This window comes from Pezoporus occidentalis, unplaced genomic scaffold (genome assembly GCF_034315485.1).
Source record: "Pezoporus occidentalis ecotype Australia unplaced genomic scaffold, CSIRO_AGI_Poc_V1 ctg135, whole genome shotgun sequence".
Lineage (NCBI taxonomy): Eukaryota > Metazoa > Chordata > Aves > Psittaciformes > Psittacidae > Pezoporus > Pezoporus occidentalis.
Genome location: NW_026913157.1, coordinates 3,700,951 through 3,986,085, shown reverse-complemented (window position 1 = coordinate 3,986,085; position 285,135 = coordinate 3,700,951). Strand labels below are relative to the sequence as shown.

At 45.7% G+C, this 285,135-nt stretch overlaps 8 protein-coding genes and 1 long non-coding RNA gene across 15 annotated transcripts in view; 4 read left to right on the top strand and 5 right to left on the bottom strand.

Annotated features, from left to right (window-relative positions):
* Positions 1 to 23,480, bottom strand: part of NUP93 (nucleoporin 93) — an 82,080-nt gene extending 58,600 nt beyond the window's left edge. The window contains exons 1-2 of one of the 2 annotated variants that reach the window (XM_062609238.1): positions 23,240 to 23,480; positions 22,585 to 22,702 (exon numbers count right to left, since the gene is read on the bottom strand). In XM_062609238.1, the coding sequence (XP_062465222.1) occupies positions 22,585 to 22,702; positions 23,240 to 23,418 (297 nt within the window). In that variant the 5' untranslated portion in view covers positions 23,419 to 23,480. The remainder of the gene's footprint in view (positions 1 to 22,584; positions 22,703 to 23,239) is intronic. The other variant, XM_062609239.1, reaches the window with a different exon arrangement.
* Positions 23,481 to 33,888: 10,408 nt separating this feature from the next.
* LOC134158862 (metallothionein-2) lies at positions 33,889 to 34,968 on the bottom strand. The gene is made up of 3 exons (XM_062609228.1): positions 34,745 to 34,968; positions 34,578 to 34,643; positions 33,889 to 34,144 (listed from the first exon to the last, which is right to left on the bottom strand). The coding sequence occupies exons 1-3, from the start codon at positions 34,773 to 34,775 to the stop codon at positions 34,050 to 34,052; spliced, it is 192 nt and encodes a 63-aa protein (XP_062465212.1). The 5' UTR covers positions 34,776 to 34,968; the 3' UTR covers positions 33,889 to 34,049.
* A 2,873-nt stretch (positions 34,969 to 37,841) lies between these two features.
* On the bottom strand, positions 37,842 to 39,238 carry LOC134158810 (chorion class high-cysteine HCB protein 13-like). The gene is made up of 3 exons (XM_062609107.1): positions 38,995 to 39,238; positions 38,628 to 38,693; positions 37,842 to 38,108 (listed from the first exon to the last, which is right to left on the bottom strand). Exons 1-3 carry the CDS (start codon positions 39,221 to 39,223, stop codon positions 38,014 to 38,016), a joined length of 390 nt encoding a protein of 129 aa, XP_062465091.1. The 5' UTR covers positions 39,224 to 39,238; the 3' UTR covers positions 37,842 to 38,013.
* A 7,150-nt stretch (positions 39,239 to 46,388) lies between these two features.
* Positions 46,389 to 65,652, top strand: BBS2 (Bardet-Biedl syndrome 2). The gene is made up of 17 exons (XM_062609277.1): positions 46,389 to 46,571; positions 47,686 to 47,913; positions 48,495 to 48,620; positions 48,894 to 48,956; positions 51,958 to 52,035; positions 54,543 to 54,647; positions 55,115 to 55,201; positions 56,503 to 56,638; positions 58,533 to 58,672; positions 59,467 to 59,605; positions 60,174 to 60,345; positions 61,412 to 61,541; positions 62,397 to 62,528; positions 63,067 to 63,204; positions 63,651 to 63,763; positions 64,446 to 64,594; positions 65,232 to 65,652. The coding sequence occupies exons 1-17, from the start codon at positions 46,455 to 46,457 to the stop codon at positions 65,336 to 65,338; spliced, it is 2,160 nt and encodes a 719-aa protein (XP_062465261.1). The 5' UTR covers positions 46,389 to 46,454; the 3' UTR covers positions 65,339 to 65,652.
* A 4,485-nt stretch (positions 65,653 to 70,137) lies between these two features.
* OGFOD1 (2-oxoglutarate and iron dependent oxygenase domain containing 1) lies at positions 70,138 to 79,296 on the bottom strand. Of its 2 annotated transcripts, XM_062609279.1 has the most exons (13): positions 79,003 to 79,296; positions 78,783 to 78,928; positions 78,649 to 78,695; positions 77,427 to 77,527; positions 76,450 to 76,566; positions 75,718 to 75,809; positions 74,154 to 74,282; positions 73,911 to 74,024; positions 73,093 to 73,172; positions 72,650 to 72,945; positions 71,997 to 72,119; positions 71,146 to 71,204; positions 70,138 to 70,678 (listed from the first exon to the last, which is right to left on the bottom strand). In XM_062609279.1, exons 1-13 carry the CDS (start codon positions 79,157 to 79,159, stop codon positions 70,517 to 70,519), a joined length of 1,623 nt encoding a protein of 540 aa, XP_062465263.1. In that variant the 5' UTR covers positions 79,160 to 79,296; the 3' UTR covers positions 70,138 to 70,516. The 2 variants fall into 2 exon arrangements, with proteins under 2 accessions (XP_062465263.1, XP_062465264.1); XM_062609280.1 differs by lacking the exon at positions 71,146 to 71,204 and having other exon boundaries at positions 79,003 to 79,182.
* NUDT21 (nudix hydrolase 21) lies at positions 79,257 to 86,837 on the top strand. Its single transcript, XM_062609281.1, has 7 exons — positions 79,257 to 79,479; positions 81,388 to 81,588; positions 82,841 to 82,904; positions 84,158 to 84,247; positions 84,879 to 84,954; positions 85,316 to 85,430; positions 86,548 to 86,837. Exons 1-7 carry the CDS (start codon positions 79,364 to 79,366, stop codon positions 86,567 to 86,569), a joined length of 684 nt encoding a protein of 227 aa, XP_062465265.1. The 5' UTR covers positions 79,257 to 79,363; the 3' UTR covers positions 86,570 to 86,837.
* A 1,580-nt stretch (positions 86,838 to 88,417) lies between these two features.
* On the top strand, positions 88,418 to 122,254 carry AMFR (autocrine motility factor receptor). Of its 4 annotated transcripts, XM_062609268.1 has the most exons (14): positions 88,419 to 88,712; positions 90,128 to 90,220; positions 93,422 to 93,586; positions 95,200 to 95,352; positions 100,140 to 100,180; positions 100,966 to 101,098; positions 101,732 to 101,865; positions 103,441 to 103,551; positions 107,049 to 107,239; positions 108,987 to 109,090; positions 110,943 to 111,077; positions 116,130 to 116,213; positions 119,838 to 120,022; positions 122,053 to 122,254. In XM_062609268.1, the coding sequence occupies exons 1-14, from the start codon at positions 88,491 to 88,493 to the stop codon at positions 122,195 to 122,197; spliced, it is 1,896 nt and encodes a 631-aa protein (XP_062465252.1). In that variant the 5' UTR covers positions 88,419 to 88,490; the 3' UTR covers positions 122,198 to 122,254. The 4 variants fall into 4 exon arrangements, with proteins under 4 accessions (XP_062465251.1, XP_062465252.1, XP_062465254.1 ...); XM_062609270.1 differs by lacking the exon at positions 119,838 to 120,022; XM_062609271.1 differs by lacking the exon at positions 122,053 to 122,254 and having other exon boundaries at positions 116,130 to 116,265; positions 119,838 to 119,971.
* Positions 122,255 to 126,902: 4,648 nt separating this feature from the next.
* Positions 126,903 to 269,814, bottom strand: GNAO1 (G protein subunit alpha o1). 2 transcript variants are annotated; one of them, XM_062609227.1, is made up of 8 exons: positions 269,179 to 269,806; positions 269,045 to 269,087; positions 219,870 to 220,011; positions 173,457 to 173,617; positions 150,582 to 150,710; positions 149,638 to 149,767; positions 129,181 to 129,334; positions 126,903 to 127,478 (listed from the first exon to the last, which is right to left on the bottom strand). In XM_062609227.1, the coding sequence occupies exons 1-8, from the start codon at positions 269,294 to 269,296 to the stop codon at positions 127,291 to 127,293; spliced, it is 1,065 nt and encodes a 354-aa protein (XP_062465211.1). In that variant the 5' UTR covers positions 269,297 to 269,806; the 3' UTR covers positions 126,903 to 127,290. The 2 variants fall into 2 exon arrangements, with proteins under 2 accessions (XP_062465211.1, XP_062465210.1); XM_062609226.1 differs by lacking the exons at positions 126,903 to 127,478; positions 129,181 to 129,334 and adding exons at positions 136,400 to 138,828; positions 142,407 to 142,560 and having other exon boundaries at positions 269,179 to 269,814.
* On the top strand, positions 131,372 to 131,709 carry LOC134158861 (uncharacterized). The gene is made up of 2 exons (XR_009962939.1): positions 131,372 to 131,476; positions 131,582 to 131,709. It is a non-coding gene; the product is annotated as an uncharacterized LOC134158861 (long non-coding RNA).
* Positions 269,815 to 285,135: the final 15,321 nt, after the last annotated feature.

The following is a 285,135-nucleotide window of genomic DNA, read 5'->3' as shown; positions in this document are numbered from 1 at the left end:
CTGTCACCCAAACTCAAAATACTTAAAAGTCACGATAAAATTCCACACACTGACCACAACAACTGAATGTATATGAACTGCAGACGGGACCAAAAAAAAAATCTGAATGTTTTTCTCCAGCATCTTTTATGTTTTGGAAAGAAGCTGAACAATGATAACATCTGCCTTCACACACAGCCATCAGGTTTTGCAGACCACTGAAACAGGGGAATGGAGAATCTCAGATGAGTGGGAAGAGAAACACAAAGCCCAAAATATTCCATGGCAGAAGAAAAACAGTTTTAACACAAATACCAGCATCAGCTTCATTTGGGTAACTGTACTATTTACACTGATATTTGCTTCAGAGACAGAGCAACTGCTACTACTTCCCAGTGAGAGTAAACTTTTTTTTTTGCAAAAGTATCACACTAATTTATTTTAAAAAGGTAGACTCCAACAGGCAATAACCCTACCTTATAAAAAAACTTATTATTTAATGGAAAGCTTAAATTACAGGAAAGGGACAGCAAGTCTTGGCTAGAAGTCAGAGTGAAAAAGATTAAATGACACTAGGGACAGTAGCCAGAGGGCAAACTCTTGGCTCCTCACCTTTTGTCAAGTGTCTCCCCTCACATTTGGTAGAGCAGAATGCTGTTTCAGCCTCCCTTTATTTACAGTACTTGTTTCAAGCTATAATTAAGTATTTTGGCTTTTTGTAATTGCTGTTTATCATGGGCAGTTGTAACAAACAGCAACACTACCTGTTAGAACCAGGTAGCCCAAAATGTCATTTTCCATCCCAAAAGTGTGTTCATGTCACCACCTGAAACAAAGAAATGCATAAAGCAAAGCAAGCTGAATCTTTATTGTTTTGTGAAGATTTGTGTTTCTGTAAAAGGGAGACAGAAGAGGACGGAGAGATGGCAGACACAAAATTTTAGATGCCCCTGAAGGAGCACTGGGTACCTGTGCCAAAGCTATTAGAGAGGAAGGGCTTGGGGTAACTGCTGGGTCACTGCAGTGGCAAACAACTCTTAGCAATTGTTTCCAGGCCTGTCTACCTTACCAATACAGGAAAGCACCACTGTAATCAGGACAGCTGCTTTGTACCAATACCGTCTCTGTACAAGAGCATAAAGCCTTCCACCTTCCATTCCTGTCTCTTCAAAACCTGATGCAGTCTTTTCTACAAGCCAAAAAGCTGCACAGTTAGTAGCACAACCCTGAGACTTGAGCAGAAGAAACCAAGTGGAACACATACCACTAAACATAGGAAGCTCTCCTGGGAACCGAGCACAGGTTATTGATGGTGCTGCAGGGGTAAGAAAGCAAGCCCCACCTCTGAGAAGATTTACAAGACGACAATAGACATGTTTCTATGGGTGGTGCTACTAACATGCAATACACTCCTGAAGCTATCCCTCTAGAAAAAACAGTGACTAGTTTTAAACTCATAAATTGAAGAGTCAGGAATACTGTTGTGCATCCCTGAAGGCCTGTCAGCAGCTCAGCAGACACTAGGGATCTCAAAGAAAAAAGGTGGAAAATTTTAAGAGGCACAAACCTCAAAACACGAGGATTTCTGCCTGCCTCCCTCTGTCATCTTTCAGCATCTTCTGCTTCAGAGGTTCACTTCAGTATTTAAAGGTTAACAAATACAAAAGAAGGAAACTCAAGACTTGCCTATTTTTTATTTCTTTAAATCCAAACCACATTAATACTTTTGGATAGTCAAATTAAGTTATAAAATGCAGGATTTCAACATTCTGGCACCCAGCCAACATTTTAATGGACATTCAAACACTAACTAGGGAAATGGTTGTGCATTAAGCCTACCAATACGTCAACAATCAATACTTCAGCATTACAGTAAAAATACAATGCACCCTTTATAACTGCCTCTGGCCTCATCCTTCTCTGTCAAGATCAGCTACAAATAAAAAACCAAATAGTGTATTGAAACAAGAAACAAAGTATGTATTATTTTACAATCACAAAACAATTATCTTAAATTCTAAACCTTACTGGTCCTCTGAACTGTACAGAAATTTTTTTTCAACTGTGTACTGACAGGATAGAAAAGTCAGGAATTAAAAGGACAGAAGTTCAGACACAGAATTAATCAAGCAGGTCAACAGATAAGAGCAGCAAAACAAAAAAAACTTCAAATAGCTAAGCCCCAAGCAACTGCATATTAGGAGCTTGGTTCCAACTTTATCTCCATAAAGCATCTCAGTTTAAGGAAAATAAAAAAGAATCCCATCAAAGCACACTAACATTTGGGGTTTAATCCAATTCGTAGATTTTTAACTGCCCACACAGCATCAGTTCTGAATGTACCCTCCCACTACATTCTATCAGTTTGACCAAATGAAGCCAACAGCAAACTCTTCAGAGTACCCAACTTGGACACCCTCAGGAAAGCATGAGCATCAGGCAGTATCACACTGCAATAGAGCAAATGTTTTGGATTTAGTTAACTCTGGCTTCCCATTCTGAGCCATGGACATAACGCTGAGCCAGTGCTATGCTTCTGAACAGCCAAACAGTTTATGGACACTTGGAGCAGCTGCCTACATCTGCAGCAAGGGTCAGGGTAAGCCTGCATTTCAGGAAGAAATAGTGGCAGCCATTGATCCATCCTGTGAAACCCAAATGCAAAAAAAGGAGAACAAAAGCAATCTAATTGATCATTTTTATCTCCACAGCCTAGTCAGCTCAGTACTGAAATGGAACTTCATCATGGAATAGATAAGCCAGCATAACAGCTTGTGTAAACAAGCCAACCAAATTCTCCATTTCCTTCTCCAAGTCTGCAAATACGCAGAGGAAACAGAATGATTGTTTCAAAAATCCCTCCACAGATCCCTTATGTTTATTTGCTAAACCTATCTTGCATCCCTGGGGTTTCAGCTATAAACAAGCACAGAGCAGAGCTGGGAATCTGGAGACACATTTTGCTGATCTCTTGAAGTGGGAACATCTGCACCCTGAGATGCAGACTGAGCTCTACAAAAGGACCCAATTCAGCAAGTCTAAGTGACCAAGGATCAGAAACATTCAAATCCTTTCCTTGCTGGTACATGATCCAAGCTCAGCAGCAGTAGGCTAGGCCAGACCCCTCACCATTAGGTTTTGCTACTTCATCTCACTTTCTCTACATCAGGCACATCCTAAATAATCTATCTCAAGCAAGAGTCGTCACACTACAAAACACTGCTGCATCAAATGATTATATTGGGTATCAGGCAGTAGTTGCATTGAAGTTTTAGCTTATGGCTCTATAATCAACTGCCATCTTAAAGGGTTTCTGCATGGCCACAACTCCAGCACAGGGCGATAACTAACAGCAGTCTTAGCACAACTTTGGTGCAGAGAAGTTGAAGATCTCCAGCTCAGACTAGTAAGAGCCACTGTATATGCCTTCATGTGAACAGGGTGGTTTCAGCAGAGCTGCTATTTCTTCTGTCAGGTAGAGACAGTCAGTGTATCACAGGGGCATTCAAGGGCTCTGCTTCTCAATACGGCCAAAGCACAAAGTTACTGATGGGGAGAAACAACTTTGTTTCTTACAGGGTCTGGTATCTGAAGGAGGTAAGGTGGAGGGCAGTTAAATGCTGTTGTATACTGATCAGGGCTGTGAACAACAGAGGTCTGAGGAAACACTAAAAACAAACATGAGAACTGGTTACCCTGGACTTGGAGAAGACTGAGGTTCTTGATGACTTCTTTGCCTCAGTCTTCACTGGCAAATGCTCTGACCACACCATCGAAGTCTCAGAAGGCAGATGCATGGACTGCAAGAATGAAGACCTTAGGCCCACTGTAGGAGAGGATCTGATTCGAGAACATCTTAAGAACCTGATGAAATCCACCCACGGGTCCTGAAGCAGCTGGCAAATGAAGCTGCTAAGCCACTGTCCATCATGTTTGAAAAATCAGGGCAGTCAGGTGAAGACCCCGACAAATGGAAAAAGGGAAATATAAGCCCCATTTTCAAGAAGGGAAAAATGGACGACCTAGGGAATTACAGACCAGTCAGTCTCACCTCTATGCCTGGCAAAATCTTGGAGTAGATTCTCCTGGAAGGCATGCTAAGGCACATGGAAAACAACAAGGTGCTTGGTGACAGCCAGCATGGCTTCACTGAGGGGAAATCCTGCCTGACCAATTTGGTGGCCTTCTATGATGGGGCTACAGAACTGATGGACAGGGGAAGAACAGTTGATGTCATCTACCTGGACTTGTGCAAAGTGTTTGACACTGTCCGCTATGACACCCTTGTCTCTAAATTAAAGAGACATCAATTTGATGGATGGACCACTGGGTGGATAAAGAACTGGCTGGATGGCCCTACGCAAAGAGTTGTGGTCAATGGCTCAATGTCCAGCTGGAGACCAGTAATGAGTGGTGTCCCTCAGGGATTGGTGTTGGGACCGGTCTTGTTCAACATCTTTATCGCTGACATGGACAGTGGGATTGAGTGTGCCCTCAGCAAGTTTGCTGATGACACCAAGCTGTGTGGTTCGGTTGATATGCTGGAGGGAAGGAATGCCATCCAGAGGGACCTTGGCATGCTTTAAACCTTACGAAGTTTAACCATGCCAAGTGCAAGGTCCTACACTTGGACTGGAGCAATCCCAGGAACAGCTACAGGTTGGGCAGAGAAGAGATTCAGAGCAGCCTTGAGGAGAAGGACCTGGGGGTGTTGGCTGATGAGAAACTGAACATCAGCTGGCTTCAGTGTGCACTCACAGCTCAGAAAGCCAACCGCATCCTGGGCTGCATCAAAAGGAGCGTGATCCTGCCCGTCTGCTCTCGTGAGACCTCACTTGGAGCATTGTGCACAGTTCTGATGCCCTCAACATAAAAGGGACATGAACTGTTGGAACAAGTCCAGAGGAGGTCACGAGGATGATCAGGGGCTGGAGCACCTCCCATACAAAGACAGGCTGAGAAAGTTAGGGCTGTTCAGCCTGGAAAAGGCTGCATGGAGACCTCATAGCAGCCTCCAGTATCTGAAGGGGGATTATAAGGGTGCTGGGGAGGGACTCTTCATTAGGGACTGCAGTGACAGGACAGGGGTAACAGGTTAAAATTTAAACAGAGGAAGTTTAAATTAAATATAAGGAAGAAGTTTTTTACTGTTAGGGTGGTGAGGCACTGGAATGGGTTGCCCAGGGAAGTTGCAAATTCTCCATCCCTGGCAGTGTTCAAGGCTGGGTTGGACAGAGCCTTGGGTGACATGGTTTAGTGTGAAGTGTCCCTGACTATGGCAAGGGGATTGGAACTTGATGATCTTAAGGTCCTTTCCAACCCTAACTATTCTGATTCTATGATTCCATCTGTATAAGCTTCCACTACAGAATCTCACAATCTTGCAGCTTTTGTCAGGTGAAGAAATTAGTGCAAGGGAAGGCACTTTGTGAATTTAAAGTCAAGCATGAAAATAATGACAAAAACTGGATAAAAATCCAGCTTTCCAAACTTCCTGTGTTGAATACCAGCTGCCACAGAAGGCTGTTTCCTAAGTAAATACACCCATCGTGGGGTGCCAGTCAGGCAAGGATCCAAAACTTTAAGGGTCAGGTGCTATTCAATATTTGAATCAGTTCAATAAAACACTGCATAAATATTTGAACTGGCATTCCTGCTCGAAAATACCCTTGGAAAATATTTCAGCTGCTTGCTTTAGAAGTGTGTTAGAGACATTCCCTTCTTCCTTCTGCCCTGTGGAACCTCTGATAAACAAAATCCCATTCCCTGTTCACATTACAGTGTGTTGGCTTGTTTTCAATGTGTTGTTTTCAGTCAGCAAGTACAAATGGGTAAATCTAAAGTGCTGAAACTCTACATCCTTGGCCCTTTATGAGGCCTTCCTCTAAATCTTCCCCAAAAATCTAAAACCATACCACTGAAAAAAAGGCAAAACTCCAGAAGAGTCTCCATTTTTAGATCTCATTCATAACCTCTGGTTTCAAAAACTCAGTACTTGGGCTACATTTTAGCTATTCTTACAATGTGTGCTATAAAATAATGTATGATGCAGTTTGTCTTTAGGCATGTCCAAACTACAGAGAACACAATATTTGCTTAGTTCTGAATATGATATCTCAAGTCAAAGCACAGTAACAAATAACATGATATTCCACATGCAACTGCATCTCTTAATTTTTTAGCTTGACATAGAAAAAGTATCATGCCAGTCATTAATGTACGTTATGATTATGAAATTATAGGGCAACATTTTCATACTATTATAGCCATTGCCTTTGCTGCCTTGCCCAGCCCCTACTTTCAAACCATGCAACATTCAATGGGACAGACGTTGGTGCAAATGAAGGTAGAAGCTGTTCAGATGCACACTGCCAATACCCCCACAAGCTGCACACTCTATCAACTCAATTCATTGAACTGCAGCTCTGATATATTTCAGCCCCAAGATCTCCACAGCTACACTCAATACTGATTAGCAGAACCTGCTCTGATTTCAGACTTCATCTTCCTGTGCTTCTGTATCTTAGGCCTGTCCGTGTAACTGTGCTCCAAAACAGCTGACATTTCTCTTGAAAATAAAACCTGATATTTCAGTAACATAGTCTAAGAATCACTGATTTTTGTAATGTGTTTTTGTAATGTGTAGATGTGTAAATATATCTAAATACTGAGCACAGAAAGTTGATGTCGCAGTTGACATCTCCAGAGTTTTGCTTCTCCAACTGGTAGCAATAGCTTGTTCAGCAGATGCTACTAGTTGCACCTATGCAAATCCTTCAAGAGATTAATAGTAAAACAAAAAAAAAAACCCCAAACCAAACCAACCATGAGAAACAAGTAACAAAATACAGCTCTTCTTTAGCTCAGCAAAACTAAAACTGCTATAAAAAATAAAAAGCAACTAAATCTTTGGCAAAAGGAAGCTCTGATGATCCCACAGATGGGATTATTCCAACAGAATGTACCCTGGTGCATCAAAAGGCACTGTTTTCATAATGATACTTTGAGGGGTAGCACTGCACTTGAATCATTTACACTCATTATGACCCTGGAAAAGAAATCCAAAGGAATAAGCTGTGAGACTATCAGTGTGAGTAAACAAGATTTAGGCTATGAAGCTGTACCCATCAATGAAAGCTAAATTAACTCACTGCACTGCTTTCACAAATAGTACTAGACAGGACACCACCCCAGCCTTTGAAATCTGGCCCTTTTCAGACCCATCAGTCTTTCTCTCATTACTGCTCCATCAGAGAAAGAGTTTGCCACTCCTGGCACTGTTACAGTGTCACTCCTGATTTGTTCTGGAAGCTCTAAGTTTGTTTTTAAGATAATTAGTTGATACTACCCAGGAAAGCCAAAGATCTTGCACTCTAACTGTCGCAAAGAGTTGTTTCAAGATGGAAAAAGAACCCACATGCAGTAAAATAGATCAATAAACTCAGGAGTTATGTTTAGCTCTGCTGTCCTACCTACCCTGCCGAAGAACAAAAGACTCCATGAATTCATACATTTAACAGAATTCCTCACCTTCTCTAGGAAGTGCTCTAACTACACATTCAGCTTAAAAAAATACAACGCAACACTTGCTGAAAAATAAATTGTGAAAAAAAAAAAAAGGCTTGAGTCACATGTGACAGCAATTCAATTTCACTGTCTACTGCATACATTTTACATAAGGCAGAGAAGTATAGGACACTGGTCATGATAGTTTTTCATTTATCACTCTGGAACTTCAGTGAGAAACAGGATGAGATCAAGCAAGCAACTGCCTTTGACAGTAGAAAAACAGCCTCACTAATGTAAATGCTCAGCGTGCTTGACTAGCCATGCTCTGCAGTGGCATGTACAACCAGATCATAACTCTTGCACCAGATGCAGTGCAAAAATGAGCCTTTACCTGTTTAGCTTGCTTTAAGTCAATTAATCAGCATGAGAGAGTGCCAGTGAAAAATATTTCCATCATAAATGGTGGCCATCCTTCTGCTTCGGCATCTGACTCTCATTTCCACGGAAAGGTTCATATGAAATATCAGAGAAAAATTGCTCAAGAAAGCAGTTAAACACTTGTAGCTACAAACTGAGAACCTGTGGCCAAGGACCAGGCAAAAAACATCCCGTGCACAGTGTATTCGTGTAAAAGGCTTTGAAGAAACAGAGGAAAAGCTTACAGCACCTTCCTTGGTGTGAGATGGTCATAACTACCCTGCATGCTTGCAAAGCAACACGCTCTGGATTTGTGTATTGCAGTACCACAGGGCATTCAATGAGTCAGAGCAATCCCAGGCACAGCTTTAGGTTGGGCAAAGAAGAGATTCAGAGCAGACCTGTGGAGAAAGACTTGGGGGTGTTGGTTGATGAGAAAATGAACATGAGCAGGCAGCGTGCGCTTGCAGCCCAGAAAGCCAACTGTATCCTGGGCTGCATCAAAAGGAGCGTGACAGCAGGTCGAAGGAGGTGATCCTGCCCCTTTACTCTTGTGAGACCTCACCTGGAGTATTGTGTGCAGTTCTGGTGTCCTCAACATAAAAAAAGACATGGAACTGTTGGAACAAGTCCAGAGAAGGGCCACGAGGACAATCAGGGGACTGGAGCACCTCCTGTATGAAGACAGGCTGAGGAAGTTGGGGCTGTTCAGCCTGGAGAAGAGAAGGCTGTGTGAAGACCTCCTAGCAGCCTTCAAGTATCTGAAGGGGGCCTATAGGGCTGATGGGGAGGGACTCTTCATTAGAGACTGTAGTGATAGGACAAGGGGTAACAGGTTAAAACTTAAACAGGGGAAGTTTAGATTGGATACAAGGAGGAAATTCTTTCCTGTTAGGGTGGCGAGGCACTGGAATAGGTTGCCGAGGGGGGCTGTGAATGCTCCATCCCTGGAAGTGTTCAAGACCAGGTTGGATGAGGCCTTGGGTGATATGGTTTAGTGTGAGGTATCCCTGCCCACGGCAGGCAGGTTGGAACTCGATGATCTTAAGGTCCTTTCCAACCCTAACTATTCTATGATTCTATGATTCTCTCCTCCCGATGACAGCAACCAGGGGCACTAAAGGTAAAAGGATCTACCTCAGAGGTCTGCATAAAATTAATGGATTTAGAAATTCCTCTGAGGTGGTAAAATGAATAGTCTTTGGATCCACAGGGGCGCTTCCAACATGCAACATGTTCTCATAAGCCGTCTCTGCAACGGCACACGTCTTTGAATTGTGCTTCCCACCTTCCTCTCAGAATACGAGGCTTCCAGCAATGCGTGTTGCCAGGATGCATTGCTAATATATAATACATTGGCTGGAAATCAGTATTTCATCTCGGAGAGAGAAAATATTACAGACATTTCCTAAGAGGCAACACATTCAGAAGACTTTGAGGAAGAAATCAGGCGAGACAAACAGAGTAAACCTATAACCAACAGAAGACAGATCTATGGATAACAGCTACATCCTGCCCCTTAAGTCAGACTGCAGAGTCAATCCCCTGATGCTCATTTTGCTGGTGGAAGGAGATCTGTTCTGCTATTCTGCTGCAAAAGGACATTATTTCTCCACAAAGCTTTGCTTTGGGTATTTATTACAGGGATAGCTCCTGAATTCAAAGCAAGACTTTCTTCTCTTTTTCTGGTGATGCGTTGCAAAAGTGATGCCATCACTGGTGTCCCTGGAGATTGACTCACATGTAAGGTTTCCTGCCCAGACCCAGCACCCCTAAATGTCAGCAAGAACATCCAGCCTTTGACAGAAGGCCCAAATTCTTTCTGCACAGAGGAGTGTCCTGCTGACTTGGTGGACCTACCAAAACCAAAGGGGCAGGAGGCCTGGGAGTTGCTAGTTGCCTTATGAAAGCTTTTAAATGACAGCATCACACACCTTACATGCTGGAGAGACTCCTCTAACAAGAAAATGCAATAGGCTCATTCAAAGCAAGAAAAAAAGTACGCAAACACAGTAACCCAGAGGAAATAAGGAAAGGAGTTAATAACTCTGCTACAGTGACTAACAGGAGTATAACTGAGTGACAACTTGCAGTTCAACTCTTGGCATTTTACATGACTAGTTGATGATAATCCCTTCCCAGGTCAGCTCCCCTTAATTCCAGCAATATGCCAGAGGATGTGTCTACCTTGAGTGCCTATTTCCACAATTCACTAAACCATGAGCTTATTAGAACCCCAGAAACTGTTAAGACCACACAAAGTCTTTTTCTCAGAAAAGGAGGACAAAAACCAATCAAGAGGACATTAGAGAAAGTAATGAATAAGACATCTAAGGGTACAAAACCACAAACAACAAAACATTTAGCACAGCACATAAACCAATTACATGCAGCCCTATCATGCACTTTGTCCTACCAGCAAATAAGAAGCCAAAACATTAACCTCAAGTCAAATAGCAAAACAAAATAAGAGAAGGAATATTGATTCATTGTATCTGTTGAGTAATCAAGCTTCTTACTTGAAAGGAGCTGCAAATTTCCTGGATAAGCCATCTTTAACCTTGGAAAAATTAAATCAAGCTAGGCAGGGACTAAGAAGTTAAATATAGGAGGGTTAGCTCTGAGAAAACAAAACAAACACACAACAAAAAAATCCCAAACAAACCCCAAGTACAGGGTCCAAACATGCAATTCCACAATGAATTATATGGGTCTCTGTATCCAGTTTCCACCATTCAGTTTTCACTAGCACCTCAAAATGGGCATGGTCTCTTTTAGTCAAGAGAATGGCACTACTGAATTAGTGATTATTTCAAATTCATTAAAGCCTTTAGATCTTTGTACCTACTTAACAGACAGTAAAAGGATTTAAACATGCCATTTTCTGTTACAAGCCTTGGGGCAGGAGAGGAAAGAAACAATGAATGTTTCAGAGTTACTATATGGTAACCATAGCAGGCAAAATCAATTACTGCTGAGAGGATGTAGAGATAACATGAAGGCTCCCGCTCATCTATTTGAAATGTCGGATTTTTCCACTCCATTTCCTCCCCACTTCTCTTCAGAAATGCCTTTTCTCATACATTAGAATCTGGCCCAAGGAATCCTATTGGCTTGCAAACTCATTTACAGATAAGGATTTGTCATGATACTGCATGGCATCCCCACCTGCACACTCCCACTTATTTGAGATTACAGTCAAATCCTTCTCAGATTGCTACTTCTGCCTTTATGCTGAGTTTGGCTACACTAAACTTGGTTATCAGAGAAACCAATGGTGTAGTTTTATCAAGAATACAGTGCAAGCTGAACAGTCACCCTCAAAAGAACTGTAGGATGAATTTGGGGAATTAGCAGAAGCATGTATACCCACTCACATGATGTAAGGTGAGAACATTTTGGGATGGGTAACATTAAAAAAGGGAAACAAATAAACAATAAACATTTGTGAAATAAGTCGTCTAGAAAGGGCAGATCCAGAAACCCAAGTCATGCAGATCTGAACAACAGGAAAAGGATGTCTGTTTAAATGATGCCAAGCTAAAAACCAATAAAAGGAAATAAATTTTACACAAACTGTAATTGAGTTGTGGAACTTACTACCACAGGAAGATGGCAAGGCCAAAAACATAATGGGATTAAAACCTGAGTATGGATACTGACAATATCTAGAGCTGTGTTTAACACTAAAATTGTAGAATTATTACCCCTGATGCTTCAGGGTTTTAACTAATCTCTAACCACTAGAGAAAGGGTGAAGCCTAATAACAGGCAGATTTCCCCATGAACATCTCCGGCAATGTTTCTCCTTGCAATTATCCAGTGCTGGTCATGAGCACATAAAGGCAACTGAATAGATGTGTCCCAAGTCTGATCTAATAAATCAACCATGACAAATTTAGTTTCAGCTAATGACATCTGATTCAAGTCTAGGACAGCCAACTGAACCATTCAGAAAGGTTTAATAAAGCTGCTGAAATTGAAATTAAGTACTGATGTGTTTACCACAGACTTTCCTCCTTCACCTGCCTTTGAGCAGCACTCATAGTGACACTAGACAGCCTTTGCTCCCTTAAAACTACTGTAGGTTAGAAAACCTCTCTCCCCTTTCCAACCTCCAGCCCACAATGAAGACTGAAGAAATCACATCATCCAGGAATCAGTGCTTGGAAAGGACAGTCCACAGAGACTTGCACTGCAGTTGCAAAAGCTTTCAATATGCTATGTTATTCTCTATTAAGTTATTTTAAAGCTAAGTCTCTCCCTCCAACTTTCTCAAGCCATTTTTACCAAGCAACAATTAAGCATGCTGTTCCAATTATGCTAAAAAATAATCTGTTAGCGGTGGCTCAAAATGATGTTTAAGCAGATTCTTTCTGGTGGAAGCACCATGAATCCTGCATGGTTGCTGAGATACAAATAATGGAATGGTATAGAAAATTTCCAACCCACCTCCCTAAGCTTCTTTCGGTCATTTCCATGTGCACAGAAAAACAGCAAGAGACATTTCACACAAGTGCTTTTTGTTTGAACACGACTTTAATGATTTAGATCAAAGTAAGTAAAATAACCCTCGAGCACCCAAAATAATGTCAAAGAACAGACCTGAGTAAAGAGTGGGCAGGAGGTTATAAATGAATCCGAAGTAGGAAAGGAAAGGGAATAAATACAACTGAAGTAAGGAAAAAAAGAGAGTGCAAGAAAGACAAGAAATAAAGGACATGGAAAAAAAAACACCAAAACAAAAACCCAAACAAAACAGAAAGGAGGCAGCAAGAACAGAAGTTATGCAAAAATCTAAATGAGTAAGTCAAATGCATGCGTCCTTAGTTCCACCTGAAAAGGCTGCAACTTTCTTTCAGGAGCGTATCTTGGCAAGGATAAGAATTCATTTTGACTTCAAAAAGTTAAAAAAACATCCATACACACAACCCAAACATTCCTTCTGCAAAATGCCAAATTTTCAGGCTGCTGTTTTGCATGCAGAAACTTCAGTTTGATGCCCAAGCACTGGTAAACAGTTTACACACTTATCAGCTAGTTACTGTTTTAAACCAAAGCTCAATAATGCCTAGGATTAGGATTTTGGATGTGGAGTCAAACTGACTAATTACTACAGCAGAGAGGAGGGCATGCACAACAATCTACCTGGGGCCTTTCCCAGACCGCTACATTAATGCAAATCATTTCATAAGAAACCCCAGTGGAATTCATCAGTCCAGTAACACTTTTGAGATGCCAGAGTAAATTAGAGGCGCTTGAAAGGAGGGGAGGGAGTCGAGAGCTGCAGCAGGTATTGTTTTTTCTAATAGACTTGATGAGCAGCCTGGCCAGAAACAGAGTATCCAGGACTTACGCCATTTGTGATCACAGGAGTGCAGTGAGATGGTCTGGCCTGCCCCAGTCACAAGCTTCCCCTGTGAAAACAGTGATTTGTTTCGTGCAGCCCCCAGCACCATGAGAGATCAGGTGAGAAAGATGCTCAAGACAATGCTTAAGTAACAAAGACAATAGCAAAAACCCCTGTAAAAACAATAGTTCAGCATAAAGGTAACAAACCCACCTCTCTGCATGTAGGTCAGCTCCAAGATGCCCACTTCAGAGAAGTTTGCTGAAGATCAGAATTTTTTTTTTCCCCCTCTTACAGTTAAGACTTTTTCCTGTATTTCTCCATTTCAGAAGCATGAACAGAAAAGCCACACTGCCTTTAATAGGGGAATGTTCATTTTTCAGTCCCAAACCTGTATCTTAGGTCCAGTAACACACTGCAACATTGTGACTCAAACCTGCTGCCATCTGTGAGAAGTCCCTGCAACAAGACCTCTCTGCACAGCTACGAGCAAAGCTTCTCAAAACCCAGGCTCTCCATTTCAAATTTCCACCGAGGCACCAGAAGGACGTACCATGGTCCATACTTAGGAAACAACTGGATTACTTCAAATCTAAGTATACATTAATATGAAAAACAAACCCAAAAGCCCCAACACTGTGGTCTTGCTCTGTTACTAGCCAAAATCTTCCACCCTAAAGTCTGCTTTCTTCGTAATGGTTTCAAAGTTGATGGAAATACCAATATTTTACAAAACCAAATGAAGTGCTGCTTTGCAAAAGCTACACTTGAACCTCAAATAAATAAATAAAACCATCTCTTTATCTCAAGTAATTGCTCTATTGCATGATACAGGGAGGTGGCAAATTGCCAGATTGGTAGAATTTATATCCCACCAATCCATATAACCACAGAGATGAACCCATTCTACTAAATTTTTCCAGCACCATGAAAACACTAATTCCAATAGTTCATTTGCACATGCTGAGCACACACTGTCTAGGTCAGTAGTCAATACAAGACCTCAGCAAGCACTATATTAATGGGAGACCGTGACATTAAAATGTACTGCATTGCTAGAAGTGCAGTCCTCCTGCTAAGATGCAACTTGGACCCTGAAAGTCACTGAACATCCTAGAGCACTTCTAGCAACAGTAACATTCCTCCAAGCCGAGTCTTGGTGGAATTCTGACTCAGATAATCACATCCTACCAGCCGAGGCTCACTGTACAGTTTTAACTACACATGGTGTTTTAAAGTCCTGCAATGCTACCGAGAGAAGCAAAAATGTCTACAGCTAAGAACAGAAGAGGCTGCATTTTGGGTATGTGATCTCCGAGCTCCCTTTTATACCCTATTTGCCCCTTCAGAGGGGTATGAGTTAACATTCAATTAGGAATTGAAACAATTTTCATTAAAGAGCAGAGCCACACGGCACAAGTATTAAAATAAGAGGGGGGAAGGGAATGAAGTCAAGTGTTGTAACTCAAAATCTGGTCTAAGATGCTTATGATAGATACTTCAAAGACATTTATTAAAAGTCTCCAGTCGCACCTATTTAAGATGCAAAGGACATATCTGGATTAAGCAGACAGGAAATGTAAAATGTGACAGGACACAGTAGAATTTAAACTGATCAATAAACATAGCTCCTAGAACAAGAGCTCTCAATTTTTCCATCTCATGACCTTGCATTAGCATAAAAGTTTTCGAATGTCCCTTTCATACTTTCTTGTTCACCCACGATGAAAGAGAAATGCAGATCATGTCTCTTCTCTCCCTGTTCCTAACCCTTTAGGGTTAGGAATCCATGATCAGAGCTATGATGAACTGGAAGATCACCAACTAATTACTTCAGTTAGTATGCAACCAAGCAAACAAAAGAAATCTGAAATAATTCAGTCTCACAGCATTTACTGAGTGGCTGTAATGTGGTCAACTAATAAAACACCATGGAATATTTTACATCAAATGTGCCATGGTTTGGGTTTTTGGGGAGTGCATGGGTTTGTTTTTCAGGATGGTCATGCCAGGGTAATTTAAAACTGCACTACTAAATCATGCTATTAAACCAGTAGCAAAAACCAGAGAAAACTGCACTTAAATGTAATCACATGAGGGGAAAAGTGACAAGCAAAAAAACCCAACAAAACAAACCTCAAAGCCCAAATACATTTCCAGTGTTTTGGGCTCCTTCCCACCCTGCTTTATACAGTGTTATTCCCACACCTGCTCGACACCAAAAGCAGTATTTGAGGCTTTTAGCCTGATGTTTTGTTTTGGGTATTCTTTTTTTGGGGGGGGAGGGGGGAAGGTTTGTTGGTTTGTGGTTGGGGGGGGGGAGGGGTGTTTGGTTGGTTGATTTTGTGTTTGGTTTGGGCTTTTTTCTTTTATTGGGGAAAAAAACCAACAAATAACACACACACCCCAAAAAAAACACAACACACACACCACACAACAAATAACACACACACGCCCCAAAAAAGGCAACCCAAATAAACAACTGAAAAAGAAAACAAAAAAAGCACCACAAACCAAACAACTCCACAGTGGCTATGAGATAGAGAAGCCTGCTTTCTTAAACCCCACTCACAGCCCAGTCTACACACAGAGTGGCATTTCCCAGGGCATTCTTTGGTCTGCACAAGCCTGATCTGCGCATTCAGAGGGGCTCTAGGAGACAGCTGGCATCAGGAAGGTGGCAGAGAGGCCACCAAACCCCTGTCTGCCTCACCAAGGCTGCATGCTGCAGAAGCACTTGCAAGCCTGATCACTCATCAGAACCACAGACAGGCTGCAGATTTCCTTCAGAGGCTTATGTAAAGCTGTTACATCTTAACCTAAAAGGAGGAAGGCATGTAAACACATCAGATGTGATAAGGAAGTCTCCATAATTTGTATTTCTAAGGTCCACATCTCTTAACAGCATTTGCTGCATGTCAAAATACTCAGTCTACATTGCTGCTTTCTCCAATTGTGTTAAAATTGCCTCTGGCCACATTTAATTACCATGATATTTATATTCTTGATTTACATATCCAAGTGTGTACATTAAGGGTCAAATCCTGAATGAAATCAGTGAGACAAACTGGGCAAAGAAGGTTGCAAGGTTTGATACTAGCATGTGCTAGTAACAGAAGGAAGAATTACTTCTGAGGACCTTTTCAGAGCAGCATTTTTGGAGCACAAGGTTTTTTCAGCTTTTGAAAAATTCACAACTATGATCACAAATATTTTTCATTCAGACTGCAGCAATGCAAAGAAGCCAACAGCTAATGACAGGCGCTAAAAAACCCCACTAAAAGATTATCCTCTTGCATTCACTGTCCTGGCTCCGCAGTGGTTAAAAGGCCCCCACAGCTGTGCTGTCATCATTGATTAGGGTGAACAAGGAAGTGCCAGGAAAAATAAAGCCACCTTAATTTCAAGCCCCATTAGAACTGAAGGACTTGGGAGGGGGGGGGAAGAGAGGAGAAATCAATGTTTGGCAAATGGGAAAGGACAAAATCTGCAAAAGGAAAAATGCATTTTCAGGCTAAGTTAATGCAAACAACGGATGGTGAAAAGCACTTGAGGCTGCCCCTTTTAGGTTGTGTCAGCATTTCCATTTATAAACTCTGATTTTAGTTACACCCGAATAAGATTACCACAGGCTTTGGCTTAATTCTAGCAGATACGACAAAGTACATCACAAATGGTAATGTAAAATAGCAGTAAGAGCTCACTGTTTGAATACTGCACCCTTTTGGTATCTGATGTCAGAGTGTGTTTAAATTATGAATCACACACTTATGTACACATGAACAGAACACACAGAGCTGGGGCAAGCATCCCGGGCCCCAGATTCTACCAACACTGAAGGCTGCTTTTGCTACAAACCCTGTTTACGGTACTCTGGAAAACTTGACAACATCCCAGCTACTTAATTTCAGTCTGCCTTAGTTGCTACATGGACACATTTCAGCCTAACCTTCTGTCCTCATTTAGATAAAAGCTCGCTCTTCTGTATCTCGACCTCCACCAGAAAGCTACTCAGTCAATACTCTGAACATCTACACCCAGAAATCAAACCCAAGCCCTGGTATGCAACCCTTAATTTCAGCTCTGCCTAGACCACAAGGGAAGGTGAAACTGTTGTACAGATGAGGTAATTCACAAAATTTTCCTTCAGTGTAACGGAGCCAGGGCTTCCCCTCAAACTCTCCAAGCAGATCAACAATGTACACAAGGAGAGCTCATTTCCAGCATTTATTTCACAGATCTGCACAGAGCTGGACCAAGCCTTAAAACTGATAGCAGCACCATTTCTTGAAACTACATCATGCCTTTGGGCTTAGCCATTTCAGAACAAGTATGCAGGGGGCCTAAATCTAGTATTAAACCACTGTGACATGTTCAAAACACAAAAGCACAACATTACTGTAAAGCATAACATATACTGTAGCCAGTCCAACTACCTTTGTAGGTATAAATTAGGCCTTGATCCTGCAAACAACACAAATAACCAGGTACCCAAAAGTACTTCACTAGAGCAACACCAAACCTCTCGCCAACATCCATGCACATAAACTAAACAGTACACATGGAAGAGCCAGGTCCTAGCTCACGTTACAATACTGCAGCCTTGCCATATAGTGGACATAATTCCTTCTTTGGCTGCCATTACTGTGACTTGAGAGAGGTCTGCTATGACAGTGCTCACTAAAAGAGGATGTTGTAGTTTGCACATTTGAAAGAGAAGACAACACCTTTCAGAATGTCAATATTCTGTTTATATACACAGATGCCATTTGCAGGATACCAGCTTGCACAATCAACTCTTACCTGGGATTTTTAAAGCCACAAACAAACAGAAAACCCAACACACATTTCTGTGCTAAACATGGCATCAAGAACATCAAGGACCCCTTGACTACCATATTCAACTCTGACAGATTTTGCCAAAATAGGGCTTTTTGACAACTTGGTCTTTATAAAGTCTTCACATAGGAATTGTTATGAATTGGATTTCCTGCAAGAAGTGTCTGGTGTGTTGCATGCACTTTAAGAAGACCATCTTTGAAATGAGAGAGGAAAAATAAGAAGTCCTATCATTTAATGGCAAGCCTAGACTTTTCCATAATCTTCCCTGCCTACTGCTCTAGTGGGAAACATTTCCTAGACTCTCAACCCTTTCACAAGCAAGCAATCTACATTTTACATCTGATAAATAATTCAGGTAATTAATTGAGCTGCAATTTGGTGCACTTCTTTTTAGTCAGCACTATGGATGGAGTACCATTTAAAAGAGGCTCTGTACGGAAAGTCCCAAGCTGACGCTTCTATTAAGGTAAATTCCTAGATTCTCTTAACACTTTCTGAAACTCACATCAGTATATTGGGACTTCAGGCCCTAGGATGCTCCTCTCTGCTTTTTCTTGCTGTGTTTTCATCTATAAGAAAGAAGATATTTCCTGGAGTTCTCCTTCTGCAGTGCTGACAGCCATCATTTGAGATATCAGACTCTAACATATAGGCTGCCCGAATAGACTGCAGCATAAGAAAGAACACAGACAGTAAGTAAATATTTCACATACGAAAGCTGAAGAAGCTCAAGCAAACTGTCCAAAGAAATCACTGGATGCAAAGGAGTTGTGTGAGCACACAACAGGAAGTCTAGGGATTATTTTCATGCTGTAAAAGCTTTGAATATTTAAAAGCAGAAACCTAAAATTCATACAATAAAGATTTAGTCATATTTGTAACCTTCACATAACTGCTACAGTCAAAGGCTAAGCATCAGATCTGTGCCTCTGCTTGTAAAGTATTTATGAACTGATAGCACTGCCTGCCCAAACTGAAGCAGAGGGACACCACATACACAAGAATAACTGAAGTGTTAAAGAATCTACAACCAACTATGTTTCAGACAGGATTTAAGTATGTGCACTGAGCATCAGGAGAAAATGGGATGAGAAAGGACAGCTGAGCCTACAACAGTGATGGTAAACTGTGAATCCAGTTCATTAAGTATTTGAGAAGTTTTTGCTGGTTAAAAAAAATGAGTAATGGTAACATTGGAAAGGACAGAAATAAACACAAGCCTAAAGAAACCAAATGAAACTAAATTAGCTAGGAAGAAAACAAATCCCAACTATCATCAGAAGGTGTAAGAAAAAGGAACATAGGAAGAAGCTTTTGTAGCATATCTTCATCTAAAGCATCAAATCATTTAAGGCTAATTAGAGGACAATCAGCAGTGGATAGCACAAAGGTCCTCTTACATAATTAAGAACAAAAACTTAACAAAAACTGCTCAGAAAGGACAAGATCCTGCAGTTGATGACTTCATACAAGTTACTTGCAGATAAGAGACCATTACTGACATCAGCTAGGCAGCTTGAGATGTGACTGCAGATATCCTCAGACAGAGCAGAGGATGAAGTTCTGCAAAACAGCACCAAAAGCCTTTCATCTATTAACTGCAGAACAAACAGGGATAAAACATTTTAAATGACTCTTCATCTAAACTGGAGCACCCTGCCACGCTTCCCACTGCAAACAGTTTTAGCTAATTTACTGTGAAGATTTTCCACATGTGGCCTGCAAAGAAGTTTTATGCAAAGCACTCATTTATTAGGCTTCAGACATGAGCAGTTAAAGTGATCACTGATTAAATCACCAGTGTTAATCACGATTCAAAAGAGCAAGCAGGGAACTTTGATTTAAATGATTGATTTTAATCCTGTTTTTCATTTGCACTTTTTAGCTGTTTTCCTAAAGGAAAGGTTGAATCTCATTGGCCAATTTGGCCATTTAAACATATTGATTTGCAATTAACCACTGTTTTATGTTAGATCTGAAGCTTTCCTAAACAGAATAAAATTGTATCTGTATTTACAATATTAAGTTACTTTTAAAAGAACAGGATTTATTCAGGATCTTAAACATTTTTGTTAAGCTTGAAAATAGTAAGTTAGAAATGTCTTATTTATCTTACACATGTGCTTCATGTCAAGCTCCTAGGATGGACTAGAATCCTAGGAGAAAGAGACCATATTAAAATGTTCAGTCAATTAAAATGCCTTATATAAAGCAAAAACTACCCAGCTTGTATTTCAAAATGCTTGCATTTCAAATTGTCTCTGTGAGACAAAAAAAAAAGTCATTAACTTTGTTAGTAAAAAGACTAAAAATGATGGGTAGACACAGAGGCATTTCAACACTTAAAACATGCAAACAGACCAATATTTAAGAAATTTTCCCGCATGCCTATGCAAGGTAAGTACCCACAGAAATCACCTCGAGTTGAAATCAGTGGGTCTCAGATACCAAATTTGCTTAATTATAGCTGGAAATCTTTTTATTTCAGGTGTAAGATAGTGAAAAAAAAAATCTCCTCCCACATCCTCCAAGCTTTTCCAACTAAGAAATCTTACCTGTCACTTACTTGTTTAAAAAATACTCTTATTTAAATAATTTTAATAGTTTATAGCAAGCTTAGTCCATAACGTCAACTTAAACACTTCCTTTTCCTGAAGAAATAAATGCATTCTAATGAAAAATAAATATTGACATGGGTCATGGGAATAAGAAAATATATTGAGAAGATCACCAAATATACCAAAATCACCACATTGAATGACAAGACCCTGGGATAAGTATAATTCAGACAGAAGCAGAATGTGAACGCTTTCTCAGGTAACCGGCAAAATAAAATAAAATGTGAGTATTAGACAGCCCTATTCATTTTCTTACAGGCCACAAGTCTTAGATTCAGAAAGTCAAGAGCTCCATTGCTTCTGGGTTTCAAAATCTACAATATGATTGCCCTTAAAGCAGAAAGGAAAAACACCACGGAAATTAAAGAATTAGCAGCAGTAAGAAAAAAAAAAAAAAGGAAGTTTAACATCACCAATTAGAAGTACAACATTGGAAACTGGAACAAAGGAAAATGAGAGAAGAGAAAGTGAACAATGCCAGTGGTTTAGAGCTCTCATTATGCAATACATAAAGTCTCCAGAGTGCACCAATTTTTGGTGAAAGAGAGAAGAAAACCACCTGGGGAGGGTGCGAAGATAGCCAGGCATGCCAGGAATTGCCAGAAGGTGAAGAGGAGCAAAGGTACAAGAAGAAATCTCATCTTCAGAAAGCCCTTTAGCTGCTCTAAGTAATCAGTCCTCACACAGAGTCACTCCTCTGCATTCCCAGCCTGAGAGTGCTGAAGGCAGCCCTAAAACAGAGGAGTACTGCTTGCACTGCAAGGAAGTGTGTCCTTGACATGTGTCCCAGGGCACATACGTAGCATACTGGAAAGGCTATGGGGCTTAAAGAAGAGCAGATTAAGTAGATCTACCTGAAGACAGGAGACCACAAGGCTCCTAACACTAGGAAGAGTCTAGATCAAGCACCTGTCCACCCAAAACGGATGGCACCAAAAGCTTAAACAAAACATACCGTTAAGTAAAATGGGGTATCTCCACACTCTTCCCTCCCCATTGTCTTCTGAAGTTGAGTAGTTTAGGGCATACTACTTCTGCTAAAAAAAGAAGAGCTTACAGCTCTTTTGACTCTTCTAACTTAGCCATCTGCCAGTAAGGAGAGACAATATAAGGTTCAAAATTGTTAGAAAGTAATTCAGACCAGTATCGTCAACGCAACCCACAACATCAATTTCATAACCAGCTCTTAACTGAGTAATGAATACCACAGATCTTTTCATCATTAAGGTATCCTACAAGGGCAGGCAACTATCATAATACAAAAATAAATGGCTCATATTAATTTCTAAGACATCTGGGGAGATGAGCTACATGAAAATTTGTAAGATTAAATCATATTGGCAAAGCATATGCAAAGTCACAAAGCAAAAGAAACATGGCAAAGTCAGTCTACTACCAAGACAAGGCTGTGACATCTGATATAGACTGAAAGAAAAAGCTACACTCACCTCCTTTGTATTTTGACTTAAATGCCCCCATTCCAACACCTCCAAACTGATAAGTGGTTCTACTTGTGTTCTTATAATCAGACATAAAAAATCTCAAAATTATAAGGGAGAGGTATCCATGTTGTAGTTCAGGCTTGCAAAGCAAACAGACAGGTCCACAAAGGCAGACAGCACATACCTAGTTCCTCTTGACTGCAGCAAGAGTTTAGAACTTAAAGTATGTCCACCAGTATGGTACTTAAATGCTGCTTCTGATGGCTAACAAACATCTTCCCCCATTGAAAGCAGCACATCTCTCCTGTACACCCTCTAGCCAGTGAATTAAACACAGAGCAAGGCTATTTTCACAAATGCCTTCAAAGAGCTTTGAACCACAACACAGAAACAGCAGTTACAAAGGCAGTAACTCAAATGCCCCTACCTGGATGTCAGTGTCCTTAACAGGTTCAAGAGGCTCAAATGTAGTGACTGCACTTAGACTCTCTAGACGCTGAGAAATGTGAGATATATCGAGCCCTCTAGACCCAAGAAGCACAGACCTATAAGGAAGAAATTACACAAGTATGAAATTAGTATTGAACAGACAGAACTCTAAACCCAAATTCATTGTCAATATTTAGGTCAGCAGTTAGCCATGTACAGACAGTGTTCCCAGCTGTGTTATATAAAAAGCAAAAAAAACCCAAACTCTGAATAGCCCTATGTGTATCTCTAGCCTCCTCAGCCCTGCTGAACTCCTTCTGCTGTTCCACTGCAGTACTGCACAGCTGCCAAGTCCTTCCAGAGAGAAAAAAAAAAAAATAAATCTATAGCATACTCGTAAATGTCTTCAGCGGCAGCCAGAACAAGGGACTGCACTTTTTGGCTTTAGTGCCCAAATTCAAGAACAATAGGTCCTCAGATACATCCTCCAATCACTGTATTGGGTTTTGGAAGCAGGAGAAAGGGGGCGGGGGGAACCAGCTCTGCAGTCATTCTGTTTCTCCCGGGCATGTCCTCCCACCCACACTAGAAGTCAACCCTATAAACAGCTTCTGCTCTCTGCAGAGTTTCCAATGCTGGAACTCTGTACTTACGCCTTAACATCAGCAGTCTCCTGGGAAGTGCGGGTCAGAGTGCGGGAGCGCAGGCGCTCCCCAGCCTGCTGAATCTCCTGCAGGTTGCGTTCTACATGAGGCAGCTCAGAGATACCTTCTGTCTCAGCTGCAAGCTGTTCCGCCTGCTGGAGAAGCTCACCAAAGCCTTCAGTATCCATCTCTGTGGCAGGTCTCACTCAAGATGCACAAAAACCTTCAGAGAAAAAGATGCTTGATCAACTATAAACAGTTTCTATACCTATGGCACCACAGACAGACCGGCATGAGTAGGTCTTCTAGAATAGGATACTCCTCTGCCCATACTCCCCAAGCACTAAACATTAAGGAAAGACTTTCAAGTGGTCTCAGAGAGCTTTGCCTTGCAGGACTACATTCTCAAGGCCTATCTATGGGCCTGTCAGAAATGGGATGCAGATGCCATATACTGCCTTGTTATAAATGAGAGTGAAAGCAGAGACATCCCTGTGAAGACTTTTGTGTTAATTTAGCTAAAACCTACTTGTACACACACACATATATATATATGTGCATACTACATACATATATATATATAAAAAGTAATTTGAAGAGTCAGATCACTCAATGATCCTCATGGATCCCTTCCACTCAAGCTATCATATGGTTTTATATTTTTATATATTAAAAATTGAGATACATACATGTGCATGCATAGATATATATACACATGCATCTAGATATATATGCATGAGGGCTAAAAACACACAACTTACATATGAGGTTAAATTACCAGCAAAACAGACAAGCAGACGCATGTACATAGACAGCCATAACTAACCATCTACTAAAATGTGCTAATCTACACAATATTAATCCCTTAGTCAAAAGGGATAAGTACACGTTGTTCCAACATAGAAGATGTGCCTCTAACTCTGAGGCATGCAGAAAGTTTTACCAGCGTTTGTGAGAATTGCTTGCACAGACCAAATGAGAGCATAGTTAAAGAAACTAAGGCAAGGGCTGGAATGGATGAGGTCAACAGTGCATTGCGCAGTTCCAAATTCAGAATGGATCCTCTTATTGTTACAGAAAAGACAAAAATGTAGTGTTTGAAATTAGCATGAAAAAAAACCAAACATGTAGCTGCAACAGTGTCCATGTAAATTAAATATGAAATCTAAACCCTTCACACACCAAATCCATGACTTGCAGCTAAACCAGCTATATGCTACAAGCACCTGGCACCTCTGTAAAGCCCCAAGAAAAAAATCATGTAAATCTAGTCTTGTTGAACAGTGCTCCAGACATGGGAATCTCCAGTACACTCTCTGACTGCACTTGCACCCTAACCCAAAGGGTCTGGGATCAAGTAAGATAAACCAGATCTCAAATATTAACCTCAAGCAACTTTATAATTTACTCAAAATTAAAATTAATGGAGACTATCTGGGTCAAGGGAGCCCACCAAGAGGAAAACTGGGCATTTTTACAAACCAAAACCAGACCACAATTCCAAGTACTTCTTGGTACCCCTCAACCACTCCAAAGCAATTTAATAGTACAGTTTCAATACTCCTCACTTTCTCACTCGCACCATTCCAAAGTACAACTACCAGTGGCAACAGCGCTGCTTCTGTCTGGACAAGTGATTTAAAAGCACTGCATGATGATTCACTCAGATACATGCAATTAGAAAATGATCCCTGCTGCCTGGGTGCCAGGACAAACCTTAACAGCTGGCACCCAGGAATAGAGAATTTCACAAGCACTCCCACCCACTTCTGGAAAGCTGGGAGCTGTTGGGGGCGGCAGTGATCGTGTCTGCACTGACTTATTAATCAGGTGAGACAGCAGAGACTGGATTTGGTTGAACAGATTAGCATGTCACAGAGATGGAGAGGATCAGGGAAGGGTGGTGCTTGAAATAAGCCACTCTGTGTGCTGCAATGCAGCACAGAACGTCCTTCCAGTATTTACTTGCAATAACTCAGGTGCACCCTGGCCAGAAGCAACCTCTGCTGGCAGACACCGACCAGAACAGCCACACTCCAGTACAGAACTGACCAGATCCTATGGGAGCAGCGACGGCAAGAACAGACATCAGCTTGATTAGATCTGATCCAGTCTGTTTCCTCTTTTCATTACCAACAAGATAAAAAGCCAGGAGCATAGGAAGGCACTAACTTCTAAAAGCACTGCAACCAAAAGCATGGAGAATCAGTGCACTATAAAGCTGCTCCCAAACCTGTACCTTTTAGCCATAGATTCCACATCAACACTATATAAGGTCTGCCCCATAAATTTGCTGATATAGCACAACTGCAACAATGATGAGATTGAACTGAATTCAGCAAATATAGAATAAACTAGTTATTCTGGAGCAAGTTAAACTACCTGTGATTATAATCAAGCACTGGAAATGACAGGTCAGAACTGAGAGAGCCAACACTAAACACTTTTTCTAAATAGTGACGGAATTCAAATATTTAGCCTGAGTAACAGCATGAACAACTCCGTCTCCACCGTGACAGAATTTACTGCATATGAGAGACTGCCCTCTGACTCCTAATGCTGCTGTGCAGGATGGAAACCGCTGCCACAGTAACGAGTAGGGCAATGGCAAATTTTCACATCTGGCTTGCGAAGGAGCAACAACTGACACCTAAGGGAAAGAAAACACATCAGAAGTTTAATTTCTGTGAAACCAATCGACCTTGGGCTAAAAGCCAGGACTGAAAAGACTCTTCTGTAAAAGATCTTTGATGACTTATTAATCGAAGCTGCGGCATTAGACTAATATTCCATTAAACCCCAGTGTAATGTTTCCCCAACATTTAAAACCACAATTACTGTATCTCGTACAGGTTGACTAGATTTAAGCCAGAAAGAAACTAAGAAAGATGATGACAGGTTTCTTCAGTCAGTTCAGACTGATTAAAAATGATGACTTATTACCTAAAAGCCCCTAAAAACTCCTCAAGAGCACTACAGTGTTACGCAGTGAAGAATGCTGTAGCTATTTTACTTCAAATATGGCCATGATGAACAATGTGCTGTACTAGCTTCAGAAAGAAGTTCAAATAGAATCACAGAATGATTTGGGTTGGAAGGGACCTTCAAAGCTCATCTAGTCCAACTCTGCAATGAGGAGGGACATCTTCAATTAGATCAGGTTGCCCAGAACCACATCCAGCCTGGCCTTGAGTGTTTCCAGGGATGGCGCATCCACCACCTCTCTGGGCAACCTGGAGCAGTGTCTTGCCACCTTCACTGTAAACAGTTTCCTCCTCATGTCCAGCCTGAATCTCCCTCTTTTAGTTTAAAACTATCACCCCTTGTTGTGCTGTAACAGGCCCTGATAAAAAGTCTTGCCCCATCTTTCTTCTAGGCACCTTTTAAGTACTGAAAGGCTGCAATCGGGTCTTTGCAGTCTTGTCTTCTCCTGGCTGAACAACCCCAACTCTCTCAGCCTTTCCTCATAGGACAGGTGCTCCATCCCCTGATCATTTTTGTGCCTCTCCTCTGGACCCTCTCCAACAGGTCCATCTCTTTCTTGTACTGAGGACTTCAGAGCTTGACGCAGTTCTCCGGGTTGGGTCTCACTAGAGCAGAGAGGGAGAATCACATCCATTGACCTCCTGGCCACATTTCTTTGAAAGCAAAGATACAACTGGCTTTCTGAGCTGCAAGCATGCACTGCTGGCAAGCGTCTGTTGTACTTCACATATTGACAGGCTTTGTAATGATTAATTAACTTTGAGAAAGACTAAATCCAGAACTGCTGATGGATCAATACAGTTTCATAAGTCACAAAGTCAAAATAGTAAACAAAGAGGAAGAAGTCTAGTATTGGCCTCTTGCAGAGGCTCCAGAGTACTCCAAGGCCTAGTCTGATGAGTTGGGATTGGCTTCTTTAAGGAAGACACACTAGCACTCTAGTAAGAGAAGGGGCAATTCTCTAGTTTGTACAGCTGACATTTGAGGCAAAAGTGCCTTTTCCACTGACACCTCACCATGAGCAGGGACGCAACTGGGGTCAACTTCTGAGGTCTCTTACTCCCTTATTTTTCATGTTCCACAAGTGGAAGTGGCCAAGTACAACCCAAATACCTGCTACACATTTTCAGCAGATCACCCTTGAGTATATAAAGCACAACGTTTAATCAGACCTTGCAAAGGGAAAACTTCCATACCCTAGCAACACTAAAAACATATGAAATCAGGATAGGCCATCTGAAAGACAAATACCTAAAAGCTCCACACTATACTTGGTCCTCCGTCTGGTACAATAGCAACAAAGGGCTGATGATAGAAAATCCTGAACAAGCCACACAATCTTCTACACCTAATGTTTCTTCTGCCACCCACCAATTAATCCTCCCCTGCCCCCCATAAAGACTTTCAGTCCTGTATGTTTTGTTCTTTATCTCATCTATTGGCAGGCATGCAGAAGTCCAAGCTTTTTATGATCTCAAAGAGCCATTACAGTACATAAGTTGGAGCATTTAAAGACAGCTACCCTGTCCTGAATCCAACTTACGGGTCTGAAAAACAAGAGTCACAAGTATCATAAACTGATTTACCTTCTTCACTCAGAAGTCTGCTGTATCCTGCAAGACACATATGAAAGTAGTCCTTGGCAACTACAAGGTCACATAAGCTTAACAAAACCTTCAGTGAAACCGAAGTTGCATCACAGGCAGTGCAAAGAACACTGAGCCTCTATAACCAGACCCATGACAGCAGATCCTCCCCCAGTCAGGAATCAACCTGTAACCCTGATGTGGAGAGGAACGATGCCTCCACTTCCCCCCCCCCCAGCATGAACAGAGACATCAAATCACAGGCATACAGAGATCCGCTCTCCTGATGCCTCCCCATTCGAACAACGAGTTTCTGCTTCCCAAAGTACCAACACGGCACCCTGGCTAAATGCTAAGCTCCCCTGCTATAGCCGGGCTTCGCACTGCCGACCATCACAAACCAGCTCGAATGAAGACGCTGCTCTTCACCAGCCCCGCTGCCTTTTAACGCGGGTTATTTTGGGGTCAGAGACATACAAAACAAACACTCCCACCCCTACCCCGAAAGAGCCCTAGAGAAGCCTCCGGGGAGGCCTGCGACTTCTCCCCACACTCCTCCCGCCGCAGCGGCCTGCACTGCGGCTGAGATGCTCGGCCCGGGGCCGGCCACCGCCTGCCTCAGGCAGCCGCCTCCCTGAGGAAATTCTCCTCAGAGGAGGCCCCGTCAGAGTCCCGCGCCGAGGGACAAGCCCAGCGGCCAAGGAGAGGGAACCCCGGGCGGGAGGAGGCCGCAGAGGACTCAGGGCCCGGCGGGAGCAGGCGGAAGACCCGCACCGGCCACCGCAGGAGGGAGAGGCGCCAACGGGAGAGGCCAGCACACATCCGCGAAGAGCCCTCACCTGCCCGCCTCCGCGCCGCCGTCCACGCGCAGCACGTACCTATTGGCTACCCTCACGTCAGTCCCCGTGCTCCCATTGGCGGAGGAGCCTCTTATTCCCGCGCGCCGGATCCCGCCCTCTCGCGACAACAACTTTATTGGGGCGCTCGCAGGCAGACACGGACAGCGCCGTACGGAGGTGGGCGGGAGGAGGGTGGTTTGCCCCGGAAAACACAGGTTCGAGGCTGCCTCCGCCGCCTCCTCCTCCCCCTCGCCGCACAGTGGTGAAGTGACCAGAAAAAGAGAGCTACAGAAAGAAGGAAAGCGCGTGGGGTTTCTCCTTTCTGCTTCCTTCTCCCTTCATAGTCACTGCCAACTCATGCTGGCAACCCCCACTCCAAGAGTTGATACCTTAGGAGGTAAAATGAGGGTGATGAATTCACCTCACGTCTCCCTTCTATGGCCAAGTACACGTGCAAATAAGACACAGCCAGCAAGTATTCTCTCCATCACCACTGGAACTGTGTCCTGAAGGGGTACACTGCATTTGATCCCCACATGGGAGCATGTCCATAATCGCACGGGGCGGGACATTAGCACAAGCTTTGGAGCAAGCGCTGCTGAGGACCTTGGACTTGTAGGGCAGGATCTGGGAACTGCGAATTTTGGAGACCCCAGAAGGGCACATATAACAGCCTGCTTGTGTAAGAAGTAGTGACTGGACCTCATCAGTGCTCCAGAACATCATCCACCGAACCTCCAAAGTCCCTCCTCATAATTGTAGTCGTGTCTTTTGCTTGAGACTTGTTTTAAAAAGCAGCAGCAAGAAACATCCCTTACCAGGATGCACTTGGTCAAGGTACATCCCAGCCTGTACTGACACAGAAATATGGATTTTCCTAAAGGTGTCTCCTTGCATGCAGGACAACAAGCATCAAAACATGGCTTTCTTCAAATGTTCCTGGGGCTTTCTTTTCTTTTCCTCACTAACTATGAGGGTTTTTTCAAGCTGTCATAAAACATCTGCAACTTAATTTTCTCCAAGTCACAAGCTTCACTCAGGGTACATAAAAACACTCAAGCTGTCTCTAAAACACTGAGGAGATGCCTGCCTCAATGCCCCGGTCTACCCCTGCCCTGGCCCCTGGGGCAGGACCATTTCTAATGTGTGCCAGAGATTCAGGACCCCAGCAGAGTGCAGGGCAGACCTTAAGCACTTCTGCCATGAATTACAGTCCTGTGAGGACTGCCCCCAGGTCATAGAATCCCAGACTGGTTTGGGTTCGAAGGGACCTTAAGTCTCATCCATTTCCCAGTATCACCATCCCAGTACCTTGCCACAGGCAGGGACACCTTCCACTGGAGCAGGTTGCTCTAAGTCCCATAGACCCTGGCCTTGAACACTGCTGGGATGGGACAGCCACAGGTTCTCTGGGCAACCTGTGCCAGGGCCTCAGCACCCTCACAGGGAAGAACTTCTGCCTAAGAGCTCATCTCAATCTCCCCTCTACCAGTTTAAAGTCATTTCCCCTTGTCCTGTCCCTGCATGCCCTTGTCTAAAGCCCCTCTCCAGGTTTCTTGTAGCCACTTTAGGCACTGGAGCTGCTCTAAGGTCTTCCCAGAGCCTTCTCTTCTCAAGACTGAATAAGCCCAGCCTTATCCACCAACCCTGCTTCAGGTCCCCAAGGAGGCAAAGGTGATTCACAGCCTTTCCAGCTCAGCCACCTCCCTCAGCAAAAAATCTCTGCAAATCCCCAGTGTACCCTCCCCATGGTGGTTAGATTGTTCTCCCTGTGCTGTGACACTTGCTGGTTGTCCAGCAGCTGGCTAATATCACCAACACCACCACCCCCACCCCACCCCCTCCAGTTTTTCCCAGTGCTGGGTGCCTGCCTGGTTCCTGGAGCCTGTGCTCTTTCTAAATGGGTAGCTTAAACTATTTCTGATGTATTTAGGACTATATGCTGAGACCTGGCATCTAGAAAGCATGCTTTCCCCGTGCCACGGTCTGATCTGTGCCTTGGGGTGTGCTGCATTTGGGCTTGGCCCCAGCTTGCCCACTTACACCCTCCATGGAGCTTCATCCCCAAAATTAGCAGGCGGACAGCACTTGTGGCACTGCAGAGCTTGGGGCAGGGACCCCCACGGGTGCACTGGTCCCCAGCAGGATGCCCTAGTGGGATGAGTGTCCTGGCAGGATGGGTGTCTTAGTGGGATGGATGTCTAGGTGGGACAGATGTTCTGGTGGGATGGGAATCGTGGTGGAATGGGTAATCTGGTAGGATGGGTGTCCTGGTGGGACGGATAATCTGGTAGGGTGGGTGTCCTGGTAGGATGGATAACTTGGTGGGATGGACAACCTGGTGGGATGGATGCCCTGGTGGGATGAGTGCCCTGGTAGGACGGGTGTCCTGGTGGAATAGATATCCTAGTGGGATGGGTGTCCTGGCAAGAGGTTCTCCTGGTGGGGTGTCCATGCCACCCCAGCTCTCTCTGAGCCTGTCTGTGCCCCAGGGGCAGTTTTCCAGCAGGAGGAGGGTCTTGAGCTGCCCTGAGATAGGTGCTGGTGCCCCGAGGGACGAGAAACAAGGGGTCATCCAGGCAGACTGAGACAGCGGGTACATTGAGTCAGCGGAGTACACTGGGACAGCCGGATACACCGGAACAGGGGACACACTGGGACAGGCAGGTGGCAGCAGATCCTTCGGGAAGCGCTGGGATGCACCGAGCTGGCGGCTGCGCGCCCGGAGAGCCCGATCCTGAAGGCGGAGAGTAGGTGCCCTCTGCACTGGATATATCCCCTCTGCCCTGGGTGCTGTCCCCTCTGCACACGGTATATTTACCCTGTGCACCCTGTGCCTGTCTCCTCTGCACTGGGTGCACCGGGTGCCTGTCCCCTGAGGACATGGTGTTATCTCCCTGCTGCACACGGTGCATATCCCCACCGCACGGGTGTTATTTACTCTTTGCACAGGGTGCATATCCCCTCTGCACGCAGTGCATTTCCCCTGTGCAAGGGCCGCATGTCCTTTCACATGTCAGCACCACCCAGCGCCATGGAGACAGGTCAGCTTGTCTCATACAGAGGCAGAGCGGTGCTGAGCACAGCCCCTGGGCTGCTGCACTCCCTCGGGCATGCACCCGGGACACCTCTGCCCTGGCTTCCCTGTGTGCCCAGGGGAGACACATAGTCCTTGAAACCACCTCTGCAGACTGAGCTGTGCTTTTTCTTTGAGGGGCTCTATGCACATCAGCTTCTTCTTGCACTGTGTTTATTCCTATCACCCTTCTGCTATTCTGTGCTAGTGTGCAGGCTGAGACCAGCTCCTGCTTCATTAAAAAGTGTGGCTTTTTCCATAGCAAATATTCCAGAAAGCCCGTATTCACCTTGTGGGAGCATCTACAGCAGAGCTACTTCCCAGGTCCAGCACCTTCTGTGGGTGCCTGCACACATCCCACTGGTCCTGGGATGGATGTCCCTTGTCTTTCCCCCCCCAGATTCCACATGGGAAAGGGTGCTGAGGCTGGGGTCCATGCTCTCAGGCACTGCTGCAGCCAGACAGGTTGCAAGCAGAGCCAGGAGCTGGCAGCACAGGCTGTGGGGTGTGTGCCCACCTTCCACCCTGGCACACTGCTGTGAATGGGGAGCGGTTGATGCCTGGGGCGCTTCCTGAGAGGGGAAGCCCCATCCAAGCCCCGACTTGGCTGCTGGTGCAGGATGCCAGCACAGCCCCTGCGCGCTGCAGTGGCCGGGGTCCTGCTGCGCAGTGGCCATGTCAGCCACCCGTCAGCTTTGTCTTCCAGCAAAGCATCTTCCCATGGGGTTTATTGGGGTTTAAATGCATTTAGGGCAAGGCAGGCCCTTAAACCCTGTCTCCAGCCCTAAGCCTCTGTTGCAACAGCCTCTTGGAGCCTGCTTAGGCAAAAGACACTCATGCAGTAAGGCAATGCATTTAAAAAGCAAATGGGTGCTGAGCTGGGTGTTGCTTTTCTCACCAGCAATGCTGGTGCTGAGCAGGCTGGGCATCCACCACAGAGCCATATGCTGAAGCTGGGCAAACCTTTGGGGAAGGGGTGAGGAGCTCTTCAGGGGGGGCCTGGATTACCCTTCGGTGCTGGTATTGCCATGCTCCCGCTTTGACAACCCACCTTGTGCCACCCAGCCTGGCAGAAAGAACTATCCAAACCCTCTCATTTCAGGGCTTCCGCAGCATCTTGCATTTTAAACTTGCTCTGTCCCTACTGCCTGGCCACCAAGGGCTGGTGGGGACACCCATGCCAAGCTGAGCTGTCCCCTTGTGTGGAGGGGCAGGGGAGGAGTGACAGCAGTGGGGTGCAAGCCCTTGAGCCAGGGCTGAGAACCTGCCTTGGTGGCAGGGCACACCCAGAGGACAAGTACAGGCAGGCAGACGCTCCTGTGCATAAAAAGCCATAAAAAGCAACTCTCACTTGGCAGAGTTTCGGAAGCAAAACGCGTCCCACGCACCTTCCCAGCACCCCACCACACCCCCAGCACCCCTCATCCTGCAGCCACCCACCATCAGGGCATCTGAGCACTGCATTTAACACCCACAGGGCTTATTCCCAACTATGATTGTCTGCCCTCCTGGGCCTGGAGCTTGCAGCTCCAAGCAAAGTGCTCCCCAAAACTGGGCTTGAAAAAAGTGCTTGGAGATCACACCTGGGGCAGCAGTGAGGCACTGTAGCTGGCAGTACCTGGCACAGGGAGGCTGCAGGGAAAGCATCCCTTTGGTCATAGAGCTGCTCTGAGAGAGAATTTGGGCTTGCTAAGCATGAGATCTCAGGGTGGGTTTGTCCCCCCTGGGGCTCAGCCCAGTGCCTTGCTGTAGCAGTTCGGGATGGACATGCTGCCAGCCCACACCACCCTCTCAGCCACCATGCTTGTTCCCACAAGCTCTTTCACCCACAGGAAACCCCAGGGTGGTGCGGAAACACCTACCACAAAGTCAGAGGAAGGCAGGAGGAGGCTGAAGCCTGCCTAAGCATGCCTCCCCTGTCCTCAGCAAGGGACCAGCACTTTCAAGATGCCCAAAGCCACCCCACATGCAGGATGAGATCCATCCCAAAGACTGAGAAGCTGCTTTTGTCTTCCAGAGAGATGCAGAGTTCTTCCCCGAGTTCTTCTGCATTCAGGAAGGCCATTGGGGTGTTTGCAAGCAGCCCATCACCACCCCAAGGTGACAATTCCCACACAGGAGTCATGAGCAGCAACAGTGCTCAGTCTCCAGTCCAGCAGCAGCACTCACACCTCCATCCAAACACCTTTATTCCTTTATTTCCATCCAGTTACACACCACTGGTACAGAAAATACAAAACATCGAAAATAGGCTCTTTTGTGCTGTGTGTCCCCGTCCCCCCATATCGCTATCCCCAAAGTGTGCTGGCTATTTACAGGCACAGGTGAATAGCTCAGTGGCAGCAGCTGCACTTGCTGCTGGCCGGCTCCTTACACACGCAGCCCTTGGCACAGTTGCTGCAGCTTGCGGGACAGCAGGCACAGCAGCCTGGGGGGAAGACAAGAGAGTTAAGGGGGGGGGGGGCTGGAAAGGAACTGGGGGCCCATGGGGCAGAGGCACCTGATGGAGAAGGAAAAAAAAGCACACCCCATACATAGTATCCCAATGGCACAGCAGTTTGGGTCCTAACAGAGAAGGGGCACCCCCCAACGGGCAACAGGCGGCAGGTCTCAGAAAGAGGGAAGGATCCTCGCAAAGGTCCAATAGGACACGGGCACCCCCATGTCAGAGCGGTGGGGTCTCCATAGGGAGCCCTACAGTGCAAAGGAGAGATTCTCTACAGGACAAGAACCCCTTGGATTCACGGGCACGCTGGGAGGTGGTGGGGGACCCGTGGGGTCCCAGCAAGGCACGGGCAGACCTCTAGGGAGAAGCTCTGTATGTCCCCCCCCCCTTTCCCCCTGCTGAGCCCCACACTCACTCTTGCGGCAGCTGCGGCAGCGGCAGTTCTTGCACTTGCAGGACCCGGCGCAGGAGCATGAGTCACCTGGGACGGGAGAACGGCCGTCAAGCTGAGATGGGGCCGGGGCCGGGGCCGGGGCCGGGGCCGCGACGACGACCCGCCAGGCACAAGCCCGGGACACTTACCGGCGGCACACGTGCAGTCCTGGGGATCCATGGCTCGGTTTAGCTTGGTTGCCTTTGCTCGGTTCGGCTCGGCGGGACTCGCAGCAATACACAGCCCTGCCGGCGTTCAGTATTTATGGGGTGAAAGCATGGGGCGGTGCGCGGCGCTGCGCACGGCGGGGCGGGACCCTCATCGGGGCCTTGCAGTGCCGAGCCGGGCCGTGCTCACTATGGGGCCGTGTTCACCGTAGGGCCGTGCTCACTATGCGGCCGTGCTCACCGTGGGGCCGTGCTCACAGGGGGCGGTGTCGTGGAGCCGTGCTCACCCGGGACGGGGCCGTGCTCAGTCTGTGCCGTGTTCACCTGGGTCACGGCCCTGGCCTCCTCCTCCATACTTCCCTCCAGAGGGTCCTACCTATACCCCATTGTGCCCACTTCCCCGCAGGGTGCTGCATCCCTGAGGGCCAAGATGCCGGAAGATGCCGAGGGGGGTGGCAGCGATGGCATAGCACTGCCCCCAACTCCTCTTGCACGTCTGGGGCACCTCCATGTGGCAGTGGTGGGGTGCACTGGGCCACCCACCTGTGAAGAGGCCCGCGGGTTGGGATAGTCTCAGCATCCAGCTGGAGGGTGGGATGGCCCCGGGGTAGAACTTGGGGTACTTGGCAGGTCCTCAGGAGAGGTATGCATGGGGGTCAGCACCTGGATGTGGTGCTGGGTCATGGCATGGGCTGCTGGGAATCCCGGCTTCCCTGCACCAGCAGTGCCCATGGGTTTTCCCTCTTCTCCCAGTGTTTATGTGCCAACTGGCTTTCACCACCAGCCAGCTCGGCACTGGGCATGGAAATGAGTGGCTGGGCCAGGGACATGCTGTCCCTGTGCCTGGTGGTGGTGTGGCAAACAGGGCAAGCCTGGGCTCAGACCTGGCACTGTGGATGGGCTCCATCCTGGTGGAGTTCAGGCCAGCAGGCCCCTGGATCAGGTGGGAACCTGTGGCCTTGGGAAGTTCTGCCAGGGAACGGCTCGTGCTCGTCATCAGAAACACAGGGCTGTTTTTTCCTGGCAGTGCTCTGTGGGCAGTGTAAATATGGGGCTAAGCCAGCAGGCACCGCGCTTGCCACTGGCTCAGCGGGAAAGGAGGAGAGGTGAGATCATGGCACGTGCAGGCTTACTGCACATAAACAGGGCTTGTGAAATCACTTCCCGGACTCCTTCCCAGCAAGGTCTGCCCCCCCCCTCCAGCGAGGACAGTCTCTGCTGCACCCTTGCTTGAGGAAATGAGAGCCCCACAGCACCCAAAATGGGGATGTGCATCCTGACATGGGGATGCACAGAAAATGGGGGTGATTGTGCAGGGGCAAGGCTGCAGAAATGCAAGAGAGTTCCCAGATTTCTGGGAATCCCACACATTACCCATTGAGGGGCTGTGCTCCCATCATTGCAAGTGGGAAGGTCCCCACAAGACCGTGTGTGTGGAGCTGGGACAGGAAAAAAACCTGGAAAATGCCCAGTCTTCCCAATCAGGGCATTTCCACCGAATAATGAAGTCACCCTGCAGCAGGTCAGAGAGGGATAAGGCATGGGCTTGCTGGGATGCAGGGCACATGCCAGATGTCAGTGGGGAGAGGAGACCTCAAGGTCCCCCCACATCGTTGCTGGTGCTCCCATTTCCCAGGGCTGGCAGGGAGGGAGTAGTAGTTAATCCTGAGGCTGTGCCCATGAAAGAGGGATGCAAGGTCCAACCCTGATTTTATAGCAGTTGTAAAGCGAACAGAGGAACCCAAGCTTCCCCTCACAGGTCTCAGGGCTTGGACAGCATCTGATAGGTGTTCTCTATCACACTGCTGTGGGGCAAGACTGAAGCAAACTCATCCAGGACTGTGAGGCTAGAAAGATGCTGTAAACCCCACTGGTTAAACCACGTCTGGGGATAAATCCCATTAGCAACCTCTCCTTCAGGCTTGTTGTGGGCTCACCAACTATGTTTTTGCATGGTTGGCCCTTAAATCTCTCTGGGTAGAAAAGAATAAAGAGAACCCTGTGATTTGCAGAATGGAGTTTAGTTTGGAGCTCCAGAGCTGGTGTTGCACCCTTCCTGTGACATGCCTGCCCTGTCCTACATAGCAACATGCTTCACAGCCATTGGAAGCATGGGGTGATGGTGATATCTCGAGGGACACCCTGGGGGAAGAGCCCTTCTGGAGCAAAGGAGTATCCCCAAGGACTGGCACTGCAAGCACCCAGTGTGCAGGCATGCCCTTAGCTGTGACAAAACCCCGCTGAGTCCTGGCAGCAGTGGCTAGATGGGTCAAAAAAGATTTTACAGCTGTAAAGAGGCTATGAAAGGCTGTGTTTGGGGAGCATGAGTACAGGCAGGGCCCCTCATGTGTCCTAGGGAGCAGCATGGTGCCACATAGCTCCTGGGGTGCAGTGTCCTGTTGTGAGCAGAGCAAACATCACACCCCAACATGAGCATCTGAACTCACTGTGGACTCACTCTGGCATGGGCATTGCACCTTGGTGTGGGCATCCAATTCCAGCATGGACATCATAACCCCTGACAGGTATTGTCCCCCATCATGGGCACAGCATCCTATTGCAGGCATTGCACCACATTGTGGGTATCCAGGTCACACACAGCTCCCTGCAGAAGCACCCTGCCAAGCTGGCAGAGGGATGAGCAGTGTAATTCTTCCCAGCCAGTTCAACAAAAGTGCTGCGAGGAAAAGCTAAACCTGTTTCTCCACCACCCCACCCATTATGGAAACATTACCCCTGGAAACAGGCAGTGCTACACCAGTTATTACATTGTCAATGAAGGCTCGTGCTGACGAGCTGCTCACTGGCCCTGAGGATTTCTGGTGAAGGAGAAAGCATGGGATTTGCCTTTGGGCAACAACAGGGGGGGGGGGGGGGGGGGAAACACCCAACTATGAATTACCTTGTTGTGCAAGGAAAATGTCAGAGCTGCTGGTAGGGAGGGCAGAGCCGAGATTAGAAGAAAGCAGAAAGAACACACAAGCTGTGTGCCATGACTACCCAAAACCAGTGCTCTCCTGCTCTCCTGCTCTCCATCGACACCCCCCCCCCCCCCCATCCAAGAGAAGTGCCAGCTTCCTTATAGACCTTTATATACATATCACTTTATTTAGGTAGCTTATTACACATCACAGTGACAAACACTAAAGGTATCTGAACACACGTATAAAAAAAACCCAACATACACAATAAGGTTATTGTTCTTCATCCCCTCTGATGCACAGCACCCCCAGATGTGCAGCTGGGGGTCCTCATTTGCAGCAGCTGCACTTGGCGGAGGGTGGCCCCTTGCAGACGCAGCCCTGCGCACACTTGGCACATCCTGCCGGGCAGCAGGAGCAGCAGCCTGGAGAGGGAGAAGAATGAGTCAGGGGGGCCTCAGGGCGAGATCTAGGGAGGTCCCGTGGGGGGTAGCTGGTCTGGAGACCTCGCACCAAACCTTGTGCACTCCCCTTTTAGCAGCATCCCCATCCTGGCAATGTCTCCCGGGGTAGTTTTGCACCAGGGCCCATCAGCCCCTCACCGAGCAGCACCTCCCCACCCCCGCCCCGGCTGTGCCCGGGGGTGCCAGCGTCAGGAGCAGCCAGAAGAAATCCCAATGCTGGTTTCCTCCCGGGTCATCCACTTGTGCTGAGCCTGAGCTGCCAGCAAGGGGTATACCAACTTGTGGGTTACACTGGGTAGCTGGTATTGCCTGGTGGCAGGTGGGTTGCACCCTGTGCTCCTCTAGGGGCAAGAACGTACACGAGGAATAAACTCCACCCTAGCAATCTGAGTCTGATTGGATTCAGTGTGTCCCAGAATGTTTAGTGAAACCCTCCATGAATGTTTCTCCCCGGCTTGTGGCTCAGGGACCCCGTCCTACCTTTTTTGCAGGATGTGCATTTGCAGTTTTTACATTTGCAGTTGTCCCCACAGGTGCAGGTGCCACCTAGAACACGGAGAAAAAGAGGAAAAAGGTTGAGAAGCTGTGGTGGGAAGGGAGCCCCACAACCCCATGGCTCAGCATGGATGCTCTGGCCGAGGGATGCAGAGGAAACATTGGTGTCTCTCTGGAGAGGTCACAGCGTTCCCAGTGAGATGCTCCAGGTGTGACACTGCAGTGCTGGGAAAGGATTTCAGCAGGCAGCCCAGCCAGGATGAGAGCGATGAGGATGTAGGAGGAGGCTGGAGCATCAGGGGTCCCCCAGGGATGCTCTGGCAGCTCGATGCTGAGGGAAGCGCTGGCTTACCAGTGGCACAAGGGCAGTCTTGGGAGTCCATGTCCGCCTGGGCTGGGTATCGGGAGACGCTGGGCAACGTGGAGAGCCGCTTTAGCGGAGCTCTCCGCCGCCTCTTATTTATCCGTGGCCGGTGAGAGCGAGTGCAAAACCTCCGCCCCTCGCAGCCTGCACACGGCTCAGCCCGCGCCTGCCCCGGGCGCTGCTGATTCACTCCCCGGGCAGCACCTGCGGCTCCCATGTGTCCCCTCCCCGGCGTGGTGGGGACAGCAGGGAGGGATGTCTGGGACCACCAAGATGTTGGGGTGTGTACGTGTGTGTGTGTGCGTGTGTGTGTGTGTGTGTGCATGCAGAGAACAGTCAGCTCTCATCACACCGATGGCACCCACCTTGGGAGTGCTGCTTCTCTCCCATGGGCTGGTGGATTCACTCAAGGTTGACCCCCCCAGCCCCGCCTTTTGCCTAAACCAGTCTGCCAAACCCCCAGATGTCTCAGGAGGTGCTTTGATCATGGGGCAGTCACCACTGCTCTTTGTCCCTTCCTCACAGTGAGGAGATGTGGAGCTGGTACAGTGGAGTGACAGGGATGCGGTCCCTACCCCAGACCCCATCTGATGGCTCTGACATCCTTCCCAGGAGCGGGACCAGCAACAAGCTGGACTGGCTCAGCCGGAGCCTCCATGCCCTCCCAGCGCCTCGGGATGGCAGCACCCACGTCCCCTCTGCGCCGTGCTTGCCACCTTGGGGCCCTGTCTCCTTCCCAGCTACAGTGCTCCATCCCACTTGTCTGGGTTAATTTCTGTGCTCCATTAGCCGGGTGTGCAGGGAAGACAGTGGTAGGCAAGCTGCCATCATCCTGGTCAACTCCTCCAGCGGGTTTTACCCACCCACTCTAAAGAGCAGTGAGGCTTTGGGGTGGAAAGTGCAAAAAAAAATGATGCTTCCCAAGATTTTTGGTGCAACGAAGACCTGTCCCATGGCCAGGAGCATTGCCAGCCCTGGAGCATCCTTCCTCCTCACCCCTGGGGTTTTTGTGTCTCGGTGGTACCCCATCCTGGCTGCCCCAGGCTCTGAAACTGCTTTGCTTTTGGGGTTTTATCTCTGCTGGGTTGCTGCCCGCAGTGCTTGGCTAAAGTGGTTTGTTGGAGGTGATGCTAATCCAGCAGAAACAGAGGGTCAGGGAGTATTTTTACCACCCAGCTGTCTGGGCATGTCTGGAGCTTGTTGGGTGACCTGGTGGGGAGCAGTGCCAGCGCTCCGACTCAGTGTCTCTTCCAGCCCTGCCAGGCCAGGGTGAGAAATTGGTGTGTAAAAGCCCGAGGAAGGCAGAGCTGATAGGCCCCTTCCTTTGCCACCTCCACCTCGGCAGCAGCTCCTCAGTGCCCTGGCATGCCAGCCCTGCAGTCATGCTGCTGATGATGCATTGGGGCGTGATGGCAGGGGACGGTGCCAGGGATCAGGTGAGTGCCAAGGGTGTCAGTTGCTCCCGTGGGAGCAAGGAAACACAAAAGTGCCAGGAAACATGTGCAAGTGACCACATACTCTCCTCGGCTATGGGTGGGTTGTGAATTGGACACATGTCAGCTGGGCCATTTCTGGGAGCAGCTGGTAATTGGGGTGATGTGCTGCAGAGCTGGGACCCCGAGGAGACCTTCCCACTGCTTAAAAATCCCCAGTTACAAGGCCCTGCAAGCCCCACTTCACCTTCTGGCCCCTGTTGTCCATTTGCTGGGGGAGCATGTGAGTTCCTCATCATTTACTATTCACATACGTTCATTATTCATGTATAAGGGTGGTGAGGCCCTGTCACAGGTTGCCCAGAGAAGCTGTGGCTGCTCCATCCCTGGCAGTGTTCAAGGCCAGGTTGGATGGGGCTTGGAGCAACCTGGTCCAATGGAAGGTGTCCCTGCCCATGGCAGGGGTTTGGAACTGGACGAGCTTTAAGGTCCCTTCAACCCAAACCATTATGTGATTCTATGATTTAAATAAGCTTGATGCTGCTCCCCACAAACAGGTGCCCTGTGCAGCAGTTACCTGCCAGCTTTTGCCATGCTGGAGCCATACGCCTTGGCTGCTATGTTCCCCTGTGTGGGATTCCTGGCTCTGTCCCCCAGCACATCCATGGCATCACCCCAAGACTGCCAGGCAAAGTAAGTGGGGTGAGTCAGCAGGATGCTCCAGTGCTTGAGGCAGAGCCGGATATGATGCTTGCTGGTGGGATGATGATGGCTGAGCTAGGGTGATGGCTCTGCAGGGCATGGCAAGGACAGGGCTCCCCAGAAAGGAGTGAAGGAGGCTGGTAGCCTTCAGGAAGATGCATTGGAAGTACCTATCCCTGTGACAGGCACTTGCAACACCTGGGGAGCCTAGATCCAACTGGTGAAAGGATGGTGCTGGGGCTGGTGCCAGTGACTGGCAATGACTGAAGGCTGGTGCCACACAGGTGAGGAGAAAGGCTCTTGAGGAAGTGACCTGGCACAGGTCTGCCCTGACTCCTTGCTGAAGGATGTGCAGCTCCAGTCACCCATAATCATGCAGGGGCACGTGATGAACCTGTTTCTGCCTCTGCCCATGATTTTCTGCAGCCACTGCATCACATTGCCTTCAAGGGAACCTGCTGACAACTACAGGTCCTGCTTTCCCCTCTCTGAGGGGTGATGGGCACGTGTCTTCCCAAAACACCTGCTCCAGGCTCATCATTCCTTCCTGAGCAGTGCTGGGTTTGGTGACCTGTCTTTTGCTTGGATACAACATCCCCTGCAGTTGTGTGGGAACACATCATGGCTCCGGTGGATATGGACCATGGGCAGGTCCGCTTCATAGCCAGGCAGCTATGAAATGAGGGTGGGCACAGCATGGAGACCCCAGGGTGCAGTCCCTGGGGGTACACCGCCCCTCATGTTGCCTGCTGTTTGCTGGGAAGTGTGCTGATGCCTCTAGCACCCAGCAAACATCCAGCACCCCAGATGCTAAAAGCCAGCAGTAAGCCACAGAAGCGATCAGTGCTTAGAAAGCAGCTTGGCTGATGGGTATCTTGGGTTGTTATTTGTTGATGATAAACAAGTGTTTAAAACACAGGAAATAGGTGCTGATGTCATTTTGTCAGTGCTTGCCAGACCTTTGGCAGAGGAGGAAGGGTGTGAATCACTCATCACCTCCCCTGGAAAGCCATTCCCAAATGCTCCGCGTGTACATAGGCAAAGCCTTGGAACTCATTTGAGAGTGAAACCGGATTGGTGAGGTGACATCACGCTGTGGAGGCTTCTTTCCTTTTTTTTTTTCCCAGAAAACAGTGAGCAGAGACTTGTTCTGGTCTCAGTGGCAGACATGAGCTAAGCCCATCGTCTGCTTTCCCTCCTCTCTCCTTCCCTGCTGCCTGCTTTCCTGCCAAACCCCTGAACCTCCATTGCAGTGTTGGGAAAATACATGCCAGCTGGTGCTTCTCCAGATTCTCAGCCATCAGCAAATACATGGTGTGTCTCCATTAATCTGGGTGAATGCCCTCCATGGTAGGCTTTGGTGTCCCACCATCATATCTGTAGCAATAGAAACACACCTCCAGCCAGGGCTTGCTGGCAGCAGGAAGGGATGACATTTTCATTAAACAGGAGCTGCACTGTGTGCAATCCTACAATGCTTTCACAACCCTTCAGCATGCTTTGATGTGGGCTGTTTGGGAGCCACCTTGTAACCCAGCTGGCTGCACTAGGACTGAGACTCACAGATCTAGGTTTCTGAGCTGGGCTCAGCCACCAGCGCAACCTATGGCTGCAGGCAAAGGCTTGATATCTATTTCTGATTTGGAAATAAGCTACCAATAGCACCTTCCCTTTGAAAAAAAAAAGAGCATGGAGAGGGTGGTGACTTGGTAATTATTTATTCTTAGGGGGAAGGGAAAGGAAGAAATGCTGAGCCAAAGGTCTGCAATTGGGTCCAGGAGGGTGAGCCTGACCCCACATGCTTACCCTGGTTTTGTGGTGTGCATCCTGAGGGACCCCAGCACAAGGCAGGAGCTCCTGCTCGGTGGTACAGGGTTTGGGGGCTGGGCAATGTGCGTTCAGGCATGTCTGGAAGATGAAAGGGCTGATTCTTCTTTTGATCATGAAATTCTCATTAATGTTAATGGGAATTACTTCAAGGTCTAACGAGGGCAGAATTGCAGCCCCCAAGGGGAAGAAGGGGGTGAGGACCAACCAAGCTTTTGCTGGGAAATAAAAGGGCTTCAATTTACCTTGTCCCTCGCCTGTGAGAGAAGAGCATTGGTGGCCAGGGGCTGCCCAGCATCCCTGCAAACCCTCCTGGAGAAAGGGGGGTCCTCAGGTGTCCCCCACCTTGCCCAGCACTGCTGGCACCAGCACAGACAGGATTTAAGCATCATCTTAATTCTAGGCATCATTTTAACTCACAAATCTAATGCTTTCCCACTCTACAATTTGGATTTTCTTCTCTTTGTTTTTCTTCCCTCCCCCTCCCATCTTCCCTTCGCTTTTGTGTCTTTCAGGTTCCCACAGACTTCAAACTCACCTGCTCCAACTACATGCCGCCTCCCCCAGCTGAAACGTGACCTGAAGTTTCCAAGTATCATTACCTTGGGCATATTTAATTATTTTATTCCCATTTAGTTGCTAATTAGAAGCGAAGAGTAGAGGGGATGAGTAATCCCCGGGGATGTTGAGCAGCCACTTGCCCGAGCTTGCAAAGAAAACACCAACCGCCTTAGTATAAAGGCGTGAAATAAAAGGATGTGGTATTTTCCTTCATGTCTTCATAGCCTTGCTCTTGAGATCCAGAGACTGTGGTTGTCTGTCCAGGGAATGATTCATGCAGCAGCTCTTCCCATCCCGTTGGAAGGCATCTCCTATCCTAGGGATGTTCATGGGATGGGGGGAGAAATGCTGCTCTGGCTTAGGCAGCAAACGTGGGATGGGAAAAGAGAAAAGCCCCTGCAGATAGCAAAGCTGGTTTGCTGCTGCTCAGATGGGCTCAGTCTTCATTTTCAGAAGTATTTCGGTGTGCAGATGCAATTTCTCATCCCTCCCTGCTCCTCCCAACCATATTATCCCCTCCTGGGGGGCTGGTGATGGTTATTTTTGCCAACATTTTCCCAAACTCTGAGCTCTGCTCAGCACTCCCCTGCCAGGCAGATAAAGGCACAACGAATTTTTTGTTAGATTGGAAGCCTTTCAGCTACTGGGTGTTCTGCTGTCATGGGCAGAGTCTCTGTGCAACTTGCCTAGAGAGCCAGCAACCATTACCACGAATGTTTGATTATATTGATATAATTTATTGTATTATATTATATTATATTATATTATATTATATTTATTATATTATATTGTATTGTATTATATATAGAAAGTTCTATTCACCCAGAAACTAGAAAAGAGCAAATAGTGGTCATAGGGCATCGCCTTGGGACCATGCAGGAAAGAGGATGGTGATAACTCCATGCTGGATGTTAATACCCTTGCTCTGTAAAGAAGCTGAATAACTCCTTGAGTACAGCCACACTAACTCTGGCTGTGCAGCAGTGATTCTCAGGGGCTCAGTGAGGATTCTGTGGGATTTCCCCCCTACAAAACTGGGGAAAGGGAAGGACTCCTGTCCTGAGCACTGCTGGATGGCTATGGGGTCGTTGCTGAAGCACAGACTGGATGCTCTACATATAAAATAGATGACAGACCTTTCAAATGAAGGAAAGTGAATATTAAAAGCCATCATTTTCTGGATTTCAGTGTTCAGTGTTTCAGAGCCAGCAAATTCAAAGTGGCAGCTGTAAGAGGCAGCATAATTTTACTATACTGCAGATGCACCAAATCCAATACCATAATTAGACATGCAAAATAATATTTACAGCCTAGACTATACATATTTAGTGAGAAGCTGGAATTTTCATCCATTTACAATTTTACCAGCCTATAGAGGTCTCTGACCTCAGTTTTAGCCCCTGTTTGCTTGGTTGGGATTGCAATCCAGCTGGAGATACTTCCTGGGAGGGCAGTAGCGTTTGCTGGGCTTGAGCAACACCACGTGTGTGTGCCTGAGTTCATCCCGCTGCGTTGCCTTTGTGCTCCAGTACCCAAACTGGCACCCAGTGGGGGAGATCCATGGTGAGGCTGCACTGAGACCTGCACTCACCCAAAACAGGTCCACAAAGAGGGAAAATACCCTCCTCTTTAATATGCCAGAAGTGATTGCTGCCTCGTTCTCCACAAGCATAATGGCACATTGATAGACCTGCCAGGAAAAACTGGTAAAAAAATAAAAAAGAAGAAGAAAAAGACGGTTGTCACATTTGGAGTCTCATGATCTCCACGCAAGCGCTGTCTGTGAGAGCCTTCCTTCATATGCAGGGCAGGGACACTGCTGCTGGCCAGGGCTTGGCTGATGCACAAGTAAAAGCCAAATGGGATGTGCCTGCCAGGTTTCCTAGAAACAAATGAATCCTTGCCTCAAGCCTGTGTCCTCTGCAGGAAAGGGCTGTTGTCCCAGCACATCCTTCTCCAGACCTGCCTCTTGTTGGGATGGGGGTGATAACGTGCCAGTGAATGGCAAGTGCTGGATTTGGTAACTGGTCAGAGACTGCAGAGAATTTATGGCACTTGTGATGTTATTGGGTTAAAATTATTTCTCAAACCCAAAATAATTTAAGAATTTTGAAAATCATGACCTTGAGAGAGCACTTCGCTATCCAGCCTGTGGACAGGTAGAGGGGGCCCTGGAGACCCTTAAGGGATCTGGGTACTGAAATCCATGCTAGGATGGGAACTGATACTAGGTTTGGTTATACTGGCTTGCTGCTCCTCGGTTCCAGGAGGAACCAAGCACCGGGCTACTAATGGAGGTGTGAACAATGGGGAGTGCAGCAGCCGGGGGGCAGCGAGGGCTGGGCAGGGGGCTGGGGACAGGGAGGGGACATCCCATGGCCCCAGCTGGGTGCTGCCCCCCTGGGATTGTGGCGCTGGTGTTGAGGCTGCTGTGATTGCCCAGACGGCAATCGCCTCTGCCCTCCTGTACCCAGGTTCCCCACTTCCCCTGCGATGCCCCCCAGCTTCCCTGACCTCTGCAACTGCCCCCCCCCCGTTTTACACCTCCATCTGCCCCACATCTTCCCCATTTCCCTCCCTTCTGCCCCTATCTGCCCCACGTCTTCCCCATCTGCCCCCCATCTCCTCTATCTGCCCCAATCTGCCCCCTGCATCCCCAACTGCTCTCAGTCCCACCCCAACTTCCCTAGTTCCCCCGCAACCTCCCTCCATGTACCCCAACCGGCTCTCCCTGCGGCCGCCCCGCCAGACGCCGCACTCCCAGCCCCGCTCCGCCCCGCCCCGCTCGGCGCGGCCCCGCCCTGATGCCGCGGCGCCTTGGGCTTGCGTACGGTGCACGGCCCCGGAGCATCCGGCATCTGGCGGTGGGGCCTGGTGAGGCCCGGTAAGGCCTGGCCATCCCTGCATAGCCCGCCTGGCCCCGCCATGCTGGTGCCCGTGTTCACGCTGAAGCTCAGCCACAAGATCCTGCCCCGCATGGTGGCGCTGGGCCGGTACGATGGGACGCACCCCTGCCTGGCGGCCGCCACGCAGGCGGGCAAGGTAATGGCGCAGCCTCCCGGGCTGGGGGCTCCCCGGCCCCGCTGAGCTGAGGGGACCGGCTCTGCTTGGGGGTTGCTCGGCCGCGGGGTCCCTCCGCACGGCGCCCGTAGCGGGCCTGCGGGCCGCGGCAGAGACCCGCGTTGAGGCCTGCAGCCTCCCGCGAGGAGCCGGCTCGGCGGTGTCCCGCTTCCCTCGCTGTCCGCTGGGCTGGGGCTGCCCATAGGCAGCGGGGCGGCGGCAGCAGCTCATAGCGGTAACCCAGGCTGCTGGGGCATGTTTTGGAGTCGTGGGTTTAAGGCCTGGTGCGGAGGTTCTGCAGATGATGCCTTGCCGAGCAGGAAACGCTGTGTGCGCTCTGTTTGGGTTTGAGATGTAAACAGCAGAGGGTTCAGCTTAGTGCAGCCCAACTAAAAACAAACATAGGTTGAAGCATAAATCTACAGTGGCATTTGGGTTGCTGTAAATACAGACGTGGGTCATCTGGGATGCTTCCTGGCATTATTACTAATTTTATTTTGGAGCCTTTAGGAATGGTGTAAACGAGGGCCTGTTTGAGAGTTGGACTGTGCAGCCACAAAGCAAAGGCTGTTAGGCATATCCTGCAATCCCCTGAGTCTGCTCCAGACAATTACGGTGACTGAATGTTAGTCAGTGAGAACAAAAACTTATCACAGGCCCCTCTTTAAATTAACCATCTTCACCAAGAGATGGAGGTTAGCGATACCAGGTAATTTGTCCTAAGTGTTTGGGGTTTTGGGGAACTTTGTTAAGAGCTGGCTGTAATTTGCTTAGGTTGTTGTTGATCCTTTTGGTTTTGCTTTCCTCTGAAGAGTTCTCAGTGGCCACTTCCAGAAGCGTAAGTATGGTGGCACAACCCCTCTGGCCAGAGGAACGTTTTTCTTGCCATTTCCCTTTTTTTTTGGCATAGTTTAAAATGAAAGCATAGCTGTCAGAAACAGTATTGTCAGCAATCCCCCCATTCTTTTGTCCTCGCTTTGACTTGTTGAGTGCCCTTCCTCCCCATCACAGTTATTACCCAGACAGTAGTCTTTACTGTTTGTACACAAACACATATATGCTTTGTGAGAATATCTTTATATCTTTGTTACTACAGGTTTTTATTCATAATCCTCATGCCCGTGGGCAGAGAACAAGCACAAACCGAATGGTGCAAAGTAATCAAGACTCTGACATTTCCCTTCTCAACATTAATCAAGCAATCAGTTGTCTTGCTTCAGGAGTGCTGAACCCTCAGCTTGGTTATGATTGTCTTCTGGTTGGAACACAGACTAATTTGTTGGCTTATGATGTATATAACAACTCGGATTTGTTTTACAGAGAGGCAAGTTAATTTAAATGTCTGTTTTTTCTTTTCTTTCCATTCTAACAATGACAGTTTTTACATTACTTTGTCAATGATTTTTTTGCTCAAATGCTTCATCACTGGCAGTGTTCAAGGCCAGGTTGGACAGAGCCCTGGGCAGCGTCATCTGGTGTCCCTGCCCCTGGCAGAGGGGTTGGAATTGGATGATCTTAAGGTCCTTTCCAGCCCAAACCATTCTGTGATTCTAATTACGCTTGTGTTCTTTACATTAATTATATACTTGGTCTAGTGGAAGGTGTCTCTGCCTGTGGTGGGGGGTTTGGAACTAGATGAACTTTAAAGTTCCTTCCAGCCCAAACCAGCCTGGGATTCAGCACACTTTGCTTTAGAATACCTGGAATATTTAAAAAGTATGAATGTGATACATGTCTTTGTATGCACATGCAAGAGCAAGCTTCCATAACGTGTCACACATCACCTTGCAAGGCAAAATTCAGAAAATCTAGAACTCAGCTAGACTGATAGTGGTGATATTTCGATTTCTGTACTCTGATGTCTCATTGTCTGCTTTTTCTTTTTCCTTTGTTGTATATCTTTAGGTTTCAGATGGAGCCAATGCAATAGTCCTTGGGAAGCTGGGAGATATTTCTTCTCCAGTTGCTATTATTGGTGGAAACTGTGCCCTGCAGGGCTTTGATTATGAAGGAAACGACCTTTTTTGGACAGTAAGGTTGCATATAATGCTTTTGATGCTATTACAAGATTCTTTCAATGGCACTAATTCCTCTTGAATTTTTTATTATGATAAATATTAATTTGGCTGTTCATCTTTCTTAATTTATCTTAGACCTTAAACTGTGTTTTGGTCATGTATTCAGTGCACTCAGGTGTTGCTTGAATGTTGGCTATGTCAATTGTTCTGTTGTTTTTGAGATCATGAAATTAGTTTAGCTTCTGACAGTGATCATCAATATCAAGGACTGTCTTTCTCGTTTTAGGTTACTGGAGACAATGTTCGTTCATTAGCACTGTGTGATTTTGATGGTGATGGCAAAACTGAGGTTTGTAGCAATTTATGTGTGTTTTCTGCTGTTTTCATGGTCTTGTAGGGAAATGATAATAAGAAACCATGTGTTATCAAATATGACTGACTTATATTACCAGTTGAAGTGGAGTTATGCCTTCTTCAGCCTCTGGTCCAGCGAAGACAAATGCTCAGCCCCCGTCTCAGGAGCAGCAGTGGTCTCTGGCACTATTCAGGATGTGTAAAACTAGGCATAGCTGGGGTCTTTACAGCATTACAGCCTTGCTTTGGTGAATTGGTTGCTAGCTTTAATGGAAAAGTTCTCTCATTTTCCTTAACTACACCAGGAGAAATACACTGAAATGCCCGTGATCATCAATTGCAAGGCATCTGTTTTCAGTGGTATTTCTTGAATGTGGTTCTAAATCCTTTTTCAAGTTTCAGGTAAAAAACTAGCGAGCATCTTATGTGTAAAAATGAGCTCGTAAAAATCTGTGCTGCGAAGAGCTTCCTTATGATTGTTAAGATTAAGAAATCCATCTTCACATCCAGTTCTCCCTTTTCTTCATAGTGACATGGCTAAATGAAATAATATTTGCTTTTTTGATTTAAAATAAAAATAATGTGTAACAGGCATCTTCCTTGTAAGTAGGAAAGAGCTGCCATTCTGATAACGTAGGCTGCAAGGGATGATAGATGAAGTTGTGAATTTGTATGGCATTCTTCGTTGTAAATGTTCTTTCATCCTGAGTGAATCAAAGAATCATGCTTATAAATCTTCAAGGAAATTGATGGCTTCCTAGTATATACGTCAGATACAAGTAAATATGATGTTAAATCACCATGTTAAAAATACTAAAATACTTGTCACCTGTCTTGCAATTTTAATCATAATTACTTAAGCTTTTCAGTTTAGTTCCCCCAAAATCCTAATTTTGAATGTCTACTTGGACTGTGGTATTTATAGTGACATGTAAAGGGCCTCTACGTCTCTTATGTGTTACTAAAACAGACCCTTTGCTTGACTGGGGTCTTCCAGAAGTGAGACAAAATTCAGGTTATCCATTCTTTCCCTGCACAGCTTCCCTTAGGGTGTTTTTTTTTCCTGTGTGCTGAGAGGTAGTTATAGAAAGTAGAGATAGTGTATGAAGATTCAGAAACTAGGAAACTGATCTGTGGCACTAATTGTAGATGTTTTTCACTTGTGCTTCTAAATTGTTTTATTTTTGATACTTTGCTTTTTTTTTCTCCTTGAGAAAAATTCATTCTCAGTGGGTGGTATAATGTGATTCTGCTTTGAGTTAAGCAGAGTTGGGTGTGTTATCCAGCTAACTTACCGTGCCAGTTAGCCCAGCATGCATTTGCTGATATTTTTTTAGGGTTCTTTTAATTATTTAGGTGATTTTTGTTTGTTTGTTTGTCTTATTTGTGGCTTTTGTGAAACTCCCTCTGGATTAAAATTGGAATTCTAGGGAAATACACAGAAACATCTTGTTAAATTGTTTATCACTTTGTGTCTTGTCTGATAAATGGGTGTGCTAGCTTAATTTCTGTTCTTCCCATCCCCATAAAACATGTCTACATTTAAAATTGACTGATTTTAAAACTGCATGAATATACTTCTGTCATTTAGTAGTGAACAAAAACAATTTACTGTAGTCACTTTCTTCCTTGGGATTTTAGAGTGATACAGATTAATTCTTCTGATCTTGCTCAACATTTTTTGGGGAAGAACTTTTTCCCTGCTTTTTCAAATTCCAGTCTAGTGGCATCAAAGGCACTGAGGTGGACAAGTTGAATCAAACTAAATTAAACTCCCATCTTCTATTCACCCCTGGGAAATGCAGCATCACTGGTAACTGTTCCAGGATTCCATGTTTTAGCTGGTCACTTTTTGCTGGTGATTGCAACTGATCAAGAAATCTGTACCTCTTACATTTATTATTTGTTGTAAATGATTTCAATAGCTACAGTAACCTTAGCTTGGTGTAATTTAATTTGTCATGGTTGGAAGCATCTTTACTTGGAAGGAAAAAAAGAGCAGCATTTAATCTCTTTAAAAAAAAACCACTTTGATATGGATTTGTGTTTATTCTGCCAAGTGAAGATTTAAGACTCATCAGTTCCAGTGGTGAAAGGTACTTCCAGGGTTTAAACTTTGATTTATAATTGTTTGTTGTTGATTTGATGACTGACTTCATGGGCAAGGCACTAAGCAGATCTGCTCTTTGGTTTCTCAGTTTGCAAAACAGAAGCTTGTGACCATCTTTAGAAGGAGCTCTTCCATGGAGATCCTTTTCAGTTAACATCTACCTGCTTAACTAGAAGACATGAAAGAACGAAAATGTAAGAAACAATAAGGAATGAGAATGTGGAAGACCCAATTTAGTGCTGATGTCCTATTTGCATAATCATTCACACTGAGTTAAAGCCCATTTTACCCATGATTTCAGTAGTGCAGCCACCATTTTGGTTGGAGGAGCAGCAGTGGTTTGATACTTGGATTCATTAGTTTTGAGGACTTTTTAAAATGAGGTATGTTCAGTGCTAATCAGTGATTTTGATATTTTTTTCCCCAGCTGTTTGCTCACAGGCTAGTAACTGGGAGTTGCTGTTTCTCTGAAACAGTGTAGTACAAGTCAGAACTGAGCCGCAGGTCTTCTGCTCCAACAACAGGCAGCATAGTATTTTTGATGTGTACAGTTGCAGTTAGGAATTGGAAGACTCAATCTTTTACAGTGAGAAAAGAGTATAGCCCTAGTGTTCCTAAATATATTTTCTCATTTTTACCCGAGATATTTCACTGTGCTTTTGTAGAGTCTAACTTGACAAAATGAGGAATAACACTTGATCAACAGGAGGCTTCTGAAATGGTGTCTTGGCACAGGGTGCCTTTTGTTCCACTTGCAACTTTTCACAGAGCTGTTAAAACTTCTCTGTTGCTGTACTTGGGATGTTTATTTCCTCCTTGGGTACTTAAATCCTTTTGATTTCCTTAGGTCGAAGAACTATTCTTAAGGTAGACTATTTTCTTCTAGCTTCTTGTTGGCTCTGAAGATTTTGACATCCGGGTGTTCAAACAAGATGAGATCGTGGCAGAAATGTCAGAGACGGAGGTAAATTGCTTCTCGCTAGTGTTTGTTACAATTGCTGGTGAAGCTGATACTGGTTGGTGGTATGGTGAAGCTTCTCTGGTTCAGATTTATTGTGAAGTTAGTTATTTAACCATATGGTACAATATCTATTCTGTTAGAACTGCAGAAGTTTAGAGTTTGATAATAACTTTCATTATGCATGTTTTTTTTTGTTGATTTTTTTTTTTTTTCTGTTTTTTTTTCTTTGTTTATTTATGAGCCTTTCACCAAGTTGAGAAAAGTAACTGCTGTTCGACTAAAAGTCAAGGCCCCGTTGCAAGGTTATTAAGGTTACTGGGTTGTGAATCTCTTAGTGCCTTCTGAGCAAAAGAATGTCTTCTGCAGGTTTCCTCAAATGCATTGACACAATCACCGTGAAGTAACTTGCCCCTGTGTATATCCAGATAAGTGAATGGCAGGGTAGAAAGGGATGCCCAGGCAAACAGGGCTGCAGTTCCTAAAGGAAAGAATGGGGTAGAACGTGTGGGTTTACAGAGAGATGAGTAAAAGGTGTAGAAGTTGCTTAATAACCAAGAGAAGATCCTCACTGTTAAATTTTGGTTGCTTGGAAGGGAGTAAAGTACTGTTACTGTTGCCTTTAAGAGTTTGCTTAGTCTTCTTGTGCCCTTCTGGGCTCAGGGTAGAGTAAGGACTTGTTACAGATGTTTGTCCTTAAAGATCTGAGGTCTCCCTGTTGCTCAAGTTGGGACTAAAAAGCTTAGTTATCTATTAAACCACTTAAGAAGCGCTATAAAAGACAAATCCGTGCAGTGTTCTAAGAAAGGAAGTTGTTGCTGTAGTTGGAATTAGTAATACATTGTAAAACACATTAGGCCTGTAATACATTCTGCTGTCTGTACAGTGGAGTCACAGTGTGATTTCTAGTTAAAGGGAAGTTAAAGGTCCGTCCTTGTCGTGTATGATTTGTTTCCAAATCCACAGTAGAATGGTTTTAAATTCACACCTGCAGTGTCTTAGGAGGCCTGTCAGAGTCCTACTGTCCTAATTTAAAAGGACACAGCTGCACCTAAACCTTTCCTTTGAGGAAGGTAAATTCAGGGAACAGTGGCTTTATACACTGCTTGTTTTGGAAGGCTTGAATAGTCTGCATTTTCTTTGGTTTAATAACTTATTCTGATGAAACTAAAGCCATAGACTGTTGTGATTATTGAATTTATAAATGGACAGTCAGATATAAAGGGAGTATTGTGAGTTTCTGACTGTTGCTGGGGTCTTCTGTCCTTACTGGATGCTGAAAATGTAGAGGGTTATGGTACTTGGGAAAGGCTTTATAGAAGATGGTGAGAGGGGATGTAGAGGTTTGGAAACCATGTTTTATAGTAAGAAAACTAAGGAGCATAGTCAGTTGAGTTTAATTAAGAAGTTGGTGAAGCTTTTAATTTAAAGAAATGTCCTGTACTATGCTGTACAAAAGACCTGACAGATAATTGCAATTGTTCTTCCTTACATTAAAATCTCTAGTCTTAGTGCATGGAAAAACCTGCATTTCCAAGCACTGAGAGTCTTAGCTCAATGAAGAATCGTAAGGTGATGGGATCTTAACTCAGCCTGTGAGATGCAGGCTGAGTTATGACTCTCAGGTCTTTCCCTGGAGCTGTTACTTAGGTAGTACTTAGCCTGGTGTTCTAATTGCGTTCCAGGGAAGCCCGGCTGTGCATTTCCAGCTCGCTAATCCTGAGCAAAGATAGATTTTCTACCAGTGCTGTAGGGAGCCTACAAGGATGCTGGAGAGGGACTCTTTGTTAGAGACTGTACTGATAGGACAAGGGGTAATTGGTTAAAACTTAAACAGGGGAAGTTTAGGTTAGATACAAGGAAGTTCTTTACTGTAAGGGTGGTGAGGCACTGGAATGGGCTGCCCAGGGAAGTTGTGAATGCTCCATCCCTGGTGGTGTCCAGGGCCAGGTTGGACAGAGCCTTGGGTGACATGGTTTACTGTGAGGTGTCCCTGCCCGTGGCAGGGGGGTTGGAACTTGATGATCTTAAGGTCCTTTCCAACCCTAAATATTCTATGATTCTATGTCTCTAGGACTTTCCCATCCCATGTAAAGTTAAACTCTTTGGCATCCTCAGCTCCTGAAGCTTAAGGAGTGTTGTGTGTTTGGAGTAGGTTTTCAGTGATAATGTGTTAGCACTGATGACCCCAGAAATCCTATGAGCAGTTATGTTGCTGCTTGTTGTAGGAAATACTTGGTCGAAGTACATAGTTTGAGGACAATTCTGCAAATCTTTGTTGAAGTGTATCTTAACACTGGTAATTCAGCTTGTGTGAGGAAATCCTACAGGCCTTTGGTGATTTCAGACTGATTTGTAAAAACCGTTGCATCAGTACTCAACTCTTCCTACAACAATTTCTCATTTAAATACAGTTTTCCTGTCATGTAGAGATTGTATAGTCTGTTCTCTGCTACTTAAGTTGTAGAAGTTTACACTCCTGTATCCCCATTCTCCTTCCTTTCTCCTCACAGACTGTTACTGCACTTAACCCCATGTGTGGCAGTCGGTTTGGTTATGCTCTTTCTAATGGAACAGTCGGAGTTTATGAGAAGACAAACCGTTACTGGAGGATTAAGGTTAGTCTGGTGTTGGAATAGCATCACTTTCGCTTGAAGGCTGCTAGGAGGTTTGATACCTTATCTTGAGTTGTTCCGATGTTACCCCGACTCCTTTTGATGAATTTAAAATCTTCTGCTGAGGATAGAACTTAATGTAATTTTGGTGTTACAAAATTTGTATTTATGTCTAACTATAATTATACATACATGCAAAATTAATACTGTGTCAGTTTCTTCAGTGCTTTTGGGACTGCTGGCGATGGTTTAAATAGGCAGGGACACCTTCCACTAGACCAGGTTGCCAGGGAAGCTGTGGCTGCCCCATCCCTGGCAGTGTTCAAGGTCAGACTGGACAGGGCTTGGAGCAACCTGGTCTAGTGGACAGTGTCCCTGTGCATGGCAGGGATTGGAACAGGGTGATCTTCCAGGTCCTTTCCAACCTAAACCAGTCCGTGATTAATGTGTTCTTTGTGTTTTCTCCTCAGTCTAAAAACCAAGCGATTAGCATACATGCATTTGACCTGAACTCTGATGGTGTATCTGAGTTGATCACTGGCTGGTCCAATGGGAAGGTGAGTTTATACAGAGGTGAAATGAAGAGCTATAAATCTGGAAGCTGTGTCTGAACAAGGCTGTGAAATTATCTGAATGAAAACAGCCACAAAATTAAAAAGACTGTTGAAAACTGAGAACTGTTGCAGTAAACCTGCTTTGGCTGCTGAATCCTGTGCCAAGTGCAAGATCAGAGAAAAGCTGATCTGCTTAGCTCAGATTCAGTGGTTAAGGTGTGGTAAGTTGTTTCTATGGCAGCAGATATCATATGCCACATCCAGGGGCTCCTGAGGGCCTCTTCAGCTGTCTTGAGAACATGCTAATAATCCTCTGGGATGTTTCCTCAGTGTTCTCAAACATTTTCAAACAAAGCATTTATGTAACAGGAGAGCAGCATCAGTCTTGACTGTGCAAGATTAATCAAGCATTATTTAATTTTATGTGAAGGCATTCTATACAGCTCTTAAGCCTGTTGCTTGATATTCCCCTTTGCCAGAAATGACTGTTCTAGCTGCCAAATCTCTCCTGGACACAGCTTGCCAGGTTGTTGGTTTTTTTTGTTTGTTTATTTGTTTATTTGTAAAGCTGTGCTTTACAACCTCTCCTCCACATCTCTCATTACTCTTATTAGCCTGGGGGAGTTTAATTAACTTCATATCAAGCCAGCAATCTAGAGCCCAGATATGTTGTAAACTTACGCTGGATTAGGTGTATAACATTGTTAAAGAGAGAAGCTCTCCTTCATTTACTCATTTTTCTGTTTTTTTTTTCCACTGGCAGGTTCTTTCCTGCTTCTTGTACTGAAACAGTCTTTAGCTCCTAGAAAGAGTAATGCTGGGTCCTGGGCTTTGTAAAAAGACAACACAGAACTGAGCCCCCCCCTCTTTCTTCTTTGGTGAAAGATAATTAAAGATTGTGGTATTTGTGTATAAAAATAATTCACCACAAAAGGTCTGCAGCTGAGAGGAGACATGGTAAATACTGCATCAAGCTTATTTCTGGTTTAGTCCCATAACTGCTGCATTCATGTGTGCATAACCTTGCCAATGCAGACTAGCAGTCCTCTTCTTTGGTTCCTCTTGTTTACAACATAGGGAAGCATCTCTGAAGAGCAGCTCCTTCTAGCTGAGTCTGTCCAGAGGTCATGTCTTGATGGTATTTTATTTCACAATGTGGTGTTCTGATCAGTAGAGCTGCAAATTTACCTGCTGTTCTGTGAGCAGAGCTGGTTTTTGATTAACAGCTCAGGGTATGGCATGACATCTATTTTGGAGTTAGCTTTTCTATTCCTGATGTGTCTTGGAACTCTTTGTTCTTCCAGGTTGATGCACGCAATGACCGAACTGGGGAGGTCATCTTTAAGGACAACTTTGCTTCCTCAATTGCAGGAGTGGTGGAGGGGGATTACAGAATGGATGGGAGCAACCAGTTAATCTGCTGTTCAGTTGATGGTGAAAGTAAGAGTGCTGTTCAGGTTATTAATTTAATACACAATAATATCAGGCACATCACATTATCTCAGATTAGCTAAATGTTGTTTCAGTTCCACAGGCATTTTTGCATGCTGAGTTCCTTTTGCTTTATGTTAAGAGAATTTTGAGTTATGCTTATCTGCAAACAGGATTTTGAATATTACCTTCCTTGTGATAATCAGTGTGAGTTTCATTATGATTAAAGAAGCATCAAAATTCATTTGCCTAAAGCAAGAAGTCCTGTCCTAATAATGCAAAGATTAACTGCATTCAGTGCAGATTGTGATTCTTCAGGCAACATTATTGTAGGTGAATGTATAGAGTATCTTCTTGCCTGTATGTGGTGATTTTTTGGTTGCTTTACAGTGGTTAAAGGTGTTTAGAAAGCTAAGGAGTTGTGTGTGTTGTTTTTCTTCTAAACATGAATAGTTCTTCTGTGAGAAATTTTAGATGTTAACAGTGCTTTGCTCCCTGGAAAATGCTATCCTAAGACTGAAGAACCAGTGGGTTTATCCCACCATGCATTCAAGAAGTCAAACCTGGTTACTGTGAGTAGGTACAAATATGATCACAGATTATTTGAATAAGCTTAGCATGAATTTACAGGGATAGCCTCAGAAAAGACACTGGTGTGATTATCTGACTGCTTGGCGTCAGTGGCCTGAGACAAGTGGGTCTGGCACAGCCCATTTGGAACAAAAGCCTGTCCTTGTTAAATACCAGGGTGTTTTTCTGCCTGTCTTAATCACAGGCTGTGGGGATTTGCTGTGCTTGGGCTTCAGCATTATAAACCTTATTCCCAAGCTTACAGAAGGGGAATATTGTACTGCTCTGAAGAAACCTTGTCCTAGCAGAGCTGTGTAGGTTAACATCACTAAACATGATCATCTTTTCTGATGAGTCTGTCATCACAAACCTTGGAACATTGTGGATTCCTTTAGGCTGGAGCGTTTACGTGTTACTAAATAGTAAAATAGTATTAAATAGTTGCTGGACTATGCATTCTCATAGTCCATGTCGTTAGAGTTCTGTTTGTGGCCAGCATCCTTCCACATGAGGTGTTCTTTTGTGTTTCTGTCTTGCTCTTGTTTTAAATGAATGATTCACTCAGAAGTAATAAAGCAGGTCCTTTCATTGGAGGAGAGTGTGCATGCTGAGTGCTTTTCAAGTACCCTACAACTTTTTATGGGGCAGCAGCAGTCATATGCAGTCAGGCAGCATACTCTTTGCAGGCAAAATATGCTTGTCCCTCACTTTCATTGTCAGTTGCAATCAGATCACACAGCCCTAGAGCAAAATAGAAGTTTATAGCAAGCTTTTTTGTCCCATCTGCTTGGCTCTTCTGTCTCCAGAGGCAGCTGGAAATATTTCCATAACTCTGCTCCACTGCGATACTTCCAGGCCTTACCCCTTGAAGTATACCTTGATTTGGGGAAAAACTAGTGTGGCTGACACCACTGGCTGACTGACAGTGACTTGAAGTCACTTCCAGACAGCAGCAACTCCTCTGACCAGGTCTAGAAATCCAGGTAAACGTTCTACTAATTTAGCATAATTGCAAACTTGTCTAAGCACCTGAAAGAATGATTGCAGTGGAAATCCTGTGGCAGAAGAACTGGGCTCTGCACTTGTCTGGTTGGGTGAAGACAGCTTAAAGGCAGGTTGGAAATACACCTGTTTTCAAATGTGCAGTTCCTTTGTCCTGATCATCTGGAAAGTCAGAGCTTCTGTGGGTGTAAATCACCACTCAGATTTTCAGCTGAAGATCAGAACCAGTGTTTGCTGCTGAGGTGGTACAAGGGGGTCTTGTTACAGAAATGAAAGATTTGGGAAAGCTGTGAAAAGCTTTGCTGAAATGAGCTCTTCTGTTTCTGTACAGTCCGAGGCTATCTGCCAGGAGGTGAGGAGATGAAAGGAAACCTAATGGATACAAGTGCTGAGCAGGATCTGATCCGAGAACTTAGTCAAAAGAAACAAAATCTGCTGCTGGAATTAAGAAATTATGAGGAAAGTGCAAAGGTACTATTTAAGCAAGATCTAGGGCCGAAACATACCTTCCTGTTGCTAGTAAATCAGGAATAACCTGGGAAGTGGTTATGGGGCAGTCCAAACAAATCAGAGCTGTAACCTTTGGGATGCAGCAAGATTGTCTGCTGTGGCTTTCTCCTTCTGCATTTGGCTTGCTCCTTGTGTGAGTTCAGAACTTGTTTTTTGTATTTTAATAAGTAACATTTTCCTTGCTCCTTCATCCTGCCAGAGCAGTTGTGTTTGGGGCTGGATTCTGTCCAGCCCTGTGCTTTGGCTTATAGCTGGAAATTTTATTTTTAAATGCATAAGCCATTTCAGGAGCCAGAGGGGCTTGTGTGAGACGATCAGGTAATTGTGTGAGAACTGGCAGCACCGTCAGGGTATGGAAAGCACACTTGTGCATGATGGTGAAGGCGCAGAAATAAAGAGCTTCAAAAAACAGTCTGTGGGAAGCACAAACATATTTGAATAGTAGAAGACCACCACAGCAAAAGCATGGAGTTAATCTTGCACCTAAAATTGAATAGATGTTAAATGCTTTTCTGAGTAAAGGTTTGGGTACAGACCCTGATCTTCGTCGACAATAAACCACTTGGAACAGATTACAAACAAGTGTCCACATCTCCATGCGTAATCCAGCTGCTGTATATAGCTGTGTGAAGTCTGGGAACTGCTGTAACACGACCTCCTGCAACGAAAGAGAACTCACTTACGTGAATGTTTTCTAGGTTGCTTGAGTGAAAATTTTGACATTCTGATACTGAAGGGTGTATGTTTTGCAACAGGTCGAGCTGAGCACTAAGAAAATAGATGGGCAGAGAGGTGTGATTCCAGCAAATACCCAACTCCAGACAGCCCTCTTGGTTAATCTGGGCTCTGACAGCCGTTCTGCCCATGTGGAGCTATGTATTTCCACCACAAATGGTGAGTGGTAACCTGCAACCATTGACATTCATTTCATGTGAATTCATGCAAACATTTAGTTATATTTAGCTGATGATTTGCCTGTCTCCCCTTTATTGTCTGTAGTATCCCCTTTGTGGCTGCTTTCCTTTCACAGAGTTTTGCGTCAAGCTGTGTTCTTTTGATGGGTCTAAGGGGAGAGGAATTTGGTGGAATTTGTTTCTTGTTATGTGTTGTTTTCCAAGGCAATTAGCGTTTAACTTGGATGAAAGAGTCTTGGTGATCCCTGAAGTACTACTCCTTGTGTTGACTCTAAACAGTAACCCTGTGCTAGTGAGGGTACTGTATGAATGCAGCTGGACCTCAGCTGCCTTTACATGCAAAAGTGGAACTACCCCAACATGCCAAATTCATGTGGCACCACGTGTGCTGAGGATGCAGTCAGGTCCAGATGTGACAATGCTGGTCACTTGGGTTACTCAGAGGAGGTGTGTGAAGAGTTGACTATGCTTAATACTGAAAATAGTTGTGGTTTGTTGCCAGAGGACAGCTTTTAATTTAGGAACTGCTTTTATTTCCTGTTGCTAAGACACAATCATCCGTGCTGTGCTGATCTTTGCTGAGGGCATATTTGAAGGAGAGAGCCATGTAGTACACCCCAGTCCCCAGAATCTCTCTGGCTGTATTCGTGTTCCCCTTACACCAGCCAAGGATGTTCCTGTGGATTTGCACATCAAAGCCTTTGTGGGTTACAGGAACAGGTGAGTTTTGTGTTGTGATCTCCCCTGGTTCTGAGCCAAGTGTGTGAACGCAAAGCAGCAATGATGTGGCTTCATGCTTATCCAATGGGAAGTGCTCCTTTAATTCCCTGGTGCCCCATTTCTCTGTGTTACTGGAAGGAGAGCTTAAATGCTTTCTTAAAAACACTGTTGCACCTTTGATGCTGAGCTCTTCTCCAGACAAAGTCTAAATGCTCTGGAGTCACTGGGACCTGTTGTACTCTGGCCCTGCCTTTAGGGGAACAGCGAGCAATTGTTGGCCGGGGGAGGCATGCTTTGTCGTGGGTTTCTGGAGGGAGTCAGGGGAGGCGGAAACTGTGTCCAGGCTGCCTGCTTGCAGTGGCTGCCTTTCCATGCCCCAAGTGGTGGCTTCTCTGTGGGAAGTACTTGCTCAAGCCTGGAGACATAGTGGTGTCTTTCAAGCTACAAAGTAACTCTGAACGCATTTGTTTTCAGAGCAAATGGGAAGTACCATATGCTTGATTTCAAGCCAGGACTTTGCCAGTTTTCCGTAGAAATAAAATGACTCTTCACATGCACTTGAAAACAACTTGTCCCTGCTCACATCTGCTGGACCTGGCAGTGCCCTAGGAAGCAGCATCCCTTCTCTGAACTGGGAGGCATATTTTGAGAGCTAGCCAGCCACTGCAGAAAGAACCCATGGGACTGAATTATTGTTTATTTTCTCTATCTGTTTTTATTATTTCCTTTAGTAAAAGACTTCACTGAACCTGTAAAGAAAATATCCAACCACATTGTAAAATCATAAATGTGTTAGCCTAGAGAGTGTATTTCATTGGAAGGATTATGGAAAGTGTAAGCAATGGGGATGAGTTTTTTAACCTTATCACCTGATGTGATAAGCCTGGAATTTCCAAGTTAAAGTTACAGTGTTTTTTTTTTTTTCCCCTGGGAAATGGTAGGCAGCCAATTATGTAGCTGAAAGCTTCTGATGTCAGTAGCCAGCTAGGAGGAATCGGGAGCTGTTGCAATAGGTGAATCTCTGGTATGTCAGTAACTGTCTGTTTTCCGTTTGGATTGCTTCCAGCACACAGTTCCATGTATTTGAGTCGACAAGACAGCTTCCCCGCTTCTCAATGTATGCCCTGAGCAGCCCAGACTTAGCCGCAGAGCCCCTGAGCTTTCTTAACTGTACGATGAGCGAGAGGCCACAAAGGGTGAGTTTCTGCTCTGTTTCCTGTTTTCAAATACTGAGGAGGTGGGGGGTTTGCCATTAGCTTGAGATTTCCAATAGCAAAGGAAAAAATTGTGCAATGAACTGCACTGCTGGCCTTTGGAGTTTGTGTATTACAATTTGTCTCGGTGCTTTTTCTTCCTTGTTTAAAAGATGTCTCAATTGAGACATTCCCTGCTTCAGAAGTTCCTACAGGAACTAATGGCCTGAGACCATGAGGCGTTTCAGAAATTAATCTTGTTTGCTGTGTGACAGCTGATGGAATGCCAGTGGCAGGAGCCCTGTAGCGAGTGAGGAATTCTGTAAGTGAGCAGAGAGCTGGAAAAAGGCAGTACAGTGCCCAGATAATCGCTCACTTTCACAACAGATGAGCAGCAGTGCTGTAGCTTTGGTTCTGAGCGATCTGAATTGCAGGATGGCAGTAATTGGAGCTGGTAATTTCCCTCATAACTGTAGGGCTCTGCCAGTTTTACGTGACCCTTATTGCATTAAATGCTCAAAGCAAAAACAAGATGAAACTTCTCTTCAACTTCTTGCAGTAGAACCAAGCCTTGCTTCCCAGCTTTCTCCCGTCTCCAGGCCTGGGCTCATGTTTTGACACTGGGCTGTGATCTCTGGTTGTTGGATTTGATTTTTTTTTTAGGAATATTCAGCTTTGGAGCAAGGATTCAACTGTTCTTATTCTAAAAATGGATTTAGGAGATGAAACTTAGTAAATTAAATTTCTAAGGTACTCTGAACAGAATGCCGTGGTGTACATCATGTGCAGAGATAGTGCATGGTTCTCCAGGCTCTCCACACAGATAATGGCTGATGCTCTTCATAATATTTTTGCAAGATTGTTATGTGGCTGAATCAGAGCTTCTTGCTACCGGAGGATGTGGAATTTCAGAGCGTTCCCTTTCAGGTTTGCTTCACTTCCCTTCGTAATGCAGGCCAGCTCTGCATCAAAATCAAGCCTGGCGGAGAGGTGAGTACCTTCATGAACAAGGGGAACACCCGTTTAATTATCTTCCAGTGAAACTTAAGGGTGGTGCCAGTATGAGGCAGTAAAAATTAAGGATGACTGAACAGGCAGAGAAAGTACTAATGATTTAGGGATGCTTTTGGAAACCTTTGGGTCTATTTACTCTTAGTTGGCAAAATTCCAGGGCCTGTTAATGAAGAAAAATGCTTAGCCTACACATCTGTAGGCTATTTGTTCACACACAGAGTGGTTTCAGGGAGTGGTTTCAGGGAGCCGTAATTTGAGGCACAAAAGCTGCGTGTAACTTCTGCAATGGTCTTGTATGCACAGATGCCTCTTTGGCCCAGGCTTGGATAAATGCTCCTTTCAATTCAGTGTCTCCTTGTCTACTGAAAGCCCTTGAGCTTTCTCATGCAGCAGTTTTGCCTCTTGATAGAGTGAACTGCTTTGAGCCTGGGTTTGAGAGGCAGTCCTGCTGGGCAGTTCTGGGAGATACTTTGGCATGGAAGAGCGCTGAAGTGCTTTCTTTCCTTTCTGACAGATTTCCATCCATACAGATGATATTGATCTAGCTGGTGATATTATCCAGTCCATGGCCTCCTTTTTGGCCATTGAAGATCTGCAGGTGGAAGCAGATTTCCCTGCCTACTTTGAGGAACTGCGAAAGGTGTTGGTCAAGGTGAGGAGGTATCAGGCATTTCTAAATTGGCAGCCAAGCAGCCACTGGGGATGTTTTTATGAGAGGATCTCTAAACTGCTCTGTCTTCATGGAAATCGGCCAGCTAAGGCTTGCTGTATATTCTGTGCCAAGGGCAATGGGGCACCCTCTGCTTTCTGTTTATTCAGGCCCTTGGTCATCAGCAGTTGATCACTTAGTGTAAAATGTTTGGGAGACTGAGCTATGAATTTGAGTGAGGGCATAAGGTGTGTATATCTCAGTCTGATCACCCCAAGGTACTGTTCTGGCAGGCAGGGAGGTTAAGGCAAGAAGAATGGTCCCAGGGATGCTGGTAGCTTAAGTTAGGATGTTATTTCCTAATACACTTGGCCAAGGTTTAGCTTGAACTATTACCCATATGTCCAGAGTGCCAGGGGCCCTTTCTGCTGACTGTTTGCATTGTACAGGTGGATGAACACCACGCTGTGAACCAGAGGCTCACTGCCGACATGGCTGAACACTCCAGACTCATCCGCAGCATGCTGCTTCAAGCAGAAGATGCACGATGCCTGGGGGACATGTGAGCAATTGCTGCTTACCTTGTGTGTGTTTTGGGTTTAGAACAGCCAGTCTTTGCTTTTCAGGCAGAAAAGACCAAAAACCTCATTTGTGTAATACAAGGGTTGCCTAGTTACAACTCTGCAGAACTGGTTCCTTTGCTGGTCCTGCATGAGCTCCCCTTGAGCCTTGTCTTGCTCTTCAGGTGGAAAACCAGTCTGGGGAAGGCAAAAGGGCAAGGATAGGGGCTTAGCATAGAGCCCATTGTGTCAATCAGCCTTGGGATGGTGAGATACATTAGAAAGATATACTGAGGGAAGAAGACAGTAAAAGCTGTCTGTGGTGTATGAACTTTTGAGAACACCAAGAAAGAAATTTTAGGTGTCTTTTCACTCCAGGTTGCTGTGTTATGCAAATGTCCTATCTTTACTGTCAAGAGAGGTCTGAGCAGGGCAGTGTTACTTTCACTGGGGAAAGTGGCATCTCCTCTTTGTGTTGCCTTATGAAGTAACTGAAAAACTAAGAGTAAAAAATAAGTATAACCAACATGTGTAGACAAGCCTGTTGACTTATAGCTGGCTGACATGTGGGTAACCATGGTAGCCATTGCAACCATGTATTGCTACACCTTTATATTGACAAACCAGGAATGACTTTCTTGTCCCCAGAGATGCAAATAACTGGACTGATTGTTTCCCCTCCAGGAAAAACATGAAGACGCGTTACATCGAGCTGTATGATCTTAACAGAGATTTAATAAGTCAATACAAAATACGTTGCAACAATCACACAGAGCTGCTGAATAACCTGAAAGCTGTGAATCAGGCAATCCAGAGGGCTGGGCAGTTACGTGGTAAGTGTGTGTGTGTTTGAAGGGAACGTGGACTCTGGGACCATAGTGAGGCAGATAAGATGGATTTGGAGGCCGCCTGGGTTAGTTAAGTGGCTTCAGGGTTGTTAGCCTGAAAATAAATCAGTAGAAGTAATCTTTCATTTTTCAGGCCTAGCCAATTACCTGTAACAGTCAACTGTGAGTGCCCAGTATCATCTGAGATCATTATTTTAGAACAGTGCAAAGCGGTTTCTAGCTTTCTGGATGGTACAAAAATTGCTAGTTTTGTTGAACACAATTTTAAAAGCACTTTTTGAAGTGTTTTTAAGTTCTTGTTTTTATTAAGCAACATTATAAATTAACTGTCAAGTGGGGCTGTTTGTCTGTATTACTAGCTCTGTAGGTCTTTGGGGAAGGAGGTATGTTTTTGTCTATTTATGGCATTCCCTTTTCAACAAGTCCTTTAAGCTCTCCTAAAATAGAGCTACAGACAATTCTTTAAGGAAAGGATTTTATTTATGCACTAGAAAAAAGGTGTGTGTTTAAAAAATATTTGAAAGAATCCCCTAAATCTTGAGAGATGTGATCAAATTAGTATTTTTACCAGTTTTTTACTAACTGAAGCTTTTTTCTTTTTTTTTTTTTTTCCTCTTTACAGTTGGCAAACCTAAAGCACAAGTGATCAGTGCTTGTCGGGATGCAATAAGAAGCAACAACTTTCATACACTGTTCAGGATAATGCGTGTGGGAGCAGCCCCTTTGTGAGAAGAGAAGCAGCACTTGCACAGAGGCAGCGTTTGCAGGCAGATAACAGACCAGGAACAATAAACAATTCAGTCTCCTACTCTCTAGCATGAAGTCATTGCAAAGGTAGCATTGTAGTTAAGCTATCAGGTGCGATGTTATTACACAAGTCAAAGCTTCGTGAAGGAAGCATTAGTTTAAGTGTAGATGTGATATTTATGCAAGACAGGTATAACTTCAGTTATTTTTCTTACAGTAACTTATTTATGTATTTTAATATATTTTGTAGTTAAGGCATTGTCCTTTTTCCATTAAAACATAGATTGGTTTGATAACTTTTGTTCTGATTTAGCTGGGAGAGATGCATGTGGTTAAGTTTATTTGCTGGAAAGATCCAAGCATTTCTGGTTTTGCTGTAATGGTCTCTGCATACTAAGCACGTAAACACTCTGTGCTAGAGAGTCCTGCTTGTCATTGCACGGAAGTGCTGTTTTCTGTGTAAATTTTAATGCAGTGTGCTAGAAGCACCAAAGAGTAACATCTCCTTGCTGGCTTTTAAGCCAGGTCTTTGAAAGCCGTCTGGTTCCACACAGGTAAGACGTAGTCTGTTTCATAAACAGCACTCTCCATACACCTGGATTGCAGGAGGTTTTTCTTCAGCTACTGTTTTTGTGCTACTGTTTTTGTGCTGTTGGAAAAAAAAGCCCTGCATATACTGAGGTGGGTGAGGATGCGTTTCAGGAGCAACAAAACCAAACTACACACCGAACCTTGGTGCGTAATTCTGAAGAGCTGCCAGTACATAATGGAGAAGGTATTGAAAATTGTCTTGGCTCCTGGCCCAAACTTGTTTATTACTTGTGGGATCTCTTAGAATTGGATTACAACATTACAGTAAGGCACTTAAAGATATTTTAGAACCTTTGCCAAAGTAACTTTCTTCTAGAAGCTAAAAATACCTTGCAGTGGATGGAGGTTGGGCCCGAGTGCTCCTCATTCCTGCACCATTCATCACATCTGTTGCTGTATGGATTGGTGTTTGTGATGTGGGCAGGGAGGAGGTGGTCCTCCTCTGTGAAGTTCTGGGGTAGCTTCTTGGGGCTGTCAGGAATATGTGCATCCTGTACCTGGTCTCTTACTTGCCACTACCAAATTCAAGCCAGCAGCCCACTATTTGTTACAGAGCCACCTGTGAGCATGCAACCGGTTGGATGGGGAGTGCAAATCTTGCAGGGTGTTTTAATCCCTAAAGTGGGCACTTGCCACTGCTTCAACCCCTTCAGTATGGAGAGCTGGGCTGCCAAAAGCACAGACCTCTGTCACTTCAGATCTGCAGCAGAAACATATCTGAATCCTTTTAAGAACCTGGTGGTTAGTCAAATCCAGCTCCTTGGTAACAGTGTGGTGAGCCACCCAGGCTGTTCTAAGGAAGTGAGCTTCAACGGTTGATTATGGAACAGTCTCCTGGCAAAAGGGCTGGGCTTTCTGCCACCTGCTCCCTGTTCCCACTGTTTCAGCCCCTTGTTCTTTATGTTCAAAATACTAATGCTTGCTTACTTACATTTACGTAGTCCATTTGATGATAAGAGAGTGGCTCTGATCTGAAAGCAGTTTTCTCATCAGCCAGATTTTCAGGGCAATGCACCAGGCACTTCAGTCTCAGCTCTGTTTTGCTCTTGGCAGTGAGGTCAGTCCTTCGGTCACAGTCCAGACCTCTGATAAGACTGACTTCCCCCGGCTAAATTTGACAACAACCATAAAAACAACTTTTATCATTGCCAGATGTAAAATCCACATCACATAAGCTGAAGTGCTGCCAGCTTTGCAGTTGCTGTTGAAACAAAGCAACCCTTGGCTGGCATGCAGCAGCCAACTAACATGGCCATGGTTGGCCAGGGCTTGGAGCGACCTGGTCTACTAGAAGGTTTCCCTGTCTGTGGCAGGGGATTGGAACTGGATGAGCTTTAAGGACCCTTCCAACACAAACCACTCTGTGGTTTTATGATGAGATGAACCTGCAGCAGATCAATGGCAAACAGTCCCCACTGGTAGGATTCACCTCAGGACTAATGCCTAGTCATCCTGTTCTCAGGTGGAACTTGCCACAGCAGCTTAAGCTGCTCGTCAAGTACAGAATAACTACTGAAACCACACTAATAGAGCTGCATGTTCCTGAAAATTCAGGGGCAGAGATGGTTACATGGCACACCACCTTGGTACATGTGCTGGGGATTGGGTCTAGACCACTACCCTGCTCTGCTGGGGCACTTCAATGCCTGCCTGAAACTTATGTCTTGGCTGGAGTCTTCCTCATATGGTCCCTTTGCTGCCGGGGAAGGGCGCTGCAGGAGTACCTGGAGTGCGCTGGAGAGGGATCTGCAGAGCAGTGGTTTTCAGTGTCCTAATTCAAGTTCCAGTTTGGAGTTTATAAAACCAAAACAATTGGAACTGACACTTGACAACAGGTTATCTGATTTTAGTCCTTGTTTCTCCAAGTCCCGTGGACAGCTGCTCATCTTAATTGCTACTATATGTCTGATGTGACTGGATCACTGAATACCCAATGTCAGAACTTCTTTATTGCATGTTTATGAATGTGGAAACCATTCCTTCAATCTGGTCTACAGCTACACTGTCTTACCTCCCTCCATACTGAAGTGTTCTCGTCTTCCCCTTCTTGGTAAACTGACAACGACCAAATCCCTAAATACTTGTTGGGAAGTACTTGAACAACTTGGCACTTCAGTAACCAAAAGCTGCTGGTACCCTGCATCAAATGCCAGGCTTTGGAGGTGCATTCAGCTGGTGAGAAATGTGCATCCTCAAATGATCAATGTCTGCATGAGGCCATCTTGCCTGGTATTAAGTTTTTGTTCTCTGTTGCTTATGCTTCATAACTGTTCACTTGCTGCTCTCCATCCTATTTTTCTGTGTTGTCCTGCTTACTCATTTTGTGGGTAAGGATATATTTCATATACATATTCCTTTCCATAATGATCAGACTACTCTGCCCATAGCTACACCTAATAGTAAATGGAGATTTGTATCCAGCAAGAGCAGCTGGAGAGAGGGCATGCAGTATTGGTGTGGTCTAAATGAAGGCCTGTCTTTCCCCAGCAGCAAGTATCATTTGAAATTCCAGTGAGTGGAGTCTTTCCCCTCTGGCTACAGCACTAGCCATGTGTGGGGCTGCCTTTGGCTTTTGGACCTGACAGGAAGGGTGAGAGAGCAGAGATGTGGTGATTCTTTTAAAACTTTTGACTAACTGCAAATTTGGCTTCTTAAATGACTTCATCTCAGTCACCAGAGGCAGAAGGGTGGTTCCTTGTGTGATCAGATAGATCCATGCTTGCTCAAGTAGAGGCTGGTATGCCCTCTAGTGTGGTTTTTATTATTAAAAAGCAGCAAACTTCAGAAAGCCCAGCTTCTTCCCAGTCTTCTGGGAGGCTGTTCCAAGACCTACCAAGCACACTCAGGTTCATAATGCAACATGTTAAGTAACTTCATTTCATTAATTTACTCCTGACTTTGCCTGGTCAGCTATGCTGTGAATATCTGTGGTATCTGTTACCTTTGTCCAGAACAACAAAAAAAAATCTGCCTTTTTTTTTCCTCTTTGAATCCTCCATTACTTGCCTGTTTCCAGTGCAGCAGCTCACACTAAGAACTATTGTCCCCAGGAAGAGCTGCTGCCCTGGTAAGCAGCAGAGTGCTTCAGAAGCCAGTACTTAACAGTAGAAGGTTGTTCTTTTATCTTCATAAAGGCATGCCCAAAGTACATCCTGTTCTGTGGAAGGTGCAGGGTGCCCAGGAACAACAGTCTCCTGCCCTTACTGCTCCTCTGTTGCCAGCTGTGGTCTTACAGTGGTATTCAACAACAGGCCTGGGATAGGAGGAGCAGCAAACTGTAATCCACAGCTACCCTCTCCGAACCCAGGAGAGGCAGGAGAAGTGAAATGTGCTTGCTGCAAACCTGTAGCATGCACTGCATGGCCTGGGTGAGCTGAAAGTACACCTGTGGCTCGTCACTGCCAAAGAAAGTTAACAGGCAAGTCCCCGCGGGCTGAGCCAAGCCCCCAGCAGCGTGTTCTACAGTCTGTTGCCTTCTGCAGTGACTAGCCCAGCTCTACAATAGCACCTCTGATGGGCTGGGCACCTTCACAGTGAGTCTGATATGGTGCTGTGGCAAGTGCATGTGGCATGAGAGAACACTGAAAGCGTGTGCTAGGGTGAGTCACTGCACCAAGGCCACTGCCTTTCTTGTGCTGTTTAACCACAGGACCTGGGCATCTGCCACCTGGAAAGATCTCAGCTGATTCCCATCGAGAAAAGCCACATTGGAGACCAGCAAACCCTGGGAGAGAACAAAGACCATGCAAGGCTGTGCAGTTGGTGACCCTTGTACAAGGCAGGAAGAGGTGACTGCCTTCCTGCTACCAGCCCCCAGTCCTATTCTGAGGCTGGAGACACAACCCTTCACACATGAAGCACAGCATTATCCAGGTACCCACACAAGGAGAATAAGCAGGAACAGCTCTCCATCTTTTGTCTATTTTAGCTCGTAAATTCTTTGGAGAAAGGGCTGCATATGGGTCTGTCTGCCCAGCATTTAGCATAGTAAAGTCCTGCTCCTTGTTACAGTGCCAGGTCCTTTGCAGTATCAGCAGCTTCACAGCCTTTCTTCCCAACTTCACAGAGTTGTGCAGCTAGAAAAACCTATTTCCCATAGCAGCTCCTTTGTTTCTGCCTGTACAAACTGAACACAGCTAAACCCCAGAAAACATCTTGGGCCTTTTGTAACAAAACCTGCCCAACCAGTGTTTGAAGCATTTAACTGACCCATTTCCTTTCTTTTTTTTAATAAAATCAGTCATCAGCCTGGGGCAATGTACAGTTGTAATTTTTAGGTTAGATACACACCAAACTGCTGTTTCCATGAGAGAACAGCTGGAAAGCTGACAGTTATGTCACACCGACCCCCTCCACACAGCATTAAAAGCAGTTGGGTGTTGTTAGAAGGCTGGGTTTCCATTTGTACAACTGAAGTCACCTAGACCCTATGTGGTAAGGTACAGCTTGTATACAGTCTGATGAAGCTGGCATTAGTGAAGTCTGTCTGGGCTTTGAGAGATCCCAGCTGAATGCCTGGACAGAAACCTGCCCCCAAGCCCCCATGTTCTCTGGTCACACTCTGCACCATTACTCGTAATAGATGAAGGAAAAATCCCAAAATCCTGTTCTGTTTGGGTGCTTGTTCAGGCGTGCCAAGCTACGGTGATTGATGTACTTCACAAACTTCATAGTTTCTTTGTCTCTGTAAACCAAAGCCAAGCAGTTGTCCTCTGGATTCACTGTCAACAGCTAGGAGACATGAAAGCAAGGGAGGAAATGAGCTTCATAACAATGGCTTTGATATCATTCCAAGGAAGAAACAAACAAAACTATTTCAAAAGCTAGTCAGAACAACAGTCTGATGTTAGTAAATGAATCATGTCACTATTTTCATCTGAATACCCCTCAATCTGAAGCATTCATTATATAGCAACTTAGTATGACTCTCAGCACTGTCACTGGTGCCGATACTGAATGTGACCCTAGGGAACAGCACTTCCTGGAAAATCATCATCTCTGTTACAGCCTTGTGCCCATCACAGCCTTCCCAAATGCCACCAGGCCCAAGGCTTCAGCTTTATGGTGTACACCAGCCTCTTGAGGCTGAAAGGCTGCAGCATGATACTGAGCACACTCTTAGGGTTATGTCAGTGCTATGACAAAGTGTAATTACGTCTCTCTACCCTAAACAATTTCATCTTATTTGAGGTCCTTACCTCTTCATCTTCACCTTTTGCAATGTATGACGTAAAGCCACCGTATTCTGGATCCCAGTCTTGAAACAGAAAAGACAGACTGTTGGGCAGTTGAATACTGTCCAGGCTCCATGTCACCTTCCTGAAGATGCTGTTTTTACACCCCACTCCCCACAGTTACTGGGTACAGGATGCTTCCCAGTCTGTTTTTTTTTGTTCTGTTCAGAAACAACTTGAATCAAATGTACTGGATTTGTCTTTTACCACAGATGGGCCATTTAAGATTGCTTGGCTCTCTGTTCCTCACCTGTGGAACGCTTTTGCCTTAGCAGATATGCAAAGCATTTCAGTATCACTATCAGCACGTGCCAGGTGGTTTCAGTTGGTGTATTCTGGACTCAGCTGGTCCAATACTTATGTTTAGATTTTTGTTTTTACCACTATCTAACTAGCAATCAACCTGAAACACCTAGACATGACTAGAGTGGCTTTTGAAAACCCTGGGTTTTGTGAATTGGAGGTGCAGTGAGAATTTTGATGAGAAAAGGGCAAAATGGAACATATCTAGTGGGTATTCAGCCCACCTGACCCTTCACCATGCCCAGAGCCACTGCTCAGTGAAAGGCCAGGGAGATGCAGCCATTCCCTCTGCCCAAGCGCCACCTCCTGGCTCCAGCAGGAAGGGTCAAAGCTGATCCCATGACCGTAATCCCAAATGTTTGTATAAGGACTACTGAAACCACAGTTTATGCACAAGCGAGGACTGGGATGAGGTCTACAGAACCCTTCTATGTCAGAAAAAGCAGGGAATTCAGAAGTCCTTCCTTTAGGCAACCCTTGGCCTCTTCATGCAAACTCTTTTGTCCTCTTACCCTCACAGCCACAGAAAAAGAGCAAGTCAAGAGCAAACTCTGTTGCTTGAGTGTCATGGACTAGAGTATAGTGTCCGTGGGTCCAGCGCCTCAGCTCCCCCGCACATACAGGGGTCCTGGAGCCTAAGAGAGGGAACAAACAAGACAGGCTGGCAATGTTTTCTGAAAGGTTTTGGGTGTAAGTTTTGGGTGTAAGTTTTACCTTACACCTTGTTTTGGGTGTAAGTTTTCTAATTCTAAAATTATCTTCTGATCTGTTGACTTTTTTCCTTTCAATTTGGCATCTCATACAAGAATCTATTTCATGTACAGCAGGAGTACGCAGATGTAAAAAACACCTGACTATTGGCAAAAGATTACTGGGCAGTTAAATAACACACCTGTGCCCCATGCCTTGACTCCTAAATAAGTCTCACCTTGAAGACCTAAGTGTGTTGCAAATGGTATCTTCAAGTTAGTCATTAATTTAGTTAGACTTCTTTTGTGATGGTCACTGATTTTAGAAACCTCATCTGACAAAATAGTGCCTTGTGTCTTGGCTGCAGTGCAAGGCAAAATGCTAGTTCCATAAAAATCATTGGGAATTCTGCTGCAGACACCCTCAACATCAGGATCCTGCTCAAATCCCTTCATACTGCTGCTACGCCACTTACTGTTCTGTGTCTTGCTGTCTTGTGCTTCGGGGACATGATCAGGCTGGTCTGGTTGATGGGGTTTTCTATCAGCATAGTGATCAGTCTCTTCATCCTCAGGTTTGGGACTGCTGTCCCCAGTGGTGTCTGTGGCTTTTCCTACCCCAGCATCTTCATCCTCATCAGAGGGAGCCAGGAAATGCAGCTTTAGGCCAGTGAAGTTGGACAGCAGTAAAAACAAGGCCTCGGAGCGTAAGAACTGCAGGAATTTATCCAGGATGTCAGGGAGGCTGTCTTCCTCTGCTGTCTCATAGAGTCTGAAAGACAGTAGAGGTATCAGCAGATGTATAGCCTTGTTGGAGAACCAGCAAGGACCATGTCCATGAGGGCAGCATCAACCAGTGCAGCCTCATGGCAGTTCCTGCTTGGCATGGTCAATAGGTGCAGGGCGCTGTCATCCCCACCTTTTATTGGCAGGCCCTTGACTATTCCACTGGATGTCTTTATTCTCCAAAGCTTCACAGAGTAGTTGGTATTTCTCTTTCTAGGAGAGAAAGGTAGCACAGAAACTTTAACATTTAGTTCCCATGTCTCCCTTGCTGTGCTGTAGGCTACCACTGTCTGCTATCAGATAAGGCACTCCTCTAACTGGTTTGAGGCTCCTAAGGAATGCTGAATTGAGGCACGTAGCCTGGTTGGGCATCATCTCTTTTTGATAGATCTCAAATGCTACCTAATTGTCTGCTGGGTGAGAACACAATTTCACCGAGATACAGATGCACAGTAAATGAGAGGTCAATCAGCCTTGTGAAGCAAAGCCTTTTAAGTAAGACAAAAACATTATGGATCACTTGTTTCACACACACACACACACACACACACACGGGTCAAGTTCCCTAAGTGCTAAGCTGCAGGACAAGGACACTCTGGGTCACAAAAGGCTAGAAAGCAGGAAGAATGACATGTCCTTCCGTCCTTCTGCTTTGCTTCTTGCAGAAAACAAGAATGTTGAAGCAAAGTATCTGATGTTGGATGAGTCCCCATGCAGCAGTATACGGGGAGTGAGAGAGGATCCATGACAGGATCACAGCATGGTGGAGTTTGGAAGACATTGCTGGAGGTCATCTGGTCATTCCCCTTGAGGAGGTGAAACTAGAAGGTGTTTGGTGTTTTAGTTGATGGCCATATGAGCAAGCCCTTTTCCAGCCTGCATGACCTATGGCACCTGCCAGCCCTCTGACCTGTCCTGGCAGCCCCCATCAGATTGAATCATTGGGCTTACCTTGAGAAAATCTTTCAGGAGAATTTCTGATCGCTCCTCAAATTCCTCCTGGATTTGAGCTTGGGAGTCCATGTCCAAATAAACTAGGCTGATCCACTCATACAAGATTTCGTGCTGGAAGGGAAATAGATTTGAATGCTGAATTTGCAAAAGTGAAAACGATTGCCCAACGCCCCCATAACACGTATCCCACGGACATGACAAAGAGAAATGCAGGTAAGCAGAGGTAGGCTTGTTACTCACGTCGCAGGGGATGTGTGGGCTCCTGGGCAAGGGAGCTTCAATGCAGCGTGCAGGTCTGACTGTTGATGGGCCATGAAACCAGCCACTCACCGACAAGCGGCACTTCTCCTCTGACAGAACTTCGGACACCTGCAACAACGCTGGTATTGCTTAGATCACAGCACATTTAAGCACCAGCTGTAACAGGCTGGTCATCATAGGAGATGGACTCGAGAGAGCCTACTGCATTCACAGAAGTGTCAGACAAAGGACAGACCAGGCTGGATTATTCTTGGCTTACAGAGAAAGGGCTAAAGCAAATTTTGATGCTCAAGTCTACTGTAGGTTTTCAGATTCCCAGTCCAAGCTTTTTCTCCAAGTTTCCAGCAGAATCCATTCCCTTTTTTTGTTATTAAAAGTAATCGTATTTTATTTTTCTATCATTAATTCTGTTGAAGAACCAGCTATCATAGGCTGCAAAAAACAGCTGTCACATCTTAATATGAAAACTCAAAAAACACTGATGGACTGCAGCAGGCTATACTGGTCTACTTGTCTTTTCCTTTTTAGAAAGTGCTGTCATACAAGCCATCATGAAGGGTATCTGCCTGATACTTTTGGCTGTTTGTATTTGCATGTATCAGACTACAAGCAGCCCCTCTACCCTGGCCTGTGAAAACACTTCACTTTCACAGTGATGGCCACTGTTAAACCTTGATTTCATCAAACTGGGCTAAAGTGAACAATATCACATCCTAGGGTGCTATATCATAACAGCAATGTGAAGAGAGCACCATGCCCTCATAACTGGTTGCAAGCCACAAACTGTTGTAAATTTTTGAATAGCACATGAAGACTTTGCACTGGGTTTTGTTATTTTGTTTTTTTAGAACAGGAGGAACAAACAGTCTGTTCTGAAAGGTTTTGGTTCTTACTGATTGTTACAGAGTTGTAGTGGCCTTCTCCTTGCATCACTTAGAGGTGTTCTGGATTATTTGGAATGGCCACTGAATCCTAAATCACTTGGGAAATGGAAACCAGAAAAATTCCTGTCTTTAGAAGCTCATGGACCTGCCCCATGCAGCAAACACCCACAGCTTTATTTGCTATCTCTGGGAAAAATGTACACAATAGAAGCGGAAGACCTATTAGGAAGTACTGACTAAATGCTCTTTGTCTGATGTCTGAGGATTTAACGGTGGTGTGTGTTGTGAAGGATTCCTATCACTATGAACCTTACACAGTCCTCCAAGGATAATTTGCAGGCTCTACACTTTACTGACTAAAGGATTGAGGAAATTATTTGGTGGTTCAGCAAATACTCTGGACAGTGAGGCCCACATCTAGGAGACTTTGATTCACAGTGCTCCCAGTTAAAGTTGGTTTAAAGTTGGCTTTGTCAGTTCTTGTCTTCCTTAAAGTCCCTCCTAAGAAGCCCTGCCTTTAACACAGAGCACTTTCCATGAGTATCCACTCTACCCCACAGTTCTCCCTTTCCCTCTCCTTCCCCATCAGGACTGTCATAAGAAACAGTGAATAATCACAACAATGAGAATCAGAAAATGAACAACAGACAGCTCCTTGCCTGGTGGAAAGAGACTGGAGACACTTCAAAGAAAACCAGTGTGTTCCATGAAGGTACCAATGACTTGACAATTTGCTGGGGTTGAAAGTGTTCTGAGGAGGAAGAAAACACACTCTGGTTAAGACATGAACAGGAACTCACTAGAAACTGTTGCTTCGCTCTGACTTCATGACACAGTGACTGGTGAGACACCTGGGTTTAAGGGATGGAGCTGACAGCAAGTACTTGGTGAAGAATCAGTGGACTCCTGGTGCTGGAAACGGAAGTTACCACCTGCCTCTGCTATTGGCTCTTGCAAATGGAAAAAAGGACATTTCTGTCTGCTGGGGTAATGGGTTTAAACTTAAACAGGGAAAGTTCAGGTTAGATATAAGTAAGAAGCTCTCTACTGTGAGGGTGTGAGGCACTGGAACAAGGTTGCCCAGAGAAGTGGTAAATGCTCCATCCCTGGCAGTGTTCAAGGCCAGGTTGGACAGAGCCTTGGGTCTAGTGTGAGGACTCCCTGCCCTTGGCAGGGGGTTGTAACTGGATGATGCTAAGGTCCTTTCCAACCGTAACCATTCTATGATTCTGTGATACAGCCCATCTCTAAGGTGCAAATTTTTCTTACACATCAGCTTCTCTGGACAAAGGGGAAACTCTCTTCCCTTTTACTCTCTGAGGAGAGTTGCTGCAAGGGGTGCATAAGCTTCACCTTTTTCAGCCACCTGCAGCAGAGCTCAGGGCTCTTACCATCTGTGCTGTACAGGTCCAGCATTCCCCCATCCCTTTTCCCCCAGGGTGGGACGAGGTACAGGATGAAAGCAATTCTCCGACCTTCCAACTCATCGTCATGGCACAGCAAGACATCTGCAATTACACACGTTTTGCTGCTGTAGCATCTTTCTAGTACGCACATGATTCATTCTAATGACTGCTTCCCAGCTTTGTCCCGCAAGGATACAACAAGAAAAAACACGCCTGTTCCAAGAAGCGCATTTTCACTCGTCAGCATCACCAGCCCAAGATTTGCAAGATTAACTTCTGTGGGACCGCTCTGTAACTGGCAGATTAGCCCACCCTGAAGGTAGAGGCAGTTATAACTCATCCCCTGCCCCTCCCTGTCTGTCCCTCGGCACGGTGGACAGAGATTCCTCACTTAACCAGTGATCCAAGCTCTGACTCCTAAACACAGAACTGCACTTTGAGGAGGTTTGTTGCTGGACTAGAGGGAGGGGGGAACCCTGGGAACTGAAAAACTGGGCCAACAACTGGTTGTGCAGAAGACTTCAAAAGTAGAGCTGACAGCAGTAACAATTTTCCCCTTTCTCCAGGGATTTTTCATGACTAAAATGTAGGCACAGTTGTAACCTGGACTCACAAGGGTGCTGTTTTAGCATCAGACTTTACAACCTCAGCTATAGTGTTTGAAAGCTGAACACATCACCCTTTTGCATGGCAGCAGGCCTGCACGCATGGGCTGAGCAGCCCTGCTAAGGTGGGAACTTGCACTAGCACTGGGCCCAGTTAAAGCCATCAGCAATGGAACTATGCCAGCAGTTTTTCCATGATTTGTACTTCTATTTTCTGAGACTTTGATTTGCTGCTGATAGGACCCTCTGAAACTAGAAAGAGTTTGGGACGGGTCATGAAATTAGTATTCTATAGACGTTTCTTTTATTACACACATACACACCCAGGTTTAGGGAAAGAAATGGTTATAGACTGACCAGTATATTCATATTTAGCACAGGAGATATCAATAGTTGGCTCCAGCTCTATCTGGGTCACGGCAGAAAGCCACGGTCGGAATTCTTCACACAGAGCATGCCTAAGATGACAAGCACAAGATGTCTGTCACTTACACCATGACAGTGTTACAAACTGTATCAGCATAGCCTAAACTAATTTACCACGTCCATTCTACCTATTTAAGCAATTAAAGGTGCTGTTGCTGCCAGTGACAGTGTGTTCCTGTCAAACTACACAGGAGCTGGTTAGGAAAACAGCCCCATGTTCACAGCATTGCTGTCAACTGGAAGGGGAACCAGCAAACATTCTGACAGCAACAGGTATAGGAGGGCTGCAGCTGCACAACAGAGGACAACAGTTATCTGACTTCAGTGCCAGGATTCAAGTCTTCAGGGACAGTTCCTGGCCCACCTGTGGCCCCGGAATTCCCCAGGAAGCCAGCACCTAGGTTGGGGCAATCCCAAGCACAACTATAGGCTGGGCGGAACAGCCCTGAGAAGGACTTTCTCATTTGATTAATGAGAAGCTACCCAAGACCTGCTTGCAGCCCAGAACCCCCCTGCATGCTGGGCTGCACCCCCAAAGCGTGAGCAGGAGGTCAAGGGAGAGGATTCTCCCCCTCTGCTCCTCTCTGGGGAGACCCCCCTTGCAGTCCTGCATCCAGCTTTGGGGCAACAACACAAGAGGGACGTGGAGCTGTTGGAGTGAGTTCGGAGGAGGCCACAGAGATCTGCGAGGGCTGGAGCAGCCCTGCCTGGGGACAGGTTGAGAGAGCTGGGTTTGCTCAGCCTGAAGAAGAGAAGGCTCCTTAAAGGGAGACCTTAGAGCAGCTTCAGTGCCCAAAGGGGCTACAAGAAACCTGCAGAGAGGCTTTAGACAAGGACCTGTAGGGACAGGGCAAGGGGAATGGCTTTAACCTGACAGAGAGGGGACTGAGATGAGACCTTAGGCAGAAGTTCTTCCCTGTGAGGGTTGTGAGGCCCTGGCACAGGCTGCCCAGAGAAGCTGTGGCTGCCCCATCCCTGGCAGTGTTCGAGGCCAGGTTGGACGGGGCCTGGAGCAACCTGCTCTAGTGGAAGGTGTCCCTGCCCGTGGCACGGGTTGCAAGCGGACGAACTTTTGAGGTCCCTTCCAACCCAAATCGCTGTGATTCCATGACTCCCCACCCGGAGGCGGCAGGGCCCAGGACCAACGCTTTACCTCAGCGCCGCGACGTGCGGCTCCGAGCTTTCCCTCAGCTCCTCGGACTGCGGCGGCCCATGGAAGAAAAGAAGGGACAGCGGTTAGTGCTGCCCGGCTCGGCCAGCCCCGGCTCGGCCCGGGCCGGGGCCCACCTGCCGCAGCGAGAGAAGGTCGTTCCGCCGCCCGCGGAAGCCGAGGCCTAGCAGCTCGTCTCGCAGCGCTTCGGCGAAGGCCGAACCCGCCAGGAAGCCGGGAATGACGCCGTGCCGGAACGGGACCGGCTCCACCGCCGCCGCCTCTGCAGGAGAAACGCCGCCGGTGAGGGAACGAGGGGAGGAGGCCTGAAGCGAGTGGTGTCCAGCCGGGCCGTACCGTGTCGGAGCTGCTCCCCACGGGCCCAGGCCTCCGCCGCCCGCTCCCGCAGTGCCGTGTCCCGGAGGATGTCGCTGAGCTCGGCGCGCGTCTCCCGCTTCCCGCGCTTTCTTCCCGCCGGTGCTGGTGTGGCGGCCCCCCGACGCTTGGCGCCCATAACGCGGCCCTAACTCCGTACCGCGGCTCCCGGTACTCCCCGCGCTTTCCGCCGGCACAACCACACCACGAGAGGGCAGGGCGGCTCCTCCCCGCGGTCGCGGCGGAAGCGCGGCGGCTGTTCCGGTGTGGTAGCGCGTAAAGGAAGCGCGGCCTGGCCGGAGGGTGACGTCGGGCGCTGCCGAACGCTGAGTGCTGCGCTGCCATGTCCGTGGTTCCGCCCAACCGCTCGCAGACCGGCTGGCCCCGAGGGGTGAACCAGTTCGGGAACAAGTACATCCAGCAGACGAAGCCGCTCACGCTGGAGAGGACCATCAACCTGTGAGTGCCGCTCGGACCTCTCCGTCTCGCTCCGCTCCTGTGCGAGGGCCGCTCGGAGGGCCCTGGTTTCTCTGGGTGCCGAGGGGGACGCGATGCGGCGCGGCGCCTGTGGCCGATGCGGGAGCGGGCAGCGACCGGGGAGTTTGGAGAGATTGGTGACATTAACGGGCCTGGCCCAGGCAGTGCGGGCTCCCAGCGCCGTAGCCCGCAGCGTTGCGGAGCGGGGAATTCGAGCACCAACCGCCGCGTGGCTCGGCCCGGTGGGATTTGGGCTGTCCCCGTGTAGACGGTGCGACGGGGCTGGGCGCGGCCAGTGCCTGCGGCTGGCGTTTGACTTAAATTCAGAGCTGTGCCTACCAAATAAAACTGACCTAGAGACTGGCTATTTGCTAAGAAACAACTACATGATACGAGAAGCCACACACTTTTTCTTCCTCTGTAAGTTCTGACAGAAGTACTTCACAAAGAACACATCTGTCTAGTTGCAGAATATGTAAATGTTAACTGTAACAGTCCGCATTTGATATTAGCTATTAATTGCAGACTTGTGTGTTTATATATGTACAGTTTGTACAGCTGGCTTTGTTCACAGAGTGAACATATTTGTGTCATATTTCTGACATCCATATTTAAACTTCTTGAAGTTTAAATATGGGTGTCAGAGACTAGTATGTGTTTCTAGTGTTTCTGAAGAAAAAACTTGTCAAGAAGTTGTGTTACCACTGTCATTTTTTTTTTAAGTATAAGCTAAGGGTTTTGCTATACTGGCTAATGTACCTAATTTGGTGTAGCATGGGTTAGTGTAGTAGATTTTGTGTTAATAAAGCTGTTTGTCTATTTGGATATAAATGGAAAAAAGGAATGTAGATGGTTCTAAGCGATAAGTGAACGTGGAGGAGCTTGCTAATGAGTGAATCTGTGGTTAGGAAACTAGTGTGTGTGAGAGGGCTCTAACAGCTGCATCTGGCTTGTGATTTTGCCTCTAAAAGCAGGAGGGAAATTTTGGGGGGGGGGGGGAAGTATACGCTATTTGAGTTTAACGTGATTAAATATTGGAGAAAGAATATTACAACTTGTATTTCAAGGAAAACATTCCCCATGGAATCAGTCACTTACTCTGTTAATTCAATTGCTGTATGCCACAAGTTGATAAAACCATGGTGATAACTTCTTACTGCTTTGCTCAGAATCCATTTTCCTCTCCCTTTCTGATTTAGCTGGATGATCCTGTCTTCCCTCCAGGCCTCATGCCACCAGACCTGTGTTACTTGGATTTTTGTTGTACAGTAACATTCTCCTGTTGCCCTCTTTTCTCTCTAGGACTGGCTGATCTCTTGCCTGACCTTTCCTTTGTTTACTGGCTCTTTTCAGTCCCTCTTCCCAAGTTTCCATCGTACAGTCAGCAGAGAAGGCAGAGGCCCAGCACCTAGCAAGTGATCTGCTCAGACTCTTGATCTTATCCCCAGCCTGCGCATAGGCATTCAGCATTTGTCCTCTTTTGTGATCCAAATCCCCAATTTTTCACTTCAAACCAAACCCAGTTCTAACAGTTTAGTCCTCAGGCTCTTCATTACTTCTGCAGAAAAAGAACCTTGCTGTCCTGTGCAGCTTGATTTCTTCCCAGCAGAGCTTTTCTCTCATGTTCCTTTCCCAGCTCCTGTCACAGCCTCAGCTGCCTTTGTGGTGTGAAGATCAAAGAGGATGGCTTGTATGGCATGATACACTTGTATGTGTCGTGGTGCAGATTTTCCCATGGTAGCGGCCCCATAAATCACAAACAAGAACTTCTCACCTAGCACTGTTTGTTCCATGAAGCACAGAGGGTTATGCCTCAAGGGAGATGCTGTGTCACAATGATTTAAATGCGGATTTTTTGTTATGCAAGTACTTTTATTTTTCCCCTTGCAGGTATCCGTTGACAAATTACACATTTGGTACAAAGGAACCCCTGTATGAGAAGGACAGCTCTGTTGCAGCTCGGTTTCAGCGCATGAGGGAAGAGTTTGACAAGATTGGCATGAGGCGGACAGTGGAAGGGGTTCTGATTGTCCATGAGCACAGGCTGCCCCATGTGCTGTTGCTGCAGCTGGGGACAACTTTTTTCAAGTTGTAAGTGTTTCTTGAACATAACTTCATGGTTTTAACTTCATGGACCACTAAATATGTGGGCTAGAGGTTAAAGTGTGTCTGGCTGATGGATGTTTTAAATGTGATTCACTTCTTGAAAACACATTCTGGAAAGAATCTTTTTTAATAATGGGGGTTTCATTTAAAGTGTATTTGTCTGACTCTGCTCATGAGTGGGGTGACTTCATTTGGAACCAACTGGAAATCTTAGTTATGGTGTGTCACTATGGCAAAATCCTGTTTAAAACTTGTGATCAGTAGTGTGTTGTGCTGATATTGTGAAAGCTGTTATGCTTAAATATACTTATGCTGTGGTTGCAAAAATGGTAGTCTAAGGCTGAAGGAATAAACCCCAGTAAGCACAGAATGATACCCGTTTACAAACTACAGGGGGAGCTGGGGACAGCAAGAAAGGTTGGTGTCTAAATGTGAGAAAATGGCTTCAGTTCATCTAAGTTATTGCTGCCAGAGTGAAATGTCAGTGTTTAGGTCATATAGTCATAGTGGTGGTGCCAGTTTTCTTTTTAAACTGGATGGGTTTGACTTGTCTCAAGTTTTCCTGTTTGTTCTCTTGCTTTGATGTTTTAACATTTGTGTTGTTTGTTCTCAATTTTGTGTGTGTGACATCTCATTTTATATCTGAATTCTTTCCTGACTTCTTGATTTGGAGGATGTTTGTGGATAAAATAGGCTAGACTATAAAAGTTTTGCAAAATTGTAATGATGAAAATATGTTTTTAGGATTTTGGTTTTGTTTGGGGTTTGTTTTTGTTTTTGTTTTTTTTTTTTTTCATTAACCTTGCATCAAATTCTGGGTGGTTCCCCATGGGAGTTTTATTTTCCACTTCCTATGTGTGTCAGGGAGTGCTGTTTCTGAGATAAGAACAAATACAGTTGGTATTTACAACTCATGCTTCAACTTCTGGTGCTTATATATTACTGTTAAATCTTTGCCTTTAAGTGTCACAGTTGTCATATATACTGTTACTTTGTCTTGCTGAAGAAGTTAAAGCATTTTATGTGATAGTTATTTTTTTAGGGGCCATACAGTAGCCACTTGAATCACGGTTCTGGTGAAAGCTATCCTGCAATTCAGCAAAGCTAGATTTGGAATTCCTGACTTAAGGGCCATGAATTTGTAACTTCCTGCCTGGAAGCACATCCAGTGTTACCTATGAAGTTGGTAAATGCAATAAAACATAACTGTAGCTTTCATCACTGTTTATTTTGACAGACCTGGTGGTGAACTCAATCCAGGAGAAGATGAAGTAGAAGGGCTCAAACGCTTAATGACAGAGGTCTGTTTCTTTCATTATCTTGCTATTCCAGAATGTTGAATTGTCTTAGAGTACAAAGCATTAGAACAGTCTCCTTATCACTTCTGTTACTTTGCTGCTTTTGTGATGTTTGCAGGTAGTTAAGAAATAAAGCAATAAGCTTGCATTTATCTCCATACTGAGTGTGATGGAGTGGTTTGGTGGCTGACTCTCCACCTCTTGCTCAAGTCCGGTGTTTGTTTGCAGTTTTGCTTTTTGGCTGGCTTCAGGCAAGTGAAATGGGCAGTAAAATATGTTGTGGAGCACAAATGCTGAGGACTTGTTTTTGAGATAGCTCTCCCCATCATCAGTTAACTTCCTGTGCGCTCAGAGTAGCCTAAGTCTGCCATTCATGCATTTCATTCTTCCCATTGGCCTCACAGGACTCTCTTCAGCCAAATCATAAAATGGTTTGGGTTGGAAAGGACCTTAAGATCATCCAGTTCCAACCCACTGCCACAGGCAGGGACATCTTCCAGTAGACCAGGCTGCTCCAAGGCCCGTTCAAGCTGGCCTTGAACACTGCCAGAGATGGGGCAGCCACAGCTTCTCTGGGCAACCTGTGCCAGGGCCTCACCACCCTCACAGGGAAGAACTTCTGCCTGAGATCTAACCTGAACTTCCCCTGTTTAAGTTTAAACCCATCATCCCTTGTCCTTTTGCTAAAGTCCCTGATGAAGAGTCCTTCCCCAGCATCCTTGTAGGCCCCCTTCACATACTGGAAGGCTGCTATGAGGTCTCCACACAGCTTCTCATCTCCAGGCTGAACAGCCCCAACTTTCTCATCCTGTCTTTATACGGGAGGTGCTCCAGCCCCTGATCGTCCTTGTGGCCTCCTCTGGGCTTGCTCCAACAGCTCCATGTCCTTCTTATGTTGAGGACATTAGAACTGTACACAGTGCTCAAAATGGGCTCTCATGAGGGCAGAGTAGAGGGGCAGGATCATCTCCTTCCTCCCAGCATCTGGTCATGCTGCTGAGGATACAGCCCAGGACACCGCTGGTGAATGGAATTTGTAATGCTCTCTGAATTGTCATTGTTGGATGAGGCTTTTGTTAAAAAAAAGGTCACTTTATACAAAAGTAGTCTAAAATTATTTGAAAAGCTGTTCAGAGCAGTTCTGAACTACATCAGATCCTTATTCCAGCAAGTCTTCATGCTTCCAGTATGTTTCTTCAAAAAAAATCCCCTGACTTGGGGTGGTTAAGTTTTGACTGTAACTGGATTTTTGGTAGATACTGGGTCGTCAGGATGGTGTTCAGCAAGACTGGGTGATTGATGACTGCATTGGTAACTGGTGGAGACCGAACTTTGAACCTCCACAGGTAAGTATTCATGTTGACTTTTATCTTCTTCAGCCTAGTATTGATTGTGCTTCCGAAAGCCTTCAACCTACTAGTTGGGCTTTTTGAGTACCTGTTGCATGAGCAATTATTTTGGTTTTTTACCTATATCATCTCCTTTCTGTGGCTGAAGAGAAACATTTTTATTTTTATTTTTCGTGGAAACTCCCGTCTCCCTCCTCAAACCTCCTGATGGATGTGAAACCACTGGATACAATAGCTTCCAGTCCTGTGCTGAGCCAGACATGCCATTTAAATTCCTGTTGTAGCCACAATGCTGCATATGGAACAGACACCCTATGAATAAATTAGTCACGCTGTGCTATTTCTGGATGCTTTGCTCAATTTGCTGTTACACGTTTGTCTTGCTGGTTGTTTTAACTGCTTGTGAGTAGTGGTGCCTCTTTAGATCCTGTCAACAGTTGCCACAGCAACAACATTTCCTTTCAATTACTTACCGTATGAGCATGGTTTTTGTTATTTGATGGCATGAAAGAACAATGTATGATATGATGAAAGCTTGCACAGTGCTTGGTAATTTATAAAGTAGCACTTAATATTGCACAATATTTTCAAAGCTCTGTACAAATAATTTTTGTTGGTTTTCTTCCAGTATCCCTATATCCCAGCTCATATTACAAAACCAAAAGAGCACAAAAAGCTTTTCTTGGTCCAGCTTCAAGAAAAGGGTAAGTGTTTACAGGAAAGGATTGTATTTTTAACAATATCTAAATGCTTGCATGTCACACAAGGAAATGCAGCGTCAAGTTTGTGGTTGTATATTGCAGTTGCTCATAGGTGATGGCTAAAATATATCAATGCTGGTATCAGTTTTGAACGTGGGTGATCCTTGGAAAATGAGTTCCTAGTAAATTCTCATGCCTGCTATAGGTACAGCATATGAACCCTGTATTTGATTAAAAAAGGAATAAACCTTCTGTAGGGCTATAGGTAGGGACCTTGTTTAGAGGTGGGGAGGGAAAGGGGTGGTGATCTCTTGGCTGAATGTGTGGTGGCTTCTCTCATTAATCAGTTTGTGTTTGCTTTTAGCCTTGTTTGCAGTCCCCAAAAATTACAAGCTGGTTGCCGCACCATTGTTTGAGCTCTATGACAATGCACCAGGATATGGACCCATTATTTCCAGCCTTCCTCAACTTTTGAGCAGGTATATTATAATTTGTATTTTTGGTTCTTGGGAACGCATTTGCTGTGGGACATCACAGAAACCAACTTGAAAAAGGTTGCAACTGTCCCAAATAGGTTAGAATGTACCTAAGATGAGGTGTAATGAACACCTTGCCTGATCACAACTTGCTCGCACCAGAGCCCTATCTAGCAGGCTGTAGCAAAGGAAAATGTGAAAGATGGTGAGTTTGAAGCTTTGTACAGGCTAAGGAGCAGCTGTTTATAAATGTTAGGGACAGCATGAGAGTAAAAGCAAAGATGTGTGTCTGAAGCCCTTAAGAGTGTGTGTTATCTCAGCTTGGTGATTGTTAAATGTGGTGGGATTTTCTAGATTCTGTAGTAAAGTTTATAAAACGTAGAATCTTTGTACAAGTATTTTTTCCTTCCTTTTCCCAAAGTACACACTCTCTGGCTTTCTTACCTGAACAAGGATTGCCCCTGTGGTCTCCAGAGCTCACTAGTCCTACCAGTTGCTGTTACTTCAGCAAATGTTCAGGAGCTCCAGGTGTCCCACAGCCTGCCAGCTGTTACTCAGGGAAGCAGTTCTGCTATCCACCTACTTGAATGAAAAAAAGCTGTTACCAGAATGGAGTTTTTCTGTATATAGCCCCTATTTTGGCATTTGTAGCTATGGGGGCTATTCTGCAGCCACGTATCAGTGTGATCCAAGGGGTGGGCATCTGGAAGCTGAGAGATGCTTTCAAGGTGGGAATGCTCATCACTGGGGAAGTTAGCTGAGAAGAATTAGCTCTGTTGAGTGTGTCCGTATGTCACCCTTGGAGTATAGAATGTTAGCCCTAGTAGCTGAAACACAGCAAAACAGTTGCTGATGATGGGGGAATGTAACTCTTAATGGTATTTTCATAGCTATGTAGCTCTCTTAAGAGACTGCTGTGCAATACTAATGTAGGATTGGCTGTTAAAAATGCTTCCTGCTCTACCATAAAGCTGTCTTATTAAAAAGTACACCTTTGTTCTGTCAGATGGAGGCTTACCAAGCGCAGAAAAGAAAGGTTTGCTTATTCATTCCAAAATGTCACTTGGTGAGGAAATTTCACATCCTTTTAATTAAACTTTTTGCATCCTTTTAATTTTAGGTTCAACTTTATTTACAACTGAGGTCCTGTGAGTCTGAGACAAGAAGCCGTCTCTGTGAGCACAGCTTTTAAATGTAGAGAAAAGAACACGTGTGACACTTCTTTTTTTTTTTTTTTACTTTTTTTTTTGTCGTTCTTTTCCTGAAGTCTACTAAACTTTCCCCAGTATGAATTGAGAAGTGACTCACAGCTGTTTAGGTAGTGGGATGACAATGTGTTATTGGTGTGTTCATCGCTTTTCATTGTAATACCTTTTTTTTTCTACAACATTAAACAAAATGGTTAATATTTTGTTTGCCTTCAGTTTGTGTTTTTTTTTGTGTTTTTTTTTTGTTTGTTTGTTTAGTTTTAGTTGTCTCCTGTGTACTTCTAGGTACATATTTTAGGCTTTACTTTCCTTCAGGAGTGCAGAAGATCATGGAAACAAGTGGAGGACCTAAACCATTCGGGGACCTTTGCATAGGCTGATCCACATTCCTGAGCAGGGAATTAGTCTGAGGGAGAAATTAAACAGTAAAAGTAGGTGCAATATAATTTAAGTTTTAACTTTGAAGACAGAATTGCTGTTTTGAAGGGAGTATGAGTATTTAAAGGCAGGTATAGCCTTTGCTCAAAGCCTGCCAGAACTGATCTGGAAACATTACAGCTTGTACAGGGCTTGGAGGAGATGAAACATATATCTTCTCCCACTGTGCCTCCTTAAGAAAGTAACAACCCAACAAATTTTGGATTGGCCTGAGATCCAGTTAAAATACTGGAAGTGAAATTAATTTTGCATATTTTTCTATAGTTACAAACAGAATTTGGCTGATGCCGAAATGTTTGGCTGATGCCACATGCAAGTGGCTCCACATGCTTAGCTGTCAGACCAGTGTGCTGTGCCATCCTGGAAGATATGCCCCAATCTCTGCTATTTTCCTTCAACATTGTACTTTCTTGGAGGTTGCAAATACCAACCTTTATAGTTTTGCTTATTTCCCATGCTTGGCTAAACATCAGTTCCAGTTGGATGTGTCACTTCCAAATGTCTTCAGCCTACCACAGTTTTGCTTAACTCTTTTGAAGACTTGTTCACAAATTCTGCCTTGGATCAGAAGATGCACTGTTGCTTGTGTGCTCTCCTCATTTGCAGAGGTATTGTTGGAGAGCGTGTGCTGTCAGAATTGAAACTTGCTGCAGGGCTCAGTTCTTTTGCCAGCTGTGCTGATAAGCTATGTACAGAACAAGTCCAAGAGCTTTGTGTTTCGATCAAATTGAAGCTGTAAAGTATAAGACTGACCTGGAAAAAAATACTGGAAGTAGTAGCAGTGGAACTGTTCACTTCAGTCTCGCGGAGGAACATCCAACCTAGATGTATGGTTAGCAGAATATAGGGTTTCTTATGCTGCTGCCACAGGGGGAAGATAAAGCTACCAGGGGAGTGTAGAACAACAGGTATTGCATAGGGAAGTGAGGAGGGGAAGGTGGAAGTTTGGAAGCTGAATACTATGACACCAAGCAGCACCACTTTCGAGGCCTGGCGTTTAACAGCCCCCATGTGCCATCTTCCCTTGCTGCACGGTTAGTTCCACACTACCCTTGCGGGAGTGCTGCAGGAGCAGCCTCCGCTCCCTGCCTCTCCCGTACCTCTCCAGGTTTCACGGGTATCGAGGGAGAGCTGTCCTCTTCCCCGCTCTACGCTCCCCGCCCCCGCTGCTCTGGCGGAGGCCGCCCCGGGGGCCTGAGCGGGCCAGAGGAAGCAGGGGTTGTCCCGGGAAGCACCGCCCTGCCCATGACTCAGCGCGCCGGGAGGCGTCTGTGACGGGGCGGCCGGGCTCGGGCACGTTCCCTCCCCTGGCCACGGGCAGGGGAGGGGCGGCGGCGGGGCGGGTATTAGGCCGCAGAAGCCTGGGCGGCGCGGTGGCTCGGAGCTAGAGTGGCCGGGTGGCGGCGAGAGGTTCGCGATGCCGCTGTTGTTCTTGGAGCGCTTCCCCTGGCCCAGCCTCCGCACCTACACGGCGCTCAGCACCCTGGCCCTGCTGGGCACTAGTCTCAGCGCTTACCGCGCCCTCAGCCAGGCCCCCGGCGTGGCCGCGGGCTCTAAGCCGGGCGAGCACCCTCGCCGCGGCGGGCAGCGGGCCCTGGACGTAGCCTACTACCTGCTGTCGGACAGCCTCTGCGTCTGGGTGAGCCCGGGGAGGGCGGGCGGCGGCGGGGCCTGCAGGCCCAGCCGGGCGGGCGCCGCGGCCTGCGGAGAGGCCTCTGCCGGCGCCTCACGGGCTCGTCACTGTTGGGAAGTTGCGCTCGGGGTGAGGGAGGCGGTTCCGCGGGACGCAGAGGGGGCGCCGGCGTACCGGCCGCTCGCTCGGGACGGGGGGATGCACCCCTGCGTACCCCGGGCCGCTGCCGCTTCCGTTTCTCCCTCACGTGGCTGGATGATGGGGCTGCGTTAGAGCCCGGCGTCCCACTCAGGTGCTCGTGTCCGCTCCCCGGCGTGGGCGGGTTTGGGGTGAAGCTCTCGGCGGTGGGTGCCCGGTGGGCGCTGCCCCAGGTACTTTGTGTCCCCTCAGCTGGATCTGTGAAGGAGACCACCGGGTGCTCGATTTGAAAGCAACGTTTAAAGCCATGCCGGTGAGAGGGAGCGTTCTCACCATCTAAGAAAAAAAAAAAGGAAATAATACTGTAGCTCTTTAAACCCAAACCTGACAATGGTATATGCTTCTTGGCTCACTAATTTCCATAGTTTAAATAAAAGCTCATCGAGGGGATATCAGAAACCCAGCAGAGTTGCTGCTGTTGAGTTTTGCCTCAGTCAAACGTGGTGGTAGTTGGGCATTTTTGCAACCTGCTTATTTGACTGAGGCACTGGGGTTTGAATATACCAAAAACATTCAGCCTATTGAAACTTCATCTTGGGACTTTAAATTAAGAGCTCTGGAAAAGTGTAATGTATGTCCTTTAGAAATGACTGGGTGAGGCTACTTCATCATCTTCCCCTCCCCCTTTCAGTATTCTGTGTAGGTCAAAAGTTAATTATGAGTGTTTTTGTCCGATGTGAGAAGCAGTTTTCCCAGGCCTTTGTATTCTGCTCCTTGCTCCTTTGCTTTAAAGCAGTTTCCCAAGCAGGGTTGAAGTACATTTGTTACAGGAGGGGTAATGCTTCTAATGCTTCCAGGCAACTTCTAAATCTTGTACCTCTTTCCTGTAGCATCAGATTCACACTGGAGTTTTCTTATCTGCCATGTGTTAAACAAAATGAGCATCTCGGGGATCTGTGAGTTTTGTCCCCGTGTTCCTCGGTGCCCAAATATGCTAATCTTTACAAAACAATTTATTGTGAAGAGGTAAGCTAGTTTTTTGGCTATACCAGTGTCTCAAACTGACCATGTTAGTATTTCTAGAAAAAAAGTTAAGTGACTTATCAGCTACTCTGTGTGTCTTGGAATTGGCCAGGCTTAAATTTCACCCCCTCAAAAAACAGACAACCAATACTGTTTTGTGAACAATGGCAGGTTTTGTTAAACTTGTTCATTCCCCTTCTCTCCCTCTCTTCCTAACTAGGAGGGCAGTATTTGTTGCTGACTGCTTGCTTTCTTTCCAGGTACTAGTGAACACTGCCTGCTGTTTTCTGATGCTGGTGGCTAAGTTTATCCAGTGTATGGTGTTCGGTCCTCTCCGTGTCAGCGAGAGGCAGGTAAGACAGCAATGTGTTGTCTTGGATGTGGTGTTTTCATGATTTCTGGGTGTGTGACTGGTGTCTGCACGTTTCTGTATGTAATTGCTGCAAGTACATAAGAAGAGGAAATTTTAGGCCTACATAAAGTTAAATCTCACCATGTGGTTAGCTAGCATAACCATAGGCACAAGTTTCCAGTTGATTTGTGAAGGGAACTTTTTCACTGCTCCTATTGTATAAGCCCACGATCAACTTGAAAATCCTGCTTCCTTAATGAACTTTGTCAGACTTCTTGCAAGTGCAGTATTTCAGAATACTTATAGCATGGGTTTTGCCCTATTTGGTTTGTAGTTGGCAGCATTTCTCCACTGTGCTTTGTAGCTATTTATCAGCACTGGCATTTCGAGTTCCCTCTTGTACTTTTTTTTTTGTGCTGTGATGCTGGAAAAGTGCTTTATGTTCTCATATGCCAAGTGGATGGTTTATGTGCCCTCATGTTTAAGAGAGAGTAGGGAGGCATATGCCCAGAGAAAGGAGTTAAGCAGGGCTGAAAACTCAGGTGGTTTAATCTTGTCTTGGGCCAGGTGAGAATATTTTTAAAAATTCAGCATTAAACTGCAAGTTTTTTAAAAATAGAATCCTGTGAAAGATGGCAGTAGCAGCAGTTTGAATAGGATCTGTGTATTTTTTTAAAAGTCAAAGGCAGAAGATGCTCTCTGTAAATGCAGCAGTGGTGGTTTGAAGTGTGTTCATGTATTTTCATTCAAAAAAAAAAAGTGTGTAAATGCAGTTCTTCAGGAGAAATCAAGCTATGATGATTTTTGACATGCAGAACTGAGGCACATAAAGTTTCACTAATAACCATGGGTCTCTCAAGGCCTGTTGTTATTTGTTATTCACAGATAGAGCCTCTGAGTGAAGTCTATTAAAAACAAGGCGCTATAAAACTCCATTTTGGTTTACAGTTTTTATGTTTTATGCATAAACACAGATTACTTTTCCAGACTCTGTTGACCACAAGGATGTGGAATTTTAAACAGTGATGGTTTCAAGGATGTTCTTTATCCTCCTAAAAAGTGAAGAGAAAAACAGGAACAGTGTGGATCCATTTGTGTTTGGGCAGTGGGAGTATGATTCTGTTCCGTGTAAAGGAAAGCTGGTTATTAATACTGGCGAGTCAAAACCAGACGCATCTTGAAGGAATTCTGAGCCTGTCTTAACTAAACTCCTGGTGATTTCATCATGGTCTTTAACAAAGCATTATATTTCATGAGTGTTTTTATCCCCAGCTAACTGGCTTGTTATCTGCTGCTTGAAACTATCGTATTGTTTCTTTCATATTACATGTCTGTGGGAATAGGTTCTTTTTCATTGCTCATTTGTCTCATTCTCCACTGCAGGCATTGTGCTTTTTAAGAACAGACTTTGTCATCTTCTGTTAATCATCTGTGCTTTTGACAGGTTCTTAGAAGCAAGGTGCTAGGCTATTTGGGCATTTTGTATAACTAACCATGGCAGCTCTCCTAGCAGAGTACTTTGTGTTCACAGCCTGGTAGCTGTGTTGCTTGGGAGTGAAGAATCATAGAATTATAGGATGGTTTGAGTTGGAAAGCACCTTAAGATCATCTAGTTCCAGCCCCCTGCCATGGGCAGGAGTGCCTCACACTAGACCATGCCGCCCAAGGCTCTGTCCAGCCTGGCTTTGAGCACTGCCAGGGATTCTTTGGGCACCCTGGTCCAGTGCCTCATCACCCTCACAGGGAAAAACTTCTTCCTTTAACTGAAATCAAACTTGGTTTGTCCTGGCACCTTAGGCTTAGCATCGGGTTGTGGGCATTCACACTTAAGAGACCTGTTTTCTTGGTCACTGAAGAGTGCTATCCAATGAGGCTTTACACAGATGGAATCTTAGGTGGGTAGGTAAGTGAGGATATCCATGTTGGTGGCACTGTTCCTGAGAGTACCATGTGTAGGACATGCCCAGCTCCTGGTTTGTCATAGTGCATTAGGCTTAGAATCAGGGTCTGGATGTTTGCACTTGGGGAGCTGGTTTCTGGGGTGCCTGAGAGATTTACCACTTCCTTGGGTAGCCTGTTCTAGTGCCTCACTACCCTCACAGGGAAGAACTTCCTTATATCTAACTGAGATCAAACTTGGTTTGTGCTAAGCTAAGGGTCACAAATGCTATTCAAGATGTGTGTGCAGCAGGCTTTTGATAACATATTCTTATATTCTGCTTTTATCTTTTTTCCTATACAGTATGTCCACCCATAGGTGAAGCTTCAGATTTGGCTATAAGAGGGTCGTGCTTTAATACCCTTAGAAAACTAACCAGCTTTATGCCAGATCTGTAATTGTTTACTCATGAGGCTGTGCAGTCTCTCATGATCTCACTGTTCTCCACACCGAGAACGTTGGCCAGTCGCCCCAGCGCGGCCAAATATGAAGGTCATAGAACAGCTGCACACCTATGTTTTCCTGCCTCCTTTGGACAAACAGTCACGATGAACATAACCCTATATACTCTACTGAATACACTGACGAAAAGCATACTTTCTATCTCTCAGTCATGAGAGGGAATACAATCTCAGCTAGGTTTCTGTCATTACAATCATAGAATCAGCTAGGTTAGAAAAGACCTTTAAGATCATCAAGTCATAGAATCATAGAATAGTTAGGGTTGGAAAGGACCTTAAGATCATCTAGTTCCACCCCCCCTGCTGTGGGCAGGGACACCTTATGCTAAATCATATCACCCAAGGCCTCGTCCAACCTGGTCTTGAACACTGCCAGGGATGGAGCATTCACAGTCTCCCTGGGCAACCCATTCCAGTGCCTCACCACCCTAACAGGAAAGAATTTCCTCCTTATATCCAATCTAAACTTCCCCTGTTTAATTTTTAACCCGTTACCCCTTGTCCTATCACTACAGTCTCTAATGAAGAGTCCCTCTCCAGCATCCCTATAGGCCCCCTTCAGATACCTTTACCCAGGACTGACTAGTCCACCACTAAACCATGTCACCAACTGTCTCATCTACATGTTTTTTGAACACCTCCAGGGACGGTGATTCCACCACTTCCTTGGAAAACCTGTTCCAGTACTTGATCACCCTCTGTGTGAACAAATTTCTCCTAATACCTAGTCTAAACCTCCCCTGGTGCAGCATGTGCGTTGTCAGTACTTTCGCTACAGTAACCAAATGTCTTTCCTTTACAGCATCTCAAGGATAAATTCTGGAATTTCATTTTCTACAAGTTCATCTTCATTTTTGGTGTGCTGAATGTTCAGACAGTGGAAGAAGTAGTGATGTGGTGCCTTTGGTTCTCTGGGCTCGTGTTTCTTCATCTTATGGTTCAGCTCTGCAAGGATCGCTTTGAATATGTGAGTTTTGATCGCAGGATGTTTTCTGGGACATGCAAATTTAGTTTCTGGTTTGAGCACTGCTTCCTGATCAGTTACAAACAGATCATTTAGACCTTTTCCCCACCCTGCGGCTCTGAACACGTGCTCCTCCCAGTAGCTTTAAAGTGCACATCAAGTGTTTCAGTTTTCCTGTGAGACAAAGGAGCTGAAGATACTTACTTCCTTTGATAAATTGCAACTTCTGTGTGCCCTGTAATTACTATTGCATAACTCTGTGAGATAGTTCTCCCTAGTGAAGGAATCTTGACAGCAGAACATCCCTTAGGTTGGTGCCTTCTAGGATTGGACCATGAAGCCTGTTTCTGTGCATTCTGTGCTCAGGTTTCAAGTTCATTTACATCTACCAAATGTTGTCTTCATACAGTGCAGCTTTCTGCATAAGCTACAACCCAGTTTCTGTTAATACCAAGTATAAATTCAGTAGAGATGCAGAAAGTGAAGACTAGGCAAGGAAGAAGGAATTGGAATCTTAACAGTAACATCTTTAAACTTACATAATGGACATGCAGTTTCCTCATTCTCTGTCATGCAAGAGAAGTTTGAACTAAATTGAATCCGTGAAAATGCTTTGCATTTAACTTTTTTCTTAATTACTATCCTGTAACGCTGTTCTTCACAAGAAGCTAAGCGCTAAGCTTGAAACTAGATTGGCTGGGGTTAGGAAAATGGAGTCAGAAGCAAACAAAGCAGTCATCTGGTATTGTTCAGAAAGCTGTGAAAGAATAAAGCTCGTGGAAGAAAATCCTTATTACATTCCTTCTGCATTCAAAGCTTGTATTGTAATTCTTTACTTGAACAAACAGTACTTGTGTGATCTGCCTTGAGGACTCAGGGGGATGTGAAGCTGAACCAGATATAAGGGAGGAAGATAAGCAATTTAAAAACAAAACATGTGAATCAACTTTATCAGTCAGACCAGAGGGAAGTTTTGGGCAACTGCTTCTTTCCTTGTCCTGTTCTTACCTTTTGTGCCCTGAAAATAAAGGACTGGACTACCTAAATAATTTGCCTCTTGAGTTGTCTTTGATTTCGACAACCTAGGTGTAGCCTACTGCTAAGGTAGTTTAGAGAATTAATACACTATGCATGCTATTGAATGAGACAACTATTTTCAGCAGATTCTATCCAGGAGATGTCTCCTTCTTCCAGAAGAAGATAGCTTTGGAAGAACTAGAGGCAATATATTAAGGTTGGGTGTCTTTATAAAATGCATGTTTATCCTAAGCAGATGGTGTAGATTTGATGCAGAAACTGTGTGAGAAAAGTGTCTATGGTTTTCTTGCACAGGTGATTTAGACATTGCATCAGATAATTGTAATGATCCCTTCTGGCTTTAAAAGCCTGGTGACTGTAAATGACAGAGAAATGAATGAGACTTTGGGATGGTGTCTGGTTTTAGCTTTATCCTGCGTCATCTATTACTACATTGTGTGGTTGAGGTCGTGAAATTGGTTTTATTCTAGAAAGCAAAATATTTTCCTGGATGAGGACTTGTTTGATGAGGTGACTATGGAAGGCAGAGTGGATGTAGTACTTTAAACCTGTTCTGTGTTTATGTATTTGTGTTGCAGCTTTCCTTTTCTCCTACCACACCTATGAGCAGCCACATCAGAGTCCTGACCCTGCTCATAGCCATGCTCCTGTCCTGCTGTGGATTAGCCCTCATCTGTGGTGTTATTGGCTACTCTCATGGCATGCACACATTGGCTTTCATGGCAGCAGAGGTGAGACTTCCTTCCCATGTGTTGTGGTTTCTGCTTTGCTTTTTACCCCTTACGCGAGAGTATCTTGGCATGCAGTGGGTTTTCTTTTACTTTCTTACAAGGAAGAAACTCTGAAGATGCCCTTTCATGTTTTGGAGTGGTTACCAAGTCTGCTTTCTCTCTTTAGAGTTTAGTTTTTAGAGAAAGCGGCTATGCTTTCTCTCTTTAGAGTTTAAGCCTTCAGAAAATCTTTGTCTGAAGGAGAGAATGAGAGTATAAATCTGTAGGATGATGCTGAAACCAAATATGAAAAATGTAAAGGTTGTGCTTCAGGAAAGTTGCAAGAAGGTTAGTTGAAATGGCTGCTAGGGAGGGAGAGAGTGTGTATAAAAGTGTAATATGGAAATGTGCATCTCAGCCTGTTCCTTTGAGGTTGTATTTCCTATTTAATTTCTACCCCAAAAGAATGAGATAATGTTTGTGCCAAGAGTAGTGTCTCACCTGTGATGAGCAGCATGTGTTCGTGCACTCCTGAACCTTTGGCTTCAGGGAGTAAGCAGTATGTCTTTTGGAGTGAATATCAGTATGTTTCTAATGTCATGGTGGGTTATTGCTCTCTGCCTGAGAAAGTGATAATCTTCAGCAGCGCGGAGGTGTTGTGGTTTAAGCCCAGCTGGTAACTCAGAACCACACAGCTGCTCGCTCAGCCCCCTGCTCCCTTCTTCCTCCACCTGCTCCCGGAGGGATGGGGAGGAGAACTGAAAGGATGTAACTCTCGTGGGTTGAGATAGGAACAGTCCAGTAACTAAGGTGTAACAGAAACCACTACTGCTGCCACCAATAATAATAATGATAAGGGAAATAACAAGGGAAGAGGATACAACTGCTCACCACCTGCCAGCCACTCACCAGCCCGACCCAAGCAGCGTTCTTGCCCTTCCGGGTAACTGCCCCCAGTTTATATGCTGGGCATGACGTGCTGTGGTATGGAATCCCTCTTTGGTTAGTTTGGGTCAGGTGTCCTGTCTCTGCTTCCCCTCCTCCCTGGCAGAGCATGAGACTCAGAAAGACCTTGGTCAGAGTAAACATTACTGAGCAACAACTAAAAACATCGGTGTTATCAGCACTGTTCCCAGGCTGAAAGTCAAAAACACAGCACTGCACCAGCTACTAAGAAGGAGAAAATGACTGCTACTGCTGAACCCAGGATGGTATCCACCCCTTGTTCCATACCATTCACGTCATGCTAAGATCCCTTATTTTTCAATATATCACTCTTGTCTGATACGTGTGTGTATATATATATATATATATATATATACACACATATATAACCTGTATAAATGGCAAGTCAGTTGTGTTAGCACATCTTGGTACAGATAACAAGTAGCATGTGTGGTTTGGTTTTCATATCCTGTCTTGAAATCATACTTGGAGTTAGTCAGCTGATAGTGGGATAATATGATGCTGGTCACACCACAGTTCAGTTATTTCATATGTCAGCTTACTTTTTGCGAAGTAAAGAGAATATGCAAGGCCAGATTTGTAACTACACAGTGGAAGGGTATTGAAGATTTGTGTCTCTAATAGGTAGGGTCTTGGTGGTGGTGTATCTCTTATCTTGGTGTGGCAGAAAGATGCATTGGCTGTGTGTTAGCATCGTGTAAGTTTATCAGGGAGTGTTGCAGCAGCCAAGGGTTGCCTCGTTGGTGCTGTGGTGGTGTGTGTGTTTTGGGTTGCAGGATGTGGACTAACTTCATTTCAGTGATACCTGTTCTGTCTGCTCATGAACAGCATAAGTGTGTGTTGCTCAACTAAGCCATGGATCTAAGCCATGGATCCACACATCCTGCTGTGCTGCTGGTGACCAGCAGAGGAGATTTGTGGGGAGGGGGTAGGAAGGGGTCTCCCACCCTTGTTTGCAACTGTTGGCGTTTGAGGATGCTCCTGACCTGAGGGTTGTGCAAGCCTTTTGGGTCTGATAGCCTCAGGTGGACTGTGGAAACTTGACTGATTGTTTATTGAACTCATTTATACTTTGGCCTCCGCAATATCCAAAGCCAACATTTAACTCAGCTTTGTGTACACAAAAGAGCTCTTCTAGTTGTCCTGAATCTTCTGTCTGATAATGTCCTTGGCTGTAATCTCATACATTTATGGTGAAAAACTGCAAAGAATCATTCTCTGTTTACTTTTCTTCATACCATTTGTGATTTTATAGACCTTCCTCCTGTTCCTCTTCTGACTTTCCTTCCAAGCTAAAAAACTCTATTCTGTTCAACCTTTCCTCATTTTATCTTGCCCTTTCATTAACATTTTAGATATGCCTCATCTGGATTGGGCAGCTGTGAGTAGTTTATTTGATTTTAATACCCAGCAGTGATGTGAGTGGAATAAAACATTTAAGCTTCTCTCTCTAGAGGTACTAGTGGCGACACCTCACAGCAGTCCTCAACCTCTCGGCAGAAAGAGTTAAATCTTTCAAACTAAAATATTTTCCTGGTGGTGGCTTGCGTGATGCTGTTCAAGAGGGGCCCTGACAAGTGTATTCCATTAGTGTGTATTTAATTATATTGTTACATTAAGCTATTCATCTCCTAACTCTGCAGACATTGATTTAGTTTGATGCTTAAGGGTTTTCAATAAAGCAGTATAGGTGTTTTTCTCGTGATTTAGTTAGGCTTCATTTGTTCTGGATTGTTTGTCAGTATTTTATTTTCTGCAAAGGATAGACATGAAATGTCCAAATGCCGGGGGTGGGGTGGGGGTGGGGGGTGTTGAATAGGGACAGTCTTTCTGACTATACATTGAGCTTTTTTGTCTTGCTGTGTGGTATTTGAGAATTACAGTATAGCAAGTAATGTCCAGTCTGTCTATGTACCTTTTTTATTGTAAGAAGGAATTACTCCATTCCTGTAGTAGCCATCCTCTGATCCCGTTTCATACATCTCAGTTAAGGCCGCATGATGATAGTGATATTCAAGTCTTAGAATTGTACCTTGCATATATTTTCCTACAAGGCTTCTCATGCTGCATCCATTATCCCTGGATTTGAGTGCCTTCCAGTTGTGTGCTAATCTACGTGACTAGTATGTCTGCAGTATCATGGAATCCATGGGGAATAAGCGGTTTGTTTTGAGCAGAGCAAGAACTCTTGGGGTGTTGGTACTGAAAATGGCCTGCTGTATATTTAGAACCTCAGACTGTGGAGTTGCGTAACTTGAGAGGCAGTGTTCTACTTCCTGCCAAGCATTTCTCATGTCAGAACGCTGAAATGCGTTAACAGTGGAGGAACCAGAGACTAGGGCCTTGACGCAAGCTGCGCTAGCTTGTCCTTTTGATTTTGATGCTACTGCTGCCTCAGCACTAACCAGCGTAAATCATGTCTTGGAAATACTAACTTCTCAATAGTTGCAAAGACTAGACTCTTCAGATTTCTGCCTGATAGATGTCTTCCTCGTTGGAGGCCTTATGCCACGGGTCTGGTTTTGACACAGATTTATGTTCAGTGGCATATCCATCAAGCAGCTCAGGTAATCATTCTGTTTTACCACTTGCATGTTTAGAATTTAGGTGTATTTACTTGTCCTCTGTGGTCTGTCCAGTGTTTCCCTATAGCCAAAGACCTTGTTTGAATAAGGTGTAGTCCTGTACCCACATGCAGGAAAACAGGAGGCAGAATAGGGTCTCGTAATCTGCCTTGCAGGAGCGGCTAATGTGCTTATTTAACTTTTTTTTATAGAAGATGTTTGTAATGAGAACAGCACACCATGCTAGGTAACTTGCTGTTACCTTCTTGATGTGTTTTTTGTGTTACTTGAGTGATGTGAACATCTTATCCTGAAGCCCTGCTATGGATAAAAGATTGCACTAGTAAATAGTCATAGAAACACTTAACTTTAAAGGCAATTAGTAAACAGTTGGCAGGTATGTTGGATATTACTAGGGTTTAAATACATATAGAAGCATTTTATGCTTTTTACAAATGGAAAAAAAAGCAACATCCAAACCAACTGCTTTATTGCTATATTGGGTTTTGATAGTTCTTCCGTACTTGTTTTTAATACTTACACTGAAAGCATGCCATCAGACCAGTTTTGCAGAAATGGTTTCAGTTGCTCATTCTAAACCCCCTGCATCTTGGTGTCAGTTGACCCCTGCTAACTACAGGGCCGGCTTTGAAGGGAGTATGCAATGAGGGGATGGGGCACTGTGGGCCTGATGGGTTAGAGAGGTGATGGACCTGTGTTTCTTAGGTGATAAGAGCCTTGGAAATGTGGTTAGGTGTTCTGGAATCAGTTCTGATAGACTTTTTTCTCTGTACTTAGGCTAGAGAGGTAAGAACGATTAAAGGCAGAAGTTATTTTTGCAGCCTTCACATCTCAGCCAAGGGGGGAAATAATTTGAAAGTGCTTCTGTGGTTGTTCCTCAAATTCCTGCTACTGTTTGATTCTTCAAATTTTTCTTGAGCAGTGGTCAAGAGAGATTGTGGTCTCGACACTCATTGAGTGGTAAGAACTGAAAAAGATAATACATTCTATGTAGTGGGTAAAAAAAAAAAGAGACTTAACAGCAGTGATGCTAGTGCTCCAAGAGCATTGTGTGGCCCAGAACAATTTCTTGCATATTTATTTATAAGCTTCGTGTTTGTCATAGGTATACTGTGCACACAGTTGTCTGTGGTAACCATTGGAACTTGTTAAAATGCTGCAATAAATGCGTTTTAGCCCTTTAGCACCTGCCTCTGGACCGCTATCCCTGCTGGAATGTTAATATGTCTTTTATTTCCTTTTTCTCGTCTTTTGCAGTCTCTGCTTGTGACAGTTAGAACCACTCATGTGATTTTACGGTGAGTATCTCATGTTTTGCAGGATGGCTGTTGAAGAAGGTGGTGACTATCGCATGTTGATCTAAGAGGTGTATGTAATTACCTTGTTAAATTGCAAAAGCACATTTGGCAGTGGTCAAAGGTGGTTAACTTTAGCCTGTGCTATTTTTAAGCATAAATTCTGCAATGCATGGATAGCTTTAGTGGGTGCTAATAGCTCGAGGCATGGATTAAAATGGGTTGGTGCTACTGTATGAGAGTTAATACATGTTACTTAATGTCATCCTACTGGAATGTCCAACTACTACAACTGCTACAACTTCTGCTTTGGAAGAGTAGCATGCCTGTGTATCTGTAATGCACGTGTGTGTGCAGATGCAGGATGTGACATGTAGAGCAGAACCTCTTGGTCCGGGTCACTGCTGGCATTTTGGGTCTGTCATCAAACTGTAATGCTTCACCTGGGAAACACCTCATGTACTGAAAAGTGTGGGTCTGTAGTTACTAAAATCCCTTTTTTGGTACATGCAGAAATTTTTAGCAAATGCAACATCTTTGTCAGCTGGTGGTATCTGTAATGCAGTGTGGGCTGAGCATTGATTGATTGCTTTTTGTCTTTTTAAAATGTTGCTGTTTGAAACAGTAACATTAAAGAGAAGTCCCTAAGGAACATAAAAAGTGTGGGCGCTGAGCTCAGGAGGGGCAAAGAATCCATATCCAAAACCTGTTTTTAAAATGGAGAAAATGGTTTGAACGCTAGAGGTTTACAAAAAGACAGAATAATGTTAATTTTTCTGCTCTTACAGATACGTAATTCACCTCTGGGATCTCAGCCATGAAGGAATGTGGGAGGGCAAAGGCACTTATGTCTACTACACTGATTTTGTCATGGAGCTCACCTTGCTTTCACTGGACTTGATGCATCACATTCATATGCTGGTATGAAATAATGGATGTAAGGTTGAGCACGTAGACTGGCGTTAAAATAAAGGGTACTGGGTGAATGTATCTTATATATTTTTTTGCTTTTCTTATTTGATTTAAATAAAGAGGAAAATGTATGGGGGTGGTTTCTGACATTCTTTACTCTTGTGTAATTGGCGTACTCACAAATAACTTTGTTACGGAGTATTAACTACTGTGTAATAACCTGTTTAGTAGGTGTTTAATTAGCTTTGCTATTAAGTAATACCAGCCTGACTTATTTTCATTGGCAGCAGGGGACATAAAGTTGCACAGGATCAAATACAGTTTATTCTTATTATAAATGCTGTGCTGCTTAAGTTGTATCTGAAGATGGAGTGGTAATACCTGTGAACATAGGATCCTCACCTAGTTTGGGTTGGAAGAGACCTTAAAGCTCATCTGGTTTTGACCACTTGCCATGGGCAGGGACACCTTCTAGTAGACAAGGTTGCTCCAAGCCCTGTCCAACCTGGCTATGTGTGGTTAGTCTGGAAGTCTCGGTGAAAGAAAAATTCTTCAGTGCTGGTTTCGCAGTTTCTTTTCCTTGTAAGACCTGGTGCAGTTCCTTGTGATAGTTTCTGATCACCTTTCTGTTTTTTCCTGAAGCTGTTTGGTAATATTTGGTTGTCAATGGCGAGCCTCGTGATTTTCATGCAGCTACGCTACCTGTTTCATGAGGTTCAACGAAGAATACGGCGGCATAAGAACTACCTCCGTGTAGTGGGAAATATGGAAGCTAGGTGAGCCTTTTATTTGCCCTGGGATCTTGGAGAGAAGTCTGATGAAGAAGTTGGGATTCCTTTAGGTTCTTTTCATATGTGATGACAGTCTAAGCTGGAGAGATGCAATCTTGCAAATCCAGCACTTAAGTCTTTACACTTAGAGTGGGTTTTTACCCATTTTATTTGTTACTGGGGACACACTTTCTGGTTTTAACAGATATGTAGGATTGACTTTTATAATAGCAGTATTACTGATAAACTATTACTGGCAACATGTGAACTCCCCAGACCAGCTTTCCTCTCCTGCATTCTCTTGTCACTTCACCAGGATAGTATACATAAGCTCTACAGAACTCTGCTTGTTTTAGTTGTCAGATACTGGTTTTGGCTGTGATAGAAATGAATGCTTTTAATTTCATTAGGCCATACTATTCAGATATTGGAATCAAAATATTAATTACAGTCTGCTTTAGGCTTTAGGTATATATTTATTAAACCTGAAGCCAACTCTGAAAGACTCTGTACTTACAGGGGAGCTGAGAGCACTTTGAGATTACTTTAGTCCATATCCCTGTAGTGAGGCCATCTAGAGGAACTGGGAGGCCTGCTGAAACCTAGTATTGTGCCAGATACGACTGCATCTCTGATCCCATGTTTTCATAACTCAGCCATGACTTTAATGACTTCAAGAACAGCAGGGAATTTTGCTCTTTCTGTACATTGCTGTACCGTTTTCCTTGTGGACTTCAGTGGGTTTGACTAGCTCTGATGCCTTCTACTGTAGTCCAAATGGAGAAAGAAGTCTGACTTATCCAGAAATTCATACAGGGTGTTTTTTTTTTTGTGAGAAGTCATTTAATGGCTGTAGTATCAGGTTAAGAGCTGCATAATAAAGTTCATCCACCATGCTTCATCTCTTTTCAGTAAGATGCAGCTGCTAAACCCCTTTAAGCTGCTCACAAGCCTGTTTTGAGTTGCAGGTGCCTCAGACTTCCTGTCTGAGTGACTTGATATGTTTCTGTCATTCTGATTTTTCTGGAAAAACCACATTCTGACTTCCTCTTGAACCTGCCAACAGCAGCAAGCTCTCTGCCTTTCTGTAGTTGTTCTTCAGGTATATTCCACACCAGCAGTACTGTGAAATGTTGTTACACAGTTCATCTCTCTATTGTCTGTGTTTGGTTGCTACTTAGTAGCTGCTTGCGTGGTGCTGTGGTTTAAAAAGAAGATAAAGGATTAAAGGTAAATGGGGGTTGGCAAAATCTGAGACCAAAATTAGTCAGACCATAAATGCTTTTGATCCCAAGAAGACCTCTTAATGGGTACGGCTGTTAAAACTCATTTAGAAAAATGACATAAGCCAAATCTACACAGATTATAACTTGAGGTTCTCAACCTCGTCATATGTCTTGGAAGATACTAACTAAAAGCTTTTTGCACTTGGGATGTATGGGCTGTGCAGAAAAAAAAAAAAAAGTGTCTGAAAAGTTAGCATGGGGGATAAGGCTTTCTCAGTGTGGGATCCTCTAGACAGGAGGCCATCCTGAGCTGGTGTACTGATTACTTCTGTCTCTTCCTTTTCCTTCTTTGTAGGTTTGCAGTTGCAACACCGGAGGAGCTAGCAGCCAATAATGATGACTGTGCCATTTGCTGGGACTCCATGCAGTCCGCACGCAAACTCCCTTGTGGGCACTTCTTCCACAAGTATGTTTCTGGGGCTGAGAGGGTGCACCTGACTGTGGAAAGGGAGGGAGCTATGGGCATGTCTGAAAGTTACAGCAGGATGACAAGTAATGAACCATCAGCAGAGCTGTGCATGCTTGCTGTTTGGGTTATCTTGTTCGGCTTCTAATAACAAAGCACAAAGTCATGTTCACATCAGTTGTTTCCATGTTTGAGTTGTTTCACCTGGTGCATTCTTTCCCCCCCGCTTCCCCCCCTGAGGAAGAGTATGCATCTTGTCAACTAATGGGAGGTAGTGTTGAGTTATGGTATCTCAGTTACAAGTCTGTATCCTGCCTTACTGTGTAACTGCTTGGTAAAGCACATTTTTTTGCCCTTACTTTATCCTACTCATCAGCTATTCCATGAGGGTGTGTTGATTTTTGGGTGAGGAAGGAAGAGTGGAGTTAGATCCTCAAGTAACTTTCAGATACCAGCTTTAAAAAGAGAACAGGGAATATTTTTATATAATGTGGTGCTTGCATATTGAGGTCCCAAGGACAGTTGTGAAGGCCAGGTCAGATTAAATGATTTCATGGGGTGATGAGTCCATATAGGCTGTAAAAGAGGGTGACCAAATTAGCTGTAGAGGCCCCTAAGCAGCTGTTAGTTGGAACTGAAAGGCTTTTGGCCAAAGGATCTCTCTATATACTGTGTCTCACAATCAGCGGGTAGTGAATAGTAGCAGTTGCTTGTGGAGACAGTGTGCTGTGGTAGATGTTCTTTCCTTGGGTCTTCTGTAGCAGTGCTTACATTTTCATACTTGTGGTTAAACATGAAAGGAAATACAGGGATTGAATCAGGAATTCCTGAAGTTCCATGTGATTAACATGCATGGTCCATTAGATTGTCCCTGTTCCACTATGTAAGCAAGTTACTTTATGCAAATAGCCTCCTACTTTTCTGGTAACTGTCAAACTAGAGGTTGTAATCTGTGTGCTAATTTGTTGTCATTTGTGACAACCCTTGCCATAAATATTTATATGTGTTCCAGGAAGCCTCTAAGGAGATAATGTGCCTCTGTAGCAGACTTCTATTCCAGTGCTGCTGAATCATATGAATATCTCATCACCTACTGAGCACTTGAGAAGCCCAAGGTCTTCTCTTCAGAATTGTTTTTTCTGTATCTAAAAGGATTCTTCTGTATTTTTTTCTGAAGCTGAGTTACAGTTACATTGTTTGTGCATTTAGGGAGGGAACCTGTTCCAGTGGATGGCTTACGTGTGCATATAAAACCAGATGCAATTAACGATCTTTTTACAACCTAAGAATGGTTTATCTCATAAAAACCTGGTGATTTTGCAAACAGGCTTAATTACATGGCATGCTTTATCATGGCCAGTTATTTGGCATAGAAGAGAAGATGGTAGGGAAAATTCACATTGTTGTGATCTATTCTGTGCCTTAATTTTAAGGAATTTTAATGGGAGTAGGTGTCTGAATATCTTAGGCTGTGTTAAAACTCTTTCCTTTCTCTTTCAGGAAGCAGTCAATTTCAAAAGAGTTGTTGCTGTGAGGTGTTGCCATCCTTGGCCTGTTAGTTATCCTACTGAGAGGCTTCAGGCAACCAAGCCATTCTGCCTGTGTGGCACAAAATGGGCATAACCACGGCAGGCTTACTGCAAGCATTTAGGGCTTGGTGCTGATGCAGCCTGATAGGGGTCTGTGCCCCTTCCAGCCTCTTGATGGTTGAGCCGTTGAGCAGCACCAGCATGGTGGTAGCTTGTGTCACTCTGCATGTTTCACAGATGACCTTTTGAGTACAGCTCTGGCAGAGGTTTGACTTTGCTCTGTGCAAGGTGATTTTGCTGTGGTGATGGAGATGAAGTTGGACAGCATTGGCAGTGCTAACGTGCTGTCTGTGCTGATGACCAAGGTGGTAGATTTTTACTGTAGTGCTTTGGTTCTGGGAAACCCATTGTTGTAATTTCTGAACACTGCATATCCCTCCATGTAAATATCATAGAATCATAGAATAGTTAGGGTTGGAAAGGACCTTAAGATCATCTAGCTCCAACCCCCCTGTCGTGGAGAACACTTTGGCAGTGTGTTTATAGGCTACAGCTTCAGGAGCTGTGTGGACTGTTTGTGTCTTTGACTTTGCGATAGTCCTGCAATTAGGACTTTTTCCTTGTTCTATTAGCCTAAACCTGCAATCTGTGCCTTTATTTGCAAATACACGATTTGGGAAACAAATTTATTTGACCTTGTTGCATATCTTCAGGGCCAGGCTACAAGTGTATTTGACGTTTTTTCATATCTTCAAGGCTAGGCTGGATGTAGTTCTGGACAACCTCATCTAGTTCAAGATGTCCCTGCTCATTGCAGCAGGGTTGGAGTAGATAAGCTTTGAAGGTCCCTTCCAACCCAGAGCAGCCTGTGATTCTAAAAGACATCTGGAGAGGGACTTTTTTTATAAGAGTATGTAGTGACAGGAAAAGGGGGAATGGTTTTAAAGTGAAAGAGGGTAGTTTTAGATTAGACATTAGGCAGAAGTTCTTCCCTGTGAGGGTGCTGAGGCCCTGGCACAGGTTGCCCAGAGAAGCTGTGGCTGCCCCATCCCTGGCAGTGTTCAAGGCCAGGTTGGACGGGGCTTGGAGCAACCTGGTCTGGTGAAAGGTGTCCCTGCCCATGGCAGGGGTTGGAACTGGATGAGCCTTAAGGTCCCTTCCAACCCAAACCAGTCTGGGATTCTACACCTTTCTAAACTGTTTTGTGACCTTCTGCTGGAACAAAACCTACCCTGCGAGTGGGACATATGTGTTGTAATAAAGAGATCAGTTCCGTGAAATTCAGTACTTCCATACTAAAATTAGGTTTAACTTGCCAAGAGATACCACAATTTGGTCATATCAGTGTGAATCAAAAAGTAGGCACAGCTCTGGGTGTTTAAACCTGCACTTTCTGCAAGACAGCAAATGTTCAGAATTAAGTAAGCATTGTAATGGCACAGCACTCATTAGTATTAATAAATCTGAGAGTTCCCAAGGTGGTACTTACTTTGGTGGTGATTTGGGTATTGATAGTGTTGAGAAGACATTAGAAAAACTTTGGGGGTACCATTGACAGATCATACTGTGAGAACTGCTATGAAAATGTGTTAGTGTATATTAAATATTTGTCCACTTGGATTTTGTCCTTTTTCAGTTGGAGATGGTGAGAGAAAAGCTTTGTTTCCCTTTCCAGGCAAAACTTGCTTGTTCTGAGCTGAAGAGACAACAAACTCAGTGTGTTTTAAGTTTGTAATAAATCTGCATGCTTGCTTATAAAAAGTGAACACTTTGTGTTTTTCTGAAAGAAATGAGAAACCTAAGCCAGAGCCATCAGGGGCTCATCAGGTGTACCTCACAAATTATCTCTGGGCAGTCTGTACGCTGATGTTCTCTACAGAATCTGCTACAGCTGCTTGATGTACTTGTGATACTGTTGTCTTGGAAAAATGCTGGAAGCTCTTTGTATTATTACTGTTTTCCTATCAGCTCGTGCCTGCGGTCCTGGCTGGAACAAGATACATCTTGCCCCACCTGCAGAATGTCTCTTAATATCACTGACAGCCATCATGTGAGGGAGGATCACCAAAGGGAAAATATGAATGAGAACTTGGGCCCTGTGGCAGTAGCAGAAGGCAGACCACGCTTGAACCAGCACAATCACTTCTTCCACTTTGATGGTGAGCTAAGCAGATTTGACATGTGGTGCTGCAAATAAGTGAAGGGAGCAGCCTTCTTGTAGAAGGTCATTCTGTCCATGCTTTAGTTGAAACTCAAACCATGCTTCTGCTTGCATTTGTCAAATATGTATATGTTTCTTACAGTTCTTTTGCAAGAGCTCAGATATGTAAATCCGAGGTTGTCCAGAGCTACAAAGATTTGTTGAAAGATTTTGTACAAATGCTCCTTTTTTCTTGATCTATTGTGGTTAGCAGCTTTAATACTGGCATTTATTCATTGCCTGTCATGTTAATGAGCAGCATGGGAAATTCATGTGTCTTACTTTGTTACCAGGTGGCAGTTAATCAGTGGCAGTCAAAGAGGGAAAAAACCTCTGTGGTGCAGTCTTAAAGCTGATCTTTCCCGTATCTCCTAGCTAAATGGGAGGTTGTCAAAACTCCCATTTCCCACTCAATTTGCAAGAAACTTGTAATGCTTGGTTAGGTGCAGAAGCTTATTCTTAGAAGGAATCATGTAGCTAGAACAGGGTTTTTTTTCCAGTGATATAAGTGCTCCCAAAGCAAACCTCATGAAGTTCAGGGCCAAGAGCAAGGTCCTGTACCTGGGTTGGTGTAATTCCAAGCGCAAACACAGGCTGAGCAGAGACTGGATTGAGAGCAGACCTGAGGAGAAGGACTTTGAGGTACTGGCTGATGAGAAGCTCCCCATATGTGCACTTGCAGCCCAGAAACCCCCTGTGAGCAGCAAGTTGAGGGAGGAGATTCTCCCCCTCTATTGTGCTCTGGGAAGACCCCCCTCCTGTCCCTGCCCGTGGCATGGGGGTGGAACTGGATGAGCTTGAAAGTCCCTTCCAACCTAAGTCATTCAAGGATTCTATGATGCTGTGTTGCTGTGATGCTGCAAACTTACACGGTGACCCCTTCTTCAGCTGTGCTGGTTTTGCAGTTTTTGAAGATTGTGGGAGGACAATAACGGGCAGAGAAGGGACAGACACTTCTAGGTGTGCTGAGGCTGGCAGATAGCTTCTTGCATAGCTCCCACTTTTGGGGTGCTTTAGGTCTCCAAAGGACATTTAAATTTAAGCTACCACTGTTTTTTAATAGGTGTCCTCCTCAGTGCTCTTGGGTGACTTGGAGACCTCCAGAATTACTGTAGAGATAGAAGTGTCACAGAGCAAACTGTGTTTACTTAAATGGAAATGCAGAAGGAGGAGGGAGCTAGCCCCGTGCCCTGCTGTGTTGAGCCTAAGCAGACAATTGCGTCAGTCACTTTTTGTTCAGTTGCTGCATCCCTTTGTAGTGACATTTTCTCAGTGACACCAGCCATGTGTAGCAGACCCATTTTGGGACGAGATTCAGCCTGTTTAGAAGCTGTCCTTTTTTCAGTAAAATTGCTGGAGTTATTCATGTATTCCAGAACTGAATTTGGCTCTGGCTTGTTTGATTTTTCCCTTTAATGGAAACATTAAAACAAGAAAAGGATGTGTTGTTTCCTTGATCCTCTTCTGTCCCTGAGATCGGTAAGCCATTATGACATGTGTTTGAAGAGAGCATTGGCAGTTGGTGATTTACTCCAGTGAATCAGTAACTCAATGGCTGTCCATGTTTGGGAGACCTTAGGGATGGATTGCACTGCAGAACTTCCCTGATCTACCTTGTAGAAATATGAAGGCTTATGTCACGTACATGTAGAAATACTTTGCCTGCTTGATTCTTGCTTGACTTTCTGGTGATTTCTTCTTCTTAGGCTCTCGAATTGCCAGCTGGCTGCCCAGTTTTTCAGTAGAAGTGATGCACACAACCAACATCCTTGGTATCACACAAGCCAGCAACTCACAGCTCAATGCTATGGTAAGAATGCTTCAGTGGTTTGTACCTCAGCCTTCCTGTTTGTGCTGGGCAGGGAAGAGGTTCATGAAGAACAAAAGGGGAAAGAAGTCAAAACAGTGTTTAGATACTACATGAAAGCTGGGAGGTTTTGTGTGAGAGAAGCTTTATTTTAGTGAGGTTAGGGCTGTATTTTGTGTTAAATGTGCAAATATAAAAGAACAGGTCTGGAGGTAGGTAAATGAGGGAGAAAAACTACGTGCACTTTCTGACTAGATAGGTAGACTCTTTTTTCCTCAACTTGCCTAGTGCAACTTTAGCTTTTTTTTTCAGTATTTCACTCACAACTTGTAGTAGCAAAGGGTGTGAGTCTGTAACCACAGGATTTAGCTGTTAGTCAAGTGGTAACTAAGCAGACCTGTTCTATAGCTCTTGATTTTTTTTGTATTTATTTTTAATAGCACTAAGCTCCAAGATAGCTGTTTCTGTTTGAATGTCTTGTCAGTGTGAGATGGAGATCTCTCTAGCACAGCCAACTGTTGCTGATTCATGATGAAGACAGGAGTGTCAAGCATCAAATCCCATGTTTGTTTAATCCATACTCTAATGTAGTGCAAAAAGAAAAGGGTATCGCCTCATGAAATGCTTTTGGTTCGTTTAGTTTGAGAAGTGCTCTTTCCTTTGAGTTCTTAAAACTAATGTGTAGTATAGCCTGTTAATAAATGTTCAGTGAAGTATTTCAGTAAAGTAAATCTCTGGATGTGAGATATCTCCTGTAGCCTTTATCACTGTTGAAGCCTCAAGAGGAGGATAAGGCCACAATTTATAGGAGGTTTGAGGCAGGGAGCAGTCAGATGTTGGGAAATGATTTACTAGGTGAATATGCAGGAGCTCTCCATTTAAGGTCAGTTTAGTTTTCCTTTTAGTGGGCACAGTGACACAAATGTTTTTTTGTTAGAGATGAGTAATGATTTATTAGCATTGTGTATTATTAAAAGTACAGTAGAAACTTATATTAAAATGTCCTCTTTAATGGAAAGGCCCAGGTTAGTGAACTATTCAAATGTTACACATTTTTAACAATAAATAAGTGAAACTCTCCTTTGTGTTACTGAATAAAAACTAGGGAAGTATTTGGAGGGAAAAGCCAGAGGCTGAAATGCTGTATCAGTTGTTTTGATCAGAAGCTGGTACAATGGAGAGTTAGGTTTGCTGTGCTTGTGTTTGAACTCACTGTCAGCTGATGCATACTTTTTGCTTTGCTCTGAAAACTCCTTCCGCCCTCATTGTTTAAATTTCTCTCTTCCCCTTACTTTTACCTATTTAATTTGGGTATTATTTAAGTAACTTGAAATTCACTAATAACAGTTCCGTGACAACTCAGTTGAGTTTACTTGAGCTTTCAGATCCTGTTAAACTAGTTTGTAGGCAGAATAGGTTTTTAAAACATATTCCACTTATCCTTACCAGTACCATTTTGGAATCCATCTGGGACAAAGGAAAATACCACTTTTTTTTTTTTTTTGGTGTTGATCTGGTTTTTAGTCACTCTCATGAATTTTGTATAGACCTTTATGAAAAATTCTGTCAGAGGGTTAGGAAGCTTTTGAAACCATTTTGCATTTACAACACTGTTCAGAAATCTAAATTTTTAGGATCATGTGTCTCTATGGATTTGCAGTTTTGGTATTGGCATTGTTAGAGTTATTATTGACCTGTAAATCAGTGCCAGCATGGGTTTTCTTTCTCTTGTGTGGATTACCATATCATAAACAGCATCTTTGAGCTGTCTTTTTTTTTGGCTTTCTGTTGCGATACTTACCAGCTAACTTTTGTTTACTGCTGGTCCTGACTGTATAAACCTTGCTTTCTCCAGGCCCATCAGGTTCAGGAGATGTTCCCTCAGGTTCCTTACCATGTAATTCTACAGGATCTGCAGCTAACTCGTTCAGTAGAGATCACCACTGACAACATCCTAGAAGGGCGCATCCAGGTACCTTTCCCCACACAGGTAAGTTGTAAGATGTTGCACCTACAATAACTTCATTGCTTATCGCAGAACTAAACTTGTTAATAATGAGTGAGGGGAATGAGGTAAGATTCACCAGAAGCACTGGTGAATCCAGCTTAGCTTAAAGCGGTATTGCTATTCAGATTTTACCTTTAGGAAGATGTTGCAGTCAGAAGCACCAAACTAGTTTTGGAAGTCTAGTATATGTTCTGTTTCTGTTTGCAACATCTGACTCGGAATCTCAGTGGTATGTGACTGAGATGTACACATCTGTTCCTTGCATTGCTTGGTTTTCCTGGGTGTGCTCTCTTTTTTTTTAATATGACAATTTAATACGATTTATTATTGTTATTGTTATTATATTTTATTTAAATTATTCAACTGTTTTAGTTCAATTACTAAACTGTTCTCATCTCAACCCACAAGTTTTCTTACTTCTACCTTTCCAGTTCTGTCCCCTACAGGATACAATTCTGTATCCTACTGGGGGATAGTTAGTGAGTGGCTGTGTGGGGCCTAGTTGCTAGCTGGTGTTAAACCATGACAGTCCTTTTTGGTGCCTAACATGGGACTCAAAAGGGTTGAGATAATGACAGATGTGACCAGAGTGTGTTAAGACAAATGCGATAATTCTTTATATAAGTTTAATAGTCACTGGTCACAATGTTGATCTATTTGCTCTCAGAGTTGTTGTGCTCAGAGTTCCGTAGGTCCTTACTTGCTGTATTTGTTCCTTTTATGCTGTTTATTTCCTCTGGGGCTGGGTTAAGGCCATCATGTTGATGTACTAGGTAACACTGGCTTACAGCATGAAAAAATTACTAGTTGTGAGGCTAATCTGGTATTTGTACTCAGCATTGCCATCATCTCTGTACTTTGAGAGCCGTCTCTCAGAAACTATTAATGATTGCTTTGGAGAGCCGATCAATGAGGGAAAGAAGGGGAAACACTTTCTCTCGCTCCTTCACCTTCTCCTTCTCCTCCAGGCTGCTCCAACCCCTTCAACAGACATTGTAGTTCCTCCATCCCCCAGGCCTGGCAGTGCAGCTGAACCAGGGAACGAAACTATGCCAGTATCAGTTGTCCCTATACATGAGAAGAAATACTGGGAGCAAAAGTTAGCTCATCTGGTAGGGGAGGAAGTGGGTGGGACAGGCTCCTCTAAAGCAGAGCCATCACAAGAAGAAGAGGAGGAAGAGGAGGAGGAAACAGAAAAGGAAGAGGAGGAAGAGACAGAACTCATGAACGAGGCAGTAACCACCCAATCCCTGTACCTGAGTGAGTTGCGAAAAGATTTCAGACGTCATCCAGGTGAGCACATTCTCACCTGGCTGCTCCGATGCTGGGATAATGGAGCCAGTAGTGTGAAATTAGAGGGTAGGGAAGCCAGGCGGCTGGGATCCCTTTCTAGGAAAGGAGGCATTGACAAATCGATTGGAAGAGGAGCACAAGTCTTCAGCCTCTGGAGCCGACTTCTGTCAAGTGTGAAGGAACAGTATCCATTCAAGGAAGATGTATGTCACACAGTCAGGTGGACATCTGTGGAAAGAGGTATCCAGTACCTGAGGGAATTAGCTGTGCTGGAGGTGATTTATGACGACAATGAGAAGTTATCCAAAGATCCAGATGAAGTCAGGTGCACACGATACATGTGGCAGAAGTTTGTACAGAGCATACCATCATTGTATGCCGACTTGTTGGCAGTAATGATGTGGAAGGATGGAGAGGGACAAACAGTGGATGAATTGGCTGGCCAGCTCTGGCGTTATGAAGCAGGTCTCTCTTCCTCCCTCATCTTGGCTTTGGAGAAACTGTCCTGTGAGTTTCAGCGACTCAGAGAGGATATATCCTTCTCAGCACCTATATGGCCCAGTATTTTGGCTACTAAGAACAAGGGTCCGTGTGCGCAAGAGAGAGGATATAGTGGGTACACACCACGGGGTGCCCTATGGTTTTACTTGCGTGACCATGGAGAGGATATGAGGAAGTGGGATGGAAAACCTACCGCGACCCTAGAGGCACGGGTACGTGAGTTGCAAGAAAAAACAATTGCAAAAGGGGGTTCTTTCAGGAAAATTGCTTCTCCAGTTTCCAGGGGGCACTTTCCCAGACAGAGAAGGGCTGATCTTAATAAAGGATCTTCTGATTTGTATTTACAAGAAGGGAGTAACAAATATTATTACCAGTATTAGGGGCGCCCTGCCTCCAGCCAGGTGGAGGAAGGGGACAACTTGGATATACTGGACTGTGTGGATGGCCTGGCACATCAGACCCACAGGAGTGAGTATAAAGCTGTATTAGATGTAATTGCACAGTGACAGGAATCCCAACAGGTGACTGTATTGCAGGCTGAAGTGAGAATGAGTGGGAAAAGCACTGAACTGTGACAGGCCCAGAGGCTCTGTGCATCCTTGGCATAGACTGTCTCGGAGGGAGTACTTCAAGGACCCAGAAGGATAGCAGTGGGAATGTGGTATAGCTGCCTTGGAGATGGAGGAACTTAAGCCACTGTCTACTTTGCCCAGTCTCTTGAAGGACCCTTTGGTTGTGGGGTTACTCAGCCAAGTGGTATGCTGCTGTTGATAACTGCTAATGTATTTTTCTTAATAACAACCATTTCTCTGCCAGCTAGTGAAAGGGAAACAGGCTTTCTAAGGCCTTTTGGGGTTTTAGAGAATGCACATCCCAAATTACGGTCTGACTGTAAGCCTTCTCTGGCAAGTGACCCAGAAGAACAATTTCAAATGAGGCCCTAAGCAACAACAAGCCTTTGTGCTAAAGGTACACCATGTAGATGGTGTACCCAAGAGTCGGGCCACTGAGGTACAGCAGAACAACCAACAGGTGGATCAAGCTACTAAGATTGAGGTGGCTCATGTGGATTTATATTGGCAACATAAGAATTAATTATTTTCAGTCTGGTGTCCTGTGACACCTCAGGCTACCAAGAAAGTGATGCAACATATAGATGAATTTGTGATTCAGGGGTAGACTTGACTATGGACAAGAAAGAACTGAGTCAGGCATGGCATCTGGTGGTTATATCACATCCCCTGTCATGCACCAGCCTCTGGGAAAACTGAACAGTACAATGGGCTGTTAAAAACTACACTGAAAGCAATGGGTGGTGGGACCTTCAAGCATTGGGATACACATTTACCAAAGGCCACCTGGTTGGTCAGCACCAGAGGATCTGCCAACAGGACTGGCCCAGCCCTATCAATACTTTTATATGCTGTAGAAGATGATACAGCCCCTGTAGTGCCTCAGGCACAGGCAAACCCACTCGTGGGATTACTTTTGCTCAAGGACCTGGGTGGGTAATGTGGGAGGATGGGGAAGTCTAGTGTGTACCTCAAGGGGGGGCTGATTTTGGGTGAGAATAACCAATGATTTGACTTGTCTGATGTTAGTTGCTGTATAATACCATATGCCATCACTGCTGTGGTTGCTGTATACCATATTGACAGTATTACAGTAAGAATCACCCAGATTAATGAAGAATGAATTTTGATGGGTCGGAACTGCCTTCAACATGCAAGAATCCAACAGCACACACCATCGTCCTGCCCTGAAGGACTGTTACGACAGATGGAGCCCCAAGTTGTGGATTAAATGAACTCAGTGGACATTTTAGAGGGATGGCCTATAGATTAAGGATGTGATTATCTGTGCGTATTTATCAAAAGACAGGAGAGGTCATGATTAATAGGGATGCATTGAAAGGTGTGGGATCTGGGCATGACAAATATGGTATAGAATAATGGGTGGATATTGTCTTGGTTTCAGCTGGGGTAGAGTTAATTTTTCCCTAGTAGTTGGTAGAGTGCTGTGTTTTGGATTTAGTGTGAGAGTAACATTGGTAGCACACTGATACTTTAGTTATTGCTTAGTGCTTACGACTCAGTCATGTACTTTTCAGCTGCTTCGTGCCCTGCCAGTGGGGAGGCTGGGAGACGGGGGCCACAAGAAGCTTGGAGGGGACACAGTTGGGATAGCTGATCCCAACTGACACAAGAGATATTCCATGCCATACGAATTCATGCTGAGTGTATAAACTAGGGGGAAAGCCTGCCGGGGGCTACTGCTTGGTAACTGGCTGGGCATCGGTCAGCGGGTGGGGAGCAGTTGTTTTTCATTTGCATTGCTTGGTTTTCTTGGGTGTTATTTCTTTCTGTTGTTTTCATTACAATTCATTATTGTTGTTATATTCTATTCGAATTATTAAACTGTCTTTATCTCAACCCATGAGTTCTCTTTTATTCTTCCAGTTCTCTCCCACATCGCATTGGGGAGGGACTGGGTGAGGGGCTGTGAGGGGTTTAATTGCCAGCTGGTGTTAAACTACAACAACAGGGTATTTTTTTGATGAAGGAAGGTTGGAATCTATCACCCATGCCCTATAGCTTGCCCCTGACTGATGTGATTGGACCCCAGGATGCATGAAGTGCTTCCCTATGCAGTCTCAAAACACATTATATAGTGCCAAATTCTAGTAAAAAAACCCTCAGGATTTGTTTTTTCTTTGTTTAAATCTCTGCAAATGCAGTATATTCAGTCATGTTATCAAAACTATATTGAAAATGTCCTAACTAGACTAGAGACAAATATTTGCTCAGTTAAATCAGCTTTTCTTGGTGACTCTGTGTACAGAGCCTTTAGAACATTTCCAGTTGATTTCTCTGCTGACAGATAATTGAATTGTACCACTTAGGAGGGTTTTCTGCAAAGAAAGTAGTCAGCAAAATGATGTCTTGTTCTTAATTAGTGACAGCAGATTTCAGTAAAGCAGTCTGGGGACAATGTTTCTGTTAACAGTATCAAATTCTGGTTCTGTGTGCATCAGGTAGTACTGTTACCTGGAGCCTGTGTGTGTGGAAGCTGAGAGAATTCTCTTTCAACACAGTGCATTCTGTTTACTGCTAACTTACTGTTTCTAAATTGAACATAACACATGATGTTGCAGAGGGCAGAGTTTGAATGTGTTTGAAGAACTCATTTTTGTTTTGCCATTTCACACGCTGTATTAAACTCATGATGTTTGCATTTCAGCGTACAGATAGCATTAGACCTGCATTGAACAGTTCTGTGGAATGGCATATTACTGATCAGGAGGATACTGAAACTGTCACCCAGGTAATTTGGCATAAAAATGGGCAAAAAGCACAATTAGATGCTGCATGAACAGGTAAGTGCGTTTAGTTCTGTACCAGATCAGGTTGGTGGCAGCCCTTCTGCGCATTTCACACCAGAATTAACACTGCCAGGCAACTGAAGTAAGACTTCAGCATGTAGCTCCTGTAAAGAATTATCTGTGGGCTTTTCTTTTTCTTCCTTGGAAGGAAAGTGCTCTTAAGGTATAGAAAGAACAGAAGATCACGTCTGTGTTTACATCTGCTCAGCCCCATCTGTGAATATGAAGAACAAGATGCATCGCTCTTCCCCTTGTCTTCCCATTCCCATTCTGTATGTCTCCAGATGCTTGTCTTAAAAGGAGTCTCTTCTGGTTGTAAGAATTCTTTTGTATTCAGGTGGATGCACTTGGAGACATGGGGAGCTTTGGTATGAATGAAGTGGTATACAAACAGGACAAAGAGATAATAGCCTTTTTACACATAAAGCACAATCACGGGCTTTGCTGTTCTTCATCAAGGGCTTTATTAAGCAGAACGTGCTAGCTAAAATGGGGCAGGGAGAAAAAAATTAGCCTGTGAGTAGAGTAAGATCTCGGTCTACTTTTGTTCTCCCTGACTGTAATATTGTGTATATCTAACATTGTGTAGGCATTTCTGTTTTATAAACCTCTCATTCCACTGGCTTAGAGAGTGAGTTTGTGAGGTGTGTGACTCTCTGCCTCTGTGGCCTTTAATAACTAGCCATGATGATGAATGATTGTGTTGCTGCTCACCTTTCTTCCTGGCTGCCTGCAGTACCTGTGTCTCTGTCCGTCCTTCTACAGAAATTGAAAAACCCAAGAGTGGTGTTCACACATTGTGTCATTGAGCATGTACTCTTCAGTAAGTGGCATCTTCTTGCTTTGAATCACAGCTAAGCACTTCGCTCAAGTGATGTGTTCTGGCTGGAGCAAATGGCAGTTTGGATGGAGAATGTATTTTTGTTTTGTAGAACAGCAGAGTGGTAGCCTGGAGGTCCATGAACAGTTCTGACTTTTCCTGCAGCTGAGTGGGGCTGCTGGTGGTTGGGAAGGGGATGAACTGGTGGCCTTCACACAGCTTCTTCTGGTTGAATATTTCCTGTGCCAAATGGGATTCCTGTGCAGAAGGTGAAGTGAGAGACTGAGACTGCATGCACTGAGAGAAAACTTCTCACTAGGTAGTCACAGAAGCTCCAGTTGCTGTTGTCCTCTCCTGCCTCGTAAGTGCTTTCTGGATAACCACAGAGATCTACCTAGGAGTCAGGCTTGCTTACCTCCTTGCTATGGCTGGTATTTCTGTTGTGGAGAGACAACTTGGGAGCCCAGGGGTGTCCTTCCTCTAAGAAACTTCCATCACTTTTGTGTCTCTTTGATTCTGATTTCCACTTTTAACTGATTATCTGTCATACTGTAGATGTTCTCTTTCTTCTTCCAGAAAAATGTTGGTGTAGTCAGTCAAACTCTTGTCTGTGTGGAAAGCTCAGCAGCAAACTGAGCTCAGCAGCAACTACTTCAGCAGGCTGCACTTGATTTTTAAGACGTTTCATGAAATGCAGGTGGGAAAGGACATAAGCCATCATCATCTCCTCTAGGCAGTACTTGAATTTCCAAATAGCGGGTAGATGTAACTTCACACCTTATGACACAGTCCCTGAGAGAGACCATGGCAACCCTAGTTGCTTTGTGCTGCAGCCTTGTAGTAAGTTATACAAGCTTTCCATCTCTTTCCTTCTTTTATTTCAAACTAACATACCCACTGGGAATCTTTGTAGATCTCCAACAGGAAGTTGAAGATCTTTGTTGATGTACAACAGCAACTCCACTGAAGTTCTGCTTGTTGGAAGTAACACTTCTTAGGGGAACTCGTGCTCAAACTGAAGCACCCTTCTTCACAAGTAGCATCAGTTTTCCTCTGTGTCTTACATCATATTACAATTCTATCTAGAATTCAAAGGTCTTAAGATAATGACTGGTTTTTATTCCCCTGCCAAATATAGGTTATGGTTTTGGGGTGTCAGAGCTGACATAATAAGGGTAGTTGAGAGACATCTCTAAGCATCATCATGGTATTAATTGTGTTAAAGGTTTAGGAGATTATCCTTCAAATTTTGTGGTGTATTTATTTATCTGTTCCTGTAATCTGGGGTGGAAATGGGTCAGACTGCTCAGATCTAGCTTGTAAACTGTTACAAGGCTGCAGCTTGCCTGCTGCAGCACTTGTGTAGTGTCCCCCCCCTTCCCCTTGAGAATCCAGTTTGTTGTTATTGCTGAAGTACTTGGTGACTCTATTTAAAAATAGACATTTCTGAGGCATCCCATGGCTTTCACGAAACTGTGTCTTTCTGAGCCTGAAGGAGTAGTTTCTGTAGTGTACGGGTTTCTGCATCTGCGATCTGCCATCATACTGAGGCTTCTCATAACCTTTACTGCCATTGGTTTTCGTATTTTTGTCTCTAAAACCTCTTCACTCACCACTGTTGTGCTCAAATGGTGGAATGGGCTCTGGGTATTGATTTTTCCATCTTCGTAATGTTACAAAAAAAGCCCCAAACCTTAGGTGAGCTAGCTGGCATCTTCTGATACAAGTAGTCCCGGGGAAAAAAAAACCAAACCAAAACCGGCTATGTCTAAACATCACCTATAATGAGTGTCTCCTCACTGCTTTACCCAGCAGGGCTTTTCTTGTCCGTGTCCACCTGTGTGGTAATCAGAAACAGCGTTCAGGTTTCTCCGTGTCTGTTCCTCTGCGTCTGCCAAAGTTGTCTTGACCCCAAGTGCAGTCCATGGGATCATTGTGTGGAGCTTTCGCTTCCTCCTCTTGGATGCATCCTACTCGTTTGAGTAATCCTCTGGGATACCAGATGCTGGCTAGACTCTTAAGTTTGTCATTGCGGTGATTTGTTTCTTGACGCTACCACACTTAGTAACATCTTGCTGTTCTATACCGCAGAGCTGATGTGATTGTGTATGACAAGATGTGATCAAGATATGCTGCTTTGCCTCTGCTAGTTCACCAGTGTCATTGTTCAGCACCTCAGTTTTCATGCTGGTCAGCTGTCAGGGGTGAAGGGATGCTGTTTGCAGAGCTGCCAGCTCCTTGTATTGACACCATGCCTGGGACAGTGGCCACCAAATTCCTGGGTGGTGCTGCAGAACTCGGTGAAACAAAGCCTCATAAATTCCTTATCAAGCTCACATCTTCTTTGCAAATACATTTGTTATTCTTCTATTAGTATATGGATTTCTTCTGCCTTTTCAACTCTTTACTGTTCCATTGCTCATCAAGTCAGCTGCAGAACCTATTTTAAATGCCCCATTTTCAGAGCATTAATTATAAGTAATTGATGTTTGTCTTTGAGATTACTTTCAAACATGGCATAAAAGATACAGCGTTATAGAATGCAGGCTCTTTGAACATGTTTTGAAATAGCTTTGTTCTGTGTTTTGGCTGGGGTTTTCAAAGGAGCCCAAGGGAACTGGGTACAGCAGGTGAGAGTCTAGTTACTTCCAGTGCCTCAGAAAATGACATTTCAGTGTAGCTTGTTGATTTGATGTGTGAAGCCCTGTTAGCATATTTTGTAAAGACTTTTTTCCTTTTCTCTTAGTCTGAGATAGTGCCATTGGAACTCAGCTCCAGACTGGAAGAAATTGTGGAATTCAATGAAATGGAAGCAGAGTCTAGTGAAGCAGAAGATTTTGAGGCCAGGGGAAGTCGCTTCTCAAAGTCAGCCGATGAAAGGCAGCGTATGCTGGTTCAGCGGAAGGAGGACTTGTTGCAGCAAGCTCGAAAGTATGTTTCTTGCTAAAACTCCAGCCTGGCCACTCAGTTATAGTCCCCTAGAATGGAGTTCAACAGGATTATGATCACTGAGAGCATGGGATGTTGCAGAAAGTAGTAAGAGGAGTGAATACATCTGCTACAGCAGGCTCAGGGTGCTGATAAACTGCTGACTGTTGCTGATAAACCCCACTCTGAAGCAGTGTCACATGTCCCAACATATACACAGCTTCCTTAGTGGTTGATCTAAGCTCTTTGAAATCAGAGGATGATTTCTCCAGCTTGGATGAGCTTCACTCTTGAGTCTGTAGTAAGAGAGAATGCATTACTTGTGCTGAGTCCTCTAGTAATCTTTAGCTTGTTTCCTGGCATAGGTGTCAACCCTCGATGCCTGTGCTGTTCCAGCTGAAATGACTTTTAGGCAGCACTCTCCAAATACGGAGCAAGAGTGTTAAGCACAAAGCAGCAAGGAGTAGCCACTTCCTAAAGCCCACCAAAGGAGCTGATGACCAGCAAGTCAACACCTGACCAACTAGTAATAGGTGTTATAGGTAGAATGAAACTTTCTTTACATGTGTTCCATTCATACTGGTGAACTTTACTAGCATCCAGTTGCTGATTAAAAGGAAGAAGAAAAGCCCTTCAGTCACGTAGAGAAAACTTTTTAGCATTTGTAATCAGTGTTGTCTCTTCCTTTGCATTGCAGGGAGACTCCTGGAAGGGGCTACAAAAGCTACAAAATGTGTCCTTTGTGTTAGCAGGCTACCTCTGCTTGTTGGGTTTTTTCCCCACACTGAAATACCTTCAGATAAATAATTATTTAGTATTATTTGTTTTGTCATACCCCCAATTGGGGTATTGACACCTTTTACAGTTTGTCTGTAAATAGGCTTACTCTTAGAATAAGTTTTCCTTGATCTTTGAAAAATGTCATTTAGGGAGGTAAAGTGGTATTGGTTTACTGGTTCCCTTCCTGCACTGAAGAGCTGTGGAACTGTGAACTGCTATATTTTGTCACCAAGTGTAAGAACTCTTTGGGATAGTAACTCTGGCAGCTGCTTTCTTGTATCTCTGCCTTACCTTATGCTTTGCGGCCCTAGTGCACCTTTCTTTCAAAGGCTTCCTTGTTGTCATCAGGGAGTGACTTCTTGTGGTAGTTATAGAATAGTTTGGGTTGGGAGGGATCTTCAAAGCTCATCTAGTCCAACCCTCTGCAATGAGAAGGAACACCTTCAACCAGATCAGGTTTCCCAGAACCACATCCAGTCTGGCCTTAAATGTCTCCCAAGGATGGGGCATCCACCACGTCTCTGGGCAACCTGCAGTAGTGTTTCATAACCCTCATTGTACTGAATGTCCTCCTCATGTCCAGCCTGAATCTGCCTCTTTCTGTTTAAAACCATCACTCCTCATTCTGTCACAACAGGCTCTACTAACAAATCCCTCCCATCTTTCCTATAGGCCCCTTATAAGAACTGTAAGGCCACAATCAGGTCTCCCCAGAGCCTTCTCCGGGCTGAACAACCCCAACTCTCTCAGCCTTTCCTCATAGGAGAGGTGCTTCAGCCCTCAGATTGTTTCTTGTGTCTCTCCTCTGGACCCTCTCCAACAGGTCCATCTCTTTCCTGTACTGAGGACTTCAGAGCTGGACATAGACTCCAGGTGGGAGTCTATTATTATTAGTATATATTAGTACCAGTAGTATAATTATTGTAATTATTAATCTGCAGAGTATAAAGGCAGACTCACCTCCCTTGACCTGCTGGCCACGTTCCTCTGGATGCAGCCCACTGCACTGACCTTTAGAACTGGCTCCTTTCCACAGGCATGAGAGTCTTGTGCAAAAACTAAGAGCTTCTGCCAACTCTGCAAAGTCTACCATGGGCTTTTTTATTTCTGAGTACATGGGGTGTGTGCTTTTATCCAGGTATTTTCCTGCTTTCAGTGTGCCTTGCAGCCCTCCCTTCATGGATGTACCAGCAAAGTATTGTCCAGAGCCAGAATGAGGTGGGCTGTGCTCTGTTCCCTTTCTTCTCTTGCAGGCGTTACTTCAACAAGACCTTGGAGGAGGAGTTGACCACAGGGAAGCCCTGTCCCGAAGGAGCCTCAGTGGACGCCGTGACCCTGCGCCGCAGGATGCTGGCTGCCGCTGCTGAGCGGAGGCTTCAGATGCAGCACAACTTGTAGCGCCATCACCCTCCTCCTTGCGCCTCGTCAGCAATGTTGAATAAAGAATTACACACACCTCCCAACCTCCCTGCGCTTTCTGTACTGACAGGACATGTCTCTTCAGAGTTCAGCTGGTGGAACCGCCTCTCTGCCGAGTGAAGCATGTGGTATGATGATGTCTGGACAGCCTACTCATTCACCTCTTTTTTGTAATATTTTCTATGTGACGTTGATCCCCTCCATGAACAAAAGGCAGTTTCTAAACCACAGGTGGGATTTCTGCAGCTGGCATGAGGCATTAAGCTGGCTGCACCGCAGAGACTGGGGAAGGAGTGTTCTGGATTAGCAGCTGTGGACACAGGCTGGGATCAGGAAGAGTTACTCCAAGAGGGAAGAAAGCTTTAGAAACCTGGAGCAACCCCTGTGTTGGGTGATCAGGTGCCTGCTCTGCAGAGAGGGGTGTTAGGTAGTCCACGTTGCAGGAAGGTCAGCTTTGAGGCTGGGTTCTGAGCTACAGAACATGGGGAAAACTGACTTCATGAGTGGTGCAGCGGAGCAGTGATTCACCAGCATTAAGTTGACTATTGCAGAGCTCCTCTGCGTCTGGCTCTGTCACTGCCCAGGGCTGAGCTGTTACCCTTTGCCCATGGCCAAAACTACCCAGACACTGAGGGGCATGGAGTGAAGAGGAGAGGGTGTGAGGTGAAGTTACAGCCCTGTGGTTCAGTGTTACCGTCCACCAAGGGAGCAGAACAACTTGCCTGCTGTGCACCACACGGATCGGACTCTGTGGAGACAGCTCTGGTTTTCGATTTCTGTTTTAACCCCACAGCTCTGTGAGTTTATTCTGAAAGCGTGGAGGGACGGGGGCTGGCTGCAGCCCATCTGCCAGCCTCTGGTTGTCCTTAAGGACTTTGCCCCAAGATCCATATGGAGCCGCTGATGCTAGCTTTGCAAAGATGAATTTTCAGCTTCTGAAGCATGAGTTCTGGTATCACCATCCTTTAGATGGAGCCCAGTATTACCTAGAAGTGTTGGTAACTTTTTCACTGTTGGTTTTGTAGAACATCTGCAGGTGAATTCAGTGCAAGGAGTTGCAGCGGTGTGTAGGTGGCAGTAATTTATTTCAATAAAAATCTCTGGGAGGCCTTACCTTGTGATGCCGTTAGGTTTTTGGAGATTTTTGGTTTTGCTCAGAGCACTGCTGTTTTGGCTTTATTGTTAATAAAAAAAACACCCACAAAACAACCAAAAAACCCCACACAAATAAAATCTTGGTCAGTGTTGGAAACTGTTTGGGAATTTCTGGAGTGTGATGTGTCCTGTTCTTGTTGTGTGTTCAGGTTGTAAGAGCGGTGCCTCCCCTTTGCTCCCATTTGCTTCCCCCTTTCTATGGCATGGAAGGGAGCACAGCTGTCCAAGGCCGGAGCGGGAGCATTTCCCCAAGCCTGGGATTGCAGAGCTGGAATTCAGTCAAGTTGTGAACATGGAAGAGAAACAGCATCTCCAGGAACTGTAAAAGTAAAGTGGGGCTTTGAACTGTTGGCAGTAGCCTCCCAATACCTAAAGGAGCCAGCGAGAAACCTGGAGAGGGGCATTGGACAAGGGCCTGTAGGGACAGGACAAGGAGGAATGGCTTTAACCTGACAGGAGAGATTGAGATGAGATCTTAGGCAGCTCTCCCCTGTGAGGGTGCTGAGGCCCTGGCACAGGTTGCCCAGAGAAGCTGTGGCTGCCCCATCCCTGGCAGTGTTCAAGGCCAGGTTGGACAGGGCTTGGAGCAACCTGCTCTAGTGGAAGGTGTCCCTGTCTGTGGCAGGGGGTTGGAACTGGATGAGCTTTAAGGTCCCTTCCAACCCAAACCATTTGAGGATTCTGTGATTCTTTGCAGACATCTCTTCTCCTCTTGTTGGATTCCTGACCTTTTCCTGGCAGCTCTTCCGTTTGCTCCCCCCTGGCCATCACTGAACATATCCTTGTCTGTGGCACTGCACAAAATGACTGACTCAAGGGGTAAGAGGCTGTTCTGTGCAGAGCAGCCCATGGACCAGTGGTGGCCTCCTGGCTGGCTCTACTTCCCTGGAAGGGGAGGTGTCGTGGTTTAAACCCAGTCAGGCAACTCGTTCACTCAGTCCCCCCCTTCTTTCTTTCTCCCTAATCCCAGAGGGATGGAGAGGAGAATCAAAAGAATGTAACTCCCACGGGTTGAGATAAGAACAGTTTAGTAACTAAGGTATAACACAGATCACTACTGCTACTACCAATAATAACAACGATAAAGGAAATAACAAGGGAAGAGAATACAACACCTCAGCACCAGCCGACCGATAACTTGTCCCCCCTCAGCCCGACCAAGCACTGACCGATACCTCCTCCAACCCTGCCGTCTCCCAGCCCTTCCGGCTAACTCCCAGTTACCTCCTGGGCATGACGTGCTGTGGTATGGAATACCTCTTTGGTCAGTTTGGGTCAGGTGTCCTGTCTCTGCCTCCTCCCGGCTTCCCCTCCTCCCTGGCAGAGCATGAGGCTCACAAAGTCCTTGGCCAAACCAAAACATCATTGTTATCAGCTCTGTTCCCGAGCTGAAAGTCAAAACACTGCACTGCACCAGCTACCAAGAAGGAGAAAAATGACTGCTACTGCTGAACCCAGGACAGGAGGTTATCCAAAGAAGGGCCTGACTGACTTTCCTGCCAACATGAGCTGCCTCTGGATTGCTGTGAACAGCAGGAACCTTGGAGAAACCCAGCTGGGCAGGAGGTGCTGCTGTGCAATGGAGCATCTTTTCCAACCAGCCTCCCCTTCTGTGGGCAGGGTGTGACGTTTGGGAAGAAGACCTGGCTTAAAGTTGGGCTGGGGGCTTCTGGCTGCTGGGCAACCGTCCCTATGGATCTTCACCATGGGGCTGGGAAGTACTGGAGGGGATGGCGAGTCCCAGGCTGGGCATGGGGCAGCTCATCTTGAGTCATGGGCCTGATGTGCGTGCAAGAGCTGCGGGACCCACGATGGAGGGGAATGCAGAAAGAAACCCAACCCAAACTGTAAGAAAACCCCAGATTTTGGGGGTAAAATCCCCCAAACCATCCCGAGATTGCTCCTGCAGCGGGGACTGAAAGTCTCAGCTTTCTTGGACAGCCTTGCTCTATATCCTATGGCAAAAACCTCATGTGCTGGGGGTGGGGGGGTTCTGATGTTGCCACAAACCAGAGGCCTTGCCCTGGTGGCTACCTCTGCCCTCCCAAAGGAATCAAAGTATTTTCTTGCTCCTGGTGCTGCTCTGAAGCAACCTGAGCCACTTGTAAGAGCTTCGAGGCTTCCCCTTCCACCCAGCTCAGCCCAGCCCCTTCTGCCTGCACTACCAGGCACGAACACCCAAAACTGCAAGGTTCAGTCCTTTTTTTTTCCTCTTTCCTTGGGAAGGGGGAGAAAAGAAGCAGGTGGAGGCGAAGGGGGAGAGCCCAGGGTACAGACAAACATTCTCTTTATTGAGCTACACATGAAGTTTTCCATTAGTCAGAGAAAGAGATTGGCAGTGTGTAATATATCACAGAAACCTCACTGATTGGTAATAGAAAGGCTTAGAAAGACCTGGTGCTTTATATATATATATATATATATATATATAATATTATTTTTAGTTTCCTGTTTATGGATCTGTTCTGTTTGGAAGAGCTGAGCCTGCTCTTCTTCACCACAGGTAACTCGTAAAAGTGGAGCCGTGAAGACGTCTGGTTACTAAACAAAGTAGAAATGATGAAGGGTTGGTCATGAAAACAGTGGCTTCAATGTAAACACTACATTCGTTTTTTCTATATTTTTTTTTAACGATTTTTTGTGGTTTTGTGTGTGTTTTTCAAAATTTTAAAATAATTTTCATCCTTGCTTTTTTTTTAAGTTTGTTTTTTTAAGTTTTTTCTTTTTTTTTCTTTTTTTTCTTTTTCTGCAGCACGAACATCCCCACATGAGAGAGAAAAAACACCATCCACTAACAGGGAGAGAGGACAGGGTGACGGGGCGGGGGGAGGAAGGCAGCACAGAAGAGCATCCACTGGGAAGTTAAAATTAATAAAAATCAACAGAAAAATCTGTATATATGCCCTAAATGAAAAAAAACCCCGAACCAAATAAAACCTGAAATGAACTCAACGTCTGTGTGACCCCGATGCTCTGCTGGGGCCGAGATGTGCTTTGGGTACCAACCGGCAGAGCCAGGGGGGAGGTGTTAAACCAGGAGGGAGGGAAAATGGGAGGAAGCCCCCGCAGGCCCCTGGCTGGCACTGGCTTTGCCCTGCAGTGGGGTGGGGAGTTGGAAACATCTGCCCTAAAACCCCGAACCCCAGGGAGGGAGCACCTGGAGGATGCTCTCCCTGCAGCCTCCCTCCTGAAGCAGCCAGGATGGGAGGAGCAGGAACAGGCCTCGTTGCTGTTGGTGTTTCCCTTCAACACTTGGCCAGGGGCAGGTTTTAGGATTCCCCCCTCTGTTTCAAAGACAAAAATGAATGGTTTGGGTTCTGGAGGCTGGCGGTGCCGGTGGGGCTTGGGGCAGGCGGGAGCAGCCCTGCACTGGGAAGAGGCGTAATTAATCATAATAATGAAATAAAAAAGCCAACCCACAAGAAGTAATTACAATAGTAATAATAGCAATAAAAAAATAAACCTGCATGGTCAAATGGGGGCTGGGAGGAGAAGCCCCCCTTGCACACAAGCCTGGCGCAACCCTCTCTGTCCCACAGCTCTGGGAATGGGGCCAGGCAGACTGCCCCAGCCCCAGGGCTGCCCCCAGGACGCAGCCAGGGGCACAGGGCTCTCAGACAAATGAAGGAGGTGGGTGTGGGTTTGATATCTCTATATACGTATATATATAATTTTTCCTTATGCCTTTTTATTTACCAACTTGCATGATCATGGTTTGTTTTTCTCTCATTCAATTTTTTTTTCGCTTTGTTTCACTTGTTTTTCCTGCATGTGCGTGTGTCTGTGTGTGTCTGTGTGTGGTTGCATTGGGTTTTTTGTTATTATCGTTATTATTATTAATCTTTATTTTCATGTTTCTTTCCTCTCCTGGCACTGGGGCTGCCGCCACCCCACAAGTCGCTTTGCGCTGGGGGGGGTCAGTACAAGCCGCAGCCCCGCAGGTTGTTGGCAATGATGATGTCGGTGACGGCGTCAAATACCACCTGGATGTTGTTCGTGTCTGTGGCGCACGTCATGTGGCAGTAAATCTCCTTGTTGGGGGAGCGGTTTTTGCTTTCGAACTGTGCTTGGATGTAGGCGGCCGCGTCCTCATAGGTGTTGGGACCTGTGGGCAGAGGGGGGGACAGAGCAGGGGGGTCAGGGCCGGGATTGCCACCCTCTGGCCATGCACCCTGCCCCTTGCTGCTTGCAAAGTGCTTTATTTCCAACAAAACCAGGCAACCCCTCTTTATGGTCATTTCCTCCCCCCCCCCCCCCCCCCCCCCCCCCATGGCCCATTTACCCCTTTTCCTGCCCCATCTCTCTCTTCACCCCTCCCCAGCTACCTTTTTCCACCCCATCCGGCCCCATTTTCCCCCAAATCACAGAGCAACTGGGCTCCACTGGGACTCCCGCCTCCCCAGCTGTGGCTACTTTGCCCTCTCTGCCTGCTCCCTTTTAAGGCCCTGGGGAAAGGCAGCAGCTCCCAGCAGTGCCTGGCTGGGCTATTCCACAAGGATGCTCCTCTGGCATTGCTGCTGCCCTGACATCACTGGTGAGTCCCCACCACGCATCCCAGTGGAGTGTGGGGAGTGTGTCAGGTTGGTGACCACTCCAGTACCAACCATGGGTGGTGGCTGGGCACCCACAGTGGGGCTGAGCCCCTCTGGGGGCTATGGGCCTCACCCCCATATTGGAATGGGTGATGGGGGTTGGTGTGGCAGGAGCTGCTGGGAGATGTGCTGTTGCCTGTTTCTGTAGGGCTGAAACAGGGCAGATGCTGGAGCTGGAAAATGGGCATTACTGTATTAAGCTGCTTAAGGCAGTGCCCAGCTCCTCACAGGAAGCTGCAAAGCCTGAATGACATCGCTGGAATAGCCTTTGGAAGAGCTGCTCTTATATGAGGATTTGTTTTACTTTTCCAGTTCACCACTTCCCCTCCTTCCCAAAGGACAGGGGGAGGTGGCTTGGTGCCACTGGGGTAGCCAGGCTGTGCCGTACAGCTTCATGTGGGATAGTTCGGGATGTTCTGCTGGGTGGCTGGGTAAAAAGCGCTGCAGCTTCCATGATGGAGAAAGTGCAGAACCTCCAGTGGAAACACTAGTGCACTTCTGCTGTAGGGCAATGGGGCCTGCCCTGCTGTGGACCCCGTGTCCCCAAGGTATTGCGTCCAGGCAGAGGGTGTGCTCTGAGTGAAAGTAGTTCAGAGACATCCTGGTATCTGCAGGGGGTGCTGGAGCCTCTGAATCCGAGCTGATTGTTCCTTCTTGCAGAATTCAGAAGCGAGATCTGTTCTTACCCCATTTTCTTGGGTTTTCTTCTTTTCCCCAAGACAAGACAGTTTCGCTGAAAACCATGTGATTCTGTTGTAGTTTCAGACTTCTGCTGTAAAGAGGCCCTTTCCTCCCCCAGCTGTGCCCTGCACAAAGGCACTCCTAGGAGGACGTGGCTTGGGGGACCATTTGCCTTGGCTCCTCTAGCAGGAACTTCTCAGGAACCATCAAATACCATGGCTCGAGTGGCAGGCAGTCAGCTCCTGGCAAGGCTTCATCTTTCCATAGCTCCCTGTGGCCAGGCTCCTTAAAGCTCACCTTGACCATCACCTCTTGACTGTGCACCTATGCCACAAGAACTGACTTCATGCAGAACACAACCCCACCTCATCTGTGGTGTCTCTGAGCCCCACTGCAGCTCTTGAGGGAGGACAGTGCTTTTGCCACCCCTAATGGTGCCCTGTCCCCTCTGCCCCCTGTGGGTTGAGTTGCAGCCCTCATCCCCAGTGGTGTGGTGGTGGGGTCGTGCTGGGCTGCGCCAGCCCCAGTACGTACCTGTGTATTCAGGGAAGCAGATGGTCAGAGGTGATTTCTTGATCTTCTCAGCAAATAGGTCTTTCTTGTTGAGGAAGAGAATGATGGAGGTGTCAATGAAGAATTTGTTGTTACAGATGGAGTCGAAGAGCATGAGAGATTCGTGCATGCGGTTCTGCAATGGGGAGCATGGAGGGAGGAGAGGGGAGACAGAAAGGCAAAGATAAAGAGTGAGTTAGAGGAGAGGAGAACATCTTTCTGAACTGAAAGGGTTAGAAAGCAAAAAAGAATCTCTGAAATAAGTGGTAATTGTGAGATAGTTACAAAGGTGGTGGAAATGAAGCACTGCCCTTCTGGGCTGAAGGACAAGGCACTGTGGAGGCTGGGGCAGATCCCTGTGTGGCTGCTCCAGCAGCACTGACACCTGAAGCTTCAAGGAAGAGCAGACAAAGTCATTAGCTCATCACAGGCCTTACCTGAGAAGCGTGGAAGAGGCCTGTGTCTCTGCATGGGCTGGGCACCCCTGAAGCATTGCTTTCAGAGCCTAAAGCAAGGATGGACAGCCAGTAAATGGGGCAGCCAGATGGTGGGAGTTCTGGCTACCTGGGGTGATCCTATGGACCTGCCTGGAAGAGAGCTTGTGCCAGGCGGTGCCATGTGGTCAGACTGGTGCCGAGGCATTGCCCTTGGCACGGAAGGGTTTTAGTAGGAGCAGAAATAGAGGGAAATATCTAAACCTGTCATTTTAGAATTGTCCTTTCACATGTGGACAAAAGCCATTTAAAGCCATTTCCACTCTTGCTACAGAACTTGTTACCAGAGAGGGGTGGAGAGTGGAAGGAGAGGTTGTTCTGTGTTGAATCAGCTGTTGCAGAGCCCCATCAACTACTTTTATGCTTCACTCAAGCTGCTGCAGGGGTTCTCTGCAGGCACATGCACCCACTGCTGTGTGGAGGCGCTGCTGGACATGACAGGTACAGCTCTCCAGGGTCTCAAATTTTCTCCATCATTAACTTAGAACAAACAGGAAAGCCATTCCCTTGTGCTCCAGGGAGAACGTCAGGAGCCATTTCAGGCAGTCTGTGTGCTGCTCCTGTTGCATGTACCCACCTGGCTCACTATTTGAATGAGCAAAGCTTCTGGTGCAGAACCAGGGCTTAGTGCAGTCTGAAGACACTGGACCCACTGTGCCCCTCTCCCCAGCCCCCTCCTGGGGTCCTGGCTCAGTGGCCAGCTGCTCACATGGGGGTTTATCAGGAAAACTCTTGCATGGAGCAGAGGGTAAGGAGGGTGCTCAGCAGCCAGTGGGAAACCCACCTGCAGCAAATGCCCCCCAGAGAGAGCCACTTTTTAGAGGTGCACCAAGGATGGTGGTGGTGAGGCTTTGGATTTGCTGAAGATTCGGGAGAACACACGCGTATCCTAATGAAATGATGACCCAATTACACATCTAGGAGTTTTCCATAAATGTTTTATTTGTGAGTCATTCTATTAGCTACACTTCAACTGTAGCTTTCACATGCAAAATTTAGCAGATGTCTGATTTCATCTTGAAAGGCTTTGAGATTACACCCGTGGTTCCTTGACAAAGAGCAGCAAGGGATGGCATCCCTCACTGCACTTTCAAAAGCTTCAGGACTTTGTTTTATTCTTATCTTTTAAAAACAAAGAAACAAAAATCCTTGTTCATGGAGAAAACAAACTGCCACAGAACAACATGGGTCGTCTTGACCTGTGGCTATTCCAAAAATGCTGGGTTTGAGACTTTCATGGGAAGGATCCTGGGGTTTGGTTTTTTTACCTTGTTCATCCCAAGTTGTCCCATATATGTATTATATTTAAATAAGGAACTGATGGTGTTGGAGGAGCCGCTGAAATAAAGCATGTACCCAGTGCAGGGGAAAAAAAAACCCTGATGACCTAACAGAAGTTTCCAGTGTAGAAGGTTGAGGCAGGCTAGCATCCTGGAGGCAATCTATAACATAACCCTATATGAATAAGCAAAGAGCAATCCTTTTCCTCTTGGCCATCAGTTTTTCTCAGGGCTGGCCTTTTAATTCAGATCTGCAGGATGGGATGTGTGGGAATATGTGTTAGAGGATGTGTCCAGCTGAAGTTACATCACAGGAAATCAGCGAAGCCAACGGGAATCATGGTTAATTTTTCTTTGCTGAGGTTTATGGGAATTTTTCTCTCAGTTTCTTCCAGTTCTTTGCTTCTATTTCATGACCCAAATAATGGGAAATCGTGGGTGGGGCAAGGGACTGCAGGAGGGGAAGGGTAACTTCAAGAAGCCAAGGAACAAAGATGTACAACGGTGAAGTTGTTCTACTTCAAACACAGGGGAAAGAAAATTCCACCAAATACTTAAATAAAATTTAATAGCTCTTGGTCATACGATTTTCAAATTCTTGATTTCCAGGTGTATGAGGCTGTGGCAGACAACTGATGTGTGTGTATGCGCATGGAGCAGACGAAGGGTAAATAACTGGCTCGAGAAGCTGGACACACTCAAGGGACACACAATAAAGCCACTCTCACACTAGAAAAGAGCTGGCACTTTATTAAGGTTTTGTAACTAATAAATACATTACGGACAGCCAATAAATTATTACAGTAACTAATGCTCTATTAAACCCATGGACAGTCACTCTTCATACAAAATTACATTAATAGTTTGGGCCATCAAACATGCAGGAGAAACGGTTCAGCGGGAAACCAGCAAAAGGAAAATGGTGGCAGCCTCCGGCGATCCTTTGGGAAGAAATGTGGTGGGGAGCAGGGAGCCCAGAGGCAGGGTGATAGTCACTTGTCGAGCTGAAAGGGGGGAAAAGGGAGGTGGGGAAGTAGGGCTGAGGATGTTGATTTAGGGACTGGACTATTTAATGTGGCAATGGTCGGTCTTTAAGCAACCCCATTTGAGTGCCACAGGGTTGCTTCTGCACTGGCAAAGCTGGTGAGACTCGGGCAATGCTGAAAATTGTGTTGTTACTCACTATGATCCCCTCTCCCCACCTGGAACAGGGGGGTTAGTCCTGGAGTCACTTGCCTGCACCACAGGACAGTCAGGATTTGCCCAGTGAGAATAGGGCTGTCCTCTCTGGGAGATGGTTTTGCCCTATCTCCAGTCCAGCTCCTTCCCCTCTCCCTCTACTTGCACGGTGCTATCTGGGAGGCTTTGGTCCTCCTCCTCTTATTAACACGTCAATGCTTAAGGCTCACATTTGCTCATGTTTGCCAGCCAGCTTTTGCAGCACAAATAAAGATCTCACAGGCCCTTAATTTGGATGTGAGTGGTCCTGTGAGAAAACCCTTTCCATAGTCACATTCTCAGTGTAACGTCTGATATAAGTCACATACCTGTATCTGCCAGCATCAGTTACCTGTGTCATTGCAGGAGCTCAGAAATTATAACGGACACTCAAGTCTTGGGGTGCCTGAGGACAGTGTTTCTGTCTGGTCTCTCCTCCAGGGTGGTGGAAGCAAGATTGTGGTCTGCTCTTTTGTGCCACCCAGACCACATTTCTGCTTTCTTGTGTGTGTGCTGGGAATACAAGTGTGTGAAGGGTGTGGGTGGTTCAGGATGATGCTTAGTAGCACCACCTTCATTGACCTTGGTGCCTCCGGCATCAGATTGTAATGAGTGTTTTAGTCTCCTTGGAAATGGTGGTAGAGTTTTTGGTTGTAAGCCTGAAGACAAACCTGGCCCATGACAAAGACACAAATACACTAGTACTAAGCTTCTCTAATTGACTTGACAAACGGTCAACCTTGTTCCCAGGAACTCAGCAACTCTCCCTGGCTCCAGATTTTTCGGCCCCAAATTCCTCAGACCCACTGCACAGGCTGACAGTGCAGGGCTGGTCCATTTTACAGCATCAACTGCAAAATGCCCTGTAGGTAATGTCTGCCGCCCACAGCTGAACCCTGCTCCCTGTCGAGCAGCGAATGGGCAGAAGGGGATGTTCTGGCGAAAGGGCATCTGTGTTCCATCCTAACCTCCTGGGATTGCATTCCTGGCCCAAGAACAAAGCCTGTTCCCTTGCAGGCGAGCACTGGGCCCCTGCCACAGTAGATTAAAATCACCAGATACATTTCAATGTACATTACATATAGACTGCTGTCATTAATACTTTTAGTGCCCCGTAAAACAAAATCACACCTACCGAGGAGGCACACCAGCCTCCTCCCGAGGCTGCTCTCCCCTCCACGGAGGCAATGGCCAACCAGGAAAGCTGAAGGCAGGGAGCTATTTTGATACAAAACTCCTGAGGGAGATTTAACTGGCAGTGTTTCCAGGGAGGCGGCGGTGGGAAGCCGATGGGCCCATGGGAGGGCAGGGGCAGCAGGGACAGCACGGTGTGAGCAGACGAAGAGGCAGATGGCCTGGCTGAGTGTTCCTGCTGCCCTGCCGCTCTGTCGGGCTCCTTGGCCCAGGTTGAGAACCAGGCTGTGAGCTCTGTTTGCTGAGCAACACCTGCGCTTTGAAGTGTGCGGCTTTATTTTAATGTGTATTTTATTGCTAGCTCTCCAGACAAGCCCAGCTTCTGCATCCTCCCAAGGAGCAGTGCTCTACAGCTCAACCTTGCAGCCTCACCTATGGGCTTGTTTCCAGGCTTTCCTTCTACAGGTTTCTCTATTATTTGAACTGAACAGTTGTTCAAATAAACAAATAGTTGTGCATATCTTTTTTTATGCATTAAAAAGTCATTAAAAAATGAGTCATTAAAAACCTTCTGCATTCCAAAAAGGGCATCTTTTGCAATTTCCTACATTAGCTTTGAAGGGCAGCAGGGTGTATATACAGCTGTTTCAACTCTGTGCTTTTAAAATACATCCTCCATGCCCTCGTATGATTTCTGATGCAGTTGTGCCAGTTGCAACATCCCTGCTACGCAGAGACTGCAAACGAAATACAACTCAGGGCCTCTGAGGGTCTGAATTCAGAGAATCCTGATTGCAAAACATAAAGGGCCATTAAGAAAAGGGTTTTTGAAAGCAGGCAATGTATTTCAAGGTCTTCTTTCTAGGCAACTGCTGCAAGGATTGCTGGTACTTAGGAAAAGCACAGGGCAAAAGATTGCCTGCAGAAGGCACATCTGTCAGAGAAGGCTTAGGTGCATGCAGAAAGCCAGTAGTGAGTAATGCTTTGGCAGGCGTTCTGAAGACAAAAATCTATACACGGCCATCAAGTGGGAGAAACAGTAGTGTTTAACACTGGAAGCATTTCATCTTCCAAATGTTGCTTCCAGCCTTTGTCAGTGAATCCTCATGACACTTGTGTGAGGGAGGGAATGTCAGCAGCAGCAGCTGCTGAAATGAAGCTTTAGGCATACAATATGCCAAAGAAAATGACAGAAAAGACTTTGTGTGACAACATGTTCTCCTCTTTTCCTCCCTTTTCTCAGGAGGCGGTTGGACCTCTCAGCCAGCACGGCCAAGCATGGATTACCTGAATCCAGCGTGGAGCACGGCACAGGCACTCTGAGCCATCACTGGTGACTTGGTAGGATCTGGCAGAGTTTGGGGTTGAGTTAATTTCAATTTTCTTTACCAAAATATTCCTGTGTACTCTGTGCTGGGAAGTCCTGAAGCCCTGGCTTGGTGCTGCCTGCACTGGGAACAGCTTCTGTTACTTACTCACTTGGATAAAATGTCACCCACAGTAAGGAATGGGAACAGGAAATCTCCAGAATTCCAGTGCTAATGATCAAACTCTTCTGACAGAGCTTAACATAAGACTTGCCTCACTGCCAGCACAAGCACTGCACTCTGGACCTAGCAGTTGCATACACTTTATGTACCTGTTCTGGGTTCAGCTGTGACAGTTATTTTTCTCCTACTGGCTGGTTCAGTGCTGTGTTTTGGCTTTAGTCTGAAAACAATGCTGGTAACACACCAATGGTTTAGTTGTTAAGTAGTGCTTATTGATTGTGCATCACTTGTGTTTTTGGCACCCAATGTGAGACCCACCCCAGTCAGGGGGGGAACTTCCAAAAAGGACTGTTGTGGTTTAAGCCCAGCAGGTAACTCAGCACCATGCAGCCGCTCACTCAGTCCCTGTTTTCTCCCACTCCCAGAGGGCTGTGGAATCAAAAGAATGTAAATCCCATGGGCTGAGTTAAGAACAGTCCAATAACAAAAGTATAATACAAAACCACTAGCACTAAATAATAATGCTTAGGGAAATAACAGGTGAAGAGAATATAAAGCTAAAAGGGGAAAGGGAAAAAAACAATAAACACAAGTGATGCACAGCGATTGGTCCCTTCCAGGTAACTCCCGCCCAGTTTCTATACTGGGCATGATGTGCTGTGGTATGGAATAGCCCTTTGGCTAGTTTGGGTCAGGTGTCCTGTCTCTGCTTCCTCGTGGTTTCTTGTGCCCCTCCTCACTGGCAGAGCATGAGATTGAAAAGTCCTTGATCACAGTCCTTGAGCAACAACTAAAACATCAGTGTGTTATCAGCATTGCTCTCAGACTAAAGCCAAAACACAGCACTGCACCAGCTACTACGAAGGACAGCCAAACCCAGGACAGTACCAAATGTAACTAACACCCAGCTTTTCGGCCCTCATTTTGACACCCAGAGCACATTGGGATGCTAGGTTTGACTGGTGGGACCCGGCCACCCACATGGGACAAGCTTCAGGAGCATCCCCACCCCTCTGCAGCTAGCTCCCTGCCTCTCCTGTGGCAGAGGCACCATCTCAGTGCTTTTAGCTAGCCCCTTCCAAGGAACCAGGCAACTGGGCAGGTGTTCCCACTGGGAATCCTTTCTTTGGAAAACCTTCCCACTGACTCTGAAAATCCTGAGCTAAACCAAATACAACGACACATGCAGGCCTTGTGATCAGTCTTCCTTTAGTTTATGGTGGTACAGCAGTGCACTGGCACTAAATGGAGCTGGGAGAGCGGCTGGGACCTGGGAAAACAAGACGTGCAGGTAGAATGTGGCGTGAGGAGCAGAGGTACTCCTGGCTTTGCTGGCTGAACAGTTCTGTGGCGGGGCTAATGCCACTGGAGGTATTTTAAGGCTCAGATGGTGAAGAGAAAGGCCGTACTCTGTGCTGGGCAGGGAGACAGAGACCTGGTGTTATTGCCGTTAGTGTCCAGCAGAGCAGCAGCAGGCCCTCACTGTATAACACTAAAGACAGTTTCATCACTTAATGCCATTCAGGGGATTACTGACACAGCTGCCAATCATACTGGCTGTGAGCTGGTTACAGGGTGAAAGCCACCTGTGCAGCCCACCCCTGAGTCCCAGTGTGCTCCTGCTCACCTCCCTCGCTGGGGTTTTGTCAAGATATCCCACAAGCAGTGTCCTGGCAGAGTCCAGTCTGACAGGGACTCTGGCTCCCTTCGCTTCCTGCTGTCCTGCTGACGCAACCTGCCCCATCTCCCTTCTGCAACTTCTCTTCAAAACTGTCCCACACCCCAATTTCTCATGCTGGTCCTCTCCATCTGGTGCCACCATACCTGCTCCTTTCCCTGCCTCCTGCACACTGACCCTCACCTGGCCCCTTGCCTGTGGGCTGTGCTGCTTTGGGCTGCTCTCACACCATCTCTCGTAGATGGGCACAGCAAGAAAAGAGATATTGTCCCTCTCAGGCACTGGAGAAAACTCAGGCCTTCTGAGACCTGAAGGATACCTCTAGCTCGGGCTCTGAAGAGAGGACAGATGAACTTGTGGCTGGCCTGGAAAGGCACACGTTTTCCAGGATCATGGAGGGTAAGAGACACAGAAAAGAGGCAGGGATCAGCACTGTCTGTCTGTCCCCATGTGCAGTTAGGCCCTGAGCAGGACCTTGGAGGTGGCTGTCCCACCCAGACACCAAACAAGCTTTCATGGTTGATATCTAAGGGTCCCTCCATGTTCCTGGAGGTGACAACCCCACCTCTCACACTCCCCTCTGCCTTCACCCCAACAGTACCAAAGCTCTTGGTGATGGCAGGCAGATGGCCACACATAACCTAGCCCAGACACGTTTGTCCTCCTTGTATCCCCACATTTGGCTGTGTTGGGCACTACCCTTGCCATTTCCACACCTCTCCCCCAGCCCTTTCTTCTTCTCTCCCCTCTCTTCCTTGCACTTTTTCTTCCTATTCCATCACTTGGCTCAAATCAGCTCCTTGAGTCCTCCCTTGCCACTACATGGCCAGTATAAACCATCCCTCTCACTTTAGATACTGGTGAAGGGACGCCCTGACTAGAGACACCGAATCTGGAGCTGTCTCTCCTGGATGCCCAGGCAGGAGATGACACAGGCAAGCTACCTGCTTCTGTTCAGCCAGGGAGGCTCAGACTGCAAGGTCAGGCTTCTCAAGGGTATTTAGATGCGATAAAGAGCTGTAAGGGTCCTGCACACCTTGCTGTCACCCAAGCATGGTGAGGTTTCCCAAAGCACCCCTCTGCATTTCAGCTACTTGAAGGTCAAACTCTGCCTACAAAAAGCCAGGGGTAAATATTTTTGGTGAACCCTAGCATTTCAGGGCTGAAGTTTGGAAAGAGATGCTACGTGTCTGCAAGAGCACTAGTTGTGCTGGAATCACTTAGGCTGGGAGGTGCTTTGGAAAAGGTCCCGGGTCTCCAGCTGGAATCCCTGTGCATGGGGTCCCCATCAGGATGCCATCTATAGAGCATCCTTGCTACCTATGCTCCAGGGGTGCAAGACCAGCTGCCAGAGCCCAGCAGCTCTGTGGCATCCACCAGAGTTCCTCAGAAATGGGTTACTGAAACCACTAGACGTATTTTAACATTAATTTAGAAAAACTTGAGGTAAAACTGTTACCGGCAATGAATGCTTTTAGACATAGCTTAGTAGGTTTTGTTACTGTGTCCTTCTTACTCAGACACCAGCAGAACTTGATATAGCTGTTTCACTTGTTCAAATAGCTGTCTGGAAAAAAGGAGAATATACAAATCCAACCTGTGGTGGCTGCATTCAACACCAACCCCTCTGGCTTTTGGATAGGAACTGGAGCCATAAGGTACCCTCAAAATGATCATATTGTGTCTAGCTCTTCCCAAAGAAACAGTGTTAAAAAAAAAGTATATAAATAATCAGAATCAAAAATATCCCCTAATTTCAAGGAAAAAAGTTTCGGTTCCAAACTAGACTGTTGCTGACCAGTATTTTAAGGCTTTGATTTTTTTTTTTTTAACTGAAGTATTTTTGGCATTTGGCAGTTGAAATGCACACTGTGGGCAACGCGTTAGCTCCCTCTACAGCACTGTGAATTGAGACGGAGGAGTAGAGCGAGGCAGCAAGGGAGTGAACAAAAATAAACCAAACCAAAGTAAATTGGGGCTGGGGAAAGTAGAACTTGCTGCAAAGTTTTCTGGGACAGAAGGAGTGATTTATGGATTTCTTCCTCATCATCCTCTGAGGAGAAAAAAGAAGAAAGAGAGAGGACCTGTCCGCAGGACCGGAGGATGCTCCTGGCGGGTGCGAGGGGATAAGGGAAGGAGGAGGGTGCTTTAGTAGAGTCCGCAGCCCCGCAGGTTGTTGGCAATGATGACATCCGTGACGGCGTCGAAGACGAACTGGATGTTGTTGGTGTCAGTGGCGCAGGTGATGTGCGTGTAGATCTCCTTGTTGGTGGATTTGTTCTTGCTCTCGTACTGAGCCTGGATGTAAGCCACTGCCTCTGTGAATAAGTTTGGGCCTATAAGAGAGCCAAGGAAAAAGAGCTGGTTAAAGCAATCCCATAACCCTAAATCTGTAGGGTGCCTGCAAGCACCCTATCATAGGGATATGGGGGACTCATACGGGGCTGCTGCAACCCAGCCACCCCAGCTCCATCTCAGGGATCTGGCCAGGATTGCCGCAAGGGAGGAGATGCTCTCTGACTGCCAGCTCAGCTATATTTTTATTCTGGGTTGCTGTTTCTAGTCTACAGAGATGAAATGGATGAGGGAACTGAGTGTTACACAGGCTGTGATGGGGAATCCAGCAGAAATTCCACATCATGATGACAAAAAAGAGAAGAAATCTGCCAGGAATGCAGCAAGTGCTTAACCTGGTGAAAAGGCTTAACTTTTGTTTCATTTTCAGACTTTGTTATTATATTTTCAGCTTTTGATGGAAAGAAGAGCTAAAATGTCCATGAATTGAGGGCAGTGTTGGTAACTGTGCCCTCTTTTCCCTGAAGCACTGTTGGTAACTGTGCCTTCCTTTCCCTGGAGCAGTAAGAGAAAAGGACATGAAAAAATCCAGCCTCTGTTACAGGGTGAGAGGGGTTTTCTCAAAGAAAATGATACACAGTGACAAATCATATAAAATGTGCCTCTTTTTGAGGAATTAGGATGGCAGTATGCTCTGCTGGAGCTGTGCCTAAAATCACACCGTGAGCAACTTTTTGTTGTGATGTATAGCAATGTCTATGCCAAACCTTATTAACCATCAGGTTGTGTTAAAAGAGCTGAAGAGCAGTCATGCAAAAGAGCAGATCCTTTCTCATCTGTCCAGCCTTGACACTTGTCACGCACAGAGCTCCGTTCTGGTACCTGATTTGGTCTGATAAACTCACTTTCTCGGTCTGGCCTGGAGTGCAGCCCTGGAAGGCTCTGGTGCTAACACTCATGGATCCCTTGCCCTCTGTGATGCTTTACTGATGGAAAATGTGCTTATCTGCTAGAAAGAAGCTTACTTGGGCTCGAGATTTGCTGTAGTTGAAGGCAGCAAGTGGAAAATAACTTGCATGTAAATGTACATGCGCTGCTACTTGAAGACACAAGCTTACGAAGACCATGAGGCTTGGAAATAGGCCTGAAGAGAAGCAAAATGTTTCCTGGGAGGAGGCTCTTACATGACCTGTGTAAAGATTTTGGGAACAGTTCCACATGCTGCCACAATCAAGATGGTATTTGATCAAAGGGAAGTCGCTTGTTTAAAGGTGTAAGGATTTAGGTGCTGGATTCCTTCTTGGAAAGCTGGGAATCACTAATGCCAGGTTGGTTTAAAACACGCCCTGGATTCTGCTGCTGCTTCTGTAACTGTTGTGGATTAATGCATGTTAAATGCATGAGTGAATTAAGGGGATGGAAACAGTCAGTGCTCTGTTTAGCATACAGCAAGAAAATTTGTGGATACAGTCTTCTAATAGCTCTGTCAGCAGAACTAATGGACATCAGAAACCTCATTTTATTAAAAGCATTTTGTGGAACCTACTTGTGATGTAGAAGGTCCACTCATTTTATTTATAGGCTTTCATCAAATAATTCCTTTTAACTCCAGGGTAACTTTCTAATAATGCTGCTTTTTCACAAGGCCACAAGGGTTTCACCCTTGAGCTGTGGTCAGCAAAGCAGCAATGAGTAAGCTTAAGTGTGTGCTTGGGCCTAAAGTCTGGGCTAAAGTCCCTGCACTGCTGAATGCCTGGGGGGAGACATTCTTCACCTCTGGTTCAGATACCTGTTGGATTATTTGGAAGGACTTTCAGCCTTCAGACTTCCAGACCTCTCCGGAGAGAGACAAGTGGTCTGTGGAGAGTCCCTGGCATTGTGATAAATCCCAGCTTCCAAAGCAGCACCTAGAAGGAATTTAGAGCATCTTTGGGATACTCTGAGATTTGGGAGGACTGGTTTGGTTCACCTGCATCTGAAGTGCTCCAGAAACACGCTATATTTGTTTTCCTTTGTGTAGTCAGCCAAAAGCTTAACTACATGTGTATGAGTGTTTATCTTCCCCACCAAACTCCTCCCTTGGGCTGGGATAGCTTGGGAAGGAAAAGTTACATCTAAATCAACATTTCTTCTTATTCTAGTCTCTCTGCCATCAGAGATATATGTAAGAACATTATTTCAGCGCGGGGTTACTGAGAGACTTCAGTGAAGATCGACAAAACCAGGTTAACAAAATGCGATCAGGAAGGAGTGAAAGGTGCAGGTTTACTTCATGGAGAAATGGAAAAAAGGAAGATGGCATGATAATAATCTTCTGGTATACAGAAACGCTGCTAGAAAGAAAATGGTGATGAGCTGCTCTACAAGTCATCCAAAAGATGGCAAGCAGCAACCTAATTTGCAACTAGAAAAATTTGAGTTCGGCTTTATTGTGACCTGTCCACTGTAAAGATTGTGGAATTTCCATTATTAGATTTTTTTTTAGACAAACATATCATGACTATGTTTGCTCTGTCTAGACCAAGCAGGTGAGTAGATGGCTGAAATGTGGTAGTGACAAATATCCAAACCTTCCCCAGAGGAAGCCTGTAGATGTTCTTCTGAACGGAGTCACTCAGCTCCATGTCCATAGACCATTCAGCCCAAAGCAGCAGTGACGGATTACTTTTGCCTGTTCACATTGAAAAATCAAATACTCAGAAGTAGGAAGCTCTGGGTAATAATTTGTTGTCCTGCCCGGAAGTGTGACACTCTTGGTACTCCCGGTTCACAACTCCATTTCCTGACGAAGAGATCTGCTTCTCTGTCTGTCAGCTTGATTCATCTGGATGTCTCTGATGAGCTTAAATAATTCATGATGATAAAAGTTAATTTTTATGCTGTCTCAGAATGGTAATGAGCGTTGGTGGAAGCTGGTGAGATGCAGCTGCAGCCTTTGCATGGGTGATGTATTCCCATCAGGAGCCAACAGAAGCGAGGGCCTCTCACATGCTGCTGTGCTGCAGAGCCTCTGTTCTGATCTCCGAGGCCTTCTTCTCTCCAGCCAAGATCGGAGCACGGCCTACTGTGGCTCTTCACTGCCTGCTCTATCAGCAGAGGCATTGGTGGTCAATGCACCGGAGAATCAAGCATCTTGTTTTCTATCTGCATTTAAGTGGAAGTGTTTCTGTGTCCAGATGCTTGATGTCAGTGAGCCTGAGAGTGAAACTGTGGACCTCCTAAACTAATATGATAAAAATGTACAGCTTGAGCTGAAGCAGCCAAGCTGTGAAACCTGCTGTCTGCATGTTGGAGGGCTGATCCTGCAGCTGCTCGGTGCCTGGTAGTGGGTTCCAGTGGCCATGAACCACAGAGGGATGCAGGGATCAAATACACTGCTTAGTGACAGTGGCCTTTTGGCAGAAAATAACTTGGGTTTAAGTCATCCTCATGCTTTCAGCGGACCACTAAACATGGTGGGAATGAGCCTATGTTATTTATTGAAATAAAACTTGCAGTGAAGGAAATGGGAGCTCTAGCCATGCACTTTTAGGCTGTGATACGTGACAGTGTCAGCCTGGATGGAAATGCTCCATGATCCCTCTGCTATGCACTTCTGTACAGCCACCTTTCTCATTACCTGTATACTCAGGAAAGCAGAGAGACAGTGGAGATTTCTTAATTTTCTCCTCAAATATGTCCTTCTTGTTTAGAAAGAGGATGATAGATGTATCTGTGAACCACTTGTTATTGCAGATGCTGTCAAAAAGCTTCATTGATTCATGCATGCGGTTCTGCAATAGAAAGGAGAGATCACATGAGGCCAAAGACAGCGACTCAAGGACGTTCAACACATAGGGAAATCTAAAACAACTAAATTAAGGAGAAAAAAAAAGGCTACAATATACGTAATAATTTGATGTATACATACAGCTCAACATATACGTACACAGATGCAATTCCTATAACATTTGACATACAGTTAGTAACTTAAGGGCATTTAACTATACAGAGCTGTTCCGATTTTGCATAGCATATAATTTACAGGATCCCAGCTCATAGAAATCATCATGCACCATGCATGGATGGGGAGTTATTTTTGCCCTTTGATCAGATTTATGTGTTCGTGTAGCTCATGCAGATTTTCTACAATGTTTTCATTAACTTCTTAAACTTCTTTTTTCACTGTCTCGAGTGTGTGTGGCACACAACTGGTTGAATACATTAACCAAGGACTGGTAGATCCTTGAATTAATCTGGAGTTGGAAGCAGACACCAAGGTGACATAATTTTGGAAATGACCTTGCCGTGACCTTTGCCAGGTTTTGTTATTTTGTTTAGTGTTGCTGGGCTTTTTATTTTTTCCCATTTTTTCAGTTGTCTTGGAAGATGGCTCAACAGAAAGTGTCTCACCGAGAGCAAAAAAGTGAAAAAGGAAGAAGAAATAGTATAAAAGGGAAAAACTTAACAAAGGGCATCTGAAAACAACCAGACTAGAAGTCAGGCAGCTACCACTGATGTTAGCTCATGCCTCTACAAGAATATCAGCTACTCGCCAGCAGAAGAACCACACATTCAAATGCACGCACAGCGAGAAGTCAGCTTTTTGGTTATAGGTCATGCAAAAAAAGACACAAGAAACGAGAGAGAGATAAGAAGAATGAACAAAACAGACCAGTTAGAGAGTTGCAAAGTCCGCCACATGGTTTTATGGTGGTGGAAAGAGCTCACGGCAAAGTCAACCAACTGTCATGTTCCCTGTTGCTTTCAACTCTCTGTTTCTCTTTTATTTTTGTTGTTTTTTCTCAGTTCAAGAGAAGCTTCATACCTGCCAATTTGGTTGGTCTCTCAAATGCTCATTTTTTGGCCTTTGTTTGGCTAGATAAGGTCAGACGGCCGAGGAAAGGCTGTGAAGGTGCTGAGGCTGGCGATGTTGGGCGCGCAAGGCCGATGCCGGAGCGCGCACGCTGGTCGCGTGGCCGTCTCTCAGCTGGGAGCCAGGGAGCGGAGAGAGCAGGCACGGTGAGGACGAAGCACACCCAAGAGTCAGGGGGTTATCAAATGCAAAGCACGGTACAGACCAGACCAGCTCCTCGGCTTTTCCCAGTGGTATCTCCTTGGGACAGCACTCCCCAAACCCGCTAATGCACATATGAGACTGGTTACAGCAACCACCTGTTGCTGTAACCTGAAAGATGCTGGAGAGGACAGGGTGGTACGGTCTCGTTGATGGAGGGTTTTTGAGGACTGGTGGAGCGTGTTCCCCCTCCCCAGATTTGGAAATTCGGGATGCTGCAGGAGACAGCTGGTGGCTTTCACCCCTCTCTCGCTCCGTTTCATGCTTGTGCTGGCTGCATGATAGAGCCCAGCACTGTATTGATTAACACTTTCCTTTTCATTGATATACATTAGCTGCTGCTGAATGTTTTAGTTAGATAAATGTGGCTCTGTGGATGAAGGAAACATCTGATCTGACCCAGAGTGAAACAGGACGTGCGTGATTTGCTGTACCGTACACCACACGCTTTACTACAAGGCTTGAAATGACCGAGTATCTCCCCACTAACACACAGGGAAGATGTAATCATGTACAAATGGAAAAATGCAGTTCCTTATTGGGTCTCAGTTGCAAGATGTTGCTTGTCTGTATTATCCCGTATCTGTGTGCTGGTTTTTGCTAACCCATTTTGTACTGGCTGGTGTGGGAGCCCCAGAGCAATGCTGCTCTTTTTTACTTGTAATGTCAGAACTGCAATCATGTAGGAACCTGCAAAGGTTTTGTACAGGAGATCTGGCTACCCAAAGTCTTTGGGAAGAGAGAAGGTGGAGTGCAGTCAGGGGAACAGACGGCAAATACAGTTAACTGTTTTTTAATCAGGGTGCCTCACAGAACGTTCTTAGTAACATTTTTATCACCCCTTCTGATTTAAAATAGAAGCATGGAGGAACACATGAACACTGCTCATGGGTTAAACCACAGCTCGTGTGCAGCAGCCATCAGCCTAGAGGTCAATGTACTTACCATGCTGCACCCCACCAGGCCTGCACTAGGCTGCACTTCCCAACTGCTGGGAAGCACCATGGGCAACATTTGATTCCTTCTGTATGTGTTTGTAGGAGACCTCCAACAACTCAAGCAGACCCTGGCTAAGATGCAAGGATGGGGAGGCAGTCTCTGGGAACCACATGTAAAAGGACAGACTGCTGCTAAAGGAGGTGTGAGAAGTTAAAGCCATCAAATAATCCCCCTCCTACCAGTAAATCCAAAGTGAAAGACCCTTTTAGTCACCTAAAGCTTCCCCAGGGTTCCTCTCAGGAGCACCCATGCCTGTTCTGCTAGGTGGCATTAAAGATTACACTTCTCATAGTTTTATGGTAAGTGATACAAATTACTTCATCTGCTTTTGGACCCATTATACTGCTTTTTCCTACTTTATATTGGGTCTATCATTAAGGAAAGGGCTCTTGAAACACTGGCTTCTTAATGTCACTTCCTATTTCAAAATCAGTATTTTAAATCCTTATGCCTGCAAATACTTTATATCCCAAAAGCAAAGCAGCCCCAACAGCCACATTAGAGATGACTAACCACTCTCCCATACAAATTAAAACCCCAGTTAACTCTTCCTGTGCAGGACAAGAATTGCTTATCACTGAGTTCAGATGTGAACACAATCGTGTTCCCATCACTGATGTGAAGGTCAGACAACTTTCTGCTAAGCATGAGGGAGAAAGGATGCTGTGGTCAAGACTCTGCTAAGGCAGACACACAGTCATAAATCCCATCTTTTTTCATCAGAGCATGGGAGGAGACTTGGTTATTTCTCCCACACACAGCTGATTCAGGCTTTTTTTGTTCTCCTTGGTGATTAAATGCTAACTGGCATGTGAACTATAAGGGTGCTGATGGTTATCCTAAGGACAGAAACTCCATATCCTCCCTCCTGCTTGTATTGCCTAAGATGCTCAAGCCACTTTCACTGGCTTTGTCACTCCTAAGGCAATTTCTAAGCACGGCAATTCAATTTCCTTGCCCACTGACAGCAGAGAGAGTACGCTAACCAGGTCATGCAATGAAATAAGAACCAACAGACCAAGGATCACTAGCACAGCGCCTTCAACCCATCCCATGCTTAGCAATGGGGCCATGAACAATACTTGCATGTCTTTGCTAGGTGATCTAAATAGTTTGGATTCAGAGACATCAATGTGCAGCATGAACACCTCCCTCTCTTGCCATGACTCCTTTGAATTTGCAATTTAAAAAACAAAGAGGATAGTCTTGGTTTCAGTGATAGGTCCCATGCCATTGCTGTCTTTTTTAAAAATCCATTAGGAATTCCAGTTAGAAGGAAAAATGCAAATTTACATTTGTTAATTGTCTTTGCCAGTTTTACCCATTATTATGACTGCTGTCCCTCTCTCCTGCCAGATTACAGGTCTGAGGCTTTTCCTCCTGTAAGCTCAGCTTACAAAACATAAAGTAACACATGAGGCAAAATAGCTTTGTTATGCAAAGGCATAATCCATGGAGTTGTTCAGTCAGTTAAAACAGGATGTTCCCACTGTGTACAAATGCAGCAGAGTCCTGAAATTACTTGTGACAGACTTTGTAAAGCCAGATGAAGAGGCACATGTAAAACCCTGAAGACAGTGCCTTGTGCATTGGATGGGCTGGGCAAAGGGTGTAATTTTGCCTCGTGAGCTGTAGCTGTTGGCTGTGCCTGGTAGCAATGGGACTGATGAAGGCATTGCTTGAATTTCCCTATAGGTTTGATCCTCTGCCCTGGGAGACAGGCATGCAGGGAAGCAGTTTAGATCTGCCAGCAGTGGTGCAAGTAGGTGTTTGGGGCAGTGGGAGAGGCTAGATTCAAGAGCACCAGGAGTTATATGTGCAAAGCATTGTCTTCATGGGTCATCACAGATGCAGAAAGTTCTCTTTATCTGTGTCTTTCTGCTCTGGACATGGAAAAGTACTTGCTTTCCTCAACTCCTGCCATGTTACTCTTTGTGTCAGGGAATTGGAGAGAATATATGTCCCTTATAAAAGACTACTTGGTCCTAGGGGGTGATGGCTTTGTGTGCAATAGCCCTTTTTTAGCTGCTGCAGGAGGATGGGTGCTCAGCTTTTTAAAACAAAGAGACAAAAACCCACAAAAAACCTCCAAGTGTGGAGCTGTGCTTTTATTTTAAGGGAAGGAACAGGTCAGGGGGCATTTCACCCAGCCTTGTTTAACCATCTCTTTGCTTGATCTTGTTGTAAAGGGTTCACAGTGAACCTGTTGTTCATGAGCTTCTTTCAGTGAGACAAGCTGACACAACTAGGCTATTCCCAGCACTCTTGTGACTGAGCTTCCCAAAGCAAGTCCCCTGTATTAGGCTGACTTGATCTGAGCTGCAGTTTCACCTGCCCAAGGTGAAGTTTGACTTAAAAAAAAGTGCTAAAAGCCCCTGTGAAATCCTGTGGTTACTGTCAACAAGGAAAAGCTGCTCTCCCTATGCTTTGCAAGCATTTTTTGAGTGCCTGAGATGTTCTTTTCCTCTTCATGGCTCCATGCCAGCAATGAAAGCTCTACAAGTCTTTTCATACTCAACAGAGACATCTGTGCAGCACCAACCCTTCAGTAGCTTAATACAGCTGGAAGTGCCAGGATCGTAGTAAGAATCTCTACAGAAAATGAAGATGGAGGAGCAGCATCCAGCTCACTGTCTCAGCTGCCTCCTCTTTGTCATTTCTAAGTGAGAAGCAATAAAAGCTGATTTACGTCATGAAAGCCAGCAGATGTGACGGATGCAGACAGACAGCAAATCAGCTGACTGAAGAGATGCTGCTTTTACTGCTGGCTTTTTGGAGAGGAACCATGTTAGGAGGCAGGAAACGGAATGCTTGGGGTTTCAGCTGGGAGAAGGCCAGAGCCTATGGGTTTTCCACCTATGCTGGGGGGTATAATAAGGCAGATAAGATCCAACTCCAACATTTTTCCTGTTTGGATTGGGCTCACTCAGGGTTGTTTATTTGGGTTAGGCAGGGGCATCCTGCAGGCACAGCAGTGCCAGTGCTGAATCCTTTCCCCATTTACAGTTGAGTGTGTAAGTGAACAGCAGCTGCCTCTGCTCTCCTGTTGCTCAGCATCCCCAAAAAGGCTTTGTGAAAAGGGATTGAAATAGCAATCAAATGTCAGCTCTGTGCCAGAGCAGTGCGAGCCTGCTTTCCTGGTGCAAAAGGAAAGTTGGAGATGTATAAATCCCAGTTTTCTGCAGTGAAGCACTGCAAGGGGCAGGCTGACCTGGCACCCTGCTTGTCACTGGGGTGGTGCTGGGTGATGGACAGTCACTGGCAGAGCTCAGCATCCCAGGAGAGATGCTGTAACCTCCATCTCAGAGGAGCTGAGTCAAAAGTTGACATTTAAAAATGGCACTGGCATTCAGGCTCTTCCATCTTGTGTACTGTGGCTTTGAATCACCGCTCTGGCACCCAAGGGTGACCTGTATTAAAGGCTGCCTTTGGCTTCACTGTTTGGGTGTTGCAAGCCCAAGTTATACCTACAGATTGCCTTGTTCCCTGCTCAGGTCACAGCTGGGCTCCCTGCCTCCTGGGGCTGCTTTCTCCCTTCGTATTGTTCTTTATCTCGTGGTTGTGTTTCCTCTGCTCAGCTGCAGAGCTCTATGGCACTGAGTTAATGACTTGGTTTTTCAAATCATGTCAGGTGACTTAGGTTCCTTCCTAATAAATCCTACAGGAGTGAGCATCCTTAAGCATATTAGGGCCAGGATCAGAGGTAGGTGACAACTGAGAATTATAAATAAAGGGACATACGAGGGTGTAGGGTATCTCAGTCAGACTGGAGGGACATAGTCATGATGTTAATATCAGCCTGAATTCTGTCATCAGTACAACCCGAACAACCAGGTGACTTAATCAGTTTTCTAGAGCTCATAAACCTGAGTTAAAGAGCCTAGAAACCACAGCCCCCTCCCAGCCTTTCTGGGACAAGCCAACTGATACCTAACAGGAATCTTTCCCTCAGTTTCGTCCTCATTAACACTTTCTTGCAAACCTACACCTTCAGCAGCCGGAGAAAAAAGAGCCTCAGAGAAACAGAACAGGCAGGATTGGGCCCTCCATACTTCTGCAGAATGGACACAGATAAAATCATTACCAAGTATGAGTATGGCCTCCAATTTATTTTTGCAAGACAAATGCAGCTAGGTGCTTGCTGCAGGTATCCCCATTACACTGACTGAATGGCCAAAATACACTGAGTCTTCTTGCATCCTCTTGTATTAATTGCACTTTAATACCAGGAAGCATACAGGTCCTTGCTAGCTCTATTTCCAGATGGCATTTTGAGCCTAACGTCACAGTGGGAAGTCATAAAAGCTCTCCTAGAGCAAATTACCTGAGGAATCAAACAGCTCTAGTCTCACTTAGGAAAATGAATATCTGTAGCCTGAAGAAATAGGTTATATTCCTAGTCTGAGTCTGCCTTGGGCGTGCATGACCGTCCTGCACCTCTGCACCACGGCACAACTGCTTCCTTAACATTTGTTTTAAGAGCCCACCTCTATCTCCTCTTTCTGGACACAGGATTCTGTTAACACGTTTTGAAAACACACAGGCCAGTTAGAAAGGAGACATAAAACACTGCGACTTTACCAGCGCAAGGAAGCATTACCTGGGCATGCAGACTTGATTTTGAAGAGTGTGGAGGAGGACACATCTCCCCAGGATTTCAGAGTCAAGGGGGAGTGACTGACAAAAGCACATTACTGTAGCAGCCCAGTGAGCATTCGGTAATCTCTGAGTAGTTGCTGGCTATGCAGTATTCCATAAAGAAGTGTTGGGGCCTCCAAGACCCGGTTAGACTCACCGTGGTTTCATCTTCATGAAGCACCTGGTCGTAGCCACTCAGTGCGACACAGAAAATGATCGCTGTAACATCCTCAAAGCAGTGAATCCACTTCTTTCGTTCTGACCGCTGGCCTCCAACATCAAACAGCCTATGGCACAGGAGAAGACCATCAGTGCCTGCTCCTTCTTAGTTACAAGGAAACTTGAGCATTCTTGGAATTTCACAGAACAGTTTTGGTTGGAAAGGATCTTCAGATCATACAGTTCCAACTCCCTGACACAGGCAGGGACACCTTCCCCTAGACCATGTCCAACCTGGCCTTGAAACACTGTCAGGGATGGAGCATACTGTGTCTGGAAGGCTCCAAACATAAAGCCACATGTCTTTTACCACTGCCTTGGTTTTCTTCCTCTGAGACTGGAGATGAGGAGGACAAAGAGGAGCAGTTACAGCAAGGGATGTGGGGATCTGTGGGAGAACCTCAGAACTGTGCTGTGTCCCATAACGTCTGCAGAGGAAGAGACTCCATGCTCTTGATCTTTAAATACTCCAAATACTGTTTGTGTATGGTTTCTGCCTTCATGTCCTTTTCTCTACTGGCTGGCATCATGAAGTGAATACACAGTGTTAACCACATGTGACTGACTCACTTTAGGGAAAAGATTTGGCCAAATATTTTTACACTTATGAGGCTTGATCAGGCTTGACTGGGGGTCAATCTTACATTACACCTCTCAGCAAAGAGATGCCATTTGGGTTAGAAGAAGCTACCATGAGCTCTCATCTTAAAAGGCAGTGATTTTCAAGACAGGATCATATTGCTGACCCTCCAAAACACCATGCCTTCTGCAGTGGAAGTCATCCATGCATTAACTAGAATTTAACAACTTCTCCTTTGGGAGCTATAGGAAAACTCTGTGACAAATAGATGTACTGAAAATTTACTGTGCACTTAGACTAACCTGAAGTGGAGGTTTTTGAACGTGAAGTGGGTTTCTACAATGCCAGTTGTTTTGACTCTGGTTCGGAGGATATCCTGCTCCGTGGGCTGGTAGTCTGCAGCTCCAATTCGATCTAAGCTGTCTAGGTAACTAAGAGAAAAAGTGAAAAGAAAACAGATAAGAATAAAGCACACATTAATCTTTGTCAATCTCAGATGAATCCTTCTGCTTCCTATTAATGTTTTTCAATCTCATTTTTCATGGCTGAATGTATTGTAGTATATCCTATTCTGGTGAAAAACAAACCCCACTAACCTACGCATAAAATCCGATAGTGAACTGAAAGCAGGAAATTAAGTGTGCGTTGTGTTGTGAGCCCTGATTGCAATCTGTGAAAACACACAGCTTTAACGTTGCTTGCTATTTTCATTCCCTGAGGGACGAAGTGCCCAATTTGTCCATTGTGCTGGATTCTGTACACACACACATGCTTTTCTGCAAGGGTTTATTCAGATAAGAGGTTGAGGCATATAGGTCTCATGACCAGAACAGAGAGGTCAAGTCACTTTTGGGAGATGCCTGTCTCTCTGCTAGTAAGGGAGGGAGGCTTGGTGGCTTGTTCTGAGGAGATGCCTTGCTTTCAGTCAGCTCAGATGAAGGAGATGAATCTCTGCCTGAGTGAGTCACTGCTTCAGTTTGAAACCAGCATAGGGCTGGGACTGCGGGAGATGCAGCACACGGACAAAACCCAGGAGCCCGATTAGATGGTAATACTCTGGGAGTATAAATTGGGGGTTTTGGTGGGCTAGAGGGGAGATTTAGCTTTCTAATACACTTGGATATTTTAAAAACATTTACCCTATTCTACCGTGAACATCAGCAATGCCTCCATAGGCTGAAAATTTGTGCAAGAAGTCCTGTCTTTCAACATGAAGTACGTTTGTAGAGGAGCCCACAGCAGTGCAGATACAACCACAATCCATTTTTTCGTACCCATTCAAGGCAATTTTTTAAAACAACTCAGCCCAACTAAATATAAAGAAAAGAGGATCTTGGAATACATTTTAACATGAATTAGAAACACAAATCTACATCACACAATAAAGTCTTTCTTGCCACCATCAAGCTGCACAGATACTCCAGTTCCTCTGAGAGGGGGTTTGATGTGTATTACAGGGCCTAAATGCCTACCCCTAACCCCAGAAACATCAATCTAAAGCATGTGAGATGTTTTCAATATACTGTGTACATAACAAAGCAAGTCTGTACATGAGCAGTCGTCTTGCCCTTTGATCCCTGTGCTCCTGGCAGCGTGGATGTCATCCAAAGGGACAGCAGGACAGTAGCTGACATGCCAATGTTTTCAACACTGTGTTAAAAACTCATCTAGTCCCGACGAGTTACCCAATCACGATCACATGGTAACGAGCACACTTCCCCTGTGTCTTGACAAAGCTTGGCCTGAAGGTGATGCCCTGTCCTGCCGCTGGAGATGTTTTCCCTGGTGCATCAAGAAAGCAGGAAAAAAATTCCCATTTGTGTCCTGGACGGAGTGCTCTGAGCCAGGGCTCTGGAGCTGGATGCATGGTGTGCTGGGGCTGTGCACTCTGCTACCCAAGAAATCTTACTGCCACTGGCATTCATGCCTACCCAACCAAACTCCATGCTAATGTGAAAAACACACCTTGCCCTGCTCCCATCACGTATTTTAGCTACCCATCACATTTATCATTCATTATTGCTAAAGAATTGCAAGAATCACATCACCCAGAGAAAAGTATTTAAGCTGAACAGGCTTATTTTTGTTTCAAGCAGTTAAAGCCATTGTGGTTTTGTGACAGATGCTCCCTTAACAGCCTGATGATGGGTCCTGGATGGATGAATGGGGCTTCATTTGAAATCAGATCCTTTACAGTAACGGCTGAAGCCATGATCACTCATCTATTCACAACTCATGTCAACTCCTGTTATTTAAGAGACAGCTGCATTTCTTCACATATCCCTACAGACCAAGGCAGCTCTGCAGTGCTGTTATTCAGAGATTCAGGTTCTCCTCTGTCCTCAGGAACAAAATTCTTCAAGGTGATGGTAAAAAGTGGAGGTGTAAGAGAGGAAGGATTTTCTTTTCCTCTTAGAGTTCTTGGCAGTACCCTGAAGACCTTTATCACTTTCTCCATCTTCATTTTCTGTAATTTTCTATCATTCAGTTCTCTCCAATTTAAAGTTCCCTATCAATTACTCTTGCCTTTGAGGTCCGCCTTTAGTGCTGGGAGTGCAGCAAATGACAAAATCAGCTGCAAACTGGCCAAAGAATTTGGCACCACAGCAGCATAGTGACAGAGTTCTTTACTGGAACTGCTGCCTTCAACCTGCAATGATTTACTTGTGAACAGCAGCATCATTTGAACCCCAGGCCCTGTGCTGGGATGTCAGGGGGTTCTCACTCTTATGGCATGCACAACCTATAGATCTTCAATGTGGTGTTCACCGGGCTGCCCTAACAACAAATTAGCTCCAGATTAGCTGCATACAACCTGTCTCTGAGGTTTGGAAAACCTCACTTCCCTTCACATCATTGTCAATGGAGGAGATACAATCACATGTGCCTGGCTCCACCTGAGTTACTCTGCAGGACTGGAGATCTGGGGGAGATTAGCAGTAGAGCGAGTATGGCTGAACAGCATCCATCCCATCCCCCCTATCCTCCCTGACAGCACCCAACTTCCAATTTCACTTGGGATATCTCCATAGGAACCTTGGCTGGGGAGGTCTCTAACATCTGCCTGGGTAAGGGCCCTGGTTCCCAGTACTTAGTGACAGAGGAGTGCTCACGTCCCCAACACTTACCCTGTCTGGGCTTCAGGTGACCTGAGCTCTGCGAGTTTGGTGCCTCAGTCATTCCCATGCCAATACCTCCAGCCCAGCTCCAACACCTTTTCTGTTAATCCCCCTCTTCATCTCTTTCCTCATGTCTAGTCTTCTCCACCATTCTCCATGTGTTTTTCAATGACTCAGATTCTTTTAGTTGCCTGTGTCTGCTTTTTGTCTGTTCATGGTAGTCTCGATGAGGGTCAACCATCCACTTCTATGAAGGTATACAACATTTTCAGTGCTGTTTTTGAGGCTGCATTCCAAAACTGTTTACTCCTCTGGCTACTTTCTCTGGAATTTCTACCATCTGGGGCTGCAGCAGATATTTTTTCCTCCTAGAGTTGGCTGCACTTAGCGGGACCCCATCAGTGCATGCACCCCATGAAGTTCAGCTGGAGAAGTGTGCCGTGTCCTGGCTGCCACGCTAACATCCAGCTGAATGGGAATGGGAAGCTCTGGCAGGCTGCTGTTTGAATGCTAAATTGATTTTAGCTGCTGATTCTCCTTGGTTCCTGCTGGAGGTATCTCAGAGGCCTCATCTGGCGCTCTCTGCCCATGCTGCTTGTTTGGACCCGCTGGTCTCTTGTGGGTAAGCTTGAGCCAGCGGAGGATGGGATGTGTTGGGGGTACTGCCTCTTCGGGAACAAGGAAACCCAAGTGTAGGCAAATTGCTACATGTGGTGCTGGATGACAGCATTCCCTTTGAACCACAAATCTCATGGCCAAACTGCTGCTGGAGATAATTAGTTGTCACAGCCAACAGGCTCCACAACACATAATGCCCTCAGAAAGTGGCATCTATTTAACCAGCAGAAATAAGAGCACTTTGGAGTCCATGGAGCAAGCACTCAGCTCTGCCCCTGACGTATTATCTTCACTGCACAGTGCTGGCATCTGAGCTCCTACCACTCCCCAGCTCTGGGGTTTTCCCACTGGAGTGGAGGCATATCTGAAATGACACATCATCTCTTATTTGCAGTCTGACTTGCCCAGGGCTTGCAAGAGTTAAGAAGAAAGGCTAGAAGAGGTTTTTGAGTACAAGAGCATTTATACCCCTGAGCCAAGCAGCTCCATTACTGCTTATGTCTTTTACCTTACATGCTTTATGTTGAAGCAGATTGCAGGTTTCTGAGCCACCCAGTTTATCAGGCTCAGGGAGGTGAAGCCCAACTATATTATGGTGCTAAAAGCAAAAATGCACAGGAAATGGTATTTCCTAAAACCAGGGAGAGGATCCCACCAAACTGAGGCCAACAAAGGCAGATGCTCTGTAGAGACTAGCTGGTACTGAGAATCTTCACACAGTAATACTGAAAATAAGCAGTAAATGTAGTTTCTTGTGCCTTCATTTGCTGTTTCCAACAGCAAGTGGTAGCATCACTATTGGTGCCAGAGACACTGTGAGGAGAAAGGGCTGCTGTCAGAGTTGTCCCATGGGAACAGACCAGCAGCAGCAGCTTGCGTGCAGTGCGTGGACTGGGACCTCTCCCCAGGCACTCTGCTACTACAAGAACCTTCTCCCAGGATCGTACTGCCTATGCCACAGGCTCTGCTAGCTGCTTCCTTGGATGAAGGAGTGTAGCTGAGGCCTCAGGCTGTGGTCAAAGCTGGATACCTGTGACAAAACTCACACAGATGCATATTCACATCTGCTGGGGTTAATGGCAATCAAATGGTTAAACAACGGTTGGGTTTTTCTTGCCTCAGAGGTGACACCTTGGCAGTGTTTTTGCAGGCAGCATCCAGCTTGCACTGTGCAAACCTGAGTTGCTCACATTCTCAGCACTCCACAAACTGTGGTGCAGCAGCAGCCACAGCCTTGGACTTGGTCTGAGGCATGCAGAGGAGTGGGAACTTCAGGAGAGCAAGTCTGGAGACAGCAGCATCTTCCCAGCTGCCCCTCTGTCCTGCAGTCCTGCCCTCTGTCCACATCTCCTCTGTGAAAGAAAGGCCATGCATAGGATACTCCAGCTTCATTCTGTTGTCTTGATTGTATCTGATTGAAAGAGTAGATCCACATTCATCAATGGATGCAGTTGAGTCACCACCGGGTTAGTTTTAACTCCATATAAGAGGCTCTCAAGGGTCAGCTCCAACACTGTGTCCTGGCAAATGATGAGTTTTTAACCAAGGCTGTCACAAGCATGATCACCTCATCTAACTCCAGACGTTTATGTAAATATGTCTCCTTCCTAGTTCATGGATGGAAGGCTATCTGCACCCGAGCTTAGCTTGTACTTCAGCTTCTTTCCTCCTTTCACCAATGATCACAGAGCTCAATGTACATCTAGCATTAAAACCACTTCTTATTTAGTGACTGTAGAGTAAGGATTCCGAGGATAAGCATGAACTTACAGAGTGTCAGTAGTGACTCTACAATAGCATAGTAAATTCTCCTAGTATCTTCTACCAGAAGAGAAAAACTGTATAGGCATTGCTTCTCAAAGGTGTGCAACAACTTGGTATGGCTACAAGGGCACCCTGTGTTGGGAAAACACCCAGAGGATGTGGCACCACAGAGTTTTTCCTGCAGATGCCATGCCCAGCTCTATTTGCTGTTTTATTTTAGGGGAAAGGGAGAAATCAAGCACAGCCCACTCTCAGAATCCAGCACACACAGTGGTAATGCAACACGTCTTAAATAATCACCAGCTATAAAAGGCTGGAAACGCAGCCAAGCAGAGGCATCATGTCCCTTCAAAAATTAGTCCTCCCTGGGGGTGAGGAGCAAGGCATGCTTGCATGTGCAAGGCCCTCCCATTCTCCTCATCAAAGCCAGACCAGTGTCACATACTGCTCCTCAGACACATTCAGGTAGGTTATGGCAGGCAGAAGAGACCAGAATTCAGAGGGCAAGAGCATCTTCTGCTGTTTTCTGAGCCCAGCCCAGAGAAGAGGAAGGTCTTGGGAATTCACTCCTGGACTTTGAGCAATGTGTTTTGTGTTTCTGCCTGTGTACCCCTCTCAGCCAGTCCTGCCTTAATGGGAATCACATTAATTACACAGCAGTCAATTCTGTCCTGCTGCTGCTCCTGATAAATCTCATCTCACTTCTAACCAGATGAGATATGAGCATGGCCAGTCCCTGGTTTCCCTTCCCTAAATCTAACCAGCCACAAGCCACTTCTGGTGCCTGCTTCTTGCAGGCTGCTAACAGCCAGAGTAATAGTGCCTAGGCCCAGAGGTTACTGGGTTTGTTTTCCTCAATGAACTCTGCTGGATGCCCTGGGTTTTCATTATTCTCCATTGGGAAATGAGGAGGAATGTCCCTCCTATTAAAGGACCAAATCCTAATTAATTAAAATCTAAAAGTGTCAGATCTTGACAGAAGGGATGCTGCATTGCATAAGTTTGGGTTTTTTTCCTCCTGTACTGAAGCAGGGCTGTGCAGGGCTTGTGCATCAAGATCAACTTGACAAGTTGATATTAATACTAATGATAGGCAGGAGGAATGAACAAAAGCAGGTTGGAGTTTAGCTGCCCTAGTTAGACTTGCAGTTTTCCTAGGAAAGCAGATGTGGGCTCATCTTTCTGCATTTGTTTGAAGTTTGAAAACTGAATGGGATGTAAGAGGAGATGATGAAGAGTTTCCTTTTTTTTTTTTTAAACATATTGGAGCCCTTACAAAAGAGAAAAACAGTGTGTCTGGATGAGATCAGTGACCTACCTAGCTTAACTAATGTCCAAGAGCAAACGTTGAGAGGAGTACAAATTCAGGGCAAATATGCAATGCTTATTTTTCCCAGTCTCCACTACTTCAATGGATAAAAGAGTTTTAGAGAGAAGGTTAAGTTTTATATTTATTACCCATCAATGACTTCACTTCCAGAATTCTGTCTAATTGCTTTTTGAAGCAATGTAACTTTCTAACAAGTCACATCTGCAGCAAGGAATTTCAGCTACCCTGTTTGTGAAAAACTGCCTCTTCATGGCTTTTAAACTGGCACATCAGTTAACTTTGTTAACCACTCTATGGAACATCTCTGCTCCCTCTCCTCCCTATTCCCCACTTGTTCCTCTGTAGACCTCTCTGTAGACCACTGCACATCCCACATGGAGCATGTCTGCTCTGCTCCCGAGACATTTCTGTATGGGAGCTCTTCAGAGCCTTTCATTACACCAGGAAGGGGTCTTCCTCGTCTCCTGGATCCTAACCAGGCAATATAGGATCTCCTGGATGGGCATCCATTCCCTTGGATGGCAAAAGGAGGGAGCCACGACTGTCTTGCTCTATACATAACATCTGCTTTACAGACACTTAATATAATGCTACTTGGAGAACTGGACAGTTTAACACCAGCCCCCTCAGAGCTGTGGCATGGGCAGAACTGGTAGTTTGCCAGCAGTGGTGTAATCTCTTCTAGAAGTGTCCTCATCTGTGCAATACCACTGTTTACATAAAGCTGCTGTGACTTGAAGCACTGTTTATCACAGAGCTGCTGACCACAGGGCACCCTCACCTTTTTGTTTTATAAGCAGAAGATTTTTACAGAGGCTGGCTGGATCTTTCTAGCAGTGCTATGGGAACCCGAGCCCACTGGGATGATGCACAGCTCAGGCTGTGCAAGGTCTTCTCTCCTGGTGGCCCTGCAAGCAGGTGTTCTCTGCACTCCAGCGCAGGCACAAGGGCTGAAGCAGAGGAAATCTGAAAAGCTCTTGCTTTATATAAGCCTCTGTTTCTTCCCAGTGACCAGCCCTGAAGGACAGCAGCTGAGCTGGAGCAGGGATGAGGCCTGGTGGGAGTCAGCACCACCCTGGAAGCGAGGAGGATCTATGCCTAAACCTTTACGCAACAGAGTAAGTGGGTTTGATGTATTTTTTATCTTTAGGACTGCTGTTCTAAACCTGCTGACAGTGGAGTTGACGGCTTTCTATACTGTAAAAGAAAAAAAGAAGAAAGGAAAGAAAAGGAGGGGCTAAAAATAAGCTGTGGGGAGTTTGGGATAATGAAGGGCTTGTTCTGGGAAGGAGCCCTGAGCAGAGGATGCAGCCTCTGCTCAGCCCAAATGGGAGAGATGTCAGCCCAAGCTCACCATGTCCCACAGTGAGCACACTGAGATGGCTTACCCCAGTGCTCCTCACATCCCACAGCAGCCAGTTCAGTTCGGCCCCAAGGCCATCTTGTGAGCTAATTACTCAGAATTACTCCAACCCTGAAAAGCAGACACCACAAATGAAACCAGCCCCGCAGACTTTAACGTTCTGATGAGCCACTGCCAGAGAGATTCATCAGAGTGCTAACAAAGGCCCAGCACATCTATTTACACACTTGTGGCAGTAAGGGAAGTAGCATTAACATTTTAACATTTCCATTTTTAGCATTAACATTTTAACATCTCCATTTCTAAGCTGGAAGATAAAAAAGAGAGCTGCAGCACTAGTTTTTGTAGTGCTAGATGTCTGCCTGCAGCACAGATAGCACTGGGGAAGAATTCAGATCTAATGCTATGAAGGAAAGTGTTAGTTAACATGAACTGTACTCTAGTATCAAGTCACTAGAGGATGCCCACAGCTGGGTGACAGCACAATTACAATGAGTGGGGTAGGTCTGTCAGGAGCTGACTTCAATTTGAGGCCCCATTTATCCACTCACTGTGATGAGGAAGACGGATTGCTAGTGATGGAGTGGGAATCATGCTTCTGGATCTCCTCATCTGTCCACTGTCCTGACCTATTAGCAAGCTGATTTCTGATTTCAAATCCCATTTAAGCATTACTGCTAGAAATAATGGGTACCAAAATCAGCCAGTGCTCTGTTGTGGACAGATGTGACCCACAGATAGCAAAAGCAAACCCGGGAAGTTTTACCTGTGGCTACATGCTAGAAGTGTCATAGTCACCCTAGACATCCTATAGGTGAATGTCTTGGGCTATGAAAATGGGCTTTCTGGCAGCTGCCAGGCTGAGGCTCCTCTGAGAATAGCTTTGCTTGTGGTATTGCAGCAGCCTGGTTTCAGCCCAGGCTGGATACAGAAGCAGAAGACATGTAAGGGAAAATTCTTGGAGCTTCTCATCCCTTTGAAAAACATTCAACCGAATCATTATTAGGAGGACATCTGTTTCTCATATATCAACTTAGCTGGATCGTTCCCACCAGGGAATGCTGTCACCTGGGTCAGGCTGTGCTGGTGAGACATCCTGCTGATCACCCACTTTTCCTCTCTCCCTCTTCTATGGGTATGAGCAACCTCAGAGAGGTCTGTAATTTAGCCCCTGTCATCACACAACCACCCCTGGAGGGTCAGGCTCCTGCAAGCCCACCAGGCAGCGGTCTGGGTTGCTTTCAGGTCTCCACAGGAGTGGGCTGATCCCTTTGTTCAGCTGAAGATGCATCAGGGATGTGTGCATGATAAAACCAGTTTGGGATACTCCCTACAGAACAGCCTGGTCACAGCTGGTGTGGCTCTGCAGAAGATGAGCACAGGACACCACCCCAAGGCACATATTCCACCAGGGCTGTGGACAGCTACTTCCCATCCACTTGAGGTTGTGCAGAGGCCTCTTCCTGTGTCCCGGGACACGGCCCTGCCAGAAGCAGGCTCTGCTGTCTGCCCATGCACCTGCCAGTGACCATGTCTCTTGGGAGTGATTCACAGGACAAATTGCTGCAGTAAATCAGGTGGGCAAACCAGGAGTCCTAGTCTGCTTGGTGGGAGAAGTTTGGACCAGCCCAGGAGCACTTCACTTCCAGTGGGAGCATGAAGCTGGCCCAAAGCAGTGTTAAGTCTGAAAAACATCAGGAGTTCTTCCAGACTTTATTGCCGGTAACTGCTTTTGCTGAGCTTCCTCTTGGCTGCAGAAGGGGAGAGCATCTTGAGCAGATGTTTGGTTAGACAAGCATCGCCCTTGCCCAGCCCACGTTTTCCCACTCTCTGCTGCTGGAGCACCTCAGCTCTTGCTGAGCATGACTGATGTGTCCTCCCAACCTCCAACTGGAGTGGGGAAATGCTATTAATCACACTTGCTTTAGGAGGAACAGAAGTATTAAAGGGATAGATCACTTGCCTGACGACATGATGGGAAGTCTGTGATGGCACTTGTAAATCACTTTGAGTTCCCTAAATCGCAATCAGGAGCTTTAACCACCAGACCTTTCCATACTGAGTTTTATAACCCTTAAGCAATATTCTCCCATGCTTTTAATAGGGATTTTAGTAGGGGCAGATCAAGCAAGGGTGGTAGATATTTGCTAGCCTATTATAAGAAAGAAATCTATTCCCTACATAAAGGGCAGCCTTTGAAATGGTGTTATAACTGATGATTAAATAGCAAGTTAAACCAAGAATTTAGATAAAGAAATGCTTTCTTTTTTTCCCTTGTGAACAAAGAAGGTTGAAAATGGATGTTGTCATGTACTTTTCTGCTCCATCCAATATGATTTCATGCATTCCTACACGACTTTTGATGAGTTCTGCAGATCAATGGTGCTGCATTTAAACACAAGCTAAGCAATAATTATGGACACATGCAAGATTTATTCATCTGGTAGCACTGTACCAGCTGATGGAAGGATCAGCTGTATCCAATCAATGTTTGAAGCTTCTCAAAAGAAAGAGCTCTTTGGCTCCCACTGCAAAGTGAAAACAAAAATAAACCCCTGAATCCCACGAGTGGCCCCTTATGTCCATACAGGGAAGGCTGCAGGATGGGACTGGGTCATAGGTGCACTGGTGTTCACATCAGGACTTGCCTTTGCACATCCATATATGTCCTTTATGTGTGGGTCTTCTTCATGCACTCATTGCATTATACACTTGGGCTGATGAGGTCTGAGGCATAAGCAAGTAAAGAGGAGGAGGATGAGCAGTGTGGAGGAAGCGGCTAGAGAGCAGGCAGCCGGTATTCCCTAGGCACCCAGACCTGCACGGACAGGGACCAGTGTGATGTGCAGCATGGAGGGAGCCTCCAAACCATGGAGGCGCGGAATGTGGCTCTGTTGTTACGGGGACATGTGCCAGGAGATGCAAGGTAGCATGTTTAAGGCAGATACTGGATTTTGTCTATTTTTTCTTCAGATTTTCCCTGTTGACGTGGCTGTATCTCCATATAGGAGCTCCTCCCTCCTCTGGAGCAAAGCTGCTTGCTCCCTGCTGTCACTGCTAGATACCCTGAGGAGTCAGAGAGTCCCACTCTGGAATGCTCTGTGCTGGGACTTCAGGCAATGTATCAGTGCTAATCCTACACACAGATTTCTCATCAAGCTGGTGGAAAGCAGCAATGCATGAAGTCAAAGACAAACCCACAGCTCTCCCATGTTCTGAGGCAAGGGAAGATAAGGAGTGGGATGAATGGACTGACCTAGGCGGAGGCAACTCTTTCAGACATTCACATGAGTGCCTGCACAGAAGTCAGGGAAATCCTTGGTATGATAAACATGTCATATAGGTGACCTCTCTGCTTTTAGCACATTTTCTATATGCTACCAACTTTTTTAAGACAATGCTCTTAAGCCTCCCCTAGTGATCGCGGATGTCTGAACAAACCAGCAGGAATGAGCCCTGCCTATGTGCTCCACTTCAAAGGATGCTCCACTCACGCTGGGAAGCACAGGCAAGTAGGAAACCCCTCCAGGCCTGCCCAAAGAGCAGACGTAGGTAGGAAGAGGATGCTCAGAGGTGTGGCTGGGGTGTCCTGCACTGAAAGCTCCTCTCTGTCACCTTCAAGACTGCATGTAGGTGGCACCTGCTCAAGACTGGATCATGGAGCTCTTTATCGTGGGTGGGAAAGATGCTCTTCCATCCTTAAGGGTGGTCCCTTGGGTAAGATACACATAGTTGAACAGCTAGGTAGAAATGCGTAGCTTTATCTGCCAAGTTTATTTGTAACTTCTGTTTTTGTGCCATTTCTCTGTTTATGTATTTCTGTGCAATGAGATACTCCTCCGAGGATTCTTTCATGCGAAGTTGCTGCTTCCAGCGTTTGTTTAATTTGCGCAGATTTTTGCCTGGACTCTGTTCCCAATTCTCAGCTCTCAACAGCTGCTAGCTGCTGTTGGACTCCTCTCTTTCTTTCTCCTATTCCTGCCCATTGTTCAGCAAACTCCCTGGTGCAGTATTTCTCATGTTGGGGATTGCAAGACTGCGGAGCTGTTTAACTGAAAATGTTTAAACTGACATTAATGCTGCTCAGTAGGATGTACTGGCTGGCATTTTCCTGAACAAGGCTTTGGAAATGGTTCTTATGCTGTTACCAAACCTTACATACCAAGAGCAATACTGAGGGACTGAGAAATGCTGATTTATGCCATTACAAGTGCTGTCAGAGCCTCACAGCTACAGTGACTGTTCAAGGGGGTGTTTCATGGCCTTGGACTATGATTTTAGAACACCAAATTTCTTTTCAGTGCTGGTGCTCCCAGCAAACCTGCTGCTCAGCACTGGGGTGGCAACGCAGCCCAGCAGGGAATGGGTTACAGTGAGCCAAAGTGCATCGTAAACTGGACTACCTGCCAAAACCTGAGCTGACGCTTCCTTGGTGTAGCTCCACAGTGCGGTGTAAGCCTGGTTTCTTTCTCCCCTGTATCTCTTCCTTCCTCTCCCAGCAGCATGGAGAAGCTGCTGCCTAAAATCTAGGCTCAGCATCATTTCTCCTCTTTTTCCCCAAAAATTCATCCCCCCAAGAGACCCCAGGAACTTCTGAGGTGGTGCCTTCTCCAAGCATTCAAGCATTTAAATGCATTCAACATATTGGAGGTGGGAAAGGTGTAAGCACAAAGATTCTGGCACAAGGATGGGTGTTTACTCTGCTGTACTCCAACCTCCTTCTGCTCTGAACTGCGCTGTTAAGACCAAACTAAGCAGCCCTGCATGGAGCCTGTGCCTGCAGAATGGAATGAGTGTGTGCCCATCCACAACAGCCCACGCAGAATTACCCTGAGAGCCTGATCAGGGGCTGCTGGGACTCAGGGGGAATTCACAAGGGTTTCTGATGGGGGCTGCAAAATAGAGGAGTTGAGGGTTTGGATCTGTTACACTGGTGGTCTGAAGGCAAGGAACATAACTGCAGAAGGTGAAATAATAGTTTGTAGACAGTCTTGGTGTTGTTTTTACTCTAATAGGTAATGTAACAGGTACGGGTGAATGGACTGACACAGACCAAGCACTAGGTGTGTGTGTTGCAGGAGAAAAGATGGAGGGAAAGAAAAAACATAGTAACAGGAAGAGGTCAAAAATCTGCCTAAAGTGTATCAGGCCCACTTGGTGGCTGGGCTCATGCCTGGCTTGTACAGGAGAGTGGCACACGAGGCAGTAACATGGCACTGTCACATCTGGCTGCCTTCGGTTCTTCTGCCAGAATCAATGATCATCTCACCACCATGTGCTTTGAAAAAACAGGTACAAGCCCCTTGTCAGGTCTCCAAGACAGGGAAGAGGCAGGAAGGGCATCCCTGTCACTAACCCAGCACTGGACTGGGAGACAGCCAGGCAACAGGTTCCCCTCCTTGTCCCACTGACTGCAAAGCCAGAGGCACTAGGCTGGGGAGCAGCCATCCCTGCAGCTCTCTGCAGGGCTGATGGAGCCCCAAGGGAAAGCACAGCCCTTCCTGCAGGCCCAGAGCACTGCCTGCGGCCAGAGACCCGTCGTGCTGGGTTTCACAGAACCCTAGAATGGTTTGGATCAGAAAGTACCTTAAAGCTCATGCAGTTCCAGCCCCCTGCCACCGGCAGGAACACCTTCCACTAGACCAGGTTACTCCAAGCTTCATCCAACTTGGCCTTGAACACTGTCAGGGATGGGGCAGTCACAGCCTTCTCCAAGACACCCTGGGTATGCACCGTGTGCATTACACCAGCCATGCCAAACACGTGCCTGTGCTGCTGAGCCCTGGCCACATCTTCTACATAGAGAAAGAAACCCCATATTTCCCCCTTCACCACCTAAAAAGCATTAGGAAATCAAGAGCTGGTAGTTGAATATTGGCTCAGAACTTGGCCTGGATAAGTGAGAAACAAAGTGGTATTTGCTACAGAGCTAATTAGATCTATTCAATCAATTAGTCTGTGGAATGATCCGTGCCCAGGGTTCCCCCAGGTCAATCCTGGATGAGTGCTGGGACTCTGCTCCTGTGGGCCTCACCCATCCCTCCCCATCATGCTCTGCCCATCTGCCCAACCCTGCAGGTTGCTGCCTCACTTCACCGCTGCCTTTGCTGCTCTTGCCACCATGGACATCAGTGTCTCACAAATAGGAGCGTGTTTACTGTTCCCATTGGGGAACCAATTCGAGGAGCTTCAACCTGTTGACCAGTGGGCACCACAGGCTCCACTCTTGAGCACAGCTCCTGGTGCTTCATCCCCATCATTGCCAGCTCCTGTGATTTTATGGCAAGTGTCACAATGTTTGCTAGATTTTCCTTTTCTTAAAGCCTCAGCCCCTCAAGGCTGGATAATAGATGGACTATTCGCTTAAGGAAATAAGAAAGGATTTTTCAGCTCTCCTATTCACAGACAAAAGGCTTTAAAATATAAGCTGGAGGTTTTAGGAAGCAGCAGATAAAAGCAATTTTCCAATGGTTGTCTTAATATATATTGAAAAACAGGGGCTTTTTAACTAAGCTCATGATTGGTTTTGGATTCAACTCCTAACCTTAAACACCTGAGTGTGGGGATGCTGCACTGCTCCCCAGCTTCAGCATGGGCTGCACCCTGAGGGAAGGCAGGGGGGCATGGCAGTGGCTACACAACTTCAGCAGTCACTCACATGCTTTTTGGGCTCTCTTGTGCCCTGAAGCCTGGCACAGCGCATCCCCTGAGCTGTGGCAGGACAGGGGGGAGGGTGCTAATGGATTTGTAGCTCCTGGGGTTGGGGAGGAGACTGTTGCCCTGAGAAACCCAGGGCAGGGAAAGGCTGGTGGCTGTGAGAATGGGAAGGAGGGGAAAGGGAGATAACTACACTCTGAGTGGACAGGTGTTATCTGCCCTGCCTGACAGCACTTGTCCTGGGCTGGAGTGGCTCCTCCTCAGCTGTGCATCCCACGGCTGGTGGAAGGCAGCTCCACCCAATGTGCTGTTGTGTGCACTCTGGACTGCAGCAAAGTCCTCTGCAGCTTCTCCTTTTGAACCGGGGTGATTTCTGGTATAGGACCCAGGAGGAGGAAGGGGAGAGGGCAGACGACAGATGGACAGCATCTTCCTATCACACCATGGCCACGAGTGCCTCGTGACCCATACAGAAGTTGGCTTACTCCATCCTGGACCCCAGCTACAAAGAAATTCTGTAAGAATTCTATAAGAAGTTCTTTGATGCTGTAATGAGTTCTTTACTGTGAGGGTGGTGAGGCACTGGAATGGATTGCCCAAAGAAGTGGTAAATGCTCCTTCCCTGGCAGTGTTCAAGGGTAGGCTGGACAGAGTTTTGATGGACATAGTCTAGTGTGAGGTGGTTGGAACTGGATGATCTTAAGGTCCTTTCCAACCCAAACCATTCTGTAATTCTGTAATTCTATAAATTCCCATGTTCCTGCCACTCTTTGCCATTTAAGGATTTCAAACAGACAGCAAATACGTCAGGAAACCACGTGCCACCAGCACACTTGCCTCCCAGCATCACAGATGGTGCCAGACCTGATACCAGGTGTGTGAAGAGCTGTGGCACGATGGTCTTCTGACAGCCTGTGGAATCATGAAGCTGAGAGCAGCCACATGTGCTGTAGGGGCACAGGGCTCAAAGCCCCTGGTGAGAGATGAGCTGGATGCAGGCTAGCTGGCATAATGCAGGAATTACCCACACAGAGGGACATCTGCCTTGCTAGAGCTACCTGATTCCCTAAGGAGCTTGAAACAGCAGTAGGACGCCCTGAGAGCCTCACTGGTAGGAGACAGCCCATCTCCCGCCCTCTCCTCTGTGAGTGCTGCCCTTGCAGGGCAGGCTGTGACAGTGGAGCTGGGGACATGTGGCACTGCAAGGTGCATGAAGGGAGAGGGACGCTTTGGCTCCCTGTCTCTGCAGGAGAGGAGAAGCTGGAGCTGCAGCTTCCCAGGAGATCCTGAACTCGCTGGCTCTAGAGCCACATCCCTGCACTGCCATCCCTGAGTGTGGGAAGGAGGCTGGGGTGAAAGGTGGGAGACCATAGTGATGGGTGAGCTGCAGGACATGAGTGCTGCTTGCTGAAGGGCAGAGCTGATGGGAGAGGGGGACTGTGGGCAGCAGTAGGGGTAAGCAGTGAGAAAAGAAACTGAATGGAACAAAACAACCTCAGCTCCAAGCCTTGGCGGCAGCTTGCCAGCTCCAGCTGATTTCGTAAGGACATTTCAGCCTAAAAATACACAAATAGCCAAAAAAAGTCAAATCTTTCTGTATCAAATCTGTCATCCACAGCTTTCTGCAAGGCAGGAATCTGTCAGTCGGCAATGAAAACAGATTATCCAGGGTTCAAGACTGTAGTTCAGCAGGTTTCTTTGGGGGTGAATGCCCTGTGATGTGTTTATCAGTGGTGTTGGCTGCTCTAAACAACATGAGAAAAAAAAAAGGGATTGTTCCCAAATTCTGGCAGTGTCCCTTTCTCCAGGCACCATGAACTGGCTCCTGCCCTTTTTGATGGGACCTTTGCCAAAAAAATAGGATAGCCCTGACTGGTATCATGGGTCATTAAATAGCAACTTATTTAGTCAAGGTGTCAGATTTTAGTGATTGCCAGACCAAAGACAACAACGTTACAATATGACACAACAATGAAGAATAGCAAAGATGTAGCAGGCACTGCTATGTCTTTGTCCACAAGGACTGAACTACATAACTTCTCTGCTCCCCCCTGCAGTGCAGTCTGTATCTCTTGGGTCTCTTCAGACTGACCTTAGAATTTTGGGGCATAAAAAAGGATTAGGAGGGGGAAAGCAATACCATACCTCCAGTTTTGCCTGCAAGAGCCATATCTAAACTGCTGAGTTTTAGTGGAGCTGGCTGCAGAATTGTTATTTCAGATGGAAAAGCAGCAAGCAACTGACGCTCTGGTTCAGCTTGTGAATGCTTTCCTGGATATTTCCACATTGTTCGGTACTGCCACAAGCTCTCACTTAAAGCTCTGATTTAAAGCTTTCCATGGCAGAAGTGGGGGGGGGGGGGGTGGGTAACAACATCTCAGATACCTTCACACTGACCAAGAGGGGATTTACTCCTTCAGAAACCAGGTGCTCACAAAGGACAGGACCTCGTGCTTTTCCCTCTCCTTCATTTCCTCTAGAGTTTGCATGAGCTCCAGATAGGAAATATGTTTTTTTTCCCTTTCCTTGATGACTTGCATGTGTGGCTCGGAAGGGTAAAGGGAAAAGCCTACCTCTGGGACTAAGCTTTAATAGGAAAGAGCAGGTCTGATGGCAGTCTCCTCTGTGCCAGTGTGTGAGAGGGACCAAGTGGGATGGGCATTATAACAAGCAGCAATGTCTTATGATGGAGTCCTACAGACCTCTGCTCCCTCTGCTTGTGAGTTTTCTGGTGAGGAGGCTCAGTCCTCAAGTTCTCCTGGCAGTGTTTGGTGGGATGGGAAGGTGAGCATTGCTCAACACCCACCTTCAAGATCATGTGATGTAGTCTCTGCCCTGCTTTAGGCTAACAGGTAGTCCCTGGAGACACTGCACCCAGTTTTGGTGAAATTGGGTCTCCAGGTGGATGAATATTGAGGGCAAGATGCTGGAAAACAACCAGCTGACTTCAAAGACATCTTTCCTCTTGTGCCCTTCCTCCATCTCACACACTGCCCTAGGAGTAGCCATGTAACGACAGCAGTTCGTTAATTTCTGAGGTTAAGAAAGCCTGGGACCTGTACCAAGCTCAACCCTGCTAGACAGTAACAAGCTGATGTCTGCTCCTGTCTCCCCCACCTTGCACTTACCAGAAGCAGCTCTACACCAGACCTGGCACCAGCAGACATTGCTGAGCTGCTCTTCCCTGGAAATATGTTTGCATCTGATCTGTGGGAACTGAGGAATGCTGGCAATTCCAGTCAACCAGCTCTGGCCTTTATGAGCTGTTTTGTTTTGCTTATCATAGGATGAACTCAATTATTCAAAGCTGCTGGGCATATTTACTTACAGGGGTAAGTTAAACCATAAATTCAGACAAATGTATCGACAAATGTATTTATTGATGCACTTTCCCTTTCTGCTTTATGGGCAATTGGGCTCCAAAACACAATGGTGGGCTGTTCAATAAACAGTACAATGCAAGTTATCCCAATTAATTGGATTGTTCCATTTCTGCTGCTACTCCTTCCAATTAAATGCAAGGGAGTGCAGTGACAGGCACAAGTAGGACAGGCTCGCAGAAAACCATATTCTAAGGCAGAAGCTGCGATAAGAAAATGGAATCTATGTACCTGACAGTAATATTAATGCAAAACCTTGACCTATAATTTTTCTTTCTTCAGTCTGAGAGAGCTAGCAACAATTGCAGCTCATTAAAACGGACCATGTCCTGCCAGTCATTCATAATGCCCATGTCCTGCAAGTTTTGTGGTCTATTATCACAGAGCTGCATGGTCCTGCATGGCTAGGAACAGGGACTGCAGCCAACCCTGAAGACCTCTCTTTTAAACATAGTGTCATGAGAGAAAGCAAGGGTTAAAAAAGCAAAGACAAACTCAAAAGTGACTGGATTGGACCTCCGGAGTTCCTCTGGACCAATACCCTGTTCAAAGCAGGGTCAGCTTCAGAGTTAAATTCAGTTTGTAAGTTAGCTCAGGTGGCTCAGTGTGGAGTATTTCCAAGGACAGAGATTTTACAGCCTCTCTGGGCACTGTGTTCCAATGCTGCCTTGTCAGGGCTCACTGTGGAAGCCACTCACCACATCACAACAGCATCTGCCTCTACTTCCTTAACTGCTTTCTTGATGCAAAGTGTGTTGTTGGCATGTGGGATGCAATAAGTAACAGTAGAGAAGTGACACCGTCATGCAAAAACAATTCCTTTGCAAGGAAGAGACCTGAAAACAGTCCCACACAAGACAGGGTAATAAAGAAGGCACTGAGGTATTTTATTCTGCGTTTGGTGCTGCTTTTCTATAAGGCACTGCCAGAACTGTTCTGGAAGATGGAGTGACCAAAGTGTTGTCCAGTTTGGGCTTGGTATTTGGCACAGACTTGAGACGTCAGGCCTGTGATAAGCTATGGTAAAGCAGCAGATGCAATTGCATCTCTTTTTCTTCAGCAGTGAGGTTTGTATCCCTCTCCAGAGGCATCTCTCCCTCCCTTCACTCCCTACAGAGAGAGCCAAAGACAACAAGCTTCCTAGCCCCGACACCTCTGATATGTGTGAAGATGGATGGGTTGAATGCAGGCCTAAAAATATTTTACATTTTCACGGTAGTTTCACAGCCCTGGTATTATCAAATGATCTTTCAGCGTACTTGGAAGCAGGAGAATAACTTGAGATGGAGTCTGGCTTTTTTGTGTCTGTGTACTTGCAAACTGTCCCTGCCTACACATCTTACAGGGTCTGCTCCTGTTTGTATATGCACATGGAAAACCAGTGTTTGTGTGAATGCTGTGTCTGCTCCATTCCCCTCCTTCCTGAAGTTTAGAGGCTGCTCAAAGCAGGTCCCCAACCCCATGTGGTTAATTTCAAATTTGCCCTATGCACTATGCTTCACTGACCAGGCTAGTTAGGAACTCGAGGCCAGGAAGTACAAAACAATTTTAAAATCTGAACAAAAGTAGGAGATTAAGGAAACCAGCTGGAAACCTCTATTTTGCTCATTTTGAAAGCAAAATGTGGGTCACAGATGTGATTCCACAGACAGAAACTGGCTAAAGAAGAAAAAGACATCAGCAGTGCCCAGAGTCTTTGATGATCAGAGGTAGATATAGCTCCTAGGCATGGAGACAAGAAAGAGGAGACGAAGTAGGAATAAAAACATAATCAAGAGATTAGGAGTGTGGAACCCAACCCACCCATAAATTTGCCTTAGGGAATGATTAAAAAATGCAGTAATGAAAAAAGATGAAACCAACTGCTCCGTCTTACTCTCTTCCCTTCTCCTTCTGTCCTTATGGTTTTACTTTTTTGCAGTCCAAGACACAAGAGACCCATTACAAAACCTCCCACCTTCCTCAGCCATGTTTTTTCTTTGCAAAAGTGCTGTTTTCTGCTGTTCCTCTGCAGTAGCTATGAAATCCTTGCTAAGGACAGGCTGACTTTAAAGCCTAAAAGAATCAAAGCTTTGCAAGGAAGTCCACATCAGTAGGCAGGTGTGCATGGGAGAGTAGAAAGCAACGCACTCCTGCCCATCTTTTATAGGAGCACCAGTACTCACTTCCTGTTTAGGCTAATATAAAATATTGCATCTATTGTCAGTGAAATCAGTGCTAGACTAGTATGAGCTGTGCTGCTAGCTCTGGCAGGCTGTGACTTGGTCTCCCAAGGGCTGTAACAGGCCTGTTGTTTGAGCCATTAATAAAACCTCAAGGTAAAGCACTGAAAGAGCAATGTGGGACAGCAGCAGCACTGACTCAGAGAAGCCCAAATGGTGGTTCCTTAGAAATAGCCAGGCAGTGGAGTGGGTTCTGAAAAGCAGTCAGTGTGTGGTTTCTGGGATGAAGTGCCTGAATCACTCCTGAAGGTCCCACCTATGCTGGCAATGACAGGACATGGTCACTTGGTGCTTCTGGGCTTTGTGACATGTACTGAGCAGCCCTGGAGTGTGATATCCGTCTCCTGCAGCAAGCTTCCCTCCAGCCAGCAAAACACCAAACTCTATGGCTTAACACCAAGCGAAGCCTGAAGTAAGAATGATGCTAGTCCAGTTTTGCAGATTTTGGGGAACTTCAGATTCAGCTTCCTAAATTCAGCCCCAACTGAAGACATATTTTACAGTTGCTAGTGTTTTAAATCACATACCAGTGTCAATAAAGATAAGCCCTTTCCTGGGGTGGGGGGAAGTGGCAGCAGGGGTGAAGAAGGAAACATAGAAAAATGTCCCAAATCTTTCACTCATGCAGAAGAAAAACGACCTCAAAGCATTGAAGGATTAAATGAAAAATATGCCTCTTTTCACTGGAGTCCACCGGGTGTGAATAAATGCCAACTGAGCTCTCACTTGCATCACCATCTGGTGTGATGGCACCAAGGCCTCAAGGTGCAGCAGGACATGTTACACTGCCCTGCCATGAGACAGCATCTCTGCTTCTGGGCACAGAACCACAAGAGGCACCTAAATGCCAGCAGGTGCCTAAATGTGAAGGAACTTGTTACCTTCAGCTTCACCATCTGACCTAGCCCAGAGAAAAGGGGTGTCCAGCCACAGCATGACTCAGAGCGTAGTGAAGGAGAGGCAGTACAGCCCTCCCCTTGCAAGGAGGATTTCTTTTGCTGGGCTGCAACTGCACACTGATATTGCTGTGAATACCACAACACAGAGCCTCCTTGTTTGAAGTCTAGAAACTGCTTGTGGTTTCAGAACTCTTGTTGATGAATTGTCCAGCAGCTGGTCACACTAGGAGGGCGCTGCTTATTATTTTCAACTGCTATCTCACATGGAAAGAAAATCAAAACACTTTCCTCAAAGTAATTGGCTCTAAAACAATTGAAGAACTTTCCACAAGGTTGTAATGCAATTAGGACTGGCATTTTATATAATTTATATCTCTAAAGGTATGTTTATGCCATCAAACCCTTCTTCTGTGAGGAAAAAAAAAATGCTGGTAAGATAAGGATAAGTTTGCTATTACAGGCAATGAAATACAGATGAAACACAAACGTCCACCTATTAGTGATTAAAAGGCAGCATTAATGTCAGGATCAGCACTGAGATGTAGTTGCTTTTGATGAGAAATGGCTGGGTGGGATGCTGTGACACCAACTACATATCTGCAGGTTTCCCATTTGGTTTTTGGTCAGTGCCAAGAGATGTGTCATCACCCTCCTTCTCCTGCAGCACCACAAGAGCAGAAACAATCCTGCACTCCCCAGCTGCCCTGCCAGCTTTGACCGGAGAAGCTTGTGCAGACTGGGGATGATCAGGCCCACCACACAGAACAAAACCATCAGCCATGCTGGTGCTTGGGTTCATGTTTTGATAGGTACCCAGAAAAACCCTGCACAGCAAAGCCAGACAATCGAAACACACAATAACAACTCCCAAAGTGTGTGAGTCAGCTGGTGAACTTGTTGACATGGGGTAATGTGAAAGCCAAAAGCATGGATGTAGCACTCCCCTGCCACCATCTGGGGAAGCCTCTATTTCCCTGACTGCCAAAAAGTCCAAGGTATAAATGGGGAAATGATCTCTCTGTGCTTGCTTGTTCCTTATGCTCATACTTAACTATGTTAGTGACTACTCCCAAGACACAGTACAGGGCCTTGTGATGTTTTGCCTGACTACTACAGCTGCTGCAGTTGAAATTATGGAATGAAAGGCTTTAGCCTCCTTGCCTAGGTGGAGGCAAACAGACTGGATGAATTACCATTAGAAATGGTTCTGAACTGAAACTGGGGAGGCACTCAACATTTCTTCAGAGCCAGAGCGGCCGTTTACAAGTAGATTTTCTGTCCTTACGATGAGATGAACCAAAGTTATGGATTCAGACAATCAACACTAGAAAATATCTAATGGTAGAGATACCACTGACTATATTATGAGAACACTATGAGACTGTAAAAGCAAAGCCATCTCTTACCCCTGGTGGTAGGACAGCTGCCTACCAGTACAGTGTATGACTATTAGAAAAGCAAACCCAAGAGATGTACTACTATACACAGCAGGTAATCCTACCCTTCTGTTATGTATCAGACAAATGAAGAAGCCACCAGCCACGTCCACAAGTTGGTTTGTCTCTGCTGACTAGATCTGTGTTTACAGAAACCTACTTTGAGCTGTTTGGGAGTAGTTTGGGAACCTGGTCTTCAGGTCATGGACCTGACCCCAGGCTGGCCACAGGGGACTTGAATGTCCTGCCTGATCCTTTCTGCCTTGCTGCAGCCTGTGACGCAACACACATCCCAGTCTGTAAGCAGAATCATGTTCAGATCCACTGCTATGAGGTCCTTAATTTTAGTTACAATTTCAACGCCAAAAACTATGGACAGAGATACTCACTATTGGGCCGAGTCATTAAGTTGATATTCGCGGGACCGGTTGAAGCATTCTTGGATCCCAGAGTCTGCCCAGAGTCTCATCATAGCTGACAGCAGCTCCGGAGAGAAGGGCTCTGTGTCCTCCATCCGACTTACAACATCGCAGACCATCTTGGCATCAGCCTGCAGAGAAAGGAAAAGAGAGATCACATAGATGCTTAAAGGAGATTTGGGAGCCAGAGATTTCAGAAACAGTTCATGAAACCATGAGGAGTAAAGAGGCTGCATTTTGCAGCCTTTAGGATCCATACCATATGATCCAGCAGAAGGCAAAAAAGGAGGATGGAACAAGAAAGCCACAAGGAAAGAGATTATTTGTGCAATCCACCTCACATCAACAAATACTTCTATTCAGCAGTCAAACCAGTTGGCACTGTGGATGTGTGGAGTTTCTTGGGAAAAGAAAGGAAGCCATCTATGTACAAGGACATTTTAAATTGTTAGCAAAGGGACACATATTGTGCAGTGATGCCTGGTTTAACTTTGCTGAAGTAGGGGCCATTTGTATCACAAAGCACATCAGAAATGCTCCAGAAAAATTATTTCAGATGCTGGTTTATTGCTCTTCCTGAATTCTTGTTCTTTGCTCTAAGCCCCTGCCACAGGGGCTAATTCATGGTAATACTGAATACCTTGGCTGGCTGTCTTGCTTTATGACTCACAGGGAGAGGAATCTCCCATGGTTAAGGAGTATGGCAGTGAGGGCTGGGCCAGCTGGCTGCTTGCAGATGGAATCTTTTTGGGTAGAAATATGTGAGTTGCTGGAATGGCAGCTTTTCCTAACACAACTCAGGTCTGGAAGATGTCTCAGATTTAGGATGGGAACGTCTAGACAGACTCGGAACATTGAGTTCATCCCTACTGTAATAGTCCCCAATGGCTGATGCTTCCCTTGTTTGCAAAGCACAGGCACCCAAATTCATGTCCCCCTCTGCCTGCTTTGTGGTAAGTGGATCTCTCACATCCCACACCCCCCAGGCTTCAGGAGCCCCAGGGATGTTGACTAATCTGCAGAGTTTTTCTCTCATGACTTTGGATATGTTGGAGTAGTCTCATATTTCTACCAGCTGAAAAAAACCAATTGTTACTGCTGTAATTAATGGAAAAAGTGGAGCATCTATTTGTTCTGATTTGTTCAGCCTGGAGAAAAGAAGGCTCAGGGGAGACCTTAGAGAAATACCTAAAGGGGGCTTACTAGAAGTCTGCAGAGGGGCTTTTGACAAGGGCCTGTAGAGACAGGAAAAGGAGGAATGGTTTTAAACTAACAGAGGAGAGATTGAGATGAGATCTTAGACAGAAGTTCTTCCCTGTGAGGGTGGTGAGGCCCTGGCACAGGTTACCCAGAGAAGCTGTGGCTGCCCCATCCCTGGCAGTGTTCAAGGCCAGGTTGGACGGGGCTTGGAGCAACCTGCTCTAGTGGAAGGTGTTCCTGCCTGTTGTGGCAGGGGGGTGGAACCCTTCCAACCCAAACCATTCTGCTATTCCTTATGTGCGCTTACAGCAAAGCAGTGAAGACAACCACCTTGTTTTATTACCTTTTCTCTTGTCTGAGATAGAACCCATTCTTGGACAAATACAGGTATAAGTCTTCTCAGAAAGGGGAGAGTAGGCAGTTCCCACGCTTTGCTGTCACTGTCCCGTGGACAGACAACCCCTCTTCATCACAGCAAAAGGCACCCACAGCTGAGCATGCAGCTCCTGGGGAGCCCATGCACTGCCTGCTAGGGAGCAGCTCCTACAACCTTCCTGGCTACAACAGGCTCTGTCCTGTTCCTGTGCACTGCCAGGTGCTGCTGCTGCTGCTCCTGGCTATTGCTCAGAGTTGGCAGCTATGATAGGAACAACCCAACTGCTGAATGGGTTGCTCTCCCTGGGTACTGCTAGAGCACTGGGGACAAGGTGTTACAGGTTTTGGGGCAAAGCAAGCAGATTATTTCTTAGCTCATGGGTGCAATTAGAAGAGCACCAGTGTTGGATAGCACCACATTAATTTAATTGCATTGGTGGGAACAATGAAGTGTATGGCATGGCCTGCATGGATAGGAGCAAAACTCATCTGCAGCCTTTTGTTATTGAATATTGAAATTATTGAAAAGTTACAGAGCACCAAATTGGTGGAGACTGAAGCTGGTGGAAATTTCAATGCTCAGAGAAAGAGCCTCAAGTCCCCTAAACATCTTTATGGGCTGAAGAAGTCTGTGTTGTATGGAGACACCATTCCATAAAATTTAATGGGGTGGAGTCTCTATGCTTCGAAGACTTCATGTTCATAAAGTCTTTCTTGCAAAATACTTAACTTTTGGTGCCCAGGATTCCTCCCAGCCCTCTGTAGACTCTGCTTGTTCTGGAGAAATAATGTTGATGACTCATACCTCAAAGTCAAGACAAACAAAGAACCTTGAGGAGTTCAGTTAATTTCAAAAGCTTGTTTTCTGCCCTGGAGTGCTTTGTGAGCTCAGTGAATATTCATAAATCATCAGTACAGTTTGCCTGTTCTGCTGGAGCTGATAATCTGCTCTTTTCACAGACTCTACATAACACATGACCTGCTAATGGCCAGTACGCTTGGGACTGCACTCTGGCATGACCCTGTTTCTTCTGCATGGGTGGTGCACAAAAGCATCCATGCCTTCACCTAGGTAGGGAGGAGGTCTTTCTTATGTTATCTTGACTGTTGGGGGGATTATTCATATGTGTAAATCACAGATCTGTCCACCTGTCTGTGATCACAAAGCACATCTGAATCTCTCCAGCTGCTACAGGCAGGGCGTGGGCTTTTTCTAAGCTTTTCAGATTTAACTGCAGGCTTCTTTCTGCAAAGCATGAGAAGGAACAGCACGGCCATCTCATTTCTGTGCTGGGAAGTAGCTGCCTCACCACTCCCACTACTGAGATTTGTGGCAGTCCCATGATTTAAAATCTGAAGCAAGAGCGTTTGAGCAGAAGACATGGATGAACAGCAGTGACAGGGCAGAAAAGGAATGACCAGGGACAGGCACCTCTGGCTGTGGTTACCAGGTCTGCTTGGGCCAGAAGTGGGGCTGAGCTTGAAGGACAGGGGGTTATTTTGGTACACGCTCCTCTGCAGTCACTCGAGATCCCTTCTGGGGACGGCAGAGCTGCCCTCCTGCAGTGCAGGCAGCTGTCTGCAGGGTAGGCTGGAGCAAGGGAAGTTTATTGCTGCTGCTGAATGGCAACAGAAATATTTCAGTCTGAAGTTTCATTCTGCAAACTGAACCATTGAACTCTCAGTTTTAAAGACCCAAGAAAAGAAGGTGAGGTGAGTATTTCTCAAAGCACCCCCCCTCCCTGCCAAGGATGAAGTCCCTCTGTCAAGGAGTATGGAGCCATCCAGGAGTTCAGGCATTTGTGAGATGATTTAACGAGCAATTAAGGATTCAAGAACAGAAGATCTCCCTTTCTTTTCTCACTCTCCAGGCTGCATCTCAAGCTGGGAATGACATTAAAATCTCCAGCCCCACCCTGGGCTCAGCAGGTAGATTTCTAAATACTGCCTGATTGACTTTTCCTTTCCCACCTCCCCTGAGTCTGGTGCTCCTGCTTTTCCTGAGGTGAGAGGAGCCGAGCCTCCTGCCACGCTCTGTCTCTGTACTCAAGCCAGCAATTAAATAAAGCAAAACAAACCAGACCAAACAGCCTCCCAGCCTGGCCTTGCAGCTCCCATCCAGCAGGCCTGTCGTTAATGAATATCACGGTGGTATTTCAGCTACCCTGGGAACTGAAAATAGGCAGTGCTCTGCCCCTGGGATTGCTGGAAGGAGCCATGGAATGGTGCAAGGCTGCTTCCTCCATTACTGCCTCTGTCTTTCCCCAGCTGCTCTGTCTCTCGTGCCCTTGGTACAAGCTGGCTGAGAGGAGGACATGGGGTTGGGCTGATCTCCTTCAGGCTGGTTCTTAACTGGTAGGTGTATCCCAGCCCATCCCCACAGCGATTCCACTGCATCCTGCTGCCATTTCCCAATGGCTTGCATTTTCCATAGCAGGACAAACCTTAATGCCAAGCTGATTCACAGAATCCCATACTGGTTTGGGCTGGAAGGGACTTCAAAGCTCAGCCAGTCTAAACTCCCTGCCATAGGCAGAGACACCTTCCACTAGACCAGGTTGCTCCAAGCACTGTCCAACCTGGCCTTGAACACTGCCAGCGATGGGGCAGCCACAGCTTCTCTGGGCAACCTGTGCCAGTGCCTCACCATCCTCACAGTAAAGAACCTCTTCCTTCTATCTAACCTGAACTTCCCCTGTTTAATAAACCCATTGCCCCTTGTCCTGTCACTACAGTCCCTAATGAAGAGTCCCTCCCCAGCATCCTTATAGGCCCCTTCAGATACTGGAAGGCTGCTATGAGGTCTCCACGCAGCCTTCTCTTCTCCAGGCTGAACAGCCCCAACTTTCTCAGCCTGTTTTCATACGGGAGGTGCTCCAGCCCCTGATCATCCTCGTGGCCTCCTCTGTACTTGTTCCAGCAGTTCCATGTCCTTTTTATGTTGAGGACACCAGAACTGCACACAATACTCCAAGTGGGGTCTCACAAGAGCAGAGTAGAGGGGCAAGATCACCTCCTTCGACTTGCTGGTCATGCTGCTGGGGATGCACACCAGAATTGACTGCCTTTGGGTTGCTTGCTGTCAGGAGTGGGATTTATTTAACTCTGTGTCATTCCTGAATGCCGAATGTGCCCACCTACCGTGGGAGAATTACAGCTGGCTTGTCTGGGCTGGGCTTGTCTGAGGGAAAGAGCTGAGCTTGGAAACCCTGGGATGGTAAAATATACATCCAGACTTTAGCCATCAAGTTAAAGACCAAATAATCCTGTGTTAAAGAACAACCTCCATGCCAAACAGGGAATGGGGAGGGCTCTGTAGTGCCAGGGCAGGGTGGTGGGGTTGTAAGACAGTGAAATCCAAAGGTATATGTGAACAGGTAGCTTGTAAACTTAGTGGGAAGTCAGTGTGGCTCCTTTCCAGCCTGGGCTCTGTGTCTGTGTTTGTGCCAGACACATGGTATAAATCTAGTTCATAAAGGGATCTGTTTCCTCACTAACCTGGACATAACTGCAGTTATTTAATTGTCTCCCATATGTCACTGTCACCAAGCACACAGGCTGTGCTCAGCAAGCAAACTTGTGACTTCGCTTGTAGCAGCACCACAGCCCAGTTAATTTGTTACCTTGCTAGAAGGGAGAGGGGCTCTTCCCAGCAGCCTGACATTACCATCAGTCGTGTTTGTCTCTGAAAGCAAGTTCTTTGTCCTCATGCTGATACCGACCACCCCTAATTATTTGCCTCTCACCACTAGCCAGGATCTGTGCCCACAGAGATACCCACAGAGCTGCTCCTGCCCTGGCTGCAGTAGAGTTGCACTGCAGTGGGACTCAGGTACCCATCTCTGACATCCCAGGGTAAATCCTACTCTGATCCTTTGAAGTTGCCTAAGGAATGGTTTTCCAGAAGGGGAGAATTTAAGGGAAAGGCAAAGCCTTATTTGAAGCTATGTCCTAGAAATCTATTAAGCCCGATAGAGCTGCACTGACTGACACCCACAGAAGCACTGACCTGTGTCATATTGTACTGTCCTTTCCTTTTGGTGAACTAAATCCCAGTAAATATAACTTTTTTCTGTTATTTGCTCTGATTAATCATACTTCTCACTCAGCCTGTCGCAAAGGTTAACACTGGGATGATTTCCTTTGGTGGCTGATTGTACTTGAAAGCTGCACCTCAGAACATTTCAGAAAATCCATGCATGGGGGGAGAGATGAGCAGTGTATTTTGCTGGTGGTGCAGGACAAATCAGAGGCATGGTACTAGGTTGTCAGGATGCAATCTCATGAAAAAAGTTGTGGCCATTACCAGTCAGAAACCTGGGGGAAATCAAACTGATGCCTTGAAAACATACAGCACCCACAAAGGATGCCCCTGGAGGGGGACAGGCCCAGATCCTGACCTCAGGGCACAGTAGTATGGCCTCTGCTACTTCAGTGAGAAACGAGGTCCCATAACACGGGGGCAGAATGTGTCTTGTTAACCAAAAATCTCCTTCTCCTCCTTACAGAACACCTCAGAAATGTGGGCTTTGCTTCTCCGCTCAAGTGTGGCTGCACTGCAGCTAAAGTCAGTTATTTTCACAGTATTTGAAGCCCGAATGAATTCTGGAAACAAAGCAGGGCTGGTGAACACACCTCTTCCAGAGACATCCAGGGCCCAGCTCCAAGTCCATAGGAGTTTTGTAGATGCTGAATAAATAGCTGCACGTATGACTCTCCTCCTCACTCTCACACATCTGTGTTTCAGAGCTGACCTCTCAATCTGTGGATATCTGTCTGGCATGAAGCAGCTGCTGTGAATTGCAGTAGGGACAATCTTCTCCCTGCTCCACTTTTCCATCTATCTTCAGAACATTTTATTAAGGCCTCCCACATCTGCTTAGCATTTGGTTTGCTGAGAGACCCTGGAAGGTGCTGAGTAAAAAACTATCCACTGGCTAATTCAAATCTATCCCTTTAGAGAAAGCCTAACAAATTCAGTTAGAGATGGCTGGCTTTCCCCAGTGTCATGCTAGCCATCTTCTGTCCAGCTCACAGAAAGGTACTTGGGTACCACACAAGGCTGCTGTCTGCCTGTCAGCAGACAGGCTATTTTGAGTGAGAAACAGCCATGGTGATGTGCAGAGGTTGTGCTGTCTGGCTAGCAATTAGTAAAGCCCTGATTTCCATATCCTTTTGGAGCCAAGATGGCACCACCACCTCTGACTGCCTTGGCCAAACAACTTCTGATTGTGTGTCTGGTACTCAGTTTAGGAGCTCTATCCTGAAACCTCATTACAGCCGTTTTTTCCTGTCTGCTGATTCTCATTTGGGGAGATGTTGAGCAGGACTGATATTAAAGATTATTATGGCTTTAAAAGCAAGCCAATGACTGTCTGTTCGGTACTACTTCTGTATGACACTGCAGTTGATAAAATTTGCTGGGTCTTATATGGGTATACACTTTTTGTCCCTCCTGCAATACATGTACAATAAGATTCCCTGTTTGCTTGGACTACTGACTATCTGGCAATCCAGGGACCCAATAATACATAGACTAGACTAAGCTAGTGGGTTGCCAGACAGCTGCCACCATCGTAAGAGCTCCTGCAGCCCTATGTTGTGTAGGAAATAGCACTGCATTCACCAGAGAGATGGAAAACCCCACTATCCATTAGCACAGAATATGCAAAAGGGATCCCAAATTTGCTTGAACAAATTTTAGGAAATTGTAGGGTCCTCCTCTGTCCCTGAGGAGCTCAGAGACAAACACAGTGGATAGCTGACCTGATTTTTCCAAGGAAGGACGGGAAAGCCAGAAAGCATGTGTTAAATGGTTTCAAAATTGTCCTCACCCGCTAACTGCAATGGAAGGTGAGAAAACGGCACTGTCTGTCCCAGTCACTTCTAATTTAAGATGGCATCCCTGAGACACCAAGAGCAAACTCCATCAGTGTCCCTCCGACAGCAGGATGCTTTAATGGGTCCTCTGTTTTACAAGCACTAAGAGGTGATTGTAACTGGGTATGGGATCTGCAAGTCCAAATATCATGGTGACTTCCAGGCCATGCAGGCACAGAGAGTGCTGCCCACCAGGGAGGAGACAAGGGAGAGAGTCACAGATGGGGATGTTAGCCACATGGTTTCACTCTACAGGGAAGTGCTCTGCTGCAGTGCTGAGGAGGAGCTGGGAACACGGAAAGATGAGAGAACAAAATCATTGCAGCTTCCTGCCCTTCTCTTCTCTGTATGATCCTCTCCACTGCGTAAAAGTCCATAAAATGTAGTGGCACTGGAGTGTTTGTGTGGCAGGGAATTGCGTGATATCGCATAGTGGGGGGTGGAGAAGATGCATCAGTGCCGGGCCTCTGAAACAAATGGCTTTTATTCATCTCAAAGTGATGGCTGAGGATGAGCTGAGTGGGAGTGATGGTGATTCTCTACGAACCTGATCTGAGTCTGGGAATTCCTGACAGCTCTAGACTGCACATCTTCCACCCGTCAAATGTCTTTTAAGACATTCCACATCAACATCCCTCCAAGCCAGTGTGCAAGGGTGGCAGGCAGATGGGACACGGTTTCGTGCCAATCTTTCCCTGTCACAAAGGGGAAAACAGGCTTTGTCTTTGGAACAGAAAGGGAAACCAGCCCCTGTGGTGGGAGTATTCCCAGGACAAAGCTGGATTATTTTACATCTGGTTAAATGCTGCTTGTATATGATGATTCCACACAGGGAAGCTGTGCAGTGCTGGAACCCAGTAATTAGTTTAATGCTCAGAGCTTGATGCTGAACGGTGGATGCTAATCTCCACTCTAGAACTAATCTAGCAGATTTACCAGTGATCCCTACAACGAAGGACTAAGTCTGTGGTTTACAGTCATCTGCCCCTGAGGGAAGTGACAGTATTTCAATCAGCAAGAGCCTTGTTTAATTTTATGCTATTTCACTTGTGATCTGTGTTGAAGATATATACTTAAAGGACAAGGTAAAAAAGAAAAATCTCCCCAGCCCACCCCAATCCTGCTACATTTCAGTTCTCTGTTTCCTCTCCCTTCCTTTGTAACCCATAATTGGGATATCTGGGTAGGGATTTCTTACTGCTCTCCACTGAAACAGCCAACAGCAGTCGGTGGGTTTGGTGTTTGTGCCCAAGACTTCTGCCTGACTGGCTATGTCCAAATTACTTCTTGCATTGCTGATGTGACAGCAGGTATCACAGCAGACAAATAATCCTGGATTTTCCCCTTGGTGGAAGAACACAAAAACCAGGTCTTGTGAAAAATCAGCTTAGATTCAGCCTGTTCTCTGCATTCTTCTGCGGACCTCAAATCTTACCCTATATTTCGTTTCCCATCCAGCCAAAGCACTGCCCGTGAGTCCTGCAGAAGTATTTTTGTTTCTTCGAGTTATTTGGGAGCTCAGAAATATTACTTTACATGTAGGTGAATTTTCAAGCAAAAATTTGGTTTCCAAATGAAAATTTGGAAAAAATGAACAAAACCCCTGGCTTTTCAGGAATGCAAAATATTTTAGAAAAATTCTCCAAATTTTCCTCCTGGCCATGACTATCTGCACGTTTGACTGCATTTTACAAACGGTTTTGGTTTCTTTTAGACTCTGTTTTTTTAGCAAATTCATCAAAAATTTCTGTCCGGGTCTAGTAATAAGTACAAGAACATTATGATCAGGAGCCCTTCAGCCTGCAGAAGAGAAGGCTGCGGGGAGAACTTAGAGCAGCTTCCCATGACTAAAGGGGCTAACAAGAAATCTGGAGAAGGGCTTTTAACAAGGGCCTGTAGGGACAGGACAAGGAGGAATGGCTTTAAACTGACAGAGGAGAGATTTAGGTTAGATATAAGGCAGAAGTTCTTCCCTGTGAGGGTGCTGAGGCCCTGGCACAGGTTGCCCAGAGAAGCTGTGGCTGCCCCATCTCTGGCAGTGTCCAAGGCCAGGTTGGACAAGGCTTGGAGCAACCTCCTCTAGTGGAAGGTGTCCCTGCCTGTGCCAGGTGGTTGGAACTGGATGAGCTTTAAGGTCCCTTCCAACTCAAACCAGTCTCAGATTCTATGATTAACTGCTTATTTTCTGTTTTAATTTGGATTCTCACCGCTTCCAGTGTTTTGGTTTTCAGTCCTTACTCTTTCACCCTATGTCTTACATGACTGACCACTGCTGAGCACAGACAAACAGGTTTTCCTTGGGTTTGATTTGGACTTCACAGGAGCAAAGCAAGGTACATAATTCTGACACCTACATGGCCAGGATACAGGCCCTTAGGGCAAGAGGCCATGCTGGCACTGTGGTTTAAGAGCTGCCCCTGTAATTGGCTATATATTAACTAACGGGGCATCGTGCCAGGCAGTGAAGGCACTTTGGGAACTGGATTTCTTCCGCAAACTTAATCAAGTTTCCTTTATTTGTTTGAAGAAGGAGCACTCTGGGAAGAGGGGCCTCAGAAAAGATTCAAGTACTTTGTTTTACACAGCTTTCTCTGTTGCACATCACCATTTTCTAGGGAACCTCTATGACAGGAGACGATGGAAGTGTGCACATCAAAGTGTGCAAAACTGTGATCATTTCAGGATTGTCATGGGCAGCAGTTCCCAATGCAGACATCCAAGAAAGCTGCCTGTGTAACCCATATGCTTACTGCCTTTGCTTGCATTGTTCGATAACTTCTTGGTTTTTGGTCTCTGGCTGCACACAACCAGCTCTCAAGAGGCATCATATTAACACCATGAAGGGGATGGGCTGAAACAAGACATGACTTATAGAGTGGCTTGTTAGCAGAATCTTGCCCATGACTTCTTACTACTACAACCCTTGTTTAGCTTCTGTCCCTCTTAATTCCCAGCTGCCGGTGAGTCTTCCTCTGTAGTAATGACCAGGATTATGATGATGTGGGGGTGGAAGAGCATTTGGCTGTGGTCCTGCTGCAAGTAGAAGCTGCATCTGAAGGGGCTGAGGTTGAGAAATGTCTGGTTGAGGTGTCTGTGGCTGCCTACAAGGAGCCCCAGAGTTTAGAGTAGATGGAAGGCAAGTTTATAGCTAAATCTCTCCTGTGTGAATATATCTCCAGCAAAACTGAGATGTGGGTGCTTGTAACAGGCTCTGAGGAGCAATTCCTTTGATCAGGGGGGATCACAGAGACTAACCTCCACGAAGTTCTTCCTTACTGGAGCTGAGGAACTTCACACACTAACAGATTTGCTTATGCATTAATTCAGGTTCCTGCAAGGAAAAAGCTGCCCTGTGTTTTCCTTACAAGAGTGTCAAGAAAGTTCCCCAACCCTTTGGTAGGGAAAGGGTGGGAGGAGGAAGAAATATAAAGTGAGAGAAGAGGAAGGGGAAGGACCAGAATCTTATGGGTTCGGTGTGGGCATTGCCATTCCAGAGGAAGCTGTTACTGGGGCTATTAACAGGAAATTTCTTTTATTAACTGCTCTTTTCAGAGAGAATGGATAAAAGGGAGCTCAGGTGCAGCCTCAGATGACATGATAGTCTATAAAATAAGTGGATGGCGGAAAATATAATGGCTTAACAAAGATAAAGAGAAAGAGGCTCGGGGCCTAGAAGAAATCTCTGACACTCTTGTGTGTATGTATTATTTAATTTTCTGGCACAAATATAGTATCAAAGAATGTCAAAACCAAAAAGACCATAACCTACTGTGGCTGGATTACTCCTATGTATCTGTAACCATGGCATCACATAGCATTGACAAGGAAAAACAGAAACAATAGGAAAAAAGCATCCAGCATTTATGACACTTTTGAGGATGAGGCAGACTTCCTAGCTCCCCTGAGAATGCACCAGAAGGGAGAAGAAAGTCTGTGAGCATCTTGGTAGCCTGGGCATCTGTGAGGCTCAGCTATGATGGCAAATGCCATTAAAGAGTGAAATTGCTCACTTGGTGTAATCCTACATGATATAGATGAGCAATATAGAATGGGTCCCCCCTGAAAACATTTTGCTACCATTGCAGAGCTCCTGGAGCCCCACAGACTGATGGGGATGGCATCAGCACCTGTCTGTAGACAAGAACTTAAAGAGCTGCAGCATGTTAAGCACCTGGTTGAACAACATGGCTGAAGCTCTCCGTGGCTGCGACCTGGTGGTGTTCACCTCTGTGTGTGCTGCTGACAGTCCTCACCCACTGTCTCCCAGGTCCATCCTACTGTGGTGCTCTCCTTCCTTCCCCTCCCTGCTTCCCCTCTCTTTGTGCCTCCCTGGCTTTGCAAGTCATTCACTTGCTACAGCTGGAAGCCCTGTCTCATGGTTGTGCAGAGCAGAGGACTGTGTTGACATGAGACATAATACTTACACTTAATACTGTTCTGATTATTTTTTGGAAAATAATATATATTCACTTATTTCAGGAATGCTTTTGCTGGTTTGTAAATAATTCAAGTACCAGCATGGGATTAGGGAGCGTCTTTTAATCAGCTTTTGTTTTCTTTTTTTTACATCTTTGCAGAAGGAGTAAAAACCTACTCCAAAATGTTCTCCATGGAGGGATCAGGATTTGGCAGTGTCACTTTGGCAGTGATGACTCTGGATAAGGGGAAATGGGAACAGTACAGCCTCTCACTGGCCCCCAAAGCCCCCCTGTAGAAGGGATCAGACCTCTCCCACAGACAGATTTGGGCAGGAGCTGGCATGCTCTGGCAGTCTGGCTGGGAGCAAAGCCCCTGACTTGCCCTGCAGCACAGGGAACTGTCCAGGTCAGTAAAACTTTGAGCAGAAACTTTTGCAGTTGTCTGACAGGTCTGGAAATCTGGTTTCCTTTAAATAAGCAGAGCAGGCCTATAGCCACCTCAGCAGTAGAGTGGTGGTCTCCCCGGTAGCACTGCTGCTTGTTTGGAAAGTCAGAAATGCCAACAATCCCACATGCCTGCCATTCTTAGTTCCTCTTTTCTTTCCCTTCTCTCTTCCTTCTGCTTTCTCTCCCCATGCTCCTGCAGCTCTGCCTGCATCCAGCCCCAGCCCTGCACGCGCAGCACTCTCTGGAGATGCTGTTTCTCTCACAGACATTCAGCCCACGGTGTATTGCAAAACCCATGTACCCAGTGGAGTGAATAATGCCAGTAAGACCCTCACCTTGCCTCCAACTCCCAGGGTACTTTCTGCCTTGGCCTTGAGCTTGCTGCATCTTTGTGTGGTTAATAAAAATAACCTAAAAGTACTCGGGGGCAGACAGAGCAATCCCAGAGACTCCAAACATCTAAGGGGCTTTGTTTCCAAGGCAACATCTTGTCTCCTAGCTGCAAAAGGCCAGGGGAATGAAGGCAGCCTATGGAAAATGAATAGCTCAGTGACAACGACAACAAAAAAATGTGCTGGGCAGTATATCAGGGAGGGAGGAGTGTTCGTAGGGGGGCCAGGAAAGAGCAAAGCTGAGCAAGCCAGGACTAGCTGCACAGAGCATGAAAAGGGACAGGGTGCAATTTATCTCATGAGAAGCACAGTCCTGCCCCCATTGAAATGCACAGCACCACCTCACCGACTTAATGGGAGCAGGGGAGCTCGCACAAATTGGCTATTCTTTTCTTTACCCCCCTTTTTTGATGTATTTGAAGATTCCATCTATTTAAAAATAATCCATTGTCTGAGGCAGAGCCTTCCTGGGTCCCAGGAGCTGTTCAGCCAGGGCTGATTTTAACCACCCAGGTTCCCACCCCTGCTTGAGCTGCGTCCTCTCCACAGCCCAGGGCAGTGAGATGGGAGGTGCCAGAGCACTGGAGCATCCCTCCGTCTCTTCCCATTAGGAAAGAAACATGTTTTCACCCATTTTTATGGTTTCCAGGGCTACGCAGTACATGGATATGTGTGCAATCCAAGCTGCAGAATCACTATAGCTGCAAAAGCACATTTGCTCTTACAGCCTTTTGAGCTGGTCGTTTCCCAGATTAGTGGACCTGAGGCTTCAAACATGGGGAGAACACAGACCCCTCTTCTACCTTCCATGCCCTATCAGTGGCACCCACAGCCCTGTCTGACAGCACCAGCCTTGAAAAGGGCAGGTCTGTGACTGCACCGTGGTGCTATTGAACGTGCATGCTGCCCTTATGTAAGTGACTGCCATAGTAAAATGCCCTTAGGATAATTGATGGGATTGATATCTGCCTGAGAGGGGAGAAGCTCCCCAGCACCAGCCGAGATGCTTGCCTGCAGACACCCTGCTCTTGCCTTTCCTTTCCCTCCTGTCTCATGGGAATGCCTAAAAGCTTACGATCATGATCCCAAGCAAGCTGCCGGAGCTTTTCCTACATGTCCCAGGAGGTGGCATGGATGGCCTGGGAACATGACATATATTGGGTCAGGAGTTACAATGGAGCTGGCTCCCAGCTCCTTGACAACACAACTGACTTGGAGCCCCACCACACCAGGAGTGGGCTCTTGGCATGGGGGGGAAAGGAGGAGGAAGCCCAGAAATTTCCCTGGAGTGGCCAGGAGGGACAGAGGGCATCAGCGTGTGCTGGTGCTGGTCTCTACACTGGGCTTAAGCCAGCCTTGGGCTCATGCTCTTCCTCTCCTTTTCCTTAGAGACTCTCTGAGATAATAAACAACTCAACCATTGATGTCCCTGATGTAAAAACATTTTATTTGACTAATGTCTTTCCTTTGTACCTTCTTTCAGTCAATACCACGTGAGCAAGAGCTTTGCAAATGGAGAGCTGGTGGGAAATGCTCCTCTCACACTTTTTCTTTGCACCCTCTGCTGTGGGCAGAGCAAATCCATCTGTATGGATGAACAACTGCTATTTATTATTCATATTGATATGCCAAGCAGAGTTCTATCTGAGCAAGTTTTGAGATGATGAGGTTGCTTCTCACTCCTCCCCTTTTGAAATGGTTTTAATTTAGCTTAACCCCAGAGAATGAGGAATTTCCTGCTGGAGCAAGGCTGGGATTTGGCTGCCATCACCCTGCCCAGAGATGGAGGGCTGCCTGCTGTCACCACATCTTCCCACCTCCAGCCCAGTTGCAACCAGGCATGCAACAGGCAGTGCCAGTTTGTCACCCTCCCTGGCCTCGTGGAAGGATGCTGCCAGGGGGAATAGGCAGGCCGCCCGTGGGCACCAGCTGCAGAGCTCAGGGCAGGGAGGCATGGCTGTTGGAAGAGCTGGGAACGACCAGGCTGACGTGTCACTCTGCTCCCACTCTTCCAAGGGGGCACTTAGTGGGGGCAAGCTTGGACAACTGGGGCTTGGGGATGGACCAGCATGGACGAGACTTGGTTTTAAGGATCAGGAGAGCGCAGGACTTGGGACATTTGCATCAAAACCACTAGAGCCATTTTATCCTCCTGGCCCAGTTCTTCCTTCTTACAAGTACCCACCCAAGCATATTTTACGCTTGATAACTTTCAGCCCTAAACTCGTTTGCAGTGTTCCTGGGTCATCTTCCACTCCTGTAACTTTAACCTTACGTGACTGACCTTCACTTCTGCGTCAAATGATTCCCTCAGATCACATCAAGTTCTTACTTGCAGGTACACCTGGACTGCTTTCAAAGCACTCAGCCTCACTTCAACATGACATACACTGTGTGGTTTGTGCCACCCTTTGTAAAACTGGCTCTCAAAATAATTCATAGTATTAAAACAAGGGTTGGGCTTTTCCAGATCACTTGGTATTGACCTAACCTGATTGACTCTGGGCTTGGCAGTAGATTGTTAACAACTGGGAACAGTGAATGCTTCTGAAAATCCCCCCGCTTGGACATGACACTAGAGAAAATAGACTTTGCAGCATACATTATTACAGGCTTGTTAAAAATTCTCACCTAGATGTCTTTAACAATGTATCTGCTCAGGTCATTAAATGGTATCTATATGAACAGTCTTGTTACTATGCTTGAATGAATAAATAGTATTGACTTATACTATAATAAATTTATAGAATGAATTAAGAGCTCTGAAACACAGCCAGCTGGGTGACCAGCTACCTATTCAGAGTACTTTCTGGCTGATTTCTCATGTTGTTTTAGCTTTTCAAGAGGCATGAATAGGAGACAATACAGCTGTTACATGGTCCTTGGTCCTAACACGATGAGGTGCTGAACACCTGTTGAGCAGGCTGGGGAATTTCAACCACTTCCTAAAAACCTGCATGCCCCTTAATTTTCTGTGCCACCCTCCTGCTTCAGATGGCTTAGCTCAATCTGCCTGCTCTTGGCATGCATACACAAAGGCTGGCTTCTAGACCCTCATCCCAGGGACAGACAATATGCACTCACATCTCCTCCACAGATAAAGGCTGTCAAGCTTTCAACCTCCCTTTGAGCTGGTATCTTCAGATTAATAGGTCAAGCTGGAAATGCATTTCCAACCCATGTTTGCCTACCAGAAGAAAGCTCTGCATCACTCTTTGCCACTCCTTGAGAGCCACAGCATTCCATAATGAGGCCATTGATGGAGCAGTGGTTATGTTCTTTTGTCCCTGCCAAAACCCTGCTCCCTCTTATTCAGCTCAACAAGATGTGAAGCCCCGGTGCTGCCAAGAGGCCTTTCAGCTGCCAAAGCAAAAGGAGCTAATCAAATGAGTGAAACAGATGGGGTGCCAGGCTCCATTCCCAGCTCAAAGCCTGTGGATACAATACTAGGACTGGTCAGCTTTAAGCAGCTCCTGTGCCCATCCCAGGGTGAGAGCCATGGGCTCCACTGCTCCCGGTCCACATTAATGCTGCCTCAGCCCATATCAGAAAGCTGTCACACTGATCCCTCTCAAGGCACACCATGGCCTGTGCTTGTTAGGTCTTGATTTGTTGTTCAGCTCCTTTCTGCAATGCCAGCTTCCTATCTCTCCCCTCCCTATTTTCCACCAAGGAGAAAAGCCTCACACTGTTCCTTTCACCTCCCTCAGCCTGTCAGCGGGCAGCATGTTTGAAGTCATCTTTTTTGCCTCCATTTCAAATTCTGCTTGGTCAGAAATGACTGTTGGTTGTCAGTAAAAATATTTCAAGCCTCGTATGGGTTGTTCTTCGGTAACGCTGCTCAGTCAGTGATGCAGCGGGTGTAAACCAGCATCGCTGCGCTGCTGCTCTGCATCGATTTATACCAGATGAGGATGGGGCTTGTTTTTGGCTGCCTCCAGATCCACTTCTCCAGGACATTCTTCCATCTCTTCATTTTTAGCACTGACATTAAGTATTTAGAGCATAAAATGACTAATTTGCCTCTTTGCAGCCGCTGCATTTTGAGGCCATTTGGGAATTGGTGAAGTTATTTGCCACCTACAGCCCAGTGAGTTTGATAAAGAGATGGGAGGTTTCTGTGGTGCTTCTAAATTGGTGCAAACTGCTTATTTACCCTGGAGCCACTGCTGTGCCAATGGCTGGGAGGCAGCTGACACCGTGGTTAAATGCAGGGGCTATTGAACAGCCCAGTTAGCACCTGCAACAGTTTAGGATAGGAGATGAAAATGTTGCTTCTCCAAATAAATAATACCAAGTTATCTGTTTCAGCTGGAGCTGCTCCAGCACTTTTGGCATTTTTAGAGCTCATGGACACTGCAAAGAATATTTAATGAGGCAAAAAGTAATCTGCACACATTGGAGGTCAGCCACAGTGCTGCTGTAAATGCCTCTCTGCTCTCACAAAGAAGTGTCACGGGCTCTTCAAAGGTCATGATGTTTAGCTGCTTGGGATTCCATCTCTTCAGCCAGCATGGGGCCACTCACACTGAAGGGAAAAGTAAGGCAGCCCTGAGCTGGGAAAGGATGCTGTGTGCTTCATGGCCCTGTATCCCTTCTGAAATGTGCTTCTTAGTCCCTGGCAGATTTCTGAGGAATCTGTCCTTGCATAAGCTGATCCCAACTTGGCCTGTGCTTTGGCTCATTCTTCAGCTACACACAAGGCTCTTCTGCTCTCTGGCTGGGCTAGGAATTATCTGGCTGCATCTGTAGCTAACACTTTTCTGAAGTCCCAAGAGATGAGTCTGTCTCCTTCCTCTAGAGTCTCAGCTGAATAGGTTCACGGTTTACAGTGGGCAATGTTGCGCCAACCTGATTTCTGTTTATGGTGATAGGTAGGTCTGGTGAGTCTTGCCTTGAAAATCCATCTGCAAGCTTTGCACATTGCTGGGTCAGTGATAACAAACTCTTAAGCCACTGCAAGCACCCTTCTGTCTGTGGTGTTGGGTGATGGTCCCCTTCTGTGCCCAGTCTTTGTGTGCTCAACCAAGCTTTGCTTCTTCTGTGGGTGTGTTAATTCTCTTCTCACCCTTAGTCATGCTGCTTTCACCTGCCCATCCATCCTCAAAGCAGAGTTTGTGTGATGTGGTATCTCTACCCATCCTCACTGCACCTCAGCAAGGTTTCTTCCTCTTCATCCTTCTTCATTTCTGTGAGAAGCTGTACAAATCCCCTCCAGCATTAGGGGTTTGTCAAGTGAAAAAAACAAATCCCACACATAACCTACACCACCAAGCTCTCCATCCTACCCTACTACACCAGCCTGATGGACTCGCAATTTAAACAGTTTTACCATTTTAACGTGAACTGTCCTTGTCCCCCACCTGGGGTAACGAACAGGGGCAGGATTTTTCTGTGTTCATAAATATTTTCCTCCTGCTGTGAAGGAACCCTTCTCCTTATCAGATGAAGATGGCTGCTCTGCCAGCTTGCCATGTAAATTTAATAGCATTCCAAAACCTCTGTCCTACACAAATATGAATGTATTTCAACCAAGAGGAAGCTGTTATTGAAGCAGCTTTGCTAAATCATTCAGAAGGTTATTGTCTGAAGTACTCACAATCAACAGTGCCTTTCCTATTACAGCTCAAAAAGCAGGAGGGAAAATGTGAGTGGGGATCATGGAAACCTCTTTAAGTGAAGGTCCTTATGTGCCCAGATCATCGGTATAAACAGGGCACTGCCAACCAGCAGGTCTGGCCCCAGCAGGATGGGCCAGCTGCAAGCGGCTCTACAAATTATCCACTAGCAATTGCTTTCTTGCTGCTGCCCTGACTTATTTACACTCCACAAGATTTCTGAAGTGTGTTTATTTAAGAAAGATGAATCCAAAGGCTCTGGGAGAGGAGCTTTCCAAAGGAATCCAGCCCTGCCACCACACAATTTGTTTCACTCATTAACCCCTCCACAGGAGGAAGAGGTGGGAGCATGCTAAGTGCTTCTGCATTATGCATTAGTCCGCTGCATCAGAAAATTCTGATTTGATGGAGGCTGAAGGTTAAAAGGCATTTCTGTGCTTTTCCTTACTTCTCGGTGTCATGCTGGAAGATGGAGTGATGTTGTGGGGGTGGAAAAAATTGAGGGAATGATAGCTTCTGTGCCCAGACATTGACTGTGCTGTGCAAATGGAAAGAGCTTCACAGTTGCTGAAGGATTTGTGTTCCTCTAATGTGAACATCTCTTATCAAATTCAAACATCTCAACTGTCCTTTAGTACCTTCTCTAAACACCTTTGTGTCATCACTACACAAAAGCACTCATATCCTCCTCTTCAACCCTGTTAAGAGAGGTATTTCTGGGTAGTGCAAGAACTCAGAGAAGGAAAAAGGCCCAAAGAGAGACCCTGCACTGGCACTGCACCTTCTTACTAATCTTGTAAACCAGCAACTGCTTGGCTTTCTAAATTGTTTACAGTCATGTAATTGATGCTGCAACTGTATATATCTACCTCTCTGTACTCTTTATGGATTCATCTGTTCCCCAAGCAAATGTTTAAAATCAATTTGCTTTATTTTATACCTGCAAATTGCAGAAGCATATGAATTGCCTGTGCAAGTGCTGTATTTTAAGATGTCACTCCAATCTTTGGGAGGGCATCATTAGGCAGATGTTTATCTGTCCATAACGAGTTGGGTTCATACTCCAGTTAGCTATATGGGACAAACCTTTACACCCTGCAAAAGTGTCTTTTAGGTGTACAACCAGCAACCCTGATGTGTGTTTCGGAGATGCCCGCAACTGACATTGCTCTCCTCATTCTGGTACAAGGCATCTAAGACAGATGCCTGGAGTAGCCTGTGTCTCTTGGGTTACCATGGGTAACAATGCAGTATCATTTTGCTGTCGATCCAGCTCCAGATAAGAAGTGGTTATTTCCTGTTGCTTTGCTCCTCCACATGATGCTGTTCAGCACCTTGTAACACCAAAGGTTAGGACCCCATCTTGTTGCCACTGAAGCTTCGCTGCATGTAGAATTAATGTGAAATGCTCCCTCCCAGTGCTGCCACCTTCGACACACCCTGGCCTGGCCCTGCTCTGGCATCAGAGTATCACATATATTCATTTTTCCAATAAGTGAAATATATCTTTCACTGCTTATTGTTCAGAGGTTTGATTTTTGGCAACAGGCTTTCATATTCAGATACTTCGCATGGGTTGCAACATGGCAAAGCTATTAAAAACAAAATTTAATTTTGGTCTCGTTGCTGATGAGTCCAGTGAGAATTCTCACTTAATCAAACTTTAATGTTTTCCCTGTAAATTTCAGAAAAATCAGGAATTGGTCTGATAATTAAATCTTCAGATGATGTATCAAAGGAATAATGCCATACATGGGATAAGCGGCAGTCTGCCTCTAAAAGCCCAAACATCTGAAATGGAAAATTCTGCTGAATTTAGATAAAGATTTGAATATAGTGCTGTGGAGCTAAGAATAGACCACATTATTTATATCGTCAAAGGAAGTGACTGAAGTCACAGAGATCTTCAGAGAGTAAAGATGCTCAGACAGTTATGAACAGGAATTATGTTCATGGAGCTGAAGTGGAAAGCTACTGACGTCTCAGCATAGGCATGCTGCTCGCAGATGGCATTTCAGGCAGAAGAGAAATGCCAGGTTTTTCTCTCTTGGAAGACACAGAGTATCTTCCAAGTACCCAAGTAGGGACTGGGGAGTAAATTGTCCATTGCAGAGATGCCTTGTGCCCCAGCAGGTGTGTCTCCAAGGCACTGAAGTCCCTGTGTGCTGTATTTATGCCCTCTCTCTGACATAGATTCACTGGTGTTTCCCCACTGAATTATCCTCCAGGTCCAGTCCTTAGAAGTTGATTTCTGACTAGATCAGAGAATGAAATGAAACAGCTAGTGGGAAAACCTCAAAACATCCTTTTAATTAAAACTAAAATGAAATAGAGCCCTCATAGCCATAAGAGATGACAGCATACTCTGAAGTTCACATACTTTAAGAACTGTGCCCCTCTCTCCTAGGACTGTGACAGCAACACTCAGTTTTCCCCCTTTTTCAGAGGCTTTCAAGCTCAGAAGCATTTCCAGAAGTAGGATAAATGTCTGCTTTCAGTCCCTGTTTAATTATTCTCTCTTTCATCCCAAGTACGTTTCCAGTCTCTTCACTAACACTTTCCACTTTCCCCTCTTGTTCCCCACCTCTCTGACTGAAGGTGAACATCTCCAACCCTGAAAAGTATATAGATGAAGAGGTCCTATTTCCCCTCTCTCATGGTTTGCACCTCCAGTGGCTTTGGTGAAATTGCTGCTGTTCACATTCAAATACAAGAGAGAAGCAGCAGCGACCATGAGGCTGCTCCTCCTGTGTCTGCATACTTTCTTCCACCAAGTCAAGGCAACAAGGAGAGTGTGAGAAGGTTGGAGCCTGCCCATTTGGAGGACTAGGAGACAGATGCTTGGTAGGAAGCATGCCTGCAGCCTGCTCAGAGGTTCAGGTGCCAGATGGAGGATCTGCTCTCCTGGGAGAAGCATGCAGTGCCAAACAGATCCTGCATCCAGGACTCTCCCCTGCAGAGGAGGGGAGCAGGGGCTGTTTTCACACTGCCTACATGGGTGCCTGGCTAAGGTGCCACCAGCATCTTCGAGGAACTGAAGTCAACACTTGCAAAGAAGGTGATCACTCATCAATTTAGGTGCAAGGGAGAGATAATGTTCATGCTAATCCAGGCTTCTTTTTAATCTTTTTTTTTGACACTAGATGTGTATTTGGCTTTGCCAATGCTGTGTCCAACAGAGCCAGTTGGATCCTGGGATTTCTCCTCTGTGCCATGACAAGAAGTTACACTGGCTTTTTTGCAAAGCAAATGTGCCAACAGATTTTGGCAGGTGGTTCTCTCCATGCAACATTTTGAGAGTATTAAGTTCTCTCACTTGAGCAGTATTACATGTTTAGAGTAATGACAAAATACCCTCTTTTAATTTTTTCCTTTAACATTAATTTTCCTCTCACTTCCACTTGTCAGCTAAGTGCTGCTATTGCTATGTAGCAAAAATCAAGGTATTCAAACCATTCTGTACAGCTTTTCACTGTCACAGATTTCAGCAGAACCACTTTTCCTGAAAATGCTGGAATTTTGAGAAAGCTGCATTTTTAGACAGCAAATTACTCCCAGGGAAATAAATAAAATTGGATACAGTGCATGTGGAGGCATCAGCTCACCACCTTTCATCCAGGGGAACGGGAGCTGTTTTCAAATTCAATCATTTGGATGTGCAGGAAAAAATGGCTCTGATTTGTTCCGTTGATTAAAATGTCCAAAAATATCAGTCTCCTGTCCATCATTCAGAGCATACCTGTGTCAGACAGCAAGACGAAGGGAAGTTTATCCTTGAGCAGTGACAGAAGACCAAGAGACCAGCTACCTCCAGCTGCAAGTGCCACTCGCCAGTGCTGGTGTTGGTGGTCTTTTCCACCCTACACATGGCCACTGTATCAGGGTTAAAGGGCTACAGAGTTGTGGAGACACTTATCTGCAGACCCATAAATCTGCAGGTAATAGCTCCTTCTGCTAAAAGGACCAGAAATTCCGTGCTAATTAATCCATGAGACAGCTTTTACTGATAGCATGCATTTAGTTGTGACAAGTATCTCAGGCACTCTTACCCTGATGGTGAAGAACCCAGTGTAGCACCTGGTGGTTTTGCTGTGGGGATAAGAAGCAATCCCCACCTTCACCCTTCAGCATTGCATTGGTGATCCTACCTAGCACATCACTAGGAAGAAAACAGGTTCCTCTTTTCTCATGCCTTCTCTATCTACTGCATTTCAAGTGTGAGATGAGCAAAGTGAAGCAGCTCTATAGTGGTTTAACAGCCCATAGCATGCCCAAAGGGTGACAGCCAAGGTGTAGGACCAGGAGAGCTCTTGGGCTGCTCAGGTCGCCTGACGACTGCTGGTATCAGGTGTTGTTGGAGGAAAGGGAGGGTTGTGTAGCTCTGAGACACACATGGGGTGACAACAAGGTTGGCAGCTCCTCTTTCTTGAAAGCACTGATGGAATCTAGCCTGAGAGCAAGTTTCCAAAGGTAGGTGAAAGCTATGGAGAAGTAGATGGCTTGGAGGCAATGATGGAGGAGGGAAAGGGTGCTCTCAACAGCACATTGCTTTCCAAAGTGCTATGTGTAACATCACACCCTGGGCAGCACCGGGGATGTATCTGTACCCAGAGCCAGCTCTTCCCCCATTCAGTTCACACAGCAGCCATGGCTTTCCAAGAAAATGTCAGGGGAAGATGACGCTGTGACGGCCTAAGTTGCATTCATTCCTCATACATTCCTAGGGAGCCTGGTAAAGATAAACTCTCCTAAGTTACTGAGTAGCACATAACACAGGTGAACATGTCCATGGGGCACACACACCTGGAAGCAAAGGCTGCCTGAGCCTCCTACAAATTGAACACCTCACAAAAAAACAGAGCAACAAACCCACTCTCCAGAACCCTGAAGGTTTACTGGAATAGCAATAGGAAAGGCAGATGATCAAGGGTTAACAAAACCAACAGATACTTCCTGTGCCAGCACAAACAAGTTGGACAGAGAGGTGTGGGATTTGGGAATCATGTCTGTGGGCAAGAGCGTATTCAGGTCGTGTGGAAGCAGCCCTGTGCTCACCACCAGGAACAGCTCCAGCTCCTCTCAGCCTAAAGATGCTCTGTCAAATATTTTGGGTCCAGCATTACCTTCATGAGGTGATTACACAGCCAGTACTTCTCACCTGCTAACGATGTTCTGCAGAACCACATAAATGGGGAGACCGGTGCACTAGAAGGGCTTTGCTCTGGGGGACTGAGGTGTGCAGGATGTTGGAGAGCTGAGCAGATGCAGGGAAAAGCTCAAAGGGACACTTCTCTCTTGCCGTCTCAGATAACTCTAGGGCTCTATGTACCTGACAGAGTAAGTGCAGCAATTAGGGCTTCTGTTAGAAAATCTGCTTTATGGCACTTCTGACAAGCAGTATCAGGAGATGAGCAGAGTACAGAAGGCTCTGAAGCTTCTGATGGCAGTCGCACTCCTTAAGATGGAGCTGTTGATAGGCAACCAAGTTAAAAGTTGGAAGTGGATGCCTTTTCTCTTTCCTTTCACTACCATCCTTCTCTTCTAACCCTTCTAGATTCTTTCTGCATGAAACAGACCCTCCAAAATAGTCACCTCTCTAAATCCAGAGAGGAAATCACACACATTTTGTAAGGGTTACCCAAGCTATCAGCCCCCATTCAATTCTGCCTGCAATCTGACTGCTCTTCTTCAGCCAGCTTTGTGTCCTCTCCCAAAGCAGCATGGGAGTCACATCATGATTCTGAGACTAAGAAACTAAGACACTTTTCTTTGGGAGGGAAATAAGTTCTATCACCTTCATCACAAAGGCTTTTCTGGGCTCTGGCTCAACTACTTGGGCGTTGCAGCAGTGTAGGAAGTACTTCTGGTTTTAGGGTTCCTGTAACTGAAAGCAGGCAGGAGCTCAGATGGGGAGGAGAGGGAAATCCAAGTGTGAAATCAAAACCCTGATATTGCTTTAAGTCCCTAAAAAAAAAACCACCCTATACTGTAAGTTGGAGGCTGAACCCTTGGGAACTCCTGTGACCTTGACTTCAGAACACTTCTTATTTCTCTTTGCAGCTAGTTTTTGCTCTCAGTTATACTATTCAGATCTTGCTTTGTGTATGTGCAATTTTCCTGCCCACCTTCTGGAAAAGAGAAGCTGTCTTGCCACCCTAAGGGTGTTCAGCAACCCACTACCCAGATCCAGCCAAAAATCCCCTCCATCAGACAAGCCTGTGATGGTGCCCAAGAGTGCCAATGGCAAGCGCTACAGTGCCTACAAGAAACAGCAGACTTCAAACTCTTCTGTGCCCTAACTTAATATGGTGTTATAGCCTGAAAGCCCTCTTATCTCAAGCTTATCTTAAGCACACAAACCACTAAAAGCTCCCAGCCTCGCTCAGTGGCAGCTCTGGTACTGAATGACTTAAAACCTAAGTGCTTTCCAGCCCCTTCAGTGGTACAGAAGACAGTGGATTTGGATCCAGGTATCAGGAGTCCCCAGCTGGCAAAATGTAAAAGCTTGTAACCTTTAAAGCCTGCTAGATTGCTCTCTAATGCCTCAGGACTTGTTAGTACTGAGTCACTTGGAGGAAGAACTTGGTCTGAAACACACTGGAAAAGTTCACATCTCCAAACTGACCTGACCCTACAACTCAGGGGGTCCACCTGTAAGCACTACATAAAATTTCACTTTAAGGTCAAGTTCAAATACAGAAGATTCCAGCACTGTGAGAAATGACTTGAAAGAGTTTAGAGGAGTAATGGGAGGTACAGACTTAGCTAAAAGACACCCAGCACCTTCAAATGCGGGAGAATCTCAGGATGTGGCAACTGAATGGGCAAATACTGCATCAGCCTCAGATGCTCAGGAACTTTCCCATCCAGTATTACTACGGAAATGTTAGCAGTGACATCGTAGCACACCAGTGTGGAGTGCTCCATGAGAAATCATCTACGTGGGCAGAAAGTCTCAAGGTGTTTCAAACCTTGGGTCAAGTTCCCAAGCTAATATAGCAAAGGCAAAGGGAAGGGAAGAAGTTGAAAGGTGTGAAGGACAAAAAACATGAAGAAGGATACAAACACAAGACAAAAATATTGAGCACTGCCTCACTTCTGTATGCTAAAGAAGACCCAGAACCTATTCTGCTGGAGTTTTTCTCTCCTTGCCAGCCTGGCATAAGCCAAAATTGAAACTAGAAGCTATCTTTTGCAATGCAGTTTTCCCCCTGATCCCACCCCATTTCTGGTGTCGGCCATGGTAGCTAATATTATCAAGAAACTAAGCACTAGAATGAAGCTTGGAGTAAAGACCAGGCAAGAAAAGCTTAGGGAGGTAGGAACAGCCACTGGATACTTGGACAGCTTAACATGATTCTTTAGGTACATCGGAGATAAAAAGAAGATAAGGGAAAATGTGACCCTCTCCAGAAGGAAATGGGAGAGCTGGTCACCTGGCACATGGAGAAGGCTGAGGTACTCAATGACTTTTTTGCCTCAGTCTTCACGAGGAAGAGCTCCAGCCACACTGCCCAAGTCGCAGAAGGCAAAGGCAGAGAGTGGGAGAGTGAAGAACTACACACTGTAGGAGAAGATCAGGTTCGAGATCATCTATGAAACCTGAAGGTGTGCAAGTCCATGGGACCAGTGGGTCCTGAGGGAACTACTCTATGTGGTTGCCAAGAAATTATCCATCATATTTGAGAAGTCGTGGCAGTCTGGTGAAATTCCTGCTGTCTAGAAAAGGTGAAGTGCAACACCCATTTTCAAAAAAGGAAAAAAGGAAGACCCAGGGAACTACAGGACAGTCAAGTCTCATTTTGGTGCCTGGCACACAGCAGATCCTCCTGGAAACAATGCTAAGGCAAATGGACAATAAGAAGGTGATTGCTGACAGCCAACATGGCTTTGATGGATGGACCACTCAGTGGATAAGGTATTGGCTGGATGGTTGTACACAGAGAGTTGTGGTCAATGGCTCAATGTCCAAGAGGGGACTGGTGATGAGTGGTGTCCCCTCAGCGGCAGACCCTATTCAACATCTTTGTCGGTGACACAGACAGTGGGATCAAGCACCCTCAGCAAGTCTGCCAATGACACTGAGCTGTGTGGTGCGGCTGACACACTGGAGGAAAGGGATGGGATCCAGAGTGACGTGGACACGCTTGAGAGGTGGGACCGTGCAAACCTAACAAAGTTCAACAAGGTCAAGTGCTAGGTCCTGCACTCGGTCAGGGCAGTCCCAAGCACAAACACAGCCTGAGGGAGAATGGATTGAGAGCAGCTGTGACGAGGACTTGGGGGTGCTGGCTGACAAGAAGCTCAACATGACCTGGCAGTGTATGCTTGCAGCCCAACACAGAAAGCCAACTGAGTGTTTACCTGTATCAAAAGGAGCATGGTCAACAGGTTGCACGGGATATCTTTAAGGTCCCTTCCAACCCAAACCATTCTGTGATTTTATGATGACTCTATGTTTGACCTGATCAGGAAGAAAAAGCCTTAAAAAGCAAGAGGAGAAGCTCTATTGTGGCAAGGGGAAAGGAGCAGCCAAGGAGGTCTGTCGTCTATACACACGGCCAGCATTAGGTGAAAACACAGAATGTGAGGCTGCATACCTCACTGTTGGTTATGGGTCAGGCTGTCACCTCATGTTACATCATCTTACTCAACATACAAAATCCCTCACTGGGCAGCTGTTCCCAAAGTGCTTGATTTCTCCTTCTATCAACTTTTGCTACAACAGTAGTTTCCATAAGGGCAAAAGTGGATGTTTATGATTATGCTTTCAAATGCCAAAGTTCCCCAAGAATCAAAATTGACTGACATTTACCTGACAAGTATGCTATTATAAAATCTTTTTCAGTGAGAAAAAAATCTATGGTTAGACAAAAATATATATAAATAGCAGTTGGCTTGGCATCATAATCACAAATATAAAAAACATTTGGGGACCTCTTTTATGTGCTGAATATTTCATTCAGTCCTGAGGTACAGTGACTCCCTAAACCTTTACTGATCTGAGCTCTGCTTTTGAGAATCTGGTTTTCTGTTGCCATGACATTGTTAATGTCTGAACTGCTTTTTTTAACCACTCTTCTCCTTTTTTCAATCTCTTGCAGAGGCATTTTGAAATAGTGGGCATGAGCTGATCTTGTGGAACAGCCTGTGTGTCCTCAGAAATAACAGAAAAGTGTTTTTACAAGTTGAATGGCTGATACAGTTGTGATGGATGGATGACTACAATCTTGATGGATGGTAGCTTTTTAACTGGAGAAACCACAATGAACATAGCTGACCTAGCTGAGATGATTTTGGCTTTGCAGTGGGAGGGAGGGGGGTATTTCATCTGCTGGGTTTTTAACATAGTGACATTCAGGAAGAATGTATTAAATAAGCAAAAATTACTTGCTCTCTTATGCTTAGCTGGGCTTCCAGAGTGAGCAGAGTATACAGAATAACATTAAATTGCCTGGCAGTGGGTTTATTAACATGCTTGCTTCCTGGATCCAACTGAGAATGGAGAAATCTCTGTCAAGTCCAAGTTCTGCAGAACAGCATTGCTTCCTTAGGAAACCCTTTTTGCAGATGTACTTCTTTAATGGGATAATACCTTCCAATTGCCTGGCTTCTTAATAATACAGCAGTGTTTAATGCTCAGGGGTTTAAAGAGTATGTTTTCAGTTGTTCTGAAGAATAGGTCAGCTTAGCTCACCTTCCCTGGGCTTCAACTCTTCCCCTCTGATCAGCCTACCTGGACGTGCACATCCTGCAGCACGTCTCCTTTGAGACTTGCACAGCAGCAAACTCTCTGTTACCACCTGTAACTGCAGCTATAGCGTCACCAGCGTGGGTGAGGAGATATAGAGCACAGCCTGTCTCTGCTGCTTTCTTCAGGGGCAGATTTCAAGAGCCTTCCGATCACAATCCTGCAGTGAATCATCTGAGGTCACCTGCTGTCAGCTCCTCCTAGCAAACACATCCAGTACTAGCTGTAGTCCCTGTCCCAACATGAGCCTAAACCAGGCTCCAAGGGTATTTTGATACTGGTATTTGCACCTTTGGATTGTGTCTTCTGATTACCAAGGCTGGAGAAACAGAAGACGTTTCACAAGTGTCAAAATTTTAAAAAAGCATCAAGCTAGACAGAATGAACAGCATGTTCTCAAAAGGCACCATCAGGATCGTAGGTGAGACTTTAGCAGTCTTCACAACAGAGGTACCACTGTCTTTTCTGCAGTGATGTAATTCCCATTCAATGAGAAGAAGAACGGGTCTACAAGTGTAAGATCTTTCGAGGACATAAGAGCGCAAAGCACTACTTAAAGCTTAATAACCTCGTAATGGTGTTGAGTAACTCCTTGCTTCATAAGTACAGCTTTTGTAAGTATATCTGAAACAAATAATACCCTTAGAATGCACTGACAGTGACATCTGAGTATTTCCAGGAACCTACACTATAAAAACGTCTGCCCACCACTGAAGGGAACAGAGATCAACATTTCAGATAACAAACAAATGCCTTTGATTTTTCCTTCGTGCCAAGAAACACTGATATTGTCTCTGTCTCCTGGGCATTCTTCAGTGTGCCTCATTAGGATGTTATGAAGTGTTGCTCTATTTGTTCTGTCGTAAAATAGCAAAACAAGCCTTGGGGCCAGAATGACTTCAGCCGAGATGGATATGCTCAGGCTGAGGACCTGCCCTCAGCATGGGGATGTTTGTGCCTGGTGTGGCAGAAGAAGAGCGAGAGACCATCCACTGGCAGCTTCTCACTGTTTGCTTCCAACAGCTCAGCCAAGAAAGGCCCTAACCTACGGCTGCTGCTCTCTTGAATGTAAAGGAGCTTGGAAAGACCCATTCTTCTGTATTAACACACAGCTGCAGGATTTCAAAGGTTTTGGTCTTGGAGGCAAAGGCAGATAGAGAGAACTTCTAGAAACTGTAGTTTTTCCCAAATTGGAGCTCTTAAGTTAACAGCCCCCTGGCAATATCACAGAGACTCTGTAGTCTTACTGTGCTTTTGCACCCTATGAATATCAACAAAATGTGTTTGATTCTCTTTTTTTTTTTTTTTTTGCCTAATAAACACTTGCAAAGAGCATGCAAGAAGTCTCAGGTTAAAACCAACCTGCATGGGAGAGCTTTCTACAGCTCATTTTGCCAGTGCATTTAACAAATCTTTGGTAGTCAAACCTCCTAAAGAGTCTCCTCACGAGTCAAAGCAGCTATCTGATCTGCACAAACCAGGTGAGCAGCTATATGCACACACTCACTCATAATAACATAATCAGCCCCAACCTCTTTTGCTATTGCACATGCTATGTTAATGGGTAATGTCTAATCCTGCCCTTTGCTAATCCAGTCATGTTTGCTTAACCACGTTAGCCCAGTTGCTCCCAAGATCTTTCCCTCTATAACGAATAATCTTCAAGTGGCCAAGGCCCATTTCCATTTTTAGAGATTTGAATGTCAGCTATAAACTTAGCTGCAGATTGCTCTTGAGATCTACCAAATATGGACTTTTGAAAATGGAATACTTTCAGAAAGGTCAGAAATGACTGGGATTGCAGAACCTTTACTAGCCTAGCATCTTACTCTGAGTTGCCATGCTTTGTTTTAAGTGACCCCCCGACTTTGGACAGAGCTTTAACAGTGTCTTTTAATCCCAGGTTTTCAGACATCATGATGGGATGTTGCCATGTGAACTCACATCAGCTTTAGGTATAAATCAAAGTGGCACATAACTGCTAGCTTTGAACCCTTAAAGAGTTTGTCCTGCATGGTATAGTTAATACAAAACTTTAAAATACTGTGATGGAGTAAATTAGAGTGGTGTGAAATAGGATTGTAGTTACAACATCTAATTAGGAAAAACTGCGAATTATACACGTTTTATAACATAGAGGCTGGTTAGAAATAGGACAGCTGGGTAGACCAACAGAAAGTTGCTTCTTAGAATACGGTGATGCAAAAGAGTATTACAGGTTCAGCTCTTCCATCAGAAACCAGAGCACTTTACAGTCTTCCTGCTGCAAACTCTAGATGGCTGTTTCCCAGGACAGCAAAGATTTGTTTCTCTACTTCCATAAGCAAGAATCAAGTCTTTCATGTTATGTTTTCTTCTGGGCATAGACTAAGGAGTGGTTGACAACATTTTTAAAGCTTTCAGTTGATGATGAGTTAGTTTCACTACGAGAGATCATAGAATCACAGACTGGTTTGGGTTGGAAGCAACCTTAAAGCTCATTCAGTTCCAACCCCAGGCTACAGGCAGGGAAACCTTCCACTAGACCAGGTTGTTCCAAGCCTTGTCCAACCTGGTCTTGAACACTGACAGGGATGGGGCAGCCACAGCTTCTCTGGGCAATCTGTGCAAGCGCCTTGGCACCCTCACAAGGAAGAACTTCTTCCTAATGTCTAATGTAAATTGTCCCTCTGTCAGTTTAAATCCATTTCCCCTTGTCCTATTCCTACATGCCCTTGTAAAAAGTCCCTCTTAAGCTTTTCTTGTAAGCCCTCTTTAGGCACTGGAAGAGCTTTATGTATTGGAAGAATACTTAATCATCTCTCAGCCTACATCACCTATACCTAGCAGATGAAATTGCTGATACACAGGGTTCCTGGCCCAGATGCTCTGTTCATAATGGGCATGGCTCTATCACCTGCTTGAGGACTTTCCCTCTGGAGCACATGGAGATGGTACAAGCAGGAGTGAGATTTAGCATAGCCTGCAAATAGATCTCCCCTCCTCCATGGAAAGCATGGACAACGGATGTGCAAGGACGTAGGAATGGCTTTGCTAAGACAACTATCTTAGGGCCTGCCTGGCTTCAGCATCCTTGGACTGGTGTGTGAAGAAGGCAGGACAGCTCCTTTGGAGATGATGGCAACATGCAGACTCAGAGGGGCTGTCGTCTTCCCCTCTGGCACTGCTATCTTTTGCTCCTGAATGACTGCCTGGAGAGTCGCTGTGCTCCCATCACATTACTGGGAGACACTCCAACATGGTTTGATATTTAATAAACTGCTTCGGTTTTAATTTTGTTTGTTACTTGCCAATTAAAAGTGCCCTGTTGCCATGGCAACAGGAGGACACCAGTAACAGCATGGGAAGAGCAGGGTTGTGTCACCACAGGAACTGAGTTGTCAGTCTGTGCAAAGTGGCTCTGTCAGTCTGTCTGTCAGTGCCAGCAGGCCTACAGGGCTTTTCTGTTTTGACTTGGTATGAGAGCGCGAACACACACAGGCAGGATTGCCAGGGTCTCTCTCCCTACATTTCGCCTTAGGGGGTGGAAAATTAACTCCAGATAAATAGTCTTGGGCACTGTATACAGAATGAGAGGCTTCTGCCCATGCTTTCAACGGGGTATTGACCAGGGGGGTGTGCTCAGGGGCGTTGGCAGTGAGCACAAGGATATCACTGTCCCTCTGCAGAGGGGCACTGCAGCATTTTGAAGTCCGGGGATGAAGGCTTGGTGGCAAGGATGGTCCACATAAGCCATCTGCCCTCCGGGGTTGCTCTCTGTGTGTTGTATCTGCAGGGGCAGAGCCTGCTCTTGGAGGCAAGCCATTCCCCATGATAATGGATGGGACAGCTTTAGCCTTGTTATTTCATCCTGTCCTAGTCAAAATCTCAACTTGTGGACAAATTGAATAGCTATTCACAGAGCTAGGAGAGCACATGAAGTTCTGACCTTTAGAACAACCTTTTCCAGTTACAGAGACGCTACTTTTATCACCCACTACTTGCTATCCTATTTGGCATTCAACTAGAACCTACTGCACCTTTCTTTTCTGTAAGAGCTGGAAACAGCCATTAGAAACTTTGCTGGTGGTCGTGCACATAAAATTGGATATCTCTTTGCATATTAAGTGCTTAATTTCTGAGTGCTCCTAGCATACGCCCATCCAGATTTATGTGCTGGGCAATGCTTCAGGTGGACTGTGTTTTTTGTGCGCGCACCAAAGTGCTGGCAGTTCAGCTAGCTGTTTCACAGCGTATCCTGACACCTGGTACAAACCGACTGTTACAGTAACCCACACCAGAGGCCCAGGACTGAGCCTCTCTGGCTTTGAAAGAATTTAATCTCTCAGAGCTAACACGTTTCCCGTGAGCATTAATGGTCACTTTCCATAAGCAGCCTCCCCTTCCAGGGCAACTGAGAGGAAACATAAATGAAGCTGGGGTCTCCCTGTGGTGTGCCTGAACTCAGGCTGCCTTCTACAGAGGGTGCTTGAGTGAAGCTCACCCAAATCCTGCCCCTTGCCTTAGAAGGAAGCACCAGTACTTCCCCTAGCTTCTGGCCCAATGGAGAGGATCTATCTGGTCCAGTGATGAAGAAACAGAGCAAAGTCTATTGTGAGGCACTGGCACAGGTTGCCCAAGGAAGGTGTGAACGCTCCATCACTGGCAGTGTTCAAGGCCAGGTTGGATGGGGCTTGGAGCAATCTGGTCTAGTGGAAGATGTCCCTGCCTGTGGCAGGGGGGTGGAACTGGATGAGCTTTAAGGTTCCTTCCAACTCAATCCTATCTGGGATTCTGTGATTCTAAGTCAGCATTGCCCCTGCCCACCTGAGAAGATCCCACTCTTTAGGCCGTGGTTGATTACAGTATCACAGTATGCTAGAGATTGGAAGGGACCTCAAAAGATCATCTAGTCCAATCCCCCTGCCGGAGCAGGAACACCTAGATAATGTTACACAGGAATGTGTCCAGGCAAGTTTTGAATGTCTCCAGGGAAGGAGACTCCTCTTAGAACAGCCAGGTTCAGTGCTGGTGAGTGGGATAGGAACAAATAATTCACTGGAAACTGTCCTGGCACTATTAAACCTCCTTTGCAGTGTTCAGTACATCAATCTGATCCGTAACTTCTGCTCTGAACTAGCAGCTGCTTAACCAGTATGAAAGGAAATCTGATTTTATCTGGCTCAAGAAACTTGCTGGACTTCCTGATCCCAGGCAATACCCTACAGCTTATGGCCACACAGTGTGCTGGTGCTGCCTAATGAATGTAATAGGGTTTGTGAGCGTGCTACGGAAACATCCGTTTACATCTGAAATTTAATTCACAGAAAGTTGGTGCTTTGTGGTGGACTTGGCTCCCGAGCTCAGTTCTCTTCCCCAAGGGTCATGGAAGACTTGCTAGCACTGGTGATCTCCTGGAGGATTTCAAGGCAAGTTAGATAGTGATAGTGCGGACTGATAGGCTTCACCTCCCCATCAGCCCTCGCTGTTTATTTGCTTCCCATTCTTTCTTTGTGAAGTTAATGGCAAAGCAGAAGGGGGTATGGTGCAACAGCCTGTCCACTACTTCCACCCTTTGTGCTCTTGGATCAGACCAGAGAAATTAAGCTGAAAATGCATGCTGACATGCAGCATGACCCCAGAACTGGGATCTCACCTGTCCAGGACTGTAAGGGACAGATGATTAGTAGTGTAAAGGCATTTCAGAGTTGCCTGTGTGGGTTACTATATGTAGCTCTCTCCTGATCACTGCTTCTTTTCCAACTAAATGTATGCGCTGATCATGCTTTCTGATTTGAAACGTGGTGGACATGGCTTTCTTCTTGGCCTTGCCATGCAGTGGTGCCCTGGTAAGGACCACTGGAGGTGTCTGCATGCTGGGTTGTGGCTGCAGGCTGCAGATGGACATCAAGTGCAACAACTACCTGAGAAAGGCCAGGGTTTGCACCTACACCTCCTTCAGGAATGGGAAGATAGGGGCCGGAAAAGGGGTATCAGCTCAAGGAGGGGGCTTTTAAGCTGCTTCGGTATGATAAAATGTCTGTGTGCACAGCCCATGACTGAAATAAGCAGAGATGCAGTTTGGGTCCAGCTGCTCTTGGTTTCTGAAACCTCATCGTTTGAGAGCCTTGACGCTGAGATTGCTCGGTCTTCATGTTGGGGGACAGGTTTCTGCCTCCTGGTACACAACTGAAGGTTGGGATTGTTTTATGCATGTACATTTTTTGCTTGGATCACCAACAAGGAATAGAAGATGCTCGTCACTTAGTCCACAATGATACAAAGAGCAGGTGAGTCAAAGGCTCAGCCCTGCAGAGCCTTGTGTGCTGCTACACATCGTCCTAGAGCCTTCCTTAATGTTTTGTTCTTTGAGAGAAAGTTGAGGAAATAAGGATTTTTGCCTACTCACTCATCACAAGGCCATCCTGAACTCGGCTCATGATCCACTGTAATGCTGAATATGATCTTTTCGGCCTTGGTACGTCTTTTGCCTCTGGAGTAAATTAAACCACCAAGCCTGCAATAGTGGCAGGCTCATACCAACCACAGACAGCAGATTTAACCCTATGCCATTTGCTGGGTGAAGGATCTCACTAGTAGAAGCAAGCATGGGAGGACACATGCTAAGAGAAGCAGAACTTGACCTTGCTATCAAAAAGCTGTGAAGCTTGGAGAGGTTGTCCACAATGTGCATTGAGGGAATATGTAGTGGAGCAAGTCTGTTTAAAGTAAGGGACTTGCACAAGGATAGCACAAATGTCACCAGTTCGAAACCTTTGCATGCCTCATAAATACAGCAGCAGAACTTGGCAAGAGAAAAGCTTTTGAAAGCCTATAGTGTCAATAACAGTAATTAAAGAGAATAAAAGCTGGAAGTAAAATGGTTTTGGGACATTTGACTAAGGTGCTAGTGAGGTGGTGAGGAAAATCTAGCCTAAAATTCCTGTGTTTGGCATCCACAGAAATGTCACAATGCGCCTCCAGATAGGCTGTGTTGCCAAACCAGCCCTGCATAAAAGAAAAGAAAGTACACAAATGTGATGACATGTAGAAGGAAGGATGGAGATGAGATGCGGTCTCACTTGGAAGAAACTAATTCATAACTTTACAGAACTCAGACTCACTGGATGGTTACACTACTGGGATCTCTTTCTTCTCAGAAAAATCTTCATTTTTCTCTGGAAGACTGTCCTGCTCCTGTTCTGCTCTCAGCCTAATTAAAAAGTAACTGGTTGTATTCAACACATGACCCAACAGCCTAGATAGCTGAGTGATCATTTGTAATGTATATCCAGCAGGTAAGATTGGGTTAGTAAACCCCCTTCTCATAAAGGAGCAAACATCTGAAGGACTGTTTCAAAATGCAGAAAGATGGGTCCATAAGCAAATGACAACCACACAGCTAACTGGAGTATGCTACTGTGGGACTGTTCCTGTGTGTCACTTGGTTCTCCACTCTCATGACTGCAGTGTATATCAAGAGTAATTCCCCTCTAATCAATGAAGTTAATCTAGTCTTAAACCAACCTACAGGAAAATGAGGAGTTAATTACAAACAGACAACCTAGGGGAGTTGTTTCTTATCAAGGGGGAACTATGTAGCGACAATCATGCCATCAACGCAGATATAATATGCAGCAAACCAGAAACTCCTACAGCCCTGGAAAATGAAGCACACAGCAGAAAGAAAGGAGGGAATTTGTTCAAAGCCTGTGGGTGAGGTTTTCTTTGGCTCCTGAGTGGGTTTTGACACTTGGGAGGGACGCGTTGTGCTGCCTGAAGCGATTCTGGGGAGACATGCTGTGGATGTGGGTCTCTGCTGGGGAAGGACGATTTCCTGTGGCCCCCAGCAACTATCTAACAAAACCCCTAAACCAGACCCAGGCTGATGCACATCTCCTGTGCTTTCTTCCCTGTGCAGTTTCTCTCTCTGCCTCTGACCACAAGGCTAAACATTGCTACTGTGCAAACTGATACTGTTTTACAGTGTCTCTTGAGGCTGTGCTTCTAATCTTCAGCTGGAGCTTGATTCTTTCCTTCCTTTTAATGAAACGCCTGGCCTCCCACCACAGGAACCCTGGCCTGGGTCAGCAGCATCACTGTTCTCCTCCTGCCCTGGGTGAAGCTGGTCCCTGCTGCATGGCTGTACATCCCCCTGCCCCATTCCACTGGTTAGGCTGAGGTCAAAGCAGTATTCATAGTTCTTAAATGAGTTCCCACATGGCATCTTTAATCAGTTATTACAAATGTACACAGTACTATGTGTACATTAACAGCCTCAGTAAAACCTGGATATGGGTAATAAAGTCTTCCCATGTGGCAGATTTTCTGCCATCCCCGTGATTGATGCAGTATGAGGGACATACAGGTGTTGGAATCCTGATGTGTCTCTACCTAGGGGAAGACAGCTGTCCCCACAGTGGCTGCAAGAGCTCCCTCCCTGGCTGACTTACTTTAAGAAGCAGTTGCTTGCTTTGGAGGGACAGGTTTCCCCTTAGGAGGAGGAGGATGGTGTGGGGCTTGAGCACAGCCTCAGCACATTTTCATTTCCTCAAGGGCGCCGTTTCCTTGCCTCGCCACCTCAGCAGGATTCTCCTCTTGGAAGGATGGGACTTCAAGCCACAGGCCACAAAATGACCCCTCTGCTCCTGTCTGTATGAATTTCAGTGTGTGAAGGGAGCGGGCTGTCAGCAAGGCCTCAGCACACCTCCTGCCAGGGCCAGCAGTGAAACCAGCCCTGCGCAGAGCTGGAGCACCTGTGTTCATCCTGTCCTCAGACCGAGTGCTTCTGCAAGGACACCTGATGTCAGGGGGAGGAATTGCTTTGGAGTCTGTGGCTAGAGCAGACCACTGCAGAATAATATTTATCCTAAGTTTACTAGCACCTGGTGTAAGCAAGGATCGTGTTCCCCATCCCCCCTCTCCCAAGCGCCTGGGCATAACTCTCCTTCCTCCTTGTCTCCCTTCCTCCCAAGCTGTTCCAAGCCTGTACTCTTGCTGTTTGGGAGCAAAGACTGCGCTATCCCTCACCATCATCCCTGAATAAACATGAAATGACAGACCCAGGAAGGTGGTCCCAAGACATTTGTTTAAGGCCAGGAATGCCCTATACAAATGTTTTCATTTTACATCTGGAGACATGCAAATAATATGGACATCATCAACAGCATTTGGAAAACAAGTATTTTAAATGGCACTCCTAAAACTCGGGACTGGGCAGCATGACTCAGCAGCACTTTCCAACAGCTCCCAGAAGAGATGGATATAAATCCACTTAGTAACCGACATGTATCTGAGATGTGCTGAGTAGCTTGTAGTTATCTGCAATTGCTGCTGGGAGAGCTGACTTGCAATCATACCTGAAGACAGCACCCTGCCTGTATCAGGCTGTGGCCAGATGAAACCTGATCTTCAGAATCAAACATGGTGATGACCTTCTGGAAGGCTTTTGGTGTCTGATCACCCACATGGTCAGAAACACGTATAAGTATCTGTGAAGCCTTGGCCGTGGCACGTGTTTAACCTCAGTGCCTCAGTTGCACAGTACATCCAATAACTACACGTATTTTTTGTTCCCTTCAATCCCTTTCTGGACAGAAAGGCACTAGAGAAGAACAAACAGTACCTGACTGTGTTCATCAACATCAGGGCAATGCCACTGCTATCTGCTCTGCGGGGAGCATCTGTGCTGGGCGCCATCAAACGGGCTGAAATTTGCCTTGGCCAGGCTGTGCCGTCCTCTGTGAAGGAGCAGATAGTGGTATGGAGCGGTCCCTCACCTGACCTGCATGCCACCCTGGATCCAGGAGCTGCCAGGAAGCCCATTTGTGGGCTGCAAGGAGGTTTTCATCTTCTCAGGGCTCTGCTCCAGCTGTGCTCTTCTGCCAAGTATCTTTGAACACCTCAACTTTTGTGTCTGCTCTGATGCTTTCCAGAGGCTCCCAGAGCAGCCAACTTCCACTGGTATCTTGTGGGAATGAAAGCAGCACTCCACCCCTCATTAATTCACCACTAATGCCACAGTCCCGTGGCTGCTTTGCTCTCCCTTCTTTGCCCATTGTTTCCCTGTCACACCACCTCCCTGGCAGCCCTAACTGCGGCTGTATTTGAATAACAAATCTCAGAGGAGAAGGCAGGCAGCCCTTCTTCCCAGGCAACAGAGCTGGTGGTTTTTTTTTTCTTCTTTTCAAACTAAAAATACTCCCTGCATCACTCAAAAAATCAGTATCAAACACATAAAACTCGTGGAGGAAAAATACACCCCTCTTTCAGTGAAAAGAGAGAGCTTGCAAGGAAGGAACAGGAAGGACTAAGCTCCCTGCAGCACAGGGTCTGCATTTTCACAGGTGAGCAAGGATGTTGGACAGTTTGGGGTGAGGTAGAGATCCTTTTCAAGGACCCTTGGCAGGACTAGTGTTGCTCATTACTGAGAAATCAAGCCTGAAACGGCATCTGGAAGCAGAAAAAGAAAAGAAAAAAAAAAAGCAGCTCTACAGATGGATCTGCACCTGAAGAGGCTGTGCTTTGCACCAGCCAGGGAGCAAACATCATCAGGAGGATTCATCTGATGAGCTTTTCTCCTAGAGACTAGCTGAAGGGAAAGGCAATACCTGCAACTTGAAAGCCATCTTTCAGATATCTCCTGTTTTCACTGATTGCCCCATACACAAATGTCCTCAGACCTCTCTTACCCCTCCACACTTCTAATACCCAAAGGCCTGGGCGGCTGTTCAAGAGCGGGTTGTCCTGATCTCTCCTGATGACATGGAGATAAAAGTGAAAGCTCTAAGAGCCTGAGCCAGTTTGGTGCTGAAATCCCCTTCCTGGCACCAGTGACTGCTGCCTGGTCCTCTTACTGTGCCTCCCTGGGAACTCAGGAACCATCTTCCTTAAAGCCCTCTTTAGGTGGTGAAAGATGTGATTAGATTCAACCTGTAGCCTGCAGTTTCAGCAAGATGATCATGGTCTCTTTCTTATTAATGATCCCCTGAGACACCTCTTTCCCTTCTCTTAGTTTGAAAGAAAATTAAAAAGCTTATTTGAATTGATGGCATCTGTTCTGGTCAGCGGTTTTATAAGACAGTTAGCTACAGACCTAATTTCAGAGTTGGGAAAGCGACATGGATGGCAAATGTTACCAATCTACAGTGCCTAGCTGATGGCAAGTGCTCACCAAAGAAACAGATCCTAGTGGCATTTTAGGGTGTGATGTTATCATCTGGCTTACTTAGAAATGACGATGAAGTGCATAATTTTTCCTACAAATGTGTTTCTTAGAAACAGGTTTCTGACTGTGCAGAGGAACTGGAAAACCAGGAGAACAATCCCACCCTGTCCCCAACTGCTGCTCATTCACCACCAGCCCATGCTGTCTGGGAGACCCCAAGGACCAGACAGACCAAGGGTTTACTTTTGAGTGAGGATTAAAGTGTTGCCATGCCAACATCATAGATTCTGATCTATTCTGCTTCCTGATTAGAAGCAGGACCAATGGGAAAAACATCATGCTGGCACATCAGCCGCTTGGCAAGGTGGCACCTTCACAGCAGCCTTCCACATGCCACATGTTTTCAACTTGGCACGTGCGTGCCGCCCACAATCTCTGCCTCCTTTCGGCTCCGTTTCACACGGCCTTTCTTCATTCTTTACGAGTCTGGACTAAAACTGTGTAACATTGGGCCAGCCTGTGGAAGTTTGCAGTTCTAGAGCTCTGTCAGTGATTGACAGCCTGTTAGAAGAAAGGTGAGCTGATACTGCTCCTGCATGCAGCTGCATCTGTGCAATTAAGTTCCTTACCTGCTATTACATTTTCTAGGCTACATGGAGTCCCCATCCCTCCCTTTACTCAGAGCCAGTATGATCTCCCTCATGAACACAGGATTTCCTCCTGCTCACAATCACTGTGACACGCTTGCAGAAGGCTGGGATTCTGACTATTGTTCATCATCACTACTGCTGCCCTATAAATAGCTGTGATGCCAGAGCTAAGATCACATTTTAGCCTTCAATGAATTGCCAGTTTCCAACTACCCAGGTTGGAAAGAAGACTGACAAATTTAGTCTAAGTAAAACTCTACATGAACACTTGGCAACCTCCAACCTGCTTATTTACTCGGATGACTCTTCTAGGCCAAATCTTGACTGCAAGAGCAAGCCACGTTCTGTTTATAGCCATGATACAAGCTTATTCTGTCTCCCTTCTAAATGCTATCCTTATTAGCAGCATGACTACAGCGAACCAGACACTGGTTCTACGGTGAACTTTTTTGCTTCATGAAGATCATCCCATGCTACTAACTTAATGACTACAACTTCAGCTTTGCAGGAGAGCAAAGTCAAGCCTGCGCTTGTTGTTGTGGTAAAGCAAGCTCTCCAGGGTCTGGCCATAGGTCTCAGCTGACTTGGCTGGGATCTCTGGTGATGATGTGTGAGTTTGACTCTCCCTAAGCAGGAGAGCAAAGGCATGGAAATAGACGATCTCAGGGTCTTCTAGTTGGCACAAAGGGCTATCATAAACCATTTCCACACTCTGCTGTTACTTTATTGCAACCATTTATTGGAGAGATTTTGTTTTCAGGGGCTCAAGGGATGTCTAAAGGGGGAAAATGCATCAGCGGGATGTGCAAGGCACAGCTTTTGGTTAGAGAGATCCCAGAATTGCCACAGTGGGGCTTGCAGCTCATGCACTATGACTGCAGGCAGAGCTTATTCTGGGCTTTCCCTTGTTCTCTGCTGTCTCCCTCTTTCTCCTGCACCCTCATTTTACAGCAATGATTTCCAATACGCTGGCCATCTTAGGTAGCAACAACAAGCCTTTCTTGAATGAGCCAAGCATCTCCCCGGCAACAAGGCAGGCTGTGAAAACAAGAAGTGCTTTCCTTTCCGGTTTATGTTTCCCACCTCTCAAGAAATGTCATGCCTTTTACTGTCTCTACCACTCAAAACCATGAATGATGGTATCTGGAATGCACCTCGTGGGGGAGCAAAGAAAGATGAGGGTGTGTGAGAAAGGTGGCACTGGTCTTAACGAAAAAGACTGACAGAACTTTACACCTTAGTGAAGGGCAGGCTGAAATATTTGTCCAGTGCTCTTACAGTGAGGAAGCCAGAGACCCAGTACAGCAGGAACATGCACGTTACATGCAGGCTTCAGCTGCAGCTGGACATCCAGACAAATGCTGACACCAGGTAAAACTGGGGTGGCTAATGCCCCCTTATTCCATTTTCCATTTCCTCTCACTCTGTCCTGCTTCTCCACAAAGCAGCCCTAAGTTATGCTTCACTATGTTCTCATTGCTTACCACAGCAGTCAAGCAAGGGTTGGCAGTATTCTCACTGCAGCAGCGCAAACCCAAGAATACCACATTCACCCCCAGACCACAGACCACCCCATTAGGTACCAGTCAGCAATCTGGGACTTCCTACCAACATGGTGGTGCCTGATTAACCTCACTTGCCCTCCCCAAAGTTATACAGCTTTTGGCATCTTTCAGAGAGCTCAGGTTAGGGACACGCAGTAGGAGCCAGCTTGGCTAAATAGACAGAAGTGAGGAGAAGACTCTGGGGAGAACTTACTGCAGCCTTTCAGTACTTAAAAGGGAACTAGAGGAAGAGGGAGAAAGACTTTTTAGCAGGGCCTGTTGTGACAGAATGAAGGGTGATGGTTTTAAACTAAAAGAGGGAGATTCAGGCCGGCTGTGAGGAGGAAACTGTTTACAGTGAAGGTGGCAAGACACTGGCCCAGGTTGCCCAGAGAGGTGGTGGATGCGTCATCCCTGGAGATATTCAAGTCCAGGTTGGATGTGGCTCTGGGAAACCTGATCTGGTTGAAGGTGATCCTGCTCATTGCAGGGGGTTGGAACTAGATGAGCTTTGAAGGTCCCCTCCAACCCAGACAGTTCTACAATCCTGCCTTGAGCTGACAAGTAGGAAAAGCCAGGCACAGGAGCAGCTCTTACAAAAGAGAGCTTTCTGCTACACACTGCTCCCTTCCAGTGACTGGAAGGCAGGAGGTGACAGTGCTGTGTCCCTGGTTCTGCCACCACCAAGCAGGAGCGAGAGGAAGAGGGCAGCTCCTAAAATTACCTTTGGCATGTGCAGAGGGAATGGGCTGGAAGCTCTGGATTTCTGCATGCACCATCCTCTTCAGAAGCAGGTTAGATGCAGCTCCAGTGTACGTGGCTCCTTTTGCCAGCTGCCTCAGAGGGCTGTTCAATTACACTAAACTGATTTATTTTTTTCATATCACTAGCCAGTATTTAAAATGTTCAGGTACATATCTGCTTAGCTCCCAGTTCTGGAGTTACACATTATATACAGCATAAGGTCACCACAGACACATTTTGCCTGAAAGAAAAAAATTTGCTACAAATTATTTTTAATGCTTCAGCAGCTTTTTAGATTTCCCTTTCATAGCTGAAACAGAGACATCTCCAGACTCCTGCTAGGAAAAAAGTTCAGTGTGAAAGTCACTGCCTGCCACCTCCAGCTGCTGAGTGCTGGACCTGTGACCCTGCCACCTCAGACACTTGTATCTGAGCCACACGGCTGATACTGGGATTCTCTGCTGAGTGATTTCTGAACAATTTCAGCCTTTTTCTGTCTGGTTTATGCTAACATCTACAGCCTGCAGTGGGATCACAGGCACTGCATTTCCAAGCAGCTCCTGAGGTCAGCATTGACCCACAAAGGAAGAGACTTTATGCTGCTTCTGGCTGGGATTTCTAAAGCCAGACTATGAAACTGGCTCTTCAAATGGAGAAATGAAAATACACCACTTCCCTGCCCTTCCTGCTTGATCAGATCCAAACACTTGTGTCAGCTTCTGGATTCCTGGCTTTAAATCTCCATTTCCCATTTAGTCCACCTGGATGCAGTGAAAGGGAATCAGTGAGGAGCTTGCTTTATTAATGCATTTGCACTTTAGAGAATGGTTTAATCCAGAGGCTGTATGTTATGGCCTGACTCTCCTGCTGTTAATCTGATTATAAAGGTAAAGACTAAGCAGTGGCCTACAGGCCAAATAGAGGGTCTTGTGTAGCCAGGCAAAACTAAGCCTCTGCCCCTCTTCCTCCATGTACCCTCTTGCTCTCGGCTAGTGGGTGATCTTGCCCTTGGGCAGTGATGGCCCTGGAGATGAGGAACACACATGGATGCTGCTCCTCCTGTAGCCAGATTCTGTCTCCTCACTGACTACTTCTTTTTTGCCTGCCCTCTTGCAACATGTAAAGGATTTGTGACTTAGCACTTTTACATCTTTTCTGGAGCTCCAGACCGACCTTCTGGGTTGTGCACGGTGGTAATGTGTCATATGCTCCTACCTCCCTGTGCTGAAGGATACAAAACGGGGACGTACCTGCTGCCCTCAGGCCGTGAACCTTGAGACAAGCACAGCTGCAAGAAAACCTGTTCACCTGCACCAAGGAGCACATATAAAGTGAAAACCTACACGCAGACTGTTTTGTTCTTAACTTGGGGACAGGTTCTTACCAGGAAAGAGGTCAGCAAGACCTGGAACATATGTTTTTTGTGATTTATTTTGATGTATTAGCTCATATTTCCTACACTGATCTCACTTTGACAAAAGCTAAGTGGGTTAATCTGGACTTTTCTGGTCATTTGCTTCTATTAGACTGGAGGTATAATTATGGGCAGAAATAAAATGAGAACAATGAGAGAGGATATAGTTATTTTACCTCAATAACAAAAGCACAAATAATGTCATTCACATTAGTAAGTAGAGGAGGGGCTTTTTTTGCTCTGAATCATGTCAAGGTGCCACCTGGAAGGGATACAGAGGCAGATGCATCTCCCATGAAGTCAGGGTAGGGGAAGCTGTAATAGATAAGTGGTCATTGAGGAAATCCTGTCCTTCCCTGCTGCTGAACCAGGCTGAGCAGCTGCAGCCCTGGGTCCCCTACCCTAGCTCTCTTCTCTTGGGGGCTTAAGTGATGAGTAGGGGAAAATCCCCCACTAAAAGATTTGCATTGGAAACCCATGGCTGAGGAATGACTTTTAAAATAGAAAAGCTTTGCTTGAAAAGGGATGAACCATGTAGCATAATACTCAACAAATCGCTTGTGTAATGGCCTCTCTTTAGAGCAGCTGTGCATTAATAACAAAAGTGGGGGAGCAGAAGCCATGTGCTTCTTCGTAAGATTAAAATAAATACTGTTTCATACTAATAACAGCAACTTTCTGTGGAGGTTGACTAAGAGAAAGGAGCAAGTGGAAGACCACAGACGACAAGATTTGGTTTCTTTCCCCTTTATCTACTACTACATGAAGGAATACTACCCCCATCTATGAAAGAAGATACTCTGAATTTGCCCTCCCAGACTGTTGTTTGGTTTATAATGTTTTGTTGCAGGCTTATCTGTACAAAGTCAGCATGACACCATTATAAGACAGGAGTAATTTCTCTAGGACTTTGTATCTTAGAGAAACTATGTTGGGGAGAACTTGATTTAATTTGCTTTATACTTTGCAAAGCGTAACTCAGGATCTCTACTGCCAAAAGCATAAACTGAAACAAAAAGGTTCACACTAGACATAAGGAGAAACCTTTTCATCAAGAGGACAGCAAAGCAGTGGTCCAGGCTGCTAAAGAGGCTGTGCAGTCCCCAAAATCAGAGGATTTCCAACCTGATAGGATAAAGCCCTGAGCAAGGTTTGACCTCAGAGCTGACCTTGCTTCAGCAGGTGGATGGGTGAGACACATCCCAAGCTCCTTTCCATCCTGAGTTATCGTATGATCCCAGGAACACTTGGGACGTTGCCCACAGCAGTATCAACGGACACGACGTTTTGCGTAGCTTAGGACTCCACCGCTTATTCCTGGCAGACCTGTTAATAGGTCTCCCCCTCCATGCCCTGTACTTTGCCAGCCCTGGCACTAAAGCAGTGCTGAGCTTCTCTGCTCAAACTAGGACTTCAGCTATTTAAGAAAAAAGAAATTTTACATATTAAAGCTGTCTGCCACAGACGGTTTATCAGACATGATGAATGATTTGTTTCTGTTTTCCTGGGCATAGGTTTTTAGCTGAGACAAGATACTTTGCCTTGCTGAGAGCTGAGTCACCGAGTAATCAACAGATTAATGTATTCTGTTCGAAAGCCATCCCCATTAGTTCTCGGCAAGCTCACAAGAACTCCATTATGGTATCACCTCTACATTTGAGATGGAAATGTCTCCAGGATTTGGAGTTCCTGTGGGAAAAATCGCTACACGCAAAGAAATCAAAATACCCCTTTGCAACTGAGAGAAACAACGTACCTCCTCATACAGTAACACCACAGCAGGATTCTGGTGCTCTTTCTAGTGAATGCTTTTATTATCAACCCTTAGATAAGGAGTTTGGGGTATGCCATACATCTGTCATTTGACAGCTACCTAAAAATAGTCATGACTAACTCAGTGGTGTATAGGACTTTGCCTTTACCAGGTCTTTAATATGAAATTATTTTAATTCCAGTGAAACCAAGTAGTTTTACTTTCTCTGGGATGGCAGCATGCAAAACGGGTGGCCTTGACTTCTCTAGAGCTCTGACTTTCTCTGTGTGGGCTTGGCCTGAGCCAGAAATGCGAAAAGGAAAGGCAGAGGCTGGTAGGGGCACCTCACAGAAGAGCCACTGTTTAAAAATAGGATGCTGGTTAAAGGAACAACAGAGTGGCAACTGTAAAAGGACAGACTCGCCTAGGTGTGTGGCATGAGGAGGCTGCCAGACATAACGGTTATTCTGATAAGATACATGCTAATGCTGCTGCCTGCTGTCCATACAAACCTCACTGAAGTTAATACATCCCCTTGTTCGCAAGTGAAATTGCTGTTGAGGGTATGTAAGAGCCAGTCCAGCCCTCACAGAAGACAAGTTAATCCTAAAAGCTTCCCTGCATGGGCAGGCTGGTGGAGGGAATTTGAACAGCAGCAAGACTTCTCCCGAGACACCTCTCCTTGCAGCCTGTGGATCTAGCACATTCTTCCTGTTTCCCCACATCTGTCAGTACCCCTTTCTAGGCTGTCCCTAGGTAACAGAATTGTTATGTACTGGCCTGGCTAGTGCCAGGGAACGAGAGATTGTGGCTGTTGTGACATTCACGTCCCCGAGGCTACACTTCCTGGGATAAGCGTACAAATGGCATGTCATATGTAATTGTTCCTGTGCCTCGGTTGGTTGCAATAGGCATACAACAGTGATGTAGATCTTCCCCCCTCTCTCCTCTTCTCTCCAGGTATTCAGATTGTGCAAATGCTTCCCGTTTGTGCTCTGAAGCCTCCAGGTGCTCAGCTCTCTGTACCCAAGCAGTGGTGATTTTAACTTACCCGTCGCTCCTTATCACCATATTCGATGCCCAAGGTATCCATGGCACGTACAATCGCTGCCAGTGACTGTATAGTGTTGCTGTAGACCACTGGCTTATACTGCTTCACGTCTTCTCCAGAGAAGCCATCCTCATGGATGATCCTGAAGAAAATGCAAAGGACAAAAACCTCTTGAGAATGTAATTTCAATGGGGGAGGCATTTCAAAGAGAGCTCTTTTGAAGAGCACATCTGCCAGCTCGATTCACTTAATTTAGTCAGCATTTCTTTTTAAACCTTTTTGGTTGTTCACCAGTCGTGTGTCTGAGCCCAGTGCCTAGAATTAACATCCCTTTTGCTCTCTCTCAAGGAGGTTTTGTGCAGGGTTGGTACATACGGTACCTCCCTCCCAGGCAAACTGCAAATGCTAGAGCCCAGAGAGCCTCATGTTCACATGGAGTGGGGGTGCCCAAGTAATTGAAAGGCACCTGGGGTGCCTTATAAAAGGAACTACCATTAAAATACCCTTGAAAGCATGGGGTACAAAGGCATGGATATGAGAAGTTACTTAGCTGTAGCACTTAAAAGGTATTTACAACCCTTCATGTCTCCTGCCTCCTTACCTTTCCTTTAAAAACAGTGCTGGGAGTTTTGCTGCCTCAAAGCATGTTATGTTATCCTCTCTCTAAGTGAGGTGGGAATGACACCCACATCCTGGTGAGAACGAGACCACATCCTATCAGCTCCTCACACTGGAGCAATAGCTCTGTTAGTCTCTATTAAACTCTGCAAAAGGAATGATGGAGTGAGTTCTTGTAGTCCTTTGCTCAGGTCACAAGATTGACCCTATAATTTCTTCAACTCTAAGTAACACAAAAACTAAGCAGAACTAAGCCTGGTGTGTCTAGAAGACAGCTTAGATTTGCAGAGCTAATTGTGCTTGACAATAATTCTTCTCAGTAAAGACATAAATTATGATCCTGTCTCTTAAATATCAGCAGGAAGGATGATCTGCTTCACCAAAATGAAGTCTTTGCTTGCTCATCCTCAGATCTCACTGGACAAGAGAGAGTCCTTCAGTAAGAGATCTGGTCACTGGTAAAATCTCTCATCCTGTCTATAACATGGAGTTCTGCTTCTTTTTTTTCTAAATCAGATGCACACCAAACAAGATCCTGACCAGCGTCTGCACTCCCCTGGGGAGAGGCAGAGCTAGCAGGAACCACAGTGAGCTTGTAATAGATACAGTGCTGGGATGGTGCTGAAGAATGGGGCTGGATGCCAGCCCCGTGTTGTTAACAGATGAGTACATGAAAAACATAGCTGATAGAAACATGCTGACAAAGACACAGATTTACTTCCCCGGATGCTCAGCTCACGAAAGGTTTTCTAATACAAGTGGCCAACCGTCTGCTCTCCCCACAACAACCTTTGCTCACACATCATTGAACACTGAGCTCCACGGAGGAGCTGCTCGAACACCCTCTGAGTCCTGGAAATATATGACTACAAATAAAGACAACCTAAGACAGGCTGTAGTTCAAATTACCTGGTGTCCAGGAAAATATTAAGCTACTAATCCTAGGAGGTCGGCAGAGCCCCCTGCTCAGGTACCCTAGCTCCAGGAAGGAGGAATGGTGCTGGGAACAGCACAAAGGGCTGCTGGTTTGTCTCAACTAGGCTGAGAGGAGCAGGGCTGGGGAAAAACCTTTCTGACTTAGTAGAAGACTTGCCAATTTGTCAAAATTCCTTCTATAGCTAGTTTTGATTTTGATTAGGAGTTAAGGGCAATAGCAGACCTTGTATTCTGTAGCTTTTGGCCAGTGCTTGTGCCGAGGTTTGGAATAGCAGCATTTGAGTACAGGGGAAGGAGGGGAGCCAGCAGAACTGTGTGTCAGCACTGGGTCTCACAGATCATTTACTGTTACTCAGACAAGTTGCAGAACTTCTGGGAAATGTGTTCTTTGTCAAAAGCTGTAGTCAAACCTGAAGAGTTATGTCTGGCACAAAGCATAAGGATCTGCATCAGTCCTGTTCACATTCAAGGGAGACTGTACAGTGCTGGCTCCTCCCAGCTCTGAGCATGACAGCAATGAGCTTGGCAGAGTGGGGGTCCTGTGGGAGGTAAGCAGGCGGTTAGCAAAAGCATCGACAGAAATAATTCATTCTTTCTGGTTGGTTGGCTCGGGGTTGGGATTTGGGGCAGGGGGAACTGCATGTTGCTTCTGAGTCAACTAAGAGAAGGAAACATAAGAGTGGGGCAAGAATCACTGAACCACAGCCTGGTTTGGGTTCGAAGGGACCTTAAAGCTCACCCAGTTCCAACCCCCTGCCATGGGCAGGGACACCTTCCACTAGAGCAGGTTGCTCCAAGCCACATCCAAGCAGGCCTTGAACACTGCCACAGATGGGGCAGCCACGGCTTTTCTGAGCAGCCTGTGCCAGTGAAGAAAAGGGTGAGAAAGAGGATGCAGCTGAGATCTGCTTGGTCCAGTCGTTGATCATGCTGGTGGAGATCGGACTGGTGCTGTACCTCAAGCCGGCTTTGTTTCTGCCTCTCACTGACAGGCATCAACTAGGGTCTTGATATGGCAAAAAGAGGGCTGAATGGTCACATTCAGAATCTATGGCCTTGTGCCATAAAGTTATTGCCTGACATTTTCACTTCTAAACACTCAGTGTTTCTAAATACTCCCAGCCAGCAAGCTCCATATCAAGTAATAGGGCTCCTTGTGCTGAAGGGGCAGAATTAAGTGATGCGGAGTGGCTCACTGATCCCTCAGTGGCCATACTGCTGACTGGGCAGCATGCTGGCATCCTTCAAAGCAGCCATAAAGGCATTACTTTTCAAGGGGGCAGAAAAGAGCGTGGAGAAAAACCATCCCAATTGTTCTTCCGTGAAATCTCTCTGGGAAGGCAGCCACAGCGACTGGAAGCAGCACTGCGGATGCCAGGATTGAAGTTTTGCTGTAGGAAGTACCTACAGATTAATCAATCATGCACATTACTTAATATGTGAGCGAGCAAATCCCCACTGACTAGTGTTGTTCCAAAGCCTGCTAGGACACTGTGAACTGGTTTATTGTCCTATATGCTTCTAGCAAATGTCTCTCCTCTTGCTTGCCTTGGCAAGCTGACAGCTGAGCTTCCATGGCAGCTTTTTCCATAGTCCTTTGGAAATGTTCATGCTGCTGCTCACCCGTTTGGGATATACCTTCTTGTCTGCTGTTGTGCTTTACTGCCTTGAGGGCATTTAAAGCTCCAACAACACTCTTGGGAGGTATACTGTTATGAGTCATGGCTGGACCCAGCTTGTGTGCCTCAGGAGACAAGAAGAAATGGGATTTGGATACTGCAGGGAGCTGTAGCCATTAAAAATGCAGAGGGTGTAGGAACTAATAGACATGAACAGTGCACCAAGACTGGGAAGTCTTTAAAGATTCAGGCAGGGTGGGCTGGCTACTCGTTAAGCAACCTGCGTATTATTGGGAACACAGGTTTTTCACCACTAAAAATGAGAATCTTCTCTTTCTAAATGGCTTGTATTTTTGCCTGTCTCTGAAATACAAAGGGAACTGCTGCAGGCAGGTTCCTCATTGCCACGCTGGAGCCGGTTCTCTCCAGGGCAAAGGAAGAAAAGAGATTTAAGAGGATCAAGGGGGCTGTGGAGGGGGGAGACAATGCTGGAATTTTAAAAAGTGATTCTGAGCAATTAAAAAGCCATTTCATTCACCAAGTGCCTAATGAAACACCCTGCTTTGAGTGGAACAGTGAGAGACAACTGAAGCAACCTGATTGTCTAATGCACCCATGAATGACTGCTCCCTGTTCCTCAGCTGCTAACAGCATACCCCATGTGTTTGCATGTTATGTTGTCATACTTGTTTTAGAATGGCATTAACGGACAGACGTTTGCTGGGGAAAATGCAGACCAGATCTTCTGCCGTCCTCCAGCAAGTCATTAATACTGAAGAAGCACCCAGTGTGCCTCAGCAATTACTGCTTAATTACAAAGTAAATGAAATACATGGAAACAGGGGGTGCATTCTGCGTAGCAGCTTGCTTTGGCTTCCGTTCAACACAGCACTTACATTCCTTCAGCCTCTCACTATAAAACGAACATATTCAAAAGTCAAAGCCAAAGATAATGTTGTCGTATATGCCTGCTGACAGCACTTCCCAGCGGTGGTGGAACAGCAGCTCTGAACAAAGCACACAACAGTTCCAGCACGGTGGGGCTGGATCTCAGCTTGGGGCTGATCCAAGCAAGCAGTCAGTTTGCCTAGGTCACTCCTGGTGGGAATACTTGTCCATCAATCCTGAAAACCTCCTGCAGCAGAGGCTACAGTTTCCTTCCTCCCTGCTCCAATCCCAGACAAGCTATTCTGGTGCTTTCCTTGCAGCCCTTCCAACCCAAGCCAGGTTTAGTAAATGCAATGACTCCTCTGTACACCTCTTCCAAATGAGCCCTCCTCCTTCTTGAGGCACAGTGCACCAGACTAGACCCAGTCCTCACTCCTCTAACCTGACAAGACCATTTTAAGCCATAAAGCTCATCCTCCGATGTGCTGAAGCACTTCTCCCAGCTCCACAACACTGACAGATGCAATTCCGTCTTTTCACGTATTTTTCACTGATGAAAATTCTGAAGGAAATCAACCCAGATCCCTGCAGAGTCCTGGCTCATAGAGTCCTCTGCTCTCACCACAAGTCCCTGGTAACTGTATTCTTTGGGAATGAGTTGGCTACTCATCCATTTTTGTGTAAGATCTGAAGTAGTTTTATCTAGACTGTTTTTCCAGGTCACTTTATGAAAGTCAAGCTATACTAAGTCAAACCCTTCCTAAATGGCACCAACTATTCCTCTCCTATATCTGCTGAGAATCCAAATGAAATCAGTTTAACATGCCTCATTTTTGTATAATCCATGCTGGATGTCACTCATCTCCTTTTTTATCTCCTAGGTGCTTGCAGATTGCTTGATTGATAGTTCAATTCTCCTCTAGCTTCTAGAAGTTGACTGGTCTATAATTCTTACTGCTCTTTTCTCCCTCTATATTTAGACACCATGATGTTTACATTTTTTCCTTGTCTTCTGGTACCTCACCTGCCCTCCAGGAGCTCTCAAGAAGTGTTTGCATTTTGGAGATGGTGCCAGCAGAGCCTCTAAGTATGTGGTAAGAAGTTCTTTAAAAACAGCTGGTCTGAAGACATTTAATCTTATACAACTTGCCCTTCTTGTACTGGAGGGAGAGAGATGGCAGTGCTCAGCAGTGGAGCCTGTTGTGGACACCACTTTTCCCCCTCTTCCTCCCAGCTCTCAGTATTCTCCATCCCTTTGCATGCTGGTTCTCCTTTCCTGACTGACACATCCCTGCCTCATCTCCTGCACTTTGTCAAAACTAAACCTCGAGCCAATGCCACTGAAATTTTTCCTGCTAAATTCAGGGAACTTTGTGTGGCTTAAAACTGTCTCCACCACTCTAAAAAACATACATAGAGACTTCAATTGCCTACCAGGGAAAATAAATCCCATATGATTTCTGTTTTGTAAGTAGATTTACTTTCAATCAGCAAGATGTTTCGAGCTGAATGAAGTTTTCCTGTATCAATGCATACCCCTAAAATTACAGCGATTTGCTTGAATAAATCCAAGTAGGAAATCACCAGGGGATTATTACACATGAAGTGTAGCAGAAGCTAATACCTTGCAAATGAATGGTCCAGTTCCTATAAGAGCTTCTCGCCTTCATCTGGGCAAATTAAGGTACTTTAAGATCATTGCATTTGGGGCTCTAGGATGCTGGCCTGGGTTTGGTGGCAGAGGTACCCTGAACAGAACCCAGAACTCCGCTTCCACCTGGATGGTTACATGATCCCCTGCAGCATCTCATTCCATGTCAGGAAAGCTCAGATCACCTGAGTGCTCTGTATGGGGAGCTCCCAGAGTCCAAATGGACAAGGTGGGCAGGGAAAATCACCCAGCCAATGCAAAGAGTGCAAGATGCTACAGGGTGTATGTGCTGCTTGGAACTGCCGGAAGCACTTGGGCCACAACAGAAGGGAGGCATATGGAAGGGACAACTGATCATCTGCCCACCAATGCATTTTAGCTCAGGCTCTTGACAGCCCCATTCATTCATGGACGTTTAAGGTACAGACTGATCCGAAACGGATCTTATGTGAAGGCTTTTGGATCAAATGCACCTTACAAATTAATTTTTGCTTGGCAAAATTTTCTGATATTTTTCCCCCCTTCTCTTTTTCTTTCAAAAAAATCTTTCCTGTTTCATACCAAAATCAAGCAAGTTATACCAATGAGGTGTCACAGAGCTTGAACCAAAACAAAAAACCCCACCTAATTTTGAAGAAAACTCTAAACTTTGTTTCCAAATGGGGAAAAATAATCATGAAAAAATCTGACTTTAATGTGTAGGGAAGGGAAAGGGTTGATCAAATGTTGATGGAAAATCTGCTAGAGGTCATCAGTTACTTTTATTTTTACCTTGATACGAGGTTTATAATCTGTTTACGGCAGAGTTATGAAGCTAAATTCTAGTGATTCTCCTCTCACTCATTTAATAGCCTGAAATGCGATTAAAAACTCCTAGATTATGTTAAACTAAATCAACGCATATACACATGACCTTATGTTTCAAAGACTGCAAAGGCACAGTCCGGACCTCTGTGACATGGTGCAAATCTCTCCAGACTCTCATTCTTCTTCCCTTCTGGCTCTGCTTGAATGACACATTGTACATCCTGTTCCCGCAAGGAATTCTCTGAGATGGAGATTAAGATGACTGCTTGCCTACATGCCCACTTCTCTGAAGAGAAAAACAGCTTCTTTAGCTAGGGTGAACTAAAAATTGCAAACAGAGCTCATTTGAAAGAGTATAATTTTTCAACCTGAATTTTTAACACTAGTCCAAGAAAGTACTGATGGAGCCCTGTGATAGACTCCCAGCTGGAGGAAATACCTTTGGGTCACTCAAAACTGAATTCTTACCACCAAAGTGCATGCAAAGGCATTATTCTAAGTAACCAGCTGGTTCATGTTAAAAAATCTATTGGGTGATTGAAATGTCACCAAAATCTACAGCCCTGGAAATGGTCAAACTTATTCAGATAAGTTTCAAAAGGTTCATGGACCTGTACAGGACAGAAGCTTTGCCTCTTAAGGAAACTAAATTTGTGCCTAGCATCAACATCTGTAAGTAACGCTGATGCCTTCATGAGGTCTAGTTAAAACCAGACATGTGCAGCTTAACTGCTTGCCAGAAAGCTGGAAAAGGATGTTACAAGAAACTCTCATGTTGATTCAGAATAGATGCTGCTACCATCTTATTTTTGCCTGCAGATGAGCAGTTATTGAACTAACCACGATTAGCTTCTAGACATGTAGGGCCCAGATACTGCATCTTCCCCAGACTCTTTGATTTCAGCTTGTTTTCAGGTGTATAAAGTATAAACAGAATACTCTTCATTTCCAGTTTAATACAGACCAAAAGCAGAAACAAGTGCACTAAATAAAACTCCCATTGTGGTGCTGTGATTGTACAGTCCTGTGGCTTTTTGGAAACAGCTCTTAGACTTTGTTTAATCAGTATTTTTCATTGGCCTCTACATCAATGGGTACGTTTGTCATTGGGCTATCTTGAGGGGTGCTCCCATCCTTGGTTGCATGCTGCAGTTGAAAGCAGAGATGATTTCCTGGCCTGCATGCTTAGTTCCATGTGTCCTTCATCAGCCTGAGGTCTTGGGTTGGTTTTTGTACCCTGCATTTGGGATGTACCAACGACTTTTTCCATCTTTGCCCCATGAGGATTATTTCAGCATTTACATTTTCTAACAGAAAGCAACAGAGTGAAATACGCTGGTTTTAAGCCTGTGTATAAAACAAGTTTGAGAGTCTAAACAGTCTAGTTCATCATGCAAGTAATTAATTACTGTTGATAAGTGAAGGACACTGGTTCTGATATTTCAAAAGAAGTCAAGGCAAAGCAGGCAGAGCAAATCCAGCTACTGTGCTAGTACTCCACCCAAACTCAATGAGGATGTAGCAATCCTTTGAAACATAAAGTCAGGAAAATGAAGCATCCCATGGCTTACCCATGACAATAGGTAACACACAAACGAAGCCTAACTGTGCACAGAGTCAACCACACCAGTGGTTTTACCCACCCAAGTCACCCTAATATTAGGGGATGGTGCTATACGGGTGCAGTCAGGGATAAAAAAAGCCATCATGCTGATACAGAAGTGCCTATTTCTTAACAGGTCTAATGGGGGTCTAATAGACCCCCATTTCTTGCTGACTCAAATCAGTTTCTTATGCTCCCCAAAGGCAAATCTGTCCAGATGGGAAGTAATTTTCTTGACAGGCTAAGAAAGTTGGGGCTGCTCAGCCTGGAGAAGAGAGGCTGTGTGGAGAAATCACAGAAGCCTTTCAGTATCTGAAGGGGGCCTATAAGGACGCTGGGAAGAGACTCTTCATCAGAGACTGTAGCAACAGGACAAAGGATGATGGGCTCAAACTTAAACAGGGGAAGTTCAGGTTAGATAGAAGGAAGAAGTTCTTCCCTGTGAGGGTGCTGAGGCCCTGGCACAGGTAGCCCAGAGAAGCTGTGGCTGCCCCATCCCTGGCAGTGTTCAAGGCCAGGTTGGACACAGGTGCTTGGAGCAACCTGCTCTAGCGGAAGGTGTCCCTGACCATGGCAGGGGGTTGGAACTGGATGAGCTTTAAGGCCCCTTTCAACCCAAACCAGTCTGGGATTCTGTAATTGTAAAAGGCGTGGACAGGGACACGGGCAGAAGCTGTGCCAGCCCCACACATTCTGCACCAAGCAGGAGCAGCGCAGATGCAGGGTTTATGCAGTGTCAGGCCACTGGCATAGTTTAGTTTTACTAAAATTTGCCGTTGTGTAACTTTGATAATGTGCCCTCTCCTGGGGCCTTTAATATTAAGATCAAATACTGAATACCCTATATGCACCTAATTAGCTTTAATATGCATCCTGCTCGGCTCAGTAAGAACAGCAAAGAAACTCAGTCAAAAACAATTAAATCAGGATTTTTTTCTATTAAAAGAAGACAGCTGGACTACAGAGATTCCTGCAGTAGCATTTGCATTAGATGAGACTGCATTTTTCTGTGGAAAAAGCCTTGGAGCCAAAAGGGTTTCAAATAGCACCAGTGGAGGCTGACAGCTGCATTCTTTGTGTGCATTCCTAAATCATTATTTAGTGAAGGAAAAAGGGTTTCTGCTCTGAGTGACTTATCTTCTGATCCCATGCAGTGTTACATAGTCAATCCAAGTTGTCCATGCAATGCCTGAGACCAGTTTTTCCGTGGGGCAGAAAAAAATCCACCAGCCTGTGATGACCCACATGAGAGAATTCTCATTAATTCCTTGGTAATGTTATATAAGGTCATTTTGTTGAATTAAAATTATTGGGATTAATCCTCTTAAATGTTCTCTTAGATGCAAGGGGGATCCAACTGCAGCTGGATCATCCCACAGCTGGTTCTAGAAAGTCAAAACAGCGTTTTAAAACCCCATAATGGTTTTGTTAAAATCATCCCCTAAACAAAGACAGAAAGCAGCTTTTATGTCTTTTTTAGATCACTTACAACTTCTGTAAGGTGTCACTAACTATCATCAAAGCCTGAAAAACAAGGCAAATGGGTTCAATATCAGTTTTAGTGCCCAAACCTAAATAATATTTCTGGTTTCCCATCTGCCTCATCTGATGTGTTTTGATAGCTGGAAGGTGACTTTGCCTTTCAAAATCTTGCCAGATGTTGCTCTCCATAACCAAATATTCTGTGGACAATAGAGAAGACAAGGGACACACACAGTCCCTTCATCTCCTTGCGTATTTCATCCTCACAATCAAGTACCACCACCAAATCCCACAGTAAAAACAGAGCAAACTTGTGTACAGACACTCAGTGCACGACTCTCTCTGTGTATTAAGGCAAGGTGTTGGTAAGATGTACCTGGTTCCCAGCCATCACGTGACAAACCCAGCTTCCAAAGCCCCCCATTCTACTGAAATGGATTGGAATTCAGAATTCCTTCCCTGTATCTAGAGCTGATCTTTGCACAGCTGACACACTTTTCTGTGTGTCCTAGCTGTATTAGTACTCATTAGGAATTGTGAAAACACTCAGCTAAAATAAAAACATGCTTTAAAGCATCTTTGATTTTTCTGGATATCAGACCTAGCAGTGACTGTCTTCCTGAAGCAATAATTGATGTGTTTGGTTAGGTCTGGTCTAGCAGATAAGGGTTTTTTTTCAGTACTTTTGATGTTTTAACATGCTTCAAGCTGAGGAGGAATCACTTCTGGAAGGAGTGATTATGCCATTTCATATCCTGTCTATCTTCTCTGGCATGATTACAGCTAAGGGGCTCCATCTCTGACCAGCGTGCTTGACAAGCCCCTGGGTGTGCTGCCAAGCTGGCATTAGCCTCCACTAATCTCAACTCAGATCTTTGAGTCATGGTGCTCCCAGTCCTGCAACATGCTGCCGTTCCTTTGGTGGATATAACCCAGCACCACACCCCACAGATCACAGTCCAAGGGACAGTAACTGGCTGATGGATGAAGATTCCCAAAGACCACAATGGATCCTCCACTGATGGAAAATTTTGCAATCAAAATGGGTATGTCTGGTGTAGATGTGATAAAAGTCCTGGCAGAGGAACAGCAGTTCCTGCAAGCAGCATAAAACCAAAACTTGCCTGCCTCACTGTGCTATTTCTTGCAGGGGTTGCAAAGTTTCTGCTGTCTGTACTTACTGCATCCTCCTGGAAGTCTCTACCTTCAGCTGAAACATGGCTCAGATGAAGCAGAGGTAGACACCTCTGCAACCAGGTGGTAGTGGAAGCTTGCTCTGGGCCCCTGACCTTGGTAACTTGAAGCGATGGATCTGACCTTCTGCAGCCTGGCTGCTCAGGTCTGCTCACTGCACTGAGGCTTTCCAAGCTGAAGAGTTTGAGCTGGAACGTGGCACATGCGGTATTTTAGGATTCTGCCCACACTGTTCATAAGGTTTCGCAGCAGGAGAGGTATGTTGCACTTGTGACTAATTACATGCATTTGGATGTATTTAAATCATAAGTTCTACACTTGTACTCAGAGAATAGGTTATCTAAAGGGAAGACAAAGGCACAGCTTCCCCCTGACACCTGCCACAAGGATTCAGTCAAGTAGCGTTAACCCTTCAGGGATTCTCAACTGCAGCTGATGTTGGGAAAATACCAGTGAGGAATGAGACCCTCACTGGTCTAACTGGGCACCCACATCCAGAGAGGGGTATCTTATCCATGGCAGTGGGGGAAGGCCCTGCCTCTGCTCCAAGTCTCCCACCTATAACTGCCCTGAAAAGGATTAAGGAACACTTTCTCCCAGCATTTTATCAAGTTTTTCAGCCAACCTATTCCAATGCGATATTGTTTGAAAAGGATTTGAAGACCTCAGGCATCCTCAGTGCTTCGTGGCATTTCCTGGCACACAGGACACTAAGGGTTCAGCTCTGGGGTCCCTCTGTGTGTCATTCTGTGCCCCCACCTCTCCGAGCCAGGACAGCCAGTCAGTGTCTCCCTGTGAGGCTGCTGGGGCACTAGGTGGAACCGGGAGGCAGTGTCCTGCCAAACATTCCCATATAGTGGAAGAATACTAACATATGCCACATTTAATTCACCCACTGCCAAAAAACCACAAATAATTACTTGTCCTTGCTCTGCAGAGTGAGCTGGAGCACTGTAACCAAATCCAAGGACTGTCCTGTGACCTCTTGATGGCAGCAGGAGAGAAGGATGAGACTCTAACCAGGAACATTCCTATAAAGTCAGTGGACCAAGGACTGGCCACTGGCAGAAAGCAGAGGCGCTCCCCTGTGTCCCTGGGTGACTCAGCCAGCTTGATGGGATCCTTAGGGGGCCCCTGTCACCCAGGAATACTGAGAGCTAGAGTCAGCTCTCCCATGCTTACTGGGTGAGGCACAGATCCCTGTGCTTCCCTAGAGCTTTGTGCCAGCTTTTGGCATGGCACCTCCTGCCAGTGGAGAAACGAGTGATCAAGAATCAAGTGTCTGGGGTGCTCTGGACTGATGCACTCTTTCATCTGAAAGCCTGGCCCAGAGCCAGGCTGGCACTTAGGTTCTCCTTCCCAGGCCCATATTGTGTTAATGGGAGCCCCAGGAGTGCTGCACTACCAAGAAACAACATGGACAGCTGGGAAATGAGCCCCTCAGGAAGCCCACCAGAGAGCACTCCTGGCACCATCTCCTACTTCCCTTTACACTCCCCGTTTGCAGGCAATACCTGGTGGCCACCAGGCCCCAGCAGCAGAAGCCATGGTGCAAGCAAGCAGACAATGCTGGGTGTAGGGACTAGGTCTGGTTCAGCAAGTCACCACCTGCTCTCTAGGTAGATGCAACAACTGAGAGCAGAGCTGCGTTTAAATGCATGTGTAAATGTGTCCACACATTATGATGGGAAGGGACTGCTGTGACAAACATCTCTGAAAATGAGCATGTTCCTTCTAATGCTTTCATTAGTCTTTGTTATACCCCATGTCCTCATCTTCTGTTGAGAAATTCCTTATTGATTTCATTTGCAAATGCCTGTAAGTCTGTATCTGAGAAGACATAACGTTGCAGTTCAAAGAGACTGTCTGAACTGCATTATAAAGCATCCAACTACATTTGGTAAGTCTGCTTTTTAATAAATTTGCTCTGCATCCGATCGACAGGGTTTAAGGTTATCTCTAGTATTATTTAACTGTCCCTCATGTAAAACTCTCTTCTGGAGGGGCCTGACTGGATTCATAGTGGCTGAGGTTTAATTAGTGTAGGCTATTTGGACTGTCTTCTCACCCACACGGTGGGTGCGCTACTGGCATTTGGACAATGCACTGTTTTGATGGGGTAGACTTCTGGTTTTCCAGAAAGTACCCAGGAAAGTTTGGACATCTCATTAGTTTCTCAAAGCTTTGGAGTTTTCCAGACAGCACAGGCCTTCCCTCTCCTCTCTGGCCAGGCCTCCCTCCCATCACCTGCAGTCCCATGAACAGGAACAGCCCCCAGTTTTGTGACCCTGAGGTGGGATGAAAGCAATACAAAGATGATCTGAATTTGGGAAGCATAGGTAAGGGAGGGCTGATATAGCATTTAATAGCACTGCCAGTGCCCCCTTTAAATAGTTATGATTATAGCTTACTAATTTCTATATAATAAATCTACAACCTACAGGACATGTGAAAACGTGTGATAAAAAGCAGCACCTCCTCCATAAGCAGAAGCAATAGTGCTGAGTAACCTCAGGCAACCAGTGGCTCACTAGCCAGCCAATTAACAAAGTTAAATGGAGTAACTCATGCTAAATCCCGCCTGGCTGCCCTGGCAGGGTGCAGTAGGGTTGGGAAAGCAGGCTGGGTGTCCCAGTCCACCCCCACTCCTGCAGGACTGCCACAGCCACAGCCACCCCTGCTTGAGAATTGGAAATCACTTCTATCCCAAATAATGCCAAACCAAGAGCCTGAGAAAGGGCAAGGGAATGGGGATAATGGGAATGAGACTGATAATTGAGCAGGGGTCCCCTGGAAAAAACATTCTGCATGCATCTTCAAGGACTGGGTATGGCTGGGGCACAGCTGCTCTCTTCACTCGGTGTACTGGCCTCCTGGGGACCTCTACAAGCTGGCACATGCTGAAACTGCTCCAACATGCCCAGTAGGGACCAAACCCAGTGCGAGGGAAGTCTAGAAGCTGCAGGCTGTGATATCCCATAGAGCCCCACTCCCATACCTCCAACGCTGGAACCTGAGCCACACAGGACCTCAGCATGGAGATGCCATCCCTTTCGGGGTGAGTATGGCAGGCCTATCTGTCCAAACACCTCCAGGCCAGCCAGGACCATGTCTTGCAGGTAGGATGAGTTATCTGGTTGGTCTCTGCAGCAGCTCATGCCCGATCAAGCTGCTGGCCTGGCGGTATTGCAGCCACAGCAGCTCCTGCCAGGAAACATGTGGCAGCAGAAAGCCCATGTGTGCCTGAGCGTGTCAGGATTTGGCTCTCTGAAGGAGGGACCTGGGCCCTGGAGTCAACTGCTAACCATGGGAAACAGACCCAGCCAAGGGGCTGCTTCATCTGGTTGATGGAAGTGAAATTGTATGGTCGTTCTTCACTGATACCTCCTGCAGGGCTCCCCAGAATCCCAAAACATGTGAGCATGATGCAAGACTGTTCCCTCCTCTTCATTCCTAAATCATCCCTTTAAAAGCTTCAGGGCAATGAGGCTTTCACCTCTTCTCCAGAAATAAAAACCCACAGTATAACACATTCCATCATCAGAAATATTTCTTGCTGTCCAGTCAAAATTCATCTATTGACAAGCTCAAATACAGCTTCCATCATATCATTCAGTTATTTTTAGTACCAACTGTGCCAGCAGAAATAACAGGCCTGATGTGTCCCCCCGCCCTTTAGAATGAGGCTTCTGGAAATTATAGATGGGAGCACTAACTGAGTGCCAAGAACGTCATGAACGATTTGCACTGCATTGGAATCTGGTAGCAAAGCAGTGCGCTTTCACCCCACTTGCACATGCAGTTATGCTGCACTCAAAACAGACGCACATACTCTGGCAGGATTATTTGTGACCACAGTTGATGTTTCTTGCTAGAAACTATCCCTGGCATGGAAGCGTTTCATACTTTTTACCCCAAAAGAACATTAATTTTAAAGAACTTCCCCTCGCCTTGTTTTATATTTGTGGTTCTTCAGACATAACAAAAGCGAAAGGAGACTGTCCTGGGTTCAGCAGGTTGCCGGCTGAGCTTAAACCACGACAGAGTCCTTTGAGTCTTTTGGTTTCTGTGGTGGGGTAATGGCCTCATGCCCATTGTTCCTGGACTCTTCAGACCACCTCACAGTCCTTCACTGGGCCAGTCCAGGATGGCTTCCTTGCCAACATCATGCAATCGACTGTGCACAGCTAAGGCTAAACTGTAACACAGCTACAGAACAACAGAAGGGAAGAAAAGCTTTCTGTTCTCCACTCATTTAAACAAATAAGATAAACTGCATTTGCCAGCCCAGGAAGATTATGTGTGGCTTTTGTCTCCCCTGTTTTGGCTTCATGTGCTAAGCACTCACACACTCATTCAGTCACTAATGCCCAAGGCTCAGAGTTGCACTCCCTCGTGTTGATTTCCATGTGTACTTTAGAGTTTCTTTACATGCCCAAATCCTCATTATCACTCTAAGCCAGGGTACATTATAGGAACAGCAGGCTGGTAAAAATTCCCCTAATTCAAAGCCATTACTACTGAAAGCACTGGTCCCCAGCTGTAGAAGCACACAAAAATTGAGTGGGAGAAAGAAACTAGCTGTTTAAATAGCCAAGATAGAAAACTGTACCAGCAGCAGCAGAAGAGACACAGATCAGTGGGTGTGAGCTGGAGGCAGGCAGGCTTTAAAGTGAGGGATGGGGGGGATCAGTCTCAGATTGTCTCCACCTCAAAGCCAACAAAATTTCTTGATCATTCACTTAGCATCGCTCTTGTCCCCTCCCTAGCAGCTGCTTATCTCAACATACGTATTTCTGGCTTATTTTTCTTTCAATTGCCCCTTATTTCACTATTTACTCATTCTCCTTTTCTCGGAATGTGAATATTAATGTCAGTCTTGGGTCATCCAGTGTTGCTCCTTTCAGTTACTGCCTTGTCAGTTTGGATCCCCTCTTCCAAAGGGATCTTCTAGTCTGTCCACCCAGGCACTCCCAGCTCCACAGAACCCAGCAAACCTGCAGCAGCAGCTGAGGGGATCACGTCACATGGAATACAAACGTCACATGGAATGCAAACGTGTCTGAGTGCAGATGAGAGCAGTTGGCAGCGTGGCTGTGGAGGGAACAGCGGGCTCCAGCCCGAGCTACCTGCTGCATGGAAACACACAACCTACTCCACACAAGTTGTTACAACCCAGACTTCCTGGTTCCTGTACAATTAGCCATCAGCAAAGGGACCGTTAAGGGTGGGGTAAGAGCTCTACTGAAATCCATGAAGGTTTCTGTTTTCTTCCTGAAGAGCTAGATAGGGCCCTGGGAATGCATTTGTTTGTTTTATCCTTGTCATCAGCCTGCCTGAGAGCTATAATCCACTCAGGGAGGACCTGTTTATCTGTGGAACAGCAGCATCACTGTGAAGAGGTAAGAGTGAGAGTGTGCTTCAGGCAAAAAAAACCCCGCAGATTAAAGCCCCACTAGTAATGCATCCAGCACAGAAAGAAAGAAATGCAGACTGTTCTAATTTTCTGAATAGATTTAATTCCATTTTGTTCCCTGAGAGTCCCTTTGCTGACAATTGTCTGAGAGGAGGGAGGGAAAAACTGGTCCAAGCAAAACACTTGTCCATGAAGGATGTTATTAAAATGTCCTACTTGAACACTGGTGCTCTGCAGACCAGAGTTGCAGAATATGATCATTCTCTCTTAGACATGCTCTCTCTAAATGCAACATTTTTGTCAATTATTTTCCAAAAGCACAATTGCTATCACCAGAATTAGAACTGGCTTGACTTGTCCTGCCTGATTTAGCACCCACTTGAACAGGGTAGATTCAGAAGTTCAACAAGAATTTGTTGGCTGCTGGACTTGCCGCAGGCAAATGCACAGGAAAATAACAGGGGGATGGAAAAGATAGGAAATATACGGAAAATGGGGCTGAAAACCAGCAAGTGGTCAGAGAAATGAAAAAATCCCACTGGGGCGAGTAAAAATGCACTGAGGAAACACAGTGACAAAAGGCTGTGACTGGGTGAACTTACATCATTAGGCTTCTGGGGACTCAAGCTCACTCATAACTGCATACACCCCTGATTCTGTATCTTGCTGACTCAGCAGAGAATTTGGCTGCACGTCTGCAGGACAAGTGTTGGTCAAGTTTTAGAAGAGAATTTGGCCCTACCCTCCTCCTCTATAACTTCCTTTAATGATCTGGGCAATGTGTCCTGCCCTCATGCATGAGATACAAACAGGATGGGTATCCTGTGAGATAGGAAAATGTGGATTTTTGTGGCCAAGCTGTGGGGTTTGGGGGCTTGCTCACTGCAAGATTCAACAGCAATGTGGCTTCCCAAGGCACTCCCCGCAATACAATCTGTTATACCCCAACATGAACCAATCTGACCTGTGAAGTCTTGGATGCATCTCACTCTGTCCTCCAAAAGCCTTTCTTCAGCCTCTCCCCAATTTAGTGGAAGCAAGGTGTCTTAATTCTTGGTTCTTCATTCTGCAGAGCTGGCTCCAGCTAGACCCACTTGCCTGTTACCAGGGGCTACAGCTGAGGGTCTCCACAAACCGAGTAACAGATAACTTGTCTAGTCCTCACCCCACTACTCTCTTGAAGGCTGAAGAAACTTGTTCTGACCTTTCCTATTGAACTAGAGTAAGCTTTTCAACATGAATTCTGACCTGCATTTCACATTTAAATTCCCATATCACAGGAACCAAGGGCACCAAAGCTTTATGCCAAGAGCGAAGGCAACTGGAGAAATTAGCTGAAGACCATCATGTTCTGTTCATTATGTGAGCAGCAGCACTGTCCATGGTGTGGTAGGGCCTTGTCCCTTGTTAAGAAGACACAGTCCCTTCCCCTAAACTCTACATGACTGTGCTGTTATTGGTACAAACAGTACTGAATGGCCAAAGGAAAACACTGCACTGGTTCTCGCTTTTTCCAGATACAGAAAGGACAGCAGGCACAAAGGCAAACATAGCCTCTCCTATATACATGCACTAGTCACAGCGTAAGTGACTCGTCATCAAAATGCCTCATTCCTCCTGACAGATCTTGTCCCAAAATGATGTCTTTAAGTCTGCAGCTGGGCTGGATTTTCCATATCATGCTGAAACTGCCAAAGGAACAGAAAAAGCCCTGCTAGTGGAAAAGATGCCTTGTAGTTTGGAGAGAAAAGCCCTTCCCGTCAGTCTGCCTATAACATGACATAGTTTCCATCCTCCTCCTGAGTGGGCATGCAGCTGAGGCCTCCTAAAGCAGACTGTGCTTGGTGAATGATGTCTGCTGTGTTCCATGCCTGTGCAAAACAGTGGATAAAGTGTATTTCACAGAAAGGGAATGCTATAGCTCCTGTAGCCAGTAAGGGCAAGATTCCTTTGCCATATTCACTTGGATTTGGGCTCTTCCTGCAGGGCACCTGCTTGGTACAGAGGGTATCTACATGAGAACTTTCCTTAACCTGGGTGAAGCACATACAGGATGTCTGTAGCCCTGGGACAATCTAGTTTTTTCCTCTTAAATGCAGCACCTTTGTTACTGAGTTTTGTCTCATTGTTTTTCTTGAGCTGATTTACCAGCACTGTTTCTGATGCTGGCCTCCTCAGCCCTTGCAGTTTCCCTCCAGCGTTTTTGAGCTATGCCTTCTTCTGAGATGTACTTTTCTTATACTACTACCCCAAACACGAAGGGGAATACTGAACAACACTGGGAGCAGGACCAGATCATGTCAGGAAACACGTCCTCCCAGTTTGAAAGTCAATGAAAACAATGTGGGCACTTGGCAGCTCACTATACGGTCACCCTGTGCTCAACACCATGTCTCATATGAGGCTGTTTATACAGCTGCTTGTTAATTTTTGATTGCATCCCTCATTACTAAGTTCAGGTATAGCAACATTCATGTCTGTAATCCCTCTTTGTTTTCCTAAGCTAGTGGTTTTGCTTTTTTGCCCCTGTACTGAGAGCTTCGGGGATAATCCATAAAAGAAAAAGGCGTACCTCTCCATGTGCTGGTAATAATTGCTTAAGAGCTGTTCTGCCATAAGCAAGTCATCCCTTACAAAAGAATGAGAGCACTTCAAACGTAGCAGCCTCAAATGCTGCCACCGCAAAAGTCTTTTCCTTTGTGTCCCTAGTGAAGAAGAAGGGGAACATAATTCAAAGCAGACCAGCAACACACCAGCCCCAACAATGAACTCTGGCTTCTTTCCAGCCTAGAAGAGCAGTGAGCATAAACCCCTTGCTGAGCATGCTGCCTCGGATCCTGCCACATTCAAGCGAAGGAGATGTTGACATCAAGTGCTGTACAAAGACAGGCTTCAGGAGCTGAAAGTTTATCATAGAATCATAGAATGGTTTGGTTTGGAAAGGACCTTAATATCATCTAGTTCCATCCCCTGCTATGGGCAGGGACATCTCACAATAGACCATGTCACCCAAGACTCAAACACTGCCAGGGATGGAGCATTCACCACTTCTTTCAGGTGACCTGTTCCAGTGCCTCACCACCCTCAAAGTAAAGAATTTCTTCCTTACATCTAACCTGAACTTCCCCTGTTTAAGTCTGAACCCATCACCCCTTGTCCTATTGCTTCAACTGTTTTGTCTGGGTGTCAGAGTGCTGCTTGGAGCTGGGTTGCCCAAAGGGCAGGTAGTGTGGGGCCCCTGGCTGGAACAGACACTGCTGTGCTTTCCCAGCTGGGCTGCGACTGCAGAGGCCGAGCCGACAATGAGGTCCTCTCCTTCTCCCCAGTAATGTCCTGCAGGAAGAAAGCTTTCTGAAGGCTGTGGCAGCCTTGGTGAGCAACGTGGGACCTGAGCCACCAGGCTGGAACAGAAACTGCATGGAGAAGCAGTAGACAAGCACTGCACAAAGAATTAGCCCTGTTAACTAGCACACCCTCCTTACAGGCATGCCACAGGGAAATCTTGGCCAGCATTTCTAAGCTTTATCCATCTTGCAATGGTTTCCAACCTTGCTGTTGTTTACAAGCTTAACAAACTGAAGACTGTTTGGAAGAGATCACTCCTTAATCTGCCTTGTCTTAAGACCAAGAGGAGAGGAGGAAGGCAAGGTCATGCACATCTGAGGCCAGCACAGAAACTCTTATTTATTTTCCCTAGGCTGTTCTAGATTTTAACTCCTTCCAGATACATCAAAATAATCAAGATTTTAATTTGGTGGGCACTGTGACAGGGTGAGGAAACCCTGACACTCTGTTATCAATTAATTGGTTTTGGAAGGCTTAAAATTTCACCCCGTTCAGTCCCTTTGTGCTGGTTCAACACTGAGACTAAACATGCAGTAAAATGCCGGAGGACCATCTCCTGTCTCCTGCTTCCTACAAGCTGTGGGTCAGCTTCACAGCAGCACTGCAAGATGTCTGAAGGGAACACCCTTCCAAGAGTCTAATTACACACTCCCACCAGGTGAAAGTGAAAAGCCGTCCTCTCAAAACCTGCTTGGAGAACATGAATCCAGGCAGCGAGACAGACAGCTGAACATAACGCTATTTTTTTATAAGCCAAGTTGAAGGTTAGCTAAAAATCTGGCCTATCCCTTCCAAGGGTTATTTTGCTGACAAGAATAAAGCTATCGGTAACGGAGCATTCAGAGTATTTGAGGCTGGTGTTTGTCTGTCAGTCACTCATCCTCCAAAACAGACTTGTGAACATTTGGAAGGCAAGTAGGATGTATGGTCCAACCCCTCCTAGGAAGGCTGAAAGAAGATAATATAGCTATAAAAGCTGAAATAAACCTGCGGATAAAGCAAGGAAAGAAAGGAAGAAAAAAAATTTGTTAAGGAGGAAAAAATACTAAAACCCCCAGAATGTCTACAAAAAAGGTAGGGTTCAGAGGAATAAAGCAGTCAAGTACAGGGAAAATCAAAAGAAATTGTTTAGGGAAAAAAATGAAGATTGAGAAAGTAATATAAAAAGAGAAAAGGTGTGGAGATTACAAGAGGGGAGAAAAGTGATCATAGGAAAACACAGTGCTCAGCTTTTCCTGGTGTAGAGCAAGGTCTGTGTTCACACAGCAGGAATCCACAGGCCATCAGCTGGCCACACACACCGAATCAAACCCAGGACAGGTAGGTCTGGCTGCCCAAGCGCCAGAGGCCAGGATCAACTTTGTGGCTGGGGCGTTCCAGGGATTCCATATTTGTCACACCTAGAAAAGCAAAGGCCTCCAGATGTGGAAGCTGTGCTGCATGGCGACTCCCCTTAGAGCCAGGAGTGCCTCAACATGTAAAGTATTTTCTTTAGAAAGAAAGAGTTCTGTGCCTTAGGCACCCTAAAAATCCAGGCCTAGGTGGGTGGCTCGAGCACCAGCCCTTTCATCCTGCTCTCTAACACAGCTTGCTTCTCGGCCAGGTAAAAGGGCTGGAAGGAAACTGGTTTCCTGCTTGTGCTTCTCCTTATCTCCTCCTGCCAGTACAGTAACCTCTGCAATCTGCGCTACCTAAACCAGCCTTTTGTCTCCCTCCTCTGCACCTCTAAAGGATTCTGTAGCAAGAACATATTGTCTCCTCTCCCTCAGATATTCAGAACTAAGCTTTAGTGTCACCATTGTTTTCCCAGACATCCTTTGCATTCCCCTTTGGTGTTCCCTACACACAGGAAGTGTTCCGCTGCTTAACCACATGTTAAATATGACTGTATCTTACTGTACCTGCTAGAAAGGGGCACAGGAACCTGATAGGGGGTTGCTCCCTGCACCTCTTTTTCAGGGCAAGTCACCTGCTGGCTTGCTCCCTGGTCACAATATCAGCTCCAGCCTTCCCTACACCTATGTACACCATGCAGTTAAAGAATTTCAGAGCCAAATGATACTCAGTGCTTAGCACAGCAATCTCTGCTGTGACTAATCCTGAAGTTAGACACCTTTTCCCAGGGATCCCATTGCTGGTGCACACGCAGCTCCCTCTGCCTGAATTCATGGCACACAGTGGAGGAGAAGGTGAAGCAAACTCAGCTTCTTCAGCTGCTGCCTGTGCCCATGGTAATGCATAGCTAAAGCAACAAGCTGCCTCACAAGTGGCTGGAGTGAGGACAGCCCTGGTGGTGTAGATCCTCTCACATGGGCTGTGCTGGGAGGAATCAGTTCAGCTAAGGATGCCTAAGGCAGTAACTGTGGTCTGCAGAATCAGGGCAATAATGCAGAGTAGCGGAAAACCCTGAAGTGCACAGCCATGCCTTCATATGATGGAAACGATTAACTGAGTGGGTTTGAGCCAGCAGGTTTTGCCATTAAGGCACCACTTGTGACAACAAAATGTTCACAGGCAAACTGTTGCTTTCCAGACATAACCTGAGGGATGAGGAGTAACTTTACTGAGGCTCAATTTCCACTTCAATCCATAAAGATGGTCTAAACAGATTGAAAGCTGAGTCACTTAGAGCTATCTTCACAAGGAGCTCATCAATTTGTGTAAGCCACCAGCCCCAGGCTACACCATGTGGCTGTCCCGGCTTTCACCCTTCAAAATAGCACTGCTGAGGTCTGTGGAGCTCTGTGGGTTTAGATTAGTGATAGCAAGGGAAAAAATAGCCTCAGTGCATGAAAACAGTTCTGGTCCTGCTCCTGTCAAAGTTCATCTCAAAGCTCTCAGATGTAGCCAGGCTGACCCAGCCAGCTAGGCCCCACAAGCAAGGGTCAGAAGAACACACCAGTGATTGTACAGGAGGAAAGCCCTGAGAAGGGGCATGGTTACACTCTTCCCTCTGCTCTTTAAGTCACTGGAATCTCACACCTGCATATTGCTAAGCTTCCAAACTGCTTATCACTAGTTCTGAGCTGAGCCTGGAAAGCCAGCTACAGCCTAAGACAGCACAATCCAGCCATGCAGTGAGAGGCTTTTCCTGTGCAGATCAGCTTGCTCTCCAGCAGGACACAGGTCATGCTGTGGTCAGAAGGGAAGTGGTGAGGAAAAGCAGCATTGTTAGTGGAAAAGGCACGATTCAAACCCAGACCTCCACACTCCGCACTAGTTCACACAAGTCCTGTGGCACCACTTGGAAGAAAACTGGGGAATGAAGTTGTTTTGTGAGCAAAGGCCCTGAAAACCCTCGTGGCTTTGTCATTACCCTTCTAAAGAGGAGTTTCTTTGATGCAAACAGTAATCCATTCAACTGGCTCTCCAGAAAGAGAGGCGGAGCTGCCAACTCATGAGGGTGAAATCCTGTTTGCTTCACTCCAAGGCTCTAAAGGCACCTCAGCCAACAGGCTGTAAATACTGCTTACAGCAGATTTACAAGGTGGAAACACTTTTGAGACATTTTACTGCAGGTAAAGTGGAGTAAATATGACAACGGGATGAACAAATTCTAAATATTGAGGTGTTTAAATAAATAAAGTGTTCACAGGTTTTCAGAATCTATTATGCATGGTGTGCTGCGGTTGTCCAGCTGTGCACCAAGGCATAAAACCATTTTAAGGGGGTAGAAAATTACTTTCAGGCTCAGAAAGCTGAATAAGTTTGTGAGGTGAGAGCTGGTCCAGGCCTTTGTTATCGACGGACAAATGAACCTCAATTACTTCCCTACCAGAGGAGTCACAATTTGCTGGGCACTGTGGCCAAATAACAAATAACAAGGCTAGAATGAGACTATTTTCTTTTCTAGACATGTTGAACAAGAAGAGGGTGTCTGTGGGCCATTGACATCCCAAGGTACAAGCTGTCCCTGGAAAGTGGTTCAGCCAAAGGTAGAAATATGCAGCCAAGCTAATTCATTGATTACAAGCAAAATCAGTCCAGAAACAAGCTGATTTATAGCTTCATAAAAACACAGAATACTTTAAATGCTATGGTGAAGCCAACAGTTAGTTGAAGAACTAGAAAAAAGGTCATTATAATCCTTCTGGGATGCAGTTTTCCAGTTAACAGTATGCCAGCCCAGTGTCACCATCAGAGCCTCAAACAGGCTTCCTGACTTGACAGACCACTGTATTCCTCTGCGACATTAAAATGTTGTCCCGAATCTGGTGTTTTCCCTGTGCCTGTGTCTGCAGCCACACTGCATGATCTCAAAGGGAACACAGCTAACTGAAGGTGGGCTGCTCTGACCTGAGCAACTCTCTCCTTATATTTGTGCTTTTCTCTTGGCATTTTCAGCAAGGTTACAATTAATTAAAATTCTTATTCAATTAAAATTTTTTGTAACAACAAAAACAATAGTGGCAAAAACTGCTTGGAGAAAAGCTTGTGTGAAGTGAAACTGGAGAGCGGTACCCACAGTAGTCCACAAAGTAAATGATGTAGTGAAAGGGGAAGCAAGTAGAGGCTTGGCAGTTACTGAAACAGGTACAGAATTTTGCACTACCCTTTGTATTTCCTCTTCTGCCTGTAACTCACAGTTCAAGTGCATGGAAATAGAGCAGCTTTCACTACAGCTGGATGAATGCATGCGTCTGACAGGGAATTGAGACTTGGCCAGTTCTTCTGCTCCTTGTCCTGACAGTCATCAGCCAAAAAGGTTTGTACAAATCCCTTTCCTCCCCCTATGGGCCTTGGTTTTCCCCCTGTAAAATGCAGGCAACACCACTTTCCTATCTTGTATTAATTTGCTGTAAGAAGTAGAGTGGAAGAAATGCATGTTACTGAGTGACTCTCTTTCCTTTTGCCTTTGTCAGATCCATGCTATAGCTGAAGGAATCTTTGTTGTGCTCTGAAAGCCCCGCAGCAGACTGGCACTGTCAAAACTCGTGATAATGGCTCTACTGGGGATCCAGGCCCTGCTCATGCGGGAAAGCAGCAAGCCTCCATAAATAGCTATTGCTATTGCTGAATCTGAATAACGAACACTTCTGCAATTTCATGAGGAAAACACTATGTTGTCACAAAGAATGTGGAGGGCAGCCAGCCCCATTCTGATAGTGGAAGCAGCCCTGCCCCTGGCTCGCCTTGCAGAGGGCATGCCTTCCACGAAATGCCAGCAAAGGGGTGATGTTCCTTCCCCTTCCTCTTTGTTCTTCTTTAAAACAGTTTTTTTTGGCAGGCATCACTCCCACACCAGTGATTCAGAAGCTTCAGCGAAATAATCATACCCTGGTCTGATGTTTTTTAGGGCCAAAAATTAAATTTTGCAATCTCCAGACTAAGACAGAAAAGAGCCAGAATAATGGATCTCTTGCCTTGAGTAGGATTACCAGAGCCCTTTACCCCCCTTCACTCCTTCAAGGCAAAAGACTTTCAGGGAGGGATGAAGTATGTCATAACCATGCAGCCATGTACACACACAAGTCAGGGAAAAAAATCCCTTTATTGTTAGATGTCTTGCAGATTTTAATGCATTTAAAGAGATGATTGATATGAAATTGCTACGCTAAAGCATCATAAATCTCTTATTTAAGGTACAATAAACACACATGCTTCTTTCCATTTGGATTTTTAAGATTTATGGGTCCAATGTCTCTGCTGCTACAGACAGTGAGATATTTCCCCTCCCAAAATCCCTGAGGTGTCTCAAATTTACATGTGTTCAGGGGCTTTTAAGGAAAATCCAGGAGGTATCATGAGACTTGCAAGAAGAGCAGGAATGGGAATCCTGCACTGGCTTCTGGGCACAGTGAGTACTATGTGAGTTTTCCTCACATAGTGAAACTATGTAAGTAGAGCCACAGAATCTAACGTTACAATTGATCTTTTAAAACAAACAAATAAGGAAGCCCAAATTTCTTATTATACACAATTAATTACTTAAGTAAAGGTGCAGTTATGTTCACTGACTCTGCTCCAAAATTTTGGCTGTCAAGTTTAAATGCATAATCCTTTATGCCTGTTTTAAAGATGATCAACCCTGCTGCTTAGATGACGCTTCAAAGAGGGATTGGGTTTTTTTTCTTACTTAAAATCCAGCCGGTAATCAGATAAGAGGCTCTCAGGCCTCCACAGCAGGACGGAACGTGCAAGCTCAGTGCATCAGCTTCATTTCCTCCAAGAGTCAAAGGTAGCAAAGAGTCATGAGAAATACTTCCTGAGAACAGAAGTGGCCATGACAAACAGGCCTTCCAACCCAGGGAGGCAACAACCTGTTCTTCCAAATACCTCAGGGATCACTGGCATTTTATTGCTTCTGATTCTGCACACTTCCTTGTTTAAAATACAGTAGTGTGTTGAGAATCCTATCTCTCACCTTCAGCTCAGCTTTGCAAACAGCTCTGCTTTTGTGTGGGACAAAGAGACCATGTGCTGAGAGCTACAAAGCCCCTTGCCAACCGGCACTGAGCATGAAGACATGAGCATGTACCTAGAGCTGGCTGAAACAGAACACGTTCTGGGAAGAGAGAATTAGTGGTTAGGATGTGAAGGAGAGAGGGGATGGGTGACCTCAGGATGTGACCCTGGTCTGGCCAACACACTGCCAGATGCACAGGATGGTCCCTCAACCTCTTCCCACCACAGTGTCCACACCTGTAAAATGGAGCAACGATACTGGTCTCATCTGGTGGAGTGCTTTGAGATTCACTAATGAAAATGCTTTGAACAGGTATTGCTCTCATCTATTCATCTAGTCTTGCCACATCAAAGCAAATCAGTCATTAGCCAAAATATCCAACCCCTGGGTAGTGGGGTAATCCCACCGATCGCATGGAATTGCACAGCTGCATGTAAATGAGAACATAATCCAGCTCCAAATTGGTTTAGCAAATGTCTCTGCCTCACTTTCCAGATTGCAGGGCTCTTCCATAGAGACTTCCATTTTGCTTTTACAAACATAAGCAATGATGTGCATGCACAGGACACAAAAGACCCCAATCCAGCAGACATAAAAGCCTCATTTTAGTCCCTGAGCAGTCGTGTCATCTTAAATGGGCCTGTACATGTGACTAAAAGTATGCATAGGCAAAACACTTAGCATATACATAGGCAAATACTAAGGGAAATATTTCTACAATGTTATGCATAATCTAAATATTAATTTATATAATATTTATATAATGTTTGGACATATTTAGGGCTAGCAACTGGTTATAAACCAGAGAAACTGGCTAGCGCAAGGAAATACTAATTAAAATTAGAGTCTTTATTCACTCATAGGTTTTCCTTCCCATTCTGTTCCTCTGCTTTTTGATTAGGAAATAATCATCACATTACACAATATTTTCCTCATTAAACTACAAAAGCAACAAAGATCCCTTGCTTCTTTGGCCAATTAGTGCCCATGTAAAATCATCAGTAATACAAATCAAAGTGTACTACAGCTCAGACCTAATAAGCCATCTATGCAAAATCTAGGCTCTTCATTTTGCTGTTACTACAGCAGTTCTTTCTTCTCTACCCCAGAGCAGCCAGCACTGAACATTACTCCTAGGAAACTAGGAAATAAAATTGCAGGGGCTGGGGGCTGCCAGTCATCTCCAGCTTTGGCAGTGCTCTTCCGTGGCTTTGTTTTAATCAGCAAACCCTGAATGAACCCTTTTGCACTCTGCCTGGGCCTGTGGGGAGGGTGTCTCAGGACACGAGGAGCAAGAGGGAGCTCAGGGAGCTTGGAACAGCTTCTGCATTTTCTTCAGGGCACGTACTGCAAACAGGGCCCTTTGTTCCTGGGGCCTGGTACCCGCTTTTCACCACAAACAGATCCCTTCCCGGCCTCTCCTTTTCTTTTCCTCCAAGAAAAAGGCCATTTTCAGACTTTCAGAGTTACATCCACCCCTGTCCCGAATCCGTGTAAGTTATTCTCACTTAAACCAATTTTGTTCTCCCACTGAGAGCCAGGGTGTTGCGAATTACACTGTGCAGAGCTGGTCTCGCCCACCCGACACCCATTTTTTGACCAATTTCTTCTGACATCTGAACCATCTTCAGATTTACTTCTGAATTTGGTCTGAACTGGAGAATAATGTGCTGAAACTCTGCTAAAAAGCAGCACATAATTGATCTCTGCCAGAAGGTGGATTTGGTATTTTTTATTGGTTTTCAGGGAAAATGAAGGGGGAGGTGCTAAGAAGGGTGCTGTGAGGTTCATCTCCTGTTTCCTAGTTCCCCAGCTATGTTATAGAAGGCAATTAAGCAGTGTCTGCTCATCAGTGTGATTGTATTTATTGAAGCTGGCTAATAAGCCCAGAATTAGCTTTCCTTGTCAAAAAAAATGTTTCAGTGAAGAATGTTTTCAGAGTGGATTTAGTTCATCTACTTTCCTGCAAGTACTTAAGTTTACTATTTGTCCAGTGGTTTTGAAAACCCAGGCGATAGGTTCCCCTGATGTGTTTCTCAGTCTGCTCTTCAAGGTCCCCAGGTTAGTGCATGTCATAGAATCATAGAACAGTCTGGGTTGGGAAGGACATTAAGATCATCCAGTTCCAACCCCCTGCTACAGGCAGGGACACCTGCCATTAGACTGGGCTGCTCCAAGCCCCATTCGACCTGGCCTTGAACATTGCCATAGATGGACATTAACAATTTCCTTGGGCAGCCTGCATCAGTGCCTCACCACCCTCACAGGGACGAATTTCGTCTTTATACCTAACCTAAATCTTCCCTGCTTAAGTTTGAAGCCATTCCCCTTTGTCCTATCACTGCAGTCCCTGATGAAGAGTCCCTCTCTGGTGTCCTTGTAGACCCCTTCAGATACTGGAAGGCTGCTATGAGGGTCTTCACGCAGCCTTCTCCAGATTTCAGTTTCTTGGCTGATTTTGCTGAATCTGGAAGCCCAAAGGCACCAACCTCCTTGAAGTGTTATGAAAATACAAGGCAGGGTAGAGGAGAGAAACCCTCCCCATTCCATCTCTCAGGGACAGGCACATACCCGGGAGGAACCAGACTGGTGCTCACTCTTGAGACGAAACTTTCTGAAGCTGGAATGCACCTTCTCCACTGCACAAGGCATGATTTGATTGATCTGGAGGTTTAAAAGGAGAGGGGAGAATCATCCAGAATATATGCCTCTCTGCAGAAGAAACCTCCTTTCTGTGCTGGATGTGGAGCTCCTACCATGATAGCATCTTGCTCAGGTCACAGTTTGCAAGTGCTCAAGCAGAACCCTGAGTTAACAATCACTGTTACAGAACTGTTCTGCTTCTTTACTAACTTCCTCTGGGTGGTTCTTCATGGAGGGCAGCCTTCCTCCATCACTAGGAACTTCCATAATCTAATTACTGCTAGACAGAAGTGTGAAGAAGAGTGTTTCCTCTGGGTCTCAGAAGCACAGCAGGTGGGGCAGCCAACTTGTCACGTACATACATCATTTTGTTGAAGTGAGTGGGAATAGTGATGCACACTGCAAATCCTACAGCTTGTCAAACAGATGAAACCCCATTAAAAGCTAGGATTTGGTTTGGAAGCCCAAATCCCTTTGAATTTTCTAGGAAGGGCTATGGGAAATGTAGTGATGGTGAAGGGGTGGAATTTGCCTATTTCAGCCATGATTCGCCTTGGTGTAAAGCATGCAGCACCTGCAGCTCAAGGCTGACCTGGTATGTTTATCTCAACACATCCAACTACCTCTTGCCATGTGCTCAGATCTTTCAGCCCAAATTAGCAGCGGCTCTGCTCCTCCAAGTGGAACAAATGTCACTGTCGTGTTTCGCTTGGTCTCCTGCTGTTGCTTTGTTTTATTTTGAGTCCTGCTGCCTGTCAGGGAAGAAGCATGATCCTGATTTTGTGAGGTTCAAATGAGGAATTTTACTTTCAAGCTGAACAGCTCACTGCAAAACGGTTAATGACCTTTTTTTTAATGGGTATCCTGGAAAATGGAATCTTTTTCTCAAAGACAGATCTTCAGGCCTTTTTCTGCTCTGCTTAAGCCATCATTCGACTGCTGTCCTCAAATCAGCTAGGCAGTATGGGCACTGAGGGTGTGATGTCCCCACCATGCCCTGTGCTAGCAAACCACAGTAAGCAAATCCTTTGTCCAAAGGCAGTACAGAGGCAAATCATTCCACTGATAAAAACCTTAGCCTCTAAAAAGCATCAAAAAGTATGCACCATTTTGCGTTAATGGGATGTATTTGCTGTGCTGATCAGTGCTTAAAACAACACTTCCTTGGCTAGGTGTGCAGAAACACACATCATCTGCAGAACAGAAGCGTGGCAGAACAGTTCTGTCTGCTGCAGAGGAAATTTTGTTAGTCTGACACAATCTCAGAATAGTTAAACAGGGCAAAACAACGTGTATTTGTGCTCAAGTCCTGCTGATGTTTATTTACTAGGACAAATATAGCTGAGGGTAGCAACTTATCAACGCTTGCTTTATTTCAAGAGCAAATTGCTACCATGGAACCAGACACTTGATGTTTCCCTGCTATCGCCCAACAAAGAGAGCTCACTTTACTAACTCGGCTAATGACCAGCAAAGTCACCTCACGTGGATTAGGAAAATAAAAAGAACAAAAGGTTCAGAATGAAAAATAACAACTTCCTTTGCTTGCTTTTGTGATCAAACAGTGGGGAATTCACAGCAGAAAACTGCTTTGAAATATTCATAATAACAGTGAAAATAAATGGCAAGGTCTTGGTTCTATTAAGCTTTACTGAGCTTGAAAACCCTCAAGTTTGGCTCCTGGAAAGTGTATGAGGATTCATTCAAAAGGCAATAATCAGCAGAGAGGAATTAGTGCCTTCCAAAAACTGCTCTAACTACAAAGATTTAAGCAACATCCATTACATTGTCCCTTTATACTGGCTCATGGCCCCAAGTTCCACATGTACCATGTTTATTATGGCAACAAAGCAAAATGACCAGAGAAATGCCAACAAATAATGCAAAGCATCTTTGAATAAAATCTTCATTGGCGCTTCATTAATTTGGTGAGTTGCTGGACTCCAACCTGGCTTTTCCTGGAGTGTGGAATATGCTCTGTCCTGCAGAGCCTGACTGCATCTCCATGCCTGCAGCTGGCTCCTGCATGCAGGACTGCACACTGGCACAATTCTAGCCCTTGGGGCAGACTCCCCTGCCCATTCTTGGACTGACCAATGGAGTCCTCACACCACAGCTAGGACAGACAGGTTGAGGATGCTTCCATTTTGTTCTGTGTAGGCATTAAAAAAACACATTATTCTCCTTCCCCAATTGTGATAAGAGCTCTGTTCCACCATGTTCTGTAGTACCCACAGACAGATGTACTTAAGAGATTTATAATGTAAGAAATCAACTGGAAATGGAAAGTTCACTATCAGACAAAATTGGTTTGTCTGTCTGTTAGATGGCATACTTATCTACTAGGTTTCCATGGATGTCAAGCACTGATCAGTTATCTCAGTACAAATCTACAGATTGTATGTTGTCTCATTCTGTGTTTGAAGTCACGCTTCCCTCCTGATCAGCAAACATTTTACTGCTATTCTTTAAGTCACATGACTAAATATTTTGCCTCTTTTGCCTTACTGTTGACATGTTTCTAGGATAAAAAAAAAAAGAGCAATTTGCATGCTTATGAATTCTCCCCCCCATGCAAAAAATTATTTATAGCACAGCCTTTTAGCTGAGGAACTCAGAATGCTTGGTGAACTGGTTGGTGAGTCTCCTGGCCCTCTGAATCTTTACCATAGCAGCTACCCTAACAAGACAGCAACCTGAATTCAGTCTTGAGCATGAACAATGCATGTGCCAAACTGTACTCCAAAGCATCATGCGGGTCTGCAGAGTACATTTGGTCCTGAGGGCTGATCTGCAGACTGGTCCAGAGCAAAGTCTGAGACTTGTGTTGTCTCTTGATTCACCTCTGGGTTTGTATTTCCAAACGGAAGACTTTTCTGGGACAATCCAGCCCCTGAAAAAATGCTCCCATTGGGCCAAGTTGGAATGATTGTATGACAAATCTGTCAATCAAGGCTAGGTTAACACTTCCCTGACACCAGAGAGAAAATCTCCTCCTGGTTTCCACACCTACATTGCTGCTGGTTCAGTGTAGCAAGTAGTGCCCACACTGAAAGCCTGATTTTTCTCACTGTTTAAGTGAGTTTGCTATATATTGGTCTGTGCTCCAAAGTGCTCCTGTAGTTTGTCCTGTGTCATACGGTGTCTCTCAAGGGGCAGCATGTGTGCCGTGTGTAGGCTCTAGGAAGACGTGAGGCTACTACACCGGGCAGCTTCCATTTCAGCGCAAATGTGTCACTAGGGTTGTTACAAAGGGTTACATGATGAAGAAGAGGCCACAGTGTTTTGCTTCATCTTCTGTGTAAGACAGCAATCAGCAGCCCTTTTTGAGTGCAATCTTGAAACCACTTTACACTGCCTACCAGAGCAGTGGGGGCCATTTGTCGTCTGCAAATGGACTGGAGAAACCCACTGAACTAAAGCATCCCATAGCAGATGGTATCCCTATATGAGAAGTTTGTTATGGATCTCAGGGAAGGGGCCTTACGGAGATCACTAAGCTTGAAAAACATGAGTCCCTCTGTTTCTATCCCTGGGTTTTATATTAGAAAAGGCACAGGGTTTGCGAAAGACAAGGAGAGCCTAGGGTCCACCTTACACACACCAAAGAGATGCAGACAAGAATAAAAGATAAGCCCAACAAAGACGCTTGCTGAAAATCCAACTATATCAACAAACCCCAGTTACTGCAGCTTGGTGACTATGCTGCCCAGTGACTCCTGTTCAATAAAAGGCTGATTCTCCTCCCTTTCAGAAAACAATGTGCTCCACACAGTGAAATAAATAAGAGCCCCTCGCCAAGCCCCTGGCCGTGTCAAGGGATGTCAGGCTCTGCTCGGCAGCTAACAAAGGCATCAGCATGCATCCAATCTCCTCCTGCCATCTCAGGCTGCCCTTGTTGCGCTGAATGAAATTTTTTTCTCCTAATGGAAATGAGGAAAATCTCCAGTGCAGATAATCCTCCATTATAATGGTAGTACATAGGACAGGGGCCAAGCAATGTAAAGAACAAGCCAAATCTCTTTCACTTAAAAGTCTGGCCTGAATGTGATAATGTAATGACTTCAGTCTGGATGTTTCAAATGCCATTCAATGGGATCGGCTTAGCATATAGATATCAGCTAAAATAATCATGAACGAGGAATTGAACAGATAGCATCAGCTGACTCCTCCTTCCCAATAAAGCTGGTATCATTTTGCAAATCATCTAGGAGACCGCTTGGTCTAAACACAGGTCAGTCCAACCCAGCTAGCAGCCTTTCCCCTCTGTTACCCTCTGCTTCCTGTGGAAGATCAACAACATGCCTCTTAACCATAGGCAGAGGACGCAGGGACCTTCTTTGAAGCCAAAGTTCCTGATTATTTTGTGCCTAACCTTTTTCTGGCCACTGCTGATCACACTTTGTGCTCAGAATCTGATCAAAAGCACGCTGAAGTCCTTGGGAAGATGTACATTCATGTTCTGAATCAAGCCGATAATACTGTGATTTGCTTCTAGCAATGCAGGCTTCCAAAAGCATGTCAGCCCTGGCTTAGGAAGTTTAGCTCCCTGGTATCTGTCAGAGCTAGCTATTATTTCTGTTTTACACAAATAAAACAGCTCAAACCCTGATACTACTTGCAAGCATAAAATGGCTTTCAATTACAATTAGCAGGCTTTTAAATGGGATTGTGGTGATACCCCAAAAGAAGTAAAATACTTATGGGAGAGATTAAGGTATTAGAATAACTGGTTATAACTTTGCACAGCTGGCAAAGAGCAAGATAAAGCTGAAATAAATCAATGATCATCACTTTCTGGAGCAATTAGTTTATCTTGAGAGAGAAAACACCATGCTGGTTCCCTGCTACAACATCTTATGCCACTAAGCATTTGCACACCTCTCCCACAAAACAGGAAACCAGTAGCAACCAGAACAACCAGAATGGATCACTTTTGACATCCCATACTAGAGTAAACTGAGGGCAGAGGTAAGATGAGTAAAATGCTGCCATTCTGATTTTAATATAGCCAATTAACATTGTTCTGATGGCTACTCAGGATGGAAAGCAACAGGGATTATGTTCACTGTCCATGTCAAGTTTTCCAGCTGGCCAATAAACCCAGTCCTTTAGGAAAAAAATCTTGGACACTGGACAAGCTTTGGAATGATTACAAGCCCGAGATCTGTTGTTCTGGTTGAATATGTTACAAACCCTAGGCATATAATAAAAGAAGATCCTTATTTGAATGTTTTTATCTTCCTGATCATATAATTTAGCTCCTTCCAGGGTGGTCACTTACTCTTTTCACTGTTGCCTTCTTCATTTGCTAGGTTTAGAGATGAAATCAAGACTTGTTAGTAGCCTTGAGCAGAGTGTCAATGATAGTTTGAATTCTCCTTGTCTTCTGTTTAATTGAATTTTCATTTGTATCTCCTCAGCCATTTCCCCTCAGAGGCCTTTTTCCTTCCTGACCCCCTTTTCTCCACTCATCCATACAGTTCATACAAGTGTTTCTGGCAAGCACCAGCTTCAGACACAGCAAGTTCTTGGGCATCTTCTACTTTTAGAAAACCACCAAGAGGCCAAATAACACCCGTGCCTGTTCTGTGATGCTTGAAGCCTGCTTTTCAGAAAGAGCAGTCTCTTTATTAACTCTACTGCTCTCTCTGGATCATGTGTAAGACATGGAGGACTGCAGAGCTATGCATCTGTCAGTGCAGAGAACAAAGAGGTGCATGTGGGTCTACAGTCTCTGTTTTGCTGGGTCAGCCTAAGCCAGCCCAAAAACTATCTTGAGATCGTGGCTGGCTAGCACTCAAAATGCAGTCTAGCCACAAGCTCTCTACTAAAGATTCATTTGCCACAAGTGTAATCTTCCTTTCAGCTTTGAGTTTGCTTTCTTTGACACAGTCTATTAAAAATTCACTGAGATGCAACCACTGAAACCTTTCACCGTGAACTGGTATGGCTTCCTCCAACCACTTCCTTTCACTGCCAGGACTCAACAATTCCTGTCTGTGATTCCAGCCTCTCTCACACTGGAAATGTTTAGTATGGGCAAAGGAAAGCCCCACTGACTTCTCCATCCAGTTTGGTAAAAAGGCTAGGAAAGATACAGTCTAGAACAGAGATTCACCAGTTCTTATTTCTACTCCAGCAACTGATATTGTTAAGAGCTTTTCTGTTCAGATATGTGATTAGGAGAAGCAAGAGGAAATTGAAGACAAAAATTTCAGGCTACTGGAGAAAGCTCTTTAATGTGAAATCTACTTGCACTTAGGAGTGCTGTAAAACTGAAAATATCAGTGACTTTAGGTCACTCACAAGTAAATCACGTAGAACACTGAGGAATATGTGATCAAGAAGAGTTCTGCATTAGGATAGAGCTGGACAAAAAGACCTTTCCATGGTCTACTCCATCACCGACTAGTACAATTTCTGATTTTAATTCATTATTCTGAAGTTGCTCACCATTTTGTCCATGACAAGGGCAACTTCCATCAATCAGTCCTTGGATCTGGAATCCCTGGCTTTTTATCAGAGAAAACTGAATTTCTCATTTGAATATTCACCTTTCTTGCTGTCATACATAGCACTTGATCCATCACTGAAAAGTTGACATTGTCTTTGACAGTGATGTTCTGTCAATCTGACACAACCTGAAAGACATTCTGGGTATGTTTTGCTAAGTGAAGACTACAGCACTTCAGTCATTAATAATTAAGAGTGACTTTGCTATTGGGTATAAGATCTGCCTCTGTTCCTGTGTACATTTACATTTATTTTTACACTCATCACACTGCTGTTGGATACATACAAACTGGGCAAATGGTCCAGTGTCTCTCCACTTACAGTCAGGACCACTACTCATGGTAAGTTATATTAAAGAGGTCTTCTAGCAGAAAACAAATCAGAAATTGGAGAAGGCTTACTTGTAACTGAAGCTGAACTGCAACAGTTTCTCTCCCTTTCCTCTGTGCTTTATGTTAGTTATGGAAGGATGTATTTTAAGAAAGGAAAAGCATATGGTATCATTTTGTCTTTTAGCCTTGCAGAGTTTTAGGTCCTGCTTCTGCAGCCTTACTTAGGAAATTAGTCTTCAATACTTAACCATGAAAAGGGGGCTTGCTAGAACTCTTTTGCTGCTGGCATCCTCTTCTTGTCACACACTACCATGCACATCCTAACACTGAGTGAGGTGTTGATATTTCTCCTGCCAGCCTTTGCCTTTCATGACAGCTCTGACCCACTGATTCTTGGCACTTGCTTTGAGCCAGGTTCACGTAAAGGTGTCAGTGTCCAGGCTGTGCACTGTTGTACCAAGCTGTTGCCAGTCTTCTGGAGGACTCTCAGGAAAAAAAACTTGTTTTGTTATCCAGAGCCTGAACTTGATCATTATTCCTTGTTTGACTCTTTCTTTTAAAGATCGGGCTCTGCCTCTTGTCTGCATTTCACTGTCTGCACTCAGTTCTTGTCCTGACTGGTGGTATCAAACGTTGTCCAGGCTGGCCATTTCTCTCCTGCTCATTTATATGGGATGTTACAAGTCAACAAAATGAGTATTTGGGGCCTCAATTTCCATTACCTCAGGAGGCAATGCAGGAACTTAGTTGAAGCTGGAAAGCAACTGGTGCAAAAGTCGATGAGAGAGGTGGGTTGTTCAAATTCAGAAACAAGTGGGGCTTTAGAAAACACTGAACAGTCTAGTGTGTTTTCCTGTACTTTTTCTTAAGTTACTTAACACAGAGCATTTTCTGGGGAAAAAAAGCTCATTGTGTGAAAGCTTCTTTTAAGCAAAAAGGGAAACCAAGAGTTACAGAGGAAAGGGAGATGAGGCAGGCTCCTCCTGGGCTTCTGTAAGGCTCACAATGTGTGACAAGTATTTCACAGGAAAGGCTTTCTAATCTGTTTTACTTACTGTAAGAGCACAAAAGGTGTCTTACTGAGGCTGTGAACTGGTGAGCCCTAGTGAGGCAAGGGGAGAACTTGGATAGCTCACAGACTGAATGGGGTACAGGATGAAGATGGTGATTCTGTACACAATGCTCTTCCCTTTAAAAGGGCAGCAGAGAAGTATGCAAACCACCTTGGTCACCAGTGTTAAGCAAACCACAGCACCACCAGGTTTTTCACGCAAGCTTTAAAATCTCTCAAAATAGAATCTGAAAATGTTGTTCACCACTTGTATATTCAGGATTCTGCAGCATTTTGCCAACCCAGTGGAGGGAAGTTACCTTATAAATTACAAAGACTGCGTCTAAGGCTGAGGAAAACTAGAAGAGAAAAGTCTCTAGAGCCCAGGAGAACTAAAGCTTGTTACAAAACTAGAGAGATCATTCTACTGTGAAGCAAACCTGAGCTTTGCATTAGAAATGTAAATGTGATTGAAATAGCATAACCAGATTAAATAGATTTGACCTCCACAAGCATGAAAGATTTGTCTAAATACACTGAAACAGCAACAAATGGTTGCACTTTCCTGTCACTGTGTCAAAGATCACAGAAATTTATTTAAAAGAAAACAGAAATTTCAAGCCATTTCTTTTACATGAACTAATAGGATAAAATAAGGCTGGTTTGGAAAAAAAAACACCTGTCATTTAAATGCCTAAAGGTACAGAAAGACTTTTGAAAACTGCTTTTTGAAATCTTCAAATATGACTGATTTACCCTCAAAAATTAAGCTCCAACACACAGAATTAGCCAGGAGTGACTGAATCTTTCAATACAATCTCACATCTCAACCTTCAGTACACTACTGCCTTATGGGAGCATTTGTTGGACATTTCTTTCTGGTTTTTTTGGTTGTTTTTTTGGGGGGGTGGGGGGAGCTAGTGGTTGGGTTATGTTAACCCAGATCAGTGCCAGAGGTCTGGTTCACTGCACTGGTTCACATCCCCACACAAGCATCACCCTACTACCACAGCTGAGCAGGGATAAGCAGAGGTGACTTAAACTCACACCTTCAACAAAAAGAGATGTTAATCAAACCCCAGCTTAGGATTTCAGAAGGCTGCCTAGAAAATGTTGTATGGAATAAATCAAAGAAAACTACACCCAGAAGCAAAGAAACAAACCAAGGCGGTGTGAGGGGGAATTAAAAACAGTAACTAAATTTTCCCAGCTAAGCCTCGCTCTTCACGCATTCTAAGGGAAAACTGGCAATGCTGCACAGCATTGTCCCTCATATTTTCCAAATAAAGGCATAGTTTTTTAGTTAAAGCAGATGTTAAGAACACTGAATAAGGAGACCCATTTGGCTTTTCTTGTCACTGAATCATTGAATAACATGGGCTAGAGGTCCCTGCCCAGAGCAGAGCTGCTTAGATACATAAGGTTGCACAGGTTCTTGTCCCAATGGGTTTTGAAAATCCCTCTGTATATCTCTGAGAAGTGTCTGGCTTCATCTTATCAATTTGGATGTTGGAAATCAGCAGTAAGATTTCCCTTAGCTTCTCTTCTCCAGCTCTCTCAGCCCCCCTTCACTTAACCAGTGCACCAGCCCCAACACCATGGTGGCCCCAGTTTACCAGCGATTTACCCCTTGGTTTAGGGGACCCAAAACTCAACACTGCATTTCAGATGCAGGTTTGTGTCTACCAAAGAGTGGGGAACAGGCAAGATTTAGTCCCAAATGATTTCATACCACCTCATTTCCTGAAGTAATCAAATACATATATAAAATGCTACAAAAAAACCTGCACTGCCTAAAACCAGACAGTATTTTTTTCTTCTCCTCATGCAACATGGCAAATAACTGTAACTTGAAATAAATTTAAGAGCTGAGAGCACCTGAGGCAAAAAGGAAATGAAGGTGGCAAGAAAAAGGCCACAATAATTTTTGTTTCTCCTGATCTATATTTTTCAAGAGGTGTACAAAACAAAACAGAATGAATATTTAGGCAAAGCTTGGATACACAGAGTGACAGTAAAACTGGGTGAAAGTGAGCACAAGCACAGATGATGTGATCTGATCAACACAGTTCAGGTGCACGCAAATCGATTTGTGTGCAATAACCCAGTTCTGCTCCAGCCCACTGATGTTGATGTGCACGTTATTAGAAAACTCAATTGTTCTGGGGTTTGGGATCTGAGTGTGAATGAAACATGAGCTATGGCTAAGTTGGGACTTAGCTACATACAGATTAGCAGTATCTCCAATTTGGCAGAACTACGAGTCCTGTGCCCCTGCTGCGAGCAGTTCTGAGCTGTACAGTTGTTACTGTCTTGAAATAAGACAGCTGTGGGGCTCTGTGCTCCTGAACACCGACAGTGGGGAGCTAAGCACAGAGTGGGTTGTTGGGAGGACCAGGAGAAGCATTCCGCTGAAGGAGGGTTCTCCTGGAGAACAGATGGAGCAGGGTGTGTTTGGGAGCTTCAGACAGACTGTGCTGCACGAGCTTGTCCCCCAGTTAATGAAGGAGCCAATAAAAACACCATGATCTTTGTTATTATTTGAGTCTTGGTGTATTTATCCAGTTACAGTGGAATTTAAATGCACCACTTTGCCTGGGTTTGTATCACTCTTATGGACATTTTGAAATAGGTTTGTGGAGTTTCCAGTAAAAAATGGAAAAGGCTTCTTACAAAGTCCTATGCAGGAGAATGTAAAAAACTCTGAATATCCAATTATGGCAAAAGGACTCAGCTATTTGAATGATCACAGAGGGGCAAAGTAACACAATTTGATCTCACTGATCAGAACTAAAAGTACCAGTGTAATAATTCAACAGTATGATGGTGTTCTGAGGTGTATGTTCATCACGACAGTTTTCTTTCCTCCCAGTGATTTGTGCTTGTGTTACTGACAGTGTGATGGACAAGGCTCTGCAATGTCTACAGCACGGACATGCACGTTACAATGGTAAATATCTGTTCATTTTAGAATTTGTAGGCAAAGAGAAAGGGTCCCCATCTAACTATCACTGCACCTTATCAACAAGTGACTTATTTCTCATTCTTACCAGGGCCATGCAGGAAGGGCTCTATTTGGTCTGATTTAACTGCAGCTGCTTCACCCCTGCTGAATACCCTTTTGCGCTGCTTGTAAATATAAAGAGGTTGTAAGTAAGTAAGAACAGATTCCCAAAACATGCTGAATCAAAACCTCAGTTCTGCACTACTAAAGTAGCCAACCTGATTTTGTTACATTTAAAACTCTTTAAGGTATGGTATGTCCCTCTTCATTATGAGGGGCATTGTAGCCGGTAGACGTATTGTGGCTGAAGCTCAGCAGAAACCTCCATGCTGTGGAGGAGCACGTGCCCTGTCATGGCCAGCCACAGAGGAGCATGAGAAAGGATGGTGAATTCACACAGGCTTAGCTATTGAGGTCTTAAATTAGGGCATGCAGATCCACACTGTGGTGCCCCGAAAGTGATTTGAAAATCTCACCATGACCTTTGGAGAGACTCAGAAGCAGCCTGCACCAGTTCCACATAAAATTCACACAGATATGGTGGTATTTCATTGAGAGCCATCAAAATAATGTAACTCTACCACCTTTACTGTAAAGGCAGGAGCTGGATCACAGCAATGCCCACGTTACCAAGGTGGTGAGGAAAAAGGCTGTAATGAATAAGGAGCACTGCACTAGCAGTGAGGAATCATCACTACATCACAGTGAGCTACCACATGTCTAGCTCCAGAAACCTAGCCATGAAACCTATCATTTGTTACCTTGGTTATTCTGCCTAACATCCATTTTGTGCACTGAGCCTTTACTATGCACTTTTTCTTAATGCTTTGAAATTGGGGCTACTAATGCAAATCTGCTCTAACAGGGAGAGGATAAATCACCACATTCTGCTAGGAGGTAGTAGACGTTTATTAGTTTATTACTTAAGTGATGCTTCTCCTCAATAGAGATCTGTTCTTTTCTTGTCCTCTTCTGCAGCAATTTCCAGCTGATCCAGAAATGCTCCAAGTATTGTAACAGACTATTGCAGTGTGTAAAAGTTGCTATTGATGATGCTCTTGTAGACAAGAGCATTTAATGCAAGTCTGAAGTTGCTGTAGAGTTTCAAAGTATCTTGAGTCACTGCTCTGCCTTTCAGACTGTTTTAAGCACTGGGGGCTATGGTTCAGAGGAGGGATGTGCAGAGAGGTGAAATATCTGTTCCCAGCCCTCCTGCCAAGGTGCTAACACTGGGGTGATTAATTCTCTGAGTAGGGTATTTATTGGAGTAGTGAGTTCTGGACCAGTCAAAGACTGCTGACACCCCACCCCACCCCACCCCCCCCCCCCCACTAAAGCAGCCCTGAGGCATCCCTCATGGCCTCCCGATGTGAAACATGTACCCCTGCTTTTCTACACAAAGTTTTCTGACACATGACAAAGAGAAGAAGATCCCTTTCCCTGTTATTAAATCCTGTATTTTCTACCAGTGTTGGATCCTGCCTCTGCCAAAACCTGTCCCCGTTTTTTCCTGAACGCCACAATCCTACACAGAGTCCACCAGCACCTTTAGGTTTCACAGAGAACGGAGCCTAGCACCACAACACGATTACCAGCATCGGCGTCTGACAGACTTTCCCCAAAAGCAACTCCTGCAATATTAGCCAGCAGAATTTCACAGGATGGCTTGAGTTGGAGGAGACTTTAAAGCTTATCTAGTTCCAACCCACTGCTAGGGGCAGGGACACCTTCCACTAGACCAGGTTGCTCCAAGCCCCATTCAACCTGGCCTTGAACACTGGCAGGTACAGGACAGCCACAGCTTTTCTGAGCAACCTGTGCCAGCACCTCACCACCATGGTAGTAAAGAACTTTTTCCTAATGTCTAATCTAGCCTCTGTCAGTTTAAAGCCATTCCTCCTTGCTCTGTCCTAACATACCCTTGCAAAAAGTCCCTCTCCAGATTTCTTCTAGGCCCTCTTTAGGCATTGGAAGACTGCTATAAAGTTTCTGTTGAAAGATTGCACAAGTTATCCTGTATCAAACACAATATATACTAAATTGCCTTTGGCTCCCAAGGACGCAGAATCCCACAGGATGGTTTGGTTGGGGAGAGGAAGGTTACTATAATACCCAGAGCCCAAACTCATTAAGTTGTGGGGGGACCCCACATTACCCACACCTCTTTACTCTCTCTGAAGCTGCTGTAGGAGCTTCTAGTTTTATATTCAGATGAAAAGTCTTCTGATGAAATGACATAAATTTTGGTGACCAAGCAGAGCAAGACTTGCCCAAGAATAAAAAAAAAAACAAAAAACAAAGCAATTTCCGCTCTGGCAAGACTTCTCTTTCCATGTCAAAAATACTATTGATTAGCAATTTGCAAATAGGCGTGAGTCAGCTTACTACAGTTTCCTGGGCTCCCTTCTGAGAGAGCACTCCTCAGTTGTTTCTCAATTAACTTGAAAGCTGGGGGGGGGGGGGGGGGGGGGGGGGGGGGGTTAAGCATTTTTATTGGTAAGCTAAGAAATGCCTCCATCAAGAGTTTTATTCTATTATCGCAATAAGCACACAATTATGGCACTTTGGATTAGAGGACTTTTTTCTCCCTTTTGCTGAGCACTAGAAAAGCATTAGTTCATTTGCTTTGTGTTATCAGTAGCATTTTTCAGCCTTTTGCATTTTCCGATTTTAGGCAGAATCCTAACATCATCTTATAATCAGCACTGTAATCCTCCAACTACCCTGATTCTGCCATTTGCACAAATGGTTTTAAAATAAAAGGAGAATGATTCAATTAAGAGTTTAGTGGGATTTTTACATTAGGCAGAGCATTTCTTCAGCATTAGGAAAATGGTGGCAAAAAAAAAAATCATTAGTATTTCCCTCTAAGAAGGAAATAAAAGATTTTTTTTTCCTTTATGGCAAGAAAAATGGCCTTAGGTTTAACATGCCAATGCTTTTGCAAATAGCATTTCCAGACCTTTCTGGTTCCTGGTTTTGTTTCTGTGAATGAAACTCAGCCATTTCCAGGATTGCACTGGGTACCACACAGACATTTGAAATTCATCAGATCTCATAAAAACTGTACACTGAAGAGACATCAGCTTCAGTGTGGGAAGAACTTGGCCCAAAGTCTGATGAAGACAAAGAGAGGATCTGGGGTCAGTAGCACTCAAATTGATTTGAAACAAGTGAGGTTGCTGGTTTCAACCTTGCTAATGAAAAAAATAACCAACCTTCAAAGATAACCAAGCAGTTGAGATGTATTTTGTTTCTTTGTCTTCATTTGGGCTGTTTTTTATTTTGCTCCCAATTCTTGAGTCCTCAGGCTAGAATGAGGACACTTATTTTTTTCTCTGAAGTGAGGAGAGCTGGAAGCTTTCTTTCAAAAACAAAACCAAGAACTAAGCAAAGAAGCCCTGAGAACAGAGCTTGCCTAGTCATCATGTGAGTCCAGGCTCCACAGAAGCAATTTCAGGCTCTACAGGAAACCACAAATCTCAGGAGATTTGCAATTGCATCAGGAAGAGTGACAAGACTCCTAAATAGCCTGTACACCTGAAATTGAGAAGGTTTTGCCAATTCTCTTCTGCCAGAGCTTGTCTTCACACTCTTATAATGACTAAAGGACCAAATCCTGTCTTCTGCACTCAGGCTTTAACCATGGACTTCACAGTATAGGTCCTTCTGTGCAGTGCAAACTGCTGCTGGCTCATATGAAAAGCTTTTTACTTTCCTCCCAGCCTGAGCAGGAGGTGAATGAGCCCAAAATTGTGCAAAATCAAGCTCTAAGAGACCCTGCACTTGCATCAGGCTTTCTGGCTGCAAGTTCCCCAGCTTCAATGCTCATTCATGGTTTTGTATCCTGCAAATCCAGGAGAAACCTGTGCAGCTTGACACTTACAGGGGTACTTACACGGTAACTCAGCAAAGTGGCTGGAGAAAACTAACTCTACCAGAGATAGCAAATTATGAGTCTGTAAGACATTGACTGCCTGGCTCTTACTCTCCATATGACCAGCAACCTGCTCCTGCCTTGGACAGCAGTGAAGCATTTCTTCATTCCACCCATTCTCTTGACCAGACCAAGCAGAAGAGCCAACAGAGTGCCTCTACCTCCATTATTTGTCTCTTTTTGATTCCTCCCCCATTTTCATTATCTTCCACATATTCTCCAGGTAAGCATATTGGAGAACCCACATCTGATATGAAGTTGTATCCCAGATGGGAAAAGGAAGAGGAAACCCACCACTTTTTATTATTTGTGATGTCTCAGTCTTATGCCTCTTCCAACTTCTTGGTTAGCCAAGCCATAAACCAAAACAGAGACCTGCCTACACTTGCGCAGCAGATTCATCTCCTTCTTCAGAGCTCATTAACAGAACCTCTTTCATCTCAATAGGTTGCTAAAACATTTCCAACAGGACTAGATGTGTCATGTCAGAATATGACAGGCAAATTTCTTTTAAGGTTTTGAAACTAGGCTGAAAGAGAAGCTATGCAGTTCACTGTTGTCACTGAAAGATATTTTTACTTTTATGAGTCCCTAAAACAAGAAACAAATTAAGAACTGTCAAGGATAAAGAAAAAAACAAACCCAAAATGTATCCCATCTTGCCTGCTAATATTGTTACTGCTTTTCTCTGAAACCTCTCACAGTCTAATGATAAGAACCTTAAGTATAAAAGAATGAACTATGGTTGTTAATGTTTTGGCTTATAAGCACAATTAATAATCCAAAAGGAAGGAAATAAGTGCTGAAAATATGATTTCCCTTTGCAACTATAAGCCAAAATGCACAGCCTCACTGTTCTCTCCTCACAGCTCTTATTCCTCCGGGTTCAGAGGCAACCACCCTGCACTGTTCCACTGCAGGGGATGGAACATGGCACCCACAGCATCCAGGGTTGCAGCTCCTTCCCCTGCTTATTGAAACCCACTTCAAACACATCCCAGGAGCAGCCTGTCATTGGGCCTTAGGTCATAGGAATCCTGGAAAACAGAGCAGGAGACAAGTAAGGATGGGGATGGCTCTGCCTGACCTGATGCTCTAGTGAGGTGCGTGCCTCTGGGCTGTCAGTGACCAAACAGTTCCTGGAAAGGAGCAAGGGCTGAATGGCACCAAAAAGCTGCTCTGAGGAGTAGGACAGGCCATGAAGACACACTTGGCATTTCTGTCCCCAGGTACTCATTGTGTAGGCGAAGCAGTCCCACGCTATAAGCCCCTGTGAGGTGAGGTATTCCCAGGGGAAGGTGCTCAAGTGTGAAATCATTACAGCTTTGAGACACAGACATGCATCAAAGACCACTCAAGTGGGTGTGCACAACACACTGCTTGGTTTCAATGGCATTTACCATCAAATTGCTGAGATGGGCTTTAAAACCAGTGGGCGGGGACTCCTTCTCACTCTGGAGAAGTTCATTAGATTATAAGTAATTCAGTTACACAGACAGCAAGTAGGGCCTGAGGCTGTTTTGAGGGGCTGCTTGAAGAAGGTCAGAACAATATATCAGACGGCTAATGGGACTGAAGGCTGTTGGGGAGCAGATAGTAGGTATTTAAAGATAAGCATTGTGTGCTGGTGTATTTTTTTCTCCTGACTGAATATTCTCATCCTTCTTATAAATCACATAAAATCATTTTGCCAAAAAATGGCCCAGCCTATCAACTGAGGTTGCTGGTGAAGTGAGACATGTCTGTTTTGGAGGACATGCAGGGATGGAAGCTCCGGCATCTTGTGAAAGGAAGCCAGAAAAACCTCTCTGCTCCCAGCTAAGGAGGGGACAGAAGCTGCTGCTTCTGCAGGGGCAAAATCCCAAACCAAACCTCAAACCCTAAGATTTTTCCTGTGGGCAGCTGAAGGCATGTTTACCCCTGAGTACCACCACCATCACCCCTTGCTTGGGAAGGTAAAGTACTGCCCCAACTCACCATCCAGAACTGCTGACGCTGAGTAGGTCGCAGGACCTTGTTTTTGAAGCCATGCCAGTTAATTCATCCTGCGTTGGCCTGATTAAATGCTGAATTCCCTAGAAGCTTCATACTGATGGCAGTGGGTGGTGTCTGAGGAGTCCATCCCTGCTCACCACTGGACCACTGTGCATATTTAAATATTCTGCTGAGCCGTAATGGATGGAAATATGCTTGGGCCATTTCATGAACAACACATTCCTAGAATTTAAGCCCCCACAAAAACATCCTAGAAAAACAGCAGTCTTGATTCCATGCTACAAGCCAGGTATTCCAGAAAAGACAGTCACATACTGCAAATTCTGCATGTCCTCAACATTTACTTACAGGTAAAAGATCTAAAAAATGTTGACATCTGTTGCGGTCCTACATCAAAGTTAATTTGCTGAGATGGGGTGTTGGGAATCTAAGACTGTAACTTCTCTCACCTGGTATCTCTCACACTCTGGCTTGGTTCTTCAAAGGAAGCCCCACATTTCCATCATTAAAGCTGTTTTTTTTGTTTAAGCTCAGTGAAAACAGAATGTGGTCACAGCCTGTGAACACTGTGGCACACCCTGAAGTTTCATTGGCTTGCGTGGCACAACTGCACCATTTGGGACAGTTCCCTTCACTAGCTTGGCCCCAACACTGAATTTTGAGGCATGGGTGAAAGTATCTGGGCTGAAGGACTGGTTGTGAAAAAACAAGGAGCAACCCTAATCAGGCAAGGTGGGTGTAGTCAAGGGCTAAGGATGGCATTTTGGCTAGCACCAAGGTTGTTTTGATATCCTTAGCCCTTGAATACACCCACCTTGGCTGATTAGGTTTGCTTGTTTTTTCATAACCAGTCCTGCAGCCCAGATAGTGTGTGGCCACTGTCTGGGATGTAGAGGTTAACCTCCAGTTCCACCTCTCTCCTATTCGCCAGTACCTCCTTCTTTGATGGTAACGCCCCACTCACCAGCTGAAAGCTACCCAAATATTTCACTAAAACATCCTGAATTAATTTTACAAATCCTAATCCCCATCCTGGCTCAAATACACTCTCAAGTTATTGTAATTTTTACCTGTCACTTCTCCCACTACCTAATATTTCAAGGATTAACTGACAGTGCATGACCTTTTTGTAGTCCTCTCTAAAAATGTCTGCTCTCTGTTTCTCTTAGAATTTTCTCATCTGTCTACAGATTACAGTGCTTCTTTTCAAGGCAATAACCAAGTGTGAAGCTGCTTTAGCCATTCATGAGGATGAGATTTAGTATGTAAGCTCACCAGTAACACAGTATTAAAAAAATAAAATAGCAGTCTCTTTCATCAAAATCTAATGAACACGTGATTTAATTTTTATTAAGAATTCATTAGGTTCTCCGCAAGCCTGTCTAATGGAGCCTGACCAGGTGAAATGCTAATGCCTACATTACATTTAAACTAATCTTCAGAAATGTTAATTTCCCTGAGTTGTTCCCTGCACATCCCTTTTTTTGGCGCCCGCGGCTGCGCAGCTCTCTCCAGATGCCTGCTGCTGTGCTCATAGCAACACCGCTGTCCCCACCCCAGCCTTCGCACACTTCACTGGAGTTTCCACATTGACAGATGCCTCTCAGTTGCCAACACTACACCCCTTCACCACAGCAGCCTCCTTGGCATTTTCAAGTCAGGTACAAAGCTGCAAGCCTAGCACGCGTTACCTTAAGACTGTCTCATGGAAAAAATGTTTATATATATATATATATATATATAAAAATATAAAAATAATACTTATATAAATATTTTTTATATATATATATCAGGGCATAGTTCAGTCTTCAACATACTAATCTAGTCCAGCAAACAGGTTATTATCTTGATGCAATTTGTATCAAGATAAAAAACAAGAGCTCTGCTCTTTGGAAGACAAGACTGACTGCACACTAATTGTGTAAGCCGGTGTGCTCACCACCTGCCCTCCCACCTATGGGCTCCATGTATCTGCACAGCTATTGTGGTACCTACAGCCTTTTTCTTCCACCAAAATGCATCGCCCACCATTCCAACATGCTTCTGCAGAAGCAGTTCATAGAGATTAAATAATTTATTGGCGTTCATCTGCAGTAACAGCTCCTCTGATCCACCTTTCCTCCACAAACAAGACCAAACCAAACCCACCCTGCCCCAGCACCAAATCAAACTGTCAGGGTGGACAGCCCCCTTTCAAATTGTGAAAGGGAAAGCTCAGAGCCTTTACACAGGTACAGTACACAGATGCGAGTGGGAAAAGCTGCACTGGAGGTCTCCCAGGCCCGCAGTGCCTTCAAAAAAGCACTGCCTCAGGCAGGGATGATGGTTAGCTCTCAGTCCACTCCAGAGGGCTGGGCACAGCAGCCGCAGAGTTGATACAGAAATACCGGAGTCACCTGCTGTGAGCCACTCTGGCTAGAGACGAGCAGGGATGAAGGCCCAGATCCGGCGCGCGCACACACACACACTCGTACTCTCACATACACACACACATCCAGCGTGGCTACGGGTGTGCAAGGCAACGTATTGCCGAGCGGCGACGACGCCCTTCGGCTACGTCCGAGCCACTCCGGCTTCTCCCAGACAGGTTCCGAGTGCTCTCCGAAGGCAGCCGAGCTCGGCGCTCGGCCGTCTCCGGGAAGAGCCGAAGAGTACCGAAGCGGCCGCATAGCCGGCGGCTCGAGCCCTCGCTGGGCGCTGTCCACCACGCGAACCGCCTGAAAGCCACAGCCGCGCCGGGACTGGCTCGGTCCCCTGCATAGGCTCCGGCTGCCGGAACTGCGGAGGGAAGCCTGCATCCAGCTCCCTGCACCCCATCCACACCCAGCTCTGCTGCCAACCCCCGCCTCGCTCAGCAACCCCGTGGGGGCCCCTCCCAGCCTCCGGTCCCTCTGCAACCACCGGCATAGCAAAGCATCAGCCACTCCGCGCCTCTCTCGGCTGAAACCCAGACGCTGAACCAGCACCGGGGCTTGTCCCGAGATGGCGCCCACCTCCGACCAGCCCGTCATGTCTGTGTCGGTGCGAGACCGTGGTGTTTCGCTGTATTTTAATTAAAAAGAAGGGGGGGGGGGGGATAACGGTACCACGGCAGCACCTCCACCCCCTTCATCGTCAGCCTTCCCCTGCGCTTGCCTTCCTAAGGGATGCAGTGTTGAAAGAGATGGTGCGGGCGGGGGGGGGGGGGTGGGGGGTGTCACTGCTGTTTATTGCACTAATTAAACACAGGCAGAGCATGTGCAGGGGAGCTCTGGGAGCCACCTCGGGCACCAGGGCAGGGGTTGAGTGTGACGGGCGGCCACGCTCTAATTCAAAGGAGAGGCTGAAATCTCGGGAAAAGTGATGGGGATGCCTTGCTTTGAATCCGCAGACAGGGCAGATAACACATCGACATTAAGCTGAACTGACAGCGCTCGGCTTCGCGGGGGCATCTACAGGGCCTCGCCTCACGGCTCGGGGAGGGGAAGGTAGGCTCCAACAGCTTCAGCGGTTGAGGCGAGGCCGCCGAGGGGATACTTCAGCACCACATCGCCCAGAACAGCAGCGTGAGCTGCGGTGGCGGAGCCTTCCCCCAGCCTTATGCCTTCCCGCCCTCGCGGCCCCTCAGGTAAATATGGCGCCCGCGGCCCTCACTCAGCTCAGCGAGCCCCCTCTCCCTTCTATTACGGCCCTCTAACTTCCCCCCCTTCATGGCCCCTCTCCCCAACCCCCCCCGGCTACGGCCAGACTTACTTCATTTGCTTCACGATGGTGCTTTTTCCAGACTCTCCGGCCCCTGTTGAAAGAGAGATGAAGGGCGGAATAAGCGCCGGGGAGGAGGCGGGTGAGGGGACGCGGGTTAGGGGAAGGGGCGACCGGCCTCTCACCTAACAGGAGGAGTTTCACATCTTTGGCGGCGCTGATCCCGTCCTCCTTCAGGTTCTTCTCGATGGCCTTGCTCCGCTCCAGGGCGGCTCTCTCCTCGGCGCTCAAGGTACATCCCATGGCGGCGGCAAAAATAATTAAAAAATTAAATTAAAAATAGAAAAAAAAAAAAAGGCGGAAAAAGGGGGAGAGAGTGCAGCCCCCGCCGCCGCCTCGGCTGGCTCCCGCGGGCGGAGAGGAGGAGGAGGCAGGGGCGAAGCCAGATACCGGCGGGCGGGGGGCGAAGAATTCAAGCGGATGGCCGTGAGCCTCCGGCAGCACAGCGCCTAAGCGGCGGGGCTCCCGGCTCCCTCTTCTGCCCCTCTCCCCGCGCCCGAGCGCTCAGTGCATCCACCGGGGCTGCTGCGGGCACGGCTAGTTGTTCCCGGCCGGGAGGCAGAGGCGGAGGAAGAGAAGGAGGAGGAGGAGAAGAAGAAGGAAGAGAGTTCGCGGCGAGGGGAGGGTCCTTCCCTCTGCTGTGCTCTCCCCTCCTTGGCGAGTGGCGGGGCTCTAACGGGCGGTGACGGCTGGGAGCGGGCAGCGCTCGGCAGGGCCGAATGGAGGCGCGGGCTCGGCGGCAGCAGGGAAGCAGAGAGGGAGGGGGCGCGCCGGGGCTCCGCGCTCCCGCCGGCCTCGCCCGCTCCCGTGACGCGCGCGACTCGCGCATGCTCCCGGCAGCGGTTCAGGGCGCTGCCCCAGCGTTGCTCGCCGGAGCCTGGTGTGGGAGGAGGACCTGTGGCGGGGTCCGGCCCGGGCTGCACAGCCGGCATGGAGAGGGGTCGCGGCTTCGGTTCCAGTCTCCTCGCCCTGGGTGGGACGGAGGCCATGACCCCAGCTCCTTGAGGTCCCCGGGCCTCTGTCGTCACCTGCACGGGAAAGGCCGTGACTCGGGCCGCTGCCTCCCGCTTCCCGGTCACTCGGGGCCGAGCCCCTCAGCGCCTGGGGATGGGGAGTCGGGAGAGTGGCGGGCTCCAGCGGCTGCTGTGTATGCGGCCTTGGGCTCCCGAGAGGCCCGGGGCTGCCGCCCCATGCCGCTGAAGTCAGTTCCATCAACACTTGTACAGATCAAGCAGGAGTGATGCGCTTGATGCTGGGCATTGAGCTTCAGTAGCATCTTCGATTATATTTTTCATTAGTCTAATTAACATGAGGCTGATGCTTTCTTGCAGTGCAATCACAGATCTTACCAGATGACCTCTCCTCTTTTCATAACCATTCCATGACATCCAGCAATTATTTAGGGATTCTAGCAAGTTAAAATCCTACAATTTCCCTGACAGGTTTTGCCATTCCACAAGGTTGGAAACAGAAAACAAATATCAACAGGGAAAATGAAACAAATAAGACTTCATTTAAAATGCTTTTCTACTGGCCCAGACAGTCAAAATATATTCAACCTTAATCCATAACATTGATATATAAAAAGATCTAGAGAGGAAAGAATGAAGCGTTGAGTGCAGCAAGGTAAGATGCATCAACATGAAATGGTCAAAATCAAGGAGTGCTGTCTGGTGTACAGAAGGGACACCCGCCACTTCAACAAACAAGAAGTCTGGAAAGGGAGGTTTCATTATTATGAAGTAGCTGTGAGAGGTGAGGCAGCTGATTTTGCCTCTAAAGCCCACTCCACCTCCCTGCCAGAAAGCAAATGTCTACAGGAGCCTTTACAGAGCCATCCCTGTGTTGTGGAAAAGAAATGATGGATTTAGGCTGCTCCGGGGTTGCATCACAGTTGTTCAAGGAAGGCAGTGAGCTGCTTTTTGTGGTGTTGGGTGTGGGTGACTGTGTGTTCACACTGTGTTTTTCACTTAGGACCTCTGTTCATTGCCTCCTCTGGGATCTTCTGACATGCTGTCCTGAGTCCTGCAGTTCTCACATCCAGGACTCTTCCTTTAGAGGTAGATACAGAGTTTCTAATAGCACTTCATAAGTATTTTAAGCATGACTTCCCTGGCATTTTTCTTACAGGGAAACATCATCTCCTCCCAGCACTGTTTCCCATCTTGCCTTCCTCCTGGAATGTGTTTTTCCCATTTTCCCACCTTCGGAAATGAAGGGGAAAAACAAAGCGTGCAGTTAATGAGGTAAAGAGGGTAAGCAGACAAAAGAAAGCGAATAGGAACTCATAAATAATGTTACTGTATTCAGGGACCAGTAATATTTACCACACATTTGTGAGCTAATAGGTACCGTATATTTGAATTTTGGGTAATTTATTTCTGAAAGCTCAGGGGACTGAGATGGACATGCAAGCCTACTACGTGTGTTCAGCAGAGAATAAATGGGGATGGGAGCAGTCAGAGAGCAGTTCCTGCTCTTTCCTATTCACACAAATCTCGTGTAAAATCCATCGGATCAGAATTTCAATCAATAAGTTTCATTTCAATGGTTCTAGCCAGAGGGCATTATGAAAAGTGCCGTATAGGAAAAGCACAGTCAAGAAATCCAGAGGCAGTGTCCTTGTGAGATGGCTGCATTTATTTCTCATCTTCCCCAGCAGTTTGCTGGCCTCAGTGTCCTACTGGGATACTCTCTGGAGGTTTTACTAAGAGAATTAGCCTTTTGTATCAGCCTCTGGCTACTCTTTATCAATCAAATTTGTAGCCTTCACCTCCTGCCATGGAGAAAATTATTTTTTCTTGAACAGTGTGAAGTTCATACTTGGCCCTTTATCCTGTGTACATCCCTGTCACTACACGAATATCTGCTAATTTCTTTCTTAATGGAAAATCAGAAATGGAGAGGTCTTCTCCTTTCTTGCTCAGCTCTCAGAAAGGTTCAGGGGAGCAGCTGTGAAGTTGAGCCATTTTTGAGCCATTTTTGTGCTGCTGCTAATTCAGTGGACCTGATGGAAATGTTTCCTTTGAAATTTTCTTAGAGGGAAATTTCAGGTTTTGAAAAATCTGCTTATTCATGGCAGACGAATTTCAAGGACCTGAAAAGGAAAAAGCCTGCCTCCCGCCCCAAACAATCAATATAAGTACCAGCCTACTTGGCTTTTGAGATAAATATGTAGGGTTTTGTTGCTGAAAATGATGTTTCCATTTCCCAGGAGCTGACAGAAGTCCTTATTTAATAAAAAGTGGTTGCTGGCAGTACCAACTTCAGATGAAAATAGGCTTCTTCCTTCCCCTGTTCCCTAGATATGATAGAACCTCTCCATAAAAAGTAAGGAGGAGAACCTTTTTTCTGGCCATTCTTGCAGTTAAACCATTTCACTCAAGGTGCATAAAGAACATGCTTGTTTCTGCTTGGACTGTTACCTTTACAGTCCTAAGAGCCAGCAGTGTATTTTAAATGAAAGTCCTGTTCTTTTTCTGATGTGTGCCTTGACACAAACAGGCTTCTTTCTGCAATCAGTTTTTAACTGTTCTGCTAGAATGTGATTTCTGTAAGAAGTGAAGGATGATGACAGAACTGACCAATGCCACTGAAACAAACTGTCCCAGAGTAATGTTGTGGGGTAGGTGATGGCTTTGTGATCTTAGATGTGTTGTCTTTCTGCAGGTGATGGGTATCTCTGGGGACTGGGAAGAGATGTGTGCTCCAGCATCTACTCACTGTCCCAGGCTCTGACTACCTATGTCAGGGATTTGTAGAGTGCTCTGGCTTTCTTTGTATAATCATAGAATGGCTTGGGTTTTGGAAGGGACCTTTAAAACCCCTCTAGTTCCAGCCCCCCTGCCATGAGCTGAGACACCTTCAACTAGTCCAGGATGCTCAGAACCCTCTCCCACCTGACCTAGAATTTTTCCAGGGGTGGGGCATTTACCACCTCTCTGGGCAGCCTGGTCCAGTGTTTCACTACACTCATTGTAAAGCATTTCTTCCTTACATCTAGTCTAAATCTACCTTCCTTTAGTTTAAAGCCATTCCCCCCTGTTTTGTCCCTACAGTCCCTGTTAAAAGGCCTTCACCAGATTTCTTTTTTTCTCTTTAGGTACTGGAAATCTGCTATAACGTCTCCATGGGGCCTGCTCTTATTCAGGCTGAGATGACCGTAGGAGGCAAGCTGCAATGCTGTGCAGCTTGTCTTTTTCCTCCTACTTCAGGATTGTTCTGTCCGATCTATAATCTTATACTCCTCTAGTGTAGTTTTAATGCACATGGTAATGCAAGAGCCACCAATCCCACATAGAGACAGCAGTGCATTCTACCAGATCTCACCATTAGGAAGTTTTCCCTGGATATTTAGCCTAATTTTTCATTCTTTAAATTGGTGTCAATTACCCCCCAGCTACACATAGTTATACAGTGGAAGACAGGTTTAAAATACTGCATGATCTCACTAAAGTGAAAAAATGGACAGAAATCAATACAACGAGAGGCAGTAATAACACCCATAAAGGTTAAGTGGGTGATGGAAGAGGGATTAATGAAATGCACACATACTAGTTCAAATTGCAAATATCCTTAGTTCATTCTTACTACAAACCCCATAAATATGTTCTACTCCAACAGATCAAGAAAGGAAGCATTTTAGAATTTGGCTATTCACTTGGAGAAGTAAAGGGCAGTATTAAAGGAGGAGAAGGTGTGGTGTGGGTTTATTGTATGGAAATCTGCATTAAAATAAGAATGAGCAATTAATATTTAAAAAAACAAAAACAACAAACAAAAACCCACCAAAACAAAACAAAACAAAAAACAAACAAACCCACAAAAACTGTGGATAAGAGTATGACCTGCAATATACTTGGTGTCAAGAAGTTGGATAGCCTGACCAAGTTTAGGGAAATGCTGAAAATCCTACTTTTGCTGTTAGTTTTTCATGCCTGTCTGGGTGGACAATAATAACTGCAGGACCTAGGAGTCACTGAGGGCTGCTGTTTTGGAACTGAGTGAAGACTTCGGGCTAGGGCATATGGGGCTAGAAATGTTGGCCATCTGGAGTGGCAGTGCATGACAGAGATAAAACAGCTTGTCTTCAGAGTGCTTAGAACTAACCTTAGGAAGTTTTCTGCTCAAGTCTCTCCTGCCACAGAGAGGGGGACAGAGTGCAACTGCAATGTTTTCAAGGGAATGTAACAAATGCCAGGTAGAAAATCTCCTGGGGAAGCTGATCTGTCTACCAGTCCCAGAAGACAGCCGCTGAGAGCATTGCTCACTACTGTGGCTGACACCAATGGTTTTACAAGGGTTCACATCAGTTTCTCCACGATAAAGTTTTTTTATCTATAAAATTCAAGATTTCTACTAGTTATTGTGAAAAGAAATTTATTGTGTGGCCTGAAATAGGACATTACCTAAGTCTGCAGGGGCACAAGTTATGTTTTTTCAAAGTGAGAAAGAACTTGTCAATAACTCTTAATGAGGTGTGAACTTCTCTCCCATTTCTGCACAGACTTGCAACCCTTAGCTCTTAAGGAGGCTTTTCAGTATGAATGTTTTCCATTTTCTAGTGGTTCAGGGGCACATGGCATGTAAAGAGAAAGGCTTGAAGGACTACAAAGAAATCAGAAGCTAAATGATTGACTATTTTGCTGATGATCTTAGAAAGGAAACCACTACAGATTCCCTTTTATTTTCATTGTTGGGGACAGGTTTGTGTAAAGATGCACTACTTTTGTCCCTTACCCAATCCAATTTCTGCCTATATGGTAGTGTGGATATCCATACTTCAGTGGTAATGTAAGAACCTAAACAGCACAGAACTAGAAGTTGGGAGGAGGCTTACTTCTATCCACTTTCTGCAGTAAGATACATAGAATAGCATGCATGATTCAGCAGGTGCACTACTAACCTTGAAACCCCACAAAACTGAAGCTATGCAATGTCCTTCAGGTGAGGGTGAGATGATGCCAAACCTGAGACAGGGTAGCTGACCTTGGCTAGGAGGATGAGGACATCATCAGCCCTTTACCATTCCTCTTTACACAGTATCAGGGGTGATGATTTAGTAGGAATGAAACAATTCCTGCCATGATCCATGAATGCTGGTTAGAGGCATAGTCTTGATTCCTCTGTGTAGGAATATCAGTTGTTGCTTGGTCTAGGTGAAACCACACTTAACCTTCTGAATTAAGCGTTCAAGCTCAAACATGGAACTGATTGCATACAGGTGTCATTTTATTGAGCTACTGTCATCAGATGCAAGATTTGGATAGATAATTTAAGCAGCTCCATTTACAGCTCTTCAGACACATTCCTGGTTTTATATAAATGCTATCCAGAAATCTTGCAGGTCTTGTTCACACAAGTAGCCCTGATGAGTGATCTTATTGAGGAATGCTAATTCATTCCCTATGAGTGTGTACTTAGTTCACAACTCTCAGAAGTTAACTCCAAGTACAAATATACCATTAGTTACATACAACTCTTGGTTTTTTTCTCCATAAAAACCTTTTGGTGGTGTTTTTTTTTGTTTGGTTTTGTTTGGTTTTTGCCTTGTTTCTTTTTTTTTTTTTTTTTTTGTTGTTTTATTTTGTAGGAATTATCACATTGTTGTTGTATTAGAAATATGTGTTAAAATATTTTAAATAAGCCTGATCTTTACCGAGTGTTATTTCAGTGTCATGCAGTGCTTCCTTATTGTAAGTACTGATGTGATTCACGAAGGCTAACGTTAGCTGACAGAGGCTATAATCAGTGTAGGGAAAGAGACACTCCAGTGGAGGATGAATAATGGGAATCATCTCTCACCTTTGATTTTGAAGAGGGCCTGTAAAGACTGGCTGTCCTTGGCTGAAGTTGTCCTCCGGTAGCATCCTACACAATGCTCTAAACCAAGGACTTGCTTTCTCTGGGAGGGGAAGAGCAAATTCTGCACATGCAAAACAGGCAGTGTTATTCTGAGAAGGTCATAGTGGGGGAAATGACATCTCAGGCAAGGATGAAACAGTACCTGAAGCAAACTCCATATCTGGAGTATCATTGCACTCAGTTAATATCCAGATATTGGCTGGATGCTAAACCTGATCCAGCTTCAAAAAGCAGGGAGGAAAAAGTCATGGAGAAAAGATCCATCCAAGGTTATTAAATACAGAAAATTACTGCCTCTGGCTAAAGATGTCCTCACGTGACAGGCTGTCAGGAGCTGCACGTGCAAGAGGAGAGGGCTGCTGCATGCATGCCTTGCTCATGTACCCTCTTACCACAGCCTCCAGTGGCCTCAGTGAGAAGGGAGGAGGCTGGGCTGGGCAATTTCTTAGTCCAGCACGGTGTAGCCATCCTTTCTTACCGAGTATGACCACAGCCAGGAAATAGATTAAATTTACCAACTTTCCCGAGAGGAATGCTCTTGGCTGTTTCTCATGGCTTCTCCAGGCAGCAGCGAAAGTCCTCTTGATTTTCAGTGGTGGCGGAAACTTAGCATCTGGCCAGCTTAAGAGAGTTCTGCATTAATGATTAAGATGAAAAATGCATCATCACAGCATGAGGAATACACATTTCTGTAGCAATATACTTTATCTGAGATATAGTTGACTGCTGCCTGCATCAAAGATCCCAAGTTTGGCTGAAAATGCTTGTGTGGCTGAAGCAGTGTTTTTCAAATATACTGCAGGAATTCCCTGATCTCCCAAAGGATTGTGCCCAGGAGGTTTGAATGCTCAGGTGAGATACCTGGCATCCTGCATTGATCATTCACTTGAGTATTAAGCTGGATGACTCTTTCTCTCTTCTTGAATTCTTCATGGAATGTTGTGGTCTTTTCTTCACCTCCTACACTAGGGGACCTCTTACTGGGGACAATTAAACTGAACTATTAAACACCTGCCCTCTTTCAGCAGGAGGTGACATGAGACTTAGATAGTCCTATAGTTCGGAATTCAGATTTGGGATGAAGAGCACTGTGTAGCTGTAAGATATAAATAGCTTCTTGATTTTTGAGTAGCCCACCTTTGGGGAAAGGTAGATGATCTATTAGCATATACGCAGGAATGTTTCTTTCTACTCTGTCTCCTTTGCTTTGATTGATATGAGGAACAAAACTTACTGAGAGCTCTTTTTGAAGTACTGAAATACTGTAGATAAATTTGATAGGATTTAACCTCTCTGTGCAAAGCTGGATGTTGTTTGGATGCAGTTACTGAGGAAAAATTCAGGCTGGATGCAAGTCCACTGCCTTCAATAAGTTGGTGCCAAGGTAGAATTAAAATGTGTTTTCTCTTAGGCAGGAGCTAAGGGTCTTAGCAGCCCCTTATTCTTCTTGATAATAATCGGTGCTCATAGATTAATGTGACGACCACAAATCTGTGTTCCAGGGTAGCCCTGACCCTCATGAGCTTGACACTGGAGGCATGTATGTCTCAGAGGCCAGATCCCAGCTGCACTGAACTCCTAGCAAGAGGAGGATGGTTCAAGAGGGATCTCTGGCTGCTCAGCTCCAGAAGTGCTGTCAAGCAAGTAAAACATGCCTTGTCCTCATATTAGCAATGTGTACCTTTGAAGTGATTACAAAATAATCAAACCAAAGCCCAGCAAGGAACTGAGGATATATCCTGGACAGTTTTGACATAAAAAAGTAGTAAGGTCATGTAATTCGTCTATCCATTGGAGCAAATGGGTTATACAGCTGGCTGGCTCAGGAATAAATACGGTTTTAATCTCTTACCCTTGCTTACAGCAAATCATTCCCAGTGAATCCCAGCTAAAATAACAGATCTAATAGATACATTTGAAGAAAGAAAAATCTGATTGCAAGTGTGGCTATGCTGCTGGAAAATGGGTTGCTCTGCTCACCTTCTGAGCCAAGACAAGGCTCACTTGGACAGACAGGACCATTCTCATGTGCCTGGATGAGGCAACTAACATTGGCAGTGACCCTTAGGCACACCCTGGGGTACTTGACCACCTTCTGGCACCTTCACTGGCAAGCAAACTGCATCATTGGTTGCTGGGTGCTGCCTGCACAGAACGGCAGTACAAACAAATGCTTGTGTCACTGGGCTGGTCCAGGTAGCGGCTGGCAGAGCATAAATCCCTGTCTTCTTGTGAGAACTTCATCACCATGTCTTACTCTAAGATCAGATGGAAGTCTAAAAAAAATTCATTACTTTATAGAGAGAAGTAGAAAAGCCTTGTCTGAAGAAAATCTTAACCTGTGTAAACCTCAGATGTCTAAGATACTTCTCCAGACTGTGATTTACATTTCCTCTTTTCTTCCTGCTATGTTTTGTCTCCATGTTTTTTTTTCTTTCTCTCTTAACTGCCTTTCATCATTTGATTCCACACTGTTATTCCCAGTTTTGTTTTGTCACTCAAATTCCCGCTCCCTTTTAGAGAGCACTAGGGGTAGCTGGGAAGATGTCTGCAGCCCACAGATAAACAGTCTCCACTGCAAGTAACTGTGTCAGCTGCTATGTGGTGACACAAGGTGCTGTAGCTGCCTGTTAAACAGAAACCCTCCTTGGGGAGCTTGTCTTTGGGGAACTTTTATCTTCAAATAACTTTAAACCACACTTGAGTCTGAACTTGTGTGTCTCAAGACAACACTCTGTAGCCATTGTCAGCAGTGCCAAGGTAAGAGGACATTAGTATGTGGTACTCGTGCTCTGCTCTGGTTCTGCTTGCTTCCTGTGTTTCTAGGAAGCTCTCTGGAGGTGGTTAGACATGGTTTATTTGCACAAGGCTGGGTGCTGCGGGAATCGCATTCACATGACTTCAGGTCAGCTTAGAGCAGGGCAAACCTGGGCAGAAGGATGTGTCTCTCCCCACCCCGTGTTCGAGTGGGAAAGTCTGGTGGCAATTCCGTTTATTTGGGGCAACATCAACACACATGGCTGTGATCCTCCAGGCACTCTCCATGCCAGGGTGACAGTCTGAAAAATGCCTTTCTCCTTGTGTGATGCTGAGGTGGCACCAGGTGTAGAGAGCACCAGGTGCCCATACCCACACTTTGGGCTTCCTGAGAACTCTTTCCTCTGGATCAGCCATGTGCAGTGGGATGCACAGTGTTCCTGTGGCATTTCAGGAAGGTATAGCAGGGTCTGCATTGCAAGTCTGAGGTTTCCTTGCCAGGAGATTTGACATCTTGATGTCCCTGGTGTGGTGGTCCTGGGTGGGCATGGTGTAAGAGCAGAGTGGCTGTTCTCTGCTGGCAAAGAGCAACTGAGAGAGCTCCTGTCTGTGCAGTGCCTTTGCTGATAGAAACAGTTTTGCTTTTCCCCTGTGGCAGGACAGTCTTACCTTGGTTTGCTTGGCTTTGTTGAGAGAAGGAAGCTGAAGGGATAAGAGTTATCTGAGACTCCCACTCATCTGCCTGGTACATTGCTTCTCTTGCAGAATATTTAGCTTTCAGGCCATGGGGACTGCATCAAGCTTCATCAGCTGATGCTGAGCCTTTTTGAAGTTTCAATTGCCTTCTTGCCTGAGATGGAGCTTTCATTTTTTTATTGCTTTGGTTGCTTAAGCAGGGAAAGGGAAAGATGAACAAATCAGTCCAGCCCTCTTGAATTAGGATTGATTTTCATGAATTCTTCTTGTTGGTTTTGAAACACAATTGTTTCTAAAACATATAATTGATTGAAGGATTTTTTTCTGCTTTTTTTTTCAGCAGCATTTGTTCTCAGCCATTTGCCACTACTGGGGGAGGAAAAAAAAAATAGAAACCAGAAAATAAACTCTGTGTGAGATCAAGATTTCAACGCATTACACACCAAAACATTTGTTGCTATTTACTTTGAAAAGTGCCCTTCTGAGGCTGCATGGCTAGAACTGCCATCTGTTCGGGATTACGCTTTGAAACTCCTGGTTTCTCTGCAAACCTCTCTCCTGGCACTGCTGTCTGCAGAGGGAGGGGGTGGCAGAAAAGGGGCTGGCTCTGTGGGAAAGGCACCTTTACAGCTGGAGCTGCAACCCTGGCCAGATTGTCAGGGGACCAACTGAGATGAAAAAAGATCCCTGCCAGCAGAGGTGGCTCCAGAGCATGTTCTAAGGTTCACTGAGGTATTAGGTAAATACAACAGGAGCAGGACAAGACTGCGCCATTCATTTCCTCTATTTAGGCAGATATCAGGGTGATCTGACAGGCACGTACTGGAGCCCCTGTGATGTTGGCCTGTAAGGTGCAAGGAGTGATGGCAAAGGCAGAGCTTTTCCAGGCTCAGGTGGAAAACACCAGCCCCCAAAGGGGCAGGAGAGTAACTGTGTCCTGGAGTCCATTGCTCAGGCAAGGGTGAGCATTTTCTGGGGCCAGAAATCCCTCAGGCAGCAAGTGTGCACATTGCTTGGTGAAATTACTGAGTGAGGTCTTCTTCAGGAGCCATTGCAGGCTGTGTTTAGCTTTGTGCTTTGGGGACCAAGTGCTTTTCAATGCAAGAAATACGAGATTTCACTGTGGGGTGGTCTTTTTCTCTTTTTTTCAATATAATAGGTTTGTGCGTAAAGTCTCTGGGCCTCATTTAGCAAGGAAGAAGGCCAGCTCCTGTTGCCAGACATACAGACCTTGCTCTAAACACAAAATTTTCACTGGCTCTCAGATCCTGCACTAGTCCCACCACTGAGGGTGGTGGGAAGCTGGAGAGTCTCACTGATGGGCCACAAACCCACTGGAGACGCTGGCTCAGCACACAGTATTTTCAGCCCTGCTTGTGTCTGCCTCACAACAGATGCTAATTATTAACACGGCAGTTGTCACCTTTGTGGCTGTAACACTCCTCTACCAGCCTGTCTTGTACCCTCTGCCCATTCCAGCTCTGACATCACTGATACCACAACTAATTACACAGCTATAAATGTAGCTACACAGGAGCCTGGAGGTGGGTCTGTATTTACCACGTTTACAAATTGACAAACCGAGGTGCTGGGGCCAGGGTCTTGCTTGCGCATGCATCAGGGAACCTGAGCACAGGTTTCTGCTTGGTTGAGAGGGTCCTGGGGTTTGCAACACCGTCTTCTGGGGCCAAATTGATGAAATTACTCAGAGTTGTGAAAAGAGAGCAGTGGTTTTTACAAGTATTCAGCAAACAAGAGCTCTTGTTGTGCTAGTGCAGTGTAGATAAAAGAAACTTGTTTATCTGGGCCTGATTTTGGATGCTTTTATACATTTGTGGACAAGTGGTCTTGGACACCCAGGGGAGCTCTGAATTATGGCAAATATGTGAACATGGATCCTTTGGGTCTCCATTATCTCCTCTGAATCCCCAGTATACTTACCACAGAATCATAGAATGGTTTGGGTCAAAAAGGACTTTAAGATCATCCAGTTCCAACCCCCTGCCATGGGCAGGGACACCTTCCACTACACCAAGTTGCTCCAAGCCCTGTCCAACCTGACCTTGAAGACTGCCAGGGATGGGGCAGCCACAGGTTCTCTGGGCAGCCTGTGCCAGTGTCTCATCACCCTCAGAGTAAAGAATTTCTTATATCTAACCTGAATCTCTCCTGTTTAAATTTGAGCCCATTGCTCCTTGTCCTATCACTGCAGTCTGTAATGAAAAGTCCCTCTCTGGCATCAAATACTGGAAAGCTGCTATGAGGTCTCAACTTCTGCTACAGAGGCTAAATGGATCTGCTTTTCTATATAGTCTCTTTCCTGTATTTATAAATACAGCCAGAAATAATAAACTTCTGAGACTGAAAGAGTTGACACTCCTGAGTGCTTGAGCAGTTTTTAAAGATTGCCATGATGCTTCTCAGCAACTTCAGTAAGAGAAATACTTTCTTTTCTGTTCTTCTCATCTGTTTACTTACACTTGTGCTGTACAGAAATTATCTGCACAGTTAGCAAAAAGGTAAGTCAATGCCTGTTAATGGCACCACTGCTGTTTATAGCTGTGCTGCCATTTGGAGGATCTGTTCTTGCTTTGGGTAATCCAGGGCATGCAATCTTCCCCTCACTCCAGGAGCAGCACCGCGGGCTCAGGGATGCTCAGCACTAGCACTTGGCATTCAGCAGCAAGCCCAGGGGAGAGGGGTTGATTTCAAACACTAAGGCAGGGAGAAATCAGTGTGATTCTCTGGTTTGATTCTCAGCTCTCAATGATAAGAACTTGCAGAATCATAGAATCAGAGAACAGTTTGGGTTGGAAGGGACCTTTAAAGCTCATCTAATTTCAATCTCCCTGAAATCACCAGGGACATCTTCAACTAGATCAGGTTGTCCTTCATTCTGTGTTCTTTCAAGGACACTGCAATGGACAACACATTCATGAGATATGGCCTCAGTACCTTCCTTTCAACATACTCTAGTGTGAATAAGGAGCTGCTGTACATTTTGCGTGCACAGTACAGGTACTCCAATGGAGCCCTGTGATGTGCTCATTCAGCCATTTTACTTCATAGATACACCAGATTTGTACCAGTTTATCACTAATCACTTTATATAAGCATGGTGAGAACATAGCGAAGTTGGGCATGTAGATCTTTCACACTATTTTAACCATATTGACTGAGAAAAGAGTTTCTATTAACCAGCCTTCTCATGGGTGTTGTGAGAAACTGGGAATGGGGAGGGAGCCCTTCTGGTGCTCCTCTGGTGGCCAGAGAGGCTATGCTGCAAAACTAAAACGCATGTTAGACCTTCTCTGCTCCTCTAGGGAGGTATTTTCCCCTTCTCTCTCTGTGTGTCTTAAAGGTCTGGACAGAAAGCGTGCCAGTGTTCTTCCACATAATGGAAGCAAATGCAGAGGGGAAAAATAATGAACTTTGCGCATGGATACCCAGGGCTTACAGAGCTCCTGGGTACCAAAAGGATGCTGGCTGTGGGCAGACTGTGAGTCAAGGGCCACCTTGATAGCACTGGTCTGGGAAGGCACTGGCCAGTCTTTTCTCAGACTAATCACATCAGGTAATGGAGCCAGCAGCAAACTGTGTCACGAAGAATGTAAAATACTGGCAGCGTCCCAGGTCTCTCCAGTAGGAATGGATTTCCCATCTCCTCTCCCTTCTTCCTCAAGCCCATGTTGCTGCTGCTCTTTCTTGAAGAATTAAAGTATGTCAGATTCTGGCTTCTGTCAGGTCTTGGTGTTGTCAACCCGGGTGTCCTGGGGCAGTGCTGTGCCACAGCTCAGGGGAGTCTCGGGGAATGTGCTTTCTAAGGTTATGAAATCAAGGCTTGGATTGTAATAGAGGTTTAAGCTTTTCAAATTGCCCTTTAGCCTGTGAAGTACTAATCATCTCCATAGCAATATTTTAAGTGGGTTTTATAAGTTTGCATGAAAAAGTGGGGCTGAAGGAGGTGGGATAGGTGCTTCTTCTGGTTGGAAAACAACACTGTTTAACCCTTTGGGTCTGGTACACATGGCTGGAGGGAGTGGGATTTGCTTTTTGCTGAAGACTGAGGTTAAATCAGGGCTGACCAGCACTGTGATTTTCAGCTTCTTCAGCATTTTCCATTGAAGGCTGGGCTAGCAGACCATACACTGAGGTCTTCACGGAACTGTGAGCATCTAGTCCTCACTCCACTACCATCAGCAGCATGGCCAGATTTAGCCCTGCTTTTCTGATAAGGCTGCTAGCTTGAGCTCAGGATTTAGCAACATTATGGGCAGAGATCAGAGGTTTTCTCAGAGAACAGTGGTGCCATTAATTGTGCTTGGTCTCTAATCAAATTGTCATAACCCATCAGAAAGTCTCACTGACAGGACACGCAGGGTGGTGAATCCCTTGCTGTTTCTTGCCACCAGTGCTTAGGAGGTGGCTTTGAGTTTCAGCTGCACGATTGTGTTCCTTAGTTGTCAGGCTGTTTTTAATTATTTAATTAGTAATGCAAATTTTGCAGGAATTTTTGTACATCCAAGTCATTACTCCAGCAATTAAAAGGCTGCTTTGATTAGCTCCTCTTGCTGTGTGTGGTGTAGTGGAGCCTGCTCTGCAAGGTTTGGATGGGGTGGGTGGTGAAGTGCCAAGGGAGCTTAGCTTTCTGGCTCATTGAGGGAGCGCCAAGCATGTGGAGAGGAGGGGTCTCATCCCAACATTGCAAGACCCAACATGAATTTGTAACAGCTCTTGGGAAGCTGAAGATAACAAACAATGGAGTAAAAAGCTGGGGTTGGGCACAGCATGAGCTCATTACTTGCAGTGTTATCGATGCCAATTGGAGTACCTCACATGATGCATCATCAGCTGTCCAACTAGGCAAAAGTTTCCCCACACAGAGAGGCTCACTGGGTATCAACAGGAGGACTTTTTTCATGGGCAACAATGCACTTCTCTGAAAGAAAAGGATGCAGGGCTATTTTCAGTGGTGCCTTCAGACCAAATTGTGCATATCTTCTCGTGTAAATTGGCCTAAAACTGGGAAAGGCAACTGGAAGAGCAACAGTCCTCCAACTTATATGATGGGGCAATTATTCTCTAGGGAGTATGTGAAGGCTAAGATAGGTACCCCTCTTGCCAGAGGAATCGATGGTGAAAAGGAATAGTTTCCAGTGGCCCATGAGGGCAAAAGGAAGAGGGCAGGTGTATTTCCTCACCACTTTTGGCTCTGGAGCTGATGGCTGTGGGATGGGAGGTTAATGGTGGTGCTCATTGTGTGGACTGGCTCATTACATGGACTGCAAGTCGCTTTTGTGGACAGGTCTGAATTTTATGCGCCTACAGAGGCCTGAGATTAGAAATGTATTTTGTTGGTCCTTGAGTGGCAGGAAGGACCCTCTAGACAGAGGGGGCTCAAAGGGCACAGCTTGTGGAGTTCTGGGCACTTTAATTCAAGCCACCGTCAGTGGGCTTTAAAACTCATTTATCATGCCTATCACCCCCCTAAAATCAGGTTTTGTTTCTCAGCCCTCAAGTGCTTGAATTTGTCAAATACTGATTGATGGAAAATCAATCTCAGTGTTTTTGCTATTGCTTTCCCAGTGAAGCTCCCCCATTCTCCAACTTATTCCATTAATATTTAATGTACTGGCTGGTAGGATATGAATTAAAGTTTCTGTTATTTGCTCATCTCCCTGATGCTTTCTCTGTACTTTTGATCAATGTTGAGGTCGCTTTCACTTTATAAATTTATTGCCCTACATTTTCTGTTGCAGCCTCTA

Excerpts from the sequence above, each read along its gene's own strand:
- LOC134158862 (XM_062609228.1), bottom strand. The coding sequence starts at position 34,775 with ATGGATCCCCAGGACTGCACGTGTGCCGCCG. Across the intron at positions 34,644-34,744 it reads GGACTGCACGTGTGCCGCCG|GTGACTCATGCTCCTGCGCC; the intron begins GTAAGTGTCCCG and ends CTCCCGTCCCAG. Across the intron at positions 34,145-34,577 it reads CTGCCGCAGCTGCCGCAAGA|GCTGCTGTGCCTGCTGTCCC; the intron begins GTGAGTGTGGGG and ends TCTTCCCCCCAG.
- LOC134158810 (XM_062609107.1), bottom strand. The coding sequence starts at position 39,223 with ATGGGAGCCGCAGGTGCTGCCCGGGGAGTGAATCAGCAGCGCCCGGGG. Across the intron at positions 38,694-38,994 it reads AGACTGCCCTTGTGCCACTG|GTGGCACCTGCACCTGTGGG; the intron begins GTAAGCCAGCGC and ends TCCGTGTTCTAG. Across the intron at positions 38,109-38,627 it reads ATGCACATCCTGCAAAAAAG|GCTGCTGCTCCTGCTGCCCG; the intron begins GTAGGACGGGGT and ends CTCCCTCTCCAG.
- BBS2 (XM_062609277.1), top strand. The coding sequence starts at position 46,455 with ATGCTGGTGCCCGTGTTCACGCTGAAGCTCAGCCACAAGATCCTGCCC. Across the intron at positions 52,036-54,542 it reads CAGAAATGTCAGAGACGGAG|ACTGTTACTGCACTTAACCC; the intron begins GTAAATTGCTTC and ends TTCTCCTCACAG. Across the intron at positions 56,639-58,532 it reads CTGTTCAGTTGATGGTGAAA|TCCGAGGCTATCTGCCAGGA; the intron begins GTAAGAGTGCTG and ends GTTTCTGTACAG.
- OGFOD1 (XM_062609279.1), bottom strand. The coding sequence starts at position 79,159 with ATGGGCGCCAAGCGTCGGGGGGCCGCCACACCAGCACCGGCGGGAAGA. Across the intron at positions 78,696-78,782 it reads ACCTTCTCTCGCTGCGGCAG|TCCGAGGAGCTGAGGGAAAG; the intron begins GTGGGCCCCGGC and ends GGGCCGCCGCAG. Across the intron at positions 72,946-73,092 it reads CAAGGGCCTGCCAATAAAAG|ACTCTATGAGACAGCAGAGG; the intron begins GTGGGGATGACA and ends ACTGTCTTTCAG.
- NUDT21 (XM_062609281.1), top strand. The coding sequence starts at position 79,364 with ATGTCCGTGGTTCCGCCCAACCGCTCGCAGACCGGCTGGCCCCGAGGG. Across the intron at positions 82,905-84,157 it reads TCAAACGCTTAATGACAGAG|ATACTGGGTCGTCAGGATGG; the intron begins GTCTGTTTCTTT and ends GATTTTTGGTAG. Across the intron at positions 85,431-86,547 it reads CTTCCTCAACTTTTGAGCAG|GTTCAACTTTATTTACAACT; the intron begins GTATATTATAAT and ends TTTTAATTTTAG.
- AMFR (XM_062609267.1), top strand. The coding sequence starts at position 88,491 with ATGCCGCTGTTGTTCTTGGAGCGCTTCCCCTGGCCCAGCCTCCGCACC. Across the intron at positions 101,099-101,731 it reads TGCATCACATTCATATGCTG|CTGTTTGGTAATATTTGGTT; the intron begins GTATGAAATAAT and ends TTTTTCCTGAAG. Across the intron at positions 107,240-108,986 it reads TCACTTCTTCCACTTTGATG|GCTCTCGAATTGCCAGCTGG; the intron begins GTGAGCTAAGCA and ends TCTTCTTCTTAG.
- GNAO1 (XM_062609226.1), bottom strand. The coding sequence starts at position 269,296 with ATGGGATGTACCTTGAGCGCCGAGGAGAGAGCCGCCCTGGAGCGGAGC. Across the intron at positions 142,561-149,637 it reads TTCATGAAGATGAAACCACG|AACCGCATGCATGAATCAAT; the intron begins GTGAGTCTAACC and ends TTTCTATTGCAG. Across the intron at positions 138,829-142,406 it reads CTGCTTTCCTGAGTATACAG|GCCCAAACTTATTCACAGAG; the intron begins GTAATGAGAAAG and ends GCTCTCTTATAG.